This window comes from Rissa tridactyla, chromosome 3 (assembly GCF_028500815.1).
Source record: "Rissa tridactyla isolate bRisTri1 chromosome 3, bRisTri1.patW.cur.20221130, whole genome shotgun sequence".
In the NCBI taxonomy this organism is placed as follows: domain Eukaryota; kingdom Metazoa; phylum Chordata; class Aves; order Charadriiformes; family Laridae; genus Rissa; species Rissa tridactyla.
Window position 1 is genome coordinate 55,964,926 of NC_071468.1, and position 244,665 is coordinate 56,209,590.

Below are 244,665 nucleotides of genomic sequence, written 5' to 3' on the forward strand. Positions count from 1 at the left end.
TGGGGCAGAGAAGCAAAGGGCTTACGGTGGCAGGGTGAAGGGTTTACAGCTCCAGGAGTGAAACTGAGATGTTCCAATTCCGGGCTTGGGAAAAGTCCATGCAAAAGATGAAAGACAGTATCTGAATTGTTATCTTAGAGATATGTATGTAAAGTACCTGTGTCCAACATAGGAGTCTGTCTGTTAAAGGCTTTCACCAGAGGCTTTGGGGGTTTTTTGACTTGCAGAGGTGGTCTGTCACAGTTGGTGAAGTACAGGGCTTGCTGCTTCTTCCCTAGCAATCCAACTTTTTTAAGGAGGAGAGTAGCCATGAAAATTGTCTTGCTCTATTTAGTTGTTTATGATTAGTTCAAATGCTTATAAATCGTGCCGGCTCTTATGGGAAGTGAGTTAAAACATTAGCAAAACTTCTCAGAATAATTGGCAAATGTAAGTGTTAGATACAGAGCAAGATTATTATCTACTTCACAGAGTGTCTTATGGCATTAATTTTTATGGTATCTAAGCTCGCCAAATCAGTAGACTTGTCATCAATGTTCTTCCAGGGAGAAATTCTATATTTAAGAAGAGGTGGGAGGGAGGTACAGTGGGCTGCCCGGGACTGCTTTGGGGGCAGAGAACCACCCTCTTTCCCCCTTTTTATGCTGAAGAGCTGTTGCAGGGGTGACTTCCACCCAAGACTTTTCAGTAAAATATTTGTATCTAGTTTCCCTAGACCCTCACAGAGAAGGGTATCTGTGGCTTCCTAACTTTGGGAAAGGGCAAAAGCAGAGAAGGGAAGAGCATTCTCTTTTATGACTTTTTTTTTTAATCTTAAAATGAGTTTGGCAATCTGTAAATCTCCCTTAGGAAAGCAGCCCATCTCCTGGAGGATTGCTCCCACTGCTTCCAGCTTCTCCTAAAAGAGTCTTGACGACTAAAACGTAAAGAACATTAAGAGCTTTCTGAGCCTGCTGGGATTTATGGATTCGTTTTCAACTTGGCAGCGAGAGCTGGACTTGAATGTATCTCAGCAGAGATACCAAAAAGCAACAGCCTCCTGCCCTGTCTGTGCGAAAGCATCCCCTTCCCTCTCCTCGGCAGCTGACAAAGCCAAAAAGCAATCCCTCCTCTCTTGGAAAGTGTAAAAGGCTCCGCAGCAGAAACTCCGGAGTCCCAGATGCTTGTGCCGTGGTGAAATAACGGAAGAGCCTGTGTTTCCCGCGGGCTCTTGGCCAGCAGCAGAGCTCCTCTCAAGCAGGCGGTGACACAGCGCTGCTGCTGAACTGCCCTTTGAACAAACGCTCCGTGAGAAAAAAACCCTCCGGAGAGCAGAAGAGCCAAGAGAAACTAAGTTGAGTTTAGCGCCAAAGTCTGATTTATTTTCTCAGACACTTTCTCAGCAGAATGGACGTTCTATGTATTTTACTGAAAGATTCCCCAGTAAATAAAGCAGAAATGAAAGAAAAAAATAAAGTTAAACATCAAGAGAGGGTTTTGAACAACCACCAAATTCCTGTGCAACCTCAAAGGAAAAGGGGAAAAGCTTATGCGCATGTCTCCAGCAAGCCAAGGGCACTAGGTAAAGGCTGCGTGCCAATCTTCCTATTGATTTTAAATGCTTTCTGTGTGGAAATATGTAACATACATTCCAGGCATAAAAATAAATGTTGACATGTATGCTTATATCCTGCTCCGTTGCCATGTGTGTGTTTTCTGAACGCTGTCATGTGGGACTTGCTCTGTTTGAGTATGTGGAAGGTGTTTTTTCCACTCTGCATCGCGCTTTCTCTGCAAGTATATATGTGTACGGCAGTATATATGTGTACAGCAGTAGCTGGGAAAGCTCCGGTACAGGTTGCTAGGCAAGCCAGTGAGCCGGGCCTTGCATAGGCACAATATATAAGCATTTAATCCATGAAGTATCTCAGGTTGTTCCAGTGTGTTCAGTGCGGTGCGTGGCATATTTCAGTGCAACTAAAACGATGGCTGTAGAACCCAATTACTTTTCAAAGCGTTTCACAGGGCATTTATTCCATAGTTTTGTTTCAATGTCATTTCTAATCTTTATGTAATATGCAGGGGGTATTGCATATTGGCGATACGCACCAGCCATTCTGGTGATCCAGTTGTAATATATAGTGGAAAATTCATGACAGATGGGAAAAACTGTCATGTTCCGTGAAGGTAAATCATACCTCCAAACTTCAAGTTAGAATTTCTTGGAGCCAACCACATGGCTGTAAGAGATTGAACTGATACATTATATTTATTTCCTGAAAATTCTTTAATCGCTACCACCAAAAAAAATCTGCTGATGGTTTCCGGAGGGAAACGGGTCAAACTATCACCACTTTCACAAAATGCACCACGTGACAATGTCACAAAAGGTGAATTACTACTCCTTAGCCACCTTTTCGAAAGCAAGAGACTTCAGAGTTTTCAGTGAGGGCCGTGGAAAATTCCTCTCTGGAACCAACGTCAATGACTGCCCTTCAGTGAAGAATCTAACAGAGATAGTGCAGGGACAGAGAGTTTGTAAATCCCAACTGAATGTTGGACTTGATGAAGCATCAGTGCTAAGAAGAATGGGGGCAAAAAGAAGAAAGGAAAAAAAGAAAAAAGAAAAAAAAGAAAAAAGACGACATTATTCAGAACAAAGTGGTTTAGATGACCGTTTTATAATGTGTTAAAACATTTTTAAAACATGTCATACTGACATACTTAAACTTTGGTATAATGCCAAAAACCTTCAAGATCAACCTTAATATTTGAATTACAACCTGAGGAATTCAGTGGACTAATGCAGAGATTAGCAGCTTTACAGCTTACTGAAAATCAAACGTGTTCCAACAGAACACAGTTTAAATGTTTGTAATCGTAAATCAGCTCTATAATTGCATTATGGGAGCACATTTTGTTGTTAAAGGTTAAGTCAACAATAGTTTTCTTGTTTGATACAACAGAGATGCTTTAAAGCTTTTTTTTTTTTTTTTTTTTTCTTTTTCTCTCTTGGCCTCATCTGGGTTTCTTCTTTTTGGAATTAACAACCCTGAGCCCTCAATCCTCATCAGGACTTACACTGAAGATGACTTCCCTGATTTGACTTGCATTGTGCGTGATCCCGTTGTGTGTGAGAAATGTACCTGAGGCTAACTTCAGCTGCTCTGGGATACCTCCACCACCTCTGCTAGTGCTTCTGTGTTCACAGCATTAGTTTACAAACACAAGATGTATCTTTGAAAGCTATTGATAAAAGGCTGGGCCTGTATCAGGCAATAATATGGACCTTAAGACGTGTGTTAGGGGAAATAGGCCAAATTACTTTTTATGTTAGCTGAGCAAGTAGTCATGGTGGGGGGGGGTCTGTGGAGAACCCTTCACTGGGGACTGTGGAGTATGGTTCTTTTAGGCTAGCTGAACAATATGTTAGGACTATAAAAACATGTCTAGTGTCTCAAGGCGTTAATGAAGATCTAAGATCTATGCCATGCTGAAACCAGTCACCAGTGTGGCTCAAATGCTGACAGCCCAGTTACCCTGAGCCCCCCCACCCACTTCCATGGGAGGTGAATGAGACCCCACCGCAGTGAACGGCAGCGTTTGCCTTGACTTAATGCCCCAATGTGACATAGCTGGTTGATGCTTAGACTTGTGCTCCTGGAACAGCTATAATCCTTGCCATAAAGCCCTTTAATAACACTTAGTTAAGCCCCAGAATAGCATCTGTTTTGCCCCAGGAGGAGTGCTTGTTGGGAAAGGTTTGGTCTGGAGGCTTCACAAGTTTCTGTGTCTCTGAATCAGTAAAGTCAAGCTAGCAACATCCTTGATATCGGGGTACAAAGCCATGATGCGGTTCACCTCGCCGTAAGGGAAGAGGGAGCACAGCTCCCTGTGTACATTTGCTTGCTGGGCAGAGGGTGGCCTCGCAGCTGGGGTGGGCCAGTAGTCACTGTAGGAGGCATCAGGGTAAGCAAGGGCTTTCTGGAAGAAGCCCAGCCCGTTGCTGGAGTCTAACAGAAAGGGTTGCCCTGGGGGCCGGCTGGGGAAGCAGTGCTGCTGCTGCGGCCGTTGCTCGCTGTACAAGTGAAGTGGGTCAGGGTGAGGGTGAAGAGCCGCGGACGGTGGCAAAACACGGTGCTGAGTCTCCAGGGCCTGTTTGTGCTGAGCACCACCAGGGACGTAGTGGCTCCTCTGTCCCATGCCAGGCATGCCGTGGGACTCCTGGGGCCAGCTGAGGTCTGGGCACATCCCGCCCCGCGCAGGCGGGAGCACCCTTTGCTGGAAAGAGCCTCCGGGTGGGCAGGAGTGGTCCAAGCTATGGGGTTGATGAAGTGGGTACGGGTTGTGCCTGAGGTCACCGCAGCGATGAGGGCTGTCCGTCACCTCTCTGTCCTGAGAGGTATGTATGAACCGGTTGTAGCTGTAGGTGCCGTCACCGATGGATAGCCCTGACATCTTCTCCAGGAGCACCTGGTCTCGTGGCAGCTCTGTCTGTAGCAACCGCTGGTCCAGCCCCAGGTCAGAGCCAGGGCCACCAGCCCAGGTGCCAGGGGGCTGCCCAGGACAGCTTCCCTGTGACCACCCTGGGTAGCAGGAAGCCCCTGCGCAGCCGCTGGCTTCTGGCAGCGTCTCTGTGCAGGCGTCAGGCGGTGTGGGATCTCCTCCTGTCCTGTACGGCGGGCAGTTACGCTTCTCCTCCTCTTTCCCCAGGCTAAATGGGACCCCTATTTTAGCCCTGAGCTCATCGGCAACTGAGAGCTGAGCTTGCTGTGGTCTCTCTGGGTGGTAAAATTTGCATTTATTGCCATAGGTGCATTTTTTACCTGAAAGAATAAAAAAAAAAAAAAAAAAATCAAACAGGAGCTTGTCTCTAGCACCCACATCATTTAACCACCTCATCACTTCTCCCCAGCACTGTGCTTTTGCAGGGGCGTGGGGCGCACAAACAGCAAAGAGGGGAAGTGCTCTTTTCCAGTTCAGTACTTTTGACCCCAGATTTAAATACTGCTGACCTAAATAGCAGGGTGAAGCAGCAGTGAAAGGAAGTCTCTGCTATTTTGGAAGTGTCTGAAATTCATTTATGTTCCGGTCGCTACCCTCAGTGGGCTGGGAGAGCTGCTGCCACGAAGGGTTGCTCTAAAAAACGGTATGAGGGATTTACCTCTGAGAAACCCCCGCGTTACTGGAAGGCCATGGGTGGGGAGGGGAGCGGGGGGAGTGTTTGGATGGCCTTTCCCAAGTGCTACAACCCAAGTCCAGGCCGCAAAGTGACAAGCGTGTGCAGGCTTTGGGGGTGGTCAGCATGGCCAGGGTGCCTGGTTTGGGTGCTGCCCGAAGGGGAGGATGGAGGAGCCAGAAATGGCCGCTGCCTTTGTTGAGGCTGAAGCCGCTTAAGCAGGAGAGGAAAAAAAGCATCACACGTGTGAGCAGCCCAGACCCAAGCCCTGCCGCAGGAAGCAGGAGAGGACATGGCAAAGGGCACTAGCCCTTAGCTGAAGGAACGAGCCGCCGGGAAGCAAGGGGCAGGAGGAAGAGGGGTGTCAGTTCACAGCACGGAGAGAAACCCACCATAGGGACAAGGCTGCCATTTTGGTTCCGGAAGCACTGGCTTTTTGCTGAGGAAGTTACTCAGAGTGGGTCCATGCCGGCCTAACGGATCGTCGGGAGGCATAAACCTGGAAAAGCAAAAAGTCACGGGGGGGTAACAAAAGTACCTCGCGCTTTTGAAGCTAAGGTACTGTCACAGCTTGTGGCACAAGCTTAGGTCAGAAAATTCTTGTGATCCTTTCATGGCCTGGCCTTCGTGAGTCAGGCTGTGTTAGTAGACACAGTGCCCTCCTGCCTGCAAAGCCAACGATGCCTCAGCTTCACGTGGTTGTTGTTTTTTCCTGGTAACTTAAAACAACTGTAAAGGCACGGCAGCTTGTTGTAGCTCTGGCCGGCCAGAAGTCCCAGCCATTGCAGCATCGCTTCCTTTTTCTCTGAAGGAGCAGCCGCAAACTCTTCTGTGGTACCAGCACTGCAATACTCACCATCAGCTCCCTTCCCTTTTCTTACTAAATACTCAGGAGAACGAGGATTAAAAAGCCAGCAGTTAACTCAGGGCTACAGCCGGTCATGCATGTGGTGTGATAAACAAGCCCAGCCTGTTTCAAGGATTCAGGAAAGGCTCGGCCTCGCAGGCACAGTGCAAGTGCCTTAATGGAAGCCTTCCCCAAAGGGGATGGTAAAGGGCCAGAGAGACCAGCTTCTTGTCTCTCTTCTTCTAGAAAGTTATGATTACAAAAGCATAGGAAAAAGTGCTGTTTGGCCTTGTATGCAAATTGAAAATACCGCCAGAGAGACAGGCTCCTCCCATGGATTTAATTCTGTTTCTCATAGGAAATAATAGAAATTAAAAGATACCAAGCCCTGGGTGGATTGGCAAGAAGCAAAGCTGGTCACTAACGCTGCCGTTCAAATAGAGAAGTTCATTGAAAAGTGACATGGGGAGGTTAAGACCAAAATTGAGGGAGCAGAAACTACAGAAATAAGAACAGTTGCGGTAAATTCCTTTCAGAAAAAAAGGTTGGGGTACTCTGCTACCGGTGGGAGGTGCATTGATGTTGGAGCTGACTTGGCCCATAATGTTTAAATTCGAGCTTGTTGAAAAACAACTGTCTCTTACCTGTTACTGACAAAAGAGTACATGAGTAGTCGCTGCTCAATAAACCATTTCCACTCGGGGTTTTCATTCTGGAGATCCCGGTAATGGTCATTGGAAACAATGACTCCGTCTTTCTCATAAGCAACTTTCACTATATAGCGATCATCGTAGCAAACCACCCTCTTGCCTTTCACCTTCCGGGATGGGGTGTACACAAGGATCGATTGCTTTTCAAGCTCTTCAAGAATGTGCTGATCTGGTGGGGTGGTTGGCAGAGACAGAAGGAAAAAAAATAAAAATAAAAAAAAATATCAATTGGTAAAGACCAGGTCTCAGTCATGTGCTAGAAACCTACAAGAATCTAAAGATGTTCCAGCACTTTAGGCAACTTAAAGCAGTGTGATTTTTCAGAGGCACTGATATCTGGTGGTAGTTTGGAAATTTGAAAATAAGGTCTTTTACAAAAACAGCTGATCTTAAAACTTGAGATACGTTTTTTAATTTTTAAGTCTTATCCAGAGAAGGATGCCTTGAATTCTACACCAGAGATACGCTGAACCCCTGTAGTTCCTTTTTTACCCCACTAGATGCTAGAAGGCTCATAACCATCATAGGCATGAGTGTTGCTGGCAGAGAAAATGTGCCTGATTGATAGAATAAATAAATAAAAAAACAAACTTATTTTGCTGTTGTTGAGGACACTACGGCTTCTTGTCATTCCTGCTACAAAGAAATGCGGATGCCCAGCCACCTCATCTGCAGCCACAGATATCAAGCTGCTGGCACAAATGTGGCAGATTTATTTCCATACAAACTATATAGATATACAAATATATATACACATATCTATAAAAATACATATATAAAAATCTCGCCACCCTCCACAGACTTTAGGTGGTGCGTTTCCTTCTCCTGGAAGAGGAACCCATGTAGCTCCTGGATGGGGGTGGTAGGCTAACAGGTAATAGTCATGCAGCAGTGAACACTTTGGATATTGCCACCTTTGGATAATGTGTGAAACGATGTCGTCGTCTCCTGGCTGGCCTTAAAAGCTCTGCAGACTCATTGAGAGCGGACAAACTCACTCTTTCTTTGGCTCAGCTGGCAGCAACTCGTGCTTCTAAAGCAGAAGGCTCAAAGCAGCGCAGCAAAGCTCTGTAGGCAGTTTTAGCTGCCAGCCAGGAGCATGCGGCAATAAATTAATGACTAATTTAAGTGATGGAAACACAATACACAACTTGCACTCTGTGTGTCTTTGTAGGGAAAACCCATACTGGACTCTTCACACCCCTTGCCTCCAAACTGCACCTAATGGTTGCCAAATTATGTCCAGGATGGTGACCTACCTGCAATCGGACTGTCTTGTCGAGGGGGCTCCTTTCTCCAGAGTGGGACAAAAACCTTGATGTACGTGTGCCCCCTTTCACGAAACCAATCCACTGCCAGCTGGATCCCCCAGCAGGAGAATACCTCTTTGTTTCCATGACTATAAAAAAAAAAAAAAAGAAAAAAGGAGGAGGATGGAGGATAGTGAGGCAAAGCTTTCAAGAAACTTAGAGTTCTCTTTAACTGAGCCAGTAACGAAAAGGCAAAACAAACAGCTTTTGTGTCATTCACCAGTTTCCAAGAAAACTACCTGGCAGGGTGTCCTGGTTGGACAGATCCAAACGCCTTCTCCAGCGGAACCAGAAACTTGTTGTCTGAAGCAGTTTGGATACTTAAAAACAGAGGTATCCTATCCCCCATTTCTATGACCTGCCTGCTACCCAAGCCTGTTGCTTCCATCTGTATCTGGATGGACGTGGGTGCTAAAGTACCACCAAGATCTTGGGCTGTGTCAGACCCTTCACATGCCTTGTCTGACAATGGTTTGAGGAGTGAGAGTTTCTTCCAGCACAAGCAGAAACCCGTGAGGCTCTCCTGTGAGAAATAAAATTTGGGAATTTTCTGCTGTGGTAACAGTGACATTAGGGATTTTAATGTCTGAAGTGGCTGCAAGTGTGATGGCGGGTCATGCAGCTCCTGATCTCTGTCAGAAGCAGGCGTCAAGCTATGGGGGAGGGAAAACTGTTAGAGGGAGGATGGGAAATATGGACAATCTAACCCCGGACACCAAAACAGGGATGAGACCTCAGTGGAGATGGCCACAGGCACCTCAGTGCCATCTTTACCTTGCCCTAGTTGGTGGATTTTGTCTTCATTGCACAGAGAAGTAGGAAAGCCCTAGGACAGGAGCCGTAGAGGACGCAGGCAAGGCGGGTTCTGGAGAATCATCAACACTCAGAGCAAGACACAGAAAACAACCTCAAGAAAAACAATTAGGGATGATATCCTTCCTGAGTTTCTCCCACAGACACATTGAAAATTCTCACTCCTTGTCATTCTCTTATCTAAAAATTTGACTACAGTGCAGTGCACATGTAAAGGAAGGTAATTTTTTAACTACCTCCGCACAAGGAAACAACTCTACACAAAGTCCTAAAATGGATAAACACCCTCATAGCATCTACAGAAACCTCATCCTTGTACCTTGAGCTTTCTGGATAGTATCACCACAGTCTCACTCAGCCTCTGCAAAACATACTTGTAAATGATTCTCTGGGTTACTACACCAACCTGCAGTGATGGACCAATTGAGGACAATGCTGCTGTCTTAAATGCCTCTCTCCCCACCGTCTTCCAGGAATTCAAATCTAGGTTCTGCCTACATCAGCCTCACAATCGAGGCTCCATCATACACCTAATAAAAGTTTCAGTGCTGGAATGGGGGCCACAAATGGAAAACAGTGCAGTTTGGAGGAAGAAACCCGGTTGTTTATTAACAGCTACCCAGGCAATAGAAAGTCTTTAAAAATAAACCCCAGCAATAATAAATGGTCAGAAGTGCTTGGCACATCTAATGTCTATTCTAGAGCAACTGTTCTCTTTGGTTTTAAAGGATAAGTTCTACCCAGGATAGGTATAAAGTTACCTGGACAGGTGAAATGGAAGTGCAGGTCACTTTTTCAGATAACTGCCTTTGAAAGAGAGTCTAGGTACGTCTTTAATGCCATGACTCAAAGGAAGTTCAACAACAGCCTGCTTTAACATTGACTACTCACTCATATATATAACCTTGTCAGCTTTAGGAAAGTAATTCTGGATGTATGCCCAGTGCAGAAGGTAAAGCACTCAAGCACAAGGGATTCGGCCAAAACGCCAAGCAGAACAAGCGAGAAGAGGCACCTGGAGTTGTTTCTCAGTGTTATCACTTAATCCAGTTGCTGCTGCACTGCTACAGCCAAACCTGGGGAACGTGTGTCTAAGAGAGTCTGTACACACCATGGTGCGCTGCAGCGCCGACACACGGGAACAGCACGTCTGCCGTGAAACGGAGCAGGGCCTTTAAAACTTTTCATTCCCCTGCGGGGTGAATTTGTGTTGCCTGACGACAGATCTGTCGTAGCTCAGTCCCATCGCTCTCCCTCCTCTCAGCAACAGGACCCATTGGGTCACAGAGCAGCAGGGCCCGTCTCTCAGAAACCGAAGCAGCAATTTGGTCTGGCTCTGACAATTAATCCATAATTAGCATGAAGTGGATCCTTTTTAAATGGTGCGATTCCAACCCCTTTGAGAAGAAGTTTATTCAAAACAACTCCTTTTGAAAACTGCGAATGGCCCCGTCTCCACCTGGTCGTGACACAGCACCAGCCACAGCTTTGGCAGAAGGCAGAGAGCCTGATGCAGGACTCCGCAGGCCTAGGAAAAGGCCTCCTTACCTATCACAGCTTAAAAATTAAATGCAAGCACAAGATAGACTCTTCGGTGTGCAGTGAATAGGGTTACAACAGTTTCCTTTTCATATTAACTTAACTTGATTTATTTTTTTCCATTTTTTTCCAACCTCTTCCCATGGACGGGCTGGCAGACAGGTAAGTTTCTCATTATTACATCTGATGGAAATGCAAAGTGCACAGAGACATCTGGCTAGTGAGACTGGCTGAAGGCAAGGTTATTTTCCATTTGGTTCCTATGGAGAGGCTGATTGACGATTGGAGACCACCCACTTGCTTTACTACCCTGGGGCACACACGTCCTTTTCAAAACCTTGCACCCCGCAATAGGCCCTCCACACCAGCTCTGAGATGTTCCGGAAACACCAGTCCTGAGACAGAAATACAAATGCTCGAGATGCTTTTCTCCACCCAGGCAACTGCCTCTCCAAGCTTCCATTTTTTCACAGCTTCATCCCTAAACTGCTGCTTCTCCTGTACTTTCACAATTGTTGGTGCTGCTGCTGATGATTTTTTTCACGTCAAGGAAACCTAACATCCCTTTTCCCTGGCTATGCTGCAAACAGCCCTTCTCCATCTGACAGCAGCAAACCAGAAAAATCAAATTGAGGATATCGGAAGCACTTGCCCATCCCGTTAGCCAAAGTAAATGTCATTCAGCACCTCTTTGGAAAAGCATCCAGGAGAGGAAAGCAAGTTCCTTCCAGGCTGTGTTGGTTCAGCATGAACTAACAAGCTCAATACTCTTCTCCATCATGCCAAGTGGTCTGTAACTTTATCAAGACAGAGGCTGGGGGATGTCTGAGAGGAGCTGTAAGACCTTTGCCTTTCTCAAACTCTGAAACAAGTACTTCACATTCCTCTGATTCCTTTCAGGTGAAAGATGAGGAATCCATGGCAGAACACCAGCCTTCAATAATCTAGCAGGCAAATATCTCTCAGTGTAACTTTTTGGAAATTATTCTACAAAAATATTTAGATTTTTACATGCCAGAAGCATGGGTGGTTTCTTGAAAACCCATTTAGGTGGGCATGTGCTCTAGGAAAGCAGTACAACATGGTAGCTCAAGCCATCTGCTGCACATACCTGTAACGACATTTATTTTGAATAATCTCTGTCTAGCAAGCTCCCATGCGTGGGCTGGTGCCCAGCTGGTGCTCCGATGATCTCAGAGTTTTTCCAGTGTACTACAAGCTCATTAGCCACCAACCTCCTCTGGGTCTCCTGCTGCATCTTCTGCCACCTTGGAAACAATGCTGTTCTCTGCCTTGTCCACCTCTGTCTGCTCTAAGAGAGCCCTGGTAAATTGGTTAGGACAAGGTTGTGCCAGGAGAATGGAGCACATGGCCAGCCCCTAAAGCAATGACAGGGTAGGTGCTCAGCTCAGCCACTCGGCCTGAACGGGTGCTCATTTCTATTGCACAGAGGCAAGAAGGACACCCTAAGGAGGGCCTAGGGTGAAAATACAAATGGGGACAGGAGATCCTGATACCTGGCTACCAGGCTTATGACTTAGCCAAGGCTAAGCAATTTTTCTGTGTTTATGGAATCATAGAATAGTTTGGGTTGGAAGGGACCTCTAAAGGTCATCTAGTCCTACCCCCCTGCAATGAGCAGGGACACCTTCAATTAGATCAGGTTCCCCAGAGCCCCGTCCAACCTGACCTTGAATGTTTCCAGGGATGGAGCATCTACCACCTCTCTGGGCAACCTGTTCCAGTGTTTCACCACCCTCAGCATACCACCCTTGTGTATTTCTCATTCCTTGTGAGCTGCCCTAAGCCCTTGTTTTCAAATGGGATTTCTCTCTTCATCCAGAAGATGGCATAATCTGCTTAGTCTTCAGTTGGTCTGCAAGTGCTTGTTCCCTTTGTCCTCTGACCAAAAGGGATGTTGTCTCATCTCACCTCACACCAAAGCCACCCGAAGCCAGCCTTCTCCGCCCTGTCCCACCCTGCGAGGACGGGCTTGGCCATGGTGAGCGGAAAGGGAAGTTAACAGGGAAAGACAGTGGAATGACAGTGTGTCCCAGGCTCTCGACTGCCGGGGCTTTTGGCTGTTCCTATTGCTTGGGTAAGCAGAGGCCAACCCCCTGCTGCCTTTGGAGTTCCCATCCACGCAGATGTGCCAGGCTCCCCATCAGTGAGAGTGCTTTCACAGTGTCAGGACACTGCTTAGGAAATGTAATTGGCCGGGATGGGTTGCTGTGACCTTTCCCAGAAACGGTGTCAATTAAGAAAAAAACAAGACTATTTAGTACAAAAGCCAACTATTGATTTCCTGATATTTCCATCAAAATGAAGCCAAACCAAAAACCAAGAAAAATATACAAGTCAGGAACATTGCTGGGGTTTACTTGCAAGTCAAAACAGTACAAAACTGTGCTGTTGTTAGGAACCACAGCCACCCATCTTTATTTTCCCTCTCCTCCTTAGATTAGCCGGTCTGTTTTGTCTAGCTGGTCATCAGTTTTTCCTGCAAACACCTCAGCACATAGATTCAGAAATCGTAGGTACCCATTTGAAAAGGCAGGGAAACACCAATGGTGAACTAAAAGGGAGGGAGAGCTGCTGAATCATACTGCCATAAACAGTAGTGGTTAGCTAGCTGTTGGCTTATAAAAGGTCAAAATGCAGAGCGAGCCAGCGATTGCATTCAGCGTGCGTATTTATGGGCATAGAGACAGCAGGTCCCTCGAAGCCGTGCCTCAGCCAAAGAACGAGAGTAAGCAGTGCTTCATGCATCATACATCAAATACACCAAATACATCAATGCACCTCTCACCTGAAGAAAAAAAAACATACCTCAAGCCATCAGCTTTAAAATTCAAAAGCTTCAGGGGAAGGGAACTCCCTTTTAGGAAACAGAGCTTACCTCATTGCCACATTGCTGCCATCGATCACAATGGGTCTCAAGTGATCGGAAGAGTCACTGTCATCTTCTCCAAGCCACTTCGACCCCGGTGAAGTGCTACACGATCCGCGGGCAACAAGTTTTAGCGGGGAAGGTTGAGCCTGGTTCTGCAGGGCTTGAGGTTTGCTCCCCATCCGAATCAGCTCTTTCAGCACATCATCCTCCAGGGCCTCTTGGCCCAGGTTCTCCAGCACTTTGCAGATGTCCTGCTTACCATAGCCCAGCTTGCAGAAAAAATCCAGCTTGCTCTGATGCGCTTCCACCCCTGTCGTAGAAACTTTTCTGGAGCGTGGTGGCACTGGCTTGCTAGAAAGTGAACTGGCCAGTGCCATCCTAGCAGGCATTTACGTTCCTTTAAACCCAGTGCTCCTGTCTTCCCAGCCTCGTCCAACAGGCATCAGCTTTAGGTGGGGGAAAGATTAGAAACAAGGAAACGCAAGTGTTAAGGAAGAAGTTGCAATCTCAGTTATTTGCCTAGTGCACAGCAAAGAGACTATCTGATCACCTGGCTTCTCCCTGAAGAGACTGTCCGGTCTTCTCTCAACATTTCAGCATTTTTCTGGTCCACTCTTATTTATAAAAGCACTGGAGCGTCCCATGCAATGTTTGTCACTCTCCAGGAGTTATGTCAGGCAGGTGTCATCCTACTTCATGAGCTATGCAAGCCTGTCTGTACACAGACATGCCGTATGCGTAAGTCTGTTCTTCAAACTTATCAGCACAGGAAATGATATAAAGGACGGTGTAACCGGGGATTTTCAATTTGCTCAGTGTGGTTTGTAAGCCGCAGATAAAAATCTGTCGAATGCTGCTGGATGAGCTCTGATGCCATAGCAACTTAACAAGTACAGCACATTTCATTGAGTGATTTAAGGAAACAAGTTGTTTGCAAAGTAGCTGGGAACTCTGAATTTTTTTTTTAGTTTTGTTTTTCCTAGTATGTGTCCATGTGTGTACACACAGGCATACCTTATGAAATTCTGTCACTCATCTGTTCCGATGATGCCTGACTTACTCTTTTCCTGTTATTTGCTATTTCGGTGAGGGCTTTGGTATTCAGAGAAGTGGCTTGTTTTTTGAAAGCTGCTGGGGCAGTGGTTGGAAGCAGGCAATCTGAAAAGCGTTTCAATTTCGCTTAGATTTAGTGTCAAGAGAAACTGGAAATTCAGAAATGAGTGTGCAGAAGTAGCAGAAAGCTACTTCAAGCTTCTCCCGAACTGCGCTATTTATGCTTCTGGTCTACCAAGTAACTGAAGGTGTTGGGCAGCGGACACAGACATACCCAGAGCTGCTTCAGCCCAAGAGTGACAAGAGCAGGACATGCAGGGTGACCGCTCATCCATCAAGCCAAACATGTCACTGTTTGGCTTGTCGCTGGTCACCATTGGCATGCTCGCATAGAAGCTTCTCTTGCCACATCTCTGCAATTATTGGTGCTACCTTGATAAAAGCCGTGGCTGGTTCATCTACCCATGTGTAGGACGTAAGGGCAGCCCTCTTCCTTTCTCTGATTGCAGACAGCAAATGACGCAGAATTACCTGACCAAACAACTGCCTCCATGATGAGCCCAGAGCCGTAACCACACTGCACCCACCGGCTCCCCTTCCCAGCACCCCCACACGCCGCCGGCCACTCCCCACCCAGCAGTGGGACACCCCAGGAGCTCAGAAACCAAAACCATGTGGAGGAAGGCAGGGAGGGACTGGAGACAGGGAACGGGAGAGGAGCCTGAGTGCAGCTCCTCCCAGAGCCATTAAAGGTCTCCCCAGACTATGGAGAAGAAATGTGCCTTGGGTTCAGTTAATTTAAAACCAACCCGTTCAGCAGGAAAACCTGATAATTAGTTGATAACCCCACCTCATACAACTTTGACCTTTATTTTTCTACAATAGCCTTATAACTTTCAGGTATTCTTTGGGGGAAGCAATCTGTCACTTTATTAAAAGTGACAAATAGCATCAGTGAAACAAAAAACACCTTAAGTATGTCACATACATAAGGGGAAAGCAGTTACCACGTGTATTTTTCTATCTAAACAAAATGTTTCTTATTTTAGCAGTGGGCTTGACTGGTTTTCCTCACAGCGCGCTCCACAAGTGTCGCAGCTTTTACATCTAATCCTTGTTTTTAACTCATGGCCTGAAGATGAAAAGGAATTTGCCTGCTTTTTCACTACTGAAATGGTTTCTCAGCTTTTAAATAACTACTGAAATACCTTAACCTATCTTTGTACCTGAATATAGCTGAAGCTGTCCCAGCTGGGCTGGCGATGTAGCAAACCCTGCTTCCAGGTGTCCAGTCAGGGGCTCCAAACACTTAATATGTACTAATTGATGATTTTTTTTTTTAAGTCTAGGTTATTTTAATAATTCATTATAAATGACAAAACTTAGTTGTTATCTGTCCTCAGGTTGAAAAGAAAATATTTAATACGTATTTTAATAGCTCGCTCTATTATTTTTAAACCTGTTCTTCTGTCTATCCTGATGCCTTTCCTTTTCTTTCCTTTTTTTTTTTAATATCAGAGCAATTTCCCACGTTAGCATCACATTGCGTTGTGTGTATGTTTCTCCTGGATTTCATCAGAAAATGGGCTCAATTCACTCCACCATTTAACCAGGCCCTTTTCCATCTGCAGAGGCTGCAGAGGCCACGTCCGTCTTGCAGCGCGCGCACCTCGCAGCCCCCGGCAGCAGCAGCACACAGGAGCATGTGCAGGATGAAGGCTGCTCACCGCATCACTTTTCCAACCCCATCCCTGGAAGCCCCAAGCCCGTGGTCCACAGCTGCAGCCTTTGCATTTTGCCCTTCTTGTACAAGCGATGAAGCCCTTGGTGAGCTGGGGCAACGCTCGGGAAATGCTGGGCTCCGGGTGGCTGCCGGGGCGGGGGGTTGATGCCGTGCGGTATCAGCCGTCACCAGCAAACTCTGCGCTACTTCTGCAGAGTTAAGCGCTGGATTTCTGCTGCAGTTTGGGCCAAATATTAAAAGCGAGTGGTGCTGTGACTGCAGGGTTTTCACCACAGAGAGGAAAAGTTTGAAACCCGGAGATAAAAGCCTCAGCCAACACTGAGGTCAACACCCGTCTGAAGGGAGAATTAAAGGATAATAAAATCACTAGCTTACACGTTATTAAACAGTCAGTAGCGTGCCCAAGTCCAACAGGTCAGTCGGTTGCTTATAACCAGCACAAAAGCATATGACAAGAGGAGAAATTGTTTATTACAGAGTCCGGGTTTTGCTATCACAGCCAAACAGGTTGTGAAATCCCATTTATAAATTTCATGGCCTTCGTTTTCAAACTACTTTTAGATTTCCTCCTGCCACCTTCCTCTCCCTCACCTCAGCAGATCCTGTTGGGAAGCTGCTCTTGTTTTCCCTCCTCCAAGAGCCAAAGTCTTCTCATTTCCTGGCTAAATCTCCCCACAGGTAATGGTGTGCCCATCCCCCGTTCTAGGTTATAAAGCAGCCCTCTGTATCTGCGGCGCTGTGTCCCCTCTTGCATACACACACACACAGAGGGAGTAGCTTTAGTCATGCTTCCAAAATGCTATTTTAATCTTAACATTTTAACTATTAAAAAAAAAATTACTTTTGACCAAAAAATTGAGAGACCTGTCAAGGTCTTCTGTATTTTTTGTATTTTGACAGATTTGGAAGATTAGAAAATAATAATTTGAACTTTTTGTAAAAACTTTCCAAAAAAATAGTGGTTATCTTCTAATTCCTCATCTTGAATGGCTTTAAAGAATAATTTTGGCTAGTCCTCCCCCCGGGTGTTTGCTCCACTGGTGAAGAGCGAGAGCAGGACCTGGTGCCGCGCAGATGTGTGTTTAAGCATCATCTCCCGCGGCCTCGCTCCACAGAACCACAATAAGGACCGAGTTGGACTCAGGGGGAACGGGGGCTCCCCAAAGCCCCCGCCAAAGCCCCGTCCTGCCCGAGGGGTGGCAGCAGGCACAGAGGGGAACATGGCCCCGGCTGGACTCGGCACTGGTTGAGGCAGAGCAGGTTTGGGTCTTCTCTAAACTAGAGGTGTCCACGCTGCGTAACACCAGGAGCGCAGCCACAGCTCCCTGCCACAACAGTGTTCCCCCTCACACCTTCGGTCTGGGACGCCTCTTCTTCCTCCTCTGTCCCTGAGAATGACACCGCAAACCACTTGAGCCCACCAGCCCATTCGAGCCCATCCATGAGCTCTTTCTCTGAGAGAAGGGCTGCTCTGCCTTCAAAAAAATCAGAATTCTTACTTTCGTAAATGAGGGATGCACATAAACTCGTAGTGACAAGACCAGACGTTTGTGGTCTTGATGACTAAGAAAAGATTTGCCTTTTTTTTTCTTCCCCACCTTCCCTGCTGCATTTGCCAAAACCTACAAAAGCAAACACCCCAGAGAGCGAGCCCTACTTGCAGGTAGACCCACTTGCTCTGCCCCTTACCTGGCAGCTGCGATTTCTGCCTCCGGCCGGTCCTGTCCCACCATCCACGAGCCAGAAGCTGGATTCAGGGCAGTACCAGGCTCACAAGGAAGTCATCGGTCCGTATTTAAAGGCTTTATGGCAAGGCTGATGTCAACTGCGAGCAAACAAGTGCAGTGAGCAGGTTGGAGCTCGTTCTATAGGAAGGTTTTATTTCCTCATTTGGCTGGCAGAGGTCTCATTTCACTGTACAGGTTGATAAACTTTCACTTCATTTTTCAAAAGGAAATTAAAAAAAAAAAAGAAGAAGAAGAAAAAAAAAAAGAGATTCCCAACACGTGTCGGTTCTGAGTCACAGGCAAAGATTAGTCAAACCCACTCTGGCAGGGAACCCCAACACCGGGCATTAAGAAAATAGCATATGAATTCTGGGGCAAGTGAAGTTTTCCACCAGGGATGCTTATTTTAGCCTCCTTCCCCTGCATCTGGCAAATTTCTGACCTTCAGGGACACATGGAAGAAATATTTTTAAAAAAATCACCATTGTGCTTAGCACCTGATATTGCAAAGCCTCGTTCAAACGTCTCTACATCTGAGGGAACCTGCTCTGTGAGAGTACAGTAAAATGTCAAAAATCAAACCAAAGCTCCTAACCAACTGGTGCCTCCATTGGAAGACCACAGCAGAGACATGCAGCCCATCCACAGCAAAGGCCAACAGGCACTTCCCGATAGAAACCTGAGGTTTTCCTCTGCTCTTTCCTTACCTTGCTGCAAATAAACATGCCCCAAACCCACTTTTAGGCAGAGGGGAGGGTTGGAGACTCGAGGAGGGGTGACCTGTAGGACCCTTTGGATGCTGCAGAGCGCTCTGCAGGGGGGGTGCCCTCTGCCCACAGGGCCAGGGAGGAGGGGGATCCCCCGCTGCAGAAGGAGAGCGCCTCTGCCACTGCCACACGGTGACACACCAGAGCAGGGCTGCCCTTTCCCAGCCAGAAATTCCCCCCTGCTTGCGTACTTTGTGGGAGGAAGCAGGGCGGCCCAAACCCTTGGTAGTGGCATCCTGTTTAATCCAATGACTGGTGGCTGGTGAGCAAGCCTCGCCACTGCTTCCCAGCTGGTTCCCATCGATGGCTTTTGCCTTTTTGCATCGCACCCAGGCTCCTGGGAACCCTGTGGGACCCGGGCTGCTGTGCAGAGCCGTGCCTGGGCAGCCACAGGGTGAAAGGGCTGCAGAAAACCCGCTACCTCCAGCAGCACAAAACTTCCTCTGATCCACACAGGTCTGGCTGGGCAGGTCACCAGCTGCAGAAATAGGAAAGTGTTCCTAAACTATACACACATGTTAGTTTTTGGCTACCCAGAACAGTTATCATCGCAGCCTTTGCACATCCCTGGAGAAGAAGGATCTTCTTTTCTCCGTTTAATCTTGCAGAATGCCGAATACCTCATCACAAGACCACCAGGGAGCACTGTTATTGGAAAGGAAAGAGAAAGCCGCTGCGTTATTTATAATCCAGGAAGGCAACAGAGCAAAGCATACGACATTGCACAGTATAGTTTTAACTCATACTTCTCAGTAAAATGGTATTTTTACTATATAAGTAAGAGCAAACCGGAGCTTATAAAAAGAAACAAGAAGAAAATCAGATAAGAGAATTTTGCCCTCCTCTTTTCATTTGTAATGAAATGACTAAACCCACCTACTGTAAAAAGCCACGAGCAAAAAACTTCAACGTCATTCCAATCACAGTCAGCCAGGAAGACCCTCACCCAACTCCTGAAATCTGCTAAGGGCCTTTACCTAGGTGGTTTCTGGTTGAGAGACAGAAGACCATGCGAAATAAAGGACCGTATTTAATTTTTCAGATGGTCTCAAACCCTTTCTCTCACCAGTGCAGATAGATAAACATTTGAGCACCCAAGGCTGTGGTTTCATAGTGTCCTGGTTTCAGCTGGGATAGAGAGAATATTTTTTTTTTCCTAGTAGCTGTTGTGTTTTGAAGTTAGCATGAGGATAATGTTGCTAACACATATTGTCTTAGTTCTTGCCGAGTGATGTTTATATTAGTCAAGGACTTTTTCAGCTTCCCATAGAAGCCGAGAGGGAGCATGGACAGGACAAGCTGGCCTAAGGAAAATTCCATACCATAGAGGACACGCACAGTATATAAACAGGGGTTGGCCAGGGGAGTGGGGGGGGGAAGGGATCCATGATTGCCGCTTGGGATGGGATGGGCAATTGATCATCAGGTCGTGCGAGAAACTTGTATAATTTTATTTTGTACATTCTTTTACCATTATCATCATCATCATTATTATGCCCCTTCCCCGGAGGTGTTCAAGGCCAGGCTGGATGGGGCTTTGAGCAGCCTGGTCTGGTGGGAGGTGTCCCTGCCCTTGGCAGGGGGTTGGAACTAGACGATCTTTAAGGTCCTTTCCAACCCAAACCATTCTATGGTTATTATTTTGCTCTGCTGTTACTGTTCTGTTACACCGTCTTCATCTCAACTCTCCTTTTCTCCCCTCTTCTCCCCACGCTGCTGGGGCACGGAGGGGCAGGGGAAGTGAGCAAGCTGCTGCGTGGTCCTGGTTGCTGGCTGGGGTTAAACCATGAGGCAGAGACGTTTCCTTTCTCTGCTGTGCTCCCCGGCGCTGACGAGCACAACGAGTTTTCACCAGGCGAAGATTTATTGCCGCTCAACGGTACTATGTTCAAGAGGGAAAGGGCTACAGCGGGAGAGGTTTTTGGAGGGGAAGACGACCCCACTAATGGGTGTTCCTGTGTTGAGCTGCACACTGAGGAGTGAAACAACCAGACCTTCACCCGAAAGAATCATTACCAACCTCAAAGGAAGACACCCTCGTTATAGCAGCTCCTGGAGGCTACGGAGAGGACCAAGCATGATGTTTAAGGAGGCTTCCTGCACAAAACCACTTTCCTGATGGTGTTAGACTTTCTTATGGAAAAAAACCATTCTTCTCTTGAAACTGGTAGTGTGGAACACCACAGGTGTTTTGGTCTACACACCCCGGTGAGCTATTTGCTTTGCTAAAGGAAACAGTCATTTATTGCATCAGCACCAGAGAAAAGCACTATTAGTGTCTTCCTCATCTGAAAAAGTTCACCTGCTGGGAAAACAAAACAAGCGTAGGTGGCCGTAGTGAAGGTCCTTCTAGAGCACTGGATCAGTTACTGACTGGCAATCCCGTATTGAGGCTGGTAAAGCGCCAGTACCTTTGGAAGAGGTATTTTCACATGCTTGCCGAAACGACCACTTTTCCTCCCTCCCCAGAACTACCCAACAGTAGCGAGCACTCCGTCTGAGCATGGAACAGGGAGAACAGAGGAGGACTGGTCTCAATAGCACAGCCAATAGTGACTTCTTGTACTTCTTAGAAAATTACAATCCCATTTTAAGATGTGATGTAGCAGGACCTCAACTTGTTTTTGCCTAAAATATCTATCGTTCCTCTGCCTTTCATATAAAAATATACTGCTATTACACAAGTGTATTCCACTGGGGTTATAGTAAAAAGTACCTTTTACAATCAGAAAGTCCCAAACAAGTTTCAAGTTCAAAAGTTTACTGCTGTTTGGCTTAAGAGTTCAGAAACTTCTTGGAACCATCTTTCAGTTTTCATGATTTACTGTATGCTTGGAAGACCTAAACCTTAATATGGTTTTACTGATGCCTTTTAAACCAAGCTGCTACCGGCTCGCCCAGTGCGAAAAAGCACCTTCTGTCAGTAACCAGACCAAAAGTTCTACACAAAAATACTGCCCTGGAGCAAGTAATTACATAAACCTTGGGGTAATTTAACATTTTCCAAATTGCTTGTGCTATCCCTACGGATGCAACAGGTGACTGACAGAATATTATCCACGCTCTAGGAAGCTAACAAGCAAAACATGTAATCCTGTTGTAACACACAAGTTTTATATGAAAAAAATCAGGCTATAGGCGGGTGAGATGAACAAAGATAAGAGCAGCAACAGATTCAGAAATGCTTCTGAACTTCTTGAAAAGTTAGAATGAAACTTAAGTGTGCAATTAAAATGCTTGTCCAAATAGTTAATAATTTGGGGGACACAGACTGTGCTTTGTTTTGGGGTTTTTTTGTTTGGGTGGTGGTTAGGGTTTTTGACAAGTGGAAGGAAGGGGGTACAGCTTTACCTACAGAGAGTAGAGAGTTTTGGTAGCCCAGAACCGGGGACGCATGGCACGCTCTGCCGTCCACGCATGGGGCTGTGCAGAACTCTTTTGGCGCACATCCCAAAGGAAGAGCAAACACACCGAGTCACTGTGCCAAAAGGGGATTTTGACAAAGGCTTAGGTGTTGCCAGCTCCCTAACCCGCCCACAGCACAACCCGGGGCTATGCTCAGGGAGTTTCATAAACCCGCTCCTGATCTTTGAGAAAGGAAACACGGAGCCACCAGCAAGACGGCCGACAGCCATCAGGCAGAGGACACACCAGGATGAACGCAGGGTACCATGAATGTTTCTGGGTAACTGCTCACCATGACACCCATCCTGGAACAACCGCCGCTCACATACAATCCCTATGCTGTTTCTACTCACTTGTGTGATGCCCATGGGATCTCTGTTGCAAAACCCTGGCCTCTCTCTTGCCTTCGGTGCTTTAAGACCAGACCCCATTCATACACCGTTTTGGTCAAGTCCACAGAGAAATAAAGGAACAGCAATGTATGACTACAAAATAGGGCTCTAACTTCCTCTTATCCATGGAATACAAGGGTTTACAGAGTCTACATCGTATTTTTAAGTCATTACAAATAAGGGAATCCAACAGAAAACTCTAAGGAGATGGTTTTTAAGCCTTTAACCTCTGAACAGAGCCTAAAGCATGAAGAGTTCCCCATCAAACAGGCCTCAGCTAAGCCAAAGTGAAGAAGCTGATGCTTCTGCTGCAACATTTTCAACGTTATTCTCAACATTATAAAGGAAGGTAGAGTTTTTTGTTCTGTTCTGCTTTTTAACAACCACGGCCAATACTGAAACCAAGGCTGGAGATAGCACTGACGAAAAGGAAACAAGGACAGGGAAGTGTGAATTTTCATTAGAATAAAACAAGTCAACTCTTCAACTCCCGGATAATAAAAAGTCCTGCCCGCTCTAGTACCTCTGGCAGGACAGGAAGAGCAGGAAACGTTTGTGGTTTCAACTGACCATGCAGCTCATCTGTGTCAGTTCCAGAAGAACCACATGTACACAACCATAACTTCTGATGACCGTAGCAGTAAATCCCATGGATGGCTTGGCCATCCATATGTACCAGGTGAACTGCGATCTCTCCATAGTGTTAGCAGAGTAACCCAGAAAGGCCATCTTATTTAGTAGTACCTAAAATTAAGTACATGCCTCCAAATTGTGAGCTTTTACGCCATCACCTAATTTTTGAAACATCCACATTTGAAAGTTTCATCTTAAAAATATTAAGAGGTAACTGCGTCAATCGGAAGATACTGGGTACGTTTTTTAAAGCACTAAGGCATACACCTTTTGGATGTATTTATTTTTTAACCTTTTATTCTGAAGACTCTTTGACCACTAACACAAATTGACTATTTACTTCCATACACTACTCACGTAAACTTTCAGTTCTTAAGCATTTATCTGTTGTGAGAAAAAAAAAAAAAACAAACAGTTGTTTCTGCTGCGGAGAAGAGAGCACATTCACCTCATATAGGACATTTGTTTCTAAACAAGAAATTGTGTACGTCCCCCAGTAGTTGGGGGCTAGCAGAAGCCTAGGAATGCCTGCTGAAACTCTTCATGCTGTTAAGTCAATTTTGTCATCTCTCCCCTAAGAGGCTCTCTGGTGTTCAGCAAGAATCCCACTTTTTCTCAGCGTGGACGCTTTTTTCCCCTCTATTATTGCCATTTCCTAAAAGCAGCAAAACCACAATTGCTTCACCTTCTCCACATGCTTGTCAAATTTGGCCAGTGTTTTTTGCATGTCAAAAACATGCTGTGGAAAAGAACTGAGGGCAGTACAACAGTGGAAATCTTGTTTCTTTAACAAAGCAGGCTGAGCTAGAGAAAACCTACTGCCTCAGCAGCACTACCCCCAATGCATCATATCCTGGCCTAGTAGAGTTCCTTGGAAGTCTTCTTATGCCCAGACTGAAGACAGAAACTTTCTTGGCGGAAACAGCGAGCAGTCCTCAGCCCCAGGTTCCCCCCGACAGACTCCCAAGAGCGGGCCTTCTTTTTATTGCTCCTCTGGGACGGCAGGCCCTGCTCTCTTGCTCAGACTCTGCAAGGATGGCACAGGCCCCTGCAGGTCCCCAGTGAATGCTTCGAAAAATTTTGTCAGGAGACAGTTATGAAACCCCTGGATTTCTATTTCCATGCTTTGAAGCACACAGAAGTTAGAAAGGATTCAGCAAAAGGCAGCTTCTTAGCCAAACACAATGTTTAACAAACGGAGGACAGGCCAGCTGCCTCTGGAAAGCACATTCCTGTATACAATACTCTCACTATCTTCCATCAGCTTGGGTCTGGATATTCCAGGCATTGGGCCTGGCCTGCTTAGTCAGATTTTTCTGCATGGGTTAAACAGCAGCTTTTGTTCCTTTAGTACAAGCCTTTCCATAGATGCATCTTAATCAGAACTTCACTTTCTGCATACAGTCCATTCAAATACTCTAGCCAGGCACAGCTACTGGCCCTCCAGGGCACAGTAATTTGCAGCAACTCTTCTCTCTTCTTGGCTGCCTTGAATTTTAGATTTAGTCTTTGTCCTGCAAATCACGTCTCAATGAGGGCCATCAAGCTATAAAATCTTATTACATATTACAGACACTACAGCAAATATTACAGAAAAACCACAATCGTAAAAAGAAAAGTTGAATTTATTCATCAAAGCAGGCTGCCTCTGAGCCATCACACATTCCATGGAGAGGAAGGAAAGACAAATACTATTCCCCATGACTCTCCCTCCCTTCCTGACTATGCAAGATCTCTCCTCCTCCAGAGAGTAAGAGGAGGACATACATGTTCTTAAAATGTATGCATACTGGATAACACTGTTTAAATGGCGAGGTCTTGTTTATCAGAGCAAGCCAGACATTTAAGAGCTTGCCAACTTCCACTAGAACCCCGTCTCTGATAACACCACCTGCATTCCTTTGTGGATGAAGAGTTATTATCCGATCTACTTCTGCCAGGAAACCTGAAAATTAATCCCATCTAGGCTTTAGCAAATACAAGGCAAGGTACAAATTCTGCTTTTCTGCTAATTCTGGTAATGACTATTCTTTCTTACCCACATTACTTGCCTGACATCATAGCAGCTGGACCCCCCGAAACTAGAGGCCAGATCTTTAACAGTGAGTACAGATGGGCCAAGTATCAAGCGAATCTCAGTTTTTAGAGATATCCTCCAGCAATGCCACACAGCCAAGTGATCTGTGTAAATAAGCGAGCAAGTACGTGCAATTGATTTTGTACGGTGTAGCACTTCCATCGCCCTTGCAAGCGGTACAGCAATAACTTCAGCGACTTTAACCACTGCTGCACAGTGGTGTCAGCAAACAGAGCTGACAAGACTAAGCCAACCAGAAGCCAACCAATCTATTTAATTTTAAAGGAAAGAAACAAAGAGCTTTGCGTATTCATCTACAAGTGGGTATCTGCCCTCTTTCTGGAAAGAGCGTGCACAGAACATTTCTGTCTCCCCAGGTCTTCTATCGCACTCATTGCCAAAGCATCTGAAAATGCTGAAAGATAAATACAACCTCCTTGTAGAAAGGAGGAATGTCCCGCACATCTTGTCACAGTGGAGAAGGGAAATTCACTTGTTGGTGCGTGCTTATGTTTCCAAAAAGCTTTAGACAACATTCCTTATCGGAGACCCAAACCATTTCACTAATGTGAAATACTTTATTGAAACACCTTTTTGGAATCAAGGCTTACTCTGGCAGTCACAGAATTATAAAGCCAAGCTGCCAACAGAAGGTAACTGCTTTTACCCAGTAAGTGCACATCCATTTGAGAGAATGTTGGAAACGCTGGAAGAAGCCATATTTTAGTTCTCCTCTCTCTTTTCCTTATCCTTCATCTGTACTTGGACCTCTCTTTGTCTTTTGATTTCTTAGGACTTCTGCTTCTGTCTGCTTTTTTATCCCAGTCTCTTATTCGGAAGTCATCTTTGTATTTGTCTTTTTGTTTGCTGTAAGTGCACTCTCTCTCTTGAGACCGGCTGCGACTCCGATGCCTGTCTTTCTTCTCACTCTTTATCCTCTCTCTACAGCGTTCTCCTTCGTGTTTTCGATCAGAATCCTGTTAAAAGAATTGGACAGATATGCAGTTACAGACAAAAGGGAAAAATACACAAAGGCATGAAGAGAATTAGAAAAGAGTCAAGCACAGTTGGTTCCTTAGCTAATCCTGGTACTACCTGAAACAGAGTCACACACATGATTATTTGAAAAAGGTAACAAAGAAAAAAAAACCCACTGTAACTACACAAAGATTAGTCTACAGGTTTTGGCAGCACTTACGAAAAAAAAGCACATCTGCCAGGCATGCTGCTGCTTGTATTTCCTAAGGAGCTGTAGCAAAAACTGATTATATCAGGGATTCCACTCCGATGGATATTATCAAACTCTTCATAAGAATCACAAAAGCTTCTAAGCTAGATTTGGATTTCGGTTTCTTATCTAAGTAATGGAAGTATCCCAATCATAGGCTCTGGTTCAAGCCTCACAGGCACTCCAGTGCTATGAAGATGCAGAACACTTTTTAAGACCTGCCTGTAATAATCCTTAATGGCCGCAATTCTAGGCTTTGGAAAAACAAACAGCAGCACTACAAAGACCAAAACTATGCGCGCGCACACACAAGCAAACTTCACTTCCTTGAAGCTAGCAGTCCACAAGAAAAGGCAGCATGGAGAATCCAATCCTTTTAAATGTACAGTCAAACAATAACTAGGTAATGAAACAGTTGTATTTTGCAGGCTGATGGGTACAACTCATATAGAAAACACATTCGGATATGCTCATACAGAGACATAGTAAACTCTAAGGGGTACGAGTCTACCTAATTTAAAATGGCCCAAAAAGAAGAGACCAACAGTATGTACTACAAGTAGTAATGGTGTCCGAGTACACACACAAAAAATCTTTAAGAAAAATGCTGCAAATTCAGGTAGCCAAAAAACCCAGGAAATTTTGAATTTCCCTGGCTTTCTGCATATCGTCACTGAGAATGCTGACTGAGCGGCCCAGTGCACAGAACAGATTTGCTCTGGAGAGAAATGAGGTTTATGTAACAAAGGAGGAATTGCTGTCAGTAGAACACCTGCTTTGCTTGTTTCACTAGACAGATAATACAAAGCCACTGAGACAGGGTATTAGTAAATGAAGGAAAGATGGCTTAATTCTCAGATGGTGAAACATCACACTAACAAGATCACAACACACTAGAACGACTACACGGAGACACCAACACCCATACAGGCCACAGCATCATAGCAGTTTTAAAAGTAAAAAGATAAAGATCACTTAGAAAGTTGCCATTTCATTTCAAGGAACTAAAGATTTTTCTTAATATACCACACTGAGTTTTGAAATCTTTTCCTCTTATTATTCAACTAAGACATACAGGCAAACAAAATACAAGAGGGAGCTTCAGAATCCTGCAGAAAGATACATACACGACTTGCTATTAAGAAAGCGGTAGGCACTTTTATTTTGAAGGTATGATCACCTGAATGTTTAGTATCACTATATGCTCCAGTAGACAGCTACCATTTTATGGAATTTTAATAACAACACTTAAACACAGATCATTATGAACTATGAAAATGTCTGCATTAAATTATACAGTACTTCATTCTTCATTTCAGATACAATTTTCATTTTTCTAATTATGTACTCGTGACGGTAGCATGCACAATTGTATGGCTAAAAGCTACACTGCATGTACAAACAAGCAAACTTTATTTAAAAGAATACTGAAAAAAAAAAACCTACTCCAAACAGAGCTTTTATCTAGAAAGGCAGTGATTAGGATGGTTCCCAGAGCAAACACCACCTTTAGAATTATTTAGATAATGCTGAAATACTAGAGTTACGATAAGCAACATAAACACCATGGATCAACACGCACATCAGTAATCACAGATTTGATCCTTATCTACATAACCAAAAATTTCTGCTACTGCCATGTACAGTAAACTCACTGGTGGCCAAATGCTTATTCCCCATCTTTACTGTCAAACTTTATTTCAGTACAGATTTTAAAATCTGAATCCACCAAAAAGGAGTGGTGCTTCCAGCTATTTATAAAAGCTTGGTCTGTCCATCTTCAGAATGATGCACAGCCATGTTACTCTTCTACCTAAAAGCCTCAGTCTCCATACATTTGAACAAGACGACAGGTTCCAAGTCCCTTTGAAGCAGGGTCTGATTAAACATCAGAAAATGGACACAGTGGTGGTGGAATAGAGAGGAACAAGACAAAAACAGTGGCCAGAAAGACAAACTGCTGCCTTCTAGCTGTTTTGTTGCTCAACTTTCCTCCCAGCACATGGGAGAAACAGGAGAAAAGCAGAACAGCACTCAGTTAAAAATTCTAGCAAGCCAACACTGGAGACGGGCTACTAGCCAAGTCAGGGCAGGGAACAGGTTAATGAAGACTTCAGAGCAAATACAATTAGCCCATGTTGAATGCCACAGAAAAGGGCAATTTGCTGAAAGGATTAAAAAAAGTCATATGAGAATGGAGCCAGCTAAGCACAATGACATCCACAGAAGCACCTATGGTACAGGAATACAGGGCAAGTCTGAAAGTGCCACAAAAAGGTCATCACAGTAGCTAGCAGTGTAAAGAAAAGAGTCTAGTAATTTGAATTAATAGAATTAATTGCATCTTAGTTACCCTAAAAAAAATTGGTTACGTTTCTCCTTAAATAAGAGTTTACCTTTTTAAAGTCTTTGGCACAGAAAAAGGTCATTTTTTTTTTTAAACACTCTAAGTTACTAAAAATAACAGTATTTTGAAATCAAATCTTTTATGCCCTATCCATGTCAGAAAGATGTCGTTTTCCCATTGGAAAAGAAGAAAAAGACTCCTAATTAAAAACAGACTGCCTCTTACTGCTGAAGTCCAGATTTCTCAATCCAGGATCACAGCCTCTTATCAGTCAGTGAGTAAGCAATGATCACCCCAATTCTTAATCCAGCACTGCGGTGGTGAACACACACAAGGAAGGAAATACGAAAAGAGGGAAAGACACCTCTCTGGAAGTTCATGGCTGTCTTTGCCAGAAGTAGTAACTTGCCAAACAGCACTTGCAGGTAAATCAGCTGGAAATATCATGACCACAAAGTAGAATAAATGTGCCACCTCTATGTATATTAAGCACATTAGTTAACAGTTAAAAGGGCCAAACAAATAGAGACAGCCTTTTCAGGAGGCAGATTTTGATCAAACTTGACCCTGAGTATAAATAGAAGAGTGTCCAATAAGCAGTAAAGGCAGGAAATTAAAAGCAGAAAAATCAGTATCTCTGCCAAAACCATGCGCTAGAGAAACCTGAAAGTCAGGAAGCCCTGTGTCTCACAAAAATCCGTTGGATAGGCTATATTCCTCCACAGATCCAGTTATCTTAAAAAAAAAAATAATAATATCCAAGTAACCAAAAAACACAGAGAAAACCAGGAAGAGAACAAAGTCATAATATAGATCTCAAGCCGAAGCATGACCTGTATTCAAAAAAACTTTAACAAATCCTAATCAAACACCCACATGGTAGTGCAGCCTCCTGCTCCATACCCACATCCTGTTACCTACTAAAGGCAAGCCACAACACCCTACCTCTTCTACCCTCTGGAATCAAGTCAAACAGCACAAGATTCAAAAACATACTTTTAAAATATCAACACAGAGGCTGAATATTCAGGAAACAGGTGTCAAATTAAGAAAAGGATGAGTCAAAATATACTAAAGAAAAAACGAAACAGCAAGAAAACAGAAAAATGACTCAACATCATGGAAACTATTTGGAAAATAAAACCCCTTCAGTCATACCTGGAGCTGGTAGCACAGACTGCAGTTTCAGTTGCCAGAACTTCCCATTATAAGACCCTGTTCTCTGTTAATTAAAAGCTCTGCCACACTAGGGGCTCAGGGTGGAAGCTTATGTCACTGGCCAATTAGTTGTGAAAGGTCTGCTGTTGTTTTGTCTTACCTCAAATATATTCTAGTATTTCCAAAATAGGGTTAAGGGAAAATGCTTTTTTTGCCTATACTAAAAATGCTGCCATTCATCAAAAAAGTTTCCATACTGTTATGCTTTGTGCTGGCTTCAGCATTCACACTGAACATACTCTGCCTCAAGAGCATGCCTCCTTTCCCTGTTCTTGTACGAGTTCCCCAAATTATGCCCATATTATAAATCTAAAAAATTTTTTTAAAAGATGAATACATTTTGTATACGCTAAACAGGATTTGTCAGCAAAGCTGCCTGCAGATTTCATCTGGAAAGGGCCATGTGCAAGATACTTACTGAATCTCTATATTAGACTGAAAACATACTGCTCAGTACATGCATACTATACACACTATACACCCTAACAAGAACACGCAAGTGCAGACAGAGAAAAATTCTTCCCACATATTAATTTTCACAGCTCCAAGAGGGTACTACGGTGCTTGCCATCAGAGAATGGAGGTAAGCCTCCACCTGTGATTTTGGGCATAAGAAGGCTAAGCTCTTTACACTGAAATGGGTAAAGGTGAACAACAGAGAGGAACGCAGTGCGAAAGGAGCACATACCAGAATACAGCAGCAGTAGGCTACGTGAATGAACCACAACAGAAATGGCACTAAATCACAAAGATATACAGAGACACAGAAGAGATCACAAACACTAGAAAACAGTCTTTTCTAGAACCTGGAAACAGCACCAGGAATCCCTCCATCCTCACATTTTTGTGCTACGAAATCTACTGCTAATGTGTGTTGCAGTCCCCTTGTAACAATTATAACACACAGAGGTTAAAAGTCTGTTGCTGCCAGTACTTGTTGTACCACCTGCTGAGGTGGAGACATCTGAATGATTTTAAAGCCTTCTCCGCGATAACACGTGACCAGACAGTTCCACACATGTAATTTCTGAACCATCAAGAACAAAGAAAACTTCCAGGAATATCTGTTTCAAGAATGTTAAAACGACAATGTCAATCAGCCAAAAAAACAGAAGTCTAAACCAACCTTAGTCCATACCTCTTGTATGTATATGCTCCAATCTAGATTTTAATTATCTGAACAGGTCCCTGCCCTCCACCCAAAGGATCCCGACCGAATTAGTATACAGACAGTGACAAAAAGACTTGTACCACGAACGAATGATAGGGCTCACTGGTGGCACTGAAAAAATTTAATTGCTAACGTTCATGACAAAAGCTATTTTTAACATCACAGCAAGAAGGGATGCAATGAAACAACAGGATCACGTATACCCTCTGTACACACAACTTAAAGCAGTACTCAATGGCTTTATTTACTGCGGCTGGAACTTCATCACTTGATGCAAAGTTGCTAGAAGACAGCTTTGTTCTCACTCATAAAGCTTGCATTGTTAAAATACTGGGGTTTGGGTTTTTTTGTTTTTCAGCTTAGTTCAATTCTCCCTAATGCTCATGCTTCAGTGGTGGTTAACCCTCCACTTTATCTTTGAAGACATCGTTTCCATGAAACATCAGCACCTTGACTATTCCAAGCGCTGACCTGACAGGCTGCAGTGGAACTAATGAATGACAGAACTACTGTCTCCTGATGATCTCTTCCACAGACCAAGTCTTACAGCACCATATGGGTCCACAATACAGATGCTAGCAAACCTGCATATAGATTTTACACAAATGCTCGCAAAACAGTTATGGAAGAATAAAAAAAAATATAACACAAAGAGAATGTGTTTCTGATTCCATAGGGGGGAAAAAAACAACACATGCTGGTCTGGCAAGAAAATAAGAAATGGTTTGCATTCATGAAATATGACTCACTACTAATTTATGACTGAGAATATGGAAACAACAGGTTCAACGTGCTGAAGATCTCCTACTTTATAAGAGGCTACATTGCCTCTTCAGGATGTTTTTGCAAAAAGCCATTCAAACATGCCAAGCTTCAAAAGTCCAGAAAGATTTGGAAAGCCTCTTTCACAGATACATTAGTATCTGTACAGTACATATAGTACAGCCTTCTGTACGTTTACAACTGCTGTATTTTACAGGACTTCGCACACCATGTCCTCAGTTCAGTATCAGACCTTTTTTTTTTCCTGGCTTCTCCTATTAGGAGAACAATAAACGTGTATAAAGTTAATGCATGAAGAGGTAAGTACCTTAGATTTTTTTGCCCTCTTGTCATCCTCTTCATCTTCAGAGTGGTGGTGCTTTTTCTTCTTTTGTTTTTTAGACAAGCGCAACTGACTTGTTTGAGACTCTTCTATATCCTCATCCAGCACCAGATCATACTTGGCACTGATGGCGTTGGTTAAGGACAGATCTGTTACTTAATATCAATAAACAGCAGAACATAAAAGCTCATGAAGCAAACAAATCCCTTTTTATCAGACCAGGTTTCACCAAGACTTACTATGTATTTCAGTCAGAATAGGATCACACACACTGAGAAAAATCAGCTGTGCCAAAATGACTGAATTATGTCCTATCAAACAGTACAGCCAGCTCCCAGTTCTCCTTTCTTGTCTACCTATGGAATATCTGAACAAGCTATGGTCTTTTCTCTCATGCTCACCACAAGCAAAGTATAATCACAGAGCATGATTAGTTACCATTACGATCTCTTTTTGGATGCAGCAGGTCCCCTGTGAAACTACTTAAAAAACTCTGTTATGCCATACATCATTCCAGGGGTCTAGGCTGGGAACATTATTTACCTGCACACAACATGGAAGTGAAACAGCATGTTCTGATTTTACTAAATTAATTGGAGTCACCAAATGAAAAATGCAAAATACTTAATTCCACCTCAAACACCCAATGGTTACATGAAGCGTCATCAAACCACCCATTTGGCAAGCTTTAGGAATAAGAAGTCTTTTCCAGGCTGTTTTCATGAACTGTACTTAGTTCAAAAAATACCTTTGACCAGAAAAGGATACTCCTGCTTTGGTTTTACCTTCTCTTTCAGAGCCAGTTTTGAAGGTTTGTCACGTTCCTTTTCGTATTCTTTGAAATCGTCCTTGGTATACCGCCCACCTGTCCGTACAAAAATATATTCAATTCACTCCAGCCAAGAAAAACAACCGAGACCTGCACCTATCGCTAAATTCTGCTTATGAATTTAAGGGCTCTTCATAACCATACCGAGACTCATAGCAGGATACAGTTCCAGAAACAACACTGACATCTGGGTAACAGAGCAGAAGAGAGCAGGACAAGTTGTGATTTTCTGTCCTTCTCTTGCTTGCAGATCCCCATTAGACAACATATGGCTTTCTCCTCACTCTTGTCCAGTGGAGGCAACACATGAACAGAATCACAAAGGAGGATTTAGCAACTGGTTCTGTCCCACTGACTATAGGTCCTATGTCACACTACTGAAAATTCTGTTACCATAAAAGCCTAAAGAATATTCTCATTATTAAATGACTTTTTGTTCTGGGCTGCACAAAAGGAAACCTCTGAGACAGCTACATTATAAGAATTCAAAGAGAAAGTTATTTAAAAAAAAATATTGTCCTATCTTGATTCAGAGGGGGACGACAGATTTCATTTTCCATCCATTCACTTGAAAGTACCAGCTCAGAGATTAAACTATTCTACAGCAACGTGCTGCCACCTCACGGTCATACTTAAAACTGCACTATTAACTGGCTAGGTCAGAATCGCAGAACACCAGGTTGGAACGGACCTCAAGGATCATCTGGTCCAACCCTGTCCAGCTGAACCTTAAAAGTGTCCAGTGTTGGTGAATCCACGACTTCCCTGGGGAGATTATTCCAATGGCTCATTGTTCTCTTTGTGAAAAACTTTTTTTGTGTGCTATCACAATCTCCCCAGGAGTAACTTGTACCCATTACCCCTCAACCCCTCATCTTTTCCTTGTGACTCCTTGTAAAAAGGGACTCTCCATCTTCTTTGTAGCCACCCTTTAAACACTGGAACATGGTGACAAGGCCTCCATTAAGCCTTCTTGTCTCAAGGCTGAACAAACCCAGTTCTCTCAGCCTTTCCTCATATGGCAGGCTTCTCAGTCCTTTGATCATGTTGGTAGCCCTCCTCTGGACCCTCTCCAGCCTGCCCACATCTTCTTTTGTATAGCCAGGACCAAAACTGAACACGCCGTTCCAGGCGTGGCCTGACAAGCGCCAAGTAGACTGGGATAATGCCTTCTTTATCTCTGCTGGTGATGCCCTTGTAGATGCAACCCAGCATCCTATTGGCTTTCTTTGCCGCAGCAGCACACTGTTGACTCCTATTGAGCTTTTTGTCCACCAAGACCCCTGCGTCCCTTTCCACAGGGCTGCTCCCCAGCCAGGTAGATCTCAGCCCATACTGCACTGGCTTACGTTTTCCCAGATGCAAGACCTCACACCTGTCCTTGTTAAACTTCATAAGGTTCTTGTTAGACCACTCTTCCAGCCTATCCAGGTCTTCCTGGACAGTGTCTCTCCCTTACAAAGCGTCCACTTCCCCACTCAGTTTGGTGTCATCAGCAAATTTCATCAGGGTATACTTGATCCCATCACCTAGATCACTTATGAAGATATTAAACAGCGCTGGGCCCAGTATCGATCCCTGAGGGACCCCACTTGTGACAAGCTGCCAGTTTGAAAAGGAGCTATTCACCACCACCCTCTGGGTGCAGCCAGTCAACCAGTTACCCACCCACCACACAGACCGCTTGTCTAGACCTTAACACATCAGTTTCTCTAGGAGGAGGTTGTGGGGAACCATGTTGAAAGCCCTGGAGAAATCCAAATAGACAATGTCCACCACTTGCCCTTCATTAACTGAGCAGGTTACTTTGTCATAGAAGGTGATCAGGTTTGTCAAGCACGATTTGCCCTTGGTGAATCCATGGTGGCTTTTCCCAATCACGAACTTCATTTGACTTGTGATATTCCCCAGGAGGATTAATTCCATAACTTCCCCAAGTTAGATCAATGGGCCTATAATTTCCTGAATCCTCCTTTAAGCCCTTCTTACAGATGGGGGTCACATCAGACTTCTTCCAGTCTTCTGGGACGTCCCCTGACCTCCACAACTTCTCAAAGATTATGGAGAGCAGCCTCGCAATGATGTCAGCCAGCTCTCTTAAATCCTTGGGTGGGTATCGTCGGGGCTCATTGATTTGTAGGGGTCAAGCTCCAAGAAATGGCTACTGAAGGTGGAATGCATCCCCTAGGTCTTTTTTTGGGGTACCACAGAAGCACAAGATGACAATATAGCTAGCTTTCCAATATTTAGGACAATTTAGACGTAAGTTATCCAGGTAAAGAAAGTTTTCCACATAGTCGGTTAGTTAGCCACAGGATGCACTGCAGAGTGCAGTATAGATTACAGTCATCTCAGCTCTGTGCAGGCCAAGTTCTAGTACCTCAGTGCCCATGACTAGTCCCCAGTGTGGGAAAAACGGTATGCCAACCGTTGAGGGCTGGCTGCATTTTTAGGCGAAGACACACAAGAAGATAACCAGTGCAATACACAGTCACATCTCCAAGTCCAGTGTTTTCCCCAAGTCCCCAACAACCAAATAACCACTGTATCCACCTCTCCCGCAATCTCTTTTCTCCTGAAACATCCTCAAACATCTGGAATTGGGTTCTATAGCATACAGTCTGATGTGTAATATGCTTGACCTACAGGAGGTGAAGAAGGGAAACCCCTGGCCTGCATAGTGAATTTTTCTTGTATACACCGAACTGTCATACACTGAATAAAGAAAAGAAACTGGAAAGTAACAGTGTACTGCCATATTACTTTGCTAATAAGTAATACAAAAAAAAAAAAAAAAATCACTCTTAAAGCTTAAGAGGAAGAAATGATTTAGTGGCAAAAATACATCCGATAAAAGTGTAATCCATGGCAATGTAATGTTAATATAATAGTAGTAAGCCCTTCTACTTTTTCTTATGGAACAAGTAAAGAGAAGAGCCAGCAACTGTGTTGCTCAATTTATTACAACATCAGGAAAATGTATATCCCTGAAGATGAGACGATTTAAGCACATAACAATCGCTTCTCTTTACATAAAACTTACAGTTTAGAAGTTATGACGGTCAAAGAATCACAAGTGTACCAACCTTTTCCCTTCCACTTAATCTTTGCAACAGACTGGCTAAAATCCACATGTATCCGCCTGTCATCTATCAGCACATTGTCCATTTTGAAGTAGGCTTTCTCACAGTCTTCCTCCTGATAGTAATGTTTCCAGAAAATTTTGAGTCACGATTATTTCATAGCAATATTCACTGAAGAGCTCAAACACAAATTCCACTGCTTAATAGCACACTTTTTTTTTCCTAAAATTGCCTAAAGCATAGTTCTTGCGTTGTGCCATTTCAAAAGAAATTGTTAGTCTTTGTCTGAATGTAAGCATTTCAAATCCCAGTTCTTCAGTTCACTTCACCGTTTTAAAAATTCACCAATCCAGCTACACGTTTGGCACATGTAAACTCAGAAAAACAGGGAAATAAAGGACAACAACTAATAAAAGCTCCATTTTAAGAACCTAAGTAGTTCTTGCTTAAGAAAAGCAAGAACGCTTCTCCAGTGTTTTCCAGTTTTCCTCACAGATTAGAGAGATTAGCAGATACAAACAAGAAGCTATGCACCATCAAGAGAACTTTTACTATCAATCTCACAGCAAGAGCAGCACGCTGATAAAAGCGAGCATCATTTACAAGTCCACTACAGGACACTCATGTACACACCAATGTACCTTCTTTCACACACCCTCCTCTCTTTATGCAGCATGCCTCTTTTCTCTCCTAGCATTCCCTTTTTTTTAACTCTTCAGATTCCTAATGTGCTCAGGAGGAAAAAAAGCAACCTGCTCCCCTCCCGCTGGTTTCAAGACAACCCAAGCACAACATATTGTTATTGCTTGGTTGAGCAATAGAGAATGGAGAAAATTCTCTATTTTTTCTAGAGAACAGAATAGAGAAAGACTTAAACGTTTGCCTCATTTAGAGCCTACAACTTCCGTAATTCAGTCAGTAAGCAAAAAATATTAGCTATCCCACACTTAAAGATTTCATTGTTTTTCCTTAATGGAAGTATACCATAAATGAACTTTTATAAGCAGAATACACACACAGTATACCTAAAAAATGTACCTTTTCAAACTCAATGAAAGCATAACAAAGAGATTCACCAGTCTTCCAGTCTCGAATCACTTCACAGCTGAAAAATTGATAGGAAAATAAGAAGTCAATACTGTTGGAGCAAAAAAAATAGGATAAGCAGGCACTACTTAAAAAGGAGAATAACAGTTAAAAAAACCACAAAACCAAAAACCCCTTGAAGGTATTATAACTCTTGATTCTGAGACACCTAGTGATGTGGGGGTGTCTGCACAGAAAAAAAAAAAATGCATGTGACATTACTTGAGTAATTGCTACACTTAACTCAAAAGTGGTTAACATGAAGTGTAGAACTAGGGATGATTTTCTGATTCATGAAACAAAACCTATTTTCCAACATCACTGTTTGTTATTGACTTCTTGCATTTCACTAATGCAAGACAAGAAATGTCACATTCTGTTTTCTCAGTCATTTTAAGGAAAGCTTGAAGAGACATCATGTGACAAACTTTCTCTTCTTAGCAAGTACCTCTTTAGCAGCCACCTTATCAGGCAGTTCACTGGCCAAAATAAGAAACCTGACATATTGAATCAGTAGATGCAAAATGAGAACAATACAATACAGTATTGCATCAGCATTACCAAACTCTTGTATATGACATGAGAGCTCTGACTACAGGATGTTGAAGGAGTTCAGACAAGCAACAAGGGCAAGAAATGTGGTATTAAGGTGAGACTTAAGTGAGACCTCCCCCATGTGTACTGAGAAAGCGACAAATCAGGATTAGGATACACAATCCAAAAGATGATCAAGATCAAAAAAAAACCCCAAAGGAACAAATAAAAGAAAAAAAAAAAAAAGACGACAAGGCCATTCAGACAAGCTATATGAATTCTTTGCAGAATTCATCAGTGAGGAAGAAGGTAGAACAGTCTTGTGCCAGAACCCTCCTCTGGATTATTCAGAGAATCTACCTGAACGCAGAAGGATTGCAGAAGAGGTACTGAATAAACTGATAGAGGAAAAAAAAGTATAAGAAATTCCTAAGAGTGTCAAACCCAACGCTGATTTCACTCACACATGATCCATCACTATTGATGGATCTGGGAGTCCGCAGGCCTGTATGCTGGTACTGCACAAACTGGCAGAAACTCAATGCAGAACAGAGTGAAAGCACATTTGAATAAATAGGACGTACTCAGGGCCATCTGAATAAACCAAAGTGAAGTTCTCCGAAAGAGTTAATATGTTCATGCGTGATGACGATTTGATGCAGTCTTTCAAAATCCCTCTGGAAATTCTTATAAACTCCTACACCAAAGGCTTTTGGGAAACTAAGCAGCAATGGCATAAGAAACACCTTTGCGTTGATAAACATGTGAAAGACCAGGTAAGAGTAAACAGTCATTTCTCACCAAGAAAGTACAGAGGTCACCAGTGGAGCTTGCTTACGATACTGAATTGCTAAAGCAGGCAAAAACTCAGACTGAAAGAGTTGCAGAAAGTTCTTAGGAGACCAACTGAACAAGACAGCAAATGATATTCAATGTCGGTAAGTACAACAAGATAAGCACTGCGGGGAATCCTAATTGTGCATTGAGGGGAAAAAAAAAAGCTTCAGCATTAACTAGAAAAGGAGTTTGTTCTCATCCTCTCATCGACACAGGAAAACAAAAGAACAGAAAAAGGTTGAGAAAGGGGAATCAAGGTAAGGAAAATTCCTCTACAAAGCACGAGTGTGTAAGCTAGCACTCCTAGCAAGAAAAAATGATGCCTTTGGGGTATGGGATAGAGAGGTGTAGAAAAGAAGGTTTCACTGCCCATCATGTCTTTTAATACCAGTATTAGGAGGAATCAACTGAAATTACTAAGACCCAAGTTCAAAACTGAAAAAAGCAGCAGCTACGAAGAACACCTTAACGGGAAGTATATCGGATGCCAGAAACGTTTGTCGCTTTATCCCAAACCATACATACTTCCATGCAAAAGAAAAACCCAGAGACTGTATCTAGCTTACGTAGCATCTGAGATTAAAAACTGATGAAAGGAGGGAGAGGATGGGGGAAATGGAAAGAATATGCTTTCCTCATTCCTACACTTCCCTAGGCTTTCACTTAAAACCACTGCTGGGACAGGATGCTCATCCAGCTAGATCTGACTTTGTATCACTATTGTTGTGGTCTCTATCCAAACACATACAGGCACAGGATAAATCTCTGGAGACACCAGAATACTACTTAACACCCAAATCTAAACAGACTGGTAGGAATCAAGTTCAGTTTCAGCAAAAAAGGTCTTCTTTTTTATCTTACAATAATTACCTTTTAATAGGACCAAATCGTGAAAATATTATCTCTAGGTCTTCATCTGTGGTCACAGGATTCAGTTTACAAACAAACAGCACATTTTCTGGTGGCTTGACTTCTGCATCTGGTAAGTCTCCCACCTGTGGCATACAGAAGACGACTTCCATCACTTCTGCCTAAAGCTCTCTACATTTTATTGTTACAAGCACACTGGCAACACATCTTTTGGATGATCTCAGACATGTTCCTACCACAAAATCAAAAATTAATAAGATATTTTTCCTACTCAATGTCACTAAAAATTGTTTTCCCTAGCACCTAAAAATGCTTATCTATTTGCAATTCCGCCACTGGGACTTTATGAAAGTCACAAATACTTACTACTTGCTTTCCCCATTGCAATCCCCATGAATTCACCCATCCTTCAGCAGTGTGTGTGGTTTTTTCTTTTTTTTTTTTGTTAAAAAAATTTTAAAACAAAAGGGACTTCAAAGCCTATTGAAATGTTTTTGTTACCATATGGAGTTTACAACTGCCAGCAGTTACCAAATATTATATTTAAGAAGGAAGAACATAAAGTTAAGCAATGGTGAATTCAACTAACTCCACAGATGGAAGACAGCCATTACATATATGAATAAAGCAATGACATATCTGTATTGGGAAGAGATTATCTCAAATTAGCAAAGCTCTCTCCCACATATACTAAACCTTTTCCAAAATTAAAGATAGTCAGCAGTGTTATTACGTATGTTACGTTTTTTAGTTGAATCCATTTCCAGCAAGTTTTAATAAAGCCTCCACTGGCCCGCTTTTAATTGTGTCTCTAAGAATGAAATATCATCAGTTTTATCAGAAAACCACCTCCAGTGCTCATGCTCAATCCTTTTCATTGTACCACATCCTCCTAGACTTAACATAACATGCACACACAGAGGAATAGCATCTAAAAGGTAAACACAGAGAGATGTTCACCATTTCCAGAAGAATGGCACGAGTTTTTGCTTCTTTTTCTGCCTGAACTTCTTCGATTTCATCTGCAGATCGTCCTTTCAAGTCATCAATTTCTTCATCTGCTCCTATTCTGCCACTCTGAAAAATGAAGAAAAAAGCTATTTATTACCATGCCATGGCCAAAAAGTCTTTCCCACTTTCTAAATATTACTTGCATGACCTCCCCCCTCACGCCCCAAAACATGAAAAAAGCTGAAGCATTGCACCTCTGCAGAACAGGTCTTTCCACTTAGATTAAAAAAAAAAAACAACAAAAAAAAAAAAAAAAAAGAGAGAGAAAAAATGTTATCGTATTGTGTTTCAGGCACTATGAACTATGTATGAACTTTCAGGCACAATTTGAAACATATTCAGTTAGATATTCTAAATTCTTTTATACTCCCATCTCATATTCGACATCTCACCACAAGCGTCAACTCATTTCTAATCTAGATAGTTCCTATCAGAAATTAAGATAAGGAACACTGCAAATATCTGTGGTGTCTAATAAGACTCGAACATTAAATATAGTATATCACAACAATTATTTTTTTTCCCCCACACACATCTACATCCTGCCTACAATCTATGCAGAATTTGAGGCTTAATTTTTTTCTCCGCATCAGCATCTCTAGAATGCTGCCCTTCTTACAGGCATTTCTACACCAAAAGCTGTATTTACAGATAGACTATGGGGGAAGTGTAAGTTTTCAAATCTTTACGCAGCTAGCAGTGAGCTATTAAACTCCTTATACCATTTAACACATCTAAAGGTACATTAGGGATTAACCACAGTGCAGATGTACTACAAAAGCCTAATTCCAATCTTGTAATTGCACCTATTAAGCTTAAAAATAAACAATATTCTCTCCGGTCAATTTATTTATTGTTTCAAGCAACCCCTTCCATACAAGGAGATAATCTCACATAGCAACTTCCGTAACTGCATGCTATGAGTAAGTTATCAATAAACACAATTATGTTTTTATCAAATCCCTTGTTTGAACAAATTCACCACAATAGTATGCATGCTTGCAGATATAACTCAAAGAATTACCAAGATTACTTCCACTGAAGCAGACCATTTCACACTTAAAAGGGAAACAGCAGTAAGCACTTTAATACTAATAAAAATTAGTTATATTTTGTCTTCTACCAAAGTATAAAAAAACAGTAATGCCAAAAATTAATATTTTGCTTATCTACACTGTAATTAGAAATCTAAAATATGGTTTTCCAATCTAACTCCACCATAAGTCATTGGGGAAAGCACCCAAGTCACCCTTTTATCCTTTTCTTGAAAGATTAAGCAGCTGTATTTCATTAAACACAGTAATAGCCTCATATAACAGACAAGCATTTGACATACCAGAACTCAAGCTTGCGTAGTAGAAGAACATCTCTTATCTTCCTATGCTAAAAATGTGTAGTAAGTCTAGGATATAGATTTGACTGACAAAGTCTTAAAGACAGAATTCTTATTTTGACCACGTCTGTGATGGCCACTAATAGGGATAAATTTATTTAATTATTTCTTCCAACTTTTCCCCAAGACGCTGTCACAAACACTCACATCTAGCTGTTCCTTAGTAGGTTCTGGTGAGCGATCAGGAACAGACAAGCCAGGTGGATCTTCAAATGGATCATCTAAAATTACTGTGTGATTTATCCTTATAGAAAACAAAATCAAGACCTGCATCAGTCACATGCAAATAAAACTCTCTTTACCCAAGTAACAGAAAACCATCCCCACTGATTCTCAGTTACATCTTAAATAGCCAAACATACTGTATGCTTGTAAATACTAGTACTGACGCTTTTGTAAAGGCAATATAGTTGCGCATTTTCTTATACAGTTGTTTATTTTAGTACCTGCTTATTTTACCAATAATACTGCAATAAAAGAGTATTTAAGATACCATGTACAGGTCACCTGACATTGCTATATTAATCTAGTTTCCAAAAAAAGATTAATTTGTTTAATTATAACATATTCCTCAAAAAGGAAAGTTAAAACAGTCACACCTGATATCTTGATACGGGATAAAATCCTTATCTACAAAAGTTTCATTAATCGTCTTCAATACATCCATGCCTTCTGTCACTTCTCCAAATACTGTATGCACACCGTCAAGGTAATCCAGGTTTTCCCCTGTAGTAATAAGAAACTACAAAAGATACAAAACCAGTAAACAGAAAAATTCAGGGCTTGAGTTTTACCTTAGGAGAGGTACAGCTCTCACTGAAATCAGCGGGGGGAAAAAAAATTATTCCTGACTTCTGAGGGAGAAGATTAGTCTTCATCAGGTCTGAGAACACAGTGAGCCAAGCTACAGCTCACAGCCACTGCCTGAAGAAGAGAGGCTCTCTCACACAAATCTCCCTCTGCACAAGCTCACAGCTCCAAACCCTTCTCTCCCAAAAACTAGGATGCAGTAGCATTGAGAGAACTAGAACACAGTAGCATTGACTTAGATCAGCTTGAACAGGCACTGAAATGGATCCTAACACAAATCAGGTGTTTTGCTTCAGGGCAAAACTGAAACTACGAAAATTGACACCTACTGAACACTTGGTAACAAATGAAAGCCAGAGGACTCTTAGTAATGAACAAAGGAGGAAGAAGCAGATATCCACAAATAACAGAACACAACTATTACATCCACTCTTTACAATCTGACTGGTAACACCTCACTCATTCTCTGCAACACAGTTGAGACTGGTTAGTATTTGGTCCTGGTTACAGTAAGCTACATTATATCTGTAAGCCAACCCCACATAATTCTTTACTGGCATTTTTATTTTCCGAGGAAAAAGCTGCAATAACGTTCTTGGGAATTGCATACATTCCCATATGCCTGTATATGTGCTACAAGCTGCATTCTTAAATGTAAATACAAATGTCATCTCTTTCTCCTAAGATTTCTCCCCCGCCCCCCAACAATTTTATACATACAATGCAGGGAAGCAGCAAAGTTAACTCCACATATTACAAGCTCTAGCTGGAATAAAACTGTAGTTTTTTTAAACTGCTCTTTGATTATTAAAAAAATGCTCTTTTTTAAATTAAAACATATGAATACTACAGGTTAGGCATTTTAATATATAAAAATGACAATGCATCTAAAAATCAAAATTTTGAAATAATATCATTCTATGAGACTAGAGTTTCCAATATACCTACAGCAAAAACTCTGTGAACAGGTAACACCACCACTTTCAAAAATTGTTTTACAACACCACTGGTTGGTATAAAACTGTAAACTTACATTATATTACTAATGCACACCTTTATGTAACCATACAGAGGAAACTGTGATATGATTTCAGTTTTCAAACTAACATGAAATTATAACCAGAAAGTTTTAAGATTATTTCAAAACCCAGCTTCCTTACTTTTTTTTTTCCCCCCTTACTTCCATTTAACTACAGAATTTTTTTCCTGCCCATTCTATACACTAGCAAAATCCCATCTAGGTATTAACAGAAGCGAATAAACAGAGGGAAAAAGATAAAGAGGACTGAATGCTAAAAAACATAATTTATAAAATTAATCTAGGACAGGATTTGAATCTGAGCATTTCAATCTTCTTTCTTGTCTGTAATTAAATAACTACTGGCACCTGGAACACTATGCAAAATACTTATTTATGGCTGGTTTTTTATATGCTTTTTGACCATATTACAAGATGATGCTACTGAGATGACACTGTCATTGTTATGCTTCTTTGTGAATTCAAGGAATTTTCATTTTAGTTACTTAGACGTGTACTAAGGCTTTCCAACACTGTATGCTGACCTGTGATCCATGCTGATCATTACCATTGTTCACCATTGACACGGTTCCCTTTTTCTTGTGCTTAATTCTCGGCACTTTTTCTGCCTCGAAAAATCTAGCTTGATCGCCATACAGTTGACTGAAAATATATATAATAAATATGTTAAAAGGCAAATAAATTTTTAGAAGTGAGATAAAGAAATGCTGTAGAACAGTAAATAAAACATCTTAAAAAAATTTACATTGGCATTCAAATAAAACCAGAATTTACACTGCATCCACGCACATTTTTATGGACCTGTACACTTCCATTATTCACTTTACATTACAGGGAACAAAAGATTTTTCTCTGAGGCATTTCAGAGAGGCTCTTTTTTGGCACGGGTGAGTTTGTTTGTATGCTCTTACATGGAGCAGATAACGTATTTCTAAGGCATAAAGTGAATATGTATTTTGATAAGTCTGTTCTGTAAAAATAAATTAATCCACACTGTAATAATTTATGTCACAAATTTCTCTTCCAAGATAAATGGAAAGCCACTAAATCTATGTGCAAACTTAGTTCATCATACAGACAGGACCACACACAGTAATTTGAGATGCATATAATACGTCAAATTGTTAAACTTTTGCTTACCAAAAGATGGATTCCCCTCCACGGCCAGTTCCCATGGGGTCACCAGTTTGTATAATAAAATCCCTCTATCACAAAGCAGAATACATAAGATATTGCTTTCATGTTTGCGAATTTAAACCAACAAAAAAAAAGGAACTGACAATACTCACCTGTACATTATAAATAAGACAATAGTTGTAGTACTTGACTTTGCAGAGCTTCAGAAAATTCAGACAAGCTGTAAGAAATTGTACCAACATTAACTAGAGAAAATCCAAGATATAGTAAGTATAGATATTACAGGCATAAGTATATATATTCAATGTGTCGAAGAGTGTTTTTGGAGCAGACTGTGCTAAGACTTATCAGCGTACAACCTATAAGCGCTGTGAGAAATGCCCTAAGGAGAGGTAACATTTCCTCCCTTCCTAAAGCCTGCCTCTAGTGATTCAGAGGACCCTAAATGCAGCTACTTGTACAGAAATGCACGTTTCTCCCCAGTTTCTTTCCAAACACACAGGAAAGAAGATCACAGTTGCCTTTCTATTTAGAATATATTACATTTCCTTAACGTTATGAATAAATACGCAATACAAGTATAATAAAAGCATAACAAAAGAAAATACCCAAGCTTCCCAAGAGCAACTGACGCCTGTAAGCATCTCAAAGGCACCCCCACACAGGCTGCACCCGGGGAGGGCTGCGACGGCAGAAAGCCCGGCACCCGCCTGGCTCTAACCCCAGGACGGGGGCTCGACCTGTCGCGACAGAACAGCGGGCGGGAGGAGGCGCGCTGCCGGCTTTGAAGCCCTCAGGAGGCGGCGCCGGCAGCTGAAGGCCCAAGTCGCGACAGCCGGAGGGACGGGCCCGCCTCGCTACCAGGCGCGGCTGAGGGGAGCCGAGCGGCCGGCAGGGCGTGGGGTGGGGAGGGGAGCGGCCCAACGGCCCCTGCTCCTTCCCCGAGCGGCGGAAAACCCCGGGCAGCTCGGCAGCAGCCGGCCGCGCACCCTCTTCCCCGCCGGGCCACAGCGGCGGCCACAACCCGGCACTTCCTCGCCGAGCCGGGCGCCATCCGTCCGGGCGCGGCTGCAAGCGCCACCTGCAGCCGGCCACCCCAGCCCCGCCTGCTCTTTTATTCGGGGCTTCCCAGCTCCCCCGGCCCGCCGCGCTCCTACCGCGGGGCCGCTCCTCCGTGTACAGGTCGATCACTATGTCGCCCAGCGTGGTCTCCAGCAGGACGGCCATGGTTGCCACCAGCCTGCGCACAGCGGCGCGGCGCTGCCCGCCCTCGCTCGGCCGCCCTCTGCCGGCGCGGAGGAGGAGCCGGCGCCGAGGAAGGCGGGGGCCGTGGGGAGGGCCGGAGGGCGGCCCGCAGCTGCCCCTGCCAGGCGCCCCGGAGGTGCAAGGGGCGAACCACAGGGCTGCGCCCCCGGCCCGGTCCCCTCCGGCGGGGACAGGGCGGGAGGCAGCGGGGGTCAGCTTCCAGGGAGCCCTTCCTGAAGGGGATGGGGAGAAATGGAGCCGCCCCCAGGAGAGACCTGCTCTGGCAAACTACGCGTTTTGAGGCTGATGATGCGGTTTTTGAGTGTGGTGCTCACTGTGGGGGGGAGTTGTGCTTGTTCTACACAGTCAAAGAAAACCAGGTTTACCGCACAGATATTCATTGGAGGGTTATAAAGCGATTTAACAGTCCCAATATTTGAGTACACGGTCACAACACAACCTGTAGCGCTGTGGGTGATGCTGAAAGGACAGATAAACAAACACAATTTTATTCCCTTCCAGTTGATGCCATAGCGTGTTCTTGGGCTTACGGTGTCACAGCTGAACACGCCTCATCACCTTCACAGCAAGGGACCCCCGCTCCCCTGCGCAGGGACATCTGCGCCATCTTCACCTCTTCTCAGATCACGCTCCAGTACTCGTCACACAATGAGTCGACTCAAGTCAGTAATCTGTTGGAAAAGGATTTCTTTTTTTTTATTGCGGAATTTGTTTTCTGCCAGATTATTGACCGGAATTGACTCGCCACACAGTAAAAGGGAACCGGGGAAGGCGGGGAGCGGGAATGCACAGCTGAGCAGGACAAAGAGGTGCATCAAGGTTGGTAAGAGCAGGATCTCCCGTTTAAGAAGCAGCAAAAGTAATACCAGATCACCACATTATACAACAGCACCTTTATAAAGAGCCAAACAGGGAATTTACCTACTTTTCTGTTCATCCCTATCCTGATGCATGATGGTTCTGGAGACACTGGGCTGCTTCTGTGACCGAGATCTGCACTGCAGGGAGTTTTATTCTGCCCCCACAGTGTGCTAGTTTTCAAAGCTGTTTATGCTATCATCAAGCATTTCTCAGGGTTGTATTGCTTTTGTGAGCTTATTCCCAGTCTGTACATCAATCCTGAAATGATTCAAAGCTGTTTTTAAGCCATCCTGTATGGCAGTTATTGATAGAAGAAAGCACTATGGCACACTTTACATTTATTACTCTGAAACTTTAAGAGGGATGCAAACAGTACATCAGTTTTATGCAAGCCTGTGCTGACTGAAGTTTTAACTATTCACTTGCTACTTCGAGCACTCGTACTTTGCACTTCAGCGAGAAAGCATCCCACTTACTTAGGCCAGGCTTTTATCACTCTTTGTAGTCAAAAAGAAAAAGAAATAATAACTTCCTTATTCTTTATACCGCCTTTTGTCTTCTAATAGCCCACAGTTATAACAAAGGTTCGAAGGAAAAAATGGCTTTTTGTGATGAGTTTAAAAAGTCAGAAACATCAGTTCCAACTTGAACACAAACCCACCAAAATACAGCACTTCTGGCACACTCAGCAGCTCAAGCAGTAGTCTTAGTCTTAGTACAAAATACTTTTAAAAGTTACCCATTTTAATAGTTACAAATGTCAGGACACATTAACCAGTAGACTAGAGGAGCCTAGAAGGTGTGTGTCTGGGCCAAAAGGGAAAGCCCTCTCATGCTCCCAGCCTGTCCCAGCACCAAGTAGTAATTGACTTGCCCAAGGACAGATCACTTCTGAAACTAGATCACTAGTTTTTTAGTTATTGCTATGAATTTTAACCACTTGTGTTAAATAAAACTGTTTTGATATCCGTTGTGCTGTGAGACTAATAAAAGCTTTGAAATTTGGGGAAAACACAAGTATGTTGAAAGCATTATTAGCACTTAATTTTTGCAGTTTTAATTAAGTTTCAGGAGAATAAAAACAAAGAAAGAAAGACAACTGAAGAAAAGGGAGTGCAAAAGATTGGGGGGAAAAAGGAAAGAACAAAGGAAAAATGGAAGAAAAGGATGACTTGATAGGTAGTTTACCAGGAAACTTGCAAAAGGGGACAGTCAAAAAGGAACAGGAATTCATCTCCTGTTCTTTTTCAGTGAGACTCTGAATTCCTCAAGGTCAGCTGAGAACCCAGCCTGAACTTTACAGAATCTATAAATTCTGCTGGTCAGTGATCCTTGCTTCCCTGTATTTTTATATACCCTGGTACCATTAATTATTATGCCTCTAGTACATTTTCTGAAAGTTTTAATCACTAATCTAATACACAAAACACTGTACCATCATAGTTTGCTTTTGCTCATCTAGGGTTCACCAGTCCTATTGGGAGGTAACCCCCACTCTTATTTACCTACAGAGTGCAACTCATGTTTAGGAATTCAGGTAATTTAAACTTCCTCCCACCAGCACATGCAAATGACTGCAAGTACCAACAAGAGCTGCATTCTTGTAGCTGCCATCATATCCCCGAAGACTCTTATGTGCCCTTTACGAGATTCAGCAAAATGTCTTGCTGGGGAGCTGACTTAATGTGTAGTTTTCTGCATCGTGAGACTGCACAGTCAACAGACTCTTCACCTATTTCATTTCGTTTACCAAATACAACGGATTAAAAAAAAATATAGCTCAAGAACAGGCCTAAGAAAAACTAGGTAAACTAGGTGATGGTCAAGAGAGGTGGTAGAAATTAAGATGTCAGTGTTTTTATCCCTTTTTCCATTACTGACTCGTGTGATTACGGAGAATTCAGTTAATCAACTTTAGTTTTTCTAATCTCTAAAATAGTAGTAACTACTGTTAATAAATGTATTTAGTGATGAAATATTTGAGGTTTTCACATAATACGTATGAAATATACTTCACAATATATGACTCTCTCAGGCATCATTTTCCAGTGCCTTGTATCTTGTGCTTATACCAGTGCCTCATGAATGCAAACTGCATATAAACTACTGAGTTTCTGTGGGTTTTAGGATTTATGTTCGCTATCAACCAAGTGGGAGTCATGGAGCAATATAAAATCGGGCTACAAATCATTTCAGCAGGACAGCTAATTTATTGCCCTGCCCTGGCTCTGTTAACACCTCCCTGGACAAGCCGTTGAGATGTTTGCCACCCTTACTGTTTTTGGTGGTTTTTGTGGTGTTAGCAAAAACAAAAGGTTTTTGCTAATCTTTCTTGTTGCAAATAAAGCACTTTTAATTTTCATATCCACCGAGGACTTGGAGATACAGGTTGTTTCCTTTCTCTTTGCCCGAGACTTCTGTGGTTTTGACTGCCGCTGTTAAGTTTTCCTCTGTTAGCTCTTCTCTGTGCTGAAGACCTCTAGCTCTTTAACATTTCATCTTCTGCTTTCTCCCCTTCTGATGACTCTTTCCCTCCCCAAAGCTGCCAGCTTTGGCCTTCAAGAAGCCTTTCCCGACGTGGGGCGCCCGCAGCTCAGCCCATGTCATATAGAATCATAGAATCGTCTGGGTTGGAAGGGACCTTTCAGATCATCGAGTCCAACCCTCAGCCTGACGCTGCTAAATCCACCACTGAGCCGTGTCCATCGGCACCACGTCTGCCGTCTTTTAAATACCTCCAGGGATGGAGGTTCCACCACTTCCCTGGGCAAGCCTGTGCCGGTGTTTGACAACCCTTTCGGTGCCACCCCGGCTCAGGCGGCCCTTGCCCTTGGCTGGCCGTGCAGGCGGCCCGCGGCCAAGGAAGCAGCTCGGTTTGACGAGGGCGTGTTGGCCATTTCATACAGCGCAGTAATTATTAGCATTAGCTATGCGGGTAACTCTCTTGTTACTCAAAGTGCTTCCAAAGGCCGTAATCGCCTGTTAACGGTAGCGTTATTCTGCAAGGCCTGAACGGGCACCTCCCAGAGGCAGCGGTGGCGGGGCCGGCCCCCTGCCGCAGACCGCCGGGGGCTCCTCGGCCCGGCCCCCTCCCTCCGCCTTCCCCCGCTTCCTCCCGGCCCCGCCCCTGCCGCCGCTGCCGCTTGTTGATGTTTCACTTTGTTTTAATTCCCCGGTCGCAAGATGGAGGCGGCGCTGGGACGGCGAGAGCTGCTGCTGTTGGTGCTGCTGCCGCTGCTGGCCGCCGCGCCGCCGGGCCCGGCCGCGCCGCTGCCGCTGGGACAGGTACCGACGGGGCCGGGCCGGGGCGCGGCGGAGCCGGTCCCTCTCCCCCTGCCTCCGCGGGGGCAGCCGGACCCCGCCGGGGCGGGTTGTCCGGGCCGCAGGGCCGGCGGGGCGGCCGCCACGGGCTGGGCCGCAGGCTGGCGGGGCCGGTGGCCGCGGCGGGCGGTGTGGCGGGCGTGAGGGCGGGTGTCCCGGCCGTAGCGCTTGGCAGCCCGAGGCGAATCGCCCCGACTGAGAGCGCCGGTCCCGCTGCTCGACTGCGCTTCGGTCCGAAAGGTACAAAAATGGTATAGAGGGATAAAATTATGCATCGGCCACAAACTCGTTACCGGCCGCGTAGTGTCCCGTCCCCCCCCTCCTCCTTAATAGTTCATTTATATAGGATTTGATATGCTGAAATAAATATCTGACAGGTTGAGTGGGGAGAAAGCTACTTCCGTGCAGTGTAGATGTATTTATATTGTATTTTTATGCTTGTCTACCCGCATCTTGGCGGTTCAGCGCTGTAGAAGTACGCAGTGCCTCAGGTCCGCATTTGCTCCGAGTGATTTCTGTACTCTTGAATCGAACCAAGAAAAGGGTTTTGATGTATTGGTATGTTCCAGGGCATCATGCTGTCCAATTTGCCATTCCAGTACCTGTGCTGTATCTTGGTGAGATTAGTTTCAAGTTAAATTTGGTGGCTTTTTAAAAGAGCGGAATGAATTTTTTGCCTATTACTTAGGAGATCTTCTCAGTGGGAATAAGGAGATGTGCTGTGGCACTGGTGAGCTTTGACCTCTGGAACTACAGAAGAGAACTGGGTACTTCTGTCTGTGCTAAACACATCCTCTAATTGTTATAACCATGAACTCCGAAGTGTGAGATGGCAAAGAGGGAAGAGCTGTGTTGGGTTTGTAGTCGCTTGTCTAGCCAATGTGAAGTTGCTGTCACATGAGTAAATTCATTATGGCTTTTTTCCTCCAGAGGGTTTGGTGGTTTGTTTTTTTGGGTTTTTTTTTTTTTTTTTTCATTTAAGTAAAACCTTTCCAAGAAAGCCTGACAGAGGCCCCGCACTGGCACATCCTGTGTTGCACAGCGGGATTCCTGGGCTTACTTCCTGGCTTCTGCTTTTCTATATGAACACTTGAAGAGAGATCTGCTTAGCTCTGATATCAAAGCGGGGATCTAGATCTTCAGACACCTATGAAAGCGCATGAATGCTTGAAGTCAGGTGCACTAAAGAGAGCAGAGAGAGCTCAGTCCTCTTTGCATATTGCTCTGAGAAAGGGAGCGCTAGCTTGAATTTGCCAAAAAGACACATGAAGTGGCAATGGAATATAGACCTATGCTCTTGCTTACCTCCCACTCAGAAACTATCGCACTTTCACACCAGAACTTCAACTTAATAGTGTTAAGGTTGTCACAGCTGGCAATTGTACAAGATGCAGTGGCACATCTGCGCGTGCTATCTTTGGATCTGAAAGTGTGAGTGAGCACAGCACGGGGTGCCGGAGCGGTTCCGTGGAAACCAGCTTGGGGTCAGAAACAGAATAGGTATGTTCTAGAGTGCTAGTAGGGCTTGGCTTAGTTATTGGGATGTAATGCCTCATAGGCATAGCTGTGCCGTTTGTGGGGTTGAGTTTGTCCATTTGTGCCGTACTTCTGGTGGTCCGTCAGCTCAGTTTTTGCTAGTTGGAAGCGTCAGCACTTTTTTTAGCTTTATACTGGTGTGGTGGCATAAGTATATGCAGAAAAGCTCTTTTAAGAGTCAAAAAGGGAACATACACATTTTTACTTCAGTAGTCTTTCTTTTTAAATCTCAAAAAGGTAAAAACTTGTGTTTCCTCCTGCACTACTACTTTTTGTCCATACGGGATAATTTTTGATGTAGAAGGAACAATGCATCTCGAGAAAGTTTTAAGTAGAAGAATTGCTGGGTTTTGAGCATGAGCTGGTTTATGGTAACCTGATAGGAACAGAAGTGCCTAGGCATCTGGAATAGGCAGAGTGGGAATGCTGCGCTGTCAGGTTGGCTTCAGAAGCCACAAGCTTTATGACAGTGGGCGATGGGGTCAGAATAATCGTGGTCTTTCCTCAGAATGGCTTGGGACTGCAGACTGGCTGGGAGCAGGCAGCATCAACGTGTTCAGCTTTTCTTTGACGGGATACTGCTGTGCCCTCTACAGTTCTGTGAGCCCACTGGCAGCATACAACTGATAGCTTCACATTTTGCAATTCTTGTACGTGGTATTGAAGTTTACGTCCAAGTTGATGGCCATGATGTTCCAGAAACCATAATGGAAGGACTGAGGAAAAACCTTGAAAGACTGGAATAACGTTTCATAAGGCTGAAATGCTTTTGTTCAGCTCCAGAACGTGTACGCCTCCATTGTTGTGCAATACTTGTAGTTTCTTAAATAAGCTGTTTTGAAATCTGGACTGTTTTTTTTTTTTTTAAAAAACATTTGCATGTGTGTGTTGATTTTTCTTTCTCTTCCTGAAATTTGGATGAGCAAAACTGGATTACAGACTGATTGATATTAGACAAAGTTTAAAAAGAAAAAAAAAAGGCAGGGAATGATGCAATAAGACAACTGGCCTATGCACTAAAGTAATGTGTTTTTCTGGTGCAAGGTCAAGAACTAGGTTTTGTGTTTCGGAGTTTGTTTGGTTTTTTTTAATGTGCTGATAGGAGCTGGCTAAAAGCACAGTGGGCCGAATGCTAATGCTCTGTTGTTTGCTTACTCTGTTTGCCTCTTGATAATTTAGGTTTAGCAGTGTTCTTTCTAAATGGCACACTTGCCTACCGGACTTTTTTTAATTTTAGTTTAGTTGCCTGAAAAACGTTGTTTTCAGATTATTTGTTGGCTGCAAGAAACCTCTGTATGGATGGATTGTTTCACAACAGAAGAAAGTAATCTTCACTATGTCAGCCATTTGAGTATGTATGCAGTGGGTGCAATGTATTTTAATCAAAGAAGAAACTTGTCAGTAGTGACATGCTGAAATGTTTCTTTCATTGCTGTATGCCAGTTTCTCTATTAACAGCCTGGCACATGTTCTGAACTTTATGCTTGAAAGATCTGACATCATCTTTCCATGTATATTTGATTAAATTAAAGCAGTATGATGCAACCATGTCCCGGTGATGTGAGACTAAGTATTCACCTTTAAAACTCCAGATAAAATATTCATAGTATGAGTTGGTTTAATAGGGAGAAAGCAAAGGTGATTAATTCTAGCAACATATGTAGGGCAAGAATCATCACAAAGCAAGGAAGGAATATAAGCGTGCTTGTTCAGAAAAGAAAAAGTAAAGCAAAGGCATTGTGTTAGATAAAGACAGTTCATCTTTATTTACTTAAGCAAATACTGGATTTCATTATCTTACACCAAATATTGTCATGCAGTTTAATAATGCCAAACCTTATTGGAGCAGATTTTGTACTAAAATTTTGTAAAATGTGAGGGACTAATTATCATCCTGAAAAACTTGTCAAGTCAATCTTGTCATGTCAAACATGTACCATGATTATTTCTTAACTCAGTTATGCCTGAATGCAGTTAAGATTCATCCTGCAACATAGTTCTGTTTTGAGTCTGATGAAAGAATTGTGAGAAGCTCAGATCAGAGCCCTGGATTGAAAATATACAGTTACACTACTCGGAGCCAGTTGTCCATGGAACTGCCAAGACTCAAATGCTATGAGTTTGAGTGGTAGTTTTGTTTGTCTTATCAAACACTTTTTCCCCATAATCTCTTTTCAGATTTAGAAACAAGTTATTAGTTTTGTTTGTTTCTTATCTGTTTGGCAGCCTTCATTGGACTTTATATTTTCCTGTCGCAAACAGAATATCCCAAAAGCGCCTGCGTAATTGCTGCGAGGGGATTGTCTGTCTTCCAGGTCTCCGTACAGCTGGCCATCTTGCAAGGCACTATGCCATCTGTTCCTCAGGCTGCCTGCTCCGCTTCCCACAGGCCTTCTAGTGCAGAAAGAGCCTTGTTTGGAGAGCCTCAATAGAGAACAGCTGTGTTTTAAGTGGGTTGACTGCTAGCGGCTGAATCTAGATGGGGTTTTTGTGACTAATGCAGTTGTGTAGGACATAACAGTTACCCTGTACTGGGAGAACCTGTGTGGTGCACCCCGTCAAGGACCCACTGCCCACGGAAGAAGTTTTTCTGTGATTCTGTCATCAGGTCTGTTTGAAGTTCCTGTGTGATTACACCCAGCAGCTTTGTCCTGTGCAGCATTTTTCATAAAAGATGAAGATGAGGCGAAATGTTCTCTGTAGCTTTGTGTGGCACTGGTATGGGGAGTCTTTAAAAATTAATTAATATTCCTTTTTAACTTATGCCAGATGCTTTGTATTCTTTGGTGCCATCTTTTCCCCATCTTGCTCTTCTGCTACTACTGCGATTATACTGCCCCAGTGAACGCTCCTGGGTTCTGTTGCAGCACATGGTAAAAGAGAAAGTATTAGAAAATGATCACTACCTGCTTATCTCTATTGATCCAAATTCACAAAAATTCAGTAGTTCACTGTAATGTATGTCACCAAACTGTTACAGCTGTTGCCTAGCTGTCCTAGAATAGAACGACATACATTTGTGGTAGAAGTGCTGTCCTCTTTACAGGTACTGTGGCCATTAGCACTGTAAATATCACTGCTGAAGCACTAAAACTGTGATGAGAAATCATAGGAAATCTCAGGAGAGACACCTGCATCCTACAACAATGTTAAGAATGATGCGGCCATTTTTAGTGTAAATTGGAGAGTTTTGTGTGAAGGCATGTGCCAGCACAGGAAGGCATAATGTGCTGTGAATGATGGAATGGGTGTCAGTGGTAAGCTGGAAGCATGACCTGATTCCTAGGGACCTGAATTGCTTCTTGGGGCTGTCCTTTGATTATGACTCTGTCAAAGTGCAGCTTTCTCAAATATTCCGATGAATTCGGGACCTTTTCAATTACATGACTGTCTGAAATGTACGTGAACTTTCATTATATTGTTAATACTGAAAAGTGTGTTTTAAGTTATACAAACAAGTTTTATACTCACAGTTCAGGCTTATCCAGAACCTGACTGTGTAATATTATTGATTACTGCATAAGACCCATGTCCTGCACTCAGTGACTTCATTACTACAGGATTGGCTTACTATGCTTTTGATACACAAAACAAATCATGTGGGATTATTTACTTTTCTTAGTACTGATGTGTATAGCCATAAGATATATCCATAAAATGCCTTTTTTTTTTTTTTTCCCTAAGTAGTGAGTTTTATTATGGTAAAATAACAAAGTATTTTCTCTGTTGAAAGAGCCTGTGAATCTTCAGTCTGTGAATCTTCACCCCTAAGATTGGAAAGATGGGTATTTGAGTTATCGCTGGAGGACTTTCTAGCAAGTGTGGCTTGTCAGGCCAGGCGTTTCATCGTCAAAGCATGGCACAAGAGCTGTTGGCCTGCCCAGTCTGTTTTCCTCCCAGTTTAAGAAGCAATAACAACGTATGGCTCTCAAGCACTTATTCATGAGTGGATATCTAGGGGGTACCAAGTGGGGTTGTGTTCACAGGGGGAATGCTGTGCATCACCCATTCCCTGCTGTGGATGAAGGTGGGTCAGCTGGGATGGAGCTCTGCTCTCCTGTGAGCAATAGTCCCTTCCTCTTTCACCCAGCCCTCCTGCCCAGCTTTTTGTTGTGTTTGGCATGTAATCTTGTGGTTCTTGCCCTCATGTAGATTTTGGCGTGGGGTGTGTAGGGTCAGGAAGGTTGGCCACAGCAGAACCCGTTGAATTTTGGGTGCGGCACTGCAGGAAAGAGCGGTGGGAAGCCACAGGAAGACAACAGTGAGGAACTCGCCTCCAAGGAAGGATTACGTGAACTGGGAGCATTAGCATAAAATCAGGAAGACTGAGTTGGAGGACTGTTATGTTCCGTGGGAAGATATTGTGAAGAGTAATAAACGGGCTGTTCATAAATTGCATCAAGGAAGCTTCAGATTAGACATTAGGAAAACTTTTAATGTCAAAGGTAGCTGAGTACTAGAGTAAATAGTAGAGGAGAGTGTGAAATTTTTGGACGTCACTGGAGAGCTGTAAAAATAAGTCTGTCAGGAATGACATTGAAATAGTTGATTCAGACTCTGGAAAAGCTGATCTTCCTCTGGTCCTTGGGATGTTTCTTTATCAGTTCAGGAACATTTGAAGCAAGAACAATTGAAAACTGATTATTTTTTAGCACCAAAACTTTGAGATCTGGTTGAAATGTTTCTTAGCAAGACTGTCATCAAGTCTTGTGAGACTGCTTAGTGAAGAGGCAAAACAAGAACATATGACAACTCAGGAGAATGGATGTACAGAACATGGGAGGTTATCAGTAGAATTTGTTGGATCCCGATGGGAACAGACCGGTCATGGGAATGGCAAGAATATTCGTTGCTTGTGAACACAAAATTGCAAAGGTATAGCTGATGTAGTGGAGTGGCTACATCAGCTAGTTATTGAGTAGCTTTATGAACCTGTGCTGCTCAGGAGATGCACCACCATCTCCTGAGACGATGGTGAGGATGGGCATCTCCTAAGGAGACGCTGCGAGGACAGGCAGACCGTGCAGCAGAGCAAATCCAACAGCCGGTGGCCATCAGAACACGTAGCCCGGCTCCTGCCTCCCAGCTGCATTCTTGCATCTCATGCTTGTCTGGCTCTTCCTTGCTTGTTCAACTGGCAGAAGAATAGTCTGGCAAAAAAAGGGAAAGTTTTCCTGCCAATTTAATGAGCTACATTGGCTCACTGACTTGGCATAAATGAGAGGGAAGGATGATGTGCGGGAGAGATCCACACTTTTTAAGTGGCAGAGGCAGCAAGCGGTTACCCAGTCTTATTTGTCTGCAAGCTATGATCTATTTTTTGTAACTTTGGCAGCACAGAAGTGATCCACTGAAATATTTTAATTTCTTAAGCACGTAACGTGCTCTTCGTGTGGAAGTTTTAAGTATGTACTGGAATTCATGACAGTGCTTGTGGATACTATGTCAACAGAATTGACAGCTGTTTTGAAGAAAATTAATCATTGCATATATATCTCATTTTGTAGATATAATACTCAATTGCTGAGCATGCCTATCTTGCCCCATGCCCTTCATTTTCAAATAAGGCATTTGATTTAAAAAAAAACCCCAAGAAACTGTAGGGGGGATTTTCCATTTTTCAGTAGTCAGAGGCTATCAGTCATTTCCTTTTTCTTGTAATCTCAGTGAGTCACTTTGTAGATGTTGAGAAAAGATTGCAAAATACTTACTGTGTAAAAGAACTCAGATTTCATTTGAGGCTTAAAAACTGAAGGACTATTAAGACTGCCTGGAAAACCCATTTTTTGTCCCTTTTGAATTCCCAGAAAACAGAAGAACGTAGGAAGTAATGACACAAGGTTTTGGTAATCTGTTAAACAGTTTGAGCGTGTAAAAGGCCTGAGGGTACAGCTCTGAATGCTAGAGCTAAAAGAGCTAAAAGTTTGGCAGAGAAGAAAGTAAGACATTTTGAGGAAATTACAGGATGACAGAATAGATTGTATTCTATGATCATATTATTAATTGGGTTTATATTTTCAGTTATAGGCTTCCAGTTCTCTAACTAAATAGGTAATTTTCATTTACTTTGAATAGCTGGGATTTAAGTTTTGAAGAAAAGTCAGTATAAACATCTGTTTCCTACAAGGGGCATCAAGAAAGGGATTTCTGTTTGGTCTCAGTGGCCAGAGAGTTTTCCTACTGATTTGACAAATGCATCTGAAGCATCAATGACAAGTCATTTCCAACCAAAAGGTTATCTGTATTAGATTTTAAACCATGCTTCTCAAGATGCCCGATTTTCTGTTGAATCAGATTTGGATGTTGTTTTTCAGTTTCTGGCAGCTCTGGCTACCTGCATATACTAATTAACACCTGCTGTTTTAAGGATTATTTTTACATTATAGTTGCACTTATTAAGCTGTCTGTTCATGAATTGGAACTATATTATACTAGCTAATATACATTTCAGGTATTTCCTGTCCAAAAACTTAGTGTTTTATAAAAATCCCAAACAAAAATATTTCTTATGTATTTAAATTTTTATTTATTTATTTTAAATTCTGAGCAAGTTCAACTTTTTATTGAGACATAACTCACTTTTTAGCTGTTAGTTGTGAAACCACGTCTCAAACACAGAGCTAAAGAACATGCTGAAGGTATGGAGAAATTTTCCAGGGCAAAATGAAACGGATTAGAATCATTCAAGGCTCCCAAAAGGCAAATGGGGAGCTTAATGTTATTTTTGAAGCGGAGACTCAGAAAAACAGTGTGGCAATCATTACTTTTGGCTATGTCCAAAAGAGGTTTGTTTTTTTTATCTAGGTTTTGTTGGGCGCTGGCCTGGGAGATTTAAGGTCCCATCTGCAAAAGAGCCCTTGAAATTACAAGAGTGAAAGGAGAAGACAGAATGAGTGAGCCAATAAATTACAGCAATTAGCATTTTGAAAGAAGGAAGCAAATCCCCATTAGCTGTGAGTTTGGAGGTATCCCGTGTGGCATAATGTGGGAATGATAACGAAAGAAAAGAAATAGGATTACTGCTGACACTGACAAAACCAAGTGTTCTTTAGCGTAGGCTAACATGTATTAAATTATACTTCACCTTGAAGACTAAGTGGAGCACTCAAAAAAACATTTACATCTGATCTGACTTTTACCTTGTGTTGTCTATTATTTTTCAGCTAATATGAGAGACTTGTTTTCCATTATATCCATGTGAAACAAGTTCTGAGAATTTAGCTTGATTATTATTTTATCTTATTTTAAAAAAACCCAAACTTTATCCAAAAGGGGATGCAGTTGTCTTTCTTTTTCATCAATCCTCTTTATTAAAAAAAGGGGGGAAAAAAACCCCAACCCTTATATTAAACAAGTAAGCATATTCCTCTTCTGTCTGCTGGATGGAAAGCCTGGGAATGTGCTCTGGGAATTGTACGTTGTCATTCTGTCAGGACAGTGTGTGAAAGCTGCCTGTGGCCTGAAGTGGCTTACGTGTTTCCTCAGAAACCTACACCTCTTCTCACTTTTGTTTTCCAGGAAACGATCCGAGTCAATGTTATGATGCTGAAAACCAGTGGAGAATTTCACAAAGGACAGGTTTGTCCAGCTTTTCTATTTATTCAGTGAATCAATATGCAGTAAAACAAAGTCTGCATGTGGATGCAAATATGTTGTTTTGTCTGACATCAGTCAGTATGAAGTGTGTTCCTCTGAGAAGAGAATTGTAGCATAGGGCCAGGAACCATGCACTCACTCTGTCTGTCTCTCTCTCTCTCAGGTTGTTTTTAATATCACCTATGTTAATGGACAGGTATATCTGAATGATTTTCCTATGAAAAGCGGGGTTGCCCACATAACATGTCAAACAGTAATATGTGAGTATTCTCTTTCTTTTTTTTTTTCCTTCTTTTGTGTTTCCCCCTGGGGTATTTGGCTTCCGTGTTATCTAGTAACCAAAGTTTACAATGTTCTCTCACCCTGCAAACCTGAGCATTGTAGAAGCAAATAATTTCCCAAGGTAGGATAATTTTGCTACTAAAATGGGTGGAAAAACAAATCTTACTGCCTTGTTCTCAAGTCACATTCACATGCTTGTATGTAAATGGTCTAATCTGAAATCCAGACTATGCCTGTCCTTTCAAAAGAATGTTTTGCACTACAAGCTAGACAATGTAAACAGAAGGATGCAACTCCACCCTGCTAATGGCTGTGTCCCTACGTTGGTTGGCATATATCCAAAAAGAGATTCAGTAACAAAAGTATGAATTATTGTTAGGAAGATCTTTTAATTATCTAATTTTTGCATCTACTGGACAGACAAGTTTCTGGAGGATAGATTATTGTACCACGAATACTGCCATTTTGCTAGTGTCCTGCAGTGGTTAATGACTTCGAATTATCTTGAAACTGCTATTTTTTCCACTGATTCAATGCTACACCTTTTGTAAAAGAACAGAAAGTACTGTGATTTTTTTGAGATACACAGAGAATACTGTATAATTAGTTAAACCAGGGCTATTATGCTCATTTGATTTAAGCTTCTGTTGCGTTCAGAGTGGTCTCTTGATGGATCAGGTGCAGTCAGTCTCCAGCTTGGTTTCTGAGGTCATGCTCTGCTTACAATAAGACATTTACTTAGAAAGTACTAATGCTTTTTCTAAATCGCTTCTCCGAGCCATGACCTTGTTTCTTGAACTTTTCCTCCCCAAGCATAATCAATTATTAATTTGACACTATTTCTTTTCTGGAGAGGGAGAGCAGTAATTCATTTCTCTCTTTCTGGGACAATTATGTTCCTATTGCTTCTATTTTTTCTATCCTCGGGTAGAAAAACATGGCAAAATGTCATTTACCTGCAAGATGATTGACTCCAGAAAAATAGATGTGATTTTATTGACTAATTCTGAGAGATACTGAGCACTCCACTGTAGTTCCTATTAATTTTCCAAATCATAGTTGTATAGCTTGCATTGACTACAATTATGAACATGAATCTGAAAGGGAGAGGAAAATACTGATTTGATCTGGGAGCTAGGAACCTGGAACTCTCTGTCTCTGTGTTTGGGTCTGAGTCCTCAGCACAGTACCTCTCTCTTATCTGTAAACTAATGTTTGTACTATTTACTTACTATATCATTGACAATAGATTCAGGTAATGTTTGTGAAATGCTAAAGGAATATTGAGATGCTTGTTACCTCTTAACAGAGGGAAAAGGTACTGATGAATGTATGTAAAAAACAAACTTGAGCCAAATATTCTTGAATATTAGAGTAGAGACAGAGGCAAAGTCTCCTGAATGGTATTATTTTGACACTGTTGTCAGATCATGCCTGGCACCTATATCCCCACTTGCAGTTCCCACAAATGTCAATTTTGGAAGCATGGGTGTTTCTCACCCCTGTTGAACGTGGTGGGGATTAAGCAGCCTGACACATGAAAGGTTGGGACCAGAGGCAGCTTCAGCTACTTGGCATCTTTCAGGCTTTGGTCCTTTAATGCATGCTTGCTGCTGTAAGTCAGAAGACATTTGGCAGCCAGGTTAGTGCTCTGGCTCACACCTATAGGGAACCTTGCTCTTGCTCTTTAACCTCTTCCTCTCCTTCTGCCACTTATTTTTGCAATGGAAGATATTGCTAAATGATGACAAAAAGTATTTTTCTATATTTAAAATAAGCAAAATAGCTTTATGAAGAAAGATGTCTAGCATAAAAGTAATGAACGCACTGAGTTGTTACTGTGTAAATGAAGACACTAGTCCGACATTGCCCCACATTTCCTCTTAGGCTTGGCCCTGCAAGTGACACAGCAACGGTGGCTTACAAACGGGGCCAGTTCAGTCTCAGTTCATGTGCCTCGCTGTCCTGCATGCTGGAGAGATCTGTCACCTCCACTCCTGCACTCTGCAGCACTTCAGTACGAGCATGCCCTCACCTGTAGTAGAGGCATGGTAGCTGGGAAAAGGATACTGACACTATGCAAAAACACCGAGGGTGGAAAGGCAGTTTTCTGTGTACTTGTGGAATATTAGGTTGTTGAAATAGCTGAAAGCTTTTCGCTAGGAAGAGAGTTTGAGGCATGATGGTCACATACGAAAACGGGACAAGGGGGCAGAGAAAACACGTGTGAGGGAACTGACACTCATCTTGAGTAGTGTGTGCAGCGTGCCTGGAAAAGAGCATATTTGTTTCTGTATTGAGAGGAAGGGGAATGTTGTGCGAATCAAGATGTTTACACAGGTGGCTGGCTGGGCTGTGGCATTACTCTTATGAATCCTTTGGACAACTAAAATAAGAATGCAGCAATATTGAAGCCAAAGAGTGCTGCTTAGAGTGCTTCAATGCAAACCACAAAGGCAGGGATGCAATATTGTTTGCAAGCTCCCTCAATCTGGGTATCACACAGTGCTGCTGTTTTCTGTGTTATATCATGAGACCTGCTCTGAGTTTGAGTTGGGGATATACTGGTAAAAAAAATCACGGTATCTGTTTTACCTGTTGCTTATAACAGCAGTTACTGGAACTATTAAGGACATCAGCATCGTACAGATTTTCGTACAACTGCTCAGGCATCTCTGGTTTGATGCTAGCAGTCCTCTGTAGTTGTAATGACTTTTCCATTCAGATGCTATGTGTGCAAGGGCTTCTGTGTCAGAGCTGCAACTTTTTGCCCCATGGCTGTATGCTGCTTTCTGGTTGGGGTCGTTTCTCTTTGAAAACTGTGATGTTGTGTGTTAACAGTGGAGAACGGAAACTTGGATAACTCACCGGATCAGCAGCGCCTGGGAATTGTCAGTGTTCGCATCATGGTTCATGAGTGGCCTTTGGCATCCAGTTCTGATTTGCAGTTGATTGTCATTCAGGAAGAAGTGACAGAAATTGATGGAAAACAGGTAAAAAAAAAAAAACAAAACCAAAAAAAAAACCAAACCAAACACTCTGCTTGTTTTTAATTTAGGAGAGGCAAGTAGTTACCAAGGATCAAAAGGTCTACATGTATCTTGCTGGTGGTTAGAGCACAAAGTATATAATGTAATGCAAGCTAGCACAGTACTGAGGGAAGTAATACCAATCTAAGTTGGCCATATAGTGGTGGGGCTTTTTCATGAGGAGACTTCAAATTTTAATGCTTCTATTCTTATTTTAATAATTAGTGTTGGATGACTTTCCCTTAAGCTTGTTAGAACATCATTAACTCTGTCACATGCTTTTTCAACACATTCATTTATGCAAGCAAACTCAGACTCACAAGCAACACTTCATTTACAAAATAATGTACAAAATTAATAAAAGGGGCGTGGGCTTGTCCTGAGGTTTCCCCCATTGTTTATTCCAAGCTAACAAAGCATTTCAAGCATATAGCGTGGGGAACAGCTTACAGCAGCAAAGTCTTACAGCAGGTGGGCTTGTTGCGAAAAGCCACGACACCTGAGAGCTTAGCCTTAGAATATTCTGCATGTAAGATAATTAATTAATATATAATATGCACATGGATTTGGAGATAAACAGAAATAAACCCCAAATTTTAACTGTATTTGCGCAAATGCCAGTGAATGTGAGAGGTTACAATTCTAGCTGAGACTGAAAAGTGCAGAACTGAGTTCTCAAAATCACCTATAAGGTATAGTTATTTTTCCAACCAGAGAGGTTCTGGAGAGAAGATACAGCTGCTGAAGCCAGCAAAATTGTCAAATTTTTGTTTCAGTACAGGTCTGCATCTTACATGTAGCCAGACTCTTTTCAAGCTGCCTTCTGTTCTGATGCCTTTATTTTTTTAAAGGAAAATGATGATAATAATACCATTGATCCTTAATTAATTGCATTTTCAGCATGCAGTGTGTTCTACAAGGATCTGCATCGTGTCAAGATTTTACTCTGTTAATGAAAAATCCCACTGAGAGGTCTGAAGCTTAGTTTCTAATGAGGTGTTTATCCCACTGTTAGTAGGCTAATATGTCCTGGTTTGATTCAGTTGTCACCCAGTAGTATTGTTGCATTTCAGATCTCAAACTAGACATCGCAATGCATGTCAGGTTTTCATAGGGACCTGGTAAGGACAAACAGAAGGCTAATGCTGTTGCCTTGTTCCTTTAAGTCAAAAGCTTTCAATCTTTCTCATTAGCTATCAGCTGACGGTAATGATCTGTTTCATTGCATTCTTCTGTGCACGTTTGAAGCAAAAGGAGGCCGATGGTTGGCCTATGGCTCTGAAAGCAGGAGTGAAACTGTATCACATGCTGCATTCCTCTTTTGTAGTTATATTTCCTTGTAGCAGTTAGGATTATGGACACAAACGGTCTGGATTTCAGTCAGTTCTTGGCCTCACAATGCAGTTATTGATGTGTTATTGACAGGAGTTATGCTGAGTGTGTTCTATATAAGCGCTACCTGCGGTGATTATTAAATGAAATGGGTCCAGTGCATCACTGGAAGAGGAGGAAGAAAACTATTCTTTCAGTTGTTGAAAAAAAGCAATGTTACTGTAAAAACAGAGGTGTCAGTCTTGCCTCAGCAACACTTTCAATGTTTGCAAGTGCTTTTTCACTACATACTTGAGTTTTCCATGCCCTAAAATGCCTCCCTGAAGGAGGATGGTAATGACCTATGTAAGACTTAGTTAAAAGCCCATGGAGTGACGACCATATGCTTTTGCAGGGAGAGAGGGACTCAGTTTGTTCAGCATATTTTCTAATGTGGTATAGTCTATAGAAGTGTGGTAAGTAAAACCAAAAAATAATAATTAATGTTATAACATCCTTATGTCTAAATCTTAATGGCTTGGAGTTTTCTGCGATGTATTGATTTTCTCTGCCAGCCTACCTCACTCTTACTTTAAACTCAGTTTGCGTCTCTTGTAGGTTCAGCAGGAAGAAGTGACAGAAATAGATATTTTAGTAAAGGACCTGAGAGTACTTAGACATTCAAACTACACTGTCCCTTTGAAAGAGAGCATGCTGTATTCCATCCCAAGGGACAACGACATGTTATTTACACTTCCCAACCTCTCAGGAAAAGGTATCTCTCTTAGCTGTTATGTAATATTTTTATCCATAGTTGATGTACTGCTTTACAAGGGTAAAAGAACATCATTATGCCTGTGATTTACATAGTGAAACAGTTTCTTCATTAACAGGAAAATGTTTTGTTTTATCTGTTTTGGTTTTTTTTTTTTTTTTAAACACCTAAGTTCAACTCTTCTAGGTACTTTGTTTTCAAATCTGTTCTCCTTTGAAGCACTTGGTACTTGTAAATCTGCAACCCAGACATCTCACAGGAATAAGTTTCTCTCTCAGTGCTGTGTGATAGAAATTTCTCTAAAGCTTCCCCTTTTTCCTGAGACTGAAAGAGAAAACTGGAGAGGAAATACCTGTCTGGGTCACTTCCAAACCAGAGAATAGTTTTATGTTATTAAACTTGAATAACTTAAAAGCAAGAGATGTTATTTGATGCCTTAATCTTCTTTCAGTTTTGTTTAATCAAAAACTCTCAAGGATTTCATAGGAGATGAATGTTTTGATCTAGTTTACCACCTTTTAATCTGGCAACAGCTGAAATTCACAGCTAGGGGCACAGCTAAAGGCTGCACTGCAGTACCGCCTCTGCTTCTTATCAAGTTCACTACGCAAGTAAAAAAAAGAAAAGTCAGACTTCTATGTTCTTGCTGTAAATGTGTGAGAACTGTACCATAAGTACAGAAATGCAGCATATCTTTGTTTTCCCGAATAGTGAGTTAAATAAAAAGCAAGCCCCCCACTAAATCTGTCTTTTCTTCTTCAGATATTCAAGATCCACTGCAAACTACCAGTCAGTACCTCATCCGGCAAGTAGAAACTACAGTAGATGAAGAGACATTACCTGGAAAGTTACCAGAGACTCCTCTTAGGATAGAACCTCCATCTTCTTACAAGGTAGTTTTGTTGTTTGGCATTTTTTAATTATTAGTATATACCTTCAGAACAGGTCTAAGAAGGAGAAGCAGGTTTTTTCCCCTCCCTCTGTCCTTTTCCCTGTTTCCCCAGAGATGAAATGCATACAGCTTGGTGACATTTTAGGAGGAAAAGTTGTAGTAACATGCTGCAGATAGAGCTGAATGTTGTTCAGTATTACAGTTTGAAAGAATACACTTCCTTCCACGTTTTTAGTATTGTCTACAGAAACACATACAAATGTTATGTTTTCCTTCTTTGTGGATGTTTACAGAACAAAGCAAACAAACACAGGATTATTAGGATTTAGATAGTGGGTTTTCCTCATGTAAAGACCAAACACAACATCCATTTAAAGATGGTAAGAAGGTATATAACATTCCTAGACCTTTGTCTTTGTTTCTTTATGGTTGATTTGAAAAAAAGCAACATAATATGTCATAACTCATTTCTGGAAGAGAGAATTGCCATTCCTACTTAACCTAGTATTGACTTCTCAGAGTGCTGTTTGGCTGTTTCCTGTTCGTTAAAGACCAGGATTTTATATTGTGTGAGGAATCTGACAATAACTGACTTCCACAGAAGTCCAAGAAATCCCCACAGCCAACCACTGAGAAGAACAGACTTTTGCAGACATACTCTAGGAAACTTAAAAAAACCCAAACAAACCTTCCTAAATTACCCCTAACAGTGAGAAATTGATGGAGTGTTTCTTTAACTCCAGTAGGAATCAAATGGGTTTCTAAATCCTGCAATGTTCGGACTTCACAGATAGTTCATGAGAGTGAGCTGTGATGTTTACATTATACCAAGCTAAGCATTTATAACAATTCTCAAATTTTGTTTAGCTTTAAATTACATGAGGTTTTTTTCCAACTGCTCAGAAGCACGTGCTTACCCATTTGGGAGATGGGCCATGGGTCTCTACCGCCGTAAGAAACACAGTAACAGCTTGAGAAGTTTCAGTTCCAGATTGGGCAGGGGTGGGCTTGATGGCTTCTTCTGTGGCCTAAAGAGTTTATAACCCTCAGCTGAGGCAGGAGGGCCAAAATAGTGGGCTGAAAGTTACAGATGGGCTAGAGAAGGTGCTGCCCCTCTCCTGGGCTGTCAGTAACCCTTTCCCTGCTGTACACTGCCATGGTGTCGTAGCTTCTCTGTGCCTAGGCTCACCCCTCACCTGCTCTGTTTAAGTGTCCTTTAGTTTCCAAAGTGGCCTTTCCTTTCAGGGAACTCTGCCAGCATGAGCAGAGAACTAAACCTTCACCCTGTTCCAGATTTCGCAAAAAGAAAGAGGTCTGAGTTGGCAATCAATTCCATCCTGCTTTTATGTATGTTTAAGCACACATAAATTTAAAACTAACTAATGTGATTCACCAGTAGCTACAAAAACTGCATTTGTTATGGTTTGCAGCCTGTCTTTTTATTTTTACCTGTTTGCTTATAGGTGATGTGCCAGTGGGTGGAAGACTTGAGAAAAGGGTTGTGCAGATTCTGGTTTCGATCTTTACCCATCTTCTTTAGTTTGATGGAAGTCATTGTAGTTGGAGTTGTTGGCGCAGCTCTTATTCTCAAAGTCTTAAAGGTGATTTTCCCTTCCTGTGAAAACAAGTAAGTAAATTTTGCTATTTTTTTTTCTCTAAGGCAAAACATTAGCTAAAAAGATCTTTCAAGAAACGGCCTCATTCTGTAGGAAGATGATGGCAGCAATTCAATGAAATGGCTGCTGGTAACTTTCCGTTCCAAGTGACTTTTTGACACATAGGCATTTCAGAGGAACATGGGCAGATCTTTCATTGGAAACGTCTTTAGCTTGGCTGTCATACTGCCAAACTTTTATTAAGTCTTCTAAGGACTACATTGTGAGATGCCATTAACATAGCTCCAAGAGAGGAGGGTAGAAGCTAGAACTAAACAATTCCGACAACTCTAAATCTTTTAGTATTCCTACTGTGTTGGAGTTGTTACGGTACTTATGAAAGGCCTCAAGTTTGGCTTTGCAAATTGGTATGGGAATTCTCCATGAGGAGCTACCTATGTGGGCAACTTACAAGCCATAGCGATTGGTGCTAGCATTGGTGGCAGAAGGTCAGAAGTTGATTGACTGCAGATGACTTTATTCTCTCAGCTGGTGTGTTAACAGCAACACTAATATTTTTCAGAGAAGCAGGCTAAGAAATCAGGGTAGATTTAGTGCTGGAATGGGCAAGCAGGTAGATATTAAAGCAACCCAAGTCAATTCTAGAAGACCTAACCCTTGGAACCATACGTTCTTTGAAGACGAGCGACTGACAGCGTAGCATGCTGCATCGCCTACAAGCACAGCTGACGTCTTCAAATGCAGCTGACCAGCTGTGCTTTTGAATGGCCCTGAGTGCTGTTAATTTATGTATCCACCCAGGGATACGGGTGGCCTTAGTCCTTCTGACAGAGCTAGAAAAATGGAGAGTTGGAAAATCAGGCAGGTTGGAAACGGCAGTGACAAGAGAGACCATTCTTCCCCCTGCCAGGTCACAAAGCCTGCTGTCAGATTGGAGTACTTCTTGTAACTAACTTGTTGGAGCAGAAAAAATGAAGAAATACTTTGTATCCCCCACAGCAGTTAAGTAGCTTAACAGGGCCACATGTGAAACTTTGAACTCAGTAGAGCTAGGAAAAGAAACTCTAATCCCCATGAACTGTTCAAGGTGTCTGATGGCCTGTCCGTGGCAGAGCTCAGTACAGAGCAGAGGAACCAGCCTGCGGTAATTTCTCTTCCAGTGGGAGAACATGGGGCTTGTGCACAGCTTGCCAGAGCATTTAAAAAAAAATTGTAACACCAGAAGGATGGTTCTCCCTGCCCCCGCTTTAAAAAACCCCCAACAAACCACAAACCCAAAACCACACAGTAATTTTCTTACTACCTGTAAAAAGCAGTAAAGGTTTAATTCGTTTAATTTGATTGTAAACCACTAAGAATGAGTAGGAGGTCTCATTTGGTGAAAGACAGAGTTGCAGATGTGAGTCAGGACCTCGTCCCAAGTGTTTAGTGTCTTTCTACTGCACACTGATAAACTAGAGGCTTTAGCTAGTTTTAGAGAGTTAGGTGCGAGAGACTGACAAAGTAGCTCCTGCCGGCAGACAGGTTTAGGCTACTACGAAATTGAGCATATAGAGCCTACGCTGCTGATGCATCAGATGTAGAAACTGGGGGAAGGGACCCCTCTGAAACCACAGCTAGTACATTTTGGAAGCAGTTTTCCATCAAGTTTTCATTCTAGCTTCATAAAAGAGGTATTATGCGGGTAATACTCACTTGCTGCATTTATTTAAACAAAGTTTGGGGAGTTTAAGAATAAATCTAATTGTTAGAACACAGAATTGTTTTGTATATTGTTTTCTAATGGCAGGTAATCTTACCTTTCAGAGGCATCCTTTTCCTGGATCAAGTCAGCTTTGTACCTGTGATTACCATCAGCTTGCCTTCAGATCTTCCAGACAGGAAAAATAATTTAGATGAGAAAGCATGTACTTAATGCCGCATTTACTTTGGAGTTCCTGTTTTTTTGAAAACAAATTTTTAGTTGACCTGAAATTTGGCACTTGATCTTAATACCTTGTTTGTTTCCTACTAAGAAAACTAAGTCAGTTGATGAATTGGTAAAGGGACAGTCAGGCCGAGGCCCAAAGCTGGCTTCCCTGTGCCTCTGCGTAAACATGCAGCCTTTTCAGAAGCTTCAAAATAAAGCAGCTTTCCACCCTGAGGGCTACCATTGGTTTTAACTTCTGTGAAGTCACTTTTCCGCACCTCGGACAGGATGCTGGCTGCCTTCACGCCCTTAGATAAACCAGGTCAGCTATCCTGAACAGCGAGGTGATGAAATTCAGGGTGTCCTGGAGTCTCCAGAGAGCGTTCTTCAGAAAAGGACGAAGGAGTATCGCAAACATCAGCTGCGCCTGCAAGCCTGAACAGAGCTGCCCAACCTGGTTTCAGGTCTCTTAGGGTCGCGTGTGCCTTGCAAGGAAAATGTCACTAACAAACATTTGTGTTACTCAAGCAATTTGACATTTTATATATGCAAAACAAAAATTAAAAAGGCAGATTTATATTTCAAGCACTTTACACTTTTATGACCCCTTCCACTCAAAAATTTTTGGCACTTGTAAACAATGTGCTTTTTGTATCTGTGACAGCCGTACTATGTGAAGTCTTAAAAGAAAAAAGAAAATTCTACAAAATTCCACAAAAGTACTGGCATACTATTGCTAAGTAGGCCCAGTCTGCCCATGCCGATTTGTACTGTTAACATTTTTCAAATAAACATTTAATTGTTTATTAGACTGTGTTCATGTGTGCATCTATGTTCAGTTACATAAAGTAGCAGTGTGTTAAATGCAGGGTACTTTTTTTTTTTTTTAGGTTTTCATTGTTCGTTCTTACAGAAATTGTCAGTCAGGAGAATGACTAGGAAAAAAAAAAAAGAACCTTAACTACCTGGCATTAGACTGAGCACAGTTATCATTTGAGTAATCAGTTATCTGTGTTCAGGTTAAGTTGTTATAGCGAGGGAGAAAAGCTAGGATTTCCCCCCACACACACACCTCTCCCCCTTAAGATTATTTTAAGTTTAATGAGATCTCTAAGTTACTCAGATACTTGTCCTGTCTATGACAGGAACAACTCGAGCTCTCACTAAACTGAAGGCGCTGCAGCAGTAAAAGAAAAATTTCAAACACTGACTTGCCCTGCAAAAAAACCCAACTCAAACCCCACCCCCCAGCAGCACGGTGTGGTATATGTCAGCCCAAGATAACAGGGACACTGCTCAAACTGCCCCCCCCCCCTTTTTTTTTTAATTTTATTTTTTGTTCTAGCACCTTGTGGGTTTGTACTTTGCATTTACTTCCTCAAGCTCAGTGTCATTAGAGCATAGGATCCCAGACATTTGGTGACACCCAGCTGAGTCAGGCTGACGGGAGCAGGGATGTGTCGCATCTGGCAGGGAGCTTCGGGCAGGTGTGGAGCCATGAAACGCTCGAGGGGCAGCTCCTCCGCTGATGAGGAATGAGCGAGGGGCAGTGACTGACATCCCCGAGCCCCACGCAGGGCTTGCCGGGATGCCACCACAGCTGAGCTACTGTAACCGTGTAAGACCGAGGTGACACTAGAGCTACAGAGTCACCTGAATTAAGAATGCAGTTTAGTGAAAGAAAAAACACGTGGCAAAGGGGTGGTTGTCATCCATGGCTAAACGGGAAACTGCTAAGACTCTAGCACAGGAAAGGGGGACCGCACAGGCAAGAGCAAATCTCCAAACAGTTCTAGACACACTCCTCTTTCTTTATGTGGAAATTAATGTTCTTTCCACTTCATGAACAGAGCCCTGGCCCCTTCATTGACATAGCTCAAACAGAAGTGGTGTATAAGGCTGAAGTTTAGCTTCTAAGGGAAAAACCGGGGGGAAGAGAAAGAAAAAAAAAAAAGATAAAAGAATAGGATGGACGTGAAACACAACAACTCTTCCTTACTGCACAAGCACAGTATGAATCGCACTGCAGATGGAAATTCGGCAGCTGTTGGCTTCTGCTCTTTGCATCCCCACTTGTGAAACTGTAACCCCAGCACCTGCACAGCCCCAAGGAGATGTAACTCCATTCTGAACAAACAGCTGCAACAGAAATGAGAGGTTCAGCCTGAAAAAGCCCTGGTACTGCTTCACAGCTTGGCCGGTTTCCATGAGCCAAGTGATCCTCTTCTCTATTGTGTTCTACAAAGTTACAAAGCCCAAGGAAAGAAATGCTACCATCAGGTTCCTGAAATTAAATGTAAAAAAAAACAGCGTAACTAACTCTTGAACACACCAACTGCCAGACATTTGCTGTGCTACGGAGCTGGAGCTATCAAGCCTTAAGAAGTTAAAGCGCCACCGTTGTGCTTTGGGGTGCACATGGTTTTCCCGAGTCGTAAAAGTCTGACACCTTTCAGAGGAGTGCTGCTTTGAGCTGGGACCAATTTAAAAACTAGTTTAAAACCACCTTACTGTGACTTTGTAAACCAGTTTAAAAACTCCTTACTGTGACTACTACAGTTAGGAAAGGGCAACTGTCATGGCAGGTCTCGTTTCCCCAGGAGATGAGCTGACAAAGATACAGGTGCCAGCTCGGGAAAAAGAAAGGGGCGAAGATGACAAAATCACCAAAAAAACCCCACCAATGACCCCAAAAAAATCCCTCTCTGGAGGATGGCAGTAGGTTTTTAGGAAAGGCAACATCTCCTACCTCTTCATGAACTGCGGCTCTTGCTGCAACCCTCTTGTTCCATCTTGCCCTCGGAATGTCTCTCTGCCCTTTAAACACAGGCAGTGAAGCAGCGCTGGCCCTTCCCTCCGTGCAGGAATTGGTAGCATCGTGTTCTGCCTTCCAAAACAAGCTGAACCTCTCAGCTACCAATTCAGCACCTGTCACTTTCCCCCTCCCTCTACCATGTATTACGCAGGTGTTCATTTCGTTCAGCCGGGGCTGGCTGAGCTGTAGGACTCAACTACTGCTTTTAAAGTGAGGTTTACTTTAGAAGTTCTCACAATACATCACGCTTTCAGTCTAAGTAGCCCCTTACTGCTTCCAAGGCCTAGTGCTTACCTACTTTCCCTTCTTACTCAGGTGACTGAATATTTTGGTTTGCTTGCAATGAAGTGATTTATGAGAAACAATCTCTTCCTGCAACACAGCTGACAGCGGTACACTCATCCTAACATACGAACAGAAAAATAAGTACGAAGAGAACCCACTTCTTCAAAATACTGCATCTCTTTCTTAACTCTGACACATACAGCTATCCTTTTGAAAAGAAAGAGGCAAATTTGTTTTCCATTTTGGAGATGGAGGTCTTTAAATGCACACACTTGTACACCCACCTGAACTTCTTCCCTTTGTTCCTGGGTTCATCGTGCCGGGTCCGCCCAGGGATTCAGGAGCTCTCCACAATATCTGCATCTCAGTGCCTCCCCAGAGTGTCTCATCACCGACACTGCTGAAAGTCCCTTTTCAGTGTGTCCAGCTGTCACCCATGAGAGTGGTGAATTTTAAGTACCTAAACAAGATGTTCACAATAATGGCATCTACACAGCTGTGTACTTGGGAGACATTTGCCTTTTACTCAGACTGCAACTTTTCATTCTCATTTGTCCTTCCCATCTGCCTTCCAGCATCTGAAGAGACACACGAGCAGGAATTCCACAGCCAGTTTCATACAGCATGTATCTACCAGCTGAAACAAGTCTAGACGCGCGTGATTCATGAAAAAGCATGAAGTTTAGCTGTAAGCAGAACTACAGCCGGCTGCTCTGAGGAGAGCTAGCACGAAGGTGTTTCCAAAATACTAGGAGATAGACAGAAACAACAGATGTTTTAGTCAAAACGACCACCGTTGGGCAAGATCTAAAATGATGACCTAAATTGGTCACTATAGAACCATTCTCAGAGAACTGCTTCTACACTGCACTTACCAAGTAATGCAAAAAGAGAATTTGGATTTTACATCAATTGTGAAGTCAGGGTTATGAACAGAAATCAAATGCGCACAAGTATAACACGCACATCGCCTTCACAAAACAGCCTTGCCAGAACAAACCGTGTGAACCAGGACCCAACCTACCCCTCTGGAGTTTTGAAGCTCACACTACCGTACAGTCAAGGAAGACAAACACGTTTCAGCACTAATGCCAGAAAGCTTTTGTTTTCTCTCAGACTTACAAGGAGACTACACCTGTGACGCTGCATCGCTGCTGGCTGCACGGCATTAGTTTACACTGCTTGGATATATTTTAGTATTACTTAATAGAGACTGTAAGCCAGTGCTGATCCTAATCCTAGCCTTTGCTTAAACTTCAGTTGAACTTACTGACTGGTGGTAGCACAAGGGCTGCTGTTCTAAATCTCAGCCTTTGTACAGGCTCTTTATTAACACCTTAGGAATAGCTTAAGGGCAGGATTCTCTAGGATCAGCTAGCAAAAACATCTATTCAACTGCATCTTGTTGCAGTTGCATTTTCTACTTCTCAACATCCCTTACTCATTAGCAGGGCAAGTTTGGTGTTTTTCTGGTGTAACAGCTATTTTTCAAGAGTAACCCTCTGATGCAAGAATTCTAGTATTAAATTTAAGTAATTTTAAAATATTGACAATGAAAGCAGATCCCAACAGCATCTTTCACATTTGAGAAAGATGGGTAACTTTTGAACTAGTTCAGAGAGCTAGACAGAATTTGCATTTTAAAAAAAAATTTATTTAGACATCTGTTGCTCTTAAATTACAAAAGTTAAAAAGAGCACGCAGTGCACTGACACACTACTTATTACTTCTAAAGCTGTTTTAAGACGTAAGGTGGCTTCTTCAAGATAAGACAACTCAGCATGACCCAAATTCAACTATCCATTTCTCATATTTCTCAATGTCCGCAGCAGATACTGATTTAGAAACTTTCTTCAAAGCTATTTCAAAGTCTTCCATAGTTGTTGGCATGTGCATTTCGTCTCGGGAAAGATTTCTTATTTCTTCTGGTGTCAAGCCTTCAATACGCCTTCTCATAGCCATCAACGATGCATCTCTATTAAGGATGAAAAAGAAAAAAAGTTACTTAATACAGAATGGCGAGTTCAGTTGCCTGAAAGGCTCAACAGAGCGTTCCAGTTAAGCTCTTGCATTCCAAGATACAACAAGGAATTGCGAACTTTTACGGGAAGATCTCCAAGTGCTTGCACAACATATAATACCATGCTATCCATATTTTTCAAACACGGATTTGTCCTCACTGCCTCTTTGAATAGCGACTATCCACAAGCTAGTCAAAAGAGGTGAAGATTAACTGATTTATCCAATGCCACCGCACACCTATGATGTAGCTGCTGTTTATAGTATTTCTAAAGAGGAACAAGACAAAGTAATGGTTTCACTCCTCCAATGTATAAGGAGAAGTGACTGGAATGTTTTGAGTATTTCCTGGTCTAAATAGGAATCCCACTTCAAAGACAGAGGCATCAACAGTATCTACCTCCAACCTATACATTCACAGCTAAATGTTAAACCACAAAATCGGTTCAGCCTGTGGGTCCTCAAACTTAGTAAGTATTAAGTGCCTTTACAGGCGTGTCTTTTCTTGCTGCATTAAGTTTGACTGCATTTGGATTTCCAACTATTACTGATAGTACTATCAGTAGCAGCAGGTGATGAGCTGGTGAGGTGATAAATGGATAACACTGAAAGACTAAAGTTCCTGCTAATTCATCATCGTATAGCTTAGAATAAGAAGAAAATGCTACTTATTTTGTCTAGGAGTAAAAAAGATGGAAGGGTAATCCTGGCAATATCACAACAGTATCATATCATATTAGTAGATGAGAATCCAAAGAGAAAAACTTATACATTGTCTTCTAGGAGGATTTATGAAGACAGTTTCAGCATATTCTGCTTCAGTTCCACCACCTCCCCCAAAAAGAAACTATAACTGACAGACTTCATGGATTTGCAAATAATTGTTAGCAATTAGAAAGCATAATACAAAACCAACAATAATAAGTTTCAGAACAACTCCAAAAAGTTGCCTTGTTGAACTCCATCTTACTCAAATATCACCACGCTTTGCTGTTATATCATCCTTTGTGAACTAAAAGCCAGTGTCACACAATTGGGGGTGGGGGACCAGGGACGAGGGGGAAGCATCCCATCCATCTAATTTGCCTCCAGACGGCAGTTAAAAAAAAACAAAACAAAAAACAAAGAACAACAAAACCAACGCAACCAAACAACCAAAACCCACCCAGCATAGCGCAACACACCCACAAAATTCAAGTCCCGCTGCTACGACTTTCTTCTGTAAAGAATTTTGGTGACAGACATTCCAAGGTCAACTCTTAGCGCTTTCTCAGATGCAGCCTTAGTGCCTGGAGAAGCACCAGAGTTACATTCAAAAAATAAGCAGCCACCCACTGGAACACGCAGCGGGGCTCAGTTCCGTTCCAAAGGCCTTTCAACCTTCACGGCCCTCTCAAAACGACGACTCAAGGCCAGTTCATCCTCACATCTAACATGCAATTTAGACACATTTTACATTTCCTGAATGTCTTTTTAAAATAAAGTTTCACCTTAATTTTCCATAGTTAAATGCTGACTGTTAGCAACTGTACTGTTATCTCTGACCAGTCTTCACTCTGGCTCAGCAAACTTTGGATTTCACCTCAAATTCTTTAAGGCAGGAGAATAATTTGAGCAAACCGGAGTTTTTGGCTCACTTTTTCTTAAGTTTTGCTTGTGTCACTAACAAGGACTGTTATAGTCTACAAGTTGGAACTTTACTGTGCTTACATACAGTATCTCTGAACCACACAACAGCACTTTTAAATCAGCCGTATGTCTTTTTGTCTCAATGTAAATGAAACTATCATGTTTAAGATCTGTTTTTCCTGAGACCATTAACACAGTGTAAGTACACAGGCTAGTATGAGTACTTTCTTACTTATTTCAAATCATGCACATCCAAACCCCAGCTTGTCTGGATTTCTGGTTGCTGCCAACTCAGTCATCTCTAAGAAAGACTGCCACAAATGAAAGACTGGCGCGTTTCTTTTGTGGGTTTTTGTTTGTTTGTTTGTTTGCTTTTGCATTGTCTTTTTAATAGCATTTGTACAAATGGACTTTGATTAAAAATAAAAAGCAACAGCGTGTGTATATGTGTGTGTGTATATATAAATATATGAAGTTCACTCAAAAACATTACAAGTATTCTGACTTTTAAACAAGAGTATTGGTAGCCTGTATAAAATTAATTACAAATAACGAACACTGAACGGTCCGGAGGAGACAAACTGTGGCTAAAATGCACAAAGAAGCAGGCCAAATAAACTCTCTTTCATATAACATGAACCTATTAGGCACAAACTCCTCTCAAAGCACTAGGACTGAGCAAAAGAACACCACAAATTCACCTCACAAACCTACAAACGGAACAAATCTGCACAACACTGATTCAGCGCAACTAACATACCATTCTTTTCCCAGACACTGTGTAAGGTTTGTTCAGGAAATAGTACTGAGCCTCCAAACTCTTACTTCAGCCTTAAGCGACCCTGCTGACAGAGCCTTCGGTGGCAGTTTTGCGTACAGGCCACTCGCATTCATCCCTGCAGCAAAGCATATTGTCCTCTCAGTTGTGCTGACAAGTGTTTGCAGAGAGGTATTAAGAATCAAGGCAAGAAATGGATCTGCGTTTGAGGAAAGTAATGAGGAGATGTTTTTAATCCAGAACAGTTCTCTCTTACCCTGTTCCAAAGTACAGCCCCACAACAGTTGTGTTGGCACAACTTGGAGCTGAAACCTTGCACTGCCACACTTCAGTGCGACCTCCAAAGCCTGAAAGCATAGTTACACAGGCGCTTATTAGATGACAACAGCGTCTTAACAAGTTTCAGTTTTGTCCCATACTGATGATTCCATAATTTGCCACCACTGCAACTGTGACAGTGCAAATCTTTAAAGGTAAACCAGATGACTGATATTAATCTCTTAAAAAAAAAAAAAAATCAATCCTTTCCTTCCCTTTTTAATTTTTAAAAGAAAAGACTGGGGAAAGGATGAGAAGGTATTCTTAGTCAATTATTTCAGGAATCTAGTTTATAGAATAAGCCTACAAATGATTGTATGTAAAGAGTACTGAGGAGAAGGGGAGATAGAGGAGGTAGAAGAAAAGTCAGCCTCATCACTAAAGCCAATGTGCTGAGTACACAGCTCTTTTATTGTCACACAACACCTTTTCTGTGTCATGAAGGAAGAACACACCGCATTTTTACTTTAGTTATTCTGGTCTCTGCCACTATCACTTCTTAGGCATGGGTGTTTTGTTAAGTAGCTGAACCTCAGTGGAATGACTGCAACTCTACAAGTTAAAGTCTACCATCCCTCGGATATTCTTCATGTTAGGAATTTGGTGTACATGAAAGAACATGGAATTTTACCTAAATCATAGCTTGTTTAGATTACTATGTTGCAACTGCTCTTTATCATTATTATATGAAAATATGAAATGGAAATCTAGGCAAATATTAATGCAATATTTCACCTTTTAGCCACACATAAAAGACAAGTTACAGTCTGTTTTTATCCAGGAACTTTAATCATGTAAATTAGTTACTTTACAAACAGTTTTCTCAGAGTTTGTAGCAGCAGCAACACAAATGACGCAATATTAACATACCTGCATACGTTGGTAATGTCTGCACCTGAATAACCCTCCATTTTCTCAGCTATATTTGCAAGGTCGACATCATCAGCCAGTTCCAGCTCTCGCAGATTGATTTTTAGGAGTTCCTCTCTACCTTTTGCTAATCAAAGAACAGAAAATTGAGTCTATACAATTTGCTTTCTAAAGATAAATAATGAATTGAAGAAGGATAAGAGGGAAGAATGAGAAAAGGATATTGTATTTGCTACAAAGGTAAATGGTCAATGTTTAGATTTAACCTGGTCCTGAATTCATAAATGAATTTGCATACATGTATTAATTAGATTTTTAAAGCGGGTGATCAAAATTAAAGGAATATTGACAAAGTTTAGATTTAGTCTTTTCAACCACTCTTATCCCTACGTCTTCATACCTGATGGTAAAGGAATGTAAATTCTTTTTTCCAGTCTCCGTCTTAGGGCTTCATCAATATCCCAAGGAAAATTAGTAGCAGCAAGTACCATGACCATCTTAGAAGGATCATCATTTTCAGTAGCCCCTCCAACACCTGCATTGGGAAAAGGAAGAAGTAAAATGTACATATGCTTTATGAATTGGCATGTAGAGAGAGAACAACATCCCCAATTCTATAACATTAAAGGAGCTACTCTATTGCACTTTAGCAACACAAAGTGCAATAGAACCATTAAGTGCAACAGAGTTCAGTTTTTCGTCTATATGACAGGCTGCAAGCATAAATGGAGACTGTTCAATTAGCAGCAGTGGCAAAGGCCACTGCTCAGATCAGGAAGTTTCTCTCTACCATGGCTGGAACGTTTTTACAGCAGAATTGTTTGCATTTCTGCCATTACAGTGTTTGAATTTTCATATCAATGTCCTGAACAGCACATGAGGAAAAACAAAACAACCACCCCAATGCTATCACTACACCAAAAATCAGATGCCCCCCGTTTCCCAAAAGTACTCAGTAACAGCCATACAAAAGTGGCATTACTCCCCTACAAAGTTTCTTCACTTAGGAATTCAGGCCAAATGTTTCATATACTCAGGTGGCTTCTTACAAACCGCTGAACTGAATGTTTACATTTGGTGGATGGACTCACAATTTCTCAGAGGCAGAGAGAACACCTCAGTCTCTAAAGCACTGTGAAACTGCTGCTATAGGAAGAAGTTAATTTCATTAAACTTGCTACCCTCTGCACTTACTGTTTTTGCTTATAATCATAGGATCGCGGTGTAGAATAGTCACTGTACCTACTCTGCCTGAAAATTTGCATATAAAACACCGTTTATGAACGCTCAAGCAAAAGGACTTCAAATAGTCGTTACTAATAAAATTAGCTTATGTACATACTTGAGTTATGAGAGCAGCATTACAAACAGCTCTGCTACTATTTAAAGTCAAACATAAAAGGCTATCAACATCAGAGAACCAGAAATAAATATACAAATCTTCTGACTCCTGGAATTCTATTACAAATTACTCCACAGATTAGCACTTTTCAGTTGCTCCTTTCCTTCTCCCTGCTCACCAAAAGAGTATAAAAAGGATGCCTCTATAGCAACTTTGCACAGCATTACCCACTTTTAAACTTTGTTGATTTGCAAAATATTAACCAAATAGCTGTAGTGAACTCAGTGTTTTAAAAAGAAAACTCTCACATCCGCTTCTATAAAAAAAAAAAAATTGCCTTCATTTTTTATTTATATCGGGCACAAGTTAGAACATAGGAAGTTCCGTTCAAATACACGGAAAAACTTCTTTACGGTGGGGGTGACAGAGCACTGGAACAGGCTGCCCAGGGAGGTTGTGGAGTCCCCTTCTCTGGAGACTTTCAAGACCCACCTGGATGCAGCCCTGAGGGATGTGCTCTAGGCAATCCTGCTTTAGCAGGGGAGTTGGACCAGATGATCTCTAGAGGTCCCTTCCAACTCTGAAGTTTCTGCGATTCTGTGATCTTTAGGAGAAAAAGAGATCCCAAAGAAGCTAAGTGTAGTGATTGCCTTTGAAGTTTAAATTGGAACAGGTGACAGTACTTTTGAACCACTTTTTGCTTCGTTTTGGAGAAGATGCGATATGCTAGGTAAAGATTGAGAGGAGCAACTAATACTTCTTTTTCTTCTGCAGTTTTGACATCTCATATTCTCCTCTGAGGTCCATCATATAAGGTCATTGCTCAGATGCTAAAAATTGTAAATTAATTGGTATCTTTTTTCCTTCCACACTGATAGTCAGAATAGTGCATTTGTATCTTTTTACCACAATTTTATGTAAGGCTTTCAAATAAATTGCTTCTTGAGAATGAAGTTTTGATTATTGTTTTTCTCCCTCAAGTTTCCTCCAGTCCAGCACTTCCCAGTGATCAGGTTATTTACCATCCATTTGAACTAGCAGTTCTGCCTTCACACGTCGGCTAGCTTCATGCTCCTCTGAAGTTCCCCTGCGACTACAGATAGAGTCGATCTCATCAATAAATATAGTTGTTGGCGCATAAAATCGAGCCTAAAGAAAGCAAAAGATAGAGCAGAAACTGAAATGGCAGTCCACTCACACATAAGAAATAGCAGTATATTCAGAGCTGGGTAATGACACATTTACCCCAATGAATCAGCTTGTAAGTATCAAACAATACCAAATCTTCCCTCCCTCTCCTTGACCATTGCACACAACGACAGAGCGGCTGTGTTCATTAATAACATCTGAGCACAACAGTTTTTGGCAAAGTCCTATATTTGTTAGGGCTATAAACAAATGTTTAATAGGCTAAAGGCAGTTTTACACATTAGGAATAACATTTATAATTGTGAAAGTCATCACAGAATGCTTGAATAAGAACTCAGTTAAAGCTAGGACAAACATTAAGCTAGGACACCACGATATGGAATCTGTCCAACATACAGGTCAACTGCAAAATAACTCTAACCTTTCTGAAAACAAGAGAAGTCAAAGACAAGGACCTGCAATAATAAAAGCTATTGTCCTACAGCAGTTGAGATGCTGTCCATTGTGTATATGCATTTTTCATTGACAGGCATGATATCAACTCATTTAATATGATCAAACTATATTGTAAAGTATCTTTTACTTGACTTTTCTGACTACCGTATTGCTACTCTGCTGCCCCCTTCAGTACTGGGCACCCTAGCAAACACTACATGCAAACCTGGTAACACACGAAAAAAAAAAAAAGACTAAATATTCTGAGCCAATTTCATGTGTTATGTGCTTTGAAGCCAACTACAGTTTGGAAACTTGCCTATTTTAAGCACAAACAAACAAAAAAAACACCCACAACAACAACAAAACATGCACCATCTGAGTAGGGCTGTCACCCAGAAAACAATTGGATTCCATCTCCAGTTTTACATTCAAGTATGTTCTACAGCACTCACCAGCTTATACAGAGCTACCTCTAATGTAACAAGCTATCCCTGAAAATAAAGATGACCTCATTTTTCATTTTTTATAAAGCTATTTAGGAATACCCAGATCTTGAATGTACACGGCCAAATCAGAAGGTCCTAAAGTGTTTGAAACTTGGAGAGCTGTTTATGTATGCTATGAGTTCTAAATCTTGGCAAGGTTTCACTGTTACAGAAGTAATTCTACTTCATTATCTCACTATTTATATTCAGAAACTTCAATCACCATTTCAAACAGCAGACGAACAAGTTTCTCGGATTCTCCTCTGTATTTTGAGGTAAGCGTGGAAGAAGAAACATTGAAAAAGGTAGTCTTGCATTCAGTGGCTACAGCTTTTGCCAGGAGGGTCTTTCCAGTACCAGGAGGACCGACCATCAATACACCCTATTAAAATGAAAAAGAATCACTTTTAGGACAAGACTCAAAACACAGGCAATTTCACAGTTTGTTTAACAGCGTAATATTAAAATACTAGATGTAAACTTTCCCTTGAAAAGTTATTCAAAGTTAGGTAATTAATTACTGTTGCTTACTTGCAATTATACAGCTGAAGGTAGTATAGTTACCTGGCTGACATATTTTATTTTGTTAGTACTATTTACCATAAATTTTGTTACTAAAAAGTGGAAAGAATTTATAAACTGTGAAACACCTGAAATTTCTTGTTCCACCAAGATCCAATCTCAGAATCCTACTTATGATCACAGGATCAGATTTTTTCATACCTTCCATGGTCTTCTAATTCCCTTAAAAAATTCCGGCATCCACATGGGTAAAACTACAGCTTCCTTAAGGAGCTTTTTAGCTTCTACTAAATCAGCAATGTCATCCCTGACAAAAAAAAAGGAGAAAGTTGTTTGACAGATTCAGACAGGCTGCAAAAGAATCAGTCCGCAGCTCAAACCAATATGCAATTAAACTTGTTATGTAACGGCTCTTCCGTAACTCAGGAAGATGAGTTGGATTTCTTTATGTTCTAGTGGCAAAAGCCTACAACAACTATAGTAGACATCCAGCTACAGCAGACTCCAGCTGGATGCAAAAGCAGAGAGACGCATTAACTATTTCACTAGAGCACCGTTGTTCCAATTCACAGAAAGAATAGGCAGAATAAGGCAGGTTAGTTAAACTTATGCTAGTTACAGATAACACTTTCTTTTGCCAAGAGGTTGTCCGTCCCTGAAATTTGAATACCATCTTTCATCGTTACAAGAACAATTTACTGAAGACTAGGAAATGGAGCTGAATTAAAAGAATTGTTAGAATTCTTTTTCAGAGTTACAAATATATTAATTCTTAGATACTTTATAGGCTGGTCTTATTTTCTTGAGGGTAACTTTCAGGGCCTTCTGTTTATCAGCACGTGCCCAACTAATATTTTAGTTTCGAAACATATCTATATGGAGAAGTAGTTTCAAATCTGAAGCTGTAATTTAAGATTCAATATAAAAACTGAAACATGTATTTACATACTAAAATGAAATACATGACAGTTGCATGCATACAAAGTTGTTTGTGGGATTGTTCAAGTTTTTTTTAAAGCCTACTTTGTTTGCCAGGAGATTTTTGCTCATTTAATCCTCACAAAACCGCCTAAGCTTGGAAACATTTGGAACACAAAACAACCTTTGTATAAGGTTTAATATTTAACACATTTATGTAAAGGTACTGGCACGTGGTTGTATTTTATACTGGCAGACACATCACATCCAGTAAGATTTCAAAGGGTTCCTATATTGACATAACTTCTTTGTTAATTAGTTTTTTATCTTGGTACGCCCCTGGGTAGCAAAACAGGTTTTAAAACGAAGAGACACTAGCAGACACTAGAATCTTATCCATTGCAAAAGAGTATCTCAACAAATGATTTCAGGACTCAAACGTTTCTAGAAGTTTGAGAAGCTTTGTATGGCCAGGTTGGATGGGGCTTTGAGCAACCTGATCTAGGGAAAGATGTCCCTGCCCACGGCAGGGGGTTGGACTGGATGATCTTTAAAGATCCAACCCAAATTATTCTATGAATCTCCGGGTGGAAAAAAAGTTCTAAAAATATTCAACTACACAGGAAGTTTAGTTGCCTATTTAACGAGTAAAGAAAAACTGTAGGTACTTTTTATACGTAAGCATATGCTGAAAGACTTAATTCCTGTCATATTGTATAAGAGGAAAAAGAAACAACTCAGAAAGACTGGCAGCAGTGTTCAAACTTACCATCGAATGTTGGGATTCTGAGAAATTATATCTCTTTCCAAAGCTTCCACTAAATCTTTATCATATCCAGTGCTATCAAATTTCTTTGGTTCAGACTCTGAAATCTCAGATGTGGATTTGTTCTACATATAGAGGACATAACAACACAAATACATAACAATGGTTATGCTACTGGTGGATTTTTTTATAACAAGCCCACAATAGCATCATATTTCTAGAAGGCAGCAACATAAACCAGCACGAAAATTATGAAGCATCCTGCTGCACTACAGGATCTATGTGGTTCACCCAGAGTTTTGGACTGCCCTGGTCCCGTCTCCTTCTCCCCAAAGCCAGTACATTGTACTCATGCAGTTTCTTTGCTTTAGTAGGTAATTAGAACTGCATACACCTATCCCAGTGTAACAGTGTCCACCTCTTCTCCCAGGGAAATCAAAAACTATCTGAGACAGTAGCTGTGAGGGTAGGGGGATTTATGTGTGAGACTGGATCAGAAAGTGTCACATTGAGCTAGAGTATCTCAAATCCTGTGTCACAAATATGCCATATATATGGGACACAAAAACAATTAAGCAGGACTTCCTTATGTAGGATGAGCAAAGGTCATCTGCAAGAAGACCACAGAAGTAAAAGAGAGCTAATTAACTGATGATACAGAAGCTTGGACAAGAACAGCAGAGAAGCAGCTCTGCAGTAGAGCAGAAGCAAAGATGATACACAGTTGAAAGGGCTCAAACAACAGAGATCATGCAACTGAAAGGACATAAAATGCACTAGACGTACCCCGTTTTTTTATACACTTAACAGCAAGCACTGGTGATGACAGAACAACTGTAAAAAAGAAGAGAGACCTATCCTGTCTCTGTGTGTGTGTATATCCTTAGTGAGAGAGGATTATCAGTCAAAGACAAAGTAATTTAGCTCCTAATAAAAGTAGTAGCTTACATAGCTAAACAATTCCACCCTTGTAGCTTATACTGTTTCCACAGGCCACAACACCTTGCCACAACATAAGTTTGCTGAAGCTAACAAACTATTACATGGATATTTGATTTTTAAGACTCTGGAAAACTATGAATTTAGTGTCTTCAGTACGATCTCTTACTCTGGCAATCAGCTAAATTTATGGAGACCAGAGTACAAGCAAAAAAACCGTATCATTCTCTCTCATAAATTACGTTGGGTTTGTGTTTGTTTTTAACTGAAGAGAGTCTATCTGGAGTTAATACCGGATCCGAACAAAAAAAGAAAAAATAAGTAAAGGTCTCCCTTTAAGATTAAACAAGTCTTGAAATGTTTTGGAACAGCTGAGTCAATCTCAGTCTAAAATATAGGAAAGCAATTAAAGAAACCACAAGGACATCCCATTTGAATGAGTTCCATCAGGCTTGGTTTCAGTAATTCAGTGGTACATTTTAACAACTATCTCCAAGTTGCAGTAAACAAGCCCACATTTACCAGATCACTTCCTCCAGATGAGGGGTTTTTTTGTTTTTTTTTTTTTTTTTTTTTTTAATTAATCCGTAACCGAGACTGTCCATAAAGCAAAGATACCTTCCAAGGTGAGAGTCAAATCAGCATGCTGACTTGAACAGAAGAAATATTTTATAGGCATCTAATTTTACAAATACACTCAATATTAAGAAAACATGCAAGCTTACCTTTTCCTCTTTTCCTTTATTTTGCTGATCCTTTTTTTCCCGGCTGCGGACCGCCTTCCCTTTATCATTGGGATTTCGAGACGATGGACGGTGAGGGCCTCTGACAGCTGCGCTTATACGATTATTGTGACCTCTGCAATCACTGCACGGAGCAGACTGACGTTTTCTGGGTCCTGGCGAAGGTCTAATTAGTTGTAACATATGCAAAAAGCCTCAGTGTAAAGTCATTGGTGAGCACTATATAACCAAATCAAGTGGTTACAAACCAAAAAGCCATTTTGCTCAAGATAAAAATCTGTATGTCAGAAACAAGACAGACGTTTTTAGACAGTCACTAAAAATCCATTTTCCCTTTGCCACAAACTCAGGGCTCATTTGCTTAAAATGACCTCCTTGCTTTGTATAAATAAACAGAAGTAAACATAGTATTATAGAGCTTAGGAAAAAAAGCAACAAAAAACCACCAAGAAAAACCACCCCACCCCCAAAAAACAACACAATATATTTTCTCCTTATCACAATGGTCCTCACTGTCCTACCCAAAGAAATGTAAATGTTTATTCAGAGTGACAGTTTTATTTTCACTTCCTTTTATTTTCACTTCTTAGGAAAGACAATGTGTGTGTGAGGCCTCCAGTTGTTTGAAACTGGAGTTCTTCTAGAGGCACATATGAATAAACCAGTATTGTAACTGGTGTTATGGATTTCTTTTTTAAAATTCAGGTTCATCTGCATACAAATCCATTACTCTCACAGATACAGTTTTTCCACTGGCCTTCCTAAAATTCCAGCATTAATAAGCTATCAGTCAAGTTTAAGTTTAGGGAATATTTCTAGAGAACAGAAAACGGAAGATTTGGAGAACATTTACTTGGACTAATAGATGTGTTTCGACATATCATTCAAGATATATCAGGATCCAGTACCTTCACAAAAGTTGCCTTTAATTGATTCACAGCAGCAAGCTGGTCAGAACTGTACGTACCTCTTCAGGGCAAAATGCATATTGGGCGCATGAATATGCTAATGTAAGACCCTATGTGTTAAAGTCTTTTCATTCTCCAAATGGAGTATCTACCAACCTACACTTTTATTTATGAGCACCTAGCCACCTCTGAATTCCACCCCAAAGCTCAAAATAAAGGAAAAGTGTGACTACACATCTAATTTCCACATAAATTTGTGAGTTCTGCTATCTCAGTATAGGAATTTACATGGTCCAAGTTTTCACTTCAGCTTTTTCATATTACCACAACTCAATACTTTACCAGCTAACAATAGAAATGGAACAGAAACACACTCTCACATCTTTTCCTTTTTGGAAACATGAATTTGTGTATCTTTTCTCTAGAAAGCTTCAAAATATTAGGAAAGTTCTACCTCCTAGACTCCATTTTTCCAGAAGGTTTGAATGAAACTGTCTAGCAGCGTTCCAAAGTTATTAAATGAGATAAACAGAGACAGTGTGATCACACAAAACCCATTTCTTTCAGAAAGCAGGCTTAAAATAAAAATGCAAAAATGCATCTATAAACACTGAAGTTATCCATCTGTGAGAAATAGCTTGTAAATTCAAAGCCTCAAAGAACAGCTTGACAGTACAGCTAAGCCGATCTAAATAATCACTTTCTGTCAAAACGCACAGTTCCATGCCTGCTTTGCATGCACTCCTGGTTCGTTCCTTCACGCTACCACTGGCATGTGTTAGAACCTCCAATTAACTAGTTCAGATAGCTAATCTCAGGAAGAAAAACACAACAAAACCAACTAAGAGCCAAACAAAAAAATACTAGCCCCACAAAACACTGTATTTTTACCAGTTTAGCATCCTGAACCAGCTAAACAGCCCCAACAAAGGCAAAAGTGAAATAAACCTCAGGCAACTGTGGAGGGTAGGACTGTCCTTTCAGCAGCAGCTATGCTGTCAAACCACACCACAAGGCCTTGGTTTCACAGACAGTAACCCAGCATCATTTAAAACTACTTCTGAAATAAGCAGGCTTGCCTGCAGCTGCTTGTTCCCACCCCTTCCCTTGGGCTTATGCTAGCCTAACTGACCAGTTCATGAGGCAGATCAGGGAACCACCTTGCTACACAAAAGGAACTGAGCTTGGACATTTCTAGATTTCACTGTTACTCTGATAATACTTCTTCATCTTATTCATATCAGCTCCATGCAGAATCAGTTTAAAGTTGATGAGAAGATCAATTTGGGAATTGAGCTTCCATGGAATGGCAAGTTTATCTTAAGTCAGAGAAGGAGGAAAAAAAAAAGAAAAGGAGAAAAAAAAAAAGGCTCGACATTAGTCAAGCCTATATAAGATAAAAGCCCCAGAATGTGTGTTACACATCTAAGTTCTAGAACGAAAATTACACGGGAGTAGGCTGACGTGAAAGCACACTTTGCCCTGATAAATGTTAATTTAGGTCTTCAGTTTTCCTCTTACCTACGTTCAGCAGGTACTGGCAAAGACCAGACTTCTGCATCATGAGCTGGTAATTCTTGCTGTGAAGCTTTCAAAGGAGTACTGTCTAGTTTAAAACTCTCTAGAGTTTTCATTATATCTTTCACATGCTTAGCTTCCACACTTATCTCCTGCCAAACCTGATAAACAAAAAAAAAGGTAGATTAAGCACATTGCAAATAAGTTTGTAAGAGTCCTCTGTTCGAGCTCATGTAATGCTTGGATGGATTCCACAAGGTTTCACAAGCTACCTGATTTTACTTTAATAGACAAGAATAACGCACGTGAGATATTAAGAAGGTTTTTCTGCCTTCCTCAGCACATTTAAAGAATAAACAAATAGATTTTTGGATTTAACACCAAAGAAACTTTTGATAAATTTTGCATATTAAACGAGCATGACAGAAGAGAGTGCAACCTAATAGACTGAATGCCAATGAAAAAAATGATCATTTGTGTTAAGGATAAATTAACATGGTAGCCACAACTCAGTTTCTATTAAGGATCTATAAGGCCCACTAGAAAAACACTGAGAGGGAAATAAAACTATTCAGAATGATACCAGCCTAAAAAACTTCAGCATAACAGGGGCACTCATCAGCAAGAAGCTGACAAGCCAGACAGTGCACTGGCTGCACAGGGCTGTGTTCCATTGCCTGTTTTGTCATTATCAGAGCAAGAAATCATAAAGAAGACTTAAATAAGTCTGTGTAATAACAAAAAAAGCCTATCTATAACAGCACTACAGTTTATCAGAGAATGGTGTATTTTTATACTTTTGCTTACCATAAGACACGCAATTTTTGCTACTTCAGTGCTTTTCGCTCAAAACGTCCCAGAAAGGTACTATTTACCTGTTGCCATTTCTGTTGCAGATACGTATCTCTGACAGAGTAGAGGTACTTATTCATTTGGTCGAGAACTCCCTGGTAGTAGACCATCGCAGAGTCATAATTTCCCAGTAAGGCATATTCACGGGCCAGCTTTACATTCTCACTGATCATAACAAGGCTCATGTTCAACATGAAACTGAAAAAAATAGGCAATATTAAGGAAAAAAGAAAATAATCCCAGGACTAGAACAAATTTTTGCAAGTATTTTCATATGCTTATTACCACATTTGGCATATCGAAATGTAGAAGCTGGAAATACACTGGTTAGAAAAAGGCCCTAGAACAAATGTCATCCACATAAAAAGGTAATTGTTTCTGTATTACTAAAAATGAAACTCTTCACTTCATAAAACTTCATTGAAAAGCATATGCAAGATATGCAGATTTAAACATACCGTTGCAAGCCACAACTGCATACACTCCTTCCCTCTTGGTATTTTATTTTTAGCACTACAACATCACCCATACTATCATGGCTTGTGGTTTAAAAAAAACCCAACAAACAATAAACCAAAGCCCTTCCTCCAGATGCATTAGGTTTGGTTAATTTTTTTGCCTTAACTTTCCATGCATACAAGTTTAACAGTCTGATTTTGCCTTGTTGAGAACACTATTTTCCCATTTGTTTAATTTTACAATTCTTCAGTTTTATTTAATGTTTCTTCGAAACAAATATCCACCTTCCATACCCAGCCTGCACCTTCCTATCACCTTCATTTTTACACTTAAAAAGAGACTCTTGAAAAATGTTGAGGCCGTTAATTTATCACTGAAAAGTAAGGAAACGCCACAATTAAACGTTTAGTGTGTAGCTACCCACTTTATTTAACATTTTGTTCAAACCATGCTACTCTTCCCCACTAGCAGGTTGGAGTTTTTTTGAGCAAACATGGACTGTGACCATTTCCACTTTGTACCATTAGTAGAATCTGTGCTTTTAGATTAGAATAGCACAGAATTATTATTTACACAAATACAGCAATAATCAGAAGCAGTAGAATTACTCTTTACAGTACACCCACTGTCCATATAGCAGTCATCTCTACGTTCTTATCCATTACTTATACATCCCATCCCCTTCTTCTCTAAGATACCTGCACTGTCTCCACTTTTCCTGTCTCTTGCACCCCAAGAATTCCCCCATTCTTCTCCTAATTTCCTAGAACCAAGCACAGAAAATGTTAAAATAAGCAAAAAAACATGCCTGCTGTCGTCTTGCTCTCCTTTTGGTACCTGTATCCAATACCAGTAAGAAGCAATTGCAGACAAGCAATTACAGCTAAGCCCTGGGATGAAGCATGCTTGATACAGATCAACTATTTAAAGAATGTAAGAGGTACTAAACTCACATGCGCAATAAACAGACTTAAGACTGAACACATTTCAAGACCAGGTCATGGTCAAATTTGGACACATTATCAGAGGTTTCAGAGGACACATTTTGATTGTTAAAATATCAGCTCCCCGTTGTAAAGAGGGGCTGCTAAGTACAAATCAAACATTTTAAGACTTCCACTCCTTTTTCTGTCCCCTTCCCAAGTAGCTTTATGCACGGACACATGGCTGATCCATTCCTGAGCCAACATCCTTTTCTTTTTTCTGCCTTGCTCTTCCTTCCCCAGTTTCCCTTGCAGCAGATAGCTGCTGTGAAAAGTTTCAGCCCGAAGAGCAAATCTCTGACAGCCCACACCCATCCACGCAGAAGGGACCCGTGGAGTTGAGCCTGAAAACCTGCTGTCATAAGAAGCTACACTATATAATCTCACTCTGGCCAGAGGCTCGCTGAGCTGGCCACAACGATGTCTACAAGCTGATAGCTAATGTGACCAGCAACTACAAAGACTACCATATGCCAGGCTAATTAGGCTTTGGAGACACTGTTTGACTTGGGAGTTTTGTTGGTTTTTACCTCAGGATGTTTGTCAACTGCTGTATGGATCATCACGCAGATATTACCAAAGTTTTCCCTGCTATATTTAGGAGCAAGCTTTTCCACTCCTGCTCATCCTACCAGATACACCTGTTTGCCTGTCCTGAGAATTCAAACCGATGACTAACACTACTGAAATCACAAGTTGAGCAAGTTGCTAATAAACATTTTTAAAAAATCAAGTAATAGCAAGTTACTAAAGCCAAACTAGACTTTCAAACACAGGGACAAGTCATAGATAACTTTTTTTTTTTTACACTTAATGCTGTAGAGCAATCCAAGCCAAACAGAAACTCTGTTTAAATATTCAGGAAAAAAAAAAAGCTTGTAAGAGCAGTTTTCATCTGGAAATGTGAAAACAGCATGAATAATAAAAAAAAAATTATCTAAAGAGGTTAAGTCCGAAAGGTACGAAAGTTTGAGACCAAAATGACAGTACTGCACATAACAGAAGAGTGCACATGATTTTTCAGGTGAGAGAAGACAGAAAGGAAGAAGAGAAAGGAGAAACAGACAGAGAAGAAGAATGAGCTAACATCCCATATGGGGAGGGGGAGAAGAAAAGAAAAGGGAAAAAAAAAGAAGGTGCTCACTTAAATTTAGAATGCTTCCAACATAACCAAAAGTAGTAATTCCAACAAAAACCTAAGAATCTGTCTGTTTCATCAGTGGTACTGAGAAGGCAAGAGAATTTAGTTTAAACTAGAAAACCAATTTAAGTTGTTGCTTCACACTGAGTCATAACAGCAGAAGAGCTTGAAGTGGCTTCCAAATACAAGGCTCTTGTACACAAGTGGGGCAGAAAAAGCTGCTGATTCTGCTTATATGTCTGGACATGCCACTGCTGCTGCCACTTGAATACAGGCAGTGTCAGAGCTGATACGTTACCATGAGGCTGCAGGCATCCTGCACCTGTAACTGAAGATGATGAAGCAGCTGTAAAATGGTGGTGGTGGGGGGGAGGTAAACCCCGCAGTTAGAGTGCCAATCTGAAACCAGATTGCAGCAGAAAGTTATAGTAGACTGGCAGCTCAGAGTAGGGTGTAAGACACATAACACGAGAGAGGCATGAGTACGTACAAATCCAGAGTTAAACCAGACCTGAAGGAATTAAAAAATAAAAACACAAAAGCAACTAATCCTGCACCACATAATAATTTTTAAAGTGTTTACAAAAACCTCGTACTATCATGTAACAGGATGTCAAAGCAGCAAGGCTGCACTTATCAGCTATGACCTTTCCATGAATCATGCCCAGTGAAGTTATCTCTGTTCCAACAGCAACTGAAGGAGCTTGTAAAGTTTACAACAAACAGGATATAAGACAAATAACCTAAGCACTTTGTCTTGCAAGTTTAATTTTACACTGTGTAAAAACACACTTCACAACACAAGTGCTCACTCTCTACATTAACTGTGACTATTTACAGTTCCCTGAAATTAACACAATAGAAACCCATCAAATCAACCCATTTCTAGTAACAGAATACATTTTATCATTTGCTCCAAGCCCCTAAAATACTGTTAGAGTTCGGAACAGCCAACAGTAGCATGGGCTGAAACCTAACAAAGGTTCAAAGATACCTACAACTTTTGAGAATAAGGCTTTGTAACTTATTTTTATATTTTATGTTAAATATAAGATCCCAACTATCGTCAAGAAAACAGTGGGAATAAAGTCACTGTGGATAGAGTACATCGTGGATGTAAGAAATTATCATAAGGAACGACTATAAGTAATTTCTGCTCGCGTTCATACATTAGAATTTGGGAAGCCAAAACCTAACACTGTTTCAATCCTGTTTCACACGAAAATCCCCCACAACTTTAAAAAAATAAAAGATGAGATCAACAAGCAGATGTTGGGAGGGAAGATTAAAGTTGGGGTCTATCAGCTACTCTGGGGATCCATCAACTACTCTGCTGACCCAGAGAACTGCACAAGCCACAAAGGGAAAATACCTCCAAAGAGTCCTTCAGTACAACCTTAATGCTTGGACTATGCCAGAGCCTGAATTCTGGCAAAGCATACACGTTTCCATTATTTCAGCCTGCTATGCAGGCTCTGACATCAAAGCAATCATGCAAAATTTAGGAAGTTCTCTCAGCAGGCCAGAAGAGAGGAAAAAAACCCGCCAAAGTAATATCTTTCAGGAATCAATTTTTACAGATGACATAGTGGCCTGCGATTAGACTGCATCATATCTCTGAGTTCCCCTCCAGCTTTAATATCCTACTTCATAACATCCACTCCTAGCAACATTTGGTATTGATGAGCGATTGTGCTAATTACTTGGGAAACAGCAGAGTTGCCAGACTTATTGGATGCTGAACAAACTGGTTCTCATCCACTCATTGTATCTAACAGTAACCGTAGGGAAAGAAAAATCACCAGCAACCACGAACACAAGCATACTTAGATGTCTATGCAAAAAAAAAAAAAAAAATTAAAAAAATCATTGGATACACTGTTGGCAAAGGATTTTATGTTTTCAAGGCTAAGCTTTTCCAAAGACTTAAAAAACCATAAATCGTGTTGCCTGTTCCCCATTTCAGCGGGGCTGGCGTTCTTTCAGATGGTCACTGCTACTTTAGCGAGCTGCTCAGAAAACTTAGAAAGGGTCTGCAGCAGAACGGGTGTCTAGAATTGATGCCTACCCCTTCTCCCTGCAGAGAAAACTAATGTAATTGCGAAAAGCTTACTTTATTAAGAAAAAAAAAAAAAAAAAAAGCAACAGGTGTGCGGGAGGGAGGAGCACAGCCCATAGCTCAGTGTCCGGAGGGGCTGGTGCTTGAAGGGAGCAAACCCCCGGCCCGGCTCCTCCGAGAGCAGCCGAAGCGCGTCTCCCCCCCCCGCCCCGGCCTTTCCATGACTTTAGGGACGCCGCGGCGATGCCTCGGGCGACTCCCGGCACGTGCAAGCTACCGCAGCGACATTACGACCGACGGTGCAAGGGTCGCGGGTGTCGCGACAAGCGACTGCTCCCCCTCCGAAGCGGCGAGCGGACGGAGGAGCCGAACACGACCCCCGACTCCCGCCGGGGCGGAGAGGAGCCCGGCTCCCCTCAGGCCGGCCCACGCCACGCGGGGCGCCGCCGTCGTCCCTCGCCTCAGGCCGAGGCGCGGGGGGGAACCCCACAACGGCCGTATTGGGGCCGGGGTGGGGAGTCACGACAGGACGCAGCCTGGCCGCCATAAGGCGGGAAGACAGCGCGCGTCTCTCTCTCACTTACTCCTCTCCAGAGCTCGGCCCCGCCGCGGCAGCAGCACCTCGCAGCAGCCACAACCCCTCCGCTTTCTTCCTCCCCCTTCCTCCTCCAGCGGCGCTAACCCCACCCCCGGCATCTCCCGCCCAACCTCCCTCCCGCCGCCACCGCCGCCCGCAGTTTAAAGGCAAATCCGGCTGCGTCACTTCCAGCCCGGCGAAGGGTCAAAGTCCGCCCATCAACACCTTGACGTCCGTTTTGGCGTTATTACTGACAGCGCTGAGCTTTTTTTTTTTTTTTTTAATTTTTAAGGGAGGAAAAAAAAAAACCCCAAAATAAAATATGGCGGAGGGCGGACGGAGAGAGCAAAGGGAAGAAAACGACGGCTTGCATTGGCCGGGAATCGAACCCGGGCCTCCCGCGTGGCAGGCGAGAATTCTACCACTGAACCACCAATGCTTGCGCGTTGCTAAATTCGCGGCTCCGTCCCTCGAAGCTGAGGTGGGCGCACTGCGCGTGCGCCGCCGCGGGCTTTCAAATGGTCGCGGCGGGGCGAGCCCGCCCCGCCGCGACCGTTTGAAAGCCCGCGGCGGCGGTTGAGGGGATGCCCAGCACGTAGCACCCCCCCCCCGGCCTGTCGCGACAGAGGCGGGTGAGGGGCTTACCACGGTCGTGAGGAAAGGAGAGATGGTGAAGGCGAGTAAGTGGGCGCGTAATAAATGAACTGTTTAATTTGCTTCAGCGGAAGGGCGCGGCCGTCTGCGTGATTTAATCAGAGGAGCCAAAAAGAACCGACAGCCAGAAGACTATTTATCATACAAAAAAAAAAAAGACATTATATATATATACACACAGAGAACAGATCTCTATATATCTAAATAGATATATGTAAATCAGTAAACTTGAATAGTGCCTTTATCAAGAGCATCTTAAGGCATTCAAACATTTTACTACGACATTGACCAAATTTATTATCTTTTTGTTTCAGCTGAATTAAAGCAAATGGATTAAAGGTCTGATCTGAAACACCAAAGACATCAGAAACCAAAGCCCATCTTGGGTGACAGCAGCATCACCTGAGAACCCGGCCCCTGCACTGCCTATTAGCTGAATAATGTTAAGAGGAGTCTAAATAAATCATTTAAATCATTCCCACTCACAGCTTTGCAACAGCAGATCAGTCAATCTCGTAGCAACTTTCTAGCTGTACATTCTATAGATTCTATCACAAGTTGAGGATAGAAAAGATACAGCTGGAGGGCCTGCCCTAGGACAGAATGCCACTGAATATCAAATAGTATTTACAGTACAGCTATAGGATTAGAGAACATTTTAGAAATACCATTCATATGCGTACAAGGGCACATACAAGAGAAATTTATTTTCATGCTTGACAAAGTGAAAGTAACCTGGACTAAGACTTCCTGCAGAATTCCACAGCTGCTGGCTAGGAGCTCCTCTGCTCAACCGCCAGTACAAACCAATCCCTACCACCAGCCACCAGTGAAACGCCCACATTTGAAGCAGCAGCTATGAAGAACCTCAATAGACTCTGAATCTAGGTATGAAACATGAAGTTTCAAAACACAGGTAAGGCAGAGCATGTTGGAGAGCTGTGACAACGCTTACGTACAACTAACTTTCTCAGATAACTTGGACATCGCATTTTTGCAAGGAAATATATAATACTGCAGCATATAGGTGGCAAAATTCAAACAAGGTATATTACAGCTTCTAACACAAGATGCAAGAAGCATCTACCAAATTCTGAAGATGTGAGCCCTTCCTACATTGGTTTCAAAATGTTAAAATAATATTTAATATTTTAGTACTTGCACATGTGCTTAGAAGACTCAATAATTTCTTTTAATAAAAGCAACTGGTTTTGCCTGTATAGAACCGTGGTGCCTTTACAGGACTTTTATTATTATTAATTTTTTTACAGTGTTAGGCAGGAATATAACATAATACAATGCAGGCAGAGGAGAAATATACTCAGATAAAAAGGCAATTTTAACAGTCAATTTAATGAAGAATTGACATTATTTTCTCTGCACACTTCACAAATGGTAAGGCAGGCTTGATTAAATTACCTGTAACCAGTAATATATTATACTTTACTCCAAGACAAGTAGACCAGTTTTACTGGGATACTTACTATTAAGGAGGATAATCTTTAAAGGTTTATTTACATGGAAAACAATCCTTTTTACATAATATATAAAATGGAGTAGTTATACACTGCAGCCATTTTATAATATTTAAGCTAAATGAAATGAATCTTGAGCTATTCTATTTCAACAGCTGTGGAACAAGCAGACAGAACATGAACTGTTTAATTAAGCTACAAGCCCAATTTCATTATAGAAAGTAACTACCTGCTTGAGAAAACAATTTTCATAATCATCCTCTAACCATGGTAAGCACTTCACAGTAGAGGGGTGAACTTCCACAAATGTTTTCTTCTATGAAAAACTCTGTTTAACAAAGAAGTTTCTGCGCTGCCAACCCTCTTTACTGCAGTTCACTCCTTCCTCAGTTATGCCAATAATTTTTTGGACTACATTAGAAACTAGATCACTCAAACGGACATGCTTACAAGAAAGACCTCCAAATGCTGAACACCAAGCATTTTTTTCACTGATCCAGTATTTATCCCAGTACTATAAACAGTTGCACTGGCACACAGAGAGACACTGAACTGGAGCACAGAATGGAAAGGAATGGTCAGAAGTGCACAAGAATTTCTTAACCATCTTGATGAGAAAAGCAAACTAATAACTCTTGTTTACTGCAAGAACAGCTATGAACACCAATTTCATGATGCTTAGATAGTCAACAATGCCAGCACAATGGCACAAATAATAATTTAAGAAAACAGTAATACTTACAGGCACATTGTTAGATTAGCCATTGGAATTCAATTCCAAGAAGGAGGAAGTGTTTTAAAAGACATGAAGTTTACTAAAAATAGTGCATTTTCTTTACCATTGCGTTAGCTTCGGGAGAAAGGAGCAGAGACACAAAAACCGTAATTCTTCCTGCCTCTCACCTGTAACTCCCGGTCTTGTCTCAGGGAACCTACTTAGAGGGCTGCCCCCCTCCCTGCTGCCAGTAACCTCAACAGGCTCAGCACCCTCCCGCCACGAGACCCAAGGGGATGCCTGCTCACCTGCTGCGGGAAATTATGAGAATGGTCATGCAGAAGGCAGCAGACACAGACATAAGTTCCCAATTCTGTTCTGAACTGGGCTGTGAGAAACGGACCACTGAAACTGTATTGATGGCTCAGACGGACTGGGGCATGACCTTGCTCCTCACTGCCTGTGTGTGTAACTAGGAAGAAAACTGTTAAAGCCAAGTGAAACTGGTCTCCACAACAACAATCTCAAAAGACATAATTTATAATCTTTCCCCATTACTACCTCAAACATATAATAAACTATTCTAAAATTTATTTTTCAAACTAAAAATTCCAACTAAAGCAGAACTGTACACACTTTACAGTTTGGTTGTAGTCAGAAAATTAAACTAGATTTCAGAAAGTGTTTTTCCTAAAGCTCTTTTCCTCTCCTACTAAGACCATCAAGTTGTTTCTGAGCAAGCAGTCCTTCTGCTTTGAGAGTTCCAGTCGCATGCTACAGCATTACTAACGTCAAATTCAATTACTATTTAATAAAATACTCATTATAATGCTTTATCATTTTACAGTCATACAATAGCCAAGATTGACACTTTCTTATTCCAAAGCTGAGAACTATGCCAATATCACAGCAGCTGGAAACATTTCACCAGATAGACGGTTCAGTTTTTCCAATACTATGAATAATTAGGCTAAATACAGTGAGAAGTGAGGGTACAGCAGCCTTTTTCTTTTTTTTTTTTTTTCCTCTTCAGAAATGTATCAGAGAGCTTTATTAGTGTAAAGTAGATTTTATATTTGGTCAATGCAAGGAAAAACTGTCATTAAAAATTCTGGAGCAGAGCGCTGTTTTCTAAAATTATTCAGTATATGTACAAATAGATACCAGGCATCATCTCAGGAAAAAAAAAATAAATCACTATTTCCTATTTTGAGTACTTAGAGTACAAAGAACTGATAATAAAATTCAAGTGATTTTTTTTTTTCACCTAACATCAAATCTCTTCTAAATTAAACAATTAACAATGCTGGAATAAATTAATATTTAAGAAGGATTTCCCTGTATTCTGGGGAAACAAAATGTACAGAGAGGGAAAGAGAAGACACAATTTCCTTAGTGTTTAAAAAAAAAAAAAAAGCGTGCACGCATTTACCCTAGCAATCTTCTCTCGGTTTTTAAGAGAGGAGACTTTCAAAAATTGCAGCTGCAAATAAGTTTATTTAGTTTTTAATCTTTATTCCCCTACTAAACATAAACCAGGTCACGATTTTGGATCCCTCTGCCTGCCTGGTCATCATCATCATCATCATCTGACTGCTGTTCTGAGTTTTGGGAACTACCATACTCATACTCAATGGGCTTTGGATTGTTGTATGGGTAGCCATTGTCATCAAAAAACCTTCGGAAGGTGAACTCATAAAAGGCATGTTCAGGATGTTTTCCATTTTTGTACCACCCATTAAGTGTATCATTTCTGTTCCCTTCCTTATCATCATCACTCCACAATTTATCTGGATCAACTGGATCAAAGTTTGATGTGTCCGTAGGATGAGCAATTTTGGGAATGTAGAAAGCAGACTGTCGTCGTAGATCGCTTGAAAAATCAATGGTTTTAAAAAATGGATGAGCTTTTATTTCATCTGCACCGTTTTTGCCTAAACGATCTTCTGGCCCTCGGCAGAGTTTAATAATAAGGTCGGAGGCCTCTGGAGTCAATTTAGCTTGAGGTGGAATATGAAGTGCAGTTTGCCAGTTGATAACCTTTAAAGCAAAAAGAGGTGTTATTTTATTTACAGTTTCATAAAAAGGAAAAAAACCAGTGAAAATTAAAAGAACAAAACAAACAAACAAAAAACCCCAGCAGCCACAAAGCAACCACTCAACACGTGTAAGTGTTTTCACACTAGAGAGGGGAAAGTGTGAAGCTGCTCTTTCAGCAAATACAAGGAATATTTTGTCTGGAAATCTGGAAAGATCCAGGTAAAGTTTATTCACATTCCAGATCTAAACTAGAGTCTGGCACTGAATACCTCTGCTCTCAACCAACAAAGAAAGCATGAAAAACAGTGCCTGAAAATTGAGATTAGGCACATTGTTTACAACTTTAAAAAAGAGGGTAAGGCAAACAAATTTTGATTTATGTGATGCACTGGGAAGAATAATTAAAAAAAAAAAATCAATACTGCACTACGTTTGAGCCAACTAATATCTTGCAGACTGAATGCAGTTTTGTAAAAGTGGCACCTGCCATTGACTGCCCCATGGTTTCCCTGAAACAGCTGGGGCTCAGGAAGAAAGGGACCAGTGGCTCTGAGCCACCAGTGACCCTGAGCAGCCATGGTCATCTGCTGCTCCTCCACCTTTGCATGCACCTGCAGGTCCACCTGCAGACACATCACCAAAGGAAATCCTCTGCAGGGAAGCAGGCATAGAAACCAAGTGGTGGCAAAAGAATACCCAGATGCTGGAAGAGGAGAAGAAAAGAAAGCGGAAATAATAACTGGACAGGTGCAGGAAGCGAAAGGGAATAGCTGAGATCTGAAATGTGAGTTTCAGTTGGCATGTTTATTGTATGACCAGCTAAAGGATATGAACGTGACCCTTGAAGTCCCTTTACAAATTAAGTGCACTGCCACAGTAATGTAAAGTTTAAAATCTTGTTAATTTATATAACATGTCTGAATAAAGCAGTATTCTCAAAAATCTCCTCCGATGCCTTTACAAATTAGAAAGACTATGTAAACTTCAAGCCTGCTTTTTCAGACTGTTAATACGATACTTTTAAAGTTACCTTCATTTGTGTTTCCAGTGGTGTTTGTGCCAGGAATGGAGGCTGCCCCACTAACATTTCAAAGAGAATTACTCCAACGCTCCACCAGTCACACAACTGTGTGTAACCTGAAATGAAGTCAAAACAAGGTAGTCAAAGCCTTAGTACAATTTTAATCTTGTACTTCTAAGAATAAAACAGGTTCACAAGAGAATTCTATTCAATATTTGTTTAAGATTTCCATATTAATAACCATTAATTTTTTTGTCACAATATTATATACTTGGGGAAAGTGGCAGTGTAAGGAAGGTGAAGCAAGCTACCTGAATATCAGTCACTCTGCAGCGAGATTACAGTGTTAAGAATGAATTACCTGTTCGTAACAATACTTCTGGCGCAATATAATTGGGTGTGCCCACAAGGGAATGGGCCAGACAGCGTTGATGCTGACGTGCAGCCCTTCGCTCAAGTGGCTTCAGCCGATCCCCACACCTGCAATTTGCTGGGTCTCCCCATTCATTGCTGAAATCCATACTGTCTTGACGTGCATGATCACCTATAATTAAGTGAGAAAGATGCCAAAAATGAGGAAGATTACTTTAGTTCTTAACTAGTATGAGATTTTATCTGTTAACATTTGTTGTTATAAGACAGAATCCGTTTCAATTTTAACACTCAGTTTGAGAGATAAGGTCATCAATATAAAGATTTTGACTTTTTGCTTATGATACCAAATACCAACTTTTGAGGACATTGTTTTTTTTAAGTTAATTTTTGACATAACTACAAGAAAGTATTGAGTTTGACCTTTTCTGAGTTTTTCCTTAACACAGACACATTGGGGATACAGGGTGTATATTGTTCTTGCTCTTATGTAAACAGGAAACCCCCCAATATTTAAAGCATCAAAAAAGATGATAAAATTTTAAATCTTCAACTTCTCTTCAGAGACTGTGTAACAGTCTGGCCTAAGAAACATGATATTTTGACAAAAACAAGTCAAAAGTAATTTAAAAATTGTTTTTGAAGATACATTTTTCTTTCTGCAAATTAAAAATACATTATTACAAAATCTGTATTTTATCACTCAGCTGTGAAATTTTATTTTGCTCTAACTTTTTTTGCTGCTGCTTTGAGCAATCAAGTAAGATTTTTAAAAGCCTACTTAAATCTTTCTCAGAAATCAACAGGCTACACTAAAAGGAAGCACACGAGACACTCAGAACTTGGGGCGAGGTTTTCAAGAACAATTAAATTTAAAATATCAGCCCTATCTTCAAAACAGAGTTAGGGCTGTTGTCTATCTTGCTACTGCTGTGATTTTCTCTCCAAATTTCAGAAGCCACTAATGGGACAAACTTACAGCAGCATAGCTCATCATCAATGCTCACACTTACAAAGTCTAACTAAACGCTGCTTTCTAAAATTTGAGTGATGTGCAGGCATACTGTTAGATGCGTTATTATTCAGAAAGGAAAACAGTACAGTCATCTTTACACTCATTTATTATTTAATTCCTTACAAAAAATGACACATCAACAAAATAAAAAAGAAATCTTTTATATTTCTCTTACCACTCTGGTAGTATTTTGAATCGTGGGTCCATCGAAAACCTGTACAGAGCCCGAAGTCAGTCAATTTAATATGACCATCACGGTCTATCAAGATATTATCAGGTTTAATATCTCTGTGGATGAAGCCCATTTTATGAACACTTTCAACTGCACAGGTCAGTTCTGCTGTGTAGAACCGTGCCAGATTTTCTGGAAAGACACCCATTCTAATTAGGAGACTCATCATATCACCTCCTGGAATGTAGTCCATTACAAAGTACAAATTGTCCTTATCTTGGAATGAATAGTACAGGCGAACCACCCATTCATTATCAGCTTCTGCAAGGATATCCCGCTCAGCTTTAACATGAGCAACTTGATTTCTAAGCAATACATCTTTTTTCCTCAGAGTTTTTGTTGCATATAAAGCATTAGTATCCACTTTTCTTGCTAGGCAAACTTCTCCAAATGCACCAACTCCCAGGGTTTTAATTTTTACAAACATCGACTTGTCCATTTTAGCTCTTCTTAGCCGAATATAATTAGACTCTTTCTGGCACAACATTTTCCTCATTTGATCTCGGGCTTCAGGTGACAATCCAACCTGTGCAGCAAACAGAATTAAATACGAAGAGTGAATAGTACTCTTAATTTTTGGTGATCTTATAATTACAAGGCTTAGGTAAAGCAAACCAAATATTTATCTACAGCATGGGAAAAGGTTTTTGTTTTGCCTTTTTTTAAATTTACACATTAGGACTCTACGAAAACATATAGGAGTGATACAAAACAAAACGTGATCACTTTCAACAGCAAAATGCACGAGGTGCCATGCACCAGAAGGTTCTTGAGAAGGGAGTATGTTCTCAAGGACAGAAAGGGTAATTTACAAACTACTGATAAAACCCACTGCAAATAATACCTATCTGAGCAACAGTGTGCATCAACTCCCTCCCTCAGTCTCTTTGCACAGCTAAAGGAAGCCAAGATGTGCCTAGTCGCCGAGGGCTAAACTAAGGAGCTACAGTGGGAAAGGCTCCCACTTTCTAGACTAGCTAGAGCAGAAGTCACTATGCTTCCTGACCACAACACTGGAATTTCAGTTACAGAAGGGAGTACACGACTATCTTGCACTTCCCTGTGTAGCTACACAAACCAGATCCACATGGCGCTGCTTCCCACTGTCCACCCACACCAAGCACCTGCCTCTGCCACAAGCCAAGACCTGATCTTCCCTCTTACCACATAACCCGCCTTCCTAACAGGACTTCAGTCACACTCTCTCTACTGCTCTCTGCTCTACATACCAACAAGTTGAGCAGAGCAATTTCATTGAAGTGCCTCACTCCTCCCCATGGTATCAGTTCTTGGCTCCCATCTGTGTACATATCCCTATCTTGAACGAACATCCCTGGTATTCTGGCCAACACCACTAGCATTCTGACAGCTGAAACACTCACAGGCCACACATAACTCATCACCTACAGCGTGGAAACCCTTATCTACAAGAACCACACAGAGCATTCTCATAGTATTCCAACCTGGGCTCCTCCTAGTGTATTTCTGCTGGCTTCAATCCCTTTAAAGTGTCATTCAATTCCTGTGCCATCCTTCTTGGCAAATTTCAGGTCCTGGAATCTGAATATCCCTTCTTTTTGGTTTTAATGTGAGCAGGATCTTTCTTCAAATTTTTTGTATTGTTTTCTCTGTGATGCTACACCCACATAGCTTTATGTACATTCTTTCTTTTGTTTTCTGTCAGCATTTTCAAAATCTTGTATGTTCCCTGTTTCGTAGCATCTCAATTATTTTATCTGCCTACCCGGCTTGAAATCACCATCCTACAGCAATGATTTCCAAGTTCAATCTAGAGTACATTTCCTTACTTTTTCCTGGATGTTCTGATCATAAAATTGAACATAGCCAAATCGAACACCTGCAAACATCACAACTGTTACTAAAGCACCATTCTAGAAGTTTTCAATTTCTTACTGTTACGTCTTATCGATTCTTGATACCAAATCCTGCTGCTTCCACCTCCTTAATTTTTCAAATGTTTAAGATACTGTCCGCATAACAGTACTCAGGACCATCATCAGGCTTAGGTAACGACTAGTCAAGGCCTGTATAAACTGCATGTCACTAGATGATTTCTACTTCGCCCAACTTAACAACATAACTTGAAACAAAATATAACAGATGTGACTGAGAAAAAGGGCGAGATAAAAGATTAATTAGATATCATTCAGTATCTTAAAAATGCTTTCGGGATACTACACGTTACCTATTGAAGAAAATACCGTTAGAACACAGAAAATTTCTTACAGGCATCATAACAAAAATGGATCCAAAAGAGATGCAATTAGGAAAATGCATACAAAATGCTCACCTACTCAGACAAACTTCACAAGGAATGTCAATTCAGTAAGATTTATATGGGGAAGACTGTCTCAAATTTGAGAAAAAAAATTTTGTCTACATCAGACAGGCAATATCTAGGACTGGGTAGCAGTAGCTTCAAAACTAGATGTGGGAAATAGGTTCAACCCCCTATTCTGAATCAAGAAATTGTTTTTCTCAACACATTACTGCAGGAATACCCAGGCACTGTCTTCCAGGACAGAAACATCTTAATTTTTCTGTGAATGAACATGCTTAAGGCACACTTCAATGCAGAAGGGGGGATTTTTTAAGACTTACAAATGCCAAGAAGACATCTGAAGACCTGATTACCATAAGTAATGAGCTAATTTCCCTTTCTCCTTCTCATGAAGACCCAAAATATACTTCAGTATTGTGAGATTCCTCTCCTATACCCTGATGAAAAAGGAGAGGTCTGCTGCAGCACGACAGCCCATTTTCCACCCTTCAGCCTGTAATTAAACATCCCAGCTTTAAATCTAGTATAAATATTGTAAATTGCATTTCATGTAAGAAAAGACATTTACTAGGGTCCTTCAGATGCACAAGAAAAATATCAAGAAAAGTTGTATCAGTGCTTTCATATAAGTAATACTTATGCTTGCGACACTATGGAACACAACACAGCAGGAAGGGAAAGTGAAGTTTGCAAATCAACATTAATTATAATACATTTAAGTACTCAAAAACAGTAAAAATAAATTCATGCTTAATTTTGATGCAGGATTGCATGCAAAGCCCTCTAAAAAGGGGATCATGCTATTCTTAATAAATACTGTTGCTCCAAAATCTTACGTGTCTACACAGGGATGGAGATTACAGAGTTCAGGAAAGCTTCCCACACCTTAACAGTTTAAATCAGCTGTTAGTGGAAGTGAAAAGGAAAGAGAGAAGACTAAGAATAAAGATCTAGAAAGAGTTCCAGGAAGAAATCTTGCTAACATTTACTTATTCATGATTAAGCAAACACTTATAAAAACACTACAGCTTACAGTAAGAATTTTCAAAGAGTAAGAAAACACGGATTTATGAAACAGCACTTCAAGAAAGTGGCATAAACCAAATACATTCTTCCATAGAATATATTAAGAGGTACATGTCAAATTTACAACAATTAAGAAATATATATAAGCAATACATCTCAAATTTCCATTTCTGCAAATCTTAATTCCACTACTTCTCACTATTTTCTCTTCTGAAATGACATATGTATACATCAGCCCCAGTTTTTACCTTTTTTTTGTTTAGTAGAACACTGAAATCCCAGAAATAGACCACTGACTTCATGAGGGCACAAAGAAGTTGATTTTACATGTTTTTGTTGATGTATGTTTTTTATTATCCCATTCAATTACCCCTTGTTTAAAGGGATACTCTTACAGCCTGGATTATAAAGTACTTAGGCAAAGGGTACCATGTCTCTTTCATTCTAAAAATGTAACTTTTAAATATTTTTTTTTACGTGAACTTAAAAAACCCTATCACTGCTGGAAATGAAGTGCAGAATGTAAAAGGTATTGCTGCTTGGGTGAGTATAAAAAACGCACTAACCAGACTACCTCTTGTCCCTGCTTTGCTACTTGTACCTGCAGTGTTTATTTTAAAAAACTAAAAATATTTTTAAATCATTAAAATATTGCATATTACTCACGCAAAAATCAGGATAAAATAGAACCCATAACAAAAACCTATGAGCCATGTAGTTAAATCTCAGTTCATGCAACAATGATTTTGTTTCTGCTGCCTTATCATACATGAGCCAGATGAACTACACTTAGACACGCAAAATCTTACTTAGAAAAAATTAATATCTAAGAAGACAATGGAATACATAAACAAAGCAATGAAGACTTTGCCACATCTCAAACACAAAAACTAAAAATAGACTTCAATACCACAATATACCACAATGTTCTAATTATCTGTACTATTTAAACATATTTCTTAAAATTAATACAGGAAATGTTCTAGTCATAGATTTAGAAAGAAGAAAGTTTACCCGCATCATTTCATTCTCTAGTTGTTTTTTCCGATGCAAACGCTGCTGATGTGACTTAAGTATATTCTCCACGTGCTGCTCCATGAAGAATTTAAAGGCCTGAGGGGAATAGCTTTGAATGCGAGACTCTCTTCTTTCTTCGTCTTTCTTGTTTTTTCTAACAGGAACAGGTGATGTTGTAATTTGCTTCTTTTCTTTATCTGTTGAATCAACACATTCATAATTCTTTTCATTCTCATCCTCCTTGGATAAAATAGGTAATTCCTCCTTGTTGATCTTGGGTCCCGTCTCATACAGATTGACAGAGGCATTCTGGTGTAACAGGTGTTTTGGGTAAGGTGGTGGGGGACCCTGGTAATTTGGAGCCTCTGAAACAGGAGACATAACTGCCATATTTGTAGATGGACTCTCAGAGAAGGGAATGGTCTGAACGGTTTGCACTGGCTGTGGCATCCAGGAAGGGTGAGTGGGCGCTAAGGCAGTCTGTAGCTCTGGTTTTAACACACGCATACTTTTTACCGGTTGCTGAATGGGAGCTGGCGTTATAGCTGTTACTGTCGTAGCTGAAGGCTGAGAGCTGCTAGAGTGACTCTGCCTGTTTCCATGATGGCTGTTGAAAGAATTTGACCGTACGGGAACATTGGGTTGCCATGTAGGCATGTCGTGCCCATTGCCAGGTGATGACTGTGGTTGCACAGGGGAGGGCTGTGACCAGGACGCTGGTATTCCAGCTACATTTGTATTATAAAGTTCCATGTTGTGACTATTTCTATTTGGCACCATCATTGCCTGAGGAAGATTCCCATTAGTGTACGCTGAAGGAGGAGCAGATCCTCCTGCCTGCATCTGTAGTGCTGTGGGACTTTGCCTGTTAGTTGGATTCATGGGGTATGGGGGTGGCTGGCGACTCACTGAGTTCCCAGACACCACATTCTGGTGAACTATGAATTCTGTCTGACAATTGCCATTCTGCATTCCAGCTCTTCCTGAGGGAAAGCTAAATTTGCTGTTGGCAGAACTCTGCATGATTATTGGTTGCCTGCCAATGGGGACAGCGCTCATACCTCTCTGACCCTGCGTGGAAGAATTTATGGGTGGGGGATTCATAGGTGGAGGTGGGTAACCATCCTGCCATGCTCCTGGTGGCACTGGAGAAATACGGGAGATCACATATTCCATGTTTCCAGAGTAACGCTTTGTTTGAGAGTTTGGTTCCCAGGAAGGAGGTGGAGGAGTAGTTCCCCTTGGAGGGGGTGTCTGTCCTCGAGGAGGTGGAGGAGGAGGAGTGACACTCCTTATCTGTGGTAGAGGTGGGGGATTCACTCTTTGTCCATTGCCAGGATGAGCCTGAGCAAACGCCGCAATGCCAGATCCAGATAACGGCCTTCCTACATCAGGCTGAGAGCTGGGACTTTCTGAGCGATAAACTACACCATCTCCCAGGGAAGGGCCATGCCGCTGAGGAACCAAGGACTCCTTAGAACCCTTCCAGCTCTGCTTGCGGTTAACCGATTGCTGTACAGTCCCTGCTTTTACAACAAGAAAACACAGCATTTATAGTATTAGAAATTATTTCTATTTACTGCTTCGAATATTTTATTCTTCTGCATTAATTACTACAGAAATAGGACAGGAATTCTCTGACATATCATAATCCACTGTACTTCACATGAAAAAATTATCTCTAACTATTAATACACAGCATGCTATGACAATATGCTCAGTACACAGCCTAAGAGCAAAAAAATGCAATGAAACTACAGTATCACAGTTTTTTGAAATCACTTCTCTGAAGACGCATTTTGCTTCAATTACTGATGCACTCGACTAGTAATTAAAAAAAGGGTAATATGCAAAATTATTAGGCACACCATGTATTTTAAATCATGCACACAAACAACTCTCAGAGATGTTCAGTACAAATGCAAAAAAGCAACAGCACAGAAAACTGCGTTTAGTCACGTTGCTATTCCTTCCAGTTTAACACTTAAAAAACACTTAGTGTTCTTAAACCAAAATTTAACTGAATGCTGTAAAATCAAAGGGCCTGCTTACGCCCCTGTATGCATACAGTTCATCCAAACTTGTTATATTCCTTGCATGCAACATTTGATTAAGTACTTTAATTTTAAAAGTTATGTATTTATGAGTAGAAGTGTTGCATAGAGGTAAGAATTAAAACTGTATGAAAGCAAAACTTATAGAGCCAAACTCTACAGTATATTTACTTCATAGACATTATTTTGCATCATATAAACAAGGTAACATGCAAGGAACGGATAATGCATGTAGTCTTGGGGTTTCTACAATGTTATTACTGAGATACTTGTACAATACTGTAACTGCTGAAAGTTACTGTATCTTCAGTAAAAGAACGTGTTAATTTTTATATCTTTGCAAGTAACAATGAAAATCATGGCTAAATGGTGGCATTTAGCTAGCAGCTTCATACAAGCACTGACTAAGCCTGCTTCAGAGACTAAATGAAAAGAATACTGTACTTTGCTACTCCTAACTACTAACTTTTCCTCATACCTATCTGGTCAATTTAAAATGTAACTTTACAGTGCTAGCAGCTCAGCACTCAACTTTGGTCAAATGAGAGTTCAGTATTTTTGCTGCGTTTGAAAGGTACCGTTTGTTTAGGTGTATGCTACTAAAACCTGTTAAAAAAAGAAAAGCATCAAGATGTATTAAAAAAATGTACTTGCATGTGTTAAGAGACCAATAATAGCAAGTAGCAAAATTGTGACTCTGTTGCTACTAAAGGTATAGTCTGGCCCTCAACATCTATGAAAAACAGGAAGTCTGCCTTAAAAACTGTACAAACAAAATCTGGAACCAAGCAAAAAATTAAGCAGAGAGAGGGATCCTTAAACAGGACATCATAAAATACAAATACTGTAGCCATACGATATATGAATATATATACACACACATACATATAATATATATACACACAAAAATACACACACATACATAGTGCTGCTGTGTGGGACAGTGTGCAAAGAGAGACAAAAAATCAAATAAGAATTCAGTGCTCATGGATGACTTCTAAATGGCACCTGACACCAAGAATAAAATATGGGCATTACACACCAATAAGGGACAAAAATTACTAAAATAAGATCCAAGTGCCATTCCTTGTATAAAATGCTTACATACAATACTAAAACCATGCATTATAAAAAGAAACATTTAAGAAATCCATGGCAAATGCACCTATCTTTCAGAAAAATTACATTATATACTTTACATGCTATTTTTAAAAGCAAGAAAAACCCCTGTATCTCACCATCTCCTCTGTTCTATTGTGAGCACATGACGGAGGAGTTTGCTGTTTTGTATTTTTCACCTATAAGAATGCACTCGTTGAGTTACCGAGTTACCATGGATACACCTACCTGGTGGTTTCATACCTGCGTTTACAGGTCTTGCTGCTGCTGCAACCATCTGTTCCCGACGAGGATCCTGGTAGCTCATTTTACTGATAAATTCAATGGCAGCTTCTATACTCCGGTTGTTAGTTTGTCTAAGAGCTTGTATAACCATATCCTAAAGAGAAAAATCATATACAAAAAATAATTTACAAGAAAATGGCAAAACTAACAAAAATCATGGTTATTTAGCCCAATACCCACCAGTAATTTTACCAAAGTACATAACTGATTGCTGTCAATCTATTTAAAACTAATTTTAAAATGTTTTCTCCACAACAGATCCTCTGAAACACTAATACAGTTTGGATCTTCAGGAAAAAAAGTTAACTTGTTGAAGCACGGTAGTTTGATGTAAATTGCATCATCTTGCTATTTGTACAAACAGTTTGCTTATATAAGCATTTATTACTGATACACACTCCCCACGTAACAGCTTGTTACATGACGACCAGAGGTCCCTTCCAACCGAAGTTATTCTGTGAAAGATATCCTAATGTGAAATGCAGAACTTCGGTTTTTGCTCATTTTCCTTCAACTCAGCATGACTTTTTGTCAACAAATATCCATTAGTTTCTCCCTAGGAATTCTTCCTGATAAACACATTATTGTCAGAAATTCTATTATTTTTGTGGTAGATTTAGGCTCTGTGTTCTTAGCGATCCAAACACAAGTTTTGATCCTATGGCCAATCCCAGCTCTGTCAACGGAAAATGTATGATGGACCAGGTTTTTTTCCACTGACTTGGATGAGATTAAGGTCAAGCAACAGAAGCAGAATTCCAGAGATGGTTAAAAGTCAGGCACTGCTCTCCCAGTTATATTGATGGAATTTATGCAGCTGACTCAACAAGTTTGAAACAAATCAACAGCGTAACTCCCTATAATTAAGCACACTGTCTTTAGTGATTTTTTATGGCCGTACTTTGTCATACTGAAGCAATTATTTCAGTTCGCATTACGTTTGAACAGGTTACCTACATATAGCAGCATTCACCTCCTACTAAAATCAACATGGCACAACAAAGAGGGCTTAGAGGGGAAGCAGTCCATATCAATTTCAAATTTAAACCCACTTTTATACTTTGACCATGCCTGTGTACGTTTTTAACACCACAAACATACAAAACTACATACAGCCTTCAGACACAATAATAAATTCAGTGAACAAAGCAGAATCCTAAAAAAGAATTTTAAAATAAATAAAAAATACATATAACGACATCATCACAATCTTTACAGACCAGCTGACATTGTTGGAAAAAGCAGACACAACTTGTGATCTCGTAGCTCTTTCATGAGACAGTTCTGTCTGCAACACTTCTACTGTTATAGACAAGACTGACCTGTTACAAAGACCTACATTCTCAGCACCAGTATGCTATTTGATCATCGTGTAAACAGAAGGTTAAGTTGTCCAGAGTATTTAATTTCCAATTTGAATATACTTTTATAAGACCATAGGATTCATTTTTACCTGTGGACTTTAATTTTCTTCTTAATCGGTTTCAAAACCAATTTTACTGTCTTTTTAGGCAAGTAATTCTACAATACAGAAACCTAATTCTACAAGTTCACATCACCAAGCCATAAAGACACATAGAATCTCAAAGTACAGAACAAGCAATATTTTTAAGAGATGAAGTTTAGTTCCCTCTCCACTACTGGACGACCCGAGTAAGAGCCAAAGGATCTCTCTCCCCTGTAGCTGAAGAACAAAATACTTGGTCACCTATGTGACATGAAGTATTCAATGTCTTGAAGAGTACCACCTTACACAGAACATGAGGACTGAACTTGAATCCTAATAAGCAAGAGATCTCCCCTGTAAGCTATTTAGGATTTTTTTTAAAAACAAAAAGCAACAAGCACAATGAACTGCATTGTCCCATAATTACTATACATACATATTACTATCTATATACAGAGTATATATATACACACACCTGATACTGATTGATATCTATCTATATGTTCAGCTTTAACTGTGATACTACCTACTCCCTGAAGGAGGGGGGAAATAACCAGAATGTTTGTGACATTCAATATATTTTAAAAAAACCCGAAAAGTTAAAAATAAATTCATTATGTTTCCAAACTTCAAGCAGCGACTGAGTCACCAAGCAGCAACTTGTCAATATGGCAAAGAGACAAATTTGTATTGTTACTTTAAATCCATTTTCAACAACTTAATGAAATGTCATTAAAAGCTGAGATGAGGAAACACTGCTCATATAACTAGGTCCAAATCAGAGCAAATTAAAACAAAAAATGGACTTGGTACCTAGCAGTTATAGTCAGACTCTACTACAGACATTACTAGGTAGGTTAATCTCTACAGAAAGCAAGTAATGCACCCGAGATCACGAAATTAAAAAGTTCTACACATGATCTGGTAAATCACAAACATGCCTAATGGAAGTTGGAAACAGCCCAGACCAGCCGCTTACACCTGGCCAACACACCCCAGCTATGATCCAGCCCATAAAACAATCCCAGCTCAAAACACATTCTGATTTCATTCCTACTTGCTACTCGAATACCCCTACCAAGGAAAATGCCTTCCTACTTCAGCTGTATCTGTTCCTGGTGGCGTTCACAGGCCAAAGCCATATGGACTATTGTGGCAACCCAGCTGTGGCTTAACACATGGCTGAAACGGCTGACACTGGCATTCTGCCTGAAAAAAGGTCCATATAATCACAAGTGTCCTGGGAATTCTTAGTGTTGTATCCAAGAACAAAAGGTAGGAGTAAAAGGCTTGAACATACAAAGGATACAACAAAAATTCCAAATTCAAGATACCTTTTTACTTTATTAGCCAGCCACATACTATCATTCAGCTTACAAAAAGTGACTGCGGGTTCAATCTGGAAAAATGCATCTGAGAACTGATCTACTTTAAATAAAAGAAAAGAAAAAAAAACAACAAAAAATGAACCTCAGCAACAAACCACAGAGCAGGAGCAAATTATTACAAAATCATTTATCATTATAAAAGCCTTCCACTCTTACTGAAAAGACAGCCTGGACTGTGTATCTGAGCAAGTGAAATGGACACAAAAAACCCACTCTTGGTAGAGGTGAGCTTCTGTAAATACTGAAGCTTCACAGCCAGCAGAGCTCATGAGCTGGTCACTACTGCAAGCAGTTCACTCCTGTAAAGGCAACCCCTGTTGTCCTTCTGTGCCTTTTTCCTTTGGAAAGATGAGTGGTTTGCTACCTTTTATTTAAAGCTGCTTTTGTACTCAGGTTTACAGAGAAGGCATGAAAACAGGTGTAATTTACTTTGACATGCAAGTCCCAGTAAAAACACGGGAGCTGCAAGTGTATGCATTTTTTACTCCTGAAAACCACATTTTAGACTCCCTTCACTTATTAAAATGAACGAATGGAAATAAGTTTAGTCAATAATTTAAAAATAAGTAAATCAAACAATTATTTAGTTCCCTGTTTTTATATTGAAAACAACAGCAGAATTAATTACTTATGACGAAGATTTTCAAGAGACTTGACATTTTCGTCTTGAGAATATACCACAGAGAAGACACCCTGCAACTAGTTTTGTCAGGTATTTCGTTATTTTATCTGTATTTGACAAAGTCCATAAATAAGGATAGACAAATTTCTTTCTCCACAAAGTTTGAGTTTCTACTAGCCAGATATGTAAACAGCTCATTAAAATTAAATTCTGAAATATTTGGTACTGCCTTTCAATTTAAAATGGCCATATTTTAATTGAGAACAATCCAAAATTCCGTTGCATATCAGAGGCAAAATCCATGTTCTAGAGTGCCCAGTTCTCTCTGCCTAAAATTACATAATTAAAACAACCTGCCCTTACCACATAGGAATAAACCACACAATATGCTTAAAAAAGAAAAAAACAAAAACCAAAAAAAGCCAAGCATCTCTAAATCCTCCTATTCCTCCTCTTCATTCCACACTATTACCAGTTTCACGTCGTAATTAGAAACTTACCAGATATTGAAAAATCTATTTTGCTTATCATATGCTGTTCAAACATTCCATGATCAACACCCCCTCCAACATGCACTAATAGTTTATAGTTAGCAGAACACCAAATCTTGAAAATAAAACATTTCACCTCATCAAAGCCAGCAGCTTGTAAGTCTTGCAGCATTTGTCGATTAACTTCTGATGTTCCTTTGACAGCTGAGGTTGTTTCATTTGCAAAAGGCAGAAGCGAGTTTCTTATCTCCTGCAAAACTTTATGATATGTTACGAATTTGGGGGGATTTCGGCCTTGCCTAGGATCTTCAGATAACATTTTGCCCATGCTGTGATCAGCTTTAGCAGCATCTGAGGGTTTAGGTAAATTCCTGAGGCTTTCTCGTATTTCCTGTAGCATCTGCTGGCTGCTGCCAGTATAGTTACTGGCAGGAAACGTCTTAGGCCTCATCTGTCTATAACCTTCTGGCTTCTCACTTCTCTTCATGAAAACATGTATATATGCAACCTCCACCAAGGACTCGCGCACACCAAAATTCAAGGAAGACTGGCTGGTAGTTTCAGAACTTGGCGAAAGCAGTGTGTCTTCACTGTGAAACTGTGGTTCCTGTAGTGCTGGAGCTTGCCACAACCCAAAACAGCTATCCTGTTAACAACAAAAAAAAGATCTCATTATACATACAGCAGTAAAAAAAAGTTCACAATGCAGCATCGGTGGCAGTGAAATGTTCACATGCAGCACTGCCTTCACAGTTATTAAAAGCACACTAAGCAACTTCTTCAGGCAGTCTTTACCCAATCTAAATTATAAACCATGCTGGGCTTCTAACAGTCTGTTAACAAAAATGTTTTAGGTGCCTCAGGTCCAAATAGCCCTGAATTGCAAAGGATGTGGACAGAGTAAAGAGGAACTCAGCGTGGTGGACAAAGCTTCCAAGAGCAGATATGAACTGCTGTGTGCGCTACCCCATCACAGCTTCTTCACCTTCCCTCTCTGCTAGGTGCTACCTCCCTTCACCACCCACCTTCTGTCCATCAACACAGTTTTAGCTGAAGGTGCTGACTCAACTCTCCGGTTAGCTAGGATATGGACCAGATAAAATTCTGACATCAAGCTCCACAAACAGATGGAAGTGAGAAGTACAAAGTACACCAGTGAGAGTATATAATTACCATGATTTTATCCATTCTTTAGCAGTCACACACGTAAAAAATAAACACTTGCCTAGATCATCGTATGCAACACTATGATTTCTTGTACCATCTGTCATTTAATCCCATTTAAGGGTTCAGTTTTCCAAGGCTGTCACAGTCTCTTAGCTCAAGTCGCCTTGAACCAGTCTTTGTCAATAGTTAAGTGAGTTTTAAGTTTATTTTATATAAGGGAGGATGAGAGCAGGGGGGAAAAGAAAGCAAAGAAAATTTAACCAAACTTTTTTACTGTAAAATTGTTTAACAACTCAAGCATCAAATTCACCGAGAGCATAGCTGTGACATTTGGTAAGGGAAACAGAACTTTCTGCCAAAAACAAATAAATAACATTTGCATTTTGAAGGAGCTGACTCATCAGAGAAGAACCCTGTATCTGCAGAGAACTCAAATCCCTGCATTCATGCTGCGCACTAGTTAGCACTGTAACTACTGTCACTGGTACGGTAAAGGATATAGCAACTAAAGTGAAACATTGAAGAAGTTACAGAGCATTCACCTCTTTACAGTTATCATGAAATATAACTCTTGCAGCCTCTACTGCTCCACAGAGGAAGATCAGTTACAAAGATAGCACAAGATACAAAAATTCCATATTTTAGCACTGTCTTTTCTTTAGAGGCAACTAGAAGGATGGCAAAGCTCAACTCACACTGTTCCTTTACTATAATGCAATGTCTAACAGTAGCTATACTAAAATGTTCTTATTCTTGTTTCTGTTTCACAAAATGTTAAAAATTTGCATTTCTAGTTTTAGGAAGGATTATTTTTGAGGATTCAGATGTCTGTAACCATCTTTTGTCTCTTAAATAAGGAGTGTGTTGATAAGCGTTTCTTGTATTAGAGATGAATTAAACAGGTGTTTAAGCTTTACACAGTATACATAAAACTCACTTCTTCATCCAGGCTTCACTTCTACAATATTTGCACTGTCATAAACCAATTAACAATTCAGTTATTGAGGAAGAATAGAACAAAAAGTTAATAGGAAAAAGAACCCTCTAATACACATGCAAATTATATGAATTAAATACACATGCTACCCATATATGAATAAAACCTGAAAGCTTGAAGTAATACATAAATAAGGACTGTGAAAAGAAACACAAGGGACACCCACTTAATCCCATTCTCCTTGGAGAACCACTTAAGAAATAATGTAATTTCTCTAATGAAACTATCTAAATCTCAGGTACTATAACTGCACCCACCAGTTTTCTTTGCCCTGAGATAGGTTTGAAACCTTAAATAAATGTAATTTGGTAGTTATATTAAAGCTTTTTCCTGCAGTCTGATAGTATACAATTCTTCAGTGCTCACTGAATAAGGGAAAGATCATCAGACTTGTAGGTGAATTTTAATAATAAACAGTGAAGTTCTGCTCAAAGTATTAAGAAATCTAGATTCAGCAGAAAGTACAGCATGAGAGCAATTAAAACATAATTTAATTGTAGCCACTTTCAAAATCTTTTTCAAAACATGCCATATTTAAGACCAAAATACTTTGTTAAAAACACTCTTTCCAAAGAAAATGGAGTTACTATATTTAGACCATTTTACTGGTTTTGCTACAGATGTCCCCCTTCTTTCCAAGGGACCTGCTTCAAAAACCACATGTGCTGGATACCCAAGTGCGAGGATATATGCTAATAACACTTGAAAGAATCACCTCCTCCGGAAAAGTGAAACCTCTAGCATAAACTCATCCCAAAACGTAGGACAACAAGGCTAAATATCTTACAGTTTTAGTAATCTAGATTACTTGTTCAAATTCAATCAAAATTAGGAGTAATGACTAGTTCAGCACTGGCAAGGTAATCTAGATAAAACAGTTGGTATTGATCTTGTGTCACACATATACCAATGACAGAAGAAAAAAATGTCCATACGTGAGCTATTCTTTTTAAGAAGTTCCAAAGGCCTGGAATTCTGGAGAAAACAGTTGTTTTGCACCTATGTATTTTACAATAATTTAATCTGGCATTTCACTTTATGGTTACACCACGGGTATCTGAGATAAACAAAGGTAACAGCCCCAAGAGAAATCAAGGTTAAATTAACAGGACACTTAAACCATAAATCAGGAGACCTAGAGTCTACCACCTGAGGAGGAAGGGGGGAAAAGCAGCTGGTGCTCCCATTTCTTAGGTGCAAAACTGAGATAATTGTATTTGCTGGCAACTGCAGCATAACAGGATATGGACTAATCAGTCTTGGAAAATAAAGCCAGACTTTCACATAAATTTGCAGCAGAAGCAGAGCTTTACCAGTGTAAACCAGCCAGTCTACTTATCTGCCACCACTTACTAGCGCCAGCATAATTGTTTGCAAGGCCACACAGAGCAAATCAAGCTAAGGAACTTACCCAAATAAAAAGTAACTTTTTTTGGTGGGTTGTTTCTTTTGGCAGCAGTGATGGGTACCAGCAGTTTGATGTGTATGTGAAACTACAGTCTTAATTGCTCAGAAACCGAATTCAATTGGTTCTCCAGTTTAATGACGTACAAGAAAGCAAGCATTACTACAATTCACCTTGCTTTACATACGAACCTCAAAATTTAGAAGTCACCTCCTCGTATAGACATTTGTACACATTTTAAAGCAAGAAAGTTTTGACTGTTCAGTAAGAAACCTATCTCAGTTTTGTACTTCTAACTAGCAAACACCAACTGTATCCATGGGAACTGACATCTATTCCTCCTTGCAGTTTTCTGTCATTAAATGTAAATGATATATCTGTCCGTTAATGCAGCTGTTTCTGCTGATGAAGTTCTCCACTTCCCTAAAGGAGTTAAATAAATAGTTTTTAATTTCTTTTCAAAATATGGAGAGTATTTTCCTCTACAGGTCAAACTGTAAGAAAAAAAAAATACTTGTCTTTCTACAGTACAATCGTGAAAGATCTGACTTAAAAACAGGCATTTGAATGAGAATGCAGAATGGTTGCATGCAACTGTCAATGACTTCCAAGTTTTTCTGGGCAAAAAACCACACAGCCTTTTAATAGATATGTAACACTTCTTATCTCCCAAAGTTTTGAACATACTCTTAAATACTTGTATTACCCATTAAGTATTGAGCGCTACATATTAATCTATTTTGACTCCCTCTCTCATGCATCTATTCTAATAACTTATTTTACACATAATCACAACACTTTATCACTAGCAAAAAAAAAAAAACAACAAAACAATCAAGAATTTGGGAGACATAAAATTAAGTTTGATGGGGCATGGTTCAAACCAACAAAAGGAAGCTGTTCTTCAGATAACAAGTCATTGAGCTGCAAAGCAGTCTGGGAGAGGATGCATTTCCAGTGCTAAAAGTTTCCATAGCACGAGAAGAAAACCGGACCCTGAAATTAGTATATAAACACAACTACATAGGGTCGGGGAAGACTGAGCTGGATATGACCAGAGGCTAGCTGAAAACTGGGACCATTGTGCATTCACTCCACTTGTTTCCGTTCTTACGCTCTGTGATCTCCTTCAACGGGATACAGCTCTTCTTACGCACAAACGTATTCTCGGTTATTCTCGGTAGCAGCAGTATTTCCAGTGCACGGAAGAGACATCGTTATGGCTACAAGCAGGACAGCCACTCAGGACCAAAGTGTAACCTATCCCAGCACCGACAGGTCCTACAGCACGGCGGGACCCGGAGGGTTTCAGCGCCGGGATGAGTGCTGGGCACACGACAGCCTCGACCGTCCCGACTCCATCCCGCCACACCGGGACACCTGCGCTGCTGTGGCCGGCCAGCCCCAGGCCCCGACCCGAGCTCGGCCTTGTGCTGCGCTACCGGCTCCCCCCGCGCCGGCCGGCGGGACGATGGCGGCCGAGCACCACCGCGGGGGCGGCGGGACCCTCGCCCGGCGGCGGCGCAAGAGCCCAACCGGCCCCGCCGCTTCTCCCCGGGGAACCGTTCCCCGGCGAGCGAGAAGACGCCTTGGGAGGCGCCAACCTCCGGCGGGGGAACCGGAGCCGGCACTGTCTTACGCGGCCGCGTCCCACCCGCTCACGGCGGGGCGAGAAGGGCCCTGGTCGGCCGTGAAGGAGAGGGCTCGTTACCGTCCCCAAGCCGCGGCCGCGCCTCGGCCTCTCACCGCCCCCCCCTCCGCCACCGCGGCACAGCGGACCTACCTGCGGCGAGAAGGCGGTGGCAGCGGCGGCAGCGCCCCGGGCCCGGGCGTTGGCGCCCGGAGCTCGGCCCCGCCCGCGCGGCGACGACGACGACCGCCGCGGCCCTCCGCGATACCGGCAGCGGCTCCTCGGTCCTCGGTGCCTCCGCCAGCGCCCGCCGCTGCCGCCAGAGGCCTCTCAGTTCGGCGCCGCCATTTTGTCGGTGTCTCCGCCGCGGAGGGCTTCCCGGATATGGGCAGCTCCCGGCCTGCCCCGCGCGCCCGGCGCTCCCCCCGCCGCCCCGACCCGGATGCAGCCCGGCGGCCGCCGACCGCCCCCGCCCGGGGGGGAAGCTCGGGCAGCCCCGGCCCCTGGCCTGGGGCGGGGGGTGCTCGGGCGGCCGGGCCAGGCCCCTGCCCCGGGCAAGGCGGCGGGAACCAGAGAATACAGAGACCCCCCTCCTCCGCCGCCAGGTTTCAGGTGCTGCTTTTCCCTTCCGCGGCAGTGCCGAGCTCGACGGATAAATAGCGAGCGTCTAACGGGGAAAGGAGTTTTGGTGAGCCTCCGTGGCCCAGTTAGTGCCCCAACGAAGGACTTGTTACGGACCAACGTATGCAAGTCGCCAGGAAGGCAGCCCCATCAGTTACCGCTCAGAGATACATGTCGAGCATTTCTTGTCTGGCAGAGCGCTGTGTTTCAAACGACTTGGGAAATGAAATTAAAGCAGCTCTAAGGAGCCTCTTGGACACTGTACGTTGATATACAAAGGGATATATCCCCATCCGTCTCCTCCAGCCAGACACACAAGACATTGCGATGAGGTACAGGATTCTTACCACAACACAGCAAGAAGGTTCTTCTCACCAACATAAAAGTAAAATACACTCTAAAGCGGTTTTGATGGAAAATGTCATTTAAAAACCTTATAACTTAATCAGCTGCTGCCCAAATCCTGAGGTTTCTCTCCATCCTTCAGATTGCATCCCCAGGATCAGTCCAAATAATTTTGGGTTATTTACCTTCCTGCAACGATGACTACATCTGTTCGAACTAACTTAGTAAAGTCAGACCAGCATTCTTGTGCAAAACTTTTTATTAAAAAGAGAAAGGGTTCTCTGCACAAAAAGAAGATACAACACTAGTCATGAAATTTAACTTTTCAAAGATTGCAAGAGACCAGATGTGAAATTTTGATTGTGACAAAGACTATGTCTCAAGTTCAGAAAGTTATTCTCACATCTGAAAACACAGCCAACACACCTGTCAATTACAACCTCAACTATAAAAAAACCCCACTTTTCTTTTGGGAGTTACCAGCACATTGTCAAGTTTTAACATGCAGCGTCGATGATGAAGCTGTATATAATCCAAAATAGTGTTACTAAAATGCTAAGATTCCTACAGAACCTTCCACATTTCACAGCTTCAGCAGTTTTCCTTTCCAATTCTCATGAACTAACGTAAAAAGTTTATGTTCCCCTAAATTTATAAAAAAACTCAGCTTAAAAAAACCCATCTCTCTCAAATGACATAAAAAGAATTTCAGAAGAACCCCATAGTTTGGCCTTGGAATTAATACTTGAAAAATATCTTTGGAGCAGCAGGAGAAAATAATAAAAATCGGGGGGTTACCTTCTCTTCACTTTGCATGCGTGTGTATGTATTACAGACATCAGTTTACAGCAAAAAAATTCTTGCCCTAGTGACTACCATCCTGCTTACCAAAACCAAACAGGTACTGAGGAAGAAATAAGAGCAACCTTAGACATACGCTTGTTTTGTTACCCATCCCAGAGCATCAATAACAACATCAATAATAAGTGACAGCTGTCAGAACCTGAGGCACCTTACATTTCTTCTGCAGTACCAGCACCAAGCCGTAGGCCTCTCCCCCACACGCTGATAACAGAATAATGAGCCATTAAGGATGAATCTGACATTTCCCAGGAGTTCAAGGTGATCAGTACTTCAAAAGGATACTGGAGTGGTTTTCATGCGAAAAGTTGTCTGTTCACGTAAATAGCCTCTGCATCGGTACCATATACTAGGCATGGTCCTAAAATATCTAAACTATTCACAGACAAAGTCTGATTTGGAATTAAGTTGGTGATTTCCATGCGGTCTTTGGTAGGATCGTTGCTTAGCCAGGCACTTACTACAGAATGGTTAATGGTATTGTGGGAAAAATAGGTAGTACTTCTTCCTCCTGAAAGAAGGAGAGGGAAAGAGGGAAATAAGTTCCAATTTAGTTTACATATTCTCAGAATTTGGAGATGCGTAGTAGGTATGGGACAGACACAATGGGAATATCATTTTACATTTAAGCCAGTTTTCAGATTACTTAACAGATGTTGTTGTCTCTTTGGTAAATGAAGGAAAAAATAGCTTAAAAAAATAATCAAGTACCTGAAATGATTACAGAAACCTGCTACCAGCTCTGTCCTCGGTTAAGACAAACAGGTCAGCACAGCTAAGAACTCATCTCGCTGAACAAACAGTCTAAGTATCTACAAGTTTTTCTAGGCAGAGACTAAAGCAATGACAGACCTAAGAACAAAAGTCTGTTTATACAGTGTCTTGCTATATTTGGGGCATCAGCTTTGCTTATTCCCTACCGTCCCTTCTCCCTGCTTACTCGGCAGCAAGCGATATACCTGGATTTTTGAAATTTTTTTCCATGTAACATTTTACATTCAAAGTGAAGTCTCAGTTTGGGAACTATCATTCAGTACAAAATTAACAAGTGGCTGAAGTGGTGCTAAAGGGTTTATATTTAATATACCAGAAAACACACAGAGGGGAACTTGAATTGGTTGTCCTGTTGTTTCCCTACATAGGGCTGAGCTTTGAATGGCAACTTTGAGGCCAAAGGCAGCAGATCATATGAAAGTTTCCCCACTGTTTATGGTCTGAAGTGACAAGTAATTAAACAGTCTTTGTGACTAGAATGTGAAAATGAGCGTTTATATTAAGTCAGTATCTTATCTTTAATTAAAATCCTACCACGATACAAAGGGATCCAGTTTCATTAATCGAAAGTTCCAATTATGACCTTGAAGAATAAATTCATAATTCCAGTATCCTATTGATGTATAAGTTATTGCATTATTATAACATTTTGTATACCTCCCTCAGAGACTCAGATAACAGTGTGTCATTTAGGCTGCCCTCGTGTGTTTTCTTTATACAGGTGATTTTTTAAGTGAACACGATCTATCTTTGAAATACTAGATGTGCCCCTTCACATGCTGGACAGAGTACAGTGGATTAAAAAACCCACAAAACAGACCACAAAACACTCACACGACTATTAACCTCATAAGTAGTTTTCCTGACATGTCTATCTGGGCCTTCTTTCTAAGCAAAGACACCAACTTTTAATTTTCTGTATTAGAATTGTGTTATTAATTGGGTCATGTGAGAACATCAACTTCAATTATGTTGTCAACTGACAAATTCAGTACAGATTGACTTCAAACATCCTTACCTTGATGAAGAAAAGATGGTTTTTCAGACACATCTGTGGAAGTATCCCAGTGCCAAAGAGATCCATCTTCAGAACACGTAAATAAGTGATCGGGGTTGGAGGGATGGAAGTGAACTTCCCACACTGGAAGTATCAAACCAAAACCAAATAAAACCACTTCAGAACAAGTATCAAGTACTTGGCACACTGCACTTTGGCTAGTATGATGTGGACGTGCACTTAGAAGAACCCAGGCCCCCCACCAAAACCTTCTGTTCTTAGGCATATGTGGGTAGGAGACAAAACCCAGCCCGTACTTGTTCACTGCAGTTTTCCCTCCCGTGGGAGAGAAGAGGACTCTATTTTGTTGCGTTTTCAGTACTGTGAAAATTGCCAAAGGTTAAAATCTTATCTGAATTTAGGCATTCTGAATACTTTTTCATCCCATCTTCCCTACTGTTAAGTTGAAATCTGCACACAGCATGCATTCTTTCCCAGCACACACATTATTATTTTGTGTCTAAATACCACAACTGTGGAAAAGATATTTAAGTCTGTAAAACTCAACATCTCAAGAAATATTTTTACTCTCTAAATATAATTGTGGCATCAAGTCAAGAAATTTTCATCACAAAATGAGTTGCCATCTTGTTCATATAAAGTTACCAGGAAAGGGAGCTTTTTCCAGCATTGTGGAAGCACCAAATGGATCTATATTATCTTCAGTTTCCCCTCCTTCTTCATGTTTCCAAGTTTGCTAGTAACTGCATTCTTGCTTTACTACACATGCATACCACGGCATCAATTTCTATTTCTATACTTACCCTTCTAGAAACATAGTCATTCTGATTAAATGCACCTAATGACTCATTAAAGAGCTGCTTACTAAGTCTAGTTTTAGTGTACATAAAGTTGGCTTTTAGATATAAACAGCCTCATATACAGAGAAGGAACAAACTGAAGCCAACTGAATGAAAACACATTCAGTAGCAATTATGTGACTGCTTTCTATCGTAGTTACACCACCTAATTTTTTTTTTTTTTTTTTTTTTTTTACAGAAATTAGAAGTGTCTATAATGCCACTTTCTTCTCCCCCCTCCATTTCAGATACTTACTTTCTGCTTCATGAGCGTTCAGCAGGGACACTGGTATAGTACCTTGCCTGATGTCCCATATACTCAGCATCCCATCCTGGCCCCCCGTGGCCACAATATGCTGCTGATTGGGGTGCCTGTCCACACAGTGCAGTGGAACTCGGTCACCTGTCCTGCAAAGGAGAAGGAAAAAAAAGAAAAAACCCAGACATGAATTCTTTATTCAGCTTCTATTTTCTCCTCCTTAATGAGTAGCAGTGTTGACAAACACGGTAACGGTATCGACTGCAGCTTCAATTCCGCATCACTACAGGCTGAAGCCGCATGACATCTACTGGAAATTAGAGGTATGGCAATAACACGAAGCTGCACTTGGATGAGCATCAGGTTCTGTGCCCTATGGTATACAGGCATCTATGCCATATCTGACAGCTTTACAGGAGCAAGAAAATGTTGCATACAGATAATGCTCTAAGTACACCTACAATAATAATAAGGTTACTCTGAAATTCATATTATAGTTACAGTTTCAACATCTACGAAGAATTACAAAGGGAGACTGGACACTAACAAAACCAGGTACCTCAACCACAGCTTATTAACAGCAATAGAAATTATTCCACAGACAACAGGGTTTGAACCTAGCTCAGTTTGTTTTCTCACAATACCGCATAAGGCACAAAACTATCATTCAAATGCCATAAACTCTATATTAGGCCTGTGGAGAAAAACAGATGTAAAGTATATTTAATTAGGGAAAGAGACAGAGTTCTGGGCTGAGGGCTGTTTTTTGTGGTGTTGTTTTGTTTTTTTTCTTAAAAAGGAGCAAGTGTACAGGTGCAATAGTCCTTCAAGAGTTAAGTCATAAAACAGATCGCCTAAATAAAATGCTCAGCCACAACAGTAATTCAGCCATTAAGCAGAGTCTGCTTTTGATTATTTAAATATCACAGAAGTTAAAAACCTTCTAAAAAAAAAAATCAATCATTTATCATCCCATTCATTGTCAAGACGGTATCAGGAAAGACCTAAATCAGATTATATAAAGCAGCACATGCTTCTCAGTAAATATGCAAAACAAAGAAGGTCTTACAAAGAAAATATTTGAGATGGCTCATTTCTTTGCTGTCTGAGGTCCCATATTTTTAACTGTCCAATTGAATTTACTGTCAAGATCTCAGTTGTGCGAAGGAAAGTCACTGCATGGAGCGTACTGCTGTCTGCATTGTCTGCAAGAGAGATGAGGAAAGCATTCAGAAAACCCTACAGAATGCTAGTCTCTATTTATTTACAACAAAATATCTCTTTTTAGAAAACAGAACACAGCTGCTTAAACATGGTTACAACCTTTCTGCATTTCCGGGGCAGAGACAGACCAATGAAATATGAAATTTTAAGCGTTGCAAGGTACTCTGTGAAAAAGCAGCCCTTGCTTCCTATATCGAACACTACTGAGACAAATCTGTAAGAAGCTATATTTAATTAGCTCTGGTGCTTACAGAACTACCTGTTGATATGTAAGATTTCTTTCTATAGTTCCTAAGAGGAGGAAACAATTTAGCCAGGTCCGTGGTTTTTGTAAGAGTTTTCTTTATATGCTCTGCATCTACTGATGTGAGGCAAGCTATGGAGCTTGCCATGGTGCAGTTCTTTCGAACACAAGAAACGGTAATTCTGGCTGAGAACATTAAGCAGTTGTATACAGAAGCACTTAATTCACCAACTTTCTTTAGACCTTTTCTAAGGACTGTCAATGTGATATCCATCCCTGTCCCTAAAGCCTCTCATAGTTGGTTCTGTTTTACCTCAAACCAGAATTACGCTTTGCTTGTTAATAACTCAATGGCAAAGCTCTTTTTTCAGGTCCTTTTCTCTAGTGCTTCTTTTGTTCAGAATAATTTACAATGTCAAACACTTCAAAGCATTGAGGTGAAACTTTTGAGGCTTTAGGAAAGAATAACATACACACCATACTCTTCTGTTTTGATTGTTACTATATATAAACTTTTCATCTTGATTATGATGGGGTAACATTGTTAAGTTTACTTTCACCTCAAGCATTTTAAAATTCCTTGTCTAAGTCCATACTGAAAATACAGGTGACTTTTTTTTTTCTGCATAAGATGCAAACCTTTTCTGATATTAAGACAGACGATTTACATTGACACCTGGTTATAGATATTTGAATGAGTTTTCTTTTCTGCCTGAAAGCTGAGGGGAACAAAAAACCAGAAGTGTTAGCTTGCCGAATACTAAAGTTCTAAATGATTTACAATTTTGTTACAGAATAACAGTAAGTGATTTAGCAACGATACATCTTTTGGCTCAAAAAGATTTTTACATCACCTCTAACTTTGGAGATTTTTTCCTACCACAACTGACTATAAACATATCGATTTTGTGTTATACTCTTAAATCCATGAAACAATAACAAAAATAGCAAGATAGTCCTTTACAAATATTTCATGAGGTACAAGAATTCTTAAAACATGTTGAGGGTTCAGCTCAGCGCATGGGAAATGTCAAGGTGCATTGAATTGGGAACCAGTACAAAGAATTGCTTACACCACAGAACTCCATCCTGAAGTTGGAAGCACTTGAAAGAACTTCGAGAAATCGAAAGCATCTTCCAAGATGTTCACTCCCCTCCTCCAACTTTTACTGTAAAGTAATCTCTAGTCAATGAGTTCATGCTAGTCCCTTCCACACAACTCCAGGTAAACTTCACTTACTAAGTCATAGGTGTGATTGATTTATTTATGGACCATTCCTATTGTAACATTTCCCTTCCCATTTCCAAAAGGAAATGTCTCAATTAATTCACATGTGATTTCTTAAGTGTTTATGCACCACCAAATCTCAATGCAAAGTCTTACTGCAGCATAACACTGGCTGATGCTACCACTACAAAGCACACATTTTTACATAGTACTGTCAAGGGAGCACTAAAAAAAAACTAAACAACTTGCATGTGTAAGCATCTGAGCAATTGCCCAAAGAAAAATACATTTTTTTTGTGGACATCTGCTTCCTGTGAGTCAGCAAAACATTCTACTCTATTAAACTTATATACAGATACTAACACAGAGTATTCTGGTACAAGTTAAAATGTTACAATAAAATTATCCTTCTTAAACCAGTTAATGTTCTCGCCCCTCAAAGGGAAAGTGGCTGTGTTTTGGGGGCACATGCCTCATGTTTTGCTACCTTTTTTTTTTTTTAAGGCATAGAAAGGTTTTCTACCTGAATTCTCAAGGAGCTTCAGTAAAGAACTGTAAGCAATTAATAGGATTTATCTTGTGTGTGTGTGTATACAGCCATCCACACATAAGTACTCCCTCTAGAAATCCCAGAGTACTTCCTTCCTTAATTGGCTTACCACTGTGTAAATTCCTTCATCTGTTAGAGGCATGATTTCGCTTGAGGAGAAACACAGGCACTGTGTCAAACTGTAGTTTCAAGGAGAAAGTCCCAGTTTAATAATGCCACTATCAAACATAGCATTACTGTCCTTTAAATTATTTCTGCTTTTAAGTTTCATTTTCAACAGATGCTACAAACTCGTATTCTATTTCCATGAGACTAGCATAACAGAAGAGTTGAGAATTACCAGGTTTTGACAACTTTCACATGATCTATTAGTCTAGGAAATATGGAGCTTTTTCACTAAGGGAGAAGTGATCACTGTAAGCCATGATATCTGGCAGAAGAACAATGGTGTTCCTTTAGACACAGCGAACTAGATGTTTCTGAATATGGACACCAGGCAGGTTAATCTTAATACAAAGAGCGAATTGAAATGACCATTTCACTGACCTCCAGTTATGAAGAACTTGGGACACAATACTTCTTGAAGTCTAACCATATTTCTCGTATACTTTCATAGCATTTAACAATTCTAGATGAAACAGAAGCCTACAGAGAATGTTTGGCTCAAAAATTCTCCATCGGTTAAAACATTAACTTGCAAATATCTGAATGAATATAGAAATACATTTGAAATACAATTCAGGTACACGAAGTCTGTAGGAATACAGGAATATCTGGAGCAAATACATTCAACTTGGAATATTTAATTCAATTCTCAATTGACTTCCTACTTTTTTTTTTGGTTATTGTTTGAGAAGCTAAAAACCAAACAAGCTACTCCAAATTAAAATAGTTTGAACAGTTATTTCACATACCTATAGTTCTTACTGCATCCTTTTGGTCAGCTCTGAAGAGATTTATTCTACCATCTTCTCCAACAGTGACAATTTCTGGGTTGTTGCAAATGACTCCAGTACATGCTGCTCCACCACAAGACGTGTCTTGATCCACATGATAATGGGCTTTCTCCCACCGATGGTTGGCGGATAAAGTCTAAATAGTAACCGGACATTAAATTCTGCTGTTAAATAATGATCCTGATAGACCAAAGCTTCCAGAATACTCACGAAACCACAAACAAGCTCCAGGAAAGCCACACTACCTCACAAGAATGAGAATCTCCTACACAAATAAGAATCAAAAGATCTACATCTTCCTCAACTCTTGAGCACACAACCCTTCAATGAAACATTGATTATTTCTTCTCTGAACCAGCTTTCTCATATGAGCTAAAAATCAGAAAGAACACACTCTATTTATAAACTGTGAAACATCTTTCACTAGACTTATCCCTTTGGTCTTTCCCCAGGACAAGAGAAAAGAGCTGAGGCTTTTACAAAATATAAGGTCAGATTTAGATTTTGATTGCAAGGAATTCGGTTTATTTTAGGTACCATATCAGACTATTAACAATTAGCCTTTGCTGCGTCATTATGAATGCATTAAAAAGTCATTACGCATTTATTTTCCATGATTTAACATCAAAGCAAAAGAATTCAAAGTTTACGTTTCTTCCCTCACTTGACACTTGTGAGAAGAAATTCAACATGAGTCATTTAGTTCAAAAATGCAAAAACTCTAATAAGGCGGACACAAGTCCATTAATAGCAACTCCCCCAAAACCAATCTAAACTCTTAAACTATGTTTTCAGTGAGTGGACAATTTGGTTACAGATACATACTAGCAGATAACCCAGTCTATCTGGCTCTGGAATCTAATTTATGTAGTATGTGTGCAAAATGCTTTTTTGTTTCCTTGTATGTATAAAGCCAATGCTTTTTCTAACAGACTTCAAAAAAGTGATTTTGGTATGCAGATGTTTCTTGCTCTGGTACTTTTGAGAAATCTTATGCTGAGATCAACGTGACTTGTGTTACACAGAATAGCAGCTTAAAGCCAGGGCAAGTTACTTACCTGGTTATTTTGATGATGACGGAATACAGTTACAGTTCCTGTTGATGAGGCAACCACTATTCTCTCTTGATCCAAAAACTAAAGAGAGATAAGAAGCATACTATTAGTTGATATCAGTACCATTTTGATCATTTTGATTTTAGAGTAACCTAAATTATTGCTAGGTATAGTAAAAAAAAAACCAAACCAAAAAAAAACAGCCAACAACCCACAAACCGATACTGGTTGGTTTTTTCTCTTCATAAGAATTTTTCTTGGTCAATCTCAGCATTTTGACAGCTCACTATCACTTAATTTCTTCTAGTACAGATCTGTTCAACACAGCTATTTTACCTGCATGTCCATAACATCACCGTTGTGCCTGATGTCACACAGCAGCTGAGGCTCTCCTTGATATTCACCATTGATGCCCGCATTGCCAAGGTCTCCAATAGACCAAATGGAGATCCTGTTGTCCTGTACAGGAACGACACCACCAGTTTTACTCGAAGACGCTCTTGAAAGTATCTAACAACAAGGCAGCCCGGGTGTCACCGCCTTCTCTCTACAGCCAGGGAAAGCAACGGGCTGCAGGCCGCGCACCGCTCCGGAGGAAGCCTCCGCCGGCCGGAGGAGTGGGGGGAAGCGGGATAACCCTGCCGAGCAGTGGGGCGGGACCCCGCCTTCCACCGGGACGCGAGCAAGGCTCAGCCAAGCGAAAACCGGGACCGCCTGGGCTGGGGGTGCTAACAGGGGGCTCCGGCGCCGCTTTCCCGCGCCAGGCTGAGGGGGCCGAGGGGGCGGGGGGCGCCGCCGCCGGTCCCACGCCCCGGCAGGAAGGACGCGCCGCGCCTCCGCACCCGCCCGCCGGCCCGCTACCTCGTTGTCCCAGGAGCCGGTGGCGAAGACGTCGGGGGGGTGGAGGGCGGCGGCGGGCAGGGGCCGCCAGCGGGTCTTACTGATCTTCTGCGACACGAACTTGGCGCACACCTCCTCCATGGCCGCCCCCGCCGCGCGCCGGCTCCCGCCCGCCCCGCGCCGCGCCTGCTGATTGGCTGCGGCGCGACGGCGGGCGCGGAGGGACAAGGTTAGTGCGCGGGGGCGGAGAGCGTGAGCGTGCCCGGGTGGGCCAGCGCTGGGCATGGCGGGGAGCAGGGTGGCAGCCTGAACGGCACCGCCCTATGTAGCAGCCGCGCAGCGCCAGCTGCCGGCGCTTACCGGCAGCCCCGACCGTTCGCTCACCGGTAAGGCCACGAGGGGCGGGGGGGGTGCTGCCGCGGCGTTGCCCGGCCCTGCCCGGCCCTGCCCGGCCCTGCCGCTGCGAGCTCGGGCCTCGCCATCACGGGCAGCAAAGCCGCTGCACCGGCGCGCATCGCCCAGGCGCTACTTGCCGAATCGGGTCCGGGAGAGGAAGAAATAAAGAAATAATTGAATTTTCCGGTGTATATTTACCGGCTGCTTAGCTGGGCCGCCTTCCCCCCGAGAACGTTACGCATCTGTGTCATCTTCGCAAGGTCGCCAACTTTTATTTTCTCCAAATCAATGACTTTTAAAGCAACTAATAATCTCTGGTCGGGGTTTGCTTTTAAATATCTGGGAGTGATACTCTTCTCCCTCTGTCAGATTCCTGACTGTACAGAAAGAAGTACAACAATAATTTATTTTCTTCCGAATAGCACATTAAACCAAAGGCACACATGTACTTTCTTTACCGTATTTCACGTGAGACATAAACAACTGCAATAAAAAAATCAGAGGTTTCTTGTAAAACGAGCCAAAGGCTGACATTGCTACATTGTCATTTCAGAGGATTCAGTCACTGCAGTGCAGTAAGGGACTTTCTTGCAAGCACCATCCTACTTTTACAACCTGATTTTCTGCTGCATTTTTTTTCAAAGCTGCCACTGCTAGCGCTCTGTCAGGTGGATTTACCGGCATTAGTGGCAGCGGCTTGGTCAAACTTCCAGCTGTGTTATTGCAGTTTGCCTGCCAGAGCCATCTGTCAGTTTTTTTCTATACAGCATTCTTGAGTTCCCCATCAAGTCCACTGTGCCGTCTTGTAATAATTCAGATGTGGTACCAAATCAGTGGTATTTTATATGCTTTATGCATCATTTGAACTTCAGTCGTGAGTAACTTTTATTTTCATGTACAACAGAATCCAACACTGAACGTATTCAACAAGCTGGATGCTATTGTAGCCTGCCGTACTGCAAGCCTTAAAACCGCTTTGTTGCATGCTGCAGTAGCATTATTGTTGTACAATAGCCAATACCTCTGGTGCCCTGTATTAAGCTGCTAACAGCAATCCTGCAAGTCACTGTCAACTCCAAGGGTATTTTCAGCTAACTCTCATAACACTCGTGAGAAAGGTCAATAGGCAGCCTCAGAATACAGCTCAGCTACAGACCAGATAGCTAAAAGTGGAAGAGATAACACTTTAGGATTATTTAAATGCTTTATTAGGCAAACTTCTTTTTTTTTGTTACTTTATTATTTCTCTGTGTATATTTTCTCTTGTGCTCTTGGATGGTTTCCTTCTTTACTCAGGATTGCTTGTTCAAAAGCACTTGGGAAGTATTAAGGGGAGTAGATTGGTCATAGAGGCTTATTTTCATTAAAAGGGAAAGAAGAATCACAATTTTTCTTCCCTGTCTTACACTTTTTTTTAAGAAAATGTTGGCAGCGTCTGATGTGATGGAGGTGAGAGCTGTGATGGATGTAGGGCTGCTCTGTAAAGCTATAAATATATTCTCTGTGTTTGATCACTATGAAAGATGTTTACTGTGTTAGTGTGTTGTTTCAGTGTGATAGCAGATTTAAATAAACAAATAAAAGGAGGAAACAAACACGGGGAGAAAATACGCCTCATCAAATATTTCTGAGGTTGTCAAAAAGGATGTTAAATTCTAGACAAAGCTGACTCTGGGCATTGGGTCCAAACTTATTAGCTAAGACAACAAGGAGCATCTATTGATTATCCTTAAATGTGGCTAAAGCTAGGAGTGTGAGTGAAAGGGAAGAAAATGGAAAGTATGCCTCTCCCTCTGCCAGAGGTTAGGGGGCCTGGGAATGAAGGCACTTACTAAATCAGTGGGTGTAATAGGGGAGGATAAAGCTAATTCTGAACCCTATTTGCTTATAATCTGCTTTCCTCCAATTATCATTGAACAATATTTTAAGAAATTTATTTGGAGACACCATATTTACTGTTGGTCGTAACTCCTGGACTCGTGCCCAGTTCCATGCCTTGAAGAAGCGCAGTCGCTATGCAGGGTACTGCAGAGCAGATTGAAGAGCAGAGTGCCAGGGCCCTGGGGGCGTTCATAAGCCTTACTTGCCCCACCCTGGGGCTCCCATCTGGGCTGGGGCACACACTGCTGGCTTCAGCTGTGTTGTAGGAGGGCCCGTGCCCAGCCACATCCCTGCCCTGGTGGCTGGCTTTGACGTGGGGCCTGACTTGTCACTTTGCTTTTACTTGATGGCAAAACCATTACCGTCCCCAGCCCTGCTCTGCTTGCCTTGCTTGGACACCGTGGGATGGTGTCCTGCTGTGTGGCATTGTCATCCCTGGCTCCAGGCTCACCTTCTCTCACAGAGGGGTCCCAGTCCTGCTGCTCCCTAACACGGAGAGTCACTGATGTGCGTGGGTCCTTCTCATCTCCTCTTTGAGTGCAGGGCTGTGAAAAGAGGGATGCGGAGTTCAAAATAATGTGAGTTTATGAAATGGAAATACAAAATCAAAGTACACACCAAACTGGCTTGAGACTGCAGGGAAAGAAATGAGATGAAAGAGAGTGATTAATTAAAGCCAGAATGGAGGCAAGGAGAGGAGTGACTGTAGGTGTAGAAGCCAATTAGTGTGGGGTATGGGACATAACTGCGGAAATGTTCAGCAGGAACATTTCACACGGAAATTTCTGCTTGTAGTATGTATATGCAGAAGCAGATGGGATCAGACAGTGATGATCAACTTTTCATACGCTTTTTAAATTCAAAGAATTTTAAAAATCTAATGGGTTCATGAGGTGGGAGGGAAGGGATGAAACAGAAATAGTAGCATGGAGGGGTTTATATATAAATGTATATAAGTACTGCTAAGAGATTGAGATGTGGGTGAATGTGCGGAAAAGGAGAGAGATCCGTCATGTGCTTAAAATTAGTGGGATCTCCATGTCAGAACAATCAAGTGATGGCCCACTCTGGCTGCTGGCATTCCCATGCCTCCTCCCTAACAGGGCTGTCCGTGCACCAGCATGGACCTGGAGAGTCAAGGGAGATGGCTCTACCTGTGGAAGATGTAGAAGATGGCTCTACCTGCAACTGGCAGTAGACACCCAGGGACCAAGGTGCTCATGCTGGTTTGGACAAGTGAGGGGGAAGAGGATACAGGAATGCTGAGTGTCAGAGCAGATGGAGCGTTTCCACGTGAATGCTGATGGGCAGGAAACATTTTAATTTATTTTTTTTAATTTCTGCTTGTCTTTTACTCTAGCGTAGAATGTCTACATTCCTTTTAGTTTTATCGTAATGGATATGCTCTTAATAAGTTTAAATAAATGCACTCATGGCCTGGGCCTATAGAGCAGAAAGAGCTAGGGACCCTCAAGTTTGTTTACTGCACAACTGGGTGCATCCTGTCGCTATTGGTGCATGTTAGTTTCTCAGGGCCCTTTGAGGCAACTTGGCTCTCAGAAACTTGCAGAGCCGAATGCTGTTTCCTTCACACATGCCTGGTATCCATCCAAGACACCTCAGATATCGCTTAGGAAGGCTCACGCTTATGTTCTTGTCATTCTCTGAACAGTCATGCCAAGAATGTAGCCAAGAGATGGACAATAGGTACATTCAGTCCGAAAGTGCCTGGGCAAGCCTGCGAGTTCCTGGGAGATAAAGGTGGGCTCTTTCTCTGTGCGCTGTGACGAGCTGAACCCTAATTCAGGCTGGTGCTGGTCAGCAGCGTCAGTTCCCATGTAAATGGTTTCTCTTGTGTTTCTGGTCTCCCAAGGCGGTAAGTATCCCTGGAATGCTTTTAAACATGGGCCAGCTAGTTTCTTGCCAATAGCCTCTCTATGTGAGAGCAATGCAGTTTGCTTGCATCTGACAACAGAAAATGCCTTTTGCATTTAAAACAATGAAGTATTTTTGTGTGTGTATTTTTACAATGTCTGTCTGTTCACTGTATTTGCTGCCCTTTGGGAATTCCTCTAACTCCACGGCTTCTTTCCTTCTCTCCCAGCCCACTGGATACAATAGGGAGACCTTTTATGTTCTGGGGCAGGCTGGGAGTCTCTCACGGACTGTAGAGCAGCTGCCAGATCATGCTTAGGAGAAGTCAGATGGAGAATACAGAATGAAGCAGTGGCTCTGTCTCCAGGATTAAAAGACTCAGATGGGAAAGGTCTGGGCAGTCTATGGATGGGACCTGGTGTATGCATCGGGCAACTGCCAGATTTGCCCTGGATTGACTGCTAGCCGGAAAAACAGACGCCCACCTTCAGCTCATTTCCTTCACCCGAGCCAGCAATGATGGGATGGAGTATATGTGTTGCGTGGAACTGGAACAGGCTCATCCCTCCCAGCATGGGTTCTTGCACAGAAGATGATGTTATCTGTGTCTCCCATGGTGGTGTGTTAGGCTATGTGTGTCCTTGTATCAGGAACGCTTTTAAGAAACAATATAATATTTGAATTTATATCTGCTGGATGATGCCTTGTTTTCTCTAATGTTTACACAACCTACTATTGATAGGGCCTATCCATTCATAGTTATGTATTGCTATTCCCATGTTTCAAAAGAAAAGAAACGAAAACCGTGCTGTCTGGCACCAAGCAGATGACATCCCTGCGCCGTTGTGCCTGGTTAAGAGAGGAAGTGCTGCAGAATTATGTGTGGAAGCTCGTTCGCAGGGACCAGAAGGGGGCACAAATGTAGAAGTCTGACAGCAGGTTCCCCAAAACTGTCTGCAATAATGGAATTTGCTTTCCCTTAAAAAAAAAAAACCAAACAACTGAACAATAGAAACACATATAAATAACAGGTGGCAAACGAAGATTGGTGGGTAAATTGATCATTAAGGGGTTCAGGAGTACCCAGGAATACCACATGACTGTAGGAAATTAATTCTGTGGTTTTCTGCATTATGCTGCGGGAGGAACCGGAGGTTCAACTTTTCCCTTAAGATCGCTACTTCATGGTGCGCCTACGCTGGGACAGAGCGTCAGTTCGGCGTTTTATTAAATCCCGAGTCACTGATGTTATGACCTCGGCGCCTTTTAAAAGGAATTTTAAGTCGTAACTTCGTCCTACGCCAGCATCGCGCTCGTGACAGGCCGTCGGTGCCCCTGGCAGCCTTTAGCCGTACGGACAGGTGTGCCAACTCTCATAACCGCCCCCATCCCTCCCCATTTTTTTTAGGGGGGGTGGGGTGAAGGGGGTGTTGTTTTCCCTGGGCTTGGTCACATCCTCCCTTCGCCACCTCCCCCCCCCCACTGACTGCCGCCTGCGGGGCGGAGGCGCGGCGGCCGTCCTCGGAGACTGACCAATGGCAGCCTCCGACACGTAGGCCTGGCCCGCGCGGGCTCGCGACGGCCAATAGGCGCGCCCCATGCATAATGCCGCGCGGCGGGACGGCGGTAATTGGCTCCGTCGCAAGGGCGCGCGCTGGGCCGCCGCGGCGGCGCGGAGGGGGGGAGGTGGTGGCGCCGCCGTTACCGGCAGGCCGGGCCTGGCCTGTCCGTAAGGGTCGTGCCACCATCACACACCCCCCGCCCCGCTTTGTCAGTACACGGCGGCTGCCGGCTCCTTTCACGACAGGCCAAAGCTGGGGGGGTACCGTTTACCTTAGCCCCATTCATTAACGGAGCTCTTCAGTTGACACAAAACCCGCAGCCCCTGGGCACCGGGCGGGGCGGGAGGGGGGACCGCAGAGCAACCGCCGCCCCCGCGGATTTCCCCACGCGCGCCCGCGGGGGCGCATGCGCGGGGGGCAGCGCGGGCCGGCAGCGGCGGCGGCGGCGGCAGCGGCGGGAGGATGTCGGGCGCGCGGGGCGGTGGGCGCGTGGCCCCTCCCCTCGGCGGGCGCGCGGCGGCCGCGGCGGCGGCGGGAGGGGGAGGTGGCGGCGGCGGCGAGGAGGCGGCGCCTGTGTCGGCGCTGGAGGTTGTGTCCTTCCTGGGGAAGCTGCTGTGCGCAGTCGCGGCGCTGAAGGCGGCTCTGTACCTGCTCCGCAGAGCGTGTCTAGCCATGGCCTGGAAGTCGGGCGGCGCCAGTCACTCCGAGCTCATCCACAACCTCCGCAGTGAGTCCCTGGTGGGGCGGGGGGGGCCACCCCTCTCGCCTCAGCTGCGGCGGGAGCGGGGGACGGACGGACCGTTACCGGCCGCACGCACTTGGCGTTCCCGCGGCGCCCGCCCAGCCGACAACTGTCAAGGAGCGGTGCCGGCGGGGGGAGGAGGCGAAGGCGGTGCCCAGCCGGGGGGGGTGTGTGTCTGGGTGTCCGTCCGGGTCCCTCCCGGGAGGGAGCGGTGTAGCAGCTCCGCCGTCGTCCCGCAGGCGGGCTGAGGGAGGGCGGTGGCCGCTGGCGCAGGGCGGGCCTGGGCTGTTGTTGCGGGAGGAGATGCGGCGGGAGGGGCGGTGCCGATGGCGGTCCCGGAGGGGAAGCGCTGCGCGGCGGCTGTGGCTGTTGTCAGCCCGCCACCTCCCCCCCTCCCCTTTTCCCGGCCCCCTTCCCGCCGCCTGGCCGTAGCGCTCTTAGTGCGAGCTGAGGCGGGGCCGCCGCGGCGGCAGCAGCCCCGGAGGGCCCGTGATCCTCCGCAGGCAGCGGGCTCCGCGTCCCTCTGGCTTGGCTCCGGCCGCCTCTGCCGGGTCGGGGGGGAGCCGCCCCCCGACGCCCCTCGCAGGGCGGGCGGGGGGAACGGTGGTGTCGGCGGGCGCCCAGCGACCGTCCTCCGGTCCTTGAGGCCCCGGCTAAACGCAGCAGGAGCTGCCCGGGTTCGGGAAACGCGCCGAAGAAGGCCCGAGGTTGTTTGCGTTGGGTGGAAGGAGCGTGGGGCAGCAGTCCGCGCGTGAGGTCCGAAATGCTGGCTTTTGGCCCCAGTCCTGCCTTGCTCCTCTCGAAGTGGTGGTGTGGGACCGCTGGGAGAGGAGAGGAGCTGCCGAGGCTACGGACTCGTGCTGTCGCCGAACTTTGCGGGGACCGCCCGGCACTCGGCGTTCCTTGTCACTGCCGAAGGTTTGCGCTGTCCCCGTGCTGCGTGTGCGAAGTGTTGGGCGGCTGCTCTTCACTGATGTACTTCAGCCTAAGTCTGCAGGGTCATTTACACCTGATCCAGGCTGAGAGCACAGGGTGATAACACCTTCCCTATTCAGAGCGTCCGTTTTTCCTGTTAGCCTCGGATTAATTCGTATTAGGTATGCTTGTAGTGACTCTTTTCTTTACACCCAGTCTTTCCCTTCCTCTCCTCGAGTCCGTGTCCTAGACATAAAAGGATGTAGATTTGGAGCCAGTGTTATGGCAGTTGTCTCCTATTTCAGTGATGCTGCAAGACTACAGACAACTTCACCTATTTGGCCTCATCGTTATTTTGGAGACATAGGAGAATCATCCTTGTTTTTTTTCTCCAGTCTGCTTATATTAGATCCTCTGATACTAACACTGTTCCAGTATTTTCTTTTGCCACTCTTTTGAGAACACTTCTATCCAGTAGAGCAATGCATGCTGAAGTGATTTTCACGTTCACTTTAAAAACTACCTGTTTAACAAATAAATAACAACTTATCTAGTTATGAGAGTTGCAGTGCAATTTTTTTTGTTTTGTTTTGCAACTGTAAGGGCTAGAAATACTGTTTTAGTGAAATTCTGTTCTGTTACACAGCAGGGGAAAACTTTCTGACATAAAAATGAATGTCAAGCTCCAAAATATGTCCAAAAAGTGATTATTGCCAGAATTGTCTATGGCTTTCAGAACCTGAAGGCAAAACTGATTTCTTTGTTGAAGAAAACAATGACAGTGTTTTTCAACATATGGAAACTGTTGAGGGCTTTGCAAATAATAATAATAATGAAAAAGCTGAAACCCCTTATAGTTAGTACATAACAATAGTAGAATAGGAAGAGCAAAGTAAACTGGAAGTGTTCAATATTGTAATCGCCAAATACACAGTGATGGTAATTACCTGGAAAAATACAGTCTGTAATTCCCCCCCTCCCCCCTTGTTCTGTATATGTATGCCAAAATATTTTGAGGGGTGTTAAATAGTGGATTAGAAACAAAATGTTGCGAAGGCATGGAGGCTTTTGATATTGCAGCAAGATTGTGTTGTTGACCTCAGTGGGACACCAGTGATGGCATAAGGCTTTATCAGTGCAGAGCAGTTGCAGGATTAAGACCATAACTGTTAATTAAGAGTTCTCCAGGTAAGATGATAGCTGGTTGCTAAAGTTGGGAACAAGTTTAGAAGAAAGTTCTGGTTTATATGATATATAATTCTCTTGGATATGTTTTAACAAACTTAAAAATCATTGGTTGCAGAAAGACTAAAATGTTCTAGAGAATTCCTTTTGAGTAGTAGATCCCTCAATGTGTTTTTTTCCCCTTAAAAAGCATAGCATAGCATTTCTAGCATTTTTATGCTAGAAGAAAGAACGCAAGGGAGATGAGGTTAATTTGATGTTGTCTGAGTGTTTATCTTGTGTGTAACTTAGTAACTGAGTATGTTATTTAGTGTGTAATTTTCATAACTTAAAGGAAATAATGCAGGTTGTAGTGACATAGTATGTTTTCTTCTGCAGCAAAGCCTGGTCGAGAGATTCTTGCTCCTGCCCTTGTGCCACAAGTCTTCTTTTCACTGTGCTTATAGAACTGCTGTGAGGGAGGCTGTATTGTAAGACTGGATCATTTTCTCATTACTCCTCTTAGGAAACACCGGGGTTTAAACTCCTAAGTATCTGTAAACTGTTGTACTATTGTGGTTAGAGAAGCAGTGAACTTTGTTATGAGTGTAAGTGGGCTGGGGAGAATGTGAGCTTCTTAAACTGGTTTTGCTTCCAAATAAAAACATCAATGGAAAACTCCTGTAGGCTACGTATTCTTTTCCTGTAAAACAGCTAAAAAGGCTATTCTTCATTATAAGTTGTTATTGACAGTTATGCTTCTGTTTTGTGGCAATAAAGTGCTCTAATTTCATGAAACTATATTAACATATTCTCATTTCATTGTTGCCTTAACTATAGAATTAAGCTTCTATAAAGGAAACAATCATTGTGTTAGAGCAGTGGTAAGCACTTTTGTGTATTTGCATGCGGATTTAGGCAAGTATTCTTTACAAGTCTTATCTTTACTTTGTGTCTTAAAAGGGACAACTAACGAAGAGGGCCCTGGAACTCTGCATATTTTTCAGTGCATACTTAAGAGACAAGTGACTGAAGAATGTTACATGACTCTTTGGTTGTTTTGATTTTTAGCTGCTTGTTGCATTGTAAACATGTTCTTGCACCATTAATTTGAGGCATCATAGATGCATGATTTGTGACATATACAAAATAAACTTGCTTAAAATCCACTCTTCATAACAAAAATGCTGTCCTTGAATGTGCTGTTTCCATGAGGTATTCAGCTGCTTTGTTTTCCAGCGATTCTTGAAAACTACTTCTCACTTTTAAAAAAAAAGTTTGTTTTTTTTCTTTGAATGTTTGATTCTTGCAGCATTAGAGCTATTTAAAAAAAATGCTTTTCATCTTTACAGAGTAATTATTTCAATTTTCACTTCTTCCTAACTGAAAATAGTTGAACACGTGCCTTAAAACTTACTTGATCAAACTTTCCCCTTAAAAATATTTAAATGAAGATCTTTTAGCAGACAACACTTCTAGGAAGCTATCTAGATGCAGGTTAGAAATCATACTAGAGCTGTAGAAATAATTGACGAAGTTTAAATACATAACTGTGACTGGAATTTCTTTTTCTTATAACTTACTGTATAGGGATGCTGAGAAAGCAGGAAAAGACTGGGTAATTGGTTGTTTATTTACTGTTATCTTGCCTGGTTTAAGATCTTTGGATTCTAAGTCTGCAGCTTTTTTTCCCCTGTCTTTATCTTCAGTTATCCACTGTTCTCTCATCTCACAATTGGGTCATTTTGATCTCCTTCTGTCTTTCATACTTGGGCTCTTGCCAAGTCCTGTTACTTTACACACCAGCATCTTAGAAATCAGCTTTGCTTCCCCACCTGCAGAACTGAAAAACTGGTCCCTATCCAATTCACAGTTCATCAAAGTTAATTAAGTTTCCTTATCGCACCTCTCCCTGTCTCCTCCAGTCGATATGGTATGCTGCCGTATGACAATCTATCTTTGCTTATTTCTCTGATCATGTTGTGCCAATGGTGTTACAACCATGTATACATGCATTTGAAACCATGTTTCCAGGTGAAAGTGAGGGTGAATTAACTGGACTGTGGCTAAAGTGCTGCATAATGTTGTTAACCATCTGTGGGCTTGTTTGCTGCTACGCTCTTTTCTCTTCCTCATCTAATAAACTTGTATCACAAAAGTTAGCAATTGTAATTTATGAGGTACCACAAATTCCATAGAATTTTGTGCCTCACTTGAGACCAGATTCCTAATTTTTCAGTGCGAATGGTGTTCCAAATGAGTATATATTCAAGTATTGTCAGGCTTTGTGGATTCTATTCTTAGACACGCTAAAGATATTTCTCTGAGCGTTTTATTATTTAGATGTTAAATAATTAAAAATGACATCTTGGCAAGTTTCATCATGGTGAAGGCTTATCTACAATGAATCCGTGCCTTTATTGCGGGTTTCTCGTTGCTGAGGACAAATCTCTCTGGGAACTGCCATGAATATGAAGGCATTGAATATGGCTTTGCTAAACCCAAGCTAGGTTCAGCAAGAACTAAACATGGGTTTTGTTTTTCTTCCTGCTGTCTCACTTTCCTTGGTTTATCCAAATCGCTTCTACATCTGGCTAATTTTGCTCAAGGAAAAGTAATGTAACTTGGATGAACATGAAGAAGGGAAGTAGCAATGGAAAATCACATCAATAAAAACCACTTAACCCAAATTTAGTACCTCCACTATACAAGCAGTTATGCTGCCTGTTGTGTGCATTCAGTGAACACACTTTTCAACATGTATGTTGTATTGAAGCTTGAGTGAATAAGTGCTGTAACTCATGGCTGGATAGTGAAACAGTTGAAAATTGAACTATACTTTTTAATTAAAAATTAACACATCCAGTGATAGGTTAGTTTAAGAACATCTGAGTTTCCTAAAACTTAGGTAATGTCTCAGGTGGCATAGAGCTGAAATCTGTGATGCTATTTTTTTGGGAGCATTGAGGTTTTTTTTTAATTTGTTAGCAAGTAATTTGAATAACTGGCTAAAAAAGTTGCCACAAGACTTTTCTTTTTGTTAGTGATTTAAATATTGGTGATTTCCCCATGTCGGTGAAATGCTTTGAAGGAATTTCTATACCCTTGACCTTCTAAGAGGGAGGCTTTCAAGTAAATCAAGACAACTTAACATCCCAGAAAATAACAAATGTTAACAGAAAATAAAAATAACTTTAAAAACATTCAGCACATTTTATCTGTGTGTAAATTAGGATTGTGTTCTTAACTTGGTTCTTTGTTTTTGGCATTTATTTTTTTTCACTTAATGTTAGACAAGGTGTCAACGTAACATTAGAAATATATTTATTCTTACCCACATCAACCCCAAAATTCAATGCGACAAAGTCCATGTCCTCAGTCATCCAGGAAGAAAAAGAGAACGTGTTTTTAGCTGCTTATTTATATCACAACACTTTATAATCAGTCATTTTAATTTAAAAATGTTTCTTCTTTTTTTTTTCTTTTGTGTCTCTGATGGGGTTTAATGGCATAATACTATTTTTTTTTTTCTGGTAGTCTGAAGCTGCCTAATAATCCATAGTAACATGGAAATAATTTTGCAAAGCTGTCCCTTACAGGTGATTACTGTTGCTTGTGGGCATGTTAGAAAGAGGGACTCTCTATGTTTTAGTTTCAATGTATCTCCAAGCTTTTCTTTTAATGCTACTGTTTCTTTCTGTACCATATTCTGATGTAGTATTAAGAGCTATTGGTAAGCTTGGAAAGAAATGAATGAATGTTTCTATGAATGTAATACCTCAAAGTCATGTTTTTGTTTTATGATTATAATTTATGATAATACTTTTTTTAAGGAAAAAAAATTCTGAAGACTGTTGTAAGATGAGGTCCATTTTACTCATTTTTAAAAATTTAATTTAAATTACCAAATTTTGGCAAAAATGGAGTAAACTCTTTCAGAGCTTGAGATCAGTAAGTTTTTGGAATGATGTCTTTCCTGGATTGGTTGACTTGTGAGTTACGTTTTAAGACTTCAGAATCTGAATACTGCAACATTGGACTTGAGCATGAGATAGTTTTAAATGCTTGCACTGTCAAAATCTAAAAGAAATGGACAGTCAAATATAACTTTAGAAATCCTTCCTTATTTCTGCTAGTATGACAGCTTTCTGTCATTTTATCCTAAGAGTCAGGGTCATGTTCACTGATCTTTAGATCTTCCTCAGCTTTCGCATAGTACTAGCACCTGTTTTAATGAAACCTTCTTCGTAACAGACTGTTCATGTGGTCTGGCTGCTGGTCTTGCATTGGCTTTTCTGAAAAACAGAGCAGCAAAGTGGTTGCATGGGATCTGCTCAGTAAGGTGTAAGATGCGCAGCATCTGCTTTTCTTTAAAGATCTGCTAAAGCTATTGAAGTAGTCCTGCCTCAAGCCTTACTGTGAGGAGAGTTGCTTATCTCTGTCTCCTATTCAGCTAAGTTTATCTTACCCTCTGCAATGTTTTTTAGTTATTACTGGTGGTTGTTGTCACTTGAACTCTTACCTCCATTGAACTCTTAAGTTTTGACATGCAGTGTGATTTTTAAGTGAAGCTCAGTCCTCTGAAATGTAGAGGAATCAAGGTGTGCTCAGAGGTGAAGTCTTCCTCATCTGTACACAGGCATTAAAGTTTATTGGACAGTGCAGTTCTGTGTTCTTGCAGGATGAAGCCAACCTTAAAGTCACTTTCTTCTTTCATGTACTCTGCAAAGTTTCTTTGGTCAGCTGCTGATACGAATTTAGACAAAATCATCAAAACCGTTTCAATAAATGTGAGAGTGTTATGGACAGCTTTTGTGATAAAGATAATGCACTATAGGACTATGAGCAAAGAACTAGTATGCCTTTCTCCACCCCCGGAGAAGAAAATGGTTAATACCAACTTTGCAGTACTGGCCTACAGTATGAGGGAGCTATACAGCTGTGGTTAAATAGGTCTAAATTAGTTATCTGCAGACTTGCAGATCCATGAAGATGAATAGAGTGCTCTTATCTCTTATATGAAAATGGACAGGTTGTTTGTGAAGGTGGTCGTTATTAAATAGGGAAGGCGTACTCCCATAAAGTAGAAGTGAAATTTTGGAAGGTAAGTTTGTATTTAACTGTATACTAGTTTGTTATGTTGAACCTGGCTTTTGGTTCCATGTGGGCTTACCTCTGCATGTTTTGAGTAGCATTCAGATGCTAATTTAATATTTTAAGATACTATTTATTTTTTTTTTAATTTCTGCCTCTCTGGGATTTTCATGGGATTCAATCTTTGTGTTTAATTTCTGGTCTCTAAGATTAGTTCTGATGGACCTTACTTTCCTCAGTCTTTCTGTCATGTGTCTAAATGACAGACTGTCAACCGATCCCTTCCAGTTAGCTGTATGCAACGTTCTTTTTGAATAACGTATTACTGTGAATCAAAATCATAGCGATAACAGGCATGCAGCTGAATGTTTGAGGCAGATACTCTTAAATTATCAGGAAAGCACAAGAGGTTTGTATGTATGAGTTGTTTAAAAATCACTTGTTTGCCAACACCTACTTTCAGTTTCTTTAGCACAAAGAACTTTGTATGTTTTGGGGTCAAGTGTCCTTTATTGGATCTTGGGATGCTGATCCACCACTTCTTGTTCAAAGTACTTTCTTTGTGTTCACAGTTTACAGTGAAGTCTTACTATGCTTGTTACTTAAATAAAATTCTATTAACTGGATTGCTTTCTTTCCCATCTTTTTTCCTTCCTCTCCCCACACAAAAAGACCCTGACCTTAAAAACATCAGTTGATCAGCTGCTTAAAACCAACTAACTTCACATTGCTTGAAAATCAAGATGTGGTTCTGTTCCAGCCCACTTTCCTCTTGAAAGTTTCTAGCTGGTTTGTGTGGGTCAGATGGAGTCATCTGGCAAGTGTTATTTGTCATTTAAGCAATTTTAGTCTACTTGATTTAATCTTTTGTAATATAGAGCTGTTGTACGTGCTGTGCATCATGCTTTAAGACCTCTGTATGATGTAAAAATATCACTGTTTTACTGAAAAGTCATTTCCATAAGTGAAGTACTCTGCAGTGGTTGATTATGGAGAAAGTACTCTGGTGAGAAACAGAACTATGTGGATGCTGAAACAGTCCCACAGTAAATGGCTTTGGGATCTGCATGAGCATTTTGTTTATGTAAAGCCAGCAACAGGAGGTGTTTGAGTAGCTGTTTATAGTTTGTATAGTAAGCTTGTGTGCTGAATTTTGTCATGTGGCAATGAGACATCCTTTTTCTGATCTGGAAGCTAGTGTTGGTGTAAGTGTTGACTGCTAGTATTTTATGGTTTGGTTGGAAACTTGTTACATCAACAGTCAGGATACCATCAGTGTTGTAGGCAGTTCTTTGAAAGATAAGCACTTCAGTAATGTATTTATTGTTAAATAAAAAGGTAGGTTGTTTACTTGTTGTGAGTCCATGGTGTCTTTTCAGACTTTAGCTCTTTTTCCTTACTTTAGCTCTTTTTTCCTTGCTCTGACAGCCAACTGCCCAGTTTCCCAGGTTGCATTTAACAGTGGTATATTTCCACCTTCAAATCCAAGGACTGTTCTGTGAGCTCTTTTCCTGTTTTCATGGTGTTATTTGTGGAAAAGAAGCAGACCAGAGTGAGTTTTCAAAACATGCTCCAATTATGTCAAGTTGTCGTTGCCACAGCCTCTGCACAGAGTAACTCTTGAACTCCTCAGGCCATGTTCTACTCTTAAGTGGTTACTTTTCAGCTTCAGCCCTTTGAAGCTTAGGAATTATGCTGATGTAACTCTAATAAACAGAGTTTACTTTTGATTTTTAAGCTGTAAGCTAGTGTGTTTGTGTATTAGCTTTTGCTTGTAAACACTTCATAATTTAATATCTGATTTGTTTGCACTACTGATTATCAGAATCTTGAAACCCATCAGTCTTCTCAAGGAGAGTCTTCTGTGCAGGTTATCTTTGGAAAAGATAACTGACTTATATATATTTAGTTGTGAATTATTTTCTTGTGATATATAGCTTCCTTTTTAGAAAATGTTGTCATTAGCATTTTATTAACACAACAATCAACAATAAATTATTTCTTCGGCACTTAGAGATGGCATGAAATTAGAATGTCATCTTTGCAGTATAAACTCTTATTATTGTCTCTTTCAGGGGATATAATTGTTTTCTGGACTTCAGTTCAGAATCTGACAGAGACTTGTTTGAGACAGAATTAAGATCCTGGCAGTTCGTCATCTTGGGACTGATGGCTGCAGGAAGGAAAGGACTTTAATTGGAGTTCGGTACCTTGCAGTTGCTGTGTTTCTCTACTTTCAATCATGAGACTGAGAACAATTCTCTTTGTTACTAATGCAGAAAAAATTACTACAAAGTCAATGTTGACTTTACGTTTAGGGCTTGATTGCCTTTCTTAATTCCCACGTAAAATTTGTTGATTTTACTTAGGACCACTATAGCACTAGTATTCTAAGAGTTCCTTTTTTTTTTTTCTTTTTTTGACTCTGGTTTTCTCCATTGTATAATAAGCAAATTTGGAAAGCAGACTTAATCTATGGGGGGATAATGTGATGCCCTGTAATTCCACATTCATAGCTGAGAGGTGTATTTTTTATGAAGTAGGAGCATTATTCAGTAATTGAAGTACATGGCTGAGACATGAGATCCAGCTTCTCCCACTGGTTCCGCTGGGGACTCTGAATATGAGTAACTTGCTTAACTTCTCATTTACTGATTAAAAAGATGACACTGATCAAAGAGTACAGCATTCAGCAAATCTCAGGAGTGTCTGCTGAATGAGAGCATCCTGATTGCTCAGGATACATAGAATATTAGTAGCTATTGTTTCCAATTTTTTGGGGTCATTTGCCTGTCAGTGTAAGCATCATATTTGATAAAGTTACAGGTGCTTTGGCTGAAACAAAGTTTTGTGCTTTGTTTTGCACAGACATCCACAAATAATCTCTGCCATGGTGTTCTTACACTCTGATTAAACAAGTTGGGGGAAGAGTGGGTAAAATATATAAGTAAAGTAATAGAATGAAGACAGAATAAAACTTGTAAATGCTGAGAGGTGAATTTACTTACTGGTACTCCAAGTAGATAGATGACAGGAGTAGAGTAGTGTGAAAGAAGAGGTTTGAAAGAAGCCTGCAGTCACAGCAGTACAGAGGAGGTCCCCTGAAAACTAGGGGAGGTTCTTGGCCTTACCATAGGGCCCTGCAGTTGCTCTTTCAAGCTGGAAGCTTGATCTGTGTATTCTCTGCATGCTTTTTTCCCTAAGGCACAAAAGGAAAGAGCAGATGGCTGCCTATAGCTTCTACAATGTATCCATCTATCTGCACAATACACAGTCTTAAGGAATAAATCACTATTTTAGATCTTTCCTGAGTACTTCTCAGCTGCTGCTTTTTGACCTCCCTTCTGTCACTCAGAACCTTTATCTTTTCACTCCTGTTATAATCAGCTTTGCTTATTCTTCTGCCTCTACTTTTTTTTTTTTTTAAGTACATTTATTTTAGAGATACTAATTTCTTAGTGATACCTAATGATAATCTAACAGGAAAATTTTGGGGTTCTTTTTTTTGACCGTTTGTTTGTTTCTATGGTTTCTTCATGGAACTGATATACCACTAATTCCAAGTGGTCAGGGAAAACTATCTTTTTTTTTCTTTTTTTCCCTTTTACTATCTTATATTGCTCAGTAAGTTAACTTAGGAACTGCTACAAATGCCTGCTGTCTCAGAAAAAAACTTGCATTGAAATGAGGAGTTTCCTCTAACTGTGACTGTACAATTCCAAATGAAGTCAAAGCACAGGATACATGTAATGTGTGTGGTCTGTGAGGGGAGTATGCGTTTTTCTGGGACTTATCAGATGTGGAAATAATTCTAAACAATTCTTTTTAAAAAATATTCTTTTTTCTTTTCCATAATAATTTGCTAGTGTATTCCCATTGCAGTTCTATTTGATACTTTATCTTCAGACCAAAAAGCAAAATGTTTTGGAGGGGTTATTTTGCTCTCTGAATTCAAGCTTCTGTTATATAAGATAATTAAATCCTGGAAACAGGTAGTAGATAAGGAAAAAAAAGAAAGAGAATCCTATGATTGATAAGAGTAGTTGGGAGCACACTGTAAAGAGTCAGGGAAGCCTCTGCAGAAGTTAGCCCAGGTGTGTTAATGTTGGTAGTATTTTAAAAAAAAACAGTGGTGCGACTTCAGTTGGGACAATCTTACAAAAACTTCTTAATCTGATTTTTATGTTACTGCATTTTGGGTTAAATTTTAAAACTAGTCAAATTACATGTGGGGTTTTTTTTCCTTTTAAGTATAATTTTCCAAATAAATTCTCCTTGTTTAAAGTAGTTCAATGAAGCAATCCATTCTTGGAATTTCAATTATTTGTAGTTTATACTGTATCTTTTAAAGCAAGTGACTAATTAGTTTCTTCCATTTGTTTTATAAAGTTTTCTGTTACTTATAAATGTCTCTTCAGAACTTTAAAAAAAGGATTATCAATGTTAAACTTCAATACAATTGCAAGAAAAAATGGCTGCACTGCACAGTGCTTCTGATGTTTTACGTGCATGGGCATTTACGTTTTATTTTGAAAAGTGAGCAGAGATTCAAAGTGTTTTGAAATAAAAACTCTTTGACCACAGTCTGCCCCAGCATAGGAATTCTGATTCTGTAGGAGTTTCTTTACAAAAGGATTTTTTTCCTTTGCCAACATGAAAAAGAAACAGATCTTGAAAATAAAGTACTGAGCAAGGATGTTGCAGCTTCACATTTCTAACCTGCTTTTGTATATTTTTCAATAATTACTCACTTCTATAGCTTCATAGAAATGTGAAGTATATCTTGTTTGGTGTGTAGAGTAATATCAGTTTCTTACTGACTATATTTTCAGGAATATCAAAGGTGTACATGAAGTTGAGTTTTTCTAGGGGATAGATCTTTGCAAATGGTATCTATTGTTTCAGAAAAGCATCTGTAATTGCTGGAAAAAGTCTTGTTCAAAGTTCAGTGGCTTAAGCATTGTTTGATCTGTGACGACAGCTGAAATTCTAGCATGATGAGGGTTAGTGTGTTAGGGTAAGTAGCATGATTTCTCACAATATTAGGAATATATTCATGTATTTCACGTGCTTTTGCATTGCAGAAGAGAAACAATGCGTTCAATTTTATTTATTTATTTGTTTATTTACAGAAAATGGAATAATCAAATCAGACAAGGTATTTGAAGTAATGCTGGCTACAGACCGTTGCCACTATGCAAAATACAACCCTTATATGGATTCTCCACAGTCTATAGGTAAGAGCATCTTGTAAAAATAATTGAGATTGTTCTAATTTGCATAACTGTGACTGCCTTTGTCATATGTCAAGAATGTAAACATAATTTTTAAAATTTGGAAGTGTGATTAGTTCTTTATCAGTTTATTCAACACCTTTTAACTAAGCTTCAATTTGTATGGAATGCAATTGGCATATTTGGATACGTCAAGTAGATGGTTGTCTTTTAGTCCTTATTAATACATGTAGATATGTATTTATTAAACCACAGTGATTTATGGTGGTGCAGCTGATGTTTAAATACTTAAAAATCATTTGTATCCGGTTTATGTCAGAAGCAGTCTTTCTCTACAGAAATTATTCAGTTGATTGATGCAGAGTTCCTTAAACTTTTATGTGAGTTTTTTTTTTTTAATATGAAAATAGGCTTTAAATGGGAACCTCTGCTGATAGGACATTTGTTTCCCATCCAGATCCCAGTTTTATCTTTCCAAGGCAGGAGAATGAATTACGTAAAAGTGCTAATTTATTTTTTTCTTGATTTTTTTTTTTTCTTTAATAGTGGGTGGTGAGAACTATGAATTGTAGTGGTATTTTATTAGTTGTATAGGAAAATTCAAAAATCTTTTAAGATACATACTCAAAAGCTTACGTATCTCCACAGAAACAAAGATTGGTGAGTGTTCTTCCATGTTTTCTCATAGGTGTGTGCTGTTTGCAAAATAGATGAGGTTATTGTCTCCAGAAGTTCTGTGGTCCCCACCACATCAAACTCAAACAAATCCAGGTTTTTACATAGGGACCGAGTGAAAAAGGCTTTATGTTATTCTGGGAGACATTACTCTTCTGAATTCAACATACTTAATCAAGTTAAGGCAATATAGTGGCAAAATGGAGGTTGTAACTAAGGTCAAGGATAGAATTTTTTGTTTGTTTTTTTTCCTGTCCAGACCTGACATGGCATAACTTTCAGATGATGTACCTCAATGCACTTCTGCAGGAAGAGTACCTATGTAATCATTGGGGTGGGTGGGTGTAGTGCCCTGAATGAGGGTGACAGTTAAGGTGTCGCATTATACAGTCAAGGTAATAAATATCATAAGGTTGCTGTCTAAACAACGATCAACATGTTCTTCCATTCTCTTGTTTTACAGGTTTCCAAGCAACAATCAGTGCTCCGCATATGGTAAGCTTTAAACTTACGTGATTAGTATAGGTGATTTAGTAAAAATCCAAATCCTTCTGAAATAAAATATTTATTCTAGCAAATCTAATTAACAGTTGATTGCAGTGATGCTGTTGTGAACTGCCTAGTGTGAGGGCACGGAGAAGATTGAGCCAGACTTTTCTTGGAGATGTACAGTCATAGGATGAGGGGTAGTGGACAAAAAAAATGCAACAAGGGAAATTCTAATTAGTTGCTAGGGTGAAAAAAAAATCCCGTTGAGGGTAGTTAAGCACTGGAACATGTTTCACAGATTGTTGAAATTCTGTTCTTTGATGTGCAAAGCAGCTGACTGGACAGGATTCTAAGGAGCCTAATTTAAATTGCATCTGTGTTGAAAAAGGGTTGGACCACAGGATTTCCAGAGAACCTTTCCAACCCCCCTGCTTTTTTTTGTAACCACAACACAGAAAATAATTCTGAAACTTCTTATACGAATCCTCAGTGCATTGCCAAAATTCACTGAAGAAACTAACATATATTGGGTAAAATAAACACTTAAAATATTTTGAAATTTTATGTCTGTCTTCTCTTAGCATGCATATGCTCTTGAACTTCTGTCTGAGCAGTTACATGAAGGAGCCAAAGCACTTGATGTAGGATCTGGAAGTGGAATCCTTACAGCATGCTTTTCGCGAATGGTGAGATATTTAGTTTAATCACTTGACCATCAGAAGTGTTTGAACTGTAGCATAACTCTGAATTAAAGTTGGGGGGGAAGCATCCTTCGTACACTGGACTGATGTATGTTATACAGAAAATAATTTACTCTCCTGGGTGTGATTAGTACCCGTTTCTTACCCTAGATGATACTAGATGGATGAGTTAAAGGGTCCAGGAAATCATGTGGTGGTGAAGAAACTGCCTAGAGGGGAAGTTTGTTTTTTTTTTTCTTGATTTCATTTTGGTGGTTGCTTTTTAGCTTGAAGGAAGGAGGTGTGTGTTTGTCCAGCCCAATTTTTACATTATCTTGTGTGGCTATGAATGTTCTCATTGTGATCAATTGTCATGTCTTCATGCTATGACAACAGCTTAGTAAGACCTAACAGAATCCTGTTTCCACAGGAAAATATATTGTATTTATATAAATTGTCTTTGAATTTAACCTTATTTTCTTGTTACTGTATTGCATGAGCATCACTATAAGTATCCATTTAATCTTTTTTAAGTTAGATACTAATTTATATCCTTTTTACATCTTCTCCAAGTAATTTAATCTCTGAGTTGTTCAGCCTGTATGTAGGGAATTCCCTGTGGTTCTGCCATATCTTACATCAGGAAAAAAGAAGACGAAAAAACTTGTTTTATGATGGCTGTAACTACAGTACCATTAGACTAATTTGTGGAGTGGAACATAATCAGTTCTTCCTTCTCTATTCCAGGGCTTTATCATTGCTTTATAACTATCAGAGAGCTTCATTAAACTGCCAACTAGATTTTATTTTTTTTTGTGTCTTTCTGCGAAGTGAATTTGGAATATGGTGATGCGTATGATAAATTCTCACATGGGTGTTTTGCTACTTAGTTTTCTGTTTTCAAGTATGGATCTGTCGAGTCTGCAATCACTTCTGGTTTCCTGTGTTAAGAAAAGAACATTTAGGATTAGGCAATGCACTAGCAAAAGTATTTAGATTTTTTAAGTGCTAGCTGCAAAATTAAAAAAAAAAATAAAATTGTAGTTTAAGTTAACCAAACTGCAGTTTAGAGGAAATCTTAAATGTCACTTATTCAACATCCTCCCTATTTTTAGTTTTTAGCCTAACTTTGTAGTTAATAATCAAGTACTGGTAGCATGTGTGGGAACTCCAGTCCTACAAACACTAAAACTTTGGTCAAAGTTAAGCGTATTTCTCACTAAAAAGTTATGAATGCGTAGAGGAATAGCCATTTTTGATAAGATGTGGTTGTACCCTTTTTTCTTTTAAAACAGCTATATAAGAAAAGCTGAAAACATCTGCAGAAAAGTCAGAATTACCACAAAAAAGGAAATCTCTTTCCAATTTTGCTGAGGTTCATCACACTATCTTTTTATTGCCATATGAATGTCAAGTTCCTCTTCTGAATTCTCCTTGGTGCTATGCTGTGGAATGCCTTACAGACATGTGTTTTGTGAAATGTTGGATAACTGCTTTTGTTCTGTTTGATAGCATTACTTCTGTGCAATATCGATCTTGCTTCATCCACTTGAATGAATACAGATACCACAGCATGTACTGCTCTGACTTCCTTTCTTTGTGAAGTTATTTCTAACAGTAACAAAAGCTTGAAAGAAAGTATTATGGGGAATGATGGTAAAGTGTTTTGCTATCAAAATTCAGTTGGGGACGTGCTTACTGGATCATGTGGATATTGTTTCTCAGTCTACTTGAGATCTAGAATGAATAGCTCCCATTTGTGGCACGAGTGCCTGAGTGCACGTTGATGCCATGACAGCGTTACTCCTATGATGATAATCTCATTTGTGGTACTTCTGGGATAGCTCTATGTTTACTTAGACTAGTAAAGCATCTTTAGACTTTTTGTTTTGTTTTGGTTGGGTTTTTGTGTTAAACTGTTGTGATAAACTTATCTACATAGCATACAAACTTAAATAAATTTATTCGCTTTTAAAGATTGCTGGCAAGTTAAATGAATTGTAGTTTTCATCCTGTAGGTACTGGAATTATAAAAAGAGCGGGGTATATTTTTTTTATTCCAAACAGATCATGGAGATACCAAAAACTGTGTAATTTTGCTATTGTTTCAATTGCACACACTTCAAAGTTCCAGAGTAATAGACAGAGGTAATTGGGGACTCAGAAGTAGCCTAAGGGACTGTGACATGCAGCAGGAGGTTCACTTACTTTTATATCAGGCTATTTTATGCTATGACCATTTTGCTAAATTTTAATTTCTGTGACGTTACCCTTTGTTGGACTACAGTGGATCTCTTGCCGGCTTCTGGTACAACTGACTGTTGGGCATTCCTCCAAATAGCAACCTGTGATTGTCGTAGTGAAAACTTGGCATGTGTCTTGCTCTATTTCAAAGACTAGACTTGTGGTCTTCCACTTGAAAAAGAAGAAATAACACTGCTCTTTTGATGATTTTTAACATAGGACTTGTCCATAATAAAACAGAAAAAAAAATTGCCGTGGTATCAATAACCAGTTATTAATTTTCCATGTCTTAGCAACATTGAAATATAAGATACAGTAGCCCTTTTTTCCCCTCAGAATACACAGATCTCTTGTGACCTTTTGTGAGTTATGAGCCCTCAAAAGTTCCACTCTTCCTGTGGAAGAGAGCTGTGAACCTGAAAGTAGATTAATGATTGCAAGGGTAGGTGGAAGGTGTTTTGTCCCTGACTGTTAATTGCTGCATTTATTTCTGAAAGAATAGGACTCTTGAGATGCTTAGCATAAAATGCTTGATTTACTGTTTTCCTTGAAGTAAGGTCTTCTCTAGAAAGCCCTTAATCTTTAAGTAAGTTTATTCAACATGAAAGGAGATTAGTTCTAGTATTTGTCCTTGAAGTTACTTTTTATTGCAGGAAACGCAAACACCTATGATCAAATTCAACTTCTAAAAATTCAGGGAAGAAATCTCCACTAATAGTATAACTTAACTGAATCACATCTCAAAAAGATGGCTGTAACAAGCATTCATAAGACTGTACTGACAAACTTGAATTACCAGTTGCTTCTAGCAGTCAGGATGTGTCATTCCAAGCAGTAGTTTTAATAACATTGGGAAAATATACTACCACTTTACTGGTTTTGTTTTTATTTTAGAGAAATGGGCTCAGGAGATAGAAATACTCATTCTATAAATAAATCAAAACTAGCAGAAATTATTCAACTGTATATTTTTATTCCAGGTTGGTCCCAAAGGACAAGTTGTAGGAATTGATCATATCAAAGAACTAGTAGATGACTCAATAAATAATGTCAAAAAAGATGATCCCACATTGCTGTCTTCAGGAAGAGTGAAACTGATTGGTGAGCATCAGACTGATATACTTACTAATTAAACTGATATTCTTTCTAGCAGCTGGTTGAAAATGACTGGAATTGGATGTGATTAAAAATTCTGATTTAAGAAGTTAAACCAAAGAAAGAGAGCCAAATGAAATTTTTAAAATCCAAGTCGGCTTTAGACCTTTGAAAAATATAGTCTTCACACAGTTTTGAGAATATGACTTCTGGTAATCTTAAGGAATATGTAATAATTCTGTTTGAGAAGCTTAATAGGGAAGTGTTTTCCGGTGAAAATATTTTACGTGCTGAAGGTCTGTCATGTTAAATTTGCTATTTAAAATTGTGTTTGAATGCACAACTTTTCTTGAATTAAATGTACTGTCATCTAAACTTGTGCATCTTAACAAAGCCTTCATGCTTCTGATAGAGTAATTGAGAAAGCTGCACACAAAGAGTTGAGTGGAAAAAGTACTAGATTGGCAGTATGCATCACTGAAGTTTATTTCACGTGTTTTTAAAATTAACAGTATTTGTATGTTAGGGAAGGGATTAACTGACACCAGACTACTTTCATTCAGTCAGAGTTACTGAGAGGAAATAATGCAAAAATTATACTAGGACAATGAATTGGGTTTTCTGACTGAAAACAAAAAGTTTGGGGTTTTTGTTTTTGTTTGTTAGAGTTGCAAAGCTGGCAAGAGGGAAGACATTCCCTTCACTATCATACTATTCGTTAAGTTTAAAAAGAAGTTGAAAGTCTGGATTATTTTGAGGCTTCTAACAGTAGTGCTTCGAAAAATTATTGTTATGTGATGTCTGACTCTTACCTTAATCACCATTTTGATTCTTCAGCTTTTTTTGTGAAGGAGGGAGTTTTCTAAATCTTTTTAAAATAAGCCAATCAACACATGTACTTGTACAAGTGTATAAAATGCAGTGTCACTCACTGAGAACACTTAGGCCTTAAGCTTTGCTGGAAAAGGAGTTATACCGAGACTGTTGGGGCTGGAGAGGGCAATAATTTCCACTGTTGCTGTATGAGAGCAATTTGGACTTATGCTTCTGGTTATACCTGAAACAAACTCTGATGCTCTTGGGTGTCTAGAATTCTGAGTAAACATCATAATCTCTATTATGTTTGACTGTGTAGCAGAGTGACTAAGAGGCTTCTGAATAGTTTTGTTGTGAGGTACATCTTAAAAAAGTACAGATGGATGAGCAGCACTTTTGTGAATTAGGTGGAGAAGAAGAATGTTTCAACTGTGCTGGATTCCTGGGAGCTTTTTGATGTGGAGCTAGAATCCCGACAGAGCTATTTTTTAAAACAAAACAAACAAAAAAAACCCCAAACACCCCCCTCCCCAACACACAAACAAGAAAAACCCTGAAACCCCAGGGCTGATTGGTGATGGGGACTGTATGACAGTTGCTGGCTTTTCACAAGTATGCTTCAAACATTCTCCATTGCTTTGTCATGCCTCAGATATGCCATAACTGCATTTCAGAAGCATCAGCATTATTTTAGGGTGTCTTAGTAATAGAGCTGCACCGAGAACTTGGGAGTAGGTATACTAAGGCTATGTCTATATTAGTTTGTTGGGGGGGGGGGGTCGCTCTGTGTGTGTGTGTGGTTTGTTTTTTGTTTTGTTTTTTCTTTAAATCAGGAGGGGGCCTTTGAGGTCAATCTCTCAACCGCTTCCACTTACCACATTTTGGCTCACATGAGCGTACTCCTGGAGAGCACACACTTTGATTCCTTTTGGGTTAAACTAGACTGGATTATGTGCTCTGAGAAGCAGCCAAATGTGTTTGATATGTTAATGGATATTAAGCCAAAAAGACTAGAACTAGACCAGTGTGATCATTTTGAAATGCATATGTTGCATGGACATCAGGTTCTCAGCAAAAACTCTTTTGCTGTACAGATCTACTTCTATTGTACTGCATCATTTGCTGATGCAGGCATAGCCAGAGGGGATGAGGGTATTCTAATCACAGTGAACTAGTTTTCTTCTGTTTCTGTGCTCATGCTACAACTCTGTGTGAAACAGATCTGCCTAGACACACTGAAGGCTTGAGTACCATGATCAGCAGATCAGGTCTAGGTTCAAAAACAAGCTACAAAAAAAGCTTTTGTGTCAGAAAGGCTTGACGCTACTTTCTGCCTCATCACCACCCACCACCATGATTACTTCGTTAACAGGCTGCATGTAACTGGAGACCTGAGTAGGATGGGTGATGTTATTCAGGATGTAAGCACAAGCTCAAAATTTGGGCTGCTGTTTCCCCTTGGACATTGAATAATATAATAACTTGTGTCACATTAAATGTATGAATGCTGACTTAACTTTTTTTTAAAGTCTTCTGGATATTTAAAAGTGTGTTCCCATTGTGAGTGGATATGTACCTGCCTGCTATAGCCAGGAGAATTTTTGTGGATATTAAAAGGGAAGAGCCATGATGTCCTTGATGCATGTAAAGGAGCATGATTTTTTTTTTGTTGGGTTTTTTTGTTTTGTTCTGTTTTGTGGAGGTGTGCTGATTCTGAAGATGGTAGCTTTGGCTTGGACTGTTGATTTTAAGAGCAAAAGATTTAGATATTTTATGTCCTTTTTACTACTGTCAGTGAAGTGATAAGATACACAGAAGTCACATTCAGACTTCTCTAGACAGTGCAGAAGGTGCATTTAAGTCTCAGAATACATGTGTTCTTCAGAAGACAACAGCAGTTTCTTTCACAGCTGTTTCTTTGGTTTAGCAACCTCTTCTTTTGCCAGCAGTACTGGAGATCACTGCGTCTAATGCCTACTACTGCATCTTAGGGAATGAGGGTCTGTCACCTTGTGTAACTAACATCATTAAAAGCAGTATCTTTATGTTTGAGAGAAAGTCTTTCTCCATTGCCTTCTCTGATGGAACAGTGGCTTGATACAGTAATACATCACTATTTCCTCTTTAAAGGAGGTCTATAGTGCTACTGAGATATAAGCAAATATAAATTATATACTTGACTGCATTGAGATGGTTGTTCCAGTAGAACCCACTTTGGCAGAGTCAGAGAGATTAAGTCCTGGAAATACTGGAACTTTCATCTTCATTACTGACAACAGTAATAAAAGCTGACTTAGTGGAATCGGTGATCGATAGGCATGGGTTCTCTTGAAGCATTGGTAGTTCTTGCTTGGCAGCTTCTGCCTGTGGCCCTTGGTTGGAGCTTGTCCTGGTGTCGTGGTTTGGGCATCTGGTCAGATGATATGAGGAAAGAAGTCACTGAGTTTTAAGGGGCTTCTCAGCTAGTGGGGAAATGTGCTCTCTTATAGTCCATAAGCTTTGGGTGTAGAAGGTCCTTGCAGGGTCTTATTTCAGGACCTAATATGAAAGATGACAAACTCCCCAATTTTAATGGTTTCAAGGAGCTGTCCCGATCTTTGTATACACTCTTGGATACTTAGGGGCAGTGTTACTGTCCAAGCGGCCCTCCCTGTTACTGGGGTCAAAATGAAACCTGCTGTAGCCACCATGTATTTTTCCTGCCTTGTGAGTTGTTGGAAAGCAAAAAGTTGACAATTTTTCAGCCTCTGTCAATGGCTTAGAACTTCTTTTGACTCATTCAGCCTTTTAATTAACCTATGATAATAGTGATTGCGCAGAAGTTGAAGCTCAGCCTGAAGATAGGAAACCTCATATGAGTACTTGTGCTGAGCAGAAGACTATGTTCTTTAGCCTCCTTGCTTTTTCTTCGTGACTGATCACTGGGACTTCTGCACTCAGTGAGTTATGATTTATGGATGGTTTAGCCCCATTCACTACTTTTGTTCCTAAATAACTCCAGAGAGCCCTTGCATAACTTGCTCCGAATTTCCCATTGGTTTCCTGTAAACACTGTGGATGCCACATTCACATCATCGTCTTTCAAAACTTATCTCAAGGTCTAGTTTAGTTTGCTACACTTCAGTGGCTTAGAAACCTCAATCTGTTCACGTTTCATCCTGCATAACTGGAATGGTGTGAGACATCAGTGATAGGGTGCTTCTCCATGAGTTCTCCAGCAAAGCTGAAGCTGCATTGGTAGCCCTCTGAAGAACTTAATTAGTCCTAATATCTTCCAAGCAGCCACCTGGAGCTTTAGCCACAGGTCTGACCTGATTACCAGTGTTATTCCAGCAATTGTCTGCAGGAAGGGTAGTGAGACACCGATCTGCTGGCAAAGGGGGATGTGTGGGGATCAGTGTGGTACTGCATTAATGTATGAATGTAGGTATGTACTGTCATTCCAACCGGTAGTACAGTGATAGGTGTATAGTCTATGTGAATACTTGCTTTGTCTTTTCCTTACCTTTGGAGTCTTCTGATATGTATTTCTGAGATGTAATGCTTTAGACTTACGATTTCCATTATACCTAGGAATGGTGTGCATGAAGGCAAGGCAAAGCAAAACGTATGTTCTAACAGGGTAAATGAGGGGGAAAGTCACCTGAATTGGAATGGCAGGGCACATAATTACTTAAGTATCTTTTCTGGGTGGACCATGTGTCTCCAAGAACTTTTGTTATAAATCCATGCTTTGTAATTTCAGGTGCTTCAATGCTATTTCGTATCTTTTATAAGTGTGTGTATGTACCTCTGAGGGTGTTTCGTTGCATCTATTTTACAGTTGTGTTAATATTTTTAAACTGACTTCATCATGCTATTACTGCTCAGCAGAATTTTAGTTGAAATTTGAGGATAGCCTTTTATCTACCTATAGATATAGCAGATCAGCTGTTTTCTCCACTCCTTTTGGAAATGTATTAAAAAAAAAAGTGTTTTCTTGCAGTGGGAGATGGAAGAATGGGATATGCAGAAGAAGCTCCCTATGATGCGATTCATGTAGGAGCTGCAGCACCAGTTGTGCCCCAAGCAGTAAGCCTCTATGTTTTATGTGTGTGATTCAGTGATCTCTTAGCTGTAAAGAACATTTTACATACATACATATGTAGACTTGCACTGCTGGGAGTATCAGTGGGCAGGGTGGTATTACTCTATGGTGTGGGGATTTTTGTTTCTGTTATAATTGGGCTTCCTGTTGGTTTTCAAAAGTTATATGTTCCAGTAACTCTCCTCTAAATAAACATATTTTAAAATGACTTGTGCATAACGCTTTCCTTCAACAATGAACTGGAGCATTTTATTTAATAAATGAATTTGGTTTCATCAAACATTGAATTACATAATTTAAGTATTTGTTTCCCAGTTTCCAAGGTGTTGAGCCTGTTGAAAAAGTGATACGTTCAGCTGGAAATACAGACAATGCCATGTGTTCGTAGCTTTGAGAGTGGATACAGGGCAGTTCTTGCTAGAGAAGCTGAGAGAGTAATGAGGGACTTTAGACTGGGCATACATGAAGTTCATTTTTTGCAGATAAGATTTATTTTTTTTCTCTTCCTTTCATCAGGTGAATGGGAATATATAGCATAATTTTGATATGCTGGATACCAGTTAAGTTTTTTTAAAATCTGAATTTTGAGGTCTAACTTGTCTATAGCACCTCAAACCTCTAGACATTTCCAGACACTGGCCATTGTGGTTTTTGTTTTTTGTTTTTGTTTTTTTTTTACTTTATTTTGGTGTGGGGGGTGTGTGTGTTCCCAGCAAAGTATTGACAGATGACAATTAAAAGGTAATTTGAAGCTTATTAATGAGCGAAACGTTTCTTAATTATAACAGTAACAGGGCTTAAGATTATTTTCATGGGGTTCAGACTACTGTGATTAGTCGCCACCTTCATCTATGAAAGCAAAAAAAAAAAAATCCAAGCATTTGTCTCACATACTCTGTTACTTATCACTTATCTTATTCATATTCATATATTTTAGGCTAGTTTCATAAAATGCTGTTCCATTCACAGAATGAAAGAGGAGCTGTTGGGTAGTGAGTGTATTGTAGACAACTTAAAATTATTCCAGGAAGATGAATCAAAAAAGTCACAAATCTCAAATTTTATCTTGAAGGCTCTAGGGGAGAGTCACCCCAAAAATGTTAGACAATGGGCCTGTACTGATGCATAATAAGCATTAAACAGTTAAAACTGGCAGTTTAAAAAGATTGAATCTGCTGTTTAAAAAAAAAATTTAAAAAAAAAAATCTGTGATTTATGTGTTTTTCCCCTCTTATGTAGAAACTAAAACTGCAGCCAACCTAATTAATCCAATTACTATTTTACCTTCTTTTGGAATTATGTAAAATTATCATGAATGTTTCTGTAATACCCATTGTTGTACCATGTTGTTGTGATACTCTTATTTTCAGTGCATTTTTTATTTTTCCTAATTGGTTATCTACTCCATAATAGTAAATAGATAAATTGTGGCAAAGCTATTAATCTAACATAACAAACTTTGGATCCAGCTTGTCTGAAGTGGCTGGTTACATTCTAATTTCTGTGTTGTGTTCTAGCTTATAGATCAGTTAAAACCTGGCGGAAGATTGATATTACCAGTTGGCCCTGCAGGGGGAAACCAGATGCTCGAACAGTATGACAAACTAGAAGATGGCAGTGTCAAAATGAAGCCTCTGATGGGAGTGATATATGTGCCTTTAACAGATAAAGAGAAGCAGTGGTCCAGGTGGAAGTGATTTTGTGTTCCACTTACTTCTTCCACACACACGCAAGGTGAAAGGGTGTGAATTTTAAGCAGATAGACTGCAAGGCCTGCCTTTGCTGCTGTCATTGCTTTCTGCTCCTCCATACCATGAAAAGTGACTCGGTCTGCATTGCTGCATCACCAAAAGGAGGTTATGCTAAGTTTGAGTTAATTTAAAAGCAGAAGAAAAATATTGCATGGGTTGCACTTTGTCTTATTCGGATATGTTTTCTTTAGTCTTTAGTGTGTTGAAGTTTCTTATTTGTTGCTTTGAACACAGTATTTTCTAAATTTAAACTTCCCTTCCAATGAACCTTCTATAACTAGCTTGCCCAGTAATTAGGGTAAAGTGTAAAATACTACTTAAGAATAAATATTGTTTTGTCCTGTAAGTTAGTGGTAATTGGGTGTTCATTTTTTATCTTTCTGAAATGTCACAAATGAAGAAAAGTCTTTGTAAAATCCTTTGTGGGAAATATAATCTTGCAAGCACGTTTCTCTCAGCCTCCAAGTAGCAGAAAGTGGAGAAAAGGAATCCCTTCGTGCCTAAAGTATAAATGTAGTTGAGTAGCGTTCAGAAAATTCTCAGTCGTGTTATTAAAAGTCTGTCATCTGTCTCTGATGGGGACATATTTGTGTTCGCCAACACAGCAAACTCTAAAAGCCTTTTTTAGAGGTAGTAAACCTTCCAATTTGCTGAATTGAATGGCCAGTAACATAGACATAACACAGCTGTCAGCTTAAACCATGTTAGGCATTAATATGCCACTGAACAAAGCAGCCATCCTGTTTTGCTTCCTGGCAGAAAGTGCTTGTGAATGTGTTAACTGCATTAATGAAGTGCATAGATGTGTATTGAGTTCTGAAAACAACTTTTGAGCTTTAAAACTCCTAAATTTAGATTTTATTTTTTTTTCCCTTGATATTCTGGAGTATAGCTTGTGATTTGGATACATGAACACTTAGAATTTAAGCTAATAAAATGTCCATAAAAAGTACAAATAAAGCCATTTGCGTTAACTGCTGCTTACTGAAACCTCATTTCAGTGTTTCTTGGATTACTGTATAGCCACCATGTACAGATTACTCTTAGTACAACTTTAATGAGTTACTGCTTAGTTCAAAGCTTGTGAAGCCTGCTTACTATTCGGATGTTTTGTATTTGTTATGCAAATGAATACTTTGTTCTCGAATATTGCCAATCTCCCCTCAGTGTGGTACTTGGGAGTTTCCTGCCTCTTGTAAGGCTTTGGAAGTCTTGCTTTGTGGTTGGTTTCCTCCTCTGGCAAATGTGGTGGACTTCATTCAGGTTTGGAGTCCATGCTTTGCTTACTCTAGAAAAGAGAAGTATTCTTCTAAAGCCTTCCTTTTTCCAAAGAAGATTTGTAGATTTTTGTGCATTTTCACCTGATCTGATTATTGTAGCAATTGTGGTTTTTTGTAGCAGCAATGTGTCGTCTTATAGTGTTTATTGAAGGCTTTCTGGAATGACTGTTGTTATCTTTTGCTGCTAGTGAAGGTGGCACAGTGTATTAAGGACTAGAATTCTAAGGTCTTTGCATTGCTTCTGTGCAGTTTTGTATTCTCTTTTCTCTGCTAGCTCAGGAAGAAGTAATAGATTGCCTTTGTGCCTTCTGCAGTCATGAGTATTGTGGGGTTCTCTTCCCTAGATTTTATTAGCAGTTTCTGTTCTTTTCTGAAATACTTTGTGATTTTATTTATTTAGTTTTAATTTAGGTGTTAAGACTATAGAGTGGTATTATCAGAAAAGGTAAGTGTTTAGCCTGAAGGGTTACCTTGATCACTACGGTGGCATAGAGGCTGTTTCTTGCTATATACATTTAAATGTCGTTCAGACTTGTAAATCTGTTAAAGGAAATCTCAGAAGTCCACTTCTCGTAATGTTTGTTTTTTTCTTTAATTGTCCTTTTTGTGAGCTGAAGAAAACTCCCATTCCCTTCTCAAGGATAATTGCCAGTGGACTGCTGACCTTACAGGAGGTTGCATCTGTCTTTGTTGTTTTTCCTTATTGGTGATTCCAAAGTCTATGGTCAGCCAGCTGCTGCTAAGGAAACTCCTAATTAGAAATCAGCATTTGTTATCTATGCTAGCATCAAAGATGAAAGAGATATATTTTTTTTCTGCACTTCCTACATTTCAGTTTATCTTTCCTAAATTGTTGAAGACTTGTGAGCAGAGATCAATTAGAGGCTTCTCTGAAAGAGCATCTTGAAGTCTTTCTCCAATAAAGAGCTGTAGTGTATGAGAAACTCTGTAAACCTCAAATTCATTGGGCAGTCATCTTTTTTTAGAGCAGCTCAAGAATCCTGTGTGTTTAGCTTGTCGTTCTCTTAGTTTACATTGTTATGCAGTTGCATTCCTAATGCAGGTAACTGTTTCATCACGTTAAGAATTGGCATCCCTTCACAAAATACAATCGATAGGCCAGCAGCATTTTCTTAGGCTAGCATACCTTCCAGTTGGCAAGAAAGAAGCCACTTAAATTTTTGCTTAGCCATTTACATATTGGAGAAGTTAGTATAGTTCCTTACTAGGGCTGCAAAGTGTTCTTTACAAAGCAGCGCAACAGTGACTTAATCTTTAAGTGGTATTTGAGGTCAAACCTACCTTCAGATGCTTTGCACCATTCTTCACTGTGTAAAACTGGAACTTCTAGCAAAAGAAAATCTGGGCTAGCTGGAAGGAAAAGATTCCTTGGATTTTGATAAATTAGTGTTGTGGTGCTAAATAAAGAATCTTATTTTGTGAATATTGATGGATTTCTTTAAATTTAGTCAATAATTTTCTAGTTTGGGTTCAGCTGCACTAGTATCTTTAAGCTCCAAATATCAGTGGCAGTCTTCTCTAAATGTGATTCCATGGCGCATTGGGAAGGAGAATATACAGAGGAACCCTATCTCTGGCACAAAATGAAATGCATTAGTGTACCAGAGATAAAGATGTTCATCTTTTCCCATAAAACTTCCCAATTTTTAATTGTTTTTTTTTTTTCTCTTCCTGATAAGTAGGGAGGAGAGAAGACCTCTTGTGCTGCACAATTGAGAACACAGCTCTTTGGCTACTTCATTGGCAGTTCTTGTGTAAATAGGATCTCTCTGGTTTTACTTCTCTGGGAGAGCTCACCTTACTTATGGAGAGGCAATTTAAGGAGTGTAACAATGTAAGGAACGCTTAGCAATAAGTCTCTTGCAATCATGCATTTTATTTCCATACAGGTAGCTGTTCTACAAAGTTAACAAATTATTTTTTTTAACTTAAAATACTGCATTAGTAGAAATTCTTTATAAATGTCATGCTAAACTCATATGTGCTGATGAAATACAAAATTACAATGACAGTATAACGTTTCTGAGCAAAAACTGCAGTGACTAGGCTGGGGCTGTTATCCCACTTCTCTGTACATCATGATTAAGCACCTTTTTGGAGAAAGTATTTATTAGGAAATATTTTAGTATGTTTCTGCTTATGAACTCTTATTCAGTGTTTCAAATGCCCCTGACAAGCTAGTTGTCTAATTTCAGTTGAAATAAGCAGGAATTGTTTGCCCAGAATTCTTTAGGCTATGCAGCCTAATGATTATGGTTAAAGTTTTTATTTTACTTCGTCAAAAAGAATCTCTGCATAAAATATTTTAGGTTAAATTTAAAATTTTTGTATTATGCAAAAATGCATGTCATGTAACTGATACAATAGGTTGCAGAAAAAGTTCCTTCTCTTTGTCGTTTCAACCTACTCTCTCAATTTGATGATTGATCATAGCAAATAATAAATGCTTTCTAACAGCACCTTTCCAGATTAAAATTCTACAACTCCAAATACTTGGTCTAGTTACATATAAAATTACAAAGGGAGAAATAATTGGCTCCTGAAACACTGAGTAGATACTGAAATTCAGAGTGAAGCCTAATATGAATTAGAAATACAGTATCAGTAATGACAGCATATTTTTCATAGATGAATGATGTATCAAAAAGGGAGCCAAATGCTGCCTAGTGACAAGAAAATTGAAGTGGATCAAAAAGAGTGAGTTACAGATTCGAGATAAATTTATAAATGCTTGTTCAAATACTTAATTTGAATGCCTTCCACCAATGAGGTGGAGACAGATTGCAAAACTTCATGACTTACCTGTATCCCAAACTTCTGTTATTTCTTATTGTTGATAAGATTTGTGATTTTATTTTTTTTCCTCCCAATAATCAACTCTGAAATTTACCTGAAATGTTACCTATTAGATTTTTCAGAGAATGTTTCTTAGTTTGTTGTTGGATATTCCCAATGTGAAATGTGGAATATGTTTTCCCTAATAGTAAGGCAATATTTTTCTAGCTTTCTTAAATTTATTTTTAGACGAGTAATTTTGAGATAATGACTTCTGACATTTGCTTTAACTTGAGCTTATAGAGTTGCTTTGATGCCTCAATTGACATTATTAGATGAGTGATTCTCTTGCTAGAATTACAAGGGCTTGAGAAGGACTATTGTGATGACTTAAAACCTAAATATATATATTGCTTACTAAGCAGGAGCTAGTAAGTAGATTGGAAGGAGTGCATTTATGAAGGTGGAGGAAAATTACGTGACTTGTGTAAGAATCAACAGAAAATAGTTGTGGCCAGAAAAGGGGAGAAAAATACAAATTAATTAGTAGGTCTTTCCTATGGCTCTAGAGGACAACAGGATACGTATTTTTAACAAGGAAATAGCAGTTGTCTTTGAGTCCGCTTTTAAGCTTTGTAGCAGCACAGATCTCTTACCTCTGGGAGAACAGGCAAGTATCCTGGGTTTTACCAGCAAGTGAAACCCAGTGGATCATGTAGCTTGGCAGCTTCTGATCCATACAACTAAAGTTCAGATCAACTGATGCTGTTTTGTACCGTGTATTTAAGTCTGCAAGCTGTTCGCATTAGGTGGAAAGCTGAGAAGTGTTACCTACTTAATGGTTTATTGAAGACTTTTCTGTAACTTCCTAATATATATATAATCCAATAGTGCACATATCAGCTCAGCTTCTCATGACAGTAGAAAATAAATACCGTGTAATTTTAACACATACATCAGAGATCATTAGGCTGGGCATGCAGCTGTTAGATTAATGAGTAGTGAAGAGTGAGTGAAAAATCTCTTGAGGGAAGCTGATCCCCTTAATACAGTAAATGTTCTAATAATCAGAATATGAAAATCTTTATTTTGAAAGTAACATCTAGGATATACATAACTTACAGGAACATTATTATTTGTTCAGGAATAGCTTAAAGCAATGCAATATACCAACAATTAAAATATTGGCATGTTATTATCTTTTATTTGAATTCTTAAGTACAAATACCATTTTGTTAAACGAAAAAAAAAAAACAACCCACACTTCAAATACATTAAGTGCCTCAGCAACACTATCCAAAAACCTTGCCAACGTCTGTGGCTGGGTAAAATTATCATGTTTAATAGTTTCAGAATAAATATGGCGTTTTTCTTAGGCTTACAATTTCTTAAAGATCTAGCTTGGGTTTAAAGGATTAAGAATTACTAGTCACAGTAAAAGGCCAGGCTCTTGCAAATGTGTGAGTATATGGTAGGAATCGGGATGGAAATCACATCAGCAATTAGGCATACGAGACTAAACCAGCAATAGCAGTAGTCGTTACTTACGTATGCTTTTTGAAGTTGTAAATATTAACTGATAATGCAGCTCCTAGAATCATTAAGAATGAATTAAGTCCTTGTCCTAAATTTACCAGCACTGCATTTTAGACTGAGTATCAGATGTTCATTTATTTTTATCTGTTTAAAGTAAGCAAATACCCATTCTGGAAATAGGCAGATATGGAGAACTTCCAAACCTTTGCTTATAAACATATATAAACATACTCTTTACCCCTGCCAAGATGTGTTCTTCCCCCTTCTGCTTTTTTCTGCTTTCTGTAATTACTGCAACGTTCTGAAGCTGTATGATTAGTACCTCACTATTAGAAGGCAGTGCAAAGTGCAAAGAATGCAAATATTTATCACTGACAAATCACACGGTTTGCCTTCCCAGCTGCATTAGATAGAAAACTAGTAATTTAAGCACTAGTTGCAACAGCCTTTTCAGTTGCTTTTTAAATGTTTTGCGTGCTATCATTCCATGCTGTGTGATTCCTGAAGGATAATGCTTTTGTAACTTCAAAGCTTTTGCTTGCGTGCATGTAGCACTATATTTTTGTGGGTTAGTTTGCATGATAGCTGGAAATACTACTGTGTATTGAGCCAGCAACCACATTAGTGAAGTTTTTCTTAATTCAGACAGTGTTTGCTTTGGCTAATGAGGGTGATGCACCTACTAAAAGAAAAATTGCAGCAAACTCGTCATGAGTTTATAGATCACTTGTGCCTTGAGGGGGGGGGGGGGGGAAGCAAACACTTCTGTTTGAGTTTTCCAACATGCATAATGGCACAGTGCACAGCTTTCAGATTTGATGGACATTCTGCATTAAAGTTAATGCTTTAGAAATATTTAAACAAATCACTAATATATGATAATTTCACTGTTGGAATATGGGTTCTATGGGTTTCCTGTTCCAATGTGTCTTAAGTGTCCTGCAGGAACCAAACCCTGCATTTTCTACATTCTTCGCAGTGATTTAGAGAAACTTCTTGATTAATCCTTTCCTCCTACCTGAATCTCCTTTTAACACACACCTTCTTGCCCTTTCCATAACCTAGTCCTGATTTAGCACAGTTCCTTCAGGAGCTAATTGAGCTCCTCTGCAAAACAAATAAAATAGGTGGTACAAACTGCATGACGTTGAGGTGAGATTGTGTTCCTAGCTTTCTTGAGACTGCAGCTGAAGCTAAACTTGCCTTTTTGTCAGCTACAGAGAATGTTTTTTTGCCAATAGTCTGTCTAGTAAGCTGGCTCAGTTTCTTGCCAGCCTGTAGCCAATGGAGTTTGGATGACAGGTAGCTATGTTAACTAGCTGTGTGGTGCGGGGGATGTTCATTGAATGAAATGATCCATTAAACGTAAAATAGAGGGACCCATATTTCACAATACATCACATGATAGTATGAGATGATATGGGATTGCTGTTGTCTTTGTTTTGTGTTGCTTTTTTTTTTTCTTAAATGTTTGAAGAGTTTTCTGAAGTGCTCAAGCACTTAAACGTAATCTGATTCTGTATCAAACTTTTCAAATATGATTTTCAAGGGGAGAAGAAACATAACTGCATGTGTTTTTCTTTCTACAGGGATGAATTGTAAAAGCTACATCATCTTGACCCAAACATAGTGTTACAGTGGACTGCTCATCTCCAGTTCTAAAAGCTTTTTGAAAACCAACAGCATTGCAGCTTGTTTTGGACTTCGTTATACTGTTGTTATCAGCATGGAAAAGCGTGGTGTTTGTTTTATTTTTTAGATGCTCAAGGCAAATCTGGTAAAGAAATGGTGGAAAGTTTTATGTGGGCACTGTTTTATTTAACATGCCTTTATTTTACTTTCATCTGTTCAAAGTGAATTTCTGCAAAACTGCAGATGAAGACCTATAGCTTGTGAACTCTAATTTTGATGGGGGTACTTGAACACTCACTTCTCTTGGCTCCTGTGTCCCTTGGTAAAACTGCTTCTGTGCACCTCACGACACTACGTAGGTACTACCAGGTTTTCTGTGTTCCGATGTCTGCTAGATGCTACTAAAAGGAGATGAACTTCCTTTTTAAGCTTTTGACATGGTGTCATAGACTAGCATGTAGTAGATACAATCAGCTGCTTTACTACCTTAAAACCAGGCATTTGTATATATTAAACTTCAAGACATCAGAGGTGGGTGGCCGCTCTTATCAAACATCGCTGTTCAAGTTGGACATAACAGACATGATTTTCCCTTTCCTTCTAAAATTAATTAACAGTGTCTTGAAATTCTGTTTGGGTTTATAGCTCACTACTGATGTGATACACATGGATTTAACACCGTAAATATGATGTTAGCTATGTCCCAATCACTGAACAGTTTATGCAATGCTGCTTTGCCAAATAACATTAAAAGCAAGAGGGGGCTTGTGTGGAAGATACAGATCAGTGTGTAGTAGACTGCTGAGATACGGATTGCTAGATTCTTTAAAAAAAATAATCCAATTTGGTTCTAAAAGGAAGTTGCTTTTGGCAAAGCCACTTGCTGTATTAATATCCTAATTCTTCTAATTGTGGGTACCCAGGAAAAATTCTGGCTTTTTAGAAAGTGAATTCTTCATTGCTATACAAGGAGAACATGATGCATGCGGAAGGAATAATGAATCCTGGACTCCTCTAAGTACAGTTAGAGATGCAATTGTTAAATTTTCATATAGAAGAGTAGTTGGAAGGCTATAAACCTTTTTTCTGCCCCATGTTTTCTGTTTTGGTACTGGAAATAACAACAAACTGCAAAGCCGTACAGTAAGGTGAGCTGCTTTGTGAAAGGGAGGAAGTGTGTCTTGGGTCATCTTGCTCAGATTTGAGCAACGAGGAATTAAAGTAAACAGCATGTTATCATTACTTTCTCTTTTATGGTAAAAAGGATTATAGAATAAAATAACTTGCATAAAACCAACCCATAGTGATCACTGCAAAATATATTTGACTTTTTATGCTGGAACAGCAATAATTTTGTGATAGGATTGATCCCTGAAAGCATAAAAGTTAAAATTCAAAGGCCTCTGAATCTGAAAGAGGAGCATTTTAAATAACCTTCCTTTTGAGGGTCAGCCCCATCCTATTCCTGCGTAAGAGATATGTATCACTTTATTTAGATGTTTGGGAGTTAATGTACCACCTCATGATCTGACTGCAGCCTGGGAGCACATACACAAAGAATAATCTCATAAAGGAATTAATATAGCGTGTATTCTAGAAAATACAATTCAGAAAAACCCACTTGCGTCTGACAAATTTGTATTAACCCACAATCAACTGTGAATCTAGTTCTTGGTGTTGAAGTGAAATATCTTAAATGATGCATGCTAATGTTCAACCTTTTGGTCACTGTATCATTCGGTTTGAGTTCAGCTTTATTTACATCTTCTCACTAATTTAATCAGTTAAATGAAAGATATGAGCTCAACTGTATCCAAATTCTTTGTCTCTGGACACAGTGTAATAAGCTAGCCGAACTTGGAAGAAATGATAAAGCTGAGACTCGGCGACAACTTTTCTGGGGAGAACCACTTCAGGAGGTGTAAGACTTCAGGGACCAAGGCTGTTGGCATTAGTGCACCCATTCCACTGAAGGGGTTGGTGATAGCCGAGGTACTCGGACAGAAAGGGGTATCCAGGAGTAGCATTTAGGAATTGGAAAATGAAAACCCTGCCATGATGGAGCAATGGTTCTGAAGTAAAAACTTCTTGGAGAAGAGGACAAGTTGAAATGCAGAAGACTTGAAGAGCTTGAATAAGTGCTGTGTGAACTGTCTGAATTGCTACTTTGCCAAATAAAACAAATTGAGAGGAAGCTGTAGCTAGGTGTCTGTTTGGTTTTGTGGGTTTTTTTGACCTTCACAGGACTTCACGTATCCAAAAAGAAAGCAAGCACATACAAATACTGGCTTACTAAATTACCAGATCTGTGTGCCCATTTTCAGTTAATATATTGCAGCAGTTACCAAGCCTGGTAATACTGTATGGAATATAAAGGGAGTTTTACTTGGCTGTTTGGAATTTCTTTTAGTTCACAACTATGTATTTTGCAGAACAGACTATGGGCACAGTGTATGAATTCTGCCAGCTGTCCGTGGTTGAATCCAGCTGCCTAGGAGTGTATGATCTGCCACTTGCAAGGATTAAAGTTTATTTTTTTTATAAGAGGTGCAGTGATGTTTCACTGTGTTGTTACAGAACAGCTTGGGATAACAGATGCGCTGAACCAGTGACAGTCACTTGTCCTGTTTTTTCCAGGGCTCAGGCAGTAGAAGACCTCCTGAGCCTGAGTGGAGGAACCAAGAGCCCACACCTGTATCTCAAACCCACAAACAGCTGTGGGTGCTCCACAGAGAAGAGCAGTTTGGCGTGCCGTGTGGGTACTTTCTGTTTACTACTTCCATTCAAACTACCCAGCTAACTTGCGGGCATAGAGACCATGACATGACTTTTTTGAGGGAAACTAGGGCACAAACACTGCTGACTGAAGCCACCTGGATGATTCCCGAAATGTTTCGTAGTCAGCGTTGTTCGAAGCGGGCAATAAGGCCTAGAGCAGGGAGGCTTTACGTGGTTAGCTCTGGAGCATCCAGCTGGCAGCGGTTCTCTCCGCGTGTGCAGTGTCTTTGTGACAGGGTGACAAGCTCCAGGGTTTTTGAGTGTGGAGGGACTGTGGAATTAACCGTCAGCACAATGAGGTAAACTAAAATGCCCAGAGGAAAACTGAACTAATACTGTCATTCCTGCCAGAAAAGGGTGTTAACCCATTCTTATAACAGCAGGGTTTTCTTTGTTTTACTTGTTACTGTACCCTAGGACATGCTGCATTTGATTTAAATGCAGCTCACAGAAAGAAGATATCATTATATGATTGCAATTCCTTCTTGATTTTTGACATGATGCAAAGGATGAGTAGTGCAAACTAAGCTTGTCATTTGTATCTCTGCTTCCCTTTAGCTGATTCTTAACAAACTATGATGCAGTAGGAAAGTTCAATAATAATAATTACCTTTATGGAACCCTTGTTCTTTGTCCCAAACACTGTGGAAGAGGTGTTCTTCTGAAGGGAATGAGCAGTGGTCCTGGCTCAGCACAAAGGCACGATGAGGTCCTGTGAGGACGTTGAACCAAACAAAACGATAACAGCCAAACAAAAAAACATGGGGGAAGTGGTGCCCAAAAGGCAGCGTGTGCGTGGGGGTGGGGTGAGGGGCAGGAGATAATGAAGTCTGAAACTGGTCTTTTGCATTTCAGGATGTCCAGACTTTAGACGTCAGGAAGTGTAAATTAGAGTTTAAATGCTGTGGTATACAATAGATGGATTCAAGCAGGGGTTTAAGTTGGTTTTGCCGGCTCATACAATTTGCCTTTGTTGGCTCCACTTTGAGTTTTTTGTCTGTCTGCTTATAATTGTGAAAGGTTGAAGAGCGGTTGTGGGAAGTGCACAGACACCCTCCAGGTATCATAAACCCCTTTTGCCTTTACTGTAATCGATACGCACTTGTGTGCTCAGAGCAGCTGATGGCGAGAGTTGGGTTTCCATGCCTCAGCCAGGCATGAGGAAATCACCTTGGGCTAAAACTCGGCCTTATGCAGGCGGAGAGGCTGTAAGCTTTCCTCTACCTGCCCTGTTTACCTCCCACGCTCCATCCTTCACAGGCAGGGCTGCTTTCTGCCCCAGGTGGTTGTTTTACACGCAGCACAAATTCCTCAGGCAGCTGATGCGTCCCCAGTTTTCCTATGAAAGGCTGTTACTGTTCTCTCATGCGCTTGGGCAGGGTGTTAATGAGATGCTTAGCAGAATGTGCTCAGGAACTAAAATCCTATTTCTTTAAATTATGAATTGAATGTCTGTAGCTGTTGCCGAAATATGTATGGAGGATCTCCAGCTGCCTGTTGAAAATTGCCTGAATGCTTCAGGAAGGAAAAATGGAAAGAACTCACTTCATGTCTCATCACACCAAACTTGAAAACTGGAAAGATTTAATCCTATGCCTTTTTAACAAAGCTCTGTTTTATCAACAACAGATTATTTTCATGACGACTGTTGACAGAGTTTCTCTGAAATCTCGCTTCAATCTTTTAACATTTCTTTGTAGTCCAGCCATTTTCGTCATGCGCTTCTGAGGACCTGACCTGATAGATACTCTGATGCTACTGAGAAGCTGAAGTCCATTTTTTAGCCGTGTTTAGGTATATGTTTGCACCTTACGTGTCTTTACGATGAACAGATTAAGTATCTTTTTACTATGTTCTGCCAAATCCTTTTTTTTTTGCTGTAATGGAGAAGGGACGTCTGAGGTTAATGAGTAACTTTTTTTTCAGGTGCCTTATGGACTAGGAGGACACTCTCAAAGGCCTTTGTTTAGGGAAATGGGAGATTCACAGCATCTGTCTAGGCCAAAGCTCTGATCAGAGCTCTAGAGAAGCTCCTCTCCTCTGGCTATAAGGGCAGCTTCAGGAAAGTCCTCTCTCCTGCATGGAATTAGCTTTCAGGGATGCGTTCCCTGTAGTCCCTGCTTTCCATTGTGCTGCCTGCTTTCAAGTCCTTTCCAGTCCTGCATCTGTTCAAGATTCCTGCTCCCTCTGTATCTGTCTTGTTCAGTCATTTATTTGGAGTTTAGGTATCTTTAATGAGCCTCTTTTATGCATTAGGAGCTGGTCGTTGTGAAGAACTATGTTAAAATTTCTTGCTCTGCCCTTTCTAAAATGGGATTAAACGTTTCTGTTGGCCGAACAGCTGAGGACATCCTTGCAAGCTGGGACTCTCAGTCCTTCACAGCACTGAACCTTTCTGCCTTGTCTGTTGTTCCTCAGCCTGCTCAAAATAGGCTTCCCATTGATTTATGAGTGGTTTATAACACTCAGCCAGGAGCCTTACAAATGCAAAACTGAAAATTTTAGCAGGTAGCTTTAAAAACTTGTTTCTGAACTGGCTTTTGGTGTTGATTCAGTCCTCCTCGACTTTCCTTTGTTTGTGTTTCAGAGCTCCAGTGCGGAGTGCAGTGTTCAGCAAGTGTTTCTGTTGTATTACAAATGTATTTGTAGCCCTACATTCTCACTTTCTGACTTGTTTTAAGTAACTATTAGTTGAAAAATATATAGCAAAGGTACTTCTCCACGGTTTTTTTTCCCCTCTAGATAGTCCCTGTGTACAGCGTGTTTTCCTTTTCTTACTCAGCTCAAGCCCATTGTTCCGTGGGCTCTTTTCTTTAGTACTAATTAATGCGTGTTTATTGCCTCTGTCTGGTCTTTATGTCCATCAGCTCTCTCCGAAACTTTTCTAGCTTTTCCCGTTGCTTTTACTCTTTTGGCTTGTGCCATTAGAAACTGAAAAAATCCCAATTCCTGATGTCCATGAAAGCAGCCAAGCGCCGACCTCAGCGATGCATGACTCTGAATTCTGCTGGGGCTTACTAGGAGGGCTTCTCTCTTTGTTTGGGGTGGCCTGTTTGGGTTGCTATGGGTCCCTGCTGCTGACTAGCTCTGGGGAGTTTGGGATCGAAAGCCTTAACGCTTTATCTAGGATTTAAAAAAGCAAATGGAGCATCACACTGACCTATTTCAGCCTTTTTGTTTTGCAAATGGGCTTTTGGAACTGCCCCTGCTATAATCGTGCCTACTGCCGGGATGTTCATTCTAGGATCTTGCAGCATAAGGGGGCAGCAAACAACCCACATTATGGAAAAAAAACCCTGACTTCTAATTTTGGATAAAACGCAGGTAAGTATTGCCTGTTACTTGTACCCTTAAGTCTATGTAAGTTCGTCTGAAGGGCAAAACAATTGAAAACATAAAAAGCGATCTAACCAAAATACATACCCTGATCAACATTAAAATACACTGACAAAACAAATTGTAATGACCTCTCCTAATATGCAGAGGAGTAATATCCACAGGTATATGCTATCAGAGCAATCAATATTTTCTGCTTTACCTGTCTAAAGCGCGCTGGTAGTAAAAATAGATGGACTGAGCATACTCTGAGATGTGTGGACAGACACGTCAGCGTTTAGGATAGGAAAAACTGATCTGACAGACTAGTGATGGTGACGTAGTTTTGGTTGTCACACAGACTGTCTGACTTCTGCTGCAGTATAAACACTGTGTAAAACTCCCGAGCTCCTGAAGTTTGTGTGAGAAGCCTTGAAAGCAGTTAGCAATGCAGCCAGGAAGATGGGGTAGAAGCGGTGCCTGCTCTGAGCGCTCCTTCGTGATCGACGGGAGAGCCCCAGCCCTGGGAGCTGCTGGGAAGGGGCTACTGAAGTGGCGTCAGCAGGAGACGATGGCTGGGAGCCGCTGGGGGAGACTGGGGCAGCACCCCCAGCATGTCTGTTGACAAGGGTGTCTTGCCATAGCTTTTTCTGCAGTGCTCAGAGGTGCTCTGGCTCAGTAGTTCAGGATCACTTCTTTAAAGTCAAATAGCATTAAAGCTATTAATTGAAAACACGTGTTATCGAGACCACTGTTTCTTAATTGCAGGAGCTGCCAGGCCAATCTGTTATTTTGCTAACTTTGTCTCGCCCTTCATCTAGCTGAAAGCAGCCCAGGCTTCCTGGTAAGGTGGAAACTTTTTTAAATTTCAGTCCGGCTGCGGAGTTTGCAATTACCCGAGAAATACCAGGCCTCAGGCTGGTGGTCTGCACAGCAGCAACTGTCACCATCTCCCCTCCTAGAAGAAAGAGTCCCTGAGAAGACTGTGGCAACTACAACACAGCGACAGCTTGCTGCCTGCGCTACGCTCGCTGTCTGCTGCTCTGCCTCCAGCTCTGCTTGGAGGTGTTTATTCTTGGCCGTCGCACGTGAAATCCATGAAGGTTGATTCCACTCGCAGCAGCACAGCAACACAGCCTGCCGTGGGGCAAAGCCACTGCAAAGCTGGGTGGCTTCTCACACCATGGCTGTACGGGCTGGATTGTGCTCCGTGCGGCATCTCCCTGTTGTCCTGCCCAGAAGAACGAAACCAAACCTTTTGTTCTCCTGCTGGCTGCGTACCAGAGTAATGGGTTTCGGTAAGAGCAGCACTATGGGCACGGTGAGAAAAGATTACCTTTCTTGCTGCTATGGTAAGATGGTGAAGGAGTGTCCCGGTTTGACACAGCAAAGCAGAATTACCAAACCATGACAAGGAGAATTAGATATTTAATTAAAACCCCAAACAAATTTCAGGGATGGGAAATAATACCTCAACCAGACGGGCAGCGCATCTTTCCTAGAAGGCTGCATTTAAAATGTGGCCTTTCGGGTCTTGCGCTATTTGCCATGCCTGCTGTGGGCTGGGATGGAAGAGAGTCCGTGCTCCCAAATTAGAAATGGGCAGCAGCGGCAGAAGCACCCAATGTAATGCTGAAGTACGAACCACCGGAGTTTGCTTAACGCAGCAGGAGGGCCCTGAGCAAGCAGCACTGGCAACCAGATTCCCTGAGAGGTTGGCACAGGCAGCTCTGCCACTGCTGTCCTGCTCAGCTCCAGTGCTCCTCGACACACGGGTCATGGAGGGAGAGGCCCTGTTCTTCTCCATCTTCCCGCAACAAAATACCTCAACTCCCCCCACCATACACGTTCCAGCTTCTTTTAAGGCTGTTTCACAGACAGGAGAAATGTACTTCTCTCTGCTCTCGTGCTATGGTCTCGTAGCACAAAACTTAGCTGGTAGCTGAAAATCAAGGCAATGCAAGAAATATAAGAATAAAATAGGTTTATTAGAGCTATTTTGCATAAAGTAATCAAGACTGAGCAACTTGAAGAACTATTTGTATACCATGGCAATATTCTCGCTGACTTGAACTTACTGAAGTACAAAAGACGACATACAAAAAGATGCATGCCTCATCTGCCTCTGGTTTTTATTGGGACCCGAGATGAACGCGACATCCTTGGACAGTCAGACAAGATAGACAGCACGCCGTGTGCATATATATGTATATATAACATGTACTGTACACATTTTACTGTTAACACACCTGAAGTTCACTCACACATTATCAATTACTTGCTCTAATTCTATGAGAATTTCGCCGGGGGGCGGGGGGGGAAGGGGGGCAGGTTGCCGAAGCTTTCAGGCTTTGCAGGGAGCTACGGGATAACCGGTGGGAATCCTGCGCTCCGGGGCCTCGGGTACAAGCCGCTGCATGCTGCCCTCTCCCGCTGCAGAAGGTGCGGAGACGAGGGGTGGAGGAGGCTGAACACGGCCTGAGCTCCAGGGAGAGGATCCCCAAGCTCTGGGATGGCACAGGGCTGCTGTCGAGCACTGGTAAGTCCCAGCTCCTCCACAGAGGACTTGTATCTTTTTTCATTTCAGCTTTTTTTTTTTTTTTTTTTTTTTCATTTCAGCATTTGGTTAAGCGTGACTCTCTGCTGTAGCTGCACAGAGGTTTAAACTACGAATGGAAACAAGATGCTTTGTTCCTAAAATCCTGAATTTCATTACAAAAGCTGGTGCTTAGATAGCGATTGCTTTTAATTAACAAAGCAAGACGAATTCTTTCATGAAAATACTCCCAGGGCATCAGGTGGAAGGTACACAATCGCTCTCTGCTGGACAGTGAAGTAAGGGGTTGGTCTGGAGCATCCCGGTCCCCAGAGCAGTGGCAGCGCTGAGAAGAGCTGGGTGGCACAGGCTGCCCTCCGCGCCTTGGCCGCTGCGGTGGCCCCGGGGCGAGCTCTGCCGTGGCCGGGACCCCGACTGCCGCGGGGAGGGCAAGGGCACCCCACATCCAGTTTGGGCTGTCCCCACCTCGCAGTGTCTTCTGCACAAGAGCCAAGTGGAGCTACTCTCTGGAGCCCGGACGCTTCTTATTTTCTGAGCACAGGCATCTACCCACTTTTTTATTTTGTCAGCAAAGGGGAAGAACACATGTTCCTCATCTCACAGGCTTCTTCTACGCTTGAAACTTAACTACAGGTTTTGGCCCTTTTATAGAGGCAGAGGTTCATGGACACAGGACGAAGGGGAGAAAACAACTGACCTAAATCCAATTTTTAGAGATACATCCCATTGATGAGGTAATCGGACTCTTCAGATGTAATGGGTCGAGCTTTTTTAAGCTTCTGTCTCACTAAACGCAGTCTGCAAGCAACCATAAGCAGCAGCAAAGCAGTGATGGCCAAGCCTAAGGCTAAGGGTAACACAGCACCTACAACGAGGTTAAGAGAAATTACGCTTTATTTAATACAGTGTGAAATCAGTAGAGAAAACACGAAACTTTTCTTTAAAAATACAGCTAGTCTATCATTTAGGTGCTAACATGTGGAGCAACTCCTGCTGAGAAACAAAACTGTATGATCATACATGTTAGGATCAGTTCAGAATAGGGAAGTACATTATTCGATTATTGACTGTAGTATCTGGATGTATAGCACCTGACTGAAAAACTAACATAATCCAAAATGAATTCACGTGTCTGGTCTTACCTGTTTCTGGGACTGGACGACCACCTCCAAGCTGATCTCTCTTTGGCGCAATTATGCCATTCCCATTTTTATCATCCGTTCTTTTCCCTGAGGAACTGTTGTCTGCACAAAGTCAAGCAAGATAAATGCACAATTAAGTTCAGTGACTCGGGAAGACTTATCCACAGGACACTAGAATTAAATAATGGGAAAGCGCTTAAATTTAGGGAAAAAACCCCACAGTTTAAGGACTTCTGACTCCTATTGTGTAACTTGAATTTTTGAAATAATGTGAAACTAAAGCTAAAATGTAAATTCCATTTTGCATCGCAAACCACAGCGCATCTCAACCAAAGCCAAGTGTGCCATTTCCCCCTGAAAAAAAGATGGCTATAAATTCTCTTTCACAAACTTCCATAATGGGGTATTGACCAATCTGAGCTAAAACATTACTGAAGCAGTTAGCTATATATAGGTGAAAATAGGCCCATTTCAAGTTATGTCGATCTCCACCCTTGGATCTTGTAAAGCAGGAAACGCATAGGTTGGCTACAAAAATTACCTTAGTTTTCCCTGTTACCCGACACATACAGATGCAGAACTTATATACTTGGAAGACACAAAAATACGTGGGGAGAACATTCCAAAGAGGATGACTTGGAGTCACTTCAGCTTTGTGTAGTACAGCAGATAAAGCAGAGCACCGTAACTACGCAAGAAGAGGCAACGCGTAGTTTGCTGGCAGGAAGCGTTCAGCTTGGGAGTGCAGGCGGCGGCAGTTTTTGCTTCACGGGAGCCAAGAGAAACTCCGCGGGGACTCCCTCCTCCTGCCCTCCCGCTGAAGTCCTACACCAATAGCTATGGGGACACTTTGTGCGAGAGTGACAGCTTAATCCACCAACACACCCTTGCAAAAGTCAGAAATACGCCTATGTTTTTAACTGTAATGGCTGTATTTGTTTTCTACTGATAAATATTGAAGAGCACTTTGACTGTGCTGTGATATATTTGCTGGCAGCCCTCAGAACTGTGACAATGCCAGTGGAAACATACTATGCCGCAAGATCTGTAAAAATATGACTGTGAAACATTGTAATTGGAATTACATGTAGTGGTGGGTGTTAAGGAAGTGTTTGAGTCAATTAGCTTGGAACAGGCAGCACGAGCAACCCCCATCCGCCACCGCCAGCTCCGATGTGCCACACAACGCGTCCCTGTCAGTGCCAGCAGCAAATACACACGAGCATTAATTAAAGCTTAAATTGCTTCATTGATACTGGTGTGAGGTTCGCGCTAAGGTCCCCACTCTAAGGCACAATACAGCCTTCCAAGCTCTGGCTTTACTGCCCTGCCGGTATGGCTTGGGGTGCGAAAACACAAACTTCACCTGCTAGGAAATGCCTTGGAAAGAAGCCGCAGCCCTCTGTCTCATCCAGGCTCTTTAAGTCGTTCTGGCATGCAAAGGGGACTTCAGGCAACCCTAAGTGTAAACTCTGCTGGCTTTAAGGCACCTGTATGTATCAGAGCTGTGCAAAATAACCTGAATGTAACTGAGACCAAAACCAGCAGCTGTCTTCTGCCTCTGTCTGCCCCAAATGAAATTAAATGAATATTTGTCTTTATTTTGGAAATACCCAAAGGACATCGGCTCGTCTTAGAGCTGCTCCAGCCCATATGACAAGGCTGGATCTAAAGGCCTGTTTTCCTGACATTTGAGTAAAGGCAATATTTAAGTCAACTGCTTGTAAAGACATTTGGCAAGTATATCTGAATATGGAGAGGAGTTTAGCAGGAAAGTTTTGGAAGGGTAGAAGAATAACAGACTTGTTATTCTTTTTGTTAATACTTGTGGCTGTTCTTACAGGACTGGGGAGGCCATCAGAGTCAATACTGCTCAACATTTTTTATGTTATCCACTGGAAAACAGAGGGATTTCCCCAAACAGGTTTAGGAGTCCAACATAAAACGTGTTATATGGGTTTAGTTTTATTTTCACTTGCTCTTCATTTTCTAGTCTGTGCCTAGGAAATAGCAATTTATTAATTTATAGCCCTTTCCAGTTACCCTAAATTAGAGATGTAGGTAATGGCCATTGCTGTTGATGCCTCCCCAGCAAAAACATGACTCGGGCTTGGGCAGGCAGTCAAACCCCATAATCCCAGCCTGGAACAACACCGAACAACAGCTGGCGCAGGCAGCCTGGGGAGGGAGAGGTAGAGACCCCATGCCAGGGGAATGCAAAGCTCTCATGGTGATTCATACACTCGGGTTGGCTATGCTGGGGAGCGCAAATCTTCAGGCTGCTTGTGAAGTCAACCCCTCTGCATGACCGCGGTTGCTAAACTGGCTGCTGCTGCTTAGAAACCAGCCTGTTGCTGACTCCAGCGTGCTTTGCTGCAACTATATTTTTGCTATATTCATTTACAAGTGCAGCAGTGTGAGAATATGCAGCTGGGCTTGAAGGCTTCCCTGGAAAGGGACGGTGGGGCACTTCGAGGACAGCCATGCAGAAGGGCTGTGCTGGCCTTGGGAGGAGCTGCCGTCTGGGTTACTTCACTCCAGAGATATGTCTGCAAAGGGAAAGGACTCCTTTATTGACATCAAATGTCTCTTCCTGCATCTGCTCCCAACTATGGAAGAAAATGTTTGGCCTTCCAGCTTGGGCAAAAGTAAACCATGAGCCTTTTTCAGAAGACTCCACGCCCTGAGTGCCTGAGGAGGTTATCTCTAAGTTGGAGATGCCTGGACGCGTTCCTGTCCAACCTGCTCTAGGTGACCCTGCTCTGGCAGAGGGGTTGGACTAGACGATCTCCAGAGGTCCCTTCCAACCCCTACCCCTCTGTAAGTTGGACTCGGTGCTCCCTGGAGTCACCCTGCTGTAGAAGAATCCCGCTGGAAAGGCAGCAGTGCGGAACAAGATTCACCCATTGTCAACAATGAATGATTTTTGGGTTTTTTGGGTTTTTTGGGTTTGTTTTTTTTTTTCTTTTCCCCACCTTTACTGTGACTAGATCCCCTGCTAGGTCAGGCAGAAGTTTTAAACAGTCCTTAAGTACATTGGACTTGCATATTTTGACGTTTTCATACTTAAGCGTAAATCCTTAAAAAGCTTGTATAAAGTCAGAGCCAAACATGAGGGGCTACTGGAGTAAAGAACACAAGTTAAGGGAAATTGGGAACAGAGAAACTCTTAGGAGAAAATGGATTCTAGGACAAATTTCCCCTAGTATTATCTTCATAGGCAGAAAGCTCATGTTCCTGCTGTGAGGAACTATCCCACAGCCCAAAACACTGCAGCTTTGCCCAGCTCCTTTTAAAACGGAGAAAAGATGGTCCTTGACTAGGAGGTCCCTTTATTGGACATCTTTATTGGATTATTCTCAGAAATGAAAGCTGCTTATGGGGTGGTAAGTAGCAGAAGGGACCCGTCTTTATTGGCACGGTAACCACCACTGTAATAAAAACAAATGTAAAAAACCTAACAAAGCAACTCCCCCATCCTGCAACTTCTTGGGAAAAACTTCTGTTCTTCACAAGTCAGCTGAAAGCTCCACTGTGTCTAGCCGCCACTTAAGAGTATGCCACATGTTGTCTCTGGTAGGTAAATTACCCTTGATATTAACACCTTCTCTTGCTCTGCCTTGCAGTCACTGGATCTAAGAGCATCATGTTTTCCTTCCTGGCTTATATTGCCATGATGATCTGCAAATGCCAACTAAGAAATAAGACAAATGTAGCCCTGAATGGAGCGCTCTCAAGTGAAAAGATGGAACCTGTGCTGCCGCTGTAAAGCAATATCCCTTAATATGTATCTTAAGTAAACAGCTTTTCACCATGTTGACATTAAAGTCATTAAAGCTTTATTTATTTAAAATAGTATATCAGGAGCCTGGATGCTTGCAAAGCCAACTCTAGGCCAGCAAGCTTCATTATTGGTCCAACAATGACCTTTACAGCGTGACTCAGAGGCACAGGCTCTGCCTTGGCACCAGCACTGGGTCCGGCACTGTCTCAGGAGAGAGTCCGTCCCAGAACAGGATTTCTGCCAGTGGAGTCGCTGAACTTTTGAGGCTGCTGATATGATTTCTGTTCAGTGCTGCTTTCCTCTCCTCAAAAATGCCTCTGGCAATTATTGCCCTCCTGAACACTTTTCCAGACAGGCTTCACGGAGCTGCTCCAGTGTTTCTGTGTCCCTCATTTTTGTAGCACCTAATTATTAGATTTGGTCTGTAACCTCCTTGGGATGGCAGTGATGGAGAGAAATCTAATTAATGGATCTGGGTGGATTTTTAGGAACAGGTTAGATGCATGTCTCCTCAACTCAGTAACGACTGTGGTGCTTGCCAGTGGGGCAGGACTTGAACCTCTCTGGACCTCTGGGAATCATTAACATACAGCATGTGACCCTTAGAATCATAGAATGTGTTGGGTTGGAAGGGACCTTTAAAGGTCATCTAGTCCAACCCCCCTGCAGTGAGCAGGGACATCTTCAACTAGATCAGGTTGCTCAGAGCCTCATCAAGCCTGGCCTTGAATGTCTGCAGGGATGGGGCCTCCACCACCTCTGGGGGCAACCTGTTCCAGTGTCTCACCACCCTCACTGTAAAGAACTTCTTCCTAATGTCTAATCTAAACCTACCCTGCTCTAGTTTAAACCATTGCCCTTCGTCCTATCGATACCTGACCTTGCAAACAGCCCCTCCCCAGCTTTCCTGTAGGCCCCCTTCAGGTACTGGAAGGCCGCTATAAGGTCTCCCTGGAGCCTTCTCTTCTCTTAATGGAGTTTATGTCTGCATGAGAAGACGGCAACTCAGAGCAGATTTTGGCAGTTGCCTTTTGGACCCAGGTACCTAAAACCTCTTCATGTCCCACCACATACAACTTCTTTGGAACAGATCCGTAGGTGATTAAAAAACTCGCTGAGCTGTTTGCTTCTTTTTTGGTTTAAATTATTGGGCTCCTGGGTCAGTAAGGACTGGGTCCTTCTATTCCACAAGGAAATCCTTAAGTATCATTTAACTGAAAATAAATTCTGACTGAGCCTTGTCAAAAGAGTAATATTAAAACCACAAGAATTAAACCCCGACATGGGCAGCTAGAAATCTTGCCTGTTTAAAATTAAAAAGATTACAGCAGCTTCTGGCAGTACACTAATCACTCAACCCCCATCACATTTTTTACGTTTTATACTAATTTTTTTCTTTTATTGTCTACTGCTGTGCAAAAGGCTACCTTGAGAGTAAAACTGGTGCAAGGAAGTCACTATGCAATGGGTAAACAGACTATGCAAAAGTGCCACGCTTTTACATGCATTTCCAATTATAACCTCTGATTACAGGTTGCCAAAGTTGGTGACCTCAATCCTGGTTCTACTCCTGGATTCACAAGCCCGATGGTTTTTGAAACCTACTTAGCAGCTGACTTTCCACTGGAGCTTGCAATGCCCTCTGGCAATTTGATGTTTAGTTTGGGTGGCCCCGTATCAGGTGTCACTCAGGTCTATGCCACTGAGAAGGGTTTGGGGCAGACCTCAAAATTGTAAGTCATTCATGTAAGGAGCACTGAGGTCATCTACACAGCCAGAGAAGGGGGAGTCATCTGAGAAAGGATTTTGCTACCAGTTCCCACACATTCACTAAGGCAGTCAAATTCTTGAAGAAGGTTGTTTTCACTGCCTTTGGGGTCTTCACAGATAAAATACAAGCATCTGAAGAAATGTCAAAGTGCTAACCAGGGAGGTGCCCTTTACAAGAGTCAGCAGCAGAGGGCACTGAGCACTGCTCTGTTGTAAGGAGGAAGTTAAGCTGTTTATAATTAGCTGATTCTTGGGCAGCAAGAATCAGTCTGAACTCTGAAGAAATAAAAGTGGGAGGTCTCGCACTCATTTTAGGCTCTGTACACGCAGTTTTGCTTTCATTCCCTTGCCATTTCAGATAATTCTAATTCACCAGCAAGAACCTTAAAAGACATCCCAGTTTCATTGCAGCTTCTGGAGTTTTCCCAAGGCCAGGGTTGGTGACTCCGCCGGTAACATCACCACACGCTGACTCCCGACAGGCTTGCAGCCACTAGGGAGAATACTACTGGGGACCCGGGGTTGCTTGTTACCAAAGACTGCGACTAGTCTATAGCGATAAAAGATTTCTCCTGCCCTGGAGATACAGTTCAGAAAAAAAGTGCCAATAATAATCAAGATATTACTATTACTTCAGGGGGAAAAAAAAAAGTCATTGATTAGCACCAGGAGAGATGCAATTACTACCACCCAAGTTGAACAGTATTTTGTTATGTTCTCCTGAAGCTAACCCCCTACAGATTTAAAGAGCCGTATACATCAGCTTACACAGCTGAACCTGTGGCAGAAGTTTTATTTAGCTTGCTGCACATTTTGTTCCTTAATATTATATACTTCTCCCGGCATTTCTACATTTTAACTTTCTTTTTGCACCTGGTAAGAACCAGACTTGACTTTATACAGCAATACCTAGTTGTAACTTAATTGTTACAAGCTTCTTTTTTATTCTGTACATTTGCAAATTTTTACCCTTAGCCAGGCACCAAAAGACAATTTAATGAAATTTAAGGTGGAAGACATTTTCTCTCTTTAAAGAGAATGATTTATTGAAACCAATTCGTTTCAATTCTTACCTGGCACAAATCCACTGATTTGTTTCTTTGGTCCCTGAGAAAGCGATTGGTTAGACATGTCTGCATCCACTGAGAGAAGCGGCTGATTTCTGGCAGTGGCTTTCAGGGTGTTTTCTGCAGAGAAGTTTTCATCCGTGTTTTCTGTCAGTCCCACAGTCCTTTGCTGGGTAGTGCCAAGGGCCGCGTGAGTCACCGTCTTCCGGCCTGGGCTGACTGTGTTAACAGAAACAAAAATCATAATTTTTATATAGAATTGATGGGAATGGGAGTGTTCTGATGGAAGACCCTGCGATATGGGCTTTGAGGCAGGCTAAACAAGTTCATCAGGTCCAGACATATGATGAAACGTGAGCTCCAGGCACATAGCAAGTTAACAATTGCCTGCTGTCAGTTCTTAAGCAAGAGTATGCACGTGAACCCTCAAGTAAAATCCAGCAACTGAAGTATCAAGGAAAGAGTGGCTAGCCATCGTGCCAATTCACCCTCTGATGATTTTTCTTCACTTAGCCGAGTGTGGGCACATACTGAGGATGACTAATGAAAGCGAAGAGAGCAACGGTGAATCAACTGGTTCCCCTGCGTGCTCACACTCCCAGTGTTTCAGAGTCTTGCCAGGTGCGTAACCGCACTTGGAAGGGAACCTCTGAGACACCCTTTCAGGTCAAGACCAGGGTCCTTGTCTCCAGAATCATCGTGAAAGTAAAGAACCCCATCTTTTACATGTTGAGAACTCTAACGCAATCTGTCGTTTGGGGACGTTTGTCAGTTTTGATACGCTTTGAAGAAAAGGGATTTAATTTCTGAGCATCTGCTGTATGTGGACGTTACACCTTCCCGTGCGCTATTTCCGATGAAAGGCTCTACGGTGGGCACAAGCCGCTTGTCACGGGCAGAGAGGCCACAGAAGGGGCATCATTTCCCTCCGGTCACTCAGGCTACAGGTACTCTTCACAATCTAGGCTGTGGCCCGGTGCACTTACGGTTCTGGCAGAAGGTTTCATCCGATCCATCAGGGCACTGTCTCACGCCATCGCAAGCAAACGTGATGTCAATGCAGCAGCCATCGTCACAGATAAACTGGTAGCGAGAGCAAACCCCGACACACGCTGTTGAGAAACGGTTCCCAAATTACCAAAAGAGACATCCAAGCAGTAAATACTGAGTCAGTGACTAAAAGCTGCAGCACCAAGCAAAAAGCAAAATGATGCTGTGTCCAGAAGGACCACGAACAAGGCAGAAAGCTGAAGAAAGGCCAGGCTCAGCTATATGACGCTATTTTGACACACAAGCTAATACAGCTAATAGCTGTTCCTGGCACCCTCACCACTATTCTGTCAACCTTGTTTTACTACAGGAATACTCAACCTGGAGGCTGTTGCACCCTACACCTTGTGCAGCACCCCTACGGCACTTTAAACTCTGCTGGCTTAAGCCGAAAGGAGATCTTCCCTGGCTTTAAAAACCTACGACAGTCCTAAAAATAAATAAATGAAATCTCTATGGCTGTAACTGCATCTCTCCAACACATAATTCCTACTACATACCCATCCTGTATTTCTGACAATACGTTATTTTACATGCATGCATATGGACTATATGGGATCTTTTATGGCATGTTTTCTGCAACCTAATTAAAATACTAAAAGAATGCTTGTCATTTATTTACATCAATAATGTAAATCCGACGCGGCACACGCCAGAACAGGACTAAACACAAGGTCTCACAAGTGACCTTCACCAGAAAGAACTAATTGCTGCCTGCTTTAATATTTAGATTCCCCTGGAAATGGAGAGTGTCCCTGGACATTTAATTTTGCACGCTCAAAGCTCTCCGGAAAATCATTCTCACCTTGTAATTATCAAGTGTTTAGTTTATGTCCATGCTTTTGTCTTTCCAACAGTGGTGTAGTTCATTGCTTTGTAAAGCACTATCAAATTCAGTCGTTGGTTAATGCTGGAACGGCAAATCGATTTGCATAAGGAAGCCACGGCCTTTGGTTATTATCCTGCAATGTACCAAAAAGCTGCGCGATGCCGACCATAGTATGGCAGGAACACAGGTGCCTATTTAAAACCCCTAAAATCATACTTAGAAAATGCATCTCTCGAACTTCAGCACTAATAATAGCCCCGGTCTTGTGTGCATTAAGGCACTGTGGACTGGTTTAACTACAGCAGTAGCACTTGAATTGCAAACGGGCTTGGGGAATTAGAAGAGGAAAAAAGGCAGCAAATCCTCTGTGTGCTCCTCCCAGGAGATACCACAGAAACCCACCGCAGCAAACAGAGAAATCAGCAAATCTCTCTGGCTGCTTTAGCTGGACTAAACATTAACAAATGCAACTCTATCACCCATTACTAGAATACAGGCATTATTAAACAGACTCATAACTAATTTTTTTGTAACACCGATTTATTGCCACTGGGACTACCCTGCCACGTAGAGATATCGCTCTGGTGCAAGAGCAAAGTTTTTACGGGTTCAGCTGAATGTAGTTGTGATGCCAGTTTAACCTTTACCGTGTGCCAGAGCGGCAGATCCGTATTAGCAACTTGCTAATTACAATGTAATTAGAAGTCATTACATTCAAGAGTGCAGAATTGACAGCCAGTGAAATCTAACTTACTCTCTACCTTTTATGCTTCTTACATGTTGCTGGAGCTCAGATTTTTAAAATGATGGGTCAATTCCAGTTTTACTTTCCCCAGTAACATAAGGCTTTGATAACAACCATTACACAGAAAAGCTGAAATGCATGAAAACAAGGGACCATCCCATCTTTTCGACTGCAGATGCAGGCCAATATTACTGTACGATTGTGTGCCACACCTACTATTAACTGGGTTGAGCTGTGTTTTCCTTATCACACAAGCCTTGTCACATCCCACACGCTGTCCGACTATACAATGAACTGTGACGATGTGCCTGATACATGTGGCAATATCTCGTTCGGGGGTTGGACTAGATGATCTCCAGAGGTCCCTTCCAACCCTATGGTTCTGATTTTTCCAACCCTGCACGCTTATTAGCAATACAAGGGTGAACATTTAAATGCTTGAAAGTATTACTGCTGTAACAAACAATTGATGCTTGCTTGCTTCCTCCGTTCGAAACAGCAATTCAAACCTGAGGGAGATGTCATTATGTAATGAATAAGGGCAAAATAACACACTAGAAACGGAGAATAAGACTTCTGCCTCCATCCAGACCCTTGCTCTGAGTGTCACAGCCCGGGTGTCACACACAGACAACGGCTCCAGTCATTTTCTCACCTACTGCAGAATGAACCATGGGCAGAACGGTCACAGAGACGTTGTCAGAGCTCCGCTGACCTGCGGTGTCTGTCACGGTTAGCTGGAAAATATACCCGCCTTCCTGGACGTGAGACAGTTTCAGTGTTCCTGGCTGTGGGACCTGATAAAAGAAACACAGCGAAAAAATATTGGTATAAAGGATCCGTCCATAAACTTCTAGGAATAGGGAGCTCATTTCTGCACAATGCTTTTCACACAGGTTACATACTTCTCTTAAGTCTAGCCAGCCCAATCAAGCATGTGTATCAACCTGTAATGTTTTGGCCTTTTTTTTTTTTTGCATCAATTTGTAAAAATAAATAAACACGCTTGACATGTAGGCACTGTTTTTGTGGTACACTCAATTACCTGGAGCTGTGGATCTTAGCACTGGAGAATAAACAGAACCATAAATTTAAGTCAATTTTTCGATAGTTAGAAATGTAATTTTAGAGGGTAGGCAGTAAAATATTTTGCTCTCTATCGAGTTAGTCTTTAGACAATATACATGTATTCACAGAAGTTACTTTTGCTATACATTGATTTATGAAAAGGTGACCGATAGCATTGTTTTATTAATAAGACTGCCCACCTCTGTTCAGTCTGACATTTCAGGTAGTCACTTGCAACTTTTACAAATTGCCAGACTGAATTTTTCCACACCTCACGCTGAATTTCCATGCCTTGCTCTGAACTGCAAATCATTTCTCACGTGACTTTCTGAAACCTAATATTTAGATCACTCACTAGAAATATATAGAAAACCAATTTAAATTGTATTAGATCATTAAAAAATTAGTAAAGTAACTTATTTTATGCTAATTTAAAACGGGTGCCAAACTGGCATTACAACTGTTACTTAGAAATAAGTTTTTATAAAATGACTGTGGTATTTGTATCAAATGCTGAACTTTTTCTAACCTTGTGACAATTACTACTCACAAATAACTCCAGCCATCTGAGAATTCAGTAATACATACTTCAGTAACTACAAAGAAGCCCTGCAGGTTTATTGAACGTGTAGTGTATTTTTACAAATGAAGCATACAGGGCTATCTTTCTAAGTAACTGAAAGGTACATTAAAAGCCTCTGTGACTACCTTTAATATTAAAACCAGAATTCAAGAAAGACATCTGGTTTTGCTTATTTATAGTTGGTTTTCATACCTAGAAGAGACGGGAATTTTCGATAAATAATACAGTCCTAGACCTATCTTTATAGCACGGTGTACTGACAAATTCATTTTTCTCATCTGGTCAGTGAATTTCCTAACTGAAACTTCTTTTCTTTTCTATTTATTCTAATGCACTCAGTTATCTGATCTTGCTGTTGATTACCTCCTGATGGAGTATGTGGCACCTTAGAACTCTATTCTTTATTGTATTACAGAAGTTAATATGAATCATAAAATCATAGAATGGTTCGGGTTGGAAGGGACCTTAAAGACCACCTAGTTCCACCCCCCCTGCCATGGGCAGGGACACCTCCCACTAGACCAGGCTGCTCAAAGCCCCATCCAGCCTTCAACACTTCCAGGAATGGGGCATCCACAGCTTCTCTGGGCAACATGTTCCAGTGCCTCACTACCTAAGAGTAAAGAATTTGTTCCTAACATTTAATCTAAATCTCCCCTCTGTCAGCTTGAAACCGTTACCCCTCGTCCTATTGCTACACTGATAGAGAGTCCCTCCCTGTCTTTTCTGTAGGCCCCCTTCAGGTACTGGAAGGCCACTATAAGGTCTCCCCAGAGCCTTGTCTTCTCCGGGCTGAACAACCCCAACTGTCTCAGCCTGTCCTCATAGGAGAGGTGCTCCAGCCCTCTGATCATTTTTGTGGCCCTCTGCTGGACCCGTTCCAACAGGTCCATGTCCTTCTTATGTTGGAGACCCCAGGGCTGGACGCAGTACTCTAGGTGGGGGTCTCACCAGAGCAGAGCAGAGGGGCAGAATCCCCTCCCTCGACCTGCTGGCCACGCTTCTGATGCGGCCCAGGATGCGGTTGGCTCTCTGGGCTGCGAGCGCGCTTTGCTGGCTCATGTTGAGCTTCTCATCCACCAACACCCCCAAGTCCTTCTTCTCAGGGCTGCTCTCAAGCCATTCCCTGCCCAGTTGTATTTGCATTCTAAAAAACATCTGCTGCTGTTTAGTCAGAGATGACTTCTGGGAGAGCAAGTATGGTATTTAAAACTCGTGAGCCGTGGAGCCCAACTCTCTTCCCAGTGCAGAGAAATACCACTGACTCTTGAATACATCGCCACTCCTCCTGGTGACCTCTGTGCTTTCTCCGTCCTGCCCTGAAGAATGCCTGACTGGACCTTCTTTCTTACAAACTCTGTCTCAAACTAGACAGTAAATTTCCAGATAATCAGCATTTAAAAAGCCCAAGAATTGCCCACAAGTGTCACAGAGCTGTGCAGCTACAGCACGTGGGTAGCAATCTGAGAAGCAAATTATCTAAGAAGCAATAATCAGTCACAATAGAAAAAAATTTCCACTGGCTTCCTTCTACAATATGACAAGATCTCTTTATAGCAGTCCTTCCCCCTCCTGTGCCTTCTATTTATTCTTTGGTACATAAATGCAGCGCAACAGCTGCCTTTTATCTTATTTAAACACTCGTAGCTATGGATTCGTATGTAGTTTTCTAAGAATAGATGACATGAAATCCAGTAACTTCAGGATAGCAACTAAAGCACTAAAGATAGCAACTGAAGATTGTACAAATAATCAAATACTAATTCAGCTCTAAAAATTAAATTATCATGGATAATCATCAGGGTACCTATCTGTGAGAGAAAACCCCACCCATTTGAACACAATGGAAAAATATCTATCTAAACATAAACCTGTGTCAAGATCGTTTTCATTTATCAAATACAAAGAAATCACCAAGATTAATGTTAATTTTGCAGGTTTAAATAAATATAAGACTGGTGCCTGTTTTATGGAGTGACTCTGAGTAAAAGTAAAAACATGAACTTTAATTTTTTTTTTAATTAATTTCTAATTTTTGTGTTACTCTAGGTATATTACTACATCACAGATACATTTAAAGAGTGTTTGATTGCTATTTACAGAAAATAGTGCTACATAGGGCCAGATTAACAATTCTTGATAATCAAATGTTCGTTTTATCCAGACAGTATCTAGCAACTATTCTTAAAGCTTCATTCAGGTTTTTTCTGTGTGTTATGCTGTTTGCACTCCTTATGAAAGCCTTTTGACTTTTAAATTTTCAAGCCAATAAAATAATAAATGAAGATAAACAAAACTCACAGTGGTTTTTGACATAGTTTCAAATTGCAATACAGCCTCCAGTAATTCAGGACCGGCTGACCATAGTCACCCTTCCACAGATGTGGATCTTGCAGTATAAGATAAAACTCACGAAAGTACGTAGCACTGTCTGAACTAACACTTTTGCACACCCCTGCTGTGTTTTCTGCAAGGCATATGGTTATAAAAAATTACTTGTGCATAAATTTCGGTAACTATTCACCAGAGAAACCCACTGTCTTCTAAGGGTTCATCCAGCAGCATGTTTCCTAACCATCACATGGTGATTTTCAATTACCTACACACCACCTACACTGCCCTCCAGGAGACTAAGGAATAACTAATTGCTCCGTTGAGTTCTTCCATGGATGACATTTTTAGGCTTCAATGCAGTTAGCTAACTCTCTATGTTGGGCAAAACTCTGGTTTGCTCCACCATTACAATTCTTGAGTAACTTTGCTGATACTGGTAGTTTGTCCAACTTGTCTTTGACGTTGCTGAGCTGAGCGGACATAAGCAGCGACTGTCAGGTACCGCTCATGGTGGCACTGCCCCACACGGCCTCTTGGGTTTTGGACTGTTTCCGTTGCTCGTCCTGTGTCCTGTTTAAACTCTTCCCATCCATCAGCAGCATCTCAGCAACAGCAAGGTCTATGGTCCACACCCTCGTCCCTTTACATGTCCCTCCTGCTGTAGGTGGAGTCCCTGCTGAGCCCTGAATACTGTGGGCTATGAACAGACTGCGAGTACACTCTATTGATTTGAGACATTTTTCCTTTCCTTTTCTCCCACTCCTAGAGCATTCACAAAGAAGAGCAGGATGGAGAATCCCTCTCTTGATGGTTTATTTTAAGTTGAACCCAAATTGCAGAGATGCACAGAAATTGTACAGATGCAAAAACCAGTATTTCAAGATATCTCATAAGGTCTACATCACACATTTCTTTGCAGTGTCTCCATAAGTATTGACAGAAGACTTGTTGGTGAAAATATCTTATTATCTTTAGTAACTGAATTACTAAGGTGTCTCTAACCTGGATCACAGAAGCCAAAATCCAAGTGCAGTGAGCACATACAACGGTGAAATAGAGCAGAGCTGAAATACAATAGAGTAGTAGCATCCACTGGTTTGCTACTGGCTGTCTCACGCCATCCTGGATACAGATGGACTGTATAAAACACCAGAAATAATCACTGGAACAACCTCCCCAGGGACATGGTAGAGTCCCCATTACTGGAGGTTTTCAAAATGCGACTGGACCGGGCACTAGATAATCTTATCTAGGCTCCCTGACCCACAAAAGGTTGGACCAGATGATCTTTTGAGATCCGTTCCAACCTGGGCTGCTCTATGGTTCTATGAAATACATGCTCAAGTTGTACAGTCATCTTAATTTTGGCACCCGGTAGCCATACCCATTGGAATACATTTAATATTTTTACTGCTACATGTAAAACTGTGCTATAATGAACACAACAATCTGTGGATGACTGTCCACGTGCAAAGCTGCGTGTGTACCTTCATTTCAACCGATGAGTCACCTTGCAGCAGCGTCCACTCATACTGCACAATTCCATGGTCATCTGAGCTTTCTCGGCCATCCAAAAGCACCCAGTCGACAGGTGACTGCAGCACAATATCTTGTCCCGCCTTGCACCGCGGAGGCTCGTCGTATTCTTCTTCAATAAAAAAATAGAGAATCTCAGTTATTTATCAGGGGAAGCTGAGTGACTATTTATATAAAACATATTTTTTCTTGGTTAAGGTATTGAATCACCACTGTGCAACTTCCTGAAAGATAGGATATGTTCATTAATGCATATTTTGTTAAGCAAAATAGTATCCACTTAAATTTTAGTTAACTGTGCCATGTCTTCAGGAAGTAACTGCTACATGAGAAGCACATGGCATAGAAAGCCTCTCTTTCTATGCACGGATGTTTCACTAATGCAACAGGATTGTTAGCGTCAGCGCGGTTTTTTTAATCTGAACTAAGGAAAATGGATTTAAATATGAATTACATACATATTCAGGTGGCAGTTACTGCACATCTTTTTAGCACTCTGCATAACTTAATACTCTTTTAGTGTCTTTTTATAATACATCAGTACAGGAGTGAAAGATTTATTTAACATAAGCCGGCATCCTGGTGCAGCAATGCACAGTAACATAATGATTAAAAATAATCAGAAACGACCACTGATTTTAAGTGCCTAATTTAAGACATTCAAAGCTTGATTTTCAGACTATTTAGGATTCGTAGCATTTTGCTATATGCAAAGTACAATTCCTTTTGATTAAAATTGTGAATACTAAGTACTTTCGCCAATCCGACCAACCCTGGAGGTACTTAATAAGACATGTAGACGTGGTGCTGAGGGCCGTGGTTTAGTGGTAGACTTGGCAATGTTAGGTTAACGGTTGGACTCGATGATCTTAAGGGTCTTTTCCAACCTAAATATGAGAAAAAACTTCTTTACGGTGAGGGTGACAGAGCACTGGAACAGGCTGCCCAGGGAGGTTGTGGAGTCCCCTTCTCTGGAGACTTTCAAGACCCGCCTGGATGCAGTCCTGAGGGATGTGCTCTAGGCAATCCTGCTCTGGCAGGGGAGTTGGACCAGATGATCTCTAGAGGTCCCTTCCAACTCTGAAATTCCGTGATTCTGTAAATGACTCTATGATTCTATGTTAAGTGACATGGCCCGTGAGAAGTGGTTTAAGTCATTTGCTCTGCAACCTTCAGGCACCCTCGGGAAGAGAGAGGGATAAAATCTAGTTCTACAAGTCAGCATTTGACTGCGTTAGCCACAAGATCGCATCTTTCTGCAGTTCCCTGCCCAAGCTTCATTCCTTCTCTGGGCATGAGATGTCCGGCCCCCTGAAATGCCAAGGTGCTTTCTGCTCTTCCACCTCTGCAAAGGATTCCCTGTAAAGGATATCGATGTTAAGCTCAGAAAAGCACCCATTGAACACAAGGCTGTAGCTTCACTCATTGTGGGCAGAGCTGCACAAGGGAAGAAAAGGAGCTTCCCCATCAGTGCAGGGATTCTCCCTTGCTTGTGCTCTGCTCTGGTTTCAAGAACTCGCTCGAAGACGCGGAGCTCATCGGAACAATGAGATAATTTTTTATCACTGACTAAATGGCAAACTTTGTATTTCTTGTTTTTCTCAGGAGTAGGTAAGGCATAGAAAACTTCAAGGTAAGTGCCTTACATTAGGGAAACATACAAATAACTGAAACCAGCACAGCCCATTCTTCCACTTCTACCTTGCAGAGAGGTTTCATGTCACCTGTCTGGTTTAAATGACTTGATCAATGCCCCGCAGAGGCAGAGAGAAGCCCCACTTCTCCTGGGCCCTAAGCAATAAGGGTATTCTTTTCCCAGACTAACTTTATACTCCAACAGCCTGAGTTGCAATGGCAGGACCACTTCACGTTGGGGCAGGTCACAGAAATTCACGTCAGCTCTTTGCTAAAGATGAGTGAGGGACTACACTCAGGCCTCTGGTCCCAAAGGATGGAGGCACGATGCCTTTGCTTGGAAGCCACCAGAACATCTTCAGAAAGGCAAATCAATGGCAAATCAGCTCCTCTTTTGCTCTAGTAAAGAAAAAAAACTGGCCCGAGAGAGACATCTGGTATGGGAGGAGAGAGCCTGTGGAGCTACAGAGAAGTTTTAAGCAATGGAATACTTTATCCTTAGCGAGTGAAAGACCTCCAAATCTGGGGAACACATGCTTCTAAGAAGTCAGCATAAAAAAGCAAGGAGGCATAGTCAGGAACCACTTACAATCACTGCTCATGGGAGTAAAGGACTATCAGCCACAGGTTAGCAGAAAAATCAAGCTTTTTTAACTTCTGTTTCTAACTTTTCTTTAGGTTGAATGTAAAAAAGCAATACGAAACTCAGATACCAGATGAACACTCTGAGACGCTGGCTGCTTTCCAGAAAAGGGGCTGCATCTTTACAAGCAACACTTTTTTCTTAGGGGGGGAACAGGACAGGCTTAATTTATTCTGCTTCCTCCATCCTTTATATAGACTTGGCCTGCTGATAATGAAGCTGCCAGCGGGCTGTCTGAATGAAGGCTTTGTTACAAAAGGTTATTTCACTGCCAATTCCTGAATGTCTTTGATATCAGTTTACCTTAGTGTTGAATCCTCCCATTGCTCACTGCTAGTGAGTAGCACAGAAGGAAAGTCAGACATTTCTGGTGAGGCACTCAAGTCCTCTTACTTTCTACACCAAATATTTAAAAATTTGCCTAACAAAGGCAAAACCAACTGCCTCTTCTTTCAGTGCAGGCACAAGGGGTTTCATTGTTAACACAGCACCAACTGCCTGGAAGCGCAAAGTAAATCCACGGCCAAACCAGCACAAACTGGGTGTAAAGTGAAGGACTGGGATTTACACTGAAATGTTTGGTCTCAAAAACTCATCCCACCACTGACTGTTCTGGAAGTACACAGAGATACATTTGATCTGAAGAATACAGATCTGTCATTAATTGCTCCCAGAATTAAATAGGAAATTGGGGTTTGTTTACTGAAGATCCTTAACAGAAATGAAACCACAACACCCTGGAGATCCCTGTATACTAATGCTCAGAAATATTTTGGAATTATAAGGACACCGTGTTTATGGATAAATGTTGGTTCAGGATTATCAAAAAGAAAACAGCAGAAGACTCAACACCCCAGTACTCCACAAAAAAAGCTGAAACCAGCAGGTAAAATATGATCCCCTTACAAAAGAAAACCTCAAAACGCAAAGCTCTCTCCTAAATTTCCTAAATTCAGTCGTGGGGTGATACAAGGGAAGAGAGATGTGTCTTCATCGTCCTGTGATGATGCGCTGTTGTCCAGGTTATTTTTCAATGTAGTTCAAGAACGCAGTGGTAACATAACATCAGAAAGCAAAATAATTCAATCTTAATTTTATGTCGCCTGGTCTATGTCACCGCTGACAGATGTTTGAATAAAAGTTCATTCTCCTTCGTGGCTCTGTGTCAGCTCCAGTGTAATTGCATTAAGAAGTCATAATCCCCTGTTTCCGATACCACCATCACCCACAAGACAGACTTTTAAATAAACCCAACAGGACACAAAGCAATTTGCAGATTAGGAACTGAAATGGCCTTGCAAGCCCAGTGCTGATAGTCATGAAAGCTACCTAAAAGGCAAGGCATTCAAGAATTCAAGGAATTCCAGATTTCTAATAGACAGAGTATCATTTGAACAGTAGTATTGTTCATATTGTGCCACAACTGCACTCTACATTAGGGCCAGATTTTAATGGAATTAAGGCAGTTCAAAATTATGAAGGATATTTGAAGATATTTTCCAAGGTTTTCAAAGAAGCCTAATTCTCTCTGAATTTGATGCAAAATCTAGTCTTAAGCCTTCTATCTCGCAAATAGTACTGTGGATTTAATACTTCCCCCATTGAAAATGTCAAAATCATACCTTGGTTTTTTCTGGCATCTTAAGATCATTACTGCCACAAGTTCCTCCCTGTAGCTCTCTAGTTTACCTGTCCACCCACTTGGCAAAAAATACTTAAGCATCGTAACTCCTGTAAAAATTGTTCTCTCTTGTCTCCAGGGGATTCCCACTGGCATTCTCATAAAACAGGCAGGACTGGACGGAGGATCAAGCCTGAGGTCTCCCCTGCCAAGGGAGCAGTAATAGCAGGTGCCATCTGGACACACTGCTTTCGTTCACACCACCACTAGGTTTTCTTCACGTTGAGTGCAGTGGCTAATTTACTTCAGTTGAGATATATCGCTGAAGAAGATGAAGAAGAGGACATTTAGGAAAGTCGAAGGAAGGTAGTGAAATTAAGACAAAATGAATTAAGATGCAACTGTTTTAACAACGGAGGTGGGGGAGTGCAAGGAAGTTCTTTGGATCAGATGCTGGGAAACAGACTCCAAATTTAGAAATCCAGACTTGTTTTCATCCGCAGCTGTTTGCTCTGGATTATGTTGTTCTAAAACACGCTCCAGGGCTGAACAAACTGCTGCTTTTTGATATGGCCCAGACTCCAGCTGCAGTGATACGGAGTCTCCATGCTGCTTTTGGGCTACCTGTGAGACATCCTTCTCTTCTTCAGCCTAGCTCCCGAGTTCTTAGGCAGAGAAAATTCTAAATTCACCAAATGAGAAACCCACTCAGGTGATAACACTTGGCCAGGATCCCCCTGAAGAAGGAAGGGTACGTACTTGCCCTCAAGCTACTGCACCAGGTTCTGGCGTGGCTGGCACTCGCCGTTCGCTCCCTCCGGGATGCCCAGCACCCGCAGCTCCCCCGGGCAACCGGACCCTGCAGCCGGGACCCCTCTGATCCCCAGGGGGGTGCGGGGCCCCTGAACACGCTCACCCCACCGCCCGGCTCCCAGCCCCCGCCCGGCTCCCACCGCCTCGGCAGAGGCAGAGGTACGAGGGCCGGGCTGTCCCAGCTCGCACCCCCGCGGAGCCCCCGCACCCCGGGGCACGGCTGAGCCGCCTCTCCCGGCTCGGGGAGGGGGGGGGGTCCTGCCCGGACTTCCTCGTCCTTCCCCACCGCGGAGGCGATGCCTCACGACACGGGCGCCGCTTCCCGGCGTCGGGGCAGGGGCACGGATGGTCTCCCCCCGCCCCGGCCCGCTCCCCCGCGGCGCCGGGCGGCAAATGGCGGCGGCGCCGCGGCGGCGAACGGGCCCGACCGCCGGCCCTGCCCGCCCCCGCTGCCGCCATTTCCCTCCCGCCGCGGGGCCGCCGCTCCCCGGTCCAGGCGCGGCCCCGGCCGGTGCCAGCCCTCCCCGCGCGAACCCATCTTGGGCCACCCCGACGCCCAAGGCGGCGGCTCTTACCCGGCGGCGGGGCCAGTCCGGCGGGCCGGCGGCTGTAGGTGCTGTAGCCGCGGTGCGGGGCGAAGCGGCAGACAGGACGGCCGCGGTGGGTGCAGTTGAACAGGTAGCAGCCCAGCTCCCCCCCGGCCGCCGCCGCCGCCGCCGCCGCCCGCGGCCGGCCGGGCCCCTGCACCACGGCCAGCGTGCAGCGCGGATCGGCGCAGCAGGCGTCCAGGCACTGCCGCCAGCCCGCCACGCCGGCGGGGGCCCGCAGGAAGGTGGCGCCGGCCGCGATGGAGTCCTTGGTGCGGATGATGGAGTCGGGCCTGGCGGAGAAGCTGCTGCTGCCGCCGCACCGCTCCCCCCCGCCGCCGCCGCCGCCCGCCACCGCCGGCGTCCCCGGCTCCTCCTGCTGCAGCTGCCGGCGAAACTCCTCCAGCAGCGACTCCACGCCCGAGATCTGCGAGCGCAGGTCGGCCAGCGGCGCCGCGCACCGCCCGCCCGGCAGCACGGCCCGCCCGCCCAGCGCCGCCAGCAGCACCAGCACCAGCGCCGCCATGGCCCCAGGCGGCGGCGGCGGCGGCGGCGGCGCACAGGCGGGAGGGGCGGCGGGAGCGGCTCCCCCCGCCGGCACCCGCGAGGGCGGCGCGGCGGCGCTCAGCACCCGCCGCCCTGAACAGCTCCGCTGGGCGGGGCTGCCCCGGCCACGCCCCCCCGCCACGCCCCCCGACCACACCACGCCCCCCCGCGGGCCGAGCCTCCGGGCCAGGGGGCCGGTCCCCTCCGCGCCGGCCCTTCCCAGCCTCTAAAAGAAGCGGTTTTCTCTGAAAAAAGTGCTCTAAATGCGCCTCGGTCCCTTGGCAAACGCATCACGGAAACTTCCGCGCACGTCGTTTAGCCGCTTGCGCAAGCCACCGGGCGTAAATACTCGTTTACAAATAAGGGAGTCCACGCAGCGAGGTGGCACCTATGGAGCATTGGGGTAAGTGCCCACTGAAAACGCTGGTGGTTTCTAAAGTACATCAGTTGCGTGAACATGAGCAAACAAACAAAAAAACTCCCCAAACTGGGGAGGGCTCCATCCCAGGTGTAGTGTTTCTGCTCAGAAATTAAACAAAAAAAAAAGAAAAAAAAAGCACTCAATAGTAACGTAACGAGCAAAGCTGTGACTTCTTCAGTTTTAGCAAAAAAATTCCAGATGGGGTCTTAACCACCCAAGATGGTGGTGAAGAACTGCTCATGCAAGTTTTTGAAGTAAAGGCTAAATGAGTTTTAGAGAAATGCTCCATGTTAAAAAAATATCAGCTTTACATCTGTCACAACTTTTGTTTTAATTTTCTTATGAAATTAAGGCTGATTCTGTGACACAAATTAATAACAGAATGGCTTCCCTGAAAATCAGCAAGCCCCAGAACATCTGCCTCGTTCTTTTATTGTCAGATGGATGGAACCTGGAAGCACTGGAATGGCACACTGAGAACTATCTAATGGCATTAGGAAAGATAAACATGGCAGTGAGTGTGTAGAGCTGGTGAGGGGCTTTGCAGGGCATACAAAGGGGTGGTGCATGTATTTTTTCTTTAGTAATGAGAGGTCTGGTGGTAATTCTGTGTTTTCATATTGATTGGTTTCATTCTTGCAAGCCTCTTTAAGTGTAGGCTCCTGCATTTCTTGAGTTACTGGAAAAGTTTTAATAGCTGCATCAAAAAATGATCATTACAGCAGGATATTTTGAATATCCTTCATATTTTTGGGGTTGTTTTAGGCCATGTTCCCAGCATAACTCAAAATTGCCTCCAAAACAAATCTACTTTAACGTTCTGCCATCACAGGCCCATAGGTGTTGCCTAGGAAATTTGCATGCAGCTTACAGTTTGGATTATGATTTTACCTCTTCCTCCTCCAAATCACTGTAGTTCAGTGATTCTTTGAAGCAGTTGGCCCATCAGCAGTGAAGCTTCTGAAAATTGCTTTTCTCTGGCTATGTGCTCTGTGGGTTCTCTAAATTTCTGGAATTATGTTTTTGAGACTTTCCATTTCCTATCAAATTGAGATGATGCAGTCAAAGGTTATAGGAGGATGGAGCAGCTGGACAGTAAGATGATATAATCCTCACTTCCTTTGATAATCATCAGGCCGAACTGCCATGATTCTATTGTTTGGGAAAATTTTGGAGAGGTAATCAACCTATTCATAACAGAGATACTTTCTGTGAAGCACTGATTTGCCAGCAGTGACACTGGTTTGTGACTGCTCTGCCATTGTACCCTCTCATACTACTTGTGCTGCCAGAATGTAAAAAATAAATAAAGCTCGTGCCACCATTATGGCAGCTGAAGTTGGCAGAGGGAGCAAATGCACCAGGCCAACACACCCTCATAGTCACCAAAGATTTGGGGCTCCGCTTCTTGGGCAGAGGGTCCCAGTTCTGGAGCAGCACACAGCCAGTGTTGATTAGCGGCGGCCCGTTTACAGGGCATAGAGGGTTGCTCATGCCACCATTCTTGGTCTATCCAGTTCTACCAGAAAGAAGCCCTGGTTGGGGGTGATGGTGGCCACTGGTTGTCAATGATGGTGACAGCACCTCTGGAGAGGCAGGTTGTTCTTACAGAAACCACTGAGAAAAATGTTGACTTTCTCTTGCTTTATGATGAGGAAGTCATGGTTGGAAGGTGTCCCCAGGGTGAGCAGACTCTCTTCAAGCAGGTGGGCATGTAAGAGGTAAAGAAGGGTATGGCTAAAGAGAAGTAACTGTGCTGCTGGTTTGCTTCAGTGGCACTTACTTTTGCCTGTTTGATGGTTAGTAGATGTCAGAGTGTTTTGCTGAGTTGGGATAAGGATGACATACTTTTACATTTGTCCTTGGAAGTGTTGAGGCCACCCTCAGATTAGCTTCTTGACCAAGAACGTGTAAGTGCAGCAGATTTTTTTTTTTTTGTATTGGTGCTGGAACAGAACTTGGCTTGTTGCCGAGTTTTCTTGTCTCAGAACACGTATCTTATGTTACTTTGGCCTTGTGAGAAAGATGGCATTCGTAGTCATGCTGCGCTTTTTTCAGAAGGTGGCAGCAGCTTATTACTTATATACAATAGATTCTGCTAAATGTTAATGTCTGCCTAAGTGTAAATAAATACTTACACTTAATGTCGCATTTCTTTACTGGTTCATTGTTGTGAGTGCCTTAGATTTTCTTTAGGTTGTGAAGTTGCAAATCTAAATTAATATTTAGTTTATAGCAATACTTAAAATACTTTATTCCTGCCTATCATCAACGTGAAATTTTGGGATAGCGTGATTTTTTTCAAGCAGGGGGCATTAGAGATTCATAAAGATATTTATCAGGTCTTAGTTCTTTTTCCCTTTTCAAAGGACACACAGGTGTACCACAGTTTATTGTCCAAAATATGCACTTCATAAGACGTGGGACAGTTAAAGAGACTGCTAGTTGTCTTTTCCAAAGGTGGTGATTAGACTACGTGTATATTCTTTACACCTAAACAATACCTGGCAGAATAATACAGGATTTCAGAATTCATGAATATTCATGTTTCCAACCATCTGTTGATTAGTTTCAATCTCTATTCATATTCAAAATCCATAAAACACTGAAACTATGGGAGTAAGATATGAGTGCATCTGCTTTTCTCTTCCTTTGGATATATTTTTCCCGAAGTAAGAGAAGAACAGGGATAAAAAAATCAGGGGACAGAAAGATAATGGAGTAAGATGGAAAGAAATGGAGAAGGTAGGAAGGGAGCAGGAAGAAAAGTCAAAGTTAATCCAGGCTTCCCCATCTGAAGTGTTTTCCTCTGGACTCGTGTTCTCGTTTCTGTTGGAATATGTCCTCAGAAAAAGAAATATGTCTTCCTTTTCACTTGATATCTTCCAGATGCTCTGCAAACAGTAAACACATCATGCAAGTGTTATCTGCAGAAAACGTGTCATCAGCATGATGGTGTCATTAAACACGTTTTCTCTGCTCCAGCCTTCTTGTGAGAATCTGTCAAGAAAACACCCATGATAGGTACAAATCAGCTCGGATGCTGGAGTGGACTGTCGATTGACAGCTGAGTTTAAGCAATTTGCCCACGAATGAATTGAAGTGATAACCTTTTCTTTGCACCTTGAAGATTCAGGTTTCTGACTGTGAGAGTGAGAGCCGAGGCGTTCGGCAGAAATTACAGAGGGTCAGGTGGTAAATGCTAGCAATGGCAGTGGAGGAGTTGCAGGTCTATAACTCAGCTTTTGTATTTTGCCATTTTTTAATATTTCCCTGCCCTCCCAAGCAAAACTGTGCAATGCTATGGCGCTGGTGTTACAAAAACAGCAGGAGGAAGCATTTTTCAAACTCCTAAATGAAAAATGTAATGTAATCATGAAAATGGTTCGTATCATATTGATTATATGTACATCTCACCGTGAGGCAAGTTAAAAAGGTACGACCAGTTACAGCTTGAGATGGTTTTAGTCCAAGTATGGTAAACAGTTTTCCGTGCCCTCTTTAAGTAGAGAAAATTAGCCAAGCCCAATCTTGGCAGTGTGTGTGAGTACATATAATTTTGCTTGTATTTCTACTGCTATATTAAATATCTGTGTACAAAAATTGAGAGCTCTACTACTTGATGAAGTGGAATATCATGAAGAAACCCCTCTGCTTTCTGTGTGCCTGACTATAATTGTGCCTAACACAAACCCGGTATTTTACTAAAATAGGGAAGGAGACGGAGAATGAAAAAAAGGCATGAGATGATTGTTTTTTAGAGACCCTTTCCCATTAGCAGCAGTGGTAAGGATCAGGCTAAGAAAGAGACATCAGGTGATTACTTTAACATTGCGTTCATACGTGCCGTGATTGCTTCTCTGCCCAGATACTGCATAATTGACTGCACGGCATTAGCCAGGCACCACGTGGTACGAGAACAGATACTCTGGCAGAAGAAGCAGCAGGGCGCTGATACTGAGATAATTTAAAAAAACCCAAAACCCTCCTTGTAAAGAATAAGGATGGGTAGCGGTAAGAAAGGGGGAGCCATTTCTATAAAGTGAATTTATTAATTATGTTTATTAGCTGGTGTAAGGTGAAATTCACCGTGAGAGGAGAGGTCGTGTAACGATCGTGCTCATCGCTGCTAAGGTATAGGCACTACTAGCGTGAACTGATTGTTTCATCAAAATCATGCATGGATGTGAGCGGGGAAAAAAGAGAGGTAGGGTAAGGCTCAGCAAAGAAATCCTAATATTGCTGACAGAATACCACCACTCTTACCACATTTCTTGGTTGGATCTCGGAAAAAACGCAATGTTTCTTTTCAACTTGGAAAATGTTGATGCTCCTTCAGCGCTCCTTCAGCAGCCTTCTGGTCAGCGCGATGGTACCGACAGCTGCTTTTTTTTGGGCAAGAAGGCTGTAAAGCTGCAGTCTGAGAGTTGAAGGACAGTTGTGATTTTATTTAAAAAAAAAAAAAAGATTAAAATACTTCTCTGGGAAAGACGATATTAAGAGCAGTGGATGTGTAACTGGAATTCAGCCAGTTCTGTATAGATAAGTTACCTCTGATTTACAAACAGTAAAAACCTAATTGAACAGCCAGAGCCCAGGTTAAGCTAGGAGTAGAAAAAGCCATTTTGCTTGCAAAGAGCACCATTAATAGGGGAATGGTTGAGAGAATGAAGGTGGGTCAATACTATGCATTTTTTAACAGTCAGAAGAATATAACCTTTGAAGACACCAACTCTGCCTATATTTGTACCGGAGCAGAACAACTTGTGCTCCAAGGTGTTAGCTAAACAAAGATTTGTATAATCTGCGTCCACCAGTCAATGAAAAAATTTCCTTCTGCATATTGAAAACATGGAAAACTATTTCATGTACTGGCTGAAAGTATATAACTGACAGCCTAAATCCTTTATGCTTGGGGTTTTTTGAAATATGCAAAGCTTTGATATTATGCGTAAGACTACAAAGGATCACTTCCCAGAAGGAAAATATCTAGCTGAACAATTTACTCATTGCTATTTCAGCTGTGCGTTCATCTGTGTTATGGTATGTTGATAAAAATCAATGGGGTAATAAGCTCATGAATAGTGAGTCAATGGAAGCTGGTGGCAGCCTTGGTGTTGATCAATAATGTCAAGATTTTGTAACAGTTTACAAAATAATAGCAGGCTCTGCAGATGCGGCTGAATTAGCGAATCAGCTGGCCGTGACCACCACCACTCCTTTTTCTGTCAGTATCCCTCGTGATTGTTCATACAAAGGGCAAAAAGATGCCAATTAGTTGGTCACAGTGAGCAGTTTTATACGGAATTCCTCATTTATACACTCTGAATTTAGTATGCTGCTCTTAAATGAACAGTTTTGAACTTCTCGGCACTTCTCCTTTCTTTTTGGCAGTTTCCAAACTCTTCAGAAAATACAGGGCTTTGGCAATGTTTGCAAGGGCAGCAGGCCCGTCACATCTTTACTGATTCCACAGGAAAACAGAAATATAATGATGATAATGTTTAACTTCCTGACAACAGTAGAAATCATGAGCTGACTGGGCAGCTTGGTCTGCAGTGGAAGACATCAGCCTTCTTCACTGTGTTCTTTTTAGGGCTTCCTTTTAACCTCCATCGCAAAACACGGAACTCATTGTAAACTCAGTTCTACTTCCATTTGCTTCCCAGACCCTTCCGTTCTCTGTTTCTCTTCCTGGGGATGTTAAACAATAGAAATGAGAGTACCAACAATTATGGATAATTTTAACCCATTGTGTTACAGCCGATAGATCTCCTAGTGATTTTTCTAAGTGATTTCTTTGATAAAGCTTTGTCTCTTGATGCTGAGAATGCATTGGCTAGTTTAATAAAGCAGCCAGCGTGGGGAAAATGTGCATTTCAGTTTAGTTCAGCCAGCCGCCTGAGTTGCTGCTTTCATGTTCTTCTACTGTCTTAAGTGCATGCAGCCATACTTAGGTGGAAAGACAATAAGATTCATGTAAAGAATCATTTTAATTCTGAACCTCGATGTTCAAAAATAGTCAAAGGCTGTTCTTAGGTCTTCACGTACTTTTTAATAATAAAAGTGATAGCTTATGGCCTTGCCACATTGGTTTGCCTCACTATTATCTTGTCAAAGAAGTAGGACCTGATGTATTTTGCTGCTGCAGGCGTAAAAAATGAACCCTTGATAGCTGGAAGCACAACATTTTTTCTTAGTCTGAAGGTGTACAAACAAGATCGGTATATCCTCTCTCTGTCTTGCAGAACAGATCACATAGCTTGCCCTTTCAGCTTGGAGAAAAGACTTCTGCTGGCTTTAGTAGGCTTTGAGTCAGATTCATAATCTGCATCTCTTATTTGCAAATTGGAAATACTAATAAATACCTACAAAAGGAGAGCTGCAATAGAAAAGTTAATTCATGTTAATAACACACTTTGAGGTCATTGCATTGAATAATTAAATGGTGCAATTAAAAATATTCTTGCCTGGTTTTTCACCTGATACAATCCGCTTACCCTTCTGCACATTAAGCTGTGTTTGCCTTGGATTACTATATTTGCATTTGTATGGGTTTTGTTTTATTTTTTTTTTTAAGTACCCTGACTATACCATTCTAGCAGTCCCCTGCTATTTCTGGCCGCTGTCACATTAGAACTGCTGTCACTGTTGCATCGTAGGTCACACACACAAATCTCTCTGTGTGAAATCAGTGGTGTGGTTTAGTGGTGTCCTTGCTTTGCTAATGGTGGAGAAATGGGGTTTAGGTGTGCCGTAACTGTCCTGTTAATTGGAGCTCTCGTATGAGTTTTATCCCGAGCATTTTACTTCTATTCTCATTAAAAAAGTCTGTCTGAACGTCAAAGCAGGAGGGCTGTTAAATTAACTTAGATGGATGAGAGAGCGGGATTTTCTTTAAGTTGGGCTGCAAATCACACATTTTGTAGTGAAGCTTGAGGCAAAATGACTTGAATGCAGATAGTCCTCCAATGTTCTTCCCAGCGTTCTCCCATACGTGTCTCAGAGGACGCATATGTTTCCTCACAGGTGACAAACTTGGCTAAGCAGATACCACAGGGGGTGTGAGCAAAAAGAACCACAGCCATGGTGCCTCAGTCACCTACAATTTAAATACTGTCACAGTATATAAATTGTGATGGGAGAATATCTGCATTTTGGTTAGGCTGAGATACAGATTACCCAGGGTAACCTTGACAATGAAGATGCACTGGTTGCATTAACCAAAAAAGGTCCTAAATATGATACCAACTTTGTTTCAGGGACTGTAAGTTTCCAATTTTTCCCAGCACTTCAGATTGCATCATTATTTAATAAGCACACAGAGTTTGAATACATATCTGAGACATTGCATATTACGAATTTCCAGAATTGTCTAGTAAAATTCTTAAAAAATACTTTTAAAATGAGAGATATTTTTTTTCTTGCTTCAAATGTGGCCTGGAAATATTGTGATCACAACCATTTTCTTGGTGCTTCTGCAATTCTTATCTGGGCTAATCTGGCAACTAGCAGTGAAAACCCATTTATTTCAGACCCTCAGAAGCAACTCCCCTGAAGCTCAGTTCCGGCAGGAGGTGAAGATTACAGCAGATTCATGGTTTGACCAAACCAGTTTGTCTCTGTTTTAGAGAGAGAAAAAGAAAATACTTAGACTTGAGCCATACTGACTTTTTGTATATATATGTATATTTGATCAAGACACTATATTCCCACTTAACCATATAGTGCTTCAGTCAGTGTAAGGGGCTGTGAGTGAATGCAGTTCATATGCATGACGCAGTATACTTTTCACTCAGGTGGTTTTCTTGTTGCTAATATTGCAGAGAAGTTATTTATATGTGCAATTTGGAAACCGTGCTAAGAAGCAGTGCGATTTACGGTAACAGTGTATTCGATTCATATCATGAAGCCATTTTAAAAGGCTTTCCCTGCACAGTCAGGTTATTGCGTGGTGCGTACGTGCTTGGCACTTCTGGAGTTGAAAGCCTGCTTGTATTTTTACACCTCCAGCGGCCACAGAAAAGCCAAAGGACTAATCCTGAGACCATATCGCCAGTGTCATAAGTTAGCTCTCCGAGTGAGATGTGTGTGGCTGGTAAATCATATATCCTGACTGGAAGTCAGATCATATCCAGAAGAGTTACTGAGGTGTTGCTATAGGATATTATGGAGCTACCTGATTGTAGAACATTATTATTGGTTTTGCTTGATTGTGTAGCAGGCGTACAGTGCGATAGCTCATTTTGATAAACCTACTGAATTTATTTGTTCTTTTAATCTAAGTAAGTCTTGTAGTGGAGATCTCTGGATCTCTTCCAGCAGGGCCAGACTTCAGCCTCTTGCTTTCTGCCGATATATAGTCTGCAAGTATTCAGGTTCCTAATACTTGAATCAATACTTGATTGCATACTTTTTGTTTACCCTTCTCCATTCTGTCAGTAAAAAATGAATGTCTTCTCCAAGAGCCAAGAGATTTGTCTATGCGTGGGACAAATATCCGATGCTTAGTTACATCAGCCTCACCAATCGCACCATTAGGTCCATCCAGGCTGGAATCAGAGAAATTTTCTCGGGTTCTGTGTAAACTTCCTGCCAGATGGTATGGAAAGTTTGGATAGTGCGTGGGATTGACAGTTTACTTGAGAGGTAGATTATAAGTGATAATGGTGTGTGCTATAGGGTTTTCTGGTGTCTTTGAAACGCTCTCAGTAAAGCTTATGTGCTTTGTTTAATGTTGTTAAAAAGTTTTCTCCTCTCATTCCTCAGCTTTTTCGTTTCTGCCAGCAACTTTTTTATTCCAGAGGAGGCAAGAATGTGTTTACCCTCTCTTTTTCCCAAGAAAAGGGGCAGGAGAATCATGTAACTTAATGCTTATATGAATTAGTAATTTAACTATATTATAATAACATTTTATTCGTACAACTTTTAATCAGTTCCTATTTTCAGGAGGAAAATAGGTGGAATATATTAAGGTAATTTCCATACTTTGTTGAAAATTCTCTCAGCTCCTGCAGGAAAACTGTCCTCTTCTTAGCGGAAATACCGTTTTTATGAGTGGGCATCCTCCAGGAAAATACTAATGCAATATTTTTTCAAGAATTGTGCCATTAGCCTGTTGATGTTTTAGTTACAGCATGCATGGCAAGGAGGGAAAGACTTTACTGTTGTTTTGGCAGCTATGATATTAATAGGGCATTTCAGCTTTGCTTACTCACTCTTCACGAGCTGTTGCTGAAATTTCACGTCTGAGGATCATTTCACTGGTATTACTCACTATTCAGTATGTCCTGAGACTGAATATTGTCTCAAGGTAAAGTCTTTTTAAAATTTGGTATTTGACTCCATGATGTCTGGGTCTTCCATGGCCTCCTGCGGCGCTCCGGATATTTGCCCTTTGACTCTCCGGTGGTCTGACACAGAAAGGAATGGCAGATGTATTATACGTTTAAGTATTGCTTAAGCGTCTGTAGGCTGTTCAATAAAAATAGCCCACCTATTCATAGGCTGGCATTGCATTTGATCAAGATGCCACTTAGTCACACACCTATTCTTAATGGAGTTTGGGATCTTGCCATATTTTGCATCATTTGTTACTTGATTACAATAAATTTATCCTCCTATTCCTTTAAGCCACTTAAATTATTTATTAATCTCTGTAGTGCTTTAAACAGCTTAGCAATAGCCTGAGTGAATACCCAGTATAATTTTCTCCTGTAACAAAGCTGCCAAATCCTTGCAATAGATTGCCCAACCGACACCCTGCGGTGCCCCAGCTAGCTCGTGGCCTTTCCCCATCCAGCCAGCCACGCTAATCCAGGTTGCATTTCCAAACCCAGAGACACCGGGTAAACACCTGCACAGCCCTTCAGCTTTAGAATTTGAGAAATAGCATATTGGTTTTTTGGTTATTTATCTGATTTTTTTTTTTTTTTTTCAGTTACAGGATTTTGCACTTACGAGACAATAAACATAAAGGAAACATCTGCTTAAACGGCTTCCACATTCAGTAGTTTAATGACATGACTTTTTCTCTAAGTGACTTCCTGGGTATCTTTCACACCCTGAATGAAATCCTCAGTGCAGTTGCAATTATTCCCCTAGGATATCCCAGTTCCAGATCAGGACTCTGTGTAAGTGGAGCCTGATCAGTTGGAAGAGTCTGTCCCTGCGCTTCGAGATGTAGCTTTAATTTATACTAGAAATAAATTTGCAATCCTCACACCCCAAGTCCGCATATTGGCACAATCGTTGTATTCTTTTCCCCCTGCCTAGATGCACAGCCTATCTCTCTTAAACAGGACAGAGCCCTTCTGCATCTTCTCTCCTTTCCTACCCTGGGCAATATCACACCTCACCTCTCCCAAGCAGGACACAACCATTTAATTCCCTTTTCACCCTGCCCTGCCTTCCACTACCTCCCACGGCACACCCTACCTCTGCCAAGCAGGATGGAGCCCTTGCGCCCCTTTTCCTCTGCCTTCCCCTGCATATTGAGACCAGCTCTCTCAACCAGACAACCATACCTGTGTGCCCCTGCTCCCCCTTTCAAGCCCACGTCTGTCTCCCAGCTAAATGCAATCCGGGTTTAATTCTTTTTTTTTTTAAATCTGATTTGATTTATTCTGGTTATGCAAAAAGAGGAGAGAGACTTTCTGAATGTGAAGCCTTTATTATATACCGTACAGTGGTAGGTAAGGGGGTGCATTAACGTACTCACCAATGTCCTGAAAAGGCTGATTTTTTGCCTGCTTTCCCCACCAACGTTCCAGGGGTGTTGCAAGGCTGCATTACTTGTTGTTTAGCTAAGAAAAGGTACTGCATCCTTCTGAACTTTGTTTGCATTAAAATAATGGGATAAGAAATTAGTAATTTATTTTGATAATTTGTGATACCTTCTGTACTATTCTATCTATAACCTTGTGATTCATTTGGGGAAGGACAATGCAACATTTTTATCCTGGTCTGCTCCGGAGAGTGGGAAACTCACGATCTGCTTGACGGACATTGTGGTTTGAGACCAGAGTTTTCTGCATCCCTTCTGAATTGCATGTGGGTCATGCTTGCCATGGTGTGGGGAGGTGAGACGACTTCGGTTAAGCCTGACCATCCTCAGGTCAGTCAAGCAGAAGGAAAGGGGCTGAAGCAGCTAGCCAGGTCTTGAGTCTTTGCACCCCAAATTGCCTTTCTTGCACCAACCCATTTGCACCACACAGGTTACCTCAGCTCTGCCCATTAGCCTGCACTTCACAGTCCCCTAAAAATGCACACAGCCCCACCAGCAAACTTCTATGTGGAAACCTGCATATTGTCTCCCCAGATGCCACCTAGCACTACCTCTGCACAAAGCCACCCTGTCCTCCAGGCACTCAGAACACTCCAAGAGCCGGGGCAGCGTTATGGTTGCCTGCACAGCACAGTTGTGTTGGCTTGAGTTAAAGTAGAGCTGGATTTGAAGGCTGGATGTGATTGTGACATTTTACAAAGCAATCAGGTCCTTGCTGGGTGAAGAGCAGGTAGAGGGCCGTATTAGAGACACAGAGAGAAGCTGCCCTTCTGTGCTCTGAAGCTGAGGGAAATGAGTGGACTCTGTATTGGTGGGCAAAATCGTGTGGTCCCCTTGCTTCCTCTTCAGTTTGGGTGCTGCAAAAAACCTACAGGTTTGGGACAGGGTTAAGCACCTCACAATTGTTACCCCAGCCCATGCTTACCTGAAGCCTGCAGGCAGCCTGGAAGTCCAGCTCGGAGTTGTGCCAACCTGTCCCTTCTTAGGAGGGTGTCCTCTTCTCCACGGCCGGTAGTTCTGGCACACGGAGAGTGAGTGCTCCATTATGCTTGATGTGGCTTTTCATTTTACTTTCTCCATAGTAATATCCAAGCATGAGCCTGAAGTGATGGATCTATTTGCCACTAAACAGCTCAGCCTCATCACTCTCTTGGGGAAAATTGTGTGTTTGGAGCAATGCTTTGTTTTAATAGGGCTTTGTTTTTTCTTTAATAGGGTCTTGGTTTTGTTTTATATATATATAAAACAAACATACATATATTTGTATGTATAAATCTATGTAAATGTACTTACTTTTTTTTTCAGAGAAGGCAAGGCTCAAGAGGAATGTCTTTTTCGAAAGGTGGAGGATAGTAATATTTAAGGTGGTTCTTGGTGGCTGCAAGAGTTCATTCTTTAGTCTCAAGCTCTGTCCTGGCAACAATATTAACAGGTGGGCTTTATCCTTACAGTGGAAATTGTCACTTTATCTCAGGAATGGAGCTTTATGTCTTATATAAATGCATGAGAAACCGTGCTATCCCTCCCACCTGCTTTTAAAGAATAACAAAACCCCCAGAATTATTTTTAAAAAGTCTAGGCTTTTGGTAGCTGTGGTCAGCTGGGATGCTGCCAGTGGTCAAAAAGTTATCAGCTAGCTCCATCAGTAGACTGACTTTTGACTTCAATATCGGTTGAATGAGTTCCTGAAAAACAAAGCAGATTTGCATTTGAAGAGTAAGCTACCTGAGAGTGAGAAAAGATTACTGTAACATTTTTAAAAGAATTGTTTCCTGTCTGCCCTCAGATATTGTAATTAACCTGTATGAAGCCAGAACTATGTATTATAAATGAGTGGAGAGCATCCAAGCTATTTGTAGAGTGGGCAACTTACCTACTTTACAAGCAGTCATGCAGCACCCAGTGCAGCACCTCTAAGGACAGACTTTAAAGCCCTTCATTTTAAACAACAGTGTGATCTGTAATTGCAATATACCGCTGTAAACTATCTTTACTGTACTCTGGATTACCTCTGTGACCGCTGGTTCCTCAGTGGGCTTTGCAAGAATAATTCAAACAAGTTTCATTTATTAGTGCGTCACACTTCTTCAGCACAATAATATGCCTTGTTACCAGGTTAGCAAACACTCCTTGCTCCCTTTCTTTTTATAGGAAAAGATTGAATGGGTCCTAGAAAGTGCCTTCCAAATCGTATAGTAGTCCTTGCATCTTCTGGTATTAATAACGCTTCTTATTAATTTCCAGTTTTTTTCTCTGTCAATCTCTAACTTTGCAATCACGCTCAGAGACCTTTTCTTAACTCCTGACTTGAGCGCTGCTTTCAATCCACTCCCTCTGGAAGTTATATTGTGTGCGTATGATTCGGGGATACAAAATGTACATGTAACATTATTGCCTCCACTGGAGATGAAGCTGCAGATCTGTCCCAGACTGCATGCACTAACTATAATGTTGAAATTGCTTATTGTTATCTACAAATGGAAGTGTGAATTGCAGGCTTCATAATTTGCATGACACTGGAAGTACATATAAAGTGGGTGCAAGTGTAATGATAAATAATCAATAGGGTTTTTTTCCTTTATGGGTAAGAAATATGCTTTCGAAATACTTTTAGGTAAGACATTTTGTATACTGTGTTTTGGACAAGTGAATGAAAAGCAAAAGGTGGCATCTGTACATCTCCAAAGTTCTAGAGAGAAATGATATGCAGAAAGCTCTGCTAGCTTGAAGAAGTGTCACCATTGCCTAGATACTCAGTTTTAGTAGGAATTAAGATATAATCTGGTATGTAAGAAACATGCAGTGTGCATTTGTATCTGCTTGTCTGTCCTTCTGTAGAATCCTTTTCCTGATACTACCTCCCTAATATCCCAAGCCACGCTCACAAGCTCCACGTGAACGTGTTGTCAAACTCCACACTGCCCTGTTGTTGACGGGTTTCGGGAAGGGGAGGTTGCAGCCAGAGCCAGCTGGCCGACTTACACAATGACACACAGATAACTTTTTAAAAAACTATAATGAATGTGCAGTTTTTTCTGATTTTACCTATCCATTGCTAGTGAAGACAAGCTGTATGGTAGTGAATAAAGGACTAAAGTCATCGAGGTAGATCACAGAATCAGAGAATCACAGAATAGTGGGGGTTGGAAGGTACCTTTGGAGATCATCTAGTCCAACCCCCTTGCCAGAGCAGGTTCACCTAGAGCAGGTTGCACAGGAATGCATCCAGGCGGGTTTTGACTATCTCCAGAGAAGGAGACTCCACAACCTCTCTGGGCAGCCTGTTCCAGTGTGCTGTTGCCCTCAAAGTAAAGAAGTTTTTCCTTATCTTCAGGCAAAACTTCCTGTGTTCCTTTTTGTACCTGTTGCCCCTTGTCCTGTCACTGGGCACCTCTGCAAAGAGTCTGGCCCCATCCTCTTGACACCCGCCCTTTAGATATTTATAAGCATTGATGAGATCCCCTCTCAGTCTTCTCTTCTCCAGGCTGAACAGACCCATGTCTCTCAGCTTTTCGTCATAAGAGAGGTGCTCCAGTCCCTTGATCATCTTCGTAGCCCTCTGCTGGACTCTCTCCAGTAGTTCTTTGTCCTTGAACTGGGGAGCCCAGAACTGGACACAGTACTCCAGGTGTGGCCTCACACAGAAGGGCAGAGTAGAAGATGACCTCCCTCGACCTGCTGGCCATGCTCTTGAGGGTGACATGGGTGTGTATACGGAATAGGGAACAGATGAGTGGTGAAGCCCTTTCATACATAGGGATGAATCAACTCAGACACACAAAATACAGGCTTTGTTTAGCGTTCCAGACTGGGCAGTGGCATGCCGGGGTTTGAGGCCGACTTCAGCATCCTGTTTTATTTAAATGGGTGGCCATGATTGTGTGGTATCAGGTGGCACTGTCCCCCCACCCCCCGGTACGTGTGTGTGTACAGGGGGAGAGGCCCTGAGTGTGCAGAGCAGGGTTTAGGCTGCGTGCACCGAAGGGGCAGGCACGGCACTGGTTCCTGCGTGAGCAGGTGACAAGGGTTCCTGTTGTTTTTAGGGGAGCATGTGGGGACAGGCAGGGGCCGTGCAGCCTCCGACCAGCCCAGAACACCCCTGTGTCAGGGATGGGCAGGGCTGCCATGGTGCAGGGGCGAGCAGAGCTTGCTGGAGGTGCCTACCAACTCTTCCAGGATGCTGCTGTGATTTTAACAAATGCAATTGCCCCCAGCACAGCCCCGCTGCGTACAGCTGTACATTTGCATGCTGGCCCACAGCAAGATGCACCCCATTTGTACGTTTTTCTTGAGTTATCTAGTCTTACGAATCCCCCTTGGATTGTTGAAGAGGACATGGACTTCCTGGAGATCTAGGGTAAGGAAACAGCCCAATTATGCCTTAACCACAGACTTTTCATAACTGCAAAACACTCAGGTGTAGATCAAAGGCAGCAGTGAAGAGGCACTAGACATGTGCCAGTGCCAAGACAAAGGTGAAGAAAGACCGTGTAAGAATTACAGACAAAACTGAAGGAGATCAACATCGCCTCTGTTAGTGCACCTCCTATCAGTACCTCCCATCACAAGCTGGGCAGATCCTGCTCTACAGACTACCTCAGGTGCTTCATGTCTGGTCTGAGGGTGCTTCCCCACCCAGCACAGGCAGCCGCGTCTCCACCGTCTGGGCTGCCAGGCAAAAACACATGGGACCCCCCCATGGACAGGCACACGGCTTTCCTTCCAGGCAGCGCCCAAAGGGAAAAACGCAGATGGGGCAGGCAGCAAGGCCTGGTTTGCAAAAACCAGCCAAGGAAACAATGAGCAAAAGACTCAGCATCTTCCACTTGTGGGTCCCAAAGGAAAAGGTAAGGCAAAGTTAAATTAGGATGCCTGATGCAGATGGGCATTTGTTCTCATCTGCTTGGTAAATGATGCCCTGGATATGAAGGATGAAGTCAGAGACCCCCCTGTTTTCTCCCCCTGGTTTGTGAAAGTGAGGAGTTAATCACAGCATATCAAGTGGCTGAGTCATGAATCAGAAGACTTTAGCAGCAAATTATAGCAATAAAAAATAAAATTAAGCACTTCACTCCAAGACTGTTGCCATCTCTGAAACAGGGACTTGCCAGAATGGTTGGGAGTCTTTTTTACTTATGCTGCACAATTAAATATTCAACATTTCCTGCTAAATTTAGGTTTATTGGAGTAAACAATATGATGCATAAGGGCAGAACTGGACAATTCCATTTTTAGGTATTAATAATTCAGAACCATATTTGAAAACAACAGAGGGATATGTACAATACATCATAGAGGTTTTTATTATATCCACCCACTGCCTATCCACCCACACAGAGATCTGGATGCTGTTTCTACTTGGAAACAATATAGCATCATCATATCTTAGGCTTGCTTAAGTATACAGATATACGGGATACATTTACAAGAATGCAGTGTTTTATGTGCAGCCGGATGAGTCATTCTTTTTTTTCCCCTGCAACCAAATAAGCCTCTTATTACTTAAAGTTGGTATTGACAAACATTCATGCTTAGGGTAACAAAAACTGTGTTTATCAGATTACACAAAAATAGAGAAAACTGCATTCTACAATGTAGAAAATATGATTCTAGGATAAAGCTCTGTCACCGAGCTCTCCATTTTAGTATTACGTTTAAAATCTGGATACTTTTGTTTATCACTTTGTCATTATTTATCTTGCTGTCACTTTAAGGCATGTAAAAAGTTTTTTGCTTTGGGGATAAATTCCATGTGCAATACTGGGTGTCACCTGTGCACTCCTGTCACCACCTCTGACACCAAAGCAGCCACAGCACGAAGAGCTACCTGGGGTGTGTGGAAAGAGCAAGAGAAGAAAAGGAGGGACGGTGGATGTACCTGTTAGAGATATATTTTTACTGCAGTCTAGTGTTGTGGTTTTATTTAAGGACCGATACCTTAACTGGCTTTCAACAACTTCAAGATTGTTTTAGCTCAAGTGAAAGAGGTTTCAGGGTTTTTTGCTTGCCCATGGTGCCGAGCAATGCCTGCAGAGACGTGCGTATCACTCCTGCCTCGTTGGCCTCAGGACCCCTTCACCCCAGCTGCCACCCCCAAGGAGAGGTGTGTGTAAGACTGACTTCACCTTTCCAGAGACCAGTGTAAATGCTGCTCCATAGACACTGTATAAGAGATTCAACAAGAGAGTTAATAACGTAAGGAGCCAAACTCAGCCTGGAGGAAGGAGATGAATTTCCAGCAAGTAAATTCCACCAAGGGGCCAAATTAGGCAAAGATCTAAGATATACCTCAAGTGAAAGAGGTAAACAGTGCAGTCCCTTCAATGAAATTGTTTCAGGATTATCCCAGTGAAATGAAGATCAGAACTTGCCTGGAGGGAGCTTGCTTTATTTTATAGCTATCTAGTTATTTTTTTTGCTGCCCAGACCATCTGTTCCATTGGTGGGTATGTCATCATTCGCACACCCACTGAATGCCAAATTAATCCAAGTCACACAGCTTACACCTCCCTTTTGACTTAGACCAAACTCTTTTTTATCCCAGCATAAAATAGATATCAGAGCTAAGTTTTCCTCACTCACTTCCGTGGAGGAGAGGGTAAGCTTTGGGGCTGACTCTGGTCCCCCAAGGGGACAACCTTAAAATACCAGAGCTTTTGTTGTGGGTCTCACCACAACCCATCAGCACTGGGCAATAATGGATGCCCAGTAGGAAAAAGGATGCAAAAAGAGAGCTAGGACACAGCTGCGCTGCCAGAGCCCTCTCTCACACTCCAAGATCTGCATCTTTGGGAAACTCTGGGTCTTTGTAGCTAGTAACTATCAAATGGATTCCCTTTCCATGAACCTTTCAAACCCACAGAGACTTTTTGTACCCACAGCCTCCTGTGGCAAGGAGTTACACAGCTGAACTGTGGTTTGAAGGATTATCTCCTTTTGCTCTCCTTGAAACTACCACTGTTGATTTCATTTGGCGTTATATTGGAAGACAACAAAAAGATATTCACCATTTGCATCCTTCCAGCCACCTAAGATTGTTTAGACTTTTATTGTGTGCTCTCCTTGGTTTTCTCTTGTTTCAGACAAAGGCTCCTGGTCTTGTTGACCATTTCAAAACTGTTCTGGACTTTGGAGCATCTTTGGTTTTTCCCACCCACTTTTGTGATCTGTGAGGATCAAAATCTGTGAGGATTTGCTGTGAGAACAGCACACACTATTCAAATGCAGTCACACTGTGAATCTGTACAGTGACATCATGGTATTTTCTGGTTTGGTCTTCATTTCTTTCCTAACGTTTGATTTGGTTTTTTAAATGCTACTGAGCACTGAACTGACATTTTCACAGACCTCTCTATAATAACCTCAAGATTGGTTTTCACAGTGGTAACAGCTATTTTGGAGCCTATCATCGCATATGTATAGTTGGGCTTTTTTTTTTTTCCCATGTGCATTACTTTACATTTATCAATATTGAATTCAGGTGCCTTTTTATTTCCAAGTCATTCTGTATTATAACATCCCTCTGCAGCTCTCAGCAGTTGGCTTCAAATTTACTTCTTTGAATAACTTAGTATTGTCAGCAAACTCTGTTACTTCATCTTGTCCTGCTCTCCAGGTCACTTAGAACTAGATCAATCAGTGTATTCCTGTGGAACTCCACTGACGATCTTCCTCCACTGGCTTTTATCCTTTATGTCCTATCTTTTAACCATTTATTTCTCTGTGAGGGTACCTTCTTTTTATCCCATTGCGGTTTAGCTTCTTTAGCTTCAGGTCAGCTTTGTCCCACTGAAAATGCAGCTTAATGACTTTGAGAGGAATGTGAATATTGCTTGCATCTGAAAGCAACCGAGTGGGATGCTATAGAGATAGGACCAAACAGACTCTTTTTTGTTGCGATTCAAAAAATGCCGTCTCTCCCAAGAATTATGAAAGGATGCCTGAGATGAACTGCGGCTGTACAAGCATGCCCCAGGGATGTCCATATTCAAACTGAAGATTCACACAACATCTTCAGTTGGTAACAAAGAGCGCACCTGGTGGCAAAGATCTAGGTTTGCTCCACATTTGATTTGGGATTCACTGGGACCTGCTGGAGCTTCCTGGCAGTAGAGGAATATAATTAGCTGTTCTTTGGGAGTGGATTTGTTGATCTGAGTTAATGTCAAGTGAGAGGGAGACTGTGGCCTGCAGAGATGAGGTCACTGAGATGTGTGGTTGGGAGACAACAGTGGCAGCCACTGGCAGATTTGCAAACCTGGGAGGAAAACAGTAACGATGGCCTTGGGAAGAAAGGGCAGTGGAGGCAATTACTAAGTGAGACATTTCACAAGGCAGTTCTGCGCTGAATACCAGAGCAGCGGTGATTTAATGTTAGGGGCGGTCAAACTAATGGCAACAAAAGATATTTAAAGACACTGAATTGTGAAACTAAAGGGTAAATTCGTAACTGTCACATAGGATTCATTGTTACAAGATATTGCTGAAATGACGATTTCAGCAGAGCTCAGATTTAGCGTGGGCTAAATCAGCTTGCCTGGTGACAGGTCTGTTTTTTCAACTCTGCTACTGATGTTGCGAAACAGCTTTATCTAGTGATCATTCCCATCCATCCCCCGTGTCTCCCTGCCTGGTCCTAATATCCTTTTTGATATGCCTGTTCATCCACTGAAGTCTATATCCCTTTCTGGTGGCTTTTTTTCTTTTTCTTGAGAAAAAAAAAAGTCCTATGTAAGTTTTCATCTTTTACTTTAAAAACTGTGGAGCATTGTGGGCATTCAGTTCTTTGAGATCCTCAGCTGAACGGGCTTAATCTCCTAGTTCCCTGGGTTTACCAAAGTTGGCCTTTTTGCAGGGAAGAACCTTAGTTCCACCTCTCTTTCTGTCTAACTTAAAAGTAGGTCACTCTGCCGAAAATATTGATGCATTTAGAATAAAATGTCACCAGAGCACAACAGGACTGAACTCCCTGAACTGGCACGTAGAGTCAGTGAGAGTTAGCCGTGAGTAAGGCAGGTGAAGGCTAACCCATTAGTCGTAAATGAGTGGGCATCTGGCAAGGAGCCGTTGTGACCTGTAGTAGAAAGCTTCGAATAAAACTTCCATGGCTGAAAGGTGGGTTGTAAAGCAGAGATGCCGCCAGCGCCGAGGCAGGAAGCCACGGCACGGGTGTGAAATAGCCTCCCGGGGCATGGAAGCTCAGGGACGGCTGTAGCTGAGATTGTAGCGGGTAGACGAGGAGACACGGAAATGGTCCCTCGGGGGCAACCCTGAGAGGCGGAGCAGTGACTACTTCTTCTGAGCCCAGGAAATGGGGATTTTTTTGATTCAGAGAGTCTGCGGGTGACATGGGAGGTAGTCAGAAGAAAGCTGGAAACCCGGGGAGGGGAGAAGGTGGGGAATTCCTCTTACTGGAGCTGCTGTCGGGCGTGACGCAGCCACACTGCGTCACCCTCCTCTCCAAGGGCAGGGCTGGGTGACTGTGCAGAAAGGGAGCAAAACGTGTGAGGGCTCTGGAGAACAAGTCTTATGAGGAGCGGCTGAGGGAGCTGGGGTTGTTCAGCCTGGAGAAAGGGAGGCTGAGGGCAGACCTTATCACTCTCTACAACTACCTGCCAGCGTGAAAGCATATGGCTGCACCCTTGTTCTCATCTCCCTGTTGGCCCTGAGGAGGACCCTTCCTGCTCCCCTCCCCACCACGTCTCCCGTCTGGTGAGTGCTGGTGGCTCCAGGCTTGGGGAGTTTGGTAGGTGCTGGTGGGGAGTCATGGGGATACACAAGGTGCCATCTCACTCTGCAAGCGCTGCAGGAAGAAGCAGCCATCCCCGATATCTGTATGTTGTGCAGGCAAAGCTGCAGAGATTTCCTAGAGACTATGGAGCTGGGATAACAGTGCAGGAGAGGTGCTCCAGCCTGAGGAGCTGACTGCAAGACACTGGAGTACAGTTGCAGGACGATACTTCAAGAGCAATCTAACAGCTGGCTGTCTCCAGTACAAATACTAGACTGAACAGAATTTTTTGTCAATAAAAAGACAGGTGTTCAGATGTCTAAGTCTTTCATCTAAGGCTGAATAAAACCTCTCGAATAAAAATATTTGCAATTATTTCACACTTAAAATATTTGTGTCCCTTTGGTTAGCTAGCAAGCTGTGTAAGACAGCAGGCAGAGAAGTTTCTTGGGGTAGGCTTTTTGTCAGACCTTTCTGAGCAAAACACAGTATGAAATAATTTCCCACTGCAAAATGGCCCTGAGCACTTTTTGTCAGCTTTGTCTGTTCCTGCTCAGGTATCACCGGTGTTCCTCGCTGGCTTGAAAGGATTTGAGAAGCAGATTGACACAGTGGAAATTCAGTGAAGCCAGATGCATGTGCCTGCAAGAGAGGTGATGAATCCTGTGTTGCAGGGATAAATGAGGTCAGGATTCACAAAAGACAACGAGGTATCACTGAGCCGTGGGCATGCTGGTCCTGTCGCACTCTCCTTTAGCCTGGAGATGGTCCTACAGTTTGCTCTAGCCCTGACCAACAGCCACTGGATGTTTCTGGGAGCATGGGGGTGGGGGGGAGGAAACCTGTATTGATTTTGCAATGGGTACTTGCTCTTGGAAACCTGTTTGCATCTTCTTATTTCCTTAATTTCATTGAATTTGGATGCCATTTGAGAGTTATTGTCCCATTGAGAAGCTAGACACTTTTTATTGAATAACACACCCTCACTTCCTGAAGAAGAAAGCAGCACGGATGGCAAGTACCCCTCCGGCATGAATTCTGTGATTTGAGAGAGAAATTTACAGACACGTTGGATAACAATGTGCAAAAAGGGATCAAGGCTTACGATCAGTGCTGCAACCTAAGCATTAGGCTGCCAATTCAGGGATTGCAGGCTTGTGTCTCCTTGAGGAAGACATTTTTTTATATATCAGGGATTCTTTGGGGGGAAAAAAAAAAAAAAGAGAAAATGCCTGTGGACAGAGAACTCTAAGCCAGGGGTTCTCAAAGTTTTATTAAAGAAGGGCCCTCAATGGCCAGAGCATCTGGCAGTTGGCCTCGCCAGGAGTATGCAGCCTTTATATTCAGTAGATGTAACACTGCAAATAGCCTTTGGGAAAATTTGCATGTAAAATCTCCCAGGAGGATATCCTCCTAAGGGTTAATAAAGTATCTTTCTTGTCTAATGATGTTTACGTGCTTCAAAATGGCTAACTGGGTTTCATCCTAAGTGATGGTAGACCACTGAAAGCAAGCAGTGCTTTTGCAAGTCTTACGTTATCAGCACTTTTCTGCTTTTGGACAGACCAAAAATGAATGAGAATTGCAAATTTTCTTTTTTTTTGTAATAATTGTTTCAGGGCTCTGCAAGCTGATTCTCAGTGGGTGGAAACAGGTAGCAGTGCATAAAATAATCTCTTGCTGGTGAAATGAACAAATGTAAATGCAGATGCGGAGTATAAAGGGTTTCTGGCAAATGTAGACCTGGTAGCTGTGATCGAAATGGCGGCACAGCAGAGCAGAGCTGAACTCCATCCACGCAGGTGTGCCGTCTCTGACAGAAGCCCAGTATCAGCAAATTCATCTGTAGAAAGCAAACAGAATAGCTTTCTGTCCCTACTTCAGTTTGTGTGGGGGCTAATAAGACCGAAGGGGGAATTATGAGATTCAGGCACAATATGGAGCTGCCTGACAGATTGCAGGCAGATGTAAGCTTGCTTTGCCCGTGCTTTGCACTGACTGAAGCTCAGCTAATATATTCTGTTTCTCCGTCAGGCTCATTGCATCAAGCTCAGCATTGTGCTGATAATGCAGTCACGTGGCTTCTGCATCCGAACCGGCTCCCTTCCTACCAGCTTGAAGCAAACTTGCGTCTGTCTTCCAAATATGATGTGGACGTAACCTTCTAACAGGCCAGCGCTTCTCAGCCTGCGTGATGTGGAGCTGGGACAGGCTCAAAGCAGGAGGGAAAGGATCAGAGGTTGTCTCAAAGTCTTTGAAGGAGAACAGATTTGAAGATACGTGGTAGTACACAGGCAACCTGGAAGGGGTTACAGTGAGTGGGAGCAGATGGTGGCTTGACTGACAAGCGGAGATGCTGAGCATCTAAGTATACTAAACTAACCGGGTCCCTGGGAGCAGAAAATTGAACAGTGTATATTTCACATAGCCTTGTTACTGTGGCTATTCCCCGACTAGCAGATTGCACCTGTGTGTGACCGTCCCTCTTTATTCTTATGATGCGTTCCCTGCTTGTGATACGGAGAAACCAAGCAATCTGATTACTGCCATGCTGATACAGATGTTTTGAGATCTTTCATTTGGACACAAGATGTCATTTTGTCATAAAAATGGAGGTATTGATTGCTCCATAAATTATACTGATTATAAGTCAGAGCATAGCAGGGACCAGTGAGATGGCTAGGGAATGTCAGAAAGGATATACCTACCTTATTCTGACCAGCAGAAAATTTAACTCTTTTATTTCCAGTATTAGTCAATATCCCTATATGCACCCACAGTTAACTCTTAAATGATTTTTGCTTTAAATTTTAGACGTCAAGTAAGAGCTATTCATTTTAAACTCCTCTTTTTTTTTTTAACTGAAATACAGAGCAAGATTCTAATATTCTTTCATGCTCTAAGTGCCCTATTCCACTATAAACCTTGGTTTTTGTTTGGAAGAACTACCCATGCAGCACAGTTACCATAAAGACAAAAATATTGGGCAGACTCAGATTTCCCCTTTTTCAGTATACGCTATTCCTATAAAATGCAAATGCATTTTTCCTTATTAGTCTTGTCCTAACAGGTAAATGTATATCCTTTCCTGTACAATGGAGATGCTTCGCTAAGCTTAAGCAGATTTTGTTCAGTGTCAAAATGTGTATGTCTGCCACTTCCAGCTAATTTTCCAGAGAAAAGGATGTAATAAGTGCAAACATTTATAATCCTAACAATTGATGGTCATGAAAACAGCAATTCTTGCTACAATAAAAGTGTGTGCGTGTAGAACCTAACCACCGGTGAGAATATTAAATTACCAACTTGAATTTGTATACTAACAAAGATTGACACAATTTAGCAATCATTTTATTTTTATAATATAAAATATAAAGTTGCAAATGTAGTTATTTATGAGGCCTTATATTTAGTCTTGTGTTTACTTTGCCACTTACTGTTAAAAATGAATATCTTCTGTGCCTCATAAAGCTTGTACACAATTAAGCTTTCTCTAGGACCTTCACTCATTGACCAAATGCCCCTGCCCTGGTTTCCACTGTGGCAGGATTGGCTCCTGTGCCTTTTCCTTTTCTGAGATTTCTAGTGTAGAGATGCTGAATGATTTTACCTCCAGGTGACACTTGTAACCTACTGTGTTGCTTAAACTAAAGGACGTTTTCAATGAATAAAAGACTACGGTGTATCGGGCTTCTGCAAAGTTAGCACAGGTGGTTTGAGACCAAGGAGAGCATTCAGGTAGTATAACTCTTGGGTGCTCTGCCAGATTGCTTATCACATTAAACTTTTTTCTTATTTCAATTTTTATGAAACTCTTGAAGATAAAGATCTAACTTGAGATAACTTCTCTGAAAACCCAAAAGGACTTCTGAAGACTCCAGTGATTTTGCATGTGATTTATAAAGCAAAAACTTGCTTTTAATTTTTGTTTTAATTTCCTCAAGCCTCTGTTGTGGTGTCGCAAGCATAGTAGTGCAAATTTATGGTTTCAAGACTTCAAAACCACAGCGTAATTAGCAGTGTTTACTAACCAGCTGAGCAAGTCACTTGCCACGTGAATACTGGAATGACTGTTTTTCCACTTAAGAGAAAAAGTGAGGGAGACATAGTTTTGTCGTGCACAATTTTTATCAGCCAGTAAATGGAAAGACAGCCTCACGCGTTGCAGCAAAGCAGAGTGCAGTAGCAACATTCCGCTGTGATGAGGATACGCTCCTGCTTCTCCCTAGGAAGTTGCCATCTACAGCCAGTTGCCTTTCTGAGTGGCAAGAGATGGATGTTCTAGAGAAACACGTTTAAACTTTTAATAATGTTATGTCAAGACCACCGTAAAAGCAGTGGGTTTATCCCCTATTACTTCAGTTAAGTACTCCACTCCCTCCCCAGTGGATACTCCGGTGTTTAACTACCAGTAACCATTAGAAAGGTTTTCCTAAAGGTCATCTTAAATCTCTCATGATGTAGCATAAATCCATTACGTTTTTCCCCTGTCTTCAGTCACATGGAAATTAATTAATTCGGGTATTTTGCAGTAACGTTTTAAATATTGAAAGACTTCTCATAGCCCCCATTTTCTAGACTAACCAACCCAATTTTCCCATTCTTCTCATAACTCCTCCTCTTGCCTTCCTTTGACTTACTCCAGGTGATCTCCATCTTTGCTAACACCTGTGATACGCACAGCTGTACACAGTACTCCTGTTGAGCGCTTAAATACGCCACCCCTGTCTCTATGAGACCGTCTTTATTCCTGACGTATTCAGCTCTGAAGCTACATCAGTAACAGACATGACCTACATGGCATAATATAGAGTACATCACAAAATATACATAGGACAGCAAAGTAAGTTTCCCTAGGAATCTTCTTTGGAGGGTTTTTTTAGTTGATTTTTTTAAGGGAGTGTGTATACACAACGGAGATTCTTCCAGTTAAACAAAGATGTCGGTAACTGATGAGATGTATGGAAATTGATGATGTGTATAGAAAAGGTGAAAGGTACAAACTGGCTTTGGTGGACAGGTGGTACTGAGCAAAAGCATGTGGCAGCATGTGGGAAGGGTTATAATGTGTTTTGGAAGACGCTGGGGTAGGTGTAAGGAAGTAGAATCTGATTGGGAAATGGAAATGAAGCTAATTAAAAGACTTGGAGAATTAATATGCCTACCTTTTTAGTACTCAACCCTTTCAGAGCACTTCTGGTGATTACACCCTACAGCATGAAGAATTAAATCCTTTAGTCTATTCTAAACAAAACTAAAACAGGTATCAGTGCACTGGCTGTATTTTCACTTTCTTCAAAGTGGTAATACCTAAATACTCAGGACCCCGACCTTGGTTCTGGAAAATAACAGAGCTGAGATGTAGAGAATAAGCCTTATATTGCCTTGTGGTGAGTGTTTATTCCTTTTGTCGTGTTTTAGAATAAGTGGAGAGATCCCTATGGGTTCAAGTGCTTCCTTGCACTTCATTTGGATGTATGCTAGGTGGTCCTAAACTCAAGCTTTCCAGAATCCAAGGTAGGAGGACAGATTCCTGCCTTGGTCACTAAACACTTGAAAAGAACCAGTAAATCTCAAGCACTTCTCTTCTTAGCCAAGGGGGTGAAATTTGAGGGGTTAAACAAGTGACCAGAGAGAGAGAAAAAGTGATAATGGCATTCAGAAAGGGAAAAACATTGGTAAAAGCAAGATGTAGTCATTTCACTTTTCCTGATTTCTTTAACGCAAAGCTATTTGTGGAAGAGGGAAACATAGTCTAGAGGGACAGACTCTGACGCAGCAATAGTTTGCCCGAAAGGAATCCGCTACTTGCTTTCCCCAGTTCCCTTCTCTCATGCTTTCCTGACGGTTCACAGATGAGTTCACTGCCATGAGAAATGGGTCATCTCAGCAGCACCGTAGCATATGGGTCATCTCAGCAGCACCACAGGAAATGCAGCAGAGGAGAGCGAGGACTCGGGCTTCGGAGCCTTCCCAGCTCGCTCCGGGCAGCAACGGGCAGCCAGCTTTTCTCCTGACACAGCTCGGTACCCACCGCTTTGGGGGCAGCGGCGGTTAGGGTGACTGTTGCTAGAGAGATTAACCCCTCCCTGTGTTTAAGTGTCTCACAGATCAGGAGCCCTTTCTGATTTTACTCCAGCTGCCTGTACTCCCCTTTCATTCACACTGGAGTTACACGTTTTACCTCCTCAAAATGGAAGCTTTAATTGTCCTTGTGTTGCATCTCATTGCGGTTACAATACATGTAATTAGACGACCTCAGGCAAAAACCGAGTCTTACAATAAATTGGCACTGCTATTGGCCGCCGGTCTACTGACCCGCTGCTTCTCATCTCTTGCATTTATGCCAAAAACTAAGCAAGGATGTGAGCGGTTTTGTATTTCAAGGGTATGCCAAAGAAGTTTATGTAGAGTTCTACCTACTGCCCTATAATCTTTGTCTTTATTGCACGTATCCAGTAGGCATATAGTAGAGCAGCCATTAAATGTAATGTTCAATACATATGGCCAAAGGAAGTGTGTTTAGAAAGCATGGCTAATAGTGTAGGGACAAATTCCATTTTGTTTCCCGCAGATACTAAGGCTGACAGACTGTTAGTTGCGTGATCATTAGCTAAAGTGAGCTCCACAGCAATGCTTGAGGCAAAATAATAATAATATGGTGGCAGATGCAGCAGGAACAGCACAAGGCAGCAACACCAGTTAGCAATTCTTTTGCTTATTAGCAGAACATTCAGATTCCAGCCAGAGTCTTTAGGTTGGGGTTTTTTCATAAATTTTCTTTCCAAATCCTTCCTGTCTTCAGGTATTACTCCTTTATTGACACCAATTTTTCAAAGCAATACCTAGAGACTATAAATTCCATTTTCTTTGATCAAGCATATGGGTAAAGGAAGTTCTTTATGGCCTAGGAGAGGTTGGTTGTTTTATAACAGCATCCGGTGTTCAGGATCCTAATTACTGTTGCATTTTTAAAATAATTTATGCATGTTTGTTATGAGTACTCCAAAATTATGATGTATAAATCTGTGTCCTCATGCCTGTCCCTAAGACTGGAACACAAACTTACACCAAAAATCTGCCTGTAAATGTAAATCACCTTGCTTTTTATAGCCTGAAAAAAATAAGAGGAAGATAATTAGGATTAAAATACATACTTCGAGATCCGTATTTCTTACACTGACTGTGGCAACAGTAATAGATGTTACAGGTTTGCCCAAAGTCAACCAAATGTGAAACAATCTATGCACAGTTGTGTTTGGACCCTGAGGGATCCATCCACGAAGAACCATGAAGTCGTATTTCATAATGACATTATCTGCAATGCATGGTTCATTCTTCAAGTTTCACAGGCACGACAAGTTATTAGAGTTTAATTCTATTTTTATACTTCAGTTCCCAACTGAAATCAGCCACCTCTCCACGTTACTTTAAATTTCTTCAGATGCTGTCTGGTTTCCCACTGCCCTCTCAAGAGTGAGTCAGTTCAGCAGCAGCGCTGTGACCGCCTCAGTGCTGGGCTGCACCGCCAGGGACTTTAGGACACCCTTCGGAATGCGGTTGAAATAGGGCTACAGAGCCCAGAAGGCTCTTCCAGGAGGGGTGTGTGTGCATTTAAATCGGACTTTCCCTTCAACACAACAACTAGCCAAGGCATCAGGAGTTACCTAGTTTGTTACTACTACTACGTAGGGCTCATAGATGTTGAGGAATATTCTCCGCTTTTCTCTTTTAGGAACATGTCAGAACTCCTTTATATTCTGCTGTTAACCAGAGTGCCTGCAGTCTGGTCTAAAAGAGCTTGATCACATGACAAAAAAAAGTGCTAGACTGGTCTGATTCTAAAGTGATGTTTGACAGAAATGACTAAATAATGGATGTTCCTTCATTATGGGAGCATTATCTACAAGCACTTGTGATTTCTCTCAAGATGTATTATTAGAAATTTTTAAACCAGTCGTGTGTATGTTTTTTTAAAGTTTCTGGGCGATAGCAAGGTGTCAGCTACTTAAGCTTACTAGTTGGTAAATCATACGGCACCCAGTCTCCACCTCCCCCAGTCTCATTAGAGCTTCAGTTCTGGGGTCCCGCATGTCAACAGACAAATTTAGAACTGTGCCTGGGGGAAATCTTTGGGATGTAAGCAGACGCTTCCATACTGCCCACAATAAGGATGGATCTAGGCAGACTCCTACCTGCTCTCCTAAACTTGGAAATGTGCTAGCATTTCTGGCAAGAATAATTGCTAATGCTAATGCAAAGCTGATTAATCATGAATACTTGCATATGCAGCTTCATAAGAAATGAGGTGTAAACACGGCTGTCAATCAACATTTTAATGGCCCAAATGTTTGTGGAAAGCCAATTCAAGATGATAGGAGCATGCTAAAAGTGAATTCACCCTGAAATTTCAGCACTTCGTTGTGAAAGTATTCGCAGTGGTGACCCATCTCCACCTGGATTCCTTTAAAACACTCTGGAGCTTTATCACTGCTATGATTTTTTCCCGGTTCTAAAATTGGTCTTGTAATAATAGAAACATGAAATTTGCTGACAGATTTCCCAGTGAGCTTGGATGGGCTGACGCTGCTATTTTAAGCACCCTTGTGAGAAAAGTGATTGGTAGTATATGCACTGAGCCCTGATTCAGCAAGAATTGGTGCAGGATCCCTCTGCTTCTTGTTCAAGCTACAAGAAACCCCGAAGAGGAACTCTACGTAAATGAATGGACAGAAACATTGCAAGGTGTTTGGAAAAGCAAATTACTAATTTTGTTAGTAACAGAGAGCTGAAGATTACTCAGGAGAGCCCAGTTCTAGTCACAGCCTCAGCTGATGAAAATGGGCAGAAATTCAATGAATTCAACAGGGTTATAATGATTTTACACTTACTCAGGATTTGATCTGACATCTGAATGTGAATTTATTTTAATCACAATTTAATCACAACTGCTGACAGTTAAATATCCTTATATCTCGTTGTTCTGCAACAAAGACAAAACTGTTTTCCATCTCTGTATGATCGACTTGAACAACAAACTGGGAAAGCAGTGGAACAAGCGGTTGAACAGGCAGCCTAAATATGGCAGGATGGTCATGTTTAGACAATCTAAACCTTTGGTAGATGAGAGACCTCTGGAACAGATTTTTTTTTTAATGTTATCAATAAGTCAGCTGCACCCAGAATTTGAAATCAATTTTCAGGGTGATCATTCAGATTAGCTTTCTAAAACAGCCTGGGAAAGAAGGAGGTTTTCAGAGTGGTTAGCAGTTGTAGTTACTGCGCTGTTGAGATCTGAAGTATACTGAGCTGAATCGGTTCCATATTTCTTTCCAGCTGAGGCTGGATTTAGCTGGAGATTATCTCCTGGCAGGGCATGAAGCTAAGTATGATTCAGAAAGACATTCTGTACAATAGCTTCAGTGGTTTTGCGCTTACTTAATTTTATTTTGTCAGGATCAAATTAAGCCAATTCTAGTCCATTAGGAAGGTGTGTGCACGACGAGCCTGCGGATGCGGAAGGGGGAACCAGCCTTTGGACTGCGTGGATGGCAGCCCTGACAGCTTTCATACTCTCTTCCCGGCGGGGATGGAAAGAATGATGCAGCACAGCAGATTTTATCTGTGTGTGATACTTACTGTTATTATAAGGGAATTTCAGGGTGTGGAGTTAACCCTCAAAAGTCTGTGCAGCTACCTGCATATGTCATGTAAAGTACCTTCAGCATTCCCTGGTGAGTCTTCCTCTTTGTCCTCTCCTATGACTGCCTTGATCCACCAGCCATCTCCCCAGTGCTATCGCAAATGGAGAAGCTCAGGCCCCCTCCACACCCCCAGGCTTTTCCCTGGTGAGGGAGTTTCTTCTCAGTGTTTCATGATCTAAAGGAGGGAAGGAGTGCTTTTCGGTCTGCAGGCTTCATAGAAAACAAGAGTAATCTGGGATGGAAGAGTTTAAAATGAGAAACATCCAGTCCAACACAGGGCTTGTTTGTTTGGCTGTTTGTTTTTTTTTGCTTAAAAGTGGTGTATTTTACACCTTGGGGTACCTCACATGAATGAAGTCTCCTGAGGTTAAAAAAACAAAAATCAATGTGTGGATAATACCTACAGCGTATTAGGCTTTAGTACAGAATAAATGAGTTTAGCCTGAAAGGGTGTTTGGAGAGGACGGGAAGAGGCAGTTTAGTGCCTTAGCTACTGAGTCTTTCTTGCAGTAAAACTGCCATGCCCAGTCTCTCCTGCGAATTTATCACATGCCCATTATTTGCTCCAAAGTAAAGAAAACATCTTTTTTCCTTGGGAAGTGTTAAAGACAAAGCCCTAGTCTCCCTTTCCAAGCCTGCCTGCCTTTCTGGGCAGCCTGCCCGCTGTTCGGGATCCCTGTTTATCCCAAGGAGGGCAAAAAAAAGCGCAAAAGGCTTTTCTAACATCCGCAGCTTTACGGGCTCAGAGGCCAGGCTGTGCCTGAGCGAGGGGGGACAGTGGGAGCCACGGCGTGGGGTCACTGCCGAGCCCACCCCCTGCAGCTGACAGAGGGGTCCCCAGTGCAGGTGCAGGCAGAGAAAGTCACAGCAGGCATGTAGAAAGCGGGGGAGCAGCCTGCACCCCTGCCCATCTGTGTGAAACAGCCACGGTGGAAAAAACACGTCGTATCCTGTCTTTGTCAGGGCATCAGAGTCCGGGGTTTCCCTGCGGTCACCCCGGGAAGCATCCCTCCCCGGGATTTTGCTGGGCAGTTCAAGTCCACGCAGCCTCTTCTTGAAGGCTGTGGCTTACCATCTTGGCTAGCTCCTAATTATATGTTTGACTCTGCGTGTTGGCTTGCCTGCCAGAACGTAAAAATCAAACCTCCGTTTCTTTGTGGGTTATTCTTTTTTTTTTTTTGATCTCTGGAAACTGTAGCCCAGAACTGCGTTTTCAGTAATTGCAAGATTTATTTTTGTGCTTCTGTCCCGTTGGAATGGGAGGAAAGCAAAAAGAGAGAGTGAAGTGCATAATTATTGAACAGGAAGAATAAAATCAAAACATTCATATCTCATTTTCTAAGATTCTCGAAAACAATGGTGCGGTTGGGGGCGGGGGGGGGGAACAACTACAAAGACCAAGCTGCCAAAAAAGTACATAAAAGCAAGTCAAAACTGCACAAAAAGGCATGACGTTCCTTTAAAAATCTACGTGTAATCACCCGACTAACTGGTACATAACATGTTCCTATAAGCATAGTAACTCTCCCACCGAGAGAAACACCGTGAGCCGAACAAGAATATACATGCTTTGGAAATACTTTTCCAGAATCGTGATGTTTGTTCCATTAGTCAATCCGGTGCACTTTCAGTGGGTAGAAGACTGTTGAGCCTTAAGTGAAACAGTCACGAAGAAAATACAGAGAGAAACTGGGGAGCTTAGTTTTGGAAAATTAAACTTCTGCAGAGAAGAAAACATGAGGACAAGATATGATGCTGTTGGGGTCTGCCTTAAAGGCCCTAAAAATGCTACTGTAGGCCAAGTCACTGAAATGCCTACAATTTATTTATTAAGCAAAGATAAAGCTACAATAATCTTGCAAAGAAAAGAACAAAGAAGAATAAAGAAAGAATTGAAAGCTGTAGCACTCTTGCAAAGAAATAAGTTTTCATATCCTTCTAAATGTCTGTGAGTCTGTTACGCCTGACTTACTGCTGCCTTTGTCTTTTCTGAAAATGATGTCCATTTCTATGGATAATGTTTTGTGTCTTTGAGGTGAAAAATAAATCAGCAACATAAAAGCCAGCCCTGAGGAAAGGAGGGACTCCCAGTAAAGACTCTGAATTTTTGCTCTGCTGATGGTCAGTGCCCCCTGTAAGCAGGGCGAGGGCAGAAGGGCAACAGCCTTGGCCCAAATCTCAGAGAAGCTGAAATCACTGGCTCCCTCCATCCTTCCACGCTGGCAGGGCCCTTTGCCACATGAGGTGTGACATTGTACACAGGGCTGGAGGGGCAGCGGGAGCATCTGGCACCGTGTCCTCCTCCAGGCTCCGGTTTTGCTGAATGGGGCTGGCTCCGCTCCAAAGCCGCAAACTGAGCAAAATGTCCTACTCCCTTTCGGAATAAAATTGAATGCTTTGTTGGTGGAGCCTGACATATTGATGATCCATCAAGATTTTTGTTTCCCGCACTCTGATTGATTTCTGGTGCCCAGAAAATGTAAGAAAAGCCCGGCACATGTGAAATGGTTCCCAGCTAAATAAACAGGGAAAAAATAATCTCAAAAGGATGGTCAGTAAGGACCTGATACTTCCTTGACCGAGCTGGCTATAAGGGCTAAATTTGCTCCAAATCAAACCTCTTCTGTTATTAGCGAGAGCAGGTGAAGCAGGCTTGAGAAGTGAACAAATGTTATGGAAATTCAAACATTTGTTTCCAGTGGTTGCCAGAGGTCGTGGTGCGCAAGGGAAGACGTGAGTGACAGACTCGCCGAGGGACTGTACGGCCGCAGATGGAGCAGTGGAGATGAACTTACCCTAAAGCTGCCCTTACACCGGGGACTCAGTTAGAGATTTCAGTAAATGTTAAGTGTTAGGAGAGAAAGAACAATGATTTTAGGTTTTTACTGGTGCTAGGTAGGTGGGACTAAGTAGCTGCTTTGGCTCTACACGGTGCTCAATGCTGGCCAGGCCTTGAACATGCCGGATGTCCCCAGTGAAGCATGGGGACAAAGCTGTAGCTATTGAAGAACATATTGATGGATTTGATGCTTTTTTTGGCTGAGACGCATGTGACGTATTTGAATGTATTTGGGTTTTGAAATTATTTTAGAATACCTTCACAATGTTTTTTTTGTGTGGAATCGTAGAAAAGGGGATCTGGGAAGCAGCAAGGCACTTCGTCCATGTTTGATCTGTTCTTAAATGGTGACAAAGGGAGATGCTCCACTTCCTTGTAGCAATCAATTTGAATACCTCATTACCCTTGTGAATTTCATAGTGAATCTGGTATATGAGTACTGGAATTGGTATTGTTGGCTAATGATATATTACAGTATGATCTATAACCTCATTTTGGTGAGGTCCAGTAATGCGAACAGCACTGGCTGAGCGTCATCCGCTCAAGTGGAGTTTTACTTTTGACTTCGGTGGGGCTGGCTTTCATCCTGAGGCTTTATACTGGGCATGGAGAAGAGGAGCGGGATTAGGATGGACATCTGAAGAACAGGCAGCAGAATTACTCCTGCCAGCCACGCTGCGGCCTGCCTGTGTCCTCACGGCTTCCAGGAATGCCAGCGTGTGGTGGGCATGGGTGTAGCATCGTGAGGAAAAAGACGTGGTTTGCACATCCGAAGCTGCCATGTGGTTCTGCAGATGGCACCGGAATGACCTGTCCCAGCACAGTTCTACTCTGAGCCTTCCCAAATCTGTGCTGGGAGAGCAGGACCTTTTGGACCTCTGCAAAAACTAGTCAGGAATGAGTTATAAACAGAGCTGCCCTGGGATTATTTCTCAAATTTCAGGGCCTATTTCTAGTCTGGGGTTGTGGTTTTTTTTCCTTTCACCCGTTTTTAGCTCGACTTTTTGCCCCATTCTCTCCAGACTCAGCTTGGGGCAACCTCCAGGTCAAACGGGTGATGATGCAGCCTTTCCCCTGCAGTAAGGTCACCTCTGCTGAGGGGAAGATCAGGAAAAAGCCTTCTAAGAGGCAGAATTGTACTGTTAGACGCAAAGGCAGGTGACAAGCACAGACATGGATGAACTCCGCAAGAACTTCTGACACAAAATCATCATGAAGGTTGCCAAAAAAAGTAGTAAGAGAAAATGGCCAGTCTGCAAGGCAAACCGCAGCAGTCCAGTTTAATTGCCTAATTTAAAGTCCCCTGCTAAATGAAGATAGCTCTGTGGTTCTCTGAAGCAGCTCATCACTGCAAAAGGCTCAGAAACACACAAACAAAGCTCTGTGTGGGGAAAGGAGTGTGGGAGAAAAAGTCCTAGCAATAATCACAGAAATTATGAAATCAGTATTTTTCCCACTCAGGAGGTAAAATTAGAAAATAATAACAATAATTATAGTAATAATGGTAATAATACTTTGCCATTTTTACTGAAATAACATCAGCCTGGACCAGAGACGCAGCTCCTTAGACATTGTGCTGAGAGAAGACACGGCCCATGCCCTGTACCCAGCGTGGCCTGGGTTGTGTAGTGGCTTTGGGGTGTCCCCCCACACCAGGTAGGGTACTCCTGTTGCATCAATGCCATAAATCTGCTTTTGTCTTCCCCCCTGCTATGCCCTCTGGGAAGACAAACACAGTGTCAGTTCCAAACTCGGAAGCGTATTAATGAAAACTGTGCTTTTATAATGATCCTCGGGACTTTTTTGGCATTTTTCTAAATTGGATGGGCACGTTACCTCAGTATGGCAATTAATGACAGTTAAATATAAATTGAGAATTAGTATCTATCTGCCAACTAGATATGATGTAGCCCTAGCAGCCTTTTTAAGCGGTTTCCTACAGAAATCATTATTCTTTAATTACACTGGTTCAGCTTTGTCAGCTATTGTATAACCTGTGTATGTTGTTTTTCACATTAAAGAAAAGCTTGGCATTGTAACAGGGAAGAAGCATGGCATCTGCAATAGAAATGCCAAAATCCTGGAAGCTGCTCCACAAGCATGAGTATTATGTGCAAAGCAGATGGTAGGATACCAAGCACATAAGAAAATACAAGAGAGGTGTGTTTTGTGTAACTCTATTGCTACATTTTAGGTTTTTTTCAATGTATGAATGTACAGGAATACATGTTAAAGCACTGGCAATGCTCTGTAGAACAGGTGGCATTCTTAGCATTTGTGCAATAATATAAAGCTTCAGAAAGAGAGAGAAGACCGTTGTGAATCATAAAGATGGTTTGGAAAGAACATGAAAATTGCTGCCTGTTCCGCAATCAAGAAAAGCTCCGACCACTTCACAGGGTGCAGTTTCCAACCTTCACCCTGGGTAATGAAGTGAGCCAGGTTACACGTGTGACCAAACGCTTATTTAATAAATGTGACCATAGATTTTCCAGCTGCATTAGTAATCCAAAAAAATTATTCCCATGCTTCAATTAGATACGTGTGTATTCCCCCCTGCCTCCCTATCTAATAAGGACAAGCTGAATTACCTCAGCTGGGGCCATCCTTAGGCGGGGACCGGCGGTTGTAGGGCAGCAGAGCCCGGCTTTGCTCCCTGGGCAGCAGGCATTCCCATTGCAGGCAGAGGATTATAACCTGTCGAGTCAAAGTCTTAATCTCTTCTCAGTCATGAGTCAGTGTTGAAACGGCAGGCAGGGCAGGCACGGACAGCAAGAGAAAGACTTGTTGTGGCTAATGGGAACGCTAATGGAGAAAACACTTCGGCTGACTTTACTGAAAATATGGAGGACTCCGCTATGAGGAACAAAATTCAACGGCAGTACTCATAAGAGAATTAGAAATAAACAACCTAGCCATGCTATGAGGAGAGGGGCTTATTTAAAACCTTCTATTAATTTGATAAATATAATGTAAATGTTTTGACATAAAAAGAAACATGTCGTGTCATGTTAATCTATGAACCTAGAGGATTCACAAATCCCATAGCTAATACAGGAAAGATGGAGATCAGCCACGTAAAAACACTATTAAACAAACAGCTGGTTATTGCTGCATTACTTAATGGTAAAATCATTACTGCCATTAATATCATATCTCTTATAATAATAATACTGTACAGTCTAATATATTCATCGAGGCATGGTGCAATGCAGAGTACTATCAATTAAGAATAAATTCAGAATTAATTTCACCACCTCCCTTCAGCCAATAAGGAACATCTGTTTTTTCTTTTTGTCTTTTTTTAAGAGAGATTCATAAAAACGTAACTTGGATAAGCACTGGGCTGCCTTATTTTGAATGATGTAGGAATGTGCTTCTGCTAGCAGGTATGTCAGACTAGAGATGAAGTCAGGCATGTGTCTTTTCAAGGAAGCATCCTTTTTTTTTTTTTTCTTCATTAACAGACCATAGACCAAAATCCTAAGGTCAAATCCTATGGTCCAAAATCCTAGGGCAGAGAACCAAGAAAGCCTGGCAAGAGACACTGGCTCCAGCCATGAAAGGATGTGATACTTCTATTCATCTAAAAACCTGTAGAAAGGCTGTTCAATAGTATTGTTCAGATAATTGTTGGCAGAAAGAAGTGTTTTAGGGTGTGATGGGGGGAGGGGTACCAATTGCTAAGGAGACGTAGTGAGTAAATCTTTGCTTTCTGCCATACAAATAGCAACCACAGTTGCTAAATAGCAATCACAGTTAGAGAACTCACGTAGAAAGCTGGAGAGGTTGATTCTAGGATCACTTCAGAGTCACCCTAAAAAAATGCCTCCCCCCAGGAGACTGCTGTAGCCACCCCAGTGCCTGCCAGTGCAGCCCCCCCAGCCTCGGCTGAAGTCACGCTGTGAGAAGCGGGGTCTATAAACCCAAATAAAGCGCTGTAATGACGCCGCTACGCTGCTTCTAGCTCTCGTTCAGAATCAGCCAAGGCAGTTCTGAACGAGGGTCACCGCTTTGGACTCGATTCAGGCACCTGCTGCAAAAGCAGGATGTTTCTTGGAATGCTCTTCTGAGGTGCCTCCTGCACCATGTAGAAATGGAGCTACTTAGCCACGGGCTTGGGAGTCAGCTCTGGAAGGGGAGGGCAGTCAAAGTGGATTTATTAACTCTACCTATAATTGCCTTGTTTCCTAGTGCTACAGAGCTGTACTATATATCTTTCCAGGAGTAATTTAGATGGATGAATACAAACACACTGTTGCTAGAAAAAAAAAGTGTGTGTGAAGTGCACTTGTATATCAAAAAAATAGGCCCAGATAGATAACTCAACAACAGCGTGCCTGAGCTGAAGGACCATTCTGCATAGCTCCAAACATTTGTTCAATCCTTTTCATATGCTCTGACTCTCTATTTTTTTCAGAGTCACCTTACACAGCTGCTTTACATCCAGCCTCATCATCAGAAAACACACAATGTTTCAGGTGTATCTTATCAAATTCAATTTCTGCCTAGTTTTTCTTCGATTCATTAAGCTCCTTCTCCCATTCTCAGGATGATCCATGGCAGATTGCAATCTTTTCCCATTTGCAACATACTAGGGATATTTTATTGCCTGTTCTTGAAAGGTGAATTACCAATGTACTAACACGGAAGCTAGCATATAACTACGTTTGATTTCTTCAAATGACAAAGGTTCTTTTTGAAGTCAATCTAGTGAGTTTTTGGGGAGGGGCTTAGGAATACAAATCGTTAGAAATGCCTTAAATGATTAATGATTAATTTAACATTAGCCAGGATACCATATTATAAACTAGTAACATACTACCACTTTTTAATTGCAAAATATCGCAAACATACCTCAATACCATGCCTTTCACATTGCGTAGGACCAAAATATAAACAGAATTAATAACTTTATGTTTTCATAACTCACCTTTTTATGTAGCAGTGTGTTGCAGGGGCATTTGCAGGCTATGGGGCAGACAGAGATTGAACTATGTAATAAAATTCATGCATAAATTACTAATGGTACTGTTTCTAAGGTTAATATATTGACTAACCCTCCTGTGAACATCAAACAGGTCAGCGCGCTAAGAGGTTACTAACTAGCTGATGCCTGTGGTCTCTTTCTTACAGTGGTTTGAAAGGAGAAGAAAATTACCCTGATGTAGATGGTGTTTTCACTACTGCGAGAAATACACAGGCCCATTTTGCAACACTTCTCTGAATTTCACTTTAGGAGGCAGTTTTATGAAGTACCGATACCCTGACTCTCAGTGGTGCTTAGAAACGCGCATGGCCTGAATGACAGAATAGCTTTGAAGTTGACTACAGCTGAAAAAGAGTAACGCGTGTTTATTGAACCTGACAGTGTTTCACTCTCCTCCCATTACAAGTCGAAAGTTAAATATGGGACAATACCTGTAGATAAAAGCTCCCAAATCATCTCTGTACTATCCAGTTCTTTGAAGCTTATTAAATGGAGGCAATCTAGACAGGCATTTAACAGATTAACTAATATGTATATTCGTACAAGAAAATTAAATTTTGAAGCAATCGTGCCACTGTATAAACCTTACTGAGCTGAACCTCCTGGAAGATGACTTAAACCTAAGTGGGGGAGGAAATGCTAACTTGTGCCTTATACTGAAAATTACTACAGACAATCTCATTTTTACACTTAAAAACATGTCCTTTATGCGAACAAATGTCTTACGTCACCATATGTTTTTAAGCTCTGCTCTGTTGCCTCAAACCGTACTGTGCAATGTTTGCGACAGGGAGTGTCTCTTGCTACAGATTTGTAAAAGTATTTAGGATAATTGGACTTTCATCTTGGTAATATTGCAATAAATTATTATAACTATTTTGTATTTATGAACATCTTATGCTTACATATGGACTATTTCTTTTCATATGTTATTTATACAGAGCTGCTAAGCGCAGCAAAATTGCATGAATGCCCCAGAGCTGGATGGTTGTTGTACACATAAAAGCTTATTCATTTAAATTGCACATGTTTAGAGAGGGCTTTTGGATTCTCCTTGTTAAAAATAGCTTGGTACAGAAATACTCACAGAAATTAGGACTGGAGGGCACTTTTAAGCTATGTCTTTACAAGAAAAAGGGCCATGACTTCTTCTTTTGCCCTAAGGTCAAATACCATGGTGCAGTGGAATACTTTTCCCCCTGAATGTGATATCCTTGTCCATAGTGGCTGTTGGAGGTTAGAACAGTGACCAGTGCAGGGCTGAGCTCTGATGGGGATGCACTGGTAGCTTAGCAAGTAGTTGGGTACCAGTGCTTGAGCCTGCTCCTGGCCCCGGAGAGCTTATGGGGGCAGGTGTAGCCTGAGGGGCTCCTGGTTCATCTCCTTGCCTTCAGGCTGGATAAACTCTCCCTGTAGAGAAAGAAATAAATAACAAATATTTGCCTTTTTCTTTCTGAAAAAAACTCTGAAGAGGTGGATTGTACAGCCTCCCGAGGCAGCGTATTTTGCCGTTTCTCTCTCTCTACCGCTGGAAATTTTTTCATCACGTTTAATCAAAATCTCCTTTGCTTCAGTTTAAGCTCTCGTGAGACCGAGAGCCCATTATATCCCTCAGCTTTCTTGACACTTCTGCATTTTATAAACTAAATATTTCTGCTTCCTTTAGTCTTTCCCTGTAGGTTATTACAGAAAGGGCATATCTTTTAGATCTCCAATCATTCCAGTTGCTTCTCTCCAATTTTTGCCAAATTGGCCCAATCTCTTCTGCAGTCTCACACTCATAACCGGGGCCTTACCCACAGAATCTCACACAGTAAAGTTACTCAATGTCTCATATGCATATACATCCCGCTGCAATATAACTTTTTTCACCACAGCATGTTTCTGACTCATGTTTAGTCTGTGATTCAGATCCCCTTCGTCCTTGTTGGTAGAACTGCTGTCAAACACTTTCCAATCATGTATTTGCACAGCTGACTACTCCAGTTGAATATGGAGTGTTTGCATTTCTTTTATTGAATTGCATCCTCTGATATACATATAAAACTGATGAACTGTTTGGTTTTTTTTTTTTGCTGCTCTACATTTTGCTGATCTCCTTTCTTCAATGCCTGCATCCTCCATGTTCTTCATTTACTAGATTTTGAGTGGCAACTTGGAATATCCTTAAGGTTTGAAAAGTATGTTCAGCACTCTCGTAAAAATCTTCTGAAAAGGCACCTGAGCAGTAGAGCTTATTCTACTTCTGCTCCTCATTTTCCTCTCTATTCAAACCATAGCGGATAGCTTTCACCAACCAGCCCTCTTGATTGTTTATGTTTCCTCCATCAAAATAGCTTTTAGCTTGAAAGAATATGCACTGGGATGGCATCAATGCTTTTAACAATTCTGTGCCGTTTCTTGTTATAGCCAGAGAGACCACAGACTCTTTCTGTGCTAAACAGCCCAATATCGTTCCTGCTTTCCCAAAAGAAGTAACTAAGAACTTGGGAAGTTTAGCATATTTTTCTCGTACAACAACGAAGAACAGCACCAGGTTTTAGCTACAGATCCATGCTGGTTTTCTAGGCAGCCTTGGGCTCACCCTGCGTACATCATTCTGCAGAATGCTTTGAGGTGCAGGGATGACAGGACATGAGGCAAAGGAATAGTCCCAATTCCCAAAGGAATTAGCACCCAAATTGCTAAGTGATTGCTTTCTGTCTAGCTTTCAGATTTTTCAGCTTTTTTTCCCAGATCCAAGCACCTGAATGCCATCACCTGCCACTAATTGCCAAGTAAAATGGGTAAAACACATTATGTTCCTCCTCTACAGGCTGTCCAATCTATGCAGAATAACTTATTATCATTCTTCATTATTTCTTGAGTGCAAGTGAAATGGACTGTGGAGCATAGGTGACAGGTACCAGTCTGGGAGATGACTGATATTAATCTAGATATTGTGAGTGTCTCACTCTCTAACACATACTTTCTTTTACTGTTTCTGTCTATTTGTATGGACTAATACAAATACTTTATCTGTGTCACTCATTTTCTCCCTTTATATTTTACCAAAGGGTTAATATTTCTATGTAAGCAGAGTGGGATTCAAGGGCAAAACAACAATCAATATTACTAGAGGCTGTAGGATGTTAATTGCCCAGCCCTGCTTCATGGTTTGTTTTGCTGTTGGGTTTTTCAAATCTTTTCCTTTATTGATTCCCTACCTCTCTACTAATCCCTTCCAGAAAAAAGGAAGGCTGTCCACATCTTTCTAAATAAAAGTGACAGCTTGGGTGGTAGTGCTGATGAACAATCATAGGTTATTTGTACCGGGAATAGCTGATGTTATTGAGGGCAAGTGCAAGTAAACAGGGGTTACCTACTTCTTTAGTTGCTGGCTGTCCTTAACACAAAGTACCACGGCAGCACAGCCTGTGTATCCTAACATGACTGAACAACACGTACCAGAGATCACAGAATCACAGAATCACAGAATCACAGAATGGTGGGGGTTGGAAGGGACCTCTGGAGATCATCTAGTCCAACCCCCCTGCCAGAGCAGGGTCACCTAGAGCAGGCTGGACAGGAACACGTCCAGGCAGGTTTTGAATGTCTCCGGAGATGGAGACTCCACCATGTCCCTGGGCAGCCTGTGCCAGTGCTCTGCCACCCTCAAAGTGGGTGCTCAGAGATGTTGTATTTGATACTTGGGAGTGCTCTGAATTCCTGGCTGCTTTCTGAGACCTAGTAGTGGGCACCCAGACTGCCTACCTTTGCAAACTGGAGCCCTTCCAGAGAGACCTCCTGCTTTAAAGGACCTGGCATCCCCTCTCACCCCTGCTGCTGCAAGAGCAGCTGAGAGAGACAGAGCCAAATGGCACCAGGGTCCCATGCAAACTACCAAGATGTGCACCCAGGAGGAGCCCAAAGGGCAGGTTTCTCCCTGAGGACGCTGGCTGGGCAGCCAGAGGCAGGACTGGACGAAGGAGAGGGGTCTCCTATGGACAGATAGTATAGAGGCATCCTAATTAACCTTCTTGTCTGGGAGTGGCTACATAGATGTATCGTGTGGTCCTACACCATACGTGTAAGGTGGGAGTTTGGAGGAATTCCACCACAGAGGAATGGCCACCGCTGGCAGACTTTAGGGCATTGCAACCTCCAGCCACTACTGGTGTAAGGGAGGAATGAAGCTATAGTCATATCCCATGCTTGGATCTCTGCTCCAAGACAGAGGTTGTCATTGTGCACACTTACTTTGTAGGAAACAATGGTTGCATGCATACAAATTCATGTTTCCTTCTATTTTTTCTCCCTCCTCATGGAGTGTTTATCTTGTGCCTGAAATGTAGCTTGGCCTGTGTAACTCACAACTACCTGATCATCTCCTCCTGAAATGCAAGAGTCTTCCAAAGTTTATTTATCAGAGAATCTCAAGCTATAAACAGATTATATCATACCCAAGGGGGACGAGAGCAAACACTCCAATATAACAAATATTTGCTTTGTGTCATTAGTTTATCAACGATTAGTATTAGAATTACCACAGGTATTACAACTGGGCGTTGAGCAATGAGCCAGCAGTCTCTCCTTTACAAGAAAGGACAAAGACGAAAAGGCAGCCTTTGGTGATAAACACTTGCAAGAGCCAAATTCTGAGGAGCTTTTTAGTAAAGGCAAAGCAAACTAAAAAAGTAGGGTTTCAGAGCGTCAAAAGGGTGGCTGCAAGAACAGAAATTTGGCAGTGCTGAGAATCATAGATCGACACAAACACAGCGTCTTTGGGGTATGGAACATCAATATCACAAACAGATGAAAAGCAGATTAAAAATGAAAACAAAATGATAATACGTGTGGGGAGACAAGGAAGTTACCAGTTAGAGGGAGGGGCATTAATTAGGACATGCAAAGTAGAAAATCACTTAGAGACACAAAACCCATTAACAGCTCATATCCCCAAGCTAAATTGAAATAGGAGACACAAAAATGGCACTTACACACTGTCTGACACACAGGGGCTACCACCGTGATGACAGCAAAGCTCAGTTCTGCAGTGGTTTGTGAACTATGGCAGCATCCCCCCAAACTGCTTTTACTTCTTGACGGGGAGGATGGCAATGCTCAACCAGACAAGGCAATGCACAAGCGTGACCCCAGTACCCAGACCACAGGGGGCAAAGCTCCTCCGAGCTGCATAGGCTGTCAAGGCTCATTGTTGATGAAACACTTTTCTTGCACAGAAATAACATGAAATAACTCAGGACAGTGTCATCACACTCCTCAGATGCAGTCATCAGGCACAAGACAATCTGGTTGATGGAAGTTTCCAATAATTGTGCAAAAGAGAAGCCCTGCAACAGTGAATTTCGCGAGTGTGCCTGGAGTGAAGTCTCACAGCTCACCAAGATGCCATGCATGGCTCTTAAAAAACAGGGCAGACAGTAGACAAAGACTGTCTAGCATTGCAAAAATAATGGAGTCTATCATTCCACACGTAGGAGATTCCCTGGCAACTCCTAACTCAAGTATTTTGTTAGTAAGCCAAGGAATACAAGCATGAAACAACTCCTAAGATTCTGAGAATGCGTAAAGGCTAACGCGCACTTCAATAAGGAAATAAAATCACCAACTGAAGTGTACTTTGCAGTTTTAAACAATTTTAAACAATCTCCATCTATGAGTCTCCCACTCGACTCTAATTTCTTCCTGAGCACATCATCATGTGAAGCAGAAACCACCAAAATTACATACACATGAATCCCTTAAAGAGCAAATGCTTCAGGAAAACAACAGATACCAAACTGAATGAAATTTTGTGACACACACTGGTTTATTTCAAAGTCCAGCAACTTCTTGTTTCCAAAGTTGTTCAGAAAAGAACATGGAAACATCTAAGAGAAGCTGCTATGAAACAGTGGAAGGCCATGGAGAAGAGGCAAGCTGCAGGGGTCCTTCCTTCGAGCAGTCTCCAGGCAAGGAAAACTTGTGGAGAACGGCATAAGAAAGGGGTCTTTATTTTGGCCAGTGTGGTATTTGACAGCATAGGAAAATGGGGATTTAGACTATCACTGAGGATAACAAGCCTGAACTTTGTTTCCTAAATAGCAAGCTTGCCTAGAGAAGAACCTTTTGGCCACAGTGATGAGTCAACACTGACATTTGTGGTCAGCACTGACAGAACTGTCAATTGTTTAGGAAGAGAATATACCTGCTGTCGAACAGGGTTAACTAAAGGTGAGGAGGCAATTAATGCTCAGGGCCTTGAACCCTCAAGGGTCATTCCGTAAGCCTTCTGAAAAATTAGTCCAGATGCTCTTTAATATTTTCTTTGACTGGAAAACAGTTAGGACCACACTATACGTGCATGAGAAGTGCATACAGCTTCATGTTGCTTACATTCATGAGAGATTCCCGCATCCACTGTTTGGGAAAGAAACACAGGGAACTGCAGGTGATGCAAGCATTCCTCTGCCTTTGGTGTTTCCTAATTAATGTTGTCTCTTCTTTACTTATCCTGTCATCCAATACAATGTTCTTGTAAGAGAGAGCTGGACACGATCACACTGAGTACAGTATTTAAGTGGTGCTGTATTTTATCTCCCCTTTGGTTTTATTGATCGACCATTAGCTTTAGATGAAATGCAGCACAGTGATTTTGATTTAGCTCACCTATGAAGCCTGATCTCTTATGCCCTGAATTCATTCCTCAAGGTAGGCCTGAAACTGGGGCTGAAGGGTTGGGAAGTATTGTTCCTCCTTCCGCCGTGTTAAGTCTTGCCTTTGTTATGGGTGTAACCATTAACGGTTCCATTGTGGTATGGAAAATTATTTCCGAGGAAACTTCTCACTCCAAGAAACGCTCTTGTCCGCCTCCAGCCACTCAGGAGTAAAGTACAGATTGTGCCCACACAGGCTGCATTGCTCATTCCCAGGATGTTAGGAGATCTAAACGTTTTTGCTCAACTTTGACTTTTAAACAACTAGATCTTTCTTTCAAATGAAGCAAAATTGTTGCAGGAAAGATTCTTGGCAGCACTTTTTGCCCTGGCTTCCTGAGGAATGCACTTGTTTTAAAAACTGAATGAAAAACCAATGGCACATAAAACTGCCTTATGACAATGCTGGCAGTTCTACCAGTTTCTCATCCACCCACGTTTACCAACCACTATGCATTATGTTAGAATTGTAACTTTGAAATGATAACCTCTGAGGACATGCTTTTTAATTCCCTGTGCCTCATTTTGTACTTTAAGAGTGTTGCAGAAGTGCTATTTGAATAGCGGGTGCCAGCTACAAAAGTCTGCAGCGATTTTAGTATCCTATTAATAACAGCGTTGAAAAAGTCCTTCAGCTGAGACTTTTTGGATTCTCACACTCAGAGTCAATGAGAATATTTTAGCCATCTGTACACCTGATATTTCCTACAGCAGGGAACAAAAATCTCAGTATTTTTCAGCCATCTTAGATCCAGTGTGGAACGCGTCAGTGTTCTTTTGGCTCCAGAAAATATCCTATTATGGTGCCAGTTTGGGTATTCCTGCTTTATATCCCATGTAACAGCGAGTATGATGCTTAGTATGGCTTTAAAAAGCCTCTTGTGCAATATTTACCTTCTTTTGCATTAATCCATTTTTTTCTCAGCAAACGAAAACAAAACCAGTCTATAAAGATGAAAATTTTCCTGCTCTAAACAAGAAAGTTTCAAGTTTTGTGGTTGAGAACGTCAGCACCAGACTTCCAACATGACACGCAGAGCCGAAGACCCAAATTATAGGCCACTCCAAACATAAAAATTTAAAAGACAGCCACTCCCCTCTTTCAAAAAACTCCTCGGCATCTTTTTGGTTTCTCTAAGAACAAGTTGTTGACGATGGTATCTTCTGACTGTATTTACTCAAGCCCAGATTTATAAAAGCCAGGCAGGCAGCACTACTCGGCTGCAGCTGGAAGTCGAGATTTGCTGGGTGATGGCAGAGAAGACTGCCCAGTGGACAGGACAGGCTCCTTGCATAAACTCACACTTGTGGGATGTGGCTTTCCCTCAAGCTCTGCCTGCCGCCCGGCTCCAAGTGTGATCTGGACTGATGCCTAGTCGCAGTTGCTTGGTATCTCTGAAAATCATGTGGTCCCTACCTACAGATAAGGGGCCTAACTTTATATGCTTTGCTTTGAAGAACCGGCGCTTTTTAAGATGAAAATCTAAAAGATACCACAGCATTTAAGACCAATAATAAGATTTTATCTCTTGATCGTATTAGATTATGATCTTTTTAGCTGCACAAGCTCACTTTTACCTAAATAGCTTGATGAGGCTCAAATGCCTCATGCTAGCATCTCGTTCAGTGGTGTGTCAAATGCAGAGAACAGAAGAGGCTGAGATGCCACCTCGAGCACATGGGCACCCAAACAGCATCAAGGATTTGACTGAAGCAGATATGCTCAGGTAATTATGGCTGGCGATCCATGCCCCCTTCCCCTCTGCCCCTTGCCGAGTTAAGACATCCTGCCCCAGGTTGCGTGTGCAGGGGATGGTCCCCGCAGCTGTTACCCAACCTTCGGGACAACGGGCACTTCCAGTGCCAGGTCTGCATGCTCAGGAGGTTGTCTTCTGCCGCTTGTCACAGGCAAACCTCTCCGCTAACGGGGACGGTCCGGGTCCCCTAACCAGCACCTGCCTTATGTTGGCTGCTTGCTTGCAGTCATGGGCGCATTTTGGTGCGTGTGATGGACCATTGGTGATTTCAGTCGGTGCCTCCCGAGAGACACAAAGCTGCTGATGCTAACTGGTGCCTTTAGAAAGCCAGCCATCTCCAAATGGCTAATTGTTACACTAACTGCTGACAGCTCGAAATATTTGCTTTCTATTTGGGTTCACTGCCCTGAGATCATTCATCATCCCCCGGAG

At 41.8% G+C, this 244,665-nt stretch overlaps 8 protein-coding genes and 1 non-coding gene across 23 annotated transcripts; 2 read left to right on the forward strand and 7 right to left on the reverse strand.

The window, feature by feature from the left end:
• Window positions 1–1,944: 1,944 nt before the first annotated feature.
• ZC3H12D (zinc finger CCCH-type containing 12D) lies at window positions 1,945–21,481 on the reverse strand. 2 transcript variants are annotated; one of them, XM_054196768.1, is made up of 7 exons: window positions 20,582–21,481; window positions 17,757–19,206; window positions 13,277–13,716; window positions 7,975–8,114; window positions 6,650–6,884; window positions 5,551–5,657; window positions 1,945–4,805 (listed from the first exon to the last, which is right to left on the reverse strand). In XM_054196768.1, the coding sequence occupies exons 3-7, from the start codon at window positions 13,657–13,659 to the stop codon at window positions 3,757–3,759; spliced, it is 1,914 nt and encodes a 637-aa protein (XP_054052743.1). In that variant the 5' UTR covers window positions 13,660–13,716; window positions 17,757–19,206; window positions 20,582–21,481; the 3' UTR covers window positions 1,945–3,756. The 2 variants fall into 2 exon arrangements, with proteins under 2 accessions (XP_054052743.1, XP_054052744.1); XM_054196769.1 differs by lacking the exons at window positions 17,757–19,206; window positions 20,582–21,481 and adding an exon at window positions 13,821–14,209.
• A 3,117-nt stretch (window positions 21,482–24,598) lies between these two features.
• Window positions 24,599–46,037, reverse strand: PPIL4 (peptidylprolyl isomerase like 4). Of its 3 annotated transcripts, none has more exons than XM_054195713.1 (13): window positions 45,924–46,037; window positions 44,919–44,986; window positions 44,770–44,834; window positions 44,154–44,271; window positions 42,380–42,522; window positions 41,928–42,024; window positions 40,337–40,453; window positions 39,377–39,501; window positions 37,088–37,154; window positions 36,053–36,164; window positions 32,906–33,002; window positions 32,123–32,261; window positions 24,599–26,045 (listed from the first exon to the last, which is right to left on the reverse strand). In XM_054195713.1, the coding sequence occupies exons 1-13, from the start codon at window positions 45,991–45,993 to the stop codon at window positions 25,821–25,823; spliced, it is 1,443 nt and encodes a 480-aa protein (XP_054051688.1). In that variant the 5' UTR covers window positions 45,994–46,037; the 3' UTR covers window positions 24,599–25,820. The 3 variants fall into 3 exon arrangements, with proteins under 3 accessions (XP_054051688.1, XP_054051690.1, XP_054051689.1); XM_054195715.1 differs by lacking the exon at window positions 45,924–46,037 and adding an exon at window positions 45,422–45,685; XM_054195714.1 differs by lacking the exon at window positions 45,924–46,037 and adding an exon at window positions 45,375–45,395.
• A 3,984-nt stretch (window positions 46,038–50,021) lies between these two features.
• On the forward strand, window positions 50,022–69,969 carry GINM1 (glycosylated integral membrane protein 1). The gene is made up of 8 exons (XM_054195922.1): window positions 50,022–50,178; window positions 59,269–59,328; window positions 59,510–59,606; window positions 62,470–62,621; window positions 64,587–64,743; window positions 65,506–65,636; window positions 67,099–67,262; window positions 69,058–69,969. Exons 1-8 carry the CDS (start codon window positions 50,077–50,079, stop codon window positions 69,164–69,166), a joined length of 972 nt encoding a protein of 323 aa, XP_054051897.1. The 5' UTR covers window positions 50,022–50,076; the 3' UTR covers window positions 69,167–69,969.
• Window positions 69,970–73,892: 3,923 nt separating this feature from the next.
• On the reverse strand, window positions 73,893–93,762 carry KATNA1 (katanin catalytic subunit A1). 4 transcript variants are annotated; one of them, XR_008465513.1, is made up of 12 exons: window positions 93,681–93,762; window positions 88,478–88,652; window positions 87,606–87,763; window positions 85,159–85,342; window positions 83,498–83,619; window positions 82,012–82,117; window positions 81,512–81,670; window positions 80,239–80,365; window positions 78,275–78,409; window positions 77,875–78,001; window positions 76,669–76,804; window positions 74,136–74,235 (listed from the first exon to the last, which is right to left on the reverse strand). XR_008465513.1 is itself a non-coding variant. In XM_054195768.1 (11 exons), the coding sequence occupies exons 2-11, from the start codon at window positions 88,646–88,648 to the stop codon at window positions 74,037–74,039; spliced, it is 1,488 nt and encodes a 495-aa protein (XP_054051743.1). In that variant the 5' UTR covers window positions 88,649–88,652; window positions 93,681–93,762; the 3' UTR covers window positions 73,893–74,036. The 4 variants fall into 4 exon arrangements, 3 of the variants coding, with proteins under 3 accessions (XP_054051743.1, XP_054051745.1, XP_054051744.1); XM_054195768.1 differs by lacking the exon at window positions 76,669–76,804 and having other exon boundaries at window positions 73,893–74,235; XM_054195770.1 differs by lacking the exons at window positions 76,669–76,804; window positions 93,681–93,762 and having other exon boundaries at window positions 73,893–74,235; window positions 85,159–85,331; window positions 88,478–88,614.
• A 279-nt stretch (window positions 93,763–94,041) lies between these two features.
• Window positions 94,042–94,112, reverse strand: TRNAG-GCC (transfer RNA glycine (anticodon GCC)). The gene has a single exon. It is a non-coding gene; the product is annotated as a tRNA-Gly (tRNA).
• A 1,421-nt stretch (window positions 94,113–95,533) lies between these two features.
• Window positions 95,534–118,522, reverse strand: LATS1 (large tumor suppressor kinase 1). Of its 5 annotated transcripts, none has more exons than XM_054194938.1 (8): window positions 118,301–118,522; window positions 113,085–113,594; window positions 108,959–109,094; window positions 105,540–107,065; window positions 101,141–101,723; window positions 99,940–100,122; window positions 99,588–99,694; window positions 95,534–98,557 (listed from the first exon to the last, which is right to left on the reverse strand). In XM_054194938.1, the coding sequence occupies exons 2-8, from the start codon at window positions 113,433–113,435 to the stop codon at window positions 98,042–98,044; spliced, it is 3,402 nt and encodes a 1,133-aa protein (XP_054050913.1). In that variant the 5' UTR covers window positions 113,436–113,594; window positions 118,301–118,522; the 3' UTR covers window positions 95,534–98,041. The 5 variants fall into 5 exon arrangements, with proteins under 5 accessions (XP_054050913.1, XP_054050912.1, XP_054050911.1 ...); XM_054194937.1 differs by having other exon boundaries at window positions 105,540–107,068; XM_054194936.1 differs by having other exon boundaries at window positions 108,944–109,094.
• A 630-nt stretch (window positions 118,523–119,152) lies between these two features.
• Window positions 119,153–129,134, reverse strand: NUP43 (nucleoporin 43). The gene is made up of 8 exons (XM_054196834.1): window positions 128,983–129,134; window positions 128,458–128,580; window positions 128,125–128,202; window positions 127,025–127,202; window positions 123,934–124,069; window positions 122,862–123,013; window positions 121,767–121,889; window positions 119,153–120,485 (listed from the first exon to the last, which is right to left on the reverse strand). Exons 1-8 carry the CDS (start codon window positions 129,100–129,102, stop codon window positions 120,271–120,273), a joined length of 1,125 nt encoding a protein of 374 aa, XP_054052809.1. The 5' UTR covers window positions 129,103–129,134; the 3' UTR covers window positions 119,153–120,270.
• Window positions 129,135–135,137: 6,003 nt separating this feature from the next.
• PCMT1 (protein-L-isoaspartate (D-aspartate) O-methyltransferase) lies at window positions 135,138–169,105 on the forward strand. Of its 4 annotated transcripts, XR_008465294.1 has the most exons (10): window positions 135,138–135,402; window positions 147,723–147,827; window positions 148,963–148,994; window positions 149,570–149,674; window positions 152,893–153,013; window positions 157,809–157,894; window positions 159,428–159,597; window positions 162,645–162,796; window positions 163,591–163,659; window positions 166,863–169,105. XR_008465294.1 is itself a non-coding variant. In XM_054194423.1 (8 exons), exons 1-7 carry the CDS (start codon window positions 135,138–135,140, stop codon window positions 159,605–159,607), a joined length of 894 nt encoding a protein of 297 aa, XP_054050398.1. In that variant the 3' UTR covers window positions 159,608–159,644; window positions 166,863–169,105. The 4 variants fall into 4 exon arrangements, 2 of the variants coding, with proteins under 2 accessions (XP_054050398.1, XP_054050397.1); XR_008465295.1 differs by lacking the exon at window positions 163,591–163,659; XM_054194423.1 differs by lacking the exons at window positions 162,645–162,796; window positions 163,591–163,659 and having other exon boundaries at window positions 159,428–159,644.
• Window positions 169,106–174,889: 5,784 nt separating this feature from the next.
• LRP11 (LDL receptor related protein 11) lies at window positions 174,890–197,302 on the reverse strand. 2 transcript variants are annotated; one of them, XM_054194421.1, is made up of 7 exons: window positions 196,751–197,302; window positions 191,415–191,572; window positions 186,598–186,739; window positions 184,305–184,430; window positions 183,325–183,537; window positions 176,698–176,799; window positions 174,890–176,420 (listed from the first exon to the last, which is right to left on the reverse strand). In XM_054194421.1, the coding sequence occupies exons 1-7, from the start codon at window positions 197,286–197,288 to the stop codon at window positions 176,266–176,268; spliced, it is 1,434 nt and encodes a 477-aa protein (XP_054050396.1). In that variant the 5' UTR covers window positions 197,289–197,302; the 3' UTR covers window positions 174,890–176,265. The 2 variants fall into 2 exon arrangements, with proteins under 2 accessions (XP_054050396.1, XP_054050395.1); XM_054194420.1 differs by having other exon boundaries at window positions 174,893–176,420; window positions 191,415–191,575.
• Between the last annotated feature and the right edge of the window lie 47,363 nt (window positions 197,303–244,665).

What these genes read in the sequence shown, in the direction of transcription:
- ZC3H12D (XM_054196768.1), bottom strand. Translation starts at nt 13,659, where the DNA reads ATGCCTGCTAGGATGGCACTGGCCAGTTCACTTTCTAGCAAGCCAGTG. An exon ending in ACAAGACAGTCCGATTGCAG is followed by an intron (nt 6,885 to 7,974) that starts GTAGGTCACCAT and finishes CCACCCCACCAG; the next exon opens with ATCAGCACATTCTTGAAGAG. An exon ending in TACTCTTTTGTCAGTAACAG is followed by an intron (nt 5,658 to 6,649) that starts GTAAGAGACAGT and finishes TTGCTTTTCCAG; the next exon opens with GTTTATGCCTCCCGACGATC.
- PPIL4 (XM_054195713.1), bottom strand. Translation starts at nt 45,993, where the DNA reads ATGGCCGTCCTGCTGGAGACCACGCTGGGCGACATAGTGATCGACCTG. An exon ending in GGAGGGGAATCCATCTTTTG is followed by an intron (nt 44,272 to 44,769) that starts GTAAGCAAAAGT and finishes ATATATTTTCAG; the next exon opens with TCAACTGTATGGCGATCAAG. An exon ending in CTTTCATTGAGTTTGAAAAG is followed by an intron (nt 36,165 to 37,087) that starts GTACATTTTTTA and finishes CATTACTATCAG; the next exon opens with GAGGAAGACTGTGAGAAAGC.
- GINM1 (XM_054195922.1), top strand. Translation starts at nt 50,077, where the DNA reads ATGGAGGCGGCGCTGGGACGGCGAGAGCTGCTGCTGTTGGTGCTGCTG. An exon ending in CAGAAATTGATGGAAAACAG is followed by an intron (nt 62,622 to 64,586) that starts GTAAAAAAAAAA and finishes CGTCTCTTGTAG; the next exon opens with GTTCAGCAGGAAGAAGTGAC. An exon ending in TCCCAACCTCTCAGGAAAAG is followed by an intron (nt 64,744 to 65,505) that starts GTATCTCTCTTA and finishes TTTCTTCTTCAG; the next exon opens with ATATTCAAGATCCACTGCAA.
- KATNA1 (XM_054195768.1), bottom strand. Translation starts at nt 88,648, where the DNA reads ATGTTGAACATGAGCCTTGTTATGATCAGTGAGAATGTAAAGCTGGCC. An exon ending in TGCAACAGAAATGGCAACAG is followed by an intron (nt 87,764 to 88,477) that starts GTAAATAGTACC and finishes TTTGTTTATCAG; the next exon opens with GTTTGGCAGGAGATAAGTGT. An exon ending in ATAAAGGAAAAGAGGAAAAG is followed by an intron (nt 83,620 to 85,158) that starts GTAAGCTTGCAT and finishes CTCTATATGTAG; the next exon opens with AACAAATCCACATCTGAGAT.
- LATS1 (XM_054194935.1), bottom strand. Translation starts at nt 113,435, where the DNA reads ATGAAGAGAAGTGAGAAGCCAGAAGGTTATAGACAGATGAGGCCTAAG. An exon ending in TAGAGAATGAAATGATGCGG is followed by an intron (nt 101,724 to 105,539) that starts GTAAACTTTCTT and finishes TTTGCTGCACAG; the next exon opens with GTTGGATTGTCACCTGAAGC. An exon ending in AGAAGTATTGTTACGAACAG is followed by an intron (nt 99,695 to 99,939) that starts GTAATTCATTCT and finishes ACTTCATTTCAG; the next exon opens with GTTACACACAGTTGTGTGAC.
- NUP43 (XM_054196834.1), bottom strand. Translation starts at nt 129,102, where the DNA reads ATGGAGGAGGTGTGCGCCAAGTTCGTGTCGCAGAAGATCAGTAAGACC. An exon ending in GTGATGTTATGGACATGCAG is followed by an intron (nt 128,203 to 128,457) that starts GTAAAATAGCTG and finishes ATCTCTCTTTAG; the next exon opens with TTTTTGGATCAAGAGAGAAT. An exon ending in GAACGCTCATGAAGCAGAAA is followed by an intron (nt 121,890 to 122,861) that starts GTAAGTATCTGA and finishes TGATACTTCCAG; the next exon opens with TGTGGGAAGTTCACTTCCAT.
- PCMT1 (XM_054194422.1), top strand. Translation starts at nt 135,138, where the DNA reads ATGTCGGGCGCGCGGGGCGGTGGGCGCGTGGCCCCTCCCCTCGGCGGG. An exon ending in AGGAAGAGTGAAACTGATTG is followed by an intron (nt 153,014 to 157,808) that starts GTGAGCATCAGA and finishes GTTTTCTTGCAG; the next exon opens with TGGGAGATGGAAGAATGGGA. An exon ending in CACCAGTTGTGCCCCAAGCA is followed by an intron (nt 157,895 to 159,427) that starts GTAAGCCTCTAT and finishes GTTGTGTTCTAG; the next exon opens with CTTATAGATCAGTTAAAACC.
- LRP11 (XM_054194420.1), bottom strand. Translation starts at nt 197,288, where the DNA reads ATGGCGGCGCTGGTGCTGGTGCTGCTGGCGGCGCTGGGCGGGCGGGCC. An exon ending in CGGACTGGCCCCGCCGCCGG is followed by an intron (nt 191,576 to 196,750) that starts GTAAGAGCCGCC and finishes TTTTTATTGAAG; the next exon opens with AAGAATACGACGAGCCTCCG. An exon ending in TCGTCCAGTCCCAGAAACAG is followed by an intron (nt 176,421 to 176,697) that starts GTAAGACCAGAC and finishes ACCTCGTTGTAG; the next exon opens with GTGCTGTGTTACCCTTAGCC.